General features: G+C 39.7%; 7 protein-coding genes across 20 annotated transcripts; 3 read left to right on the top strand and 4 right to left on the bottom strand.

Moving 5' to 3' along the window:
• The first annotated feature begins 52,504 nt into the window (after positions 1–52,504).
• Positions 52,505–141,527, top strand: ca16b (carbonic anhydrase XVI b). Of its 2 annotated transcripts, XM_076110997.1 has the most exons (30): positions 52,505–53,743; positions 73,801–73,905; positions 100,992–101,171; positions 107,410–107,558; positions 114,420–114,515; positions 116,506–116,572; positions 118,856–119,013; positions 120,131–120,323; positions 124,024–124,208; positions 126,186–126,294; positions 126,400–126,449; positions 126,590–127,331; positions 128,154–128,292; positions 130,517–130,555; positions 131,465–131,556; positions 133,370–133,461; positions 135,227–135,323; positions 135,443–135,525; positions 135,900–136,034; positions 136,135–136,269; positions 136,677–136,849; positions 136,990–137,125; positions 137,624–137,770; positions 138,171–138,264; positions 138,820–138,896; positions 139,111–139,239; positions 139,461–139,607; positions 139,734–139,876; positions 140,625–140,760; positions 141,381–141,527. In XM_076110997.1, exons 1-30 carry the CDS (start codon positions 53,659–53,661, stop codon positions 141,525–141,527), a joined length of 4,260 nt encoding a protein of 1,419 aa, XP_075967112.1. In that variant the 5' UTR covers positions 52,505–53,658. The 2 variants fall into 2 exon arrangements, with proteins under 2 accessions (XP_075967112.1, XP_075967113.1); XM_076110998.1 differs by lacking the exon at positions 130,517–130,555.
• Positions 141,528–148,919: 7,392 nt separating this feature from the next.
• cadpsb (Ca2+-dependent activator protein for secretion b) lies at positions 148,920–206,484 on the bottom strand. Of its 13 annotated transcripts, XM_076110976.1 has the most exons (31): positions 206,152–206,484; positions 192,014–192,127; positions 190,516–190,848; positions 183,017–183,097; positions 182,485–182,718; positions 180,928–181,049; positions 177,384–177,495; positions 176,347–176,486; positions 175,846–175,912; positions 174,933–175,041; positions 174,628–174,840; positions 171,634–171,645; positions 168,410–168,546; positions 168,104–168,291; positions 167,192–167,293; positions 167,019–167,082; positions 166,791–166,914; positions 165,372–165,440; positions 164,485–164,508; positions 161,646–161,752; positions 157,837–157,993; positions 157,589–157,730; positions 156,710–156,871; positions 155,339–155,494; positions 155,083–155,230; positions 154,914–154,988; positions 154,174–154,257; positions 153,759–153,791; positions 153,458–153,565; positions 149,210–149,314; positions 148,920–149,122 (listed from the first exon to the last, which is right to left on the bottom strand). In XM_076110976.1, exons 1-31 carry the CDS (start codon positions 206,482–206,484, stop codon positions 148,946–148,948), a joined length of 4,032 nt encoding a protein of 1,343 aa, XP_075967091.1. In that variant the 3' UTR covers positions 148,920–148,945. The 13 variants fall into 13 exon arrangements, with proteins under 13 accessions (XP_075967091.1, XP_075967090.1, XP_075967095.1 ...); XM_076110975.1 differs by lacking the exon at positions 171,634–171,645; XM_076110980.1 differs by lacking the exons at positions 164,485–164,508; positions 165,372–165,440 and having other exon boundaries at positions 166,767–166,914.
• Positions 206,485–220,186: 13,702 nt separating this feature from the next.
• On the top strand, positions 220,187–223,149 carry synprb (synaptoporin b). The gene is made up of 5 exons (XM_076110943.1): positions 220,187–220,210; positions 220,740–220,864; positions 222,208–222,406; positions 222,521–222,712; positions 222,793–223,149. Exons 1-5 carry the CDS (start codon positions 220,187–220,189, stop codon positions 223,147–223,149), a joined length of 897 nt encoding a protein of 298 aa, XP_075967058.1.
• Positions 223,150–228,817: 5,668 nt separating this feature from the next.
• On the bottom strand, positions 228,818–230,440 carry LOC142970328 (green-sensitive opsin-like). Its single transcript, XM_076110490.1, has 5 exons — positions 230,056–230,440; positions 229,778–229,946; positions 229,411–229,576; positions 229,023–229,262; positions 228,818–228,916 (listed from the first exon to the last, which is right to left on the bottom strand). The coding sequence occupies exons 1-5, from the start codon at positions 230,438–230,440 to the stop codon at positions 228,818–228,820; spliced, it is 1,059 nt and encodes a 352-aa protein (XP_075966605.1).
• Positions 230,441–241,862: 11,422 nt separating this feature from the next.
• Positions 241,863–243,485, top strand: LOC142970664 (green-sensitive opsin-like). The gene is made up of 5 exons (XM_076111035.1): positions 241,863–242,247; positions 242,357–242,525; positions 242,727–242,892; positions 243,041–243,280; positions 243,387–243,485. Exons 1-5 carry the CDS (start codon positions 241,863–241,865, stop codon positions 243,483–243,485), a joined length of 1,059 nt encoding a protein of 352 aa, XP_075967150.1.
• Positions 243,486–246,779: 3,294 nt separating this feature from the next.
• LOC142970665 (green-sensitive opsin) lies at positions 246,780–250,103 on the bottom strand. The gene is made up of 5 exons (XM_076111036.1): positions 249,737–250,103; positions 249,405–249,573; positions 247,965–248,130; positions 247,627–247,866; positions 246,780–246,878 (listed from the first exon to the last, which is right to left on the bottom strand). Exons 1-5 carry the CDS (start codon positions 250,098–250,100, stop codon positions 246,780–246,782), a joined length of 1,038 nt encoding a protein of 345 aa, XP_075967151.1. The 5' UTR covers positions 250,101–250,103.
• Positions 250,104–256,700: 6,597 nt separating this feature from the next.
• On the bottom strand, positions 256,701–262,640 carry slc6a22.2 (solute carrier family 6 member 22, tandem duplicate 2). Its single transcript, XM_076110400.1, has 14 exons — positions 262,442–262,640; positions 262,022–262,156; positions 261,348–261,488; positions 261,162–261,246; positions 260,951–261,083; positions 260,708–260,842; positions 259,724–259,827; positions 259,501–259,625; positions 259,293–259,405; positions 259,073–259,210; positions 258,613–258,715; positions 258,091–258,191; positions 257,418–257,588; positions 256,701–256,865 (listed from the first exon to the last, which is right to left on the bottom strand). Exons 1-14 carry the CDS (start codon positions 262,638–262,640, stop codon positions 256,701–256,703), a joined length of 1,848 nt encoding a protein of 615 aa, XP_075966515.1.
• Positions 262,641–263,611: the final 971 nt, after the last annotated feature.

Genomic DNA, 263,611 nt, shown 5'->3' with positions numbered 1-263,611 from the left:
CATGCAACCTCCGGATTTTGTTGGTCCAATGTGTTCAATATAAAGCAGTAAGATAAATGTGTGAATTAAATATTCATATGAATAAATACTGGCAAATATATATGATATGACTATGGAATTTAAACTTGATCAGCTTGACATTATCACATTTTATTTCATTGTGCTTCTTTTCACAGAATTTAGGTTATTTTTATTCAATTCCAGCTGTTTTCCATGATAATTCACAGTAAAAAAAATCCCATTAGCCATTTTCTTTCACACAGAGAGTTAGGTGGACGGCTGAATGAGCAAACAGGGCAATAGTCTTGTGTAGAATCATTTAAAAAAACAAATACTGATAGCAAGTGTTTGTTCTCTTAACTCTCCAATCTCATCACCGGACTCTTCAAGAGAAAAACAATAGATTATCATACCAGACAACCACTATGGGGTTCATAGAGTGTGATAAGGGTTGTTTTAATAAAGATGTTGCCAAAAAAAATGCACAGTAAAAAATAGACCTGTATTCAAATTGTATCTTCTCTTGAAATGCAAAAACCCATTATTGTGTCATTGTCGCTTGCTTTGTTTACCCTGGCAGCAGGGCTATTATGAGATCAAAAAGATGTCTTTTTAATTAGCTACAGAGGGAGACCACATCCATAAGTACAACGGTATGGCTTACCACTTATTAACATTTTCTGCATGTATCTGACTTCAAACACATGGTGGTCTCAGTTATTTATGGATATAGAACAAAAGACACCACAAAAAATGGAATCTGTCCCGTCACACCTTTGAATACTGTGAGTTTTATTGTTTTTGAACACGCGCCACTACAACGTTTAATATCACTGTCCCCATTTGCATTTTCATGGATTTTTTTTTTTTTTTTGTGTTCAGGCTCGCTGTAGAGATACTAAAAAAGCTCTTCCGATGTTGTAGCAAAAACTAAGCATTTCTGTCCTTAAAACATTTTCAGAATGAATGATGAGAATGCGTCATAGAAAAAAAGGAACGGGGTGCCATATCTTCCGTAGGTTAGACCATCATGTCTCAACCCTTGCTGGTTGTGTCATTTAATAAATCTTTAGGACATGTACAGAACTGTTGTATGACTAAAAGAAAAAAGCTACATCATGGGAATATGTGACAGATGGATGCAAATGTTTTTTCTATATGATATCACTGTGTCCAGAAGGGGTCAACCCTGCAAAGGATAATTAATCTGAGATTGTTCATCTAATGCATGGTTTGAGTTGTTTGAGCTGCCTCTCTACCAGCTTTTATATCCACAGTATTGTAAATGAAGGAGCTTCTTTGTAACATCTTGCTTCATGAAAGTCCTCTAGTTCCTCGCGTTGACAAGCCTGTCATTTTCACAAATGGAATTGTACTTCTGTACAGTGAACGTACTCAGATGAACCTCTGTGTAGAAGTGGAGAAGCTGCTGATACACTTAACTTTACCATGATTCATTCTTAACTGTAATGAAGAGCACTTAGGTGAACTTTAGCTGCATCTCTCCTGAACTAATAATCACTGCAGTTTCCCCTCTGTTTTACTGCTTTATTATGACACTCAGTGCAGAATTGTGTAATATAGAAACAGCGCCAACGGAGCATGGCACGGGGAAAGTTTCATAATTAACTTTTTTCTCTCTGCAGGAATGGCTTGACACTGATTGGGACAGACAGCATCATTAAAATAAAGCCTGGCATGCAGTGAACACTGACGAAGTCAGCATGGAGATCTCCGTTAATAAATCTGTGCCTGTTAGCATACTTAATGATGACTAATTATTTACTCATTATTTTTCAAAAGAATCTATTCATTTGCATCAGTCAAAACACATCAATTAGTGTAGACAATGTTAGTGTTGATATACTGTAGAGTGACAGTAACACAAGCTGTTTTTGTCAGTGATGTTGACCACATTCATGTCGCCTACGGGTACAAATAAAAGTAACCTGAACCTGATATTCCCAAAACATATTTTATCATAAGACTATGAATGAAATTAAGGGGTTCAGATTTAAAATCACTATTACCATGACCAATAATTATATTTACACAGCATTTGATTCCAGCTTTCCTCAAAGGAGCTTGTTTTGGGGAAATATGGAAGCAGGGAGTAGTAGCACAGATGAGTAAATGCGTCTCAGAGTATATCATACAGCAGCTGACTAAACCTATTTGTATTGATCCAGGCTGTGTTTCTCTTCCTAATGCTCATCACTGAAGCATAAGCTGAATTAATTCAGTAAAGTAAAACATGTAATCACTACGAGACAATATAGAAAATGGTTTTCCAGAGGGACAAATATAGTGTATATAATATAAATATGTAATGCTCCACATACATAAAACATTTGTTGTTGGGTGCATTGCTTACTTTTCTAACCAAAGACGTTTTTAAAAGCTAAGATAAGAAAAATACCAATCCAATGCTCTTATTAAAAAAAAAGAGAAATAAGCTTCATCTGTTTTTTTTAGCAGCTGTGTTCTTGTTTCTTTTTGTACTGATATGACTGATCATTTATTAAAGTGAAGAGGTTTTATTTTCATCATTGCTGTAAATGGGGACATATTAGGTTCAGCAGCAGTTTTGAATCCCTTATGGTTCATTTCAAATTGCGATGCAGACTGTCTGCATCTAACATGATGTCGTGAATTTTGAGCTTGTCATGCTTAATATTTTTTCAATTTTGTATGGTGCCAGAATACAATCAAGGAAAAGAGAATCGTGCTTCTCTTGAGTAAGTTAAAAGTGCTGGTTGTAATTGGCAGAGACTTATTGAAGTCCTATTTGCATTCAACGACCTAGAGGGACCCGTCTTCGAAACAGTGCTTCTAAGTGGGATTAAGATGTCGGAGAGTTGAAGTCCTTGTCTAGGAGATTTTTACATATTTTTTGTCCAAAAACAAATTCATCATAAGTTACATTCTCGTTTCACTTTTTTCATTTGTGACCTACTTAAATCAAATTAAAAACAGCTGCTGTTCAAGTCACCTTAACTGGACACACTGAATGTGCAACCTTCAATGGGCAGCATCTATTTATAGAGCCTTGCCATAAGACTTGTCATGAACTCACAAAGGCAAACGAATCAAAGTGAGAAGTCAGTAATCAGGGTCATTACTCCCTATTCTCACTTCCTGCTCTTGCTGGTGGCAAGAGGGACAAATTCTCAACCACTATGGCCTCTTTTTGTATTCAACAAGTCTAGCCTTGAATAGAAACTAACTGGGAAAATCAGAACAGCTTCTCATACCTTGTGCCTGCTCATATTCCCCAACAAGTGTTAATTTAATTATTATTTTGAATCTAGCCCCTAATCTCGGACCAACATCCTTAAACCAATCATATGTGTTACATTATTGACAATACTTGCTCTAATTTAATTCCTAATTTCTGTCTCGGTTCATTTGATTCATTTTTGCATCCGTTGCATAACATTTAACTAGACTTTGTGTACAAACTGTGTCAGTGAGAGTTTGAGTGGAGGCGCTCAGCTTCTTGCCCAATAAACTGTATCACCTTAAAGGCCAATTCTTCTTTTATTCTCTGAAGATATTTAGGTTACCCCAGTCTTTGTTGCGTTCTCTATAGGATTGTATAAAGCTAGTCCACTGTGATAACCACTAGGTCAATGCGAGCATGTCTATCGACCAAATCCAGAGCAACACCATCTGACTATTTTGGACATTTGCAGCCATATTCCAATTGATTTGACAATGAGACCGCATTTGTACTAAAGAAGATTATAAGCATGGCCTGCAAGGTGTTAAATGGCGTAATGGCGACCAAGTACAACCGCTGTCCTGTGACTTTAATGTGTGTCTTCAAGCCAGACAAATCTGTAGAGCTTATTACTTAAACATTTATATCGCAAAAAACATACTGAAGGCCTTTATTTCACAGAGGACATTCTCAAGTGCACTTGTAAATAATAAAATGGCTGAAGACCAGCTGCTTCAGTTTGAGGGTTCTGGTATTGCGCACGTAAGCTCGCTGTCACATGGTCATGGCCTACTATCATTAGAAACATTTCCTTTTACGACAATGTCTGCTGTAAAAAAGGCCTCAACATTTATTCACAGAAGCTGACGGGTAACAGATAAACTGAGATCGAAGTACCGCCATTCTTTTTTCAGTGAAATGTATTTAAAAGAATTGTAAGAGTAAAATAACTTAAAATATTGCCCCCAAAAGAAGGTATTTTGGTGTATTTCACCTCAGCTGTTAGTTGTCCTGCAATGCAGATGTAATATTTGATTAATACATTTTCAATAACCAACAGCTTTCTCTTCGGTTTGAACTCTACATTGGACAATAGGGTGGTGAATCAAACCTGCTCCACTTCTGAAAATCAGAGTGTCTCAGAGGTCTCAAACAGAAGAGACAATCCCTCTGCTGATACCGAATGTGCTGAAATAACCTTTGTCACGGAAACTCCAAAGTGATTTGATTAAATATTAAAAATCCTCGTGCCTTAATTTCCCACTGAAACAGGAATAATATATCATTGTACAGGCTTCATTCAACTCACAACGCAATGAATCAATCTCACCTCAAATTCCCTCCAATTATTTCATCTTCTTCCATTTCATTGCCATTTAGGATAGCAATTTACTTAGATCTTATCAAGGATCACCCTCAAAGAGAACACCTGCACCAGACAGTGAGCTGGCAACTGATAATGAGCAAGGCAATGTCATTCAGTGAAATTAGCCTGAGGCAAACGCCAAACTCAGTAAAGTATCTGACATGAGGGAGTGTGTTGATTAACTTGTCAAAGTATGTGTTTTCCAAATTACTTTTGCTTTCTGCATTGAAAGAATGGGTCACCTCTATGACGGGCAATAATTCACATACATGGTTGCAGACAGACGGGCTGCTTTCAGTATTTAAGGTGCTGAATTTGGATAATCATGTCAGTCGTGAGAGAGGTTTATGGCTCACGCTGCAGGGTAGCAGATAAAGAGAAAACGCATTGTAGTACCTCTAAAGTAGAACTCTTTCTGTGTGTCGTATCTTCAACACAACTGTGCCCTGAGAGAAGGCTTTAGAGCAGCAGCGATTGATGTGTGTGTCTGTGAAATGTAGACACTAAGCTGGTGATCTTTGAATTGGCTGGGACCACGAGGCACATGATGAAAATACATTGCCTTTGTGATCGCTGTGAAGATAACTGGAGAGCTTTGCAGCAGGTTATAGTAGCTTAGCTCCAAAAAGGAAATGATGAAATATGAACTATGCCACATTAAGTCACCCATGCTCAACTAAACCCCGGTCTAATATTATTTTTTACCTGGGAGGATGAAAACATTGCAGCTTAAAGCCACACAGTTACCATGCACGCACAATACCTCAATTTCAACAGGGGCCAGGCCTACAGTCTACATTTTCGCCGGCCAATTTGCTTTTCTAAAGTTATGCAACCACAAATCGAAACTTGCATCACAGAAGATGTCTCTCGCCACTTTGACTCTCATTCACATTCGAAAAAGGCAGAAGTATCACTACTCATGATTCCGACTTCAGAAAAACTTGATTGTTTCTTCACTTCTTATAAAGTTCATAGATCCGATTTTGAACGATGTCCAAGCAAGCAAATAGGGCATGCACCATGTTTACTCTTTGACCCTCTCTCTCTCTCTCTCTCTCTCTCTCTCTGCTCTTTCAACACACCGCATGGCATGCCAACAGGGTAAAGAGGTGAAAGTAGAACATTTAATAAATATGAGAACAAAAATAATTGCTATTAGATCTTTGTATGTGCATACGCAAAAGAAAAACTGTTTTTGTATGTCCACTAATAGCCTTGAAATTGCCCATTCCTGCTAAGACTTGTGCATTTGGTAAGGTTGGTTTCGTTAATAGAGATGTCTCTGTGTGACCTGCATAAGTAAACCATACGAAGATTGGATATTTCTTCTTTTTTAGGGGGGACAGGGGATCTAAAGTGGGAAATAGCCGGTCAACAGTATATGCCGCATAGAAGTGGTGTACATCATCTGAAAGCTGGGAACCTGAAGATTAATTTGGAAATCCATAATAAACATTGTAACAACAAATGTATCCCTTTTTCACCAAAAATGGTCAGAAATCCCTACAAAACACCACATTTAGACAACAAGACCTTGAGGGACACCATTCAAAAAGCCATGCTGTGATTTGGTTTTTAAAACTTCTGACATTTGGAGATTTCTGCAAGAATGGCACATTTCATAAAAAAACACCTTTAAACTGCAAGACCATCATGTCATTCGTATACAAGTAAAGGGGAGACTACCCATCATTAATTATCTTATTATTATTATTATATATCTTGAGGTGAGAGGTCAAGGAAACCCTTTGAAAATGGCCGTGACATTTTTTCCTCTTCAAAAAACTTTGGAGCGTCATGTATGCTGACAGACATGGTTGGTACCAATAGATGCCTTAGGCCGCCTAGTTTCACTCTCGCTCTCTAGCTGTAAAACTGATCCCGCGAGTCTCATTAATGTGATGTCAATGAAAGTCAGTGCTTTTTGAATTATATATATATAGCATATCTGTTAGAACTGTTTAGTGAATAAAGCGCTGCACACAAACCAATCCAAGCAGGGAACACAGAGTCTGTTACCTTGGATTGTAAATGATGTATCCTGTCTTACATCATTTAGGTCTCCAAAAAACGGGGCTAGAGCTGGCAACACCAAACTTGTACTTTGGCAAAGCCACTAGCTCATTCTCACTCAGGTTCTATTAATGCTTTGGCAAGGTGGATGAATGGTGAGTCAGATAAAGGGGGTATTTACAGGCTCCTTTAATTCTCACTGTGATTTAACTTACCGGTTGTTTTTTGCTGATATATTACAATCTGATCATTTAAGGTCTCTTCTTTGTTCACAGTAAATTCATTGGAGTTAGTAATACATTATTCAAATATTGCAAATGTAGTGACTAGTTATCTATTGATGAACTGTTTACTTATTGTTAACCTTTTTGTTGTGATCGATAAAATCGTATTGTATCAATTAAGGGTGTTAAAGCAATATCTGGTCCAATACACTGTACAATGGGAAAACAGAACAGTTGCTGCTCAGCAGCCAATGATTGAAGGCAGAGGGGCATTGGAAGCTCCCACAAGCAAATGTGTGTTAATGTGGACAGTTGCACATGATTCAAATGCTGCCCATCTCTGTTGATAGCACTTTTAAATGCAATTTTCTTATAAATTCTTAGTACAATACACAAAAAGAGTGGACATTTCTCAACTAATATGATATGATAACAACTTAGCAGATGACAAATTGAAGACACAACATTCATCACAGCGAGGCAACTTAATGTCCAGATATCGCTGTGGTCAACGTTGACAGAGTGATTTGAATAAAGAAAATGATGAGCTGCTTATTTTAATGATGCTATTGATATTAATTGGGTCAAGCACAAAGTCAGTTTCAAACTGTAACTGTAAGGAGGCTCTGTGCTCATTTAATGAGAGATACGCTGCTGCTGGACAGTCAAGACAACTGAGAAATGGTGGAGGGAAGACCAAGCAGCTCAATTCTTTTCATGTTGTTGGACAGCTTTGAATAGATTCAAGACTGGTTCATTCGACCCTCCTTTGTGAAAATCACAGCTATGTAGATGCTTGTGTGTGTGCATTTGTGTATTGGGTGTGTGTGTGTGTATGTGTGTGTGTGAGTTGGAGAGAGAAGGAGACAGACACACAGAATTGGTTATTTTCTGTGCTACTTGGCACAGCTTCATTGTGAGCTCAGTGGTGGGTTTGTTTAACCCAGCTATGGCACAGCGGTGCCGACAGCTGCAAATCACTGGCTACCCAGTACACACCCACTGTACCTGCCAGTAAAGTCTGCTCTGTCATTTTCAACTGATCACAATGTTACCTTTGCCATGTCGTTCTTGTTTTTGGTCTACACTTTCAGGTTGCGTCTGAAAAAGGATTTAATTTTAATTTAGACCCAGTGGAGGTGGTCTCATGCACTTGATCCCTCACTTACATATGCCAGCTTGTGTGTGTGTGTGTGTGTGTGTGTGTATGTGTGTGTGTGTGTGTGCGTGTGTGTGTGTGTGTGTGTTTACACCGCCCTGGAGGTGGGCTTGGCAGTGTGACAATGTTAGTAGCTTTCTGCAGGTTGAGATAGCTCATATCAGCAGGGAAACAAATCATACATTTGCATTGCAAGCAATTTGGTTTATGGTTTGCTTTGTTGTTGTTGTTAATAACCCTCATTGTGTATAAAAACAACCACATCACAATATAAAGTTTTTTTTATGCACATGTATCATAAGAGAGGCTTCGACCGTACGTCACTTTTCTGGTCAGCGGTCTGAGTGTTACCTTTTTAGGAGCAAAGCCTGTATGAAAAAAAACAGCACGCATATAATAACATAAGAATAACAATAATTCTGTGATCTATAGCTCCAACATTGCTAAAGATTTAGTGGATTCAGAATGACTGTATGTTTCAAGCAATGTTTCATGCATAATGTGTCCTTGTAGAAGTGTAGTGCAGCAGCTGCGGTCAGCTTGAACAATAAAAAAGTCCTGTCGTGTCTTCCTGAAACGTTTGTGCTGCATAATTCACCTCTCTGCTGTCCATTCCGAATGTGTTGCAAACATTCGTAGTTTCTTCAAAATATATTAGAGCTAAAGGGAGGAAATCAGGGTCTGGTGCCTGCAATATGATGAAAGGAAATGATTGCTGTCAAATGGAGTTGCTTCTTAGGTTTTACTTTTAATGAAGAACTGCCAAAATGCTCGACACACCTTTGTTTTAACCTTTTCACAAAAATGATGTTTTCATGATCTCCGAGTCAGTGAATGTTAATGACATGTTAATCAAAACACAACACATGGTTTATTCTCATTAGTGGTGGAAACTAAACATTTTTTTAACTTGGCTCACGCCATTCTGTAATCCCCATTGGTCATTTTAATTTAATCTGCTGCTGAGTATGAGGCATTTGCTGAAGCAAGCTATATCTTGAACACATGCCTGCACATAATAATGTCCACTACACTGGGGGATTTTATTCACCTAATATGCTTGCATTGCCACAAGCTAAGATTGGCTAATGTAATATTGTTATTCCTAAGTGGTATAAAGTTGTGTAAGTAAGGAATAATCCATGAAGCACAACGCAGTGAGGTGTGCTGGTTGTTTTAAACACAAGATAGAAACACAAAGAGCCGCTGAATATGACTCATGGGCAAGAAAAAGGTAAATATACATTTACGTTGAACAATTTGAACTGATGAAGCATAAAGTTAGTTTCTGCATGTTGCCATGGTTATGACTCTAGGTGGATTAATCACTTTAGGAGCAATTAGGCTAATGAAGCAGCTATAAACATGTTTCACAACCAGTGGGAAGAAAGGCTTGAAATCAAACCGACTGATAGCAAGAAACTTTAATGTTGCAATGTTCTGAACAAACTTGTTTTCAAATGTTTTTGCAATAATGAAATAAATTGTGTTACCGTTCTTGCCAACAACTGCTAGAATTGGAATTTAATTGTATCTTCTCATTTTCTTGATTCAGAGTTGTGAGCAGTGATCTATATTTTCATCGGAGACATGAGAATCTCCAAATACAGAATCCTGCCCTGGATATTGCTCTCGTTGTGTGATTGACAGGTCAGTTATTCGCTTGTTAGACTTGAGAGAATTGTATCTTGCAGACCTTCCTAGTCCATCTGGCTGGAACATAAAACTTACAAGCCATGTATTCTAAGTGAAAGGAAAGGCAATATTTGTATGCAGTGTGCAGTTCAGCCAAGACTCAATATATATATATATTAAAAAAACTGGGCTTTGTGAACAAGAGTTAGTTCAGCACACAATGGTTCCATTGTTGGCATTTTGTAGAGCTCAGCACGAGGTGTAATGTGTAACATTAAAGGGCATGTTGGCCTCACCAAATTAACTCGTTCTGCTCCCTACCTCAAACACACACACACACACACACACACACACACACACACACACACACACACGTGTGTGTCATTTATTGCGCTGTTGTATTGAAACGATTCAGTGGATTACATTCAGCTGATCTAATTTCTCAGGTGTATTGATACTCTGGCAGTGTTCAGCACAAATAAACTTTTCATGGTGTTGCATCTTGGGTTGAATGTTGCTGCTTTGTAGTATTTTCAGCTTGTAGTGTTTTCAGCTTGTGTTGTATCTCATTCAAACATGCAGTTTGTGGATGCCTCTGCTATCTTTGTTCCATGTTGCCCTTATTAATTGGCTTTCATTTTATTTTTACATCATAAAAACACATCACATGCATACCCAGATATAGATTTTGGAACAAATATGATTCTAAGTCAAGTTTCCTGCTGTAGCACATGAAGAGATAGACAGACATTGCAGTTTTAGGACCAGGTTTCTGCATTGGGATTCATTTTTGAACTGGAACTGTCAACATGTAGCATCTCAAATGGCTTGACCTCAAACTGGGGTTGTTTCAAACACTTTCCTAACTGAAAAAAAAGAAAATCCAACAGGATCTCAAAATACAGAGCTGCAGAGACAAAGAGAGAAATTAATAAATTGGAGCACCAGCGCATTCTTGATATGTAAACAAACAACAGAAATCCAAACACGCACCCCTGTCCCATGATATTCCTCTGCTAGCTACTGCCAACCCATATTTTTCCAATGGGTTGGTCACCTAGTGAGTCATCCCAAATTGCATTTCAATCAGGAAAGACAAATGAATGAAGTATAGATCATTTTTTATTATAGCAGATGATATGTTATGATATAAGTCTTAGGACCTAAGACTTTACAGTGATTTTTTGTGATGGAGGGCCGTCTGTCCTGAGCAGCAGCAAGAGAAATCCCCCCGTGGCTGAAACCTTTCTCCGACAAAATAATGTAACCAAACTGCACTCTCAATAATGTTTTGATGGAAAACATGTTTTCTCCCTGATTTTGGTCACAGTTTTGAACAGTTTGAAACACTTGGTGAATTGAAACAAACTATATTTAAAAAATGGTACAAAAGTACTTAATTAGGTAGTTTGGTTAAAAAAAAAATCAGTTTCTTGGCTTAAAATAACTATAAAATTCAAACAAAACAAAAACACAACAAAACCTATTTTTCCATCTGTAACTTCCTCCCTATGTGGACCTCGGCAGAAACTTATTTGGATACGTGAAAAGCAAATATAATCCGTGAAAAATTTAAAATCCACAAAATTGAAAACTTAACTTAACCAAAGGCATTTTGGCATAACCAGAGACAGTCTGTATGCAATAGAACAACAGCTGTCGCCTCTTGAAACCAAAGGTTTTTATCTCCTAATCCTCCAATACACAACAGTAATAGAGTGCTCACGCTCACACAATGCAAATATCTACCTAAGACAGATAAAAAGCAAGGACGACTGAATTTACCCAAGCCACAGTTGAACATTTTTGGAATACATTTGATTAACCCATCAATGAACACATTTCGGAAGTACTGAGTCATTTCTGTAAAACATTCGTGACTAATCCTTTGTCTGCCTGTGTGGCACCTTTGACAGCGACCCTCCTTTCATCATTAACCTTTACCTCACTTTCAAATGACTGTATAATAGAGTACGGTAATCTTTTGTTAGAGGACACTTTATGCACTGCATTTAGTTCATGGGGTCTTCTTAAGATAAAAAAGTAATTTCTAATACACAGTCAGATAAGAGCCTGAGTTATTTCATTTTCTGCAGCATGGCATTTTGAACTTAAGGCTAAATCTTTACTTTATCTGTGTGTCTAGAGACTATTATTGCCTGCATATTGCCATTGGCCCTGTTCTCTTTGCCTTAGAAACACACCTTTGTGTTTGCCATGAAAAACATTTCTGAGAATCCACCTCTGCCTGGTGCAAGCACGGCTACAATAATTCAATAGCTTGTGTTGTGAATAAATGCAAACTGAAATAAACATGATTCATTTATTGTTGTTTGATATTAGTGAGAAAGTGAGGGGGAGACTCCTTCCCTCATCTTCAGGTTTAAGACCGTGTGGTTGACAATCCTCCAGCCCCTGCAGCCATAACGGTATTCTCAGATCTGCCTCAAAGTGACTCATCAGCCTGCGGGGCCCTCCGACGCTCCTCTTCCCAAAGCAGGTCTGCCTCTGCCAACGTCTCTTCTGGGGATGGAGATTTCCTCTGAGCCCCAGAGCATCACACTTTTTTTTACTTCAAGGATGTTTCTCTTTAAGGGAAGGTAAGGTCATTCCTTTTTCCTGCTGTGGACACACAACACACTTGCTGCTCATGCACCATTTTAAGCGATCCCACGAGCCATTCCACAGTGTGCCTGTTTCACAATAACATGGGTAGGCGAGTGTTTTAAGTGTCGGTTAACAATCTAAGGCAGTACTAGAAATATCAGATTGTGTGTGAACTGATTTCCAAATAAGAGGACACTTAATAATTGACTTGGAGAGACTGCAAGATCCTGAGTATCTTTGGGGTGAGAAAAAAACCTGTCCTCCATCACAACAGGACTGTTTCTATAGTCCCACATTTTCACTGTGAATCATACATCAAAACACTCAACATGATACTAAACTAGCCATTACATTGGTGAAATATAGTTTAAACTAGCAGGTTTCTCCTCCATCAATCCTGTAACCACGATCTATGATCTTTAGCTTTTCTGAGCATGAATTACCATTTATCTGCAATTTTTACATTCAAATCTTAATCTGAAGATAGCGTCAGCATTATTGACATGTTTAATGATAATGTAGCATCAGGTTGTAGTTGAGCGTTGTTTCGTATAGTGCTACCAACAGGTCAATATTTTCACTAGAAAACTGATAATTTAGCTCCTTTGAACTTCCGTTGGACTTTCAGATGAATACGAAAATAACACGAATATACTAAGACTTAGCATATTACCACAAACATGGAGGTTAGTAGAAATGTGCTGGTGTAGTATGGAGCGGGCTCTACAGCAGGGCCTCCAAATCAAACCTCAAAATACGAGTCATGATTTTCATGACTTCATGGTTTCTGCTTGCATGGATACTTTTAGTCTTCATAACCAGATCTGCAACACAATGACAAACAATATCAAATGCTGCGCTTGTGTCATACTTTTTACTCAAATGCAGTCGCCTCGATCATGAAAAAATGATCACACCTGGAATTCGATGAATCATGTTCTCCTTTCCACTAAATGTCCTTGATATTTGAGTTTGGAAAGCAATAACACAAGCTTTTAAACAGAAATTCTGTGTTTGGAAATCATTGAAATAAGCTTTTGAGATGTAATGAAATCGAACAGACAAAAAAATTCAATCAAAACCGAAGACAAACCTCTTCTGCTGAGGTCAAAGTAAAGGGTGCAATCATCATCAGGGCCTCGAAGTTATTTTCATCAAGACACAGTGGACACACAAGCCAGGAACAAAAGAGCACAAATAAATAAATAAATGGAAAACAAGCTGAATTAAGTCTTCATTATTGATCCAATGTGATGACTTCTGCTAATGGGAAATAATAGTTAATAACACACTTGTTTGTGGAAAAACAGGACACTCTTTTCAGCAGTGACAGGAATGGATTAAGGGCTATTAAAGCTTTTTTATCTTGAACTCATTCAACTGTCTTTCTCTGCAGAGCTGAGGTTATTTTCTTCAATTTTAAAGCTAAACGTTTTAAAAGCAATTTACAAACTGTTGGCCGTGATCTATCTGCAAGTTGTGCGTTTCAATACGGATTCTCTTGATTCTTTTCGACTGCTGATCCCGTTTGTTTTGCATTGGTGGATGGATTGTTTCTCTCTTGAAACCCACTGAAGAGACCTTGATAGCGCTCTCCATATGTTCAGCTAAATGATTTCCAGCATGATGTTGTCATTTGAGTGATGAAAGACCCCATTACTGGTGAATGTTGTCAATGCCTCATTACAACAAAAACACAGAAGCGCAGCGCTCTCAGTTCGGGTGATCCCGTGTTGAGACGTGGAATCTTCCGTGAGATTATGTGTGATAGAGGTCGAGACATAATATGGAAAGTACATGTTTTACATATTTTATGCCTGTTGTACCCTTTTATATGCCCATCAACTGACTGAAGTTAATAGATGAGAAAATGATCACGACAAGACGAACAAGAAAAAGACAAATCAAATTTATAATTTTAAATCCATGCAGTCTTTACGCTCACACAATTGTTATTCCACACATGCAGTGTGTACGTGCCATGTGTTGCCTTCATCCAGTTGTACGGAACAGAATTAACTGTGTGGTCTATTCTTTTTTTTTTTCTTGATGCAACTTTTTTAATTGGTTTCAAGAAAACTATAAAACTTGTGAAAACTGTGCCAACGTCTCTTTGTTTGAATAATGACCGTGACCTGATAAGATTGGAAAAGATGCTACTCTCACTTTAATTCATGGAGCTTCACCCTCGGGGTAACAAATGTACTTCTCAAATGATTTACTGAAAAACACTTGTATTGTCGAACAACAGGGAATAAATGTGACATGTGTGTGTGTTTGTTAGCTAAAACAATAGATTATATATATATATATATATATATATATATATATATATATATAGAGCATATTTATATACTGTGTCCGGGATGCAGTAAATTGCAATGATGCATTTGCATAGAAGCATAGATCTTTTACATTTTGAAGTGTAATGTTTTATTGAAACAAGTCTGTCTCTACTGGGGTTATTGAAGGACATGAATTAAGACCAGCACACAGTCACACAGAGCTCTCTATTGGAAGAAAACAAACAACTGTGTGTGCACAGTTGTTTGTGGAACCAGACTCACTGTAAGGAATGGAAATTGCTATGACTGCTATGTAAGCACTGTTTACTCAGCTGTTAATTCACCTACTTAAAGCTGTGCAATCCGCTCATTTGAGTCACTAATCACACTCCAGTCACCCATGATGCCTGAAACAGCACCCTGCTGCCACATAATCCCACTAAACGACATGCTGGGGACCCATCCAGCCAGTGACCGACTCCCCACCGCCCAAATGAGCAGGAGGAGAAATCTGCCACCGCCATGTGCAACCCTACAAGGCGAATTCTTCTAATGCAAGACACCAGTAGGTACTGGCGAACAAGCATTATGACTTGCTCTACCTTATTTCTTGCACCAAGGATGTATCTTGTCAATGAGGTTTTAAAAAGTTACAGCGTCATCCATCTCGTAACCCATAGGCTATCAGTCTGACGAGGGATAAGCGTCAGTATTTTTGGGGTTTCGATCTAAACGGCGGTTATCCGGACAAAGACTTCCTTTTCCATTCGCTGCTTATTGTTTGCTTACAGATTAGCAATTTGAGATTAGCGACTTGAATTTGAGTTGAGAGACGCCGCTAGAATACTACTCGGGTTACGAACGGAAACCAGAACGCTTCCAATACCAAAATCTGCATATGAATGCAGGATTTGTTTATAACAGCCCACACTGAGCTCATATGGACGTATAGTAAAAATTAACTGGAGAAAGCTCTCCCCCCCCCCCCCCCCCCCCCCCCCCCCCCTGGACTCTGGAGACAGTGGAATCCACAAAATCAGTTCAGTCAGAGATGATTACATCAAGGAATCGACCATTTATAGCAACTGGGTATACAGCTATATTTAGCAGAAACGGCTTTGCTCTTTGAGAGAAGCTCTCACAGAATATGAGCAGCAGCAAGGACTCTGAGAAACCTAAATTTATGTTTAGTCAATGAAAGAGCTCGGTTTACACCGGACACAAACAGCAGTCTCCTGGGTAAAAGCTCTGTGTTTTGTAATTCACAATGCAATTTGGTTTGTATGGAAATGTAATTTTCAGGAGACAGCGCTGTCATGAACATACATCTTAATTATGTCAATACCACATAAGGAGGAGGTTAAGGGGCGTTGGAGGGAGCTGGGCAGAAAGCTGCGTTGCATGAGTGTAGTCAGCAGAGTAACATGTGATAGGTCTCAGGTCAAAATATCACATAGCTTGGGAATGGCCCAATGATTGTAAAGCATATTGAAAACAGACAATGTCAATCAGCCAATACGAGTCCTGGCCACTGATAGCACCATGACGGGATATGTCTGCTATGGGTAGCTGGCGCATTAGACTGGAAGATCAAGATAGCTAGTTCTTTGATTGGCCCGAGCTTATCTTTCTCAGTAACCAATGTCAGATTAACAGGGACCTTCTCGTTCCATGCTTTCAGCAGGTTGAGGTGAAAGTAGACCGTATTCTGTTGTTTTTTCCTTTTACATACTATTTTGTCTCTTGTTGTGAAACACTTGAAAGGGGCTTAATGAATAGACGTATTATAGTTATTATCATCCGCTAACTGCCACCTGTTGTTGCGCGTCCTGTGTACAGTAGTGAGTAAGGTATCCAGTAATGTCTCTCCAAGTGTATGTGCATCTGCTCTCAGGTTCAGGATGTATTGAATTCCAGCAGTAGAGGGCACCAATGGTACTTTCACAGTGACCAATAGATTGACTGATTCAAATAATTCAAAAATAATTAGAACTGCCACGTGGGAGGAACTTAAAAACCCCCCAACATACATAGTTTCTTACTACATGGTGTTATTTATAGATAAAAGGAAACGTAAATGAAGCAGCAGTTTTTATTTAGACGTGCGTGCAACAGCTTCATTACAGCATATCGTGCCTTCAATCGATGTTGCAATCTAAATACTGCATGCAACCTCTGAGGACTTAAGTTATTTTTCCAAAGCCTTGATATCAAAATAAAATTGAATAATAAAAGGTTATCATAGGTCCTTGAATCCTTGAAATATGCTATTGCTGATTCATCGAAGGCTAACACTAAAAACAGCAGCATCTATTGGATGTCTGTCTTGAAAAATATAAAGAAATCTGTAGAAACTAAAAGTTTTATTGGACTTGACTACTGACGGAATTCATTTAAAGCATTTTCAATGTTAGGAACCTGGCAATCAACTTGCAGATGTAACAGGGTTATGCGTTTGTATCCTTGTATTCTCTTCTACACTGCTACAGTTTAGACTCTCTTGACTAAAAGATAGAAGTGCACGACTCATCTGCACCATTTCAGAATGCGATTTATTGAAGATTTAGTGTTTAATGTTCACAGATATTGACATAGGAAACAAAATTGAGTAGATGGCTTTATTTCCTTAATGACAGAAAAGGAAATCATTATTTAATTTCATCATTTCTTAATTGATTTCTAATTTTTGTTGCAGTTTCAGTACAAAAGGAATATTTTTTTTAACAGTTTTGGGTTGCACTGATTCATTTAAAGTACTCAAACTCAATTTGTCTTTCCAGTCACGTATTGAAATGACAGTGGGCAAATTTCAATCAAGGATTGAGAGAATCAATCAGACGAGATAGTCTTTTTCTCCCTTTCTCTTGCTTTTTCTGTGAGGCCCTTCTGCACGTTCCCTGTGGACCATGCCTGTCTAAATGTGGACCCTCTCACTTGATTAAATGTGTCAGCTAGTAGTTGGTCTTCACATCATGCCAGCTGCCTGGGGGCTTCCGGTGGGTGTAGTTTCCTGACAGCTTCTGGATTTGATCTCTGATCCCTGTTTTTACAGACAGACATGAGCATAACATTAGAAGTTATACCTTATGATTAAAGTTACTATTACCCCCGTCTCATTCAACAGGCCCAGGTATCTTATCCAGAGAGTGGATGGGTGTCCCTGCTAAACATTCAGAGTGAGGTTTCCCAACCCATCTAACACCTGTCACTGGAGCAGGGTAGTATTGGACTTGATATATGGGCTTGCATTTGAAAAGCGCCTTTCTAGTCTGACGACCACTCAAAGCGATGTACACATGTCAACATTCACCCATTCACAAACATTCATATACCAATGGTTGGGAGCAATTTGGGATTCAGTGTCAAAGGACACATCACATGCAGTTTTTAGGAGCCAGAGATCGCACTGCTGATTTTCCGCACAGTGGCAGACCTAATCTACCTCCTGAGCCTCAGCCGCCCCATATTCCAGGAATTACGTTCATATTGGAAGACCACTGAGAACATTCAGTCACTTTCCCTAACCTGGCCAGAGCTGCCATACACAGATATTGTTGGAAGTGAGAATTTTAAAAGGTCCGACATCGGACATTAAAAAATGCTTGTCACTGAACATAACCCAGGGTTTTGCAGAATCTTCAAACAATGATGTTTTCGTCTGGCGATAAGGTTGAGAAAAACTGTGAACATTGCACAGACAGTGGGAGGCCCACCGTGCTTCATTTCTGACCCCTTGCATCCTAATCTGGCCATGGATTATCCAAAGGGAGTTTAAAATAAAAGTGAGGACACCTGCCATGTTGGCATTAATTCCTCAATGTACAGGAAATCTGTTGTCACATGCATCTACGGCAAGTACAGGAGGTCAAAATTGTACCAGGAGTTCAGACTGCAAACTAAGATGTATATTTGCAACAATTGGTTTGTGAAATAATTTTACAGCTCACTTTTGTATTCTCTTAAATCTGTAGGTTTATTATCTGTATGATTGTCTAACTGTGTTGCCTCTTCTGACTTGTTGCGACAATATTATTACTGATGAACTAATAATAACCAAAATCCTTTGACATCTTCTTGTATGCACAGTTGGTCTACATTATAGTAATAAAATGCCACTTAGATGTCCTCACAGCCTCCAGATCTTTCCAAAATTGTATCAGCAACACAGAGAAGCGAGAGTCTTAATTAACATGAAGATGCTTGAAAGCTTTGATGTTGAAGAGAATCAGGAAATTGAAATGTTCACCACCAAACACGCTCCACTGGCCACTGCCAGTACAACACATTTGATGCCTGTGTTCCGTTTCTTAGTTGGCTCATAACTCTTCCATGGATTGGTTGTCTTTTTATTGCGCCACAAGAGTACTGTTTGTAATTACTAAAAGCATTCTTTTCTTTGGATAAAACAAAGGCTGATTAGTGTATAATCATAACTGTGGTCACTGTCCCAAGGTGGAATCAGTCGATGGGAACTGTCACAGGCTGATTTAATTCCAGAGGCTCGTTCAAAGGTACTCTGGGAAAAGCCTGCACCCAACTCTCTCTCTCTTCATTACACTCCCAATGCGCATTGCCTTCATTCCTAAAGACAATCCATCTGCCGCTTTAAACACTGTTTTGTCAAGAGTTGTTAGCTGCTTGGCCCCGGGGATGAGCACCGTGGGCTATTATTAATCTTGTTTGTGTCGTGTTTCTCTATCTCTGTGCAATAGCGGAAATGAATCCCCGGTGGACTTTCTCTTCCACAGACATAATCAGCGTTGTAAGTAAGTGCAGATTATCATTGAGACTTGTGAAGGAGGGCCGCCTCTCAGGTCTACATGTGTCACCTTGTGAATAATTCGATATTTGTACAGAGCGTTTTTTGCTCTTGTAGCTTTGAATTTCTACCAAATTTAGTAAAAACAGGGTGAACAAGGGTGAAAAATTTGAAAAAAGAACGACATCTGAAGATAAATTCTGGCAACAGGCCCATAGACTTTTGTGCCGTATGTCAATTGTTAAGAATTTAATTCAATGGTGTCATGTAAGTAAAAAATTAAGCTGCATTTGTGTTAACGTGTTATAGTTCGGCTTTGTGAATCTAATACCTGGGGAATACTCCTGCAAATGGAATTGGTAGGTATTAATTAAACACCCTCAGTCGGTGTGATCTCCAGTAAAGTTATGCTGACCAGTTGATAATGCCGTGAAGCCAACAGTGAGAAGAGCTGACAGAGTCAGATCCCCGATAATCACGATGTTGTCAGAGAAGGACGGGGCAAGAGGAGAAGGACACTGCTGATTCTGGCTCCAGCATCTTTAATCTAGCCAGAGGCACTGAGGATTTCTGAGCACTCATAATCAATGCGTTTACGCACATGTTTCTCATGTAAGTAAGATCTGATCTGGAATCAATCCCACTTTGGTGACTCCGATGCCTCGCTGACCTCATCTTTTTTCCATCACATTAGCATCGAATAAATGAGCTGCCTCACAGTCACACGGACGTCTCAGTAATCCAACTGCAAAGAAAAATGATGAAAACTGCACTGAGGATGGTTCTTCTTTCAGTTTAACCGCCGCGTATTTCCCCAAACTCATAAATCTGTTGTCACTATAAAACTGAGTTTCATGCAAAAACAATACACTGTGAATGATACAAAAATAATCTCTTTTAAAAATTAAGTTTGGGCGCAAATAAATCACAGCACATTTTACTGAAGCCAGAGGGACGAACGCTACACCACAATTTTCAAAGTTATTTAAATTCAAAGGCACTGCAGATAGAAATTTCTTGAGAAAGGTAACTTATGATTATTCCCACCTTATTTCAATGACAAAAATTTCAGCATAATGTAAACAGTTCAACAGCACCACGAACCACAGCCGTTGAAAGCCCCTCTTTCAACAACAATTGACCATTATAACCTTCATGAAAGAAGAATATATTCCAAGTCTGTCATTAGACTGCATACATTTTAACTTGACACTAAAAACTGGCAATTTATTTAATCACAGATATTTTCTTGTGCTGACATGCATAAATTAGAATTATTTTATTGTCATTACACAAAGTATTACAAAATGAAATATCCTGATTGGTGCATAGACTGACGTATATTGAACAGTGCTGACATTTCCTCGAGCGCCACCATTAACTTGACATCACAAGTGAACGAGGATGCAGAAGCTTTATTCATAGTTCAGATGTTTTGATCAGTGTATTACCTACAGTAGATGACGGTTCCCAGTTTGGAGAAGCAGACAAGGGTTACAATAAGCAAGGCAATGTACTGCTGTGGACAGCAAAATGTATTTAAGCCACCAAAACATGTATGTCTCCTTCAGGATGAATACAAATTATTTTGTGATCTCCTGAGTTTTTATCTATCATTACATTTGACATTTATTTAGTTTGTTTTGTGCTAATAAATGTGAGCATGCCAACACACTAAGCAAAGAGGATAAGAAAAACATGTCGGCAAAACATTACCATGTCATCACCATCGTCATTGTGAGCATGCTAGCATGGGGATGTTAGCATTTACCTCAAAGCACTGTCTAATTACAGCCTCACAGAGCCGGAATCCAAATGTGTCAGTTATCATTGCCAAAATGACAGTTCGGTCCAAAGGTTTCCCCACAGTGAAATCAACATCATTAGCCTGAAAGATGTTATTTAGAGCAATTGATGTCTTGTTGTCTTGTCTTAGCAATGCTCCTGCATATCAGCTGCTTTGTTGGGGAACAGCCACACAGCATCTGGTGCTCAGACAGCTTAAAAGCTACTTATTAGATATGGTGTATTTCCTTGGTCTGAGGTGAGGCCGTGGCTGCTGTAACACTGCTGCAAACATTTTCCGCTATTACTGCTGCTGCTGCTGCTCACATAACAGTTCAGTAAATGTAGCATTTAATAAGGGATTATACCGTCACCCACCAATCTCTGCAGTGTTGACTTTGGCGTGTGCTTGCATGAGTGGGATGAGGGCCGAGCTCTGATGTCAAATATCAGCTCTGTACATATAAGCCTACTCCATGAACAAGTCGAACTTGGCACAATTTTGTTACATCATTGTGGCAAAACGAGTTTAGATCTTGTTCCTAATCAATTATATTTTCACTTAACAACTGTAAGATTGGTTTCATGAATTCTCTAACTAAACACATTTATTGTGAAGGCTCAGTAAGTACATGTTTGAACCTAAAAGCATGCAGAGGCCAATGAAATAGAAAGTTTGAGTTAACTCAAGATCGAAAACAGGCCGGCAGGGAAGGTGAGGCAAACGTATCTATAACCGGATCCCCTATTGGCCAGCAGCCTAGCAGGCAGTGGGTTCCTAACAGGCAACACTTCAGCAACGGCTGGATTAAACAATAAACAACTCAGTGGGGAATGAATGGAAGTGGTCCATTGTATGTGCTTCTGGGCTGATGGGGAAGTATACAGGTGTGCAGGTGGGCAGGGTGGTCAGGAGATGGGGAATGGCACACAGGCATTACTGCAGGACAGTTGAGAGTATCTGAAATGACAGAGACTTGGAATTAGCTGAGAATGTGTCACTTATTGCAGTTGCAATTGTTTCCAGCCTTATTTACAGTGATACAACATCACTTGTGGACCCCCTTGTGGAGTTTTAAGCAGAATACCTCATTAAAACAAGTTTGTTCTTGAACCTGGTGTGATCGCTCATCGAACACTTTTCAACTATATGCATCGTGAGGTGATTAAAGAGAGGATTTGAACAAAAGACTGACATCTCAAAGCAAAAATTAGAATTGTGTCCTTCAGGTGAAGACAGCAGCAGAGTAGCACCTTTATGCCTGAATGGACATGATAGACATTTTCATTTGTATTTGATTTCCATGGTGTCTATTCACTTGTATATACTGTGAATGGTGAAGCCATTTGGTCATTTACAGTTTCATTAATGACCTTAATGGAATGTTTGGGTCAAAAGCTTTAATCTACTTTGAACCACATTCAGGCACACCTCATACTCACTTTGATATTACAAAGCCAGACCTGAAATCAAAGTGTGTTTTTTGTCCTCTGCAAGTAGATTTATGACCTTCACAAAGACAGGAACAAATTTGCAGAGGCAAACTGAAATGCACTTTCTATTTGAATCATATTGCTGTAATTGTCCCTTATTTTATGTAATGTATTATTTCATGTAACTGCTAATGCAAATGCTTACTTACTTTGTCATTATGTTTGCTTTTTCTCAAATGTAGTGTTTTTCTACTGCACCTTATTTGGCACATCAACAATCATTATCCTCTTGATATTACCATAGTTGTACATTCTTACGTCAAAGACCTTGCTCGGGGGTTCAGTGTATAGAAATGTTTTTTTAAATGTTTTTATGCAGAGTTTCTGTTCAGAGGTGCAAAGAAGCTTGAAGCACGCGTCAAGTGATGAGCCCCATCTGTAGACCATATACCTGTGCATATAACCTGAGGCGGGGTTTTAATGAGCATTTACAAAATAGAGGAAGCATTGCATATCAAACGGGTAGATAATGTCCCTCAAGAAATGAATTCATCTTTTAAAAGTATGTGACAGTTAAAGATCAAAAATAGCAGTAAGGAAAAACACAAAAGTTGAAGACCATATTATACCCACAATTTAATAATGCATACATGTTAAGCAGTATTCAGTAAATGACTCATCCTAAACATCCTACTGCATATAACAATCTCACGGCCTTACAGAAGCCAAAGTCCAAGTGAAGCAGTAAACACCCCCATTTGATAGAATACAGCTCACCATAATGAGCACTGTGTTAGGCAACAAGGAAATGATCAAAAATATATACGTACATGTCAAACAGTAAAGAAAATACTATGACCACTAGAGGAAAATGTATTTTGCAAAACAAACTTAAGACAGGTGACCTTTTCAAAACACAGTGAAGACTGCGCAGGCTTTTGCATCAAGTCCTGTTTATTCGTCTCCCTTAATCGTATTTTCAGCCTCCAAGGGCTTCACAATAAAAATGAAAAACAAATGGAGCACCACATCTCAGGAGAGAATAAGGGAAACCGAGAAAACAATGGGACACATAGAGAAACAATAGGAACATAATCAAACACAATTTGATTATCTTGCTGGTGGCTCCTTCCTGACCAGCACTAATTTGAATTAAATAAATTTGATTGGCCAAAATCTCCTCCAATTATTATCAAAGTTGACCAGCTGATTGAAGTAATGGAGTCGTGTCTTGCTTGGACACGGCATTAGAAACACTTCTCAACTAGTGGTGTTTTTTTAATCCAGCTCACATCACAATTAATTCAAGATTGGTCAAAATCTCATGTAGTATGCAGAGTGTCAACATCCTGTTAAAAGAAAGCTTTTTATGACGGTAGTGCTGGTTATCTTATGAAAACCCTGTGCATCTGCATTCAGATGTAAAACTCTTATTAACCGATTAGCAACCGTTTAATGGACTTGCTTTTAATTGTATGATTCGTAACAGAAAACAATTCTTCTTTTAGTGTTTAGTGTTGCTTGATTTGTTGTGGACCGTGGGCGATTGTGGCTAAGTGGATAGCAGGGCCGTCTTTCAATCAGAGGGTCGGCGGTTCGAACCCCGCCTCCGGCTCTGCTAGTCGCATGTCGATGTGTCCTTGAGCAAGACACTTAACCCCGAAATTGCTCCCGTAGCTGTGTCTACGGTGTAGAAATGTGATAGACTCTGAATTGTAAGTCGCTTTGGATAAAAGCGTCTGCTAAATGACTGTAATGTAAAAAAAATGTAATATCACCAAGTAGGTTTTCAGATTTTAGTGCAAAACGGTTACAATTAACACAGTGAGGCAGGTACTGCTAAATTAAAGAACCATAAATAGAAATTAACAAAAAAAAACGATTATAATATATCTGTGAAGATAAGATGAACACGAGATGACAGGAAAGCCTGTGAACAAATCCCAGTGAAAGCACAACTAAAAGGTGCAGCTGAAGGGGTGATGAGGAATTATAATGATAATTGCCTATCTGCTTGAACTTCCGTTAAAAGCCTCATTTTAGATACACTCTACAATCCAGCATATTGGTATGGATACCGTGGTTTGAACGGAAAACACACTTTAACTAGAGTGGTTACATAGTCAGTAAAATCACGGGGAAACCACAGAATCAGCTGGGGATTTGTTCACTACCAGAAGTGAAAGCAAAGCCCAGAGTATTTGAAAGGACCACTCTCACCCCCTCTATTCCTCGTTTGAATTCCTGCCCTCAGGGATGCCTTTGGCAAAAAAATATATTTCCAAAAAGTCAAGTGTTTCCAGTGCAACTGATACCTTACTAAAAAAAATTATGTTTTTCTCTACACTTCCTTTTACCACTAGCACAACTCTTCCGGACTGCACCCTGAGCTTCACATATTAATCATATATGTGTGTGTGGCTGTGCACATCGATTTTTGAGGTCATTCATGTTTTATATGCTGTTCTTGATGTTTAATGTTTTAGGTGATATTGGTGCCTTGTGTTGTTATTGTTTGGTATATGTTACTGCATGAGCAAAGACAAACTTACGTCAGTGACTAATAAAGTTGTAATGCATGAGCCTTGTACATTCATCATCCTATATTGTTCAAAGGTGCTAAATTACAAATTTAGAGCATATGATGTATGATTGAGGGATTGCCTTCATACAACTCTGGTGTCTAGAAGCTACCGGTGCCCACAGCACAAAGAGCACAAACAATGGCAACAGTGCTGACAGAGCTAACAGTGTTAAACTGGGGGGTAACATGAGGGTGAGTGCTATACGCTTCCGTGATGACACCGTCGCGCTATCAGTGGTATGAGCATTATGCAAAGCTGTGGTGCTTTTCTAGCCAGTGGGACACGCTCACAGGGGCTCAGATGCACTAACAAGCACGCAAGACCAGATTGACTGTGTAAACAAAGCCCAGTGAAGCCCGGATAACAACGCACACTGAGGGAGAGCGACGTCATTCTCTGCTCAGGTAGACATTAATCCACTCTATCTTTGCATAGCAAATACTTGTCTGCTGCCATATTGATGCTCTGAATTTAGAATTTACGACCTTTAAGATGCTAATATCTAATAGGATTGGTTGAATGCAAAGAGGTTAATTGTTAGCTCAGGTTTGGAGGAACCAGCTTTGTTTGGGATTCTGCAAGACCTAAAACGATTCATCACTCGACAGAAAGTTCACCTTTGATAATTGATTCATCTTTTCTTTTCTCAAATGTGAGGTTTGATGCTTTTCTGTATCACAGATGATAGTAAACTGAGAATCTTTGGGGTTTGAGACTGTCTGATGAAACAAGGAATTAATCAATATGGAAAATAATCAATATTTCCGGTCGGGATTGTCATCCACAGAACAATTAAAGTTAAATTAAAGAACAATTCAACAGCTTATTTTTTATAAGATTTTCATTCTCCTTTACAATAGATGTCAATTGATAAATTATCTACACATCGTCTTAATTTAATGAAACAAATAAAAACTGAATCCTCACGTGAACAGTAAGTATAGTGAGTGTAAAGACATAACCGTGTTTTTTTCCCCACAGGCTGTAAAAATTAAAATGTGACTGCTTTTTAAATTGTCCATTTCACTCTCAGTGATTCATTATACATGCAATGAGATATGTGATTACCATTTTGAGTACCAGACCCCCCTTCAATCATCCGCCCACCCACCCCACCCACACACACACACACACACACACACACGTACTCACCTACACACACAGGCACAAGCACATTGAAGGTCAGTTTTAAAAGACAGCTTTTCTGTTTTAATTCCTAAAACACAAGAGAGTAAAGCCTTCCAGTATCTGTGTTTCACCACGGAGATCATCTTTCTGACTCAGTCCTCAACATCAAAAGGCAGCATCACAGCACCTGTTTGGGGTTAAATGCCAAACCGATGGGCACGTAGCCAGCATGCATTTCCACCTCAGTGTTGCTGGAAATAAGTGCTAATGGTTCTGCTCACGGTGATGGTGATGACATGATGCAGTATTTGCCAATTATTTATTTATTATCATTTTTTTACTGAGCTCAATGGACTTTAAAAAGCCATCTGTCAACTTACCTGTCAGCATCTGTTACTGTGACTGTGCAGGAATTATTATTATGGCATTATTTCCAGAAAACTAAAGAGAAACAGTATTTTAAAGAAAACATTTTATGACACAATATGACAGGAGGATCAAGAGAAACAGGCTGGCTAGAATTCTTTAAATGTGTCATTCCCCGACTATTGTCCTGTCTTCACTCCCATTGCGTTCTTACATCAAAGGGAATGCTCCACTTTTTCTTGGACTGAACTGGATTCTCTCTCATGTTGCATTCATGTCTTGTTTTTCAGAGAAAAATTGCAGCATGAAAAAGTACTTTTAAGAGCTACATAATACTGCTTTTCTCCTGCTGTACCACACCTTCCACTAATGTCTCTTCATTCCTCCCATCACATAGGCCTCTTTTGCTTCTGTATCTGCAGAGAAAATAACTCAAATGGAAGACGGAACCTGCCAGCTGACTTGCTCATCATTCATCACAGTCTGTTTGTGGCCACTGTACGCAGCGGGTGAGTCAGCAGCAACCTGCTCATCTAAGGTTGAGACTGGACCACGACTCTGGGGATGACTGAGGGGACATTTGTGGTTTTCAGCAAAGTGGACAGGTGTGCTGCCTATATGGCATGTTGTCAGACGTCCTGCTTGCCCACCTGCCACCTCTGACCGGGCCAGCTGCAGCCAGAATGCAAATGAGCTATAGGAGCATTGTCATTGGAGAATGCACTGAAATGTCATTAGCGACAAGGCCAACCCCATGCTAATCGCTAACATCTTGAAAAAGGCTGCCTCTGACATTGGCGCAGGGCCTGAATGAGTTGTGATAGCTGATGATTGTTATCTGCTCACAGAGGAGACGCACTGTCCCTGTCACTGTGCTGCTGCACCTCTGAATGCACCGTGACAGAAAGCCAAATCTCACATCCTGCGAATAGGATTGATAATGAAGCCAAGGATGAGAAACATTGGTGGCAAGTTGGTATTTTTCTCATATAATCGTCATAAAGAGCATCAGTCAAAGCTGTATATGTGATGATTTGGTGAGAAAGTGATTTGTCGTAGAGAATCCTGCTGATCCGCACTGTCTTATTCACTTAGTCATATAACTTCTGCAAAGTCTGTAACTATATTTCACACTGAATTATGCTTGTAAATGAGTGGTACATTTTCATTCCAAGCCAGACACCTGTGCAACAAACCAAATAACTTCCTGATGTTATGCATAGTCTCTCCATTTCCCTCTCACACAGACATACGCATGCTTATTGAGTAAATGTTTACCAATTAGCATTTCAAAACAAAATAGAATTACATGCTTATCGTGTATGTCTCACAATGGATTGTCATTTGGCTTATTCTGTACCCAACATGCTGCACAGTGCACACGCTGGTGTGGTACTGTTTAGCTCAACGTGATCTCACGGAAATATGTGAATTAACCATGACTTCTTAAAAGCGCATTACATGGTGGTGGCACGTAACGTGTGAAATGATGTGTCGGCACCACGGAAACAATTTAACATTGGGATTAAGCAACAAAACCACTTAAATAGGTTTAGGAAAAACATCATGGTTGTGCTTAAGGTAAGTACATAAACCAAGTAAACTACATAAGCACATCACATACATCGCTAATCGAACTTCACAATAACTCACTTTGGGACACAAACATCGGTCTCCTGGTTGAAAGTCTTGTGTTTGTTTGACCCATTGACCGCCCGTCCTGCCCAGTCACTAGCTCTGGGCGTTGGATATTGATGAGGATGCGTTTAATTCTCGCGATCAAAATAAGGATCCTGGTTGAGCTTTCATTGGCATTTGTTGTTAATTGTGCAAAACATGCATGAAGAATAAATGCCAGTAAGTCTTCATTTGGTGATTTGGAGGTCAAGAGACATTAAAACGTAGCTAAATTTGGTTGTAAAGTGAGAGTTTATCAGCATCTACATGAATTAAAACCGTCGATTCAACTGTATTTCATTTTTTTAAATACATCACTTAAATAAACAGATGGCAATCTTCTTCAAAAAGATATTTTTGATATTTTTATTCAAATGTATTGATTCATTTAGTCAACGTCCTTCGAAAAAATGTATGCTCTATCCACGAAAGGAGCTGAGACCTTTACCTTTTCTGATGCTTACGCCGAGCGGATCCTCTTCCTAGCTGCTAATACGTTTAGCAATCACCCTTCCTCATCAGAAGACATTAAAACAAAGCTGATCCGGCTCAAAAAGAAAGAGACGCGTCTCAAACGGCATGTCTGTACCCTGAGTGAACATTGGCGAAACAAACGCATCCCACAGGGACTTCACGTCTGAAAAGATCCTACCAAAAATGAGGACTTTAAGAAGAAGTGGTGCGATATATTAAATAAATGTTCCATGGATCTCATGCTATTTGTCATTAAAGAGGTCTCACAACATGGAGACAACATGGCTACATTGCAAATCATGAAGCACTTATGAGCACTTATGAGAGAGAAGATGGGCAATTATTTTTATAATGTCATTGATTCCACTAAACACACACTCAAGTCATATGAAGATGGTCTGATGGAAATTCAAGAAATACAACTGGGACACCGTGGAATTTATTCAGGTCAAAGTCTGCAAATGGATCCAAGAAGAAGACCCTCAACATCCATCCACCAAAAGCCACCAGACTAACAAGTCAGACACCACCACGGTCGACAGTGATTTCCCTCGTGAGTCGGATTCAAATAGAAGCTACTACCAGCACCAAGCAGGGAGGAATCGCCATTCAAAAAACGGTCAGTGACGTGGAATAAAACGAGAAGGGGCGAGAAAAAACCCAGACCTCAGGAACAAGCCCTTCACCCGCCAGCAAGGCAGAATCCTGTGATTAACCTCTCCGGTAAGGTACTCACTCCACATCAACTTTCTGCTCTCACTAAGGGCCTGAGCTTTGTCCCTACATACATAACAAACTCTTTCAAGATGAAGACAGATTTATTCCGTTTCTTTAGAAAGATTAAACTTAAAACATGTGTTTGGCAACTCTGATATACAAAGGTCTGATGAACCTGTATTTAAGCCGGAAAGCACTTTCATTCCTTATATCTTGAATCCCTCGATCATAACTTTTTGCAGGATCGTTGAGCAAAAAACTCTTGACTTATTAAAAGACAACCCAAATCATTCTCTCTCTAACCTCGCTCAAAATTTGTCTGTACAATAACTTTTGAAAGACTGAGATTATTATCAAACCTGCTGACAAGGGTGGCACTATAGTAATTCAGAACATGTCAGACTATGAGGCCTACCAGCAATTAAGTGATGAACATTTTTACAGAAAACTGAAGACTAACCCCATCCTAGACTTCCAAAAACTGATGTCAGATGTCACAGGCCGAGCTCTTGAACTGAATTGGATCTCTAAGAGTGAACATGATTGTCTGAACTGCAAACATCCTGTAACTTCTGTTTTCTATATGCTGCCTAAAATCCATAAAAGCTTGGTTCAACCCAAAGGCCGACCTACTGTAACCAGTAATGATTCGATTCCAGGGCATTGCACATATTGAATTGCCAAGACGGGAAGATATGGAAAGAAATATATACTAAAGGGAGCTATTTTGAATTGATACTTCAGCCGATGGGCGTCAATGAGGATTTTGATATGAGTGTTATGCTGTAATTCTGATGTAGGTGATATACTGTAGTTCAAGTTATTTAATGTAAAATTTGGGATCTATGTTTCTCTTATAGATCTGGGGATTTTTGATTAACGATGGCTGAAGCCTGATCCCTCTCAAAGCCCCGTTTACTATGTAATGAAATTATATGATATTATTATAGGCTGCATATTGTATTGTATATGTTTTTGTCTGTATACACTGTGCTCCACCCCCCCTTTCTTGTGTTGTGAAAGTGTGTCATCCAGCAACTTTTTAAGATAAAGCCGGGTGAAGCAGTGGTTATCCTGCATTGCAATTTATTGAAAAATCAAATGCTCTGACAAAAAAGAAAAGAAAAACAAATCCGGTATCTGTGGCTGATGGGTCACTGTCCAATATCAACAATCCTTTCTTATCACTCTTGTTGACTAATGGGGTCGGCTGCAGGTACATTTCAGTCAGTATTAAAAAAGTTCTTTAGCTCTCCTGTGCAACTTTAAAAATAGTTTAAAAAGTTAAGAACTAGGTCACTCAATGTCGGAAATTTTAATGACACGGAGTGCCAGCTGCAGCACAGGTGTAGGGGAGTACACATAATATACTTAAACAACTCACTAGTGAAGGTCAAAGTCATTACTGTAGCCAACAATTAATGCTAAGGTGAAGAAGAGGATACTGGCAGGCCCATATCTTATTTTATGCATACTAATCAGGTAGTAATGGGAGGCCTTCGGTGCCCTTTCACTCAAGCATAACATCACTTGTAGTGTTAAATTATTTCTCATACAGGTTGTGTTGATGCTGTTTTGCTCTTTAATTGAGACAAGCAGTACCTGCTACTTTTCTCCTGATTAGATTGGACTGAAAACAGTGACCTGTCCTAATGAATCCCAAACACACAATCAAACACAGCACCTTGAAATACCTTCCTGGAAACCGTCGCCATGCATGGTTTTCTGAGCTTGTTAAAATCCTGAAACCAAAACTCCTCATCTTGTTTTTATTTTTAATGTAACAGAATATCAACCAATGAAAAAATAAAACTGATGAAATGTGTCCCCAGTAATAGAAAATGTTGTGCATTGTCTGTCAGACGGCTACAATTACCAACATCCAAATTTACATTGATGGCCCATTATACTGCAATTACCACTACAGAATCATGCCATAACTTAAAGTAATGATCTAAATCTGCCAGCTGCACTGACAGCTTCTCCTCTCTGACTCATTTTATCTGTGACCAGATTTTTATGTTCAAACCAGCCGATAAATACTGGCATGTTTGTATAAAATGGACTTATATCAGGTTCCACCGATCCCTCGCTTCCTCGCTTCCTCGCTGCCGTCGCTGTAATCATGCTTGCGTATGACCGGGCACATTCAGAGAAACCCAGTCTCCTTCTGCTGCTTTAGGAAATGAACACAAGCTGTTTTCAGCTCAACTCAGACACCTGTTACTGTTAGACAGACTTAGGCTCCTCTCGGCAGCTTGCACAATATTATAAATTAGCTTCCTGCTGCCTCCACTAAATCTAATCATCTACATCAAGTGTACCAATGAAACTTGCTCTACTCCCTCATGCTACTGATTCTAAGCAATTGTGACCTTTACGGAAAATAACTACTCATTTAGATTTCGTGAGCTACACAATTTTTTCCATTTCCTCCTGCTGTGGTCCTATGGACACCAAATAAACTGTAAGGTTATACTATACCTCCAACGAAATGATGAACATATCTCATCTATCAGCATTACCTTTCTGTGGAAAACAGCCAATGTGTCGCAGGAGCCTGTTAAGTTCATATTGCTTACCGTATCACAACACTACTATATGTTTTTAATAAACCACATCAATTGACGTTTAAAATGTGTTTATTAATCCTCACTTAGGTTCAACAAAAAGACAAAAAGTCACGTGTCACCAAAACAAAATGTTCATAAATGGTTGTTTAATGGATTCACAGAAATGAGCTAACACCATTTCCTGTCTATCAAGGTTCTGCCAGTGGGTGTAGAAAAAGCTGAAAGCCGACTTATGCGCTCATCGATCGATTTTGGTTGGGATGATTTGGTGCCATATTTGAGTCTGTATTATCTTTTGTTGTGATTGTAGAGAGATTTAACTATCCATCATGGTGGATGCATGGATTGTATCTGTCCAGTGATACTGGTCTGGATCCTGTAAGACACTGCATCCATTAAAGCTCTTCATATTGGCTCCCAAAGTAAACTTTACATCCTAGCCTAGCATTAACATGCAATATCTAGCTGGATATCATATCTGAATAAGGAAAAACGCATGTAAATGCAAGGTGTACTGGACTGTGAATGCACGCAGAAAGCATCGTGATCAGAATGCAATCATATCGGGCCACGTTTGGAAGTGGTCAGGCTGGTATTGATCAGATGTCAAGCAGGTCTAAAAGCAATCCGTACATAGTGACCACATTCTTGTGAGAGCAATCCAGCCAGCAATTTGAAAGGTCACCTAAGTCCACTTCTTCCTTCTAGCTCAAGCAGGGACGGTGTTTTGTCAAAGTCAGTTTCTCTTTCGAATAGTGTTTCCATCCCCTTTGAAGGGTGTTTCCCGTACCACTGAACTCTGTGGTTAGAGTTAGAGTAATAGTTTCAGTCAGAATAAGGTTGGATTGAGGTTAAGTATCGCAGAGAACGACTTCAGAAATGTATGTTTGGGCTTGGATTAATGTATGGGGAAACACAAATCGGCGGAGAAACAACACCATTGCTAGCTAGCTTGTAGCAGACTGGACGGAATGGATAAAAGAAGAATGCTGTGTATTAATGACTAAAACTATGTGTATGCACAAAGTATACCCATTCTTGTTGCCAGGTGCCTTATTTATAAAGCTGTACGTACGCCTAGTTGTGTTTTTTCAATCAGTGTCTGCCCCTACAGTGTGCCGTAAATGGATGTAGAAACGCCCCTAGTCAGCAGTTTGCATATGGAGAGCTCTACCTGCAATGAGATGTACGGTTAATTAAAAAGTGCATTTTTAGTGCAATTGTCTCATTGGCGTGGTTCTCCAAACAGTGCCAGAGTAGCTGTCGCTATGCACAACCATTACGCATGGCTGTGGCTATTTATAACTTCCATACTATTGTACCTGCCACCATCATCAGTGGTGACATTTCAATCTTTATTACCAAACGTCAGGAAGGTGATAAAAGGAAGACTAATAGAATATTGAAAGAGACTTAACACGTGAAAATGATGGCTTGAATTGGAATACAAATAATGAAAAAAAAAATGCTTCACTTAAAAGTAATTAATTAAAATGTTGTCTATAAATGTGTTTTATTAATGTATCTAGCTACAGATGCAGATACACATTTGTGAGACAACACTTACTGTACATCTAGTGGTGGAGTGACTGAATGTGAAAATGAATGATTCTCAATGCATGTTTAAGAGAAAATCACAAGCTACTGTCGGAAATGAACGGCCACTGATGTTTTTCTCAAACTATTGCTCACGTTCACATTTGGAATCCATCTGACTGTTTCGACCATCCATTAAAACACATGCGTGTTGTGTTTTTCTTTGGCCAAGACCTTTTATTTTAAATCCTGAGGCTCCCAAAAGATACCAAATACACTGGATTTTAGGTTTGTATGAACAGTGTTTTGGTGATTTTCTATTGGATATGATGGTGCTGCCATAACAAATATCCTTGATTTGAATGTTTCACTCAATATCTGTGCTGAAGCATTGGAACAGGCAGCTACTGTGTGAAGTCAAATCTTTTTTTTTAAACTCTGCTCTGAACCTTCTTAAGGAGAAATGACGTTGGAACACCAGGATTCACAAGGTTCATTTAGCTAAATGTCATTCATTCAGCAATTAGATGAATTGTCATTATTGAATCCATATTTTGCACAAAGACACAATTTAGAGACTCACCAGTTTTATCAAGCCCAGTCTAGAGCTTTGTGTTCAGCATCTATATTCTACAGCCTAAAATACATCTTCAATCCTCATCCTCAAAGATGACTCCCAAGATTTTGAACCCATGTTGGATACTATGGACTCCAACAGGCAGTTCTCATGGTGGAAAAAAGTCCAACTTCTCAAACTACTCCTGCAGTTTATGCCTTTTCTATTCCGTCTACCCAAAATACAGAAACAACTGCTTTTATGTTTCACTGTTAAATTGATTTGTGCATTGATTGCATTTTTATCAAACAACAACAACAAATATGAAGAAACTATTAACAAATCTAAGTGAAATTATATTGTAATAATATTGAAATAATGTTCATGTTTTTTTGTTTTTTATTATTCACCATCTTTCTTATTAGTTTCTATTGTGCAAGTGAAAAATGCAAGTTATAACTGCAGTAACCGCTTGACACTTGGAGCCGCGGCATAAGTTCTAAACAAAACATTATTAGCAAACCGTTTCTTATTTAGAGATTCAGGAGCAGCAGATCTGCACTCCACATCCCCCCGTCCTGCAGTGCAGTGGACATCGTGGCACTAAAGGCATGTAGACGGCCTCGGCAGGAACAGCGGTGGTTAGATGGGGTCGTAGAATGGAGATACAGACAGCCAGGCCTGTAGTGAGGCTTAAAGAAGTAACTGACTACATTACAGAGAAATGTGTCTGCAGTGAATACATTCAGAAATGCAGACTGAGCTAATTAAGCTATGGTGTGTGGCGCTAAATGAGCGGGCAGAAGGGTCTTAATATAAGGCTGCTGTCGTGTTTGTTCTTTCTCATAGCGTTCAGTATGTGATTACATTTTATATAAGCAAAGCAAGCTAGCAAATCAAAGTGTTTGTGTCATTTGAACCCCGGCACAGAAATGAACTGCTCGGTGTGTCTTCAAGACGAGCAGCTGGACCTCTGGTACTTTGCTTGTGACAGAAATCTTTCTCAGGTGATTTATGTCATGTCTTTTGGCCTAAACTGGGGCCAATTAGGGGATTCTTTCTTCACATGGTTGACAGATCCAAGTGACATGGGAGGAAAAACAAGTTCTTATTTGCAATTTGGAAACTTTTTCAACCAGGATGAGAAATAACGGATGGTAAGTCGTAGAAATGTTCAATTTAAAGCAGATGTCATATGATATCCAATACAAAGCTGGAGAAGAGGAAGGAGTCTGATTTTAAACATAGAGAGCTTTATTTTTAAACACGTAAAAAGACAAAGTTGCATGGCAACTGGACCTAGCCAAGAAATAGTAACTCTCGTAACTCTCAACTTTCTGCAAAATGGAATAAGCAAATTTATTTATATATACCTATTCCTCTAGCAACACTGACATATTACCATTTACTCCAGACAGCCAATACATCTTTCAGTTAAGTAAACTTGTATTCATTCATAATTTAAAAGCTTTACAAAAGTTCAAGTTTACAGTAAAATAAACACTCCTAAACTCCCACCAAAGAGAAGACCACAGAGTTTAGTATGTAATCATTTTATCGCCCAAGGAATTAGTTTTGTTCTGTTTTTGTTGTTCAAGTTGTTGTTGTCTTGCAGCAACCTGATTAGGCATTGAATCCACCCGTTCTCATCAGTGATTGATTGGATCGAGCAACAGTAGCCTTGCCAGAGATAAACAACCTTGTTTTTACGTTTGACAATAACTGTGCAGCATCCGTTCTAATGTGGAGTTTTAACCATATATGAAAGTATATGTGTATCTACGTGGTCATGCTTAGTGTAATCTGATTAGCATGTGGACCAAGCAACTTGAAGTTATTACAGAAAGAAAGGTGAAATGCATGCAATGTTTTTACTCATTTTGTCAAGTATGGCAAAACCTTTATGAAGTGGTCCAAGTTGAATTGTCATCTTCTCATGTATCATGCTGAAGATAGTTTTGAGTTTGATAATGAGCTATTTTCTTACTTTCTAAGGTATTTTGGGCAGATATGTGTTATATCCAGTTCATGGGCACTCACCTTAACCTCATCTCTGTTGTTGGCTTGAACAATAGACTGTTTAATAATCATGTTTAATTTTCCAGAGAGACAGTTATCTTTTTAAAAGTCAATAAAATAAGTTTCTTCGGAGAATCCTTTTATCATCAGGCCAATTCCTCGGCTTTGATGTCAGATAAAGCAATTGAGAATCACATTAATACTAAAACATGGTCGGGACGATTTATCTCAACCAGCTAATGAGCCTGGGAAGGTTTCCAGTGTGCATAATCAAATGTGGAGGAAAATACAATGCATGATTAGCATATAACAAATAAATACTAAAACAAATCCACCAGTGCTGGTAGACAGGAACAGGTAGACTGTGGCAGAGCTGGAAAGATTATAGAGGATTTAACTGGGGACAACAACACTGACAATGCAAATGTGTGTCTCTCATCGATATTTCTCCTCATTTTCTTGATAAAAGCAAAAGAAAACAGCTTATACAGTAAGAATAGCTTGGCAGTCACTTTACTGGGTATTTGTTTATAAATGTGTTCCCCGTTTTACAACTGTCTATTTCATAAAGCCCAGTTGACAAAGTTCACAGGGAGATGAAATGAGAACACAAATGGGTCAACGTATTGTATATTGGGTTATATTAAGAGGCTCTTTGTTCCCCAGCCTAAAACTGACCGGCAGATACAATCAGTCCTCACTTCCTGTGCTTTTCTCCTTTATCAAGCTTTGTTAAATATGTACTGACATGAATTCCATCCATGCATAGTGTGAAAACTATTTCTTGACACAATGTTGCTAAAATGTCTATATCTAGCGTCAGACAAGGCATTACTTGTGTGCTAATGTCAGCTAACTGCGAGAAGACATTTTCACCATTTCCACTTTCCCATTAAAGGCTTTCTACCGCCCTAACATTAAAATGTGTTGATTATGGAGCACATGCAGAAAGTTGTGAAGTATCAGCTGCAGCTTTACACACGGTAGCTTACAGCTGCAGATGATGAGAGCAGAACAGAAACCTGACTTTAGGTGGATCGGTGACGTTTGCCCGATAAGCAGATCAGTTATCGATGTAAATAATGTAAACCACTATATTTGGAGGTAAAGCTGAAAGTGAGCATGAAAGTCGAGCTCATAATCTTGCTGTTAAAACTGTGTGACCAACTTTGTGTGGTAAGTATGGTATATCAAAAACGTTTTTTTACTATAAGTCCTTATTTTCTCTTCCTAATAAATTTGGTTAACTTAACCTGGGGATTTGTTTAAAACCTGTATGATCATCTGACCACTTGCCCTTTAGAGATGTCATGGTTTTCCAGATAAGTGCAATTAACCTGGTAAGATACATGTAATTATGACCAATCCAAATGATGGCCTAAACTGGTTGTAAAAAAATTGAATAATCCTTTAGGACAGTGGTGTCAAACTCATTTTCACCCCGGGCCACATCAGCATCATGGTTTCCCTCAAAGGGCCGGTTGTAACTGTAAGACTGTATAACTGTAACTACTCCCTAACATATTGTTAAATAACTCTCTGCATTTGATTATTGTTTATTCAAGTGTAAAAATATTGTACATGCAGTTATATAAATGTAAAATGATATTTAAGCACATTTCTGTTATTATAACATAAATCATTTTAATTTAGGGTTAGGAAACCCACATTACTCTATCAAAGATCAAACTTTTAAAGAAAATAACAAAGACAAATATCATCAAACACAAGTTATTACATTAACTTTGTTCAAAGCTATTTTTGTCACCTCTCTGCATCACTAATGTCCCCGTCGTCATCCCGCGCATGGCAGCTACATCCAAGAGCTCCTCACTGAGATCGGGTCTTATAAACACTGATAGATGCTCTGTGTCCGTGTTGTCTGTGCTTTCATCAACAGCTAATGAAGAAGACGAGTACCTGCTCGTCTCTTAGCTAGCTGTGTTGTTAGATAGCTGCTAGTTCCTGAACTCGGTCTGCGATGGTGTTTCTTCACAAACTGACATTTGTAAAAGTATCTGGTCGGAGCTCACCTGCTCACATACCTTTAGCAGCACTAGGCTGTAGCTTTTGTAAATATATTCTGCTGTGATTGCAGTCTGCCTTTTAATTCTTGGACAATTTTATGTTTTTCTTGGAGGCTAAATTTAGCTCCGTGTTTGGTGTCAAAATGCCGACGTGAATAGTATTCCTTCTTCACCGACACTGCCTCATAACACAGAAGACAGACCGTTTTTTCTCATCGAAGCACAAACATGTATTCGCTTTCACATCTTAAATTACATTTTCTTCCCTCTGCATCAATTTTTCTCTTCGTGGACATTTTGGGATTATTTGTCGATCTTTCTCAACTCAATCACTTGTTGGAAAACCGCTTTACGGGCTGTTCCCTCTCCTGTCCACCTGTTGTGATAGTTTTAATGTCGGTACACAGACAACATGCTATCTCAGAATTTCAACTTTCTATCTCAGAATTTCGACCATGGGGGTAATTTTATTTAAAATTAGTCTAACTTTAAATTTATTTTCCAAAAAAAAAAAAAAATTAAAAAAAAAGATTTTGTAACTTTTTTTTTTTTTGCTGGCGGATTCGCGGGCCACATAAAATGACGTGGCGGGCCGGATTCGGCCCGCGGGCCTTGAGTTTGACACCTGTGCTTTAGGATACCCACGGAATAGGAATTAGTACATCCTCTCTTTATGTTGATCATCCTAACAAGCAAAAGCTTGAAACGCTTTGGTTCTGAAACAATTTCCATAAGGATCATACTGAAAGAAAGAAAAGATGCCCTTGCTCATTAATCAGCCTCATAATTAGTGCCTCACACGTGCCACACACTCAGAGTTGTGCAGTCACAGCATAGGCTTTTATGTAGGCCGTCAAATCACACCTAAATGCCCACTAAAGTGAGAAAACACTCCCAAGATTTAGTAATGATTAGATTAGTAGCCTTCTAAATTACAGAGAAGATGTGTCTTTCAGCCAAGCATCAAAAAGATGCTGTGAAAACATTCAGAATTGCAAATGATAGTGACAGAGCTAATTAAGCTGTGGGTGTTGTGTGGCGCTGAAGGAGCTGGCTAAAGGGTCTAAATGTCGGGCTGCAGTTATGTTGCTGTCATCTTTTGCGCATTGTGCGATCATTTAAAGCAGAGAATAACAAATTAGAGGGTTTGTGTCTGTCGTTCGAATTAACCTGCCACAGACTTCGTCGGCATAGTTAATCTTGAGCTGGAGCACGAGCAGGATAAATCCCTTGTTAATTTTTCTGCTTCTCACGCTGATTAAAAAATTGGATGTGTGATAAATTGAAAATATTACCTTTGTGATTTATATCTCCCTGGTCCTGTCCCTCCACCTTATTGATGCACAATCTGTATATGAAACAAGAGCAAGATTAACAACCCTTGACAGTGAAATATGAAATGATCCAGATGCAAATACACCGAATGTCTGTGGTCGCTTTTTTTGTAATTCAATTCAAGGGCAGAAATTAGACTTGCAAAACTTCACCCAAATGCAGGGAAATTACACCGAGATGGAGCCTTGCTCTTAGTGGCAAACAACAGGGAAATGAAACATGCACCTAAAAGATGGGACCATCAATCTAATGGGATTCTATTGCAAATTCTCTGCATTTCAGTATACCCTCTCACTGGGGTATAGTCAACAGTGGAATAGCTTTCAGACACTTCAGAGGACAGCAGCTCTCTAGATCCCACGCAACAAGCATTATTGCATGTAAAACTGTGATTTTTCTTTCTTTTTTTTAACTTTTCTATAGAAAGAATAACAGCTTGAAATAGAACATTGTGGAATCCAGTAAAAGCCAAATCAGTGTCATTACACATGGTAATAGCCTCACTTAGTGATCGCTGCCACAATAGCAGTGGCAAGCATTAACTCTGCTCATTAAGAAGATTTGAGCCTCACTGTGACCTATACATGCCAGCATGAGATGAATGGCGAATTATGATCCATTTATTTATGACGTTTCTCTACTTAACAGTATTTTTAAAAAATTTTCTCAACCTTAACTTTGCCATTCATCATGCTGTGGGGCAGATATTTCATTTAAATTTGTTCGAGGGAACTAGCGATGTCACCGTAAGTAACCTGAAGCATGGCTTTTTTTTAAAATTCAGAGCAAAATTGGAGCTTGAGATGCCAAACTCTTCCTGTGGGTACACTCATTCGTGCTGGAAAAGAAAGAAAGTGGAGGGTTGGATGACAAATTTGGCGGAGGGAGCGTGATTACCGAGACTCTGGCAGCATCAGTTGTCACTTCTGTAAAGCTTCAAAATACAGCCATCCCTTTTCCAGACCACCAACTCATTACAACTAGTGCAAAATAGAGGAGAATGAGTTAGAGTTGCTTACACATTATGACTGATAGTAAAACATGAAGATACTATATGCCCTTCTCACTACCTCAGCAGATGGCTCAGTGCAGTCACGTCACGTCACACAAGATGAAAGTCCAACAACCTTTGCATCATTCTCGCTCTCAGCTACAGCGAGGCATCTGGGAATGAGATGTGTGGGGAAAATTGTGGGCTGATGAGTGAAAAAATCCACCACAACTTGTACAACAGAGTGTAAAACATTAGGAGGCAACAGGGCTGCAGACCTGTACAGCCTGGATCTATCTGCGTTTTTAAAAGTCTAAACTAAATCCCCTGTTAATTGTGGAGTGTTAGGTAATAAGCTCATATTGTAAGGCTCACATTATTACAAGTGTTCAGTGGACAACCCCCAGATTTGGCAACACGTTCTCTCTCCCAACTTGTCAAATACCGCCATTTGACCAGTGACCCTAAGCTTCACACTATGACCCTCTAGCTACCCCTCTAGCGTCAGTCTTGAACGTGGCAGGGACGGCGTTTCAGTTTTTACTCGCTACGTGCATAGTGTCTTTTCAAATAAACTTCCGTCGACGCAGCAAGTTAAGTTTAGGCAACAAAAACACTTCGATAAGTGTGGGAAAAGTGCGTGGTTGACTTTAACTTGACTGCCGCGACGTGGGTAGGTTTACATTGGAGTTAATTGAATCAGACACCGACAGGCACTGACCAAGCATCGGTATTTGACAAGTTGGGAGTGATGCCAGGTTGGACTGAGACTGTCCTCCCAAGAACAACAGCAGCATCAGTCGTTTCAGCAAAAGCTCCAAAACAAGCCCTCGAGCGGCCATAGTAGTTGTGACGGGAGAAAGGGAGGAAGTCAGGTGACGCTGTTATGTTAACGTCTTCACAGGGAAGAGGTTGGTGTAGATGGGTCAACAAAACATGAGACTTTAAATTTATTTTATTTCCAAACACAGTTTTTTTTCCAATCATGTTGATCCATAGCCTTAACCACATTTTTTTATTATTAACCATATTATTAACCTTAATGTCACCAAACCACAATGTTTGCAATGCTGAACCTTAATTATATTGTCACATCATCAAGCATCAACTGTGATTTGAAATAGTTTGTTGAAGGCACAGACGAATGATGTCATCCTTCTATGGTGCAGGAGGAAGCCGATATACATTGTTTTGCGCAAGTCCTCACTTCCTCGAATTTGTAGAACAGAGGTGACAAGTGGCAAGTTAACGCGACACATAGAGCCGCACTAGCCACATTTATGGGAAGTTTAAATAAAGCAGAAATTTCTTTCAAATACCCAATGTGACATATAGGTGCAGTAATCAGCCAGACAACCATTTAGCTGTGTGTTTAAAGAGAACACCAAAACCTCCTCTTCATCATCCTGTTTCCAGCAAATGCAGCCATTGTTTTCAGCTCTAATTATGTCAACCCACATGGCATCACTGGAAGGGGTGTCAGCGTTACTTCACAATGCATATCATAATGCCTGGATGCAAGTGTGATTGCCATGACGATTCTTGGCAGAATGTGAAGTTAAAAAAATGAAATGTAAGGCTATTTAATGTTGACAGTGTGAAGATGTAGTTTCATTCTGTTTTTTGTTTTTTTTAAATAAACCAATCTAAGGATTATTCACATGACTGTTTGGGCAGTGAGTTACTTTCAGGAGTTGCTCCATTACGACGAATTTCTGTCAGCGTCTGAGTCCGGCTTTGAATTCACTGCAAATGGTTTAAATGATGTCACCATCCACAGTCTCACTGGACTAATTAGACAGTAAGGAATGGAGAGAACGTAAGCTCAACTGTGGTGAACACATCTATACTCCCAATTCCAAGCTGCTGCTGCTGTACAGCTGTTTCCGATGGATTTGATGCTTGAGAAAGGGAGATTTAATTTGATATGCACAACGTTGTATGCATTTTTCCAAACAAAGAAACTGCTCTCTGTCAGCTGGGATTCCATTCCACTGAACATAAGGTCAAACTACAGTATGTCAATGTAGATCTCCTCAAGATATTCTGCTTATATTTTAACCTGAGAACAGTGTTTTCTTTCTATCAATAACATCTGGCATTATGTGGGTTGGAACAATTTAGTTTAATTGTTGCTGCATGTCATTCCAAAAGTTTGGCTCTTTTGTCATTTGGTCTCATTTGCAAATGAAAAAGCTTTGTACGCTCCTTGAATAGGGAACGAATCTTGGAAGAATTAGAGGTCCATTTGTTTTCACTGCACTTTCATTAAACAAGGGTCAATATCCTGAAAGAAGAAATAAGAAGCTGCTAATTCACCATTGTCAAGAAAATAAGAATCATTTTGACTAAAATCAAAATTGAAATGTATGAACTTATCCTAGAGGTACCACTTTTCACTTGACTCCAACTGAACAAAATATAAATTCAAAACCTCAGCTGTAGATTGAATAACAAATAATGTAATATTCAACCTCACGGCTTCACTGTAAACACAACACTTTTGTCTTCCCAACTAAACTTCATATGGAAAGGAGAAATGAGAAAAACAAATGAGACAATAATATTTACAGATTGTTGCATTTTCATTTTGCAACTCCTAGATTAATACAAGGTGCTAATTGTTGTAACATCTGCATCTTGTTAGGGGGGGAGGTATAACCATTCCCGAGAGCTGGCATCCATAATTCATTACCTGTAAACGTAGATCACAAAGAGGAAAGAAATACCTTCATGAATGTGGCGGAATAACAGCTTCTGCATTTGAGGGTGATCGTTCCCTCAATTTCCAATTAAAACGTACAAAATACTTATACATTGGTATACATCAATCAATCAGTCACTCAATCAATCATAAATGTTCACAGTCTGAGTCTAAGTCTGTTAATTTACGTTGACTTGTTGTTGTGTTTTGTTACCAACCTGTTATTGCGGAAACATCCCTAGAAATCTGCAATACTGTAACAAGCTATATGCTGCACTGTAAGTAACGCTTGAGGCAAAACAGGTCGACCTAACTTGGTAATGCTTTATTTTAACCCAGCATACATAAACAGTGTATGACGCAGATATACAGTTGTAAGTTCCTGCTTTGAAACATCCTCAGCTGATGTATAAATATATATATAGATATATATATATATATTAACAAACACTTAAAAATCACCGTATATATCCGCTTACAACCACATTATTGCGTATTATAAATAATTTATTATGTCTATATATACGCCTTATAATGGCTCAAGAGGGGGTGTCAAGTGCTACACAAAGTTAAATGTAATGAATGCAGGAACTGAAATCCTTCTTACAGGGTGGATGGACTGTTGTTGGCAACGTCACCTCGAAATATACAAGGCCTGCCATCTGACTCAGATCCCTCTGTTCATTTGTCAATATCACTGGCCATTTTTGCTTTCAAGGGCGCATAAACGAAAGGTTGAGTGCAGACATTGAACCTAATTATGCGGATGGTTGCGGGACTCTAAAAGCCGTGGGTCATTAGCTCTCATAAAGGTCTACATGCCGTCCCCTGAGTGACGTTCTGCTGAGGACAGGGAGACGCATCTGATGCATTTTTATTATAGACTCCACAATGACTGCGGAGGGAGTTTGGTCGATAAAACAAAGGCTTGGGGAGTCACAGGAGAGTATTGTTTTTTCAACTGTCAGGCCTGCTATCACAGGTTTGTATGGAATCTATGCTCTGTATGCAGACCTGTGTCATATATCTGCAGTGTAGGCCGCTATTTATGCTGCAGCAATGCGCTGAAGAAATTCAATGCATTCTTTCTGCTATGAAAGTGATTTGAAAACTAGACGAAATGTGTTTGTCTGTCTTCCTAATCACAAATATTTTTACTTCAGCTGGGGAATTTTCCTGAGCTAAGTTTACCCATGCAAGACACCTGGACAAGACTGAAAACTGCAGCACTTGTGTTCTTCCTTTAATCTTAAATTCTTTTGCATGTATTCAACTGGCTGATACATATTCCCCCCCCCCCCCCCCCCCCCCCCCCCCCCCCCCCCCCCGGGGACATGTATCTGTCTCCCCCACACAATAAAGCCTGATTTATTTTCAGTCTTCTCTGTGTGTTCGATAATGTAGTTTAATCTGATTCAGGCGGAATCCTGGCATCCAGGTAGCGAACGCTCCTATTTGTCTGCTCTTGGATTTGGACCCATCTTTTTCCCTCGGACCAAAAACAAAGCATGTGCTGGATGTGAGCCACGACACAGAAAATGATCTTCAGCATGCATCAATCCTGAAATGATTTAGGTGGGGAGAGGGAATGTAGCTTGCCTGCAAAACAAACAAATGAAGGTGTCTGGGTAGTTGCTCTATGTATAGCACTGGAAGGATAACCGCTCATGGTGAAAGAAGCTTTGTGATTAAATTTAGTAAATAGTAACCCACCATTCTTGCATGGAGTTATGTAACCACTGCACAATATTCCAAAGGTAAATAATCTATTGGATGAAGGTCACACATACAGATTTCAATGGGATTTCATTATTACAACCAGACCACCACAGAAATGCAACAATATATGACCTTTCAAGGCACATAAAGAGGGCTTGTGAGGGTGCGTTGATGGTAAAAATGTATTTTTTTTTTTTGTCCTTCCATCTCAATGTGATATCACATTTGCTATATATAGAAATACCACAATATGCTGTAATCTCACTTGCCTGCATGGCGTTATTTTGTTATCTTTCACCTCACAGGAAATGCCATCAGGAGGCCTTGAATCCAGGTGACATATTGCAAGGTGAGAACATTCTGATGGCTTCACAGGTGAGCATGTGACATGGAGAGTAAGATAAATAACAAGGACATATATAAACCCAGGTCCATGCATAATTGTCACGTCAAAAATAAATCCTTATTCACAGGTCAAATTAACATTAAACAAGGTGGGATTCGACTCAAATGTGCCGAGCCGAGCTGTCGAACTCTGGTTTGTTTCTGCCTTCCTCGTAGTCTGTGACATAGATACACATAGTGTGTCCTACCTGAATGGATACAGACAGTACAAAAGCAGTGTGGTGTTCAGACTTTTAACAGTTTAGTTCCATTTAAAACAACGAGGAGAGAAAAGATTGTTCCATTGTTAGAGTAAAGAAACCTAATTCAGACTAATAAAGCTCTGTAAGCAGTTTGACCTTGGTGCTGGGCTGTTTGTAGTGGCATGGCTACTGCCTGGGATCTATTTTGGGTCAATAAAGCCATGGACACATAAGAGACAAGTTAAAGGCTGTTCCACAAAGATACAGAGTTGTAGTTTCTCCCAAATATATTCTGCTATATTTCTTCTTCTTTTTTTTTTAACTGTGCATGATAAGAATAGACGACAGTGGTACATTTCCCTATAGCAATCCTTTTGTTCATCCGCATTGCTTCGATTTTGATAATTACATTGCTCAAATGGAACTCCAGGCACCTATCCAGAAGCACTGTTATGGCTGCTACTGCTTTGCGCTCTCACTTATGCTGCATTCAGACTTGGCCTAGTCATTTTTCAGGCTAGTAAAATATTCATTCCTCATTTTTTGCATAAATTACATCTCATTATCAGCTGTGCATTCAGCCGCATACTTTTACAGATATTATTAATGTTATAGCACTTTCATCTGTTTCTGTGTAATTGGCTTCAACCTCCTCACAGTTTGTCGTCTCTCCTGGGTGAGATGTTTCTAATTTTATGCTGTTTCTTTGTGTAAAAAAACTGATTCTTGAGATGAACCCTTTTGTGGTGTTCAGGTCACAACGAATGTTTTGTTGGTTCTTCATTTTGAACCTCTTTGGCTTATTTTGTGAAGAGGTAACATATTTTCTCTGAGTACATACATACCCTTACACATATATGTCCTTTTTGCAGTTTCAGTTAAAATATTTACATCATACGGTCTGAGATAAGAACTTCTCATGAACTTAAAAGAGTACTCCACCGATTATGCATCGCACACCTAAAACGTTGTTTGACTCCTGATGGACAATTTGAATAACAAAATAAGAAAGCAGCAGAAAAAGAGATGTTTATTTGTCATTCTACACATTCTTGGTGCCTGCATTGACCACAATGCAACTCGACAATTCAAGTGTGTAATGTTCGTAGTGGCTAATGTATCCTATAGAGCCAGGGTTAGTGAGGGTTAGGCTATAGTGCTGATAACGCCTCACATCCAAAGGAGCCAACATGTAGGTATGTTCCAGAAAATCCACATTTTTAAAAACAAATATGTTATTTATTATGCTTATTGATTTAAAAGGTAATTTATGTCCAGGGTCAGGTTGACCCAACCAACATTATTAATGGGTTCAAAAAGAAAATACATTGATGAAGCTAACAGCTATGAATCAGAACTTTCTGGCATTATCAAACTGAACGACAGTTTCACGAGGAGCAAAAGTGCGTCAAGGCCTCTTGGCAGACCTTCTGGGTCCTCTGGAGTAAAAAAAAAAAAAAAGTAAATTAAAAGTAAAAGCACCTGCTTTTAGATTGTTTCATTCAATCAAAGATGGAAAGGGCAGAAGAGATTGTTGAGAAATGAAATATGCATCCCTGCTATGCCTACTTGAAAGGTTAAAAATGTGTCCTTGTTTATTATAATACAATTCTGCATCAGGCCAACACTCGCCACCTCAGCAGGTTTATTAAGTCTTGGAATTAATTCTCTATATGAGATACAATAGGCTTGTATTTGGTGTTTTATATTGGTAATCATGCAAGTGAGTGGAGACTCATTTAAATAACAGTTGTGGCAGGAACCCTGATGTTTGTGGGCGGCGGTGGATGAACTGAAGTTTAACAATTGAAGCTCTGAGAAGCTTCGTATTTAATGTGTGCGCTCATTGACTAACACAACAGACTTTGACAGATTCATGAGCTGAAACACGAATGTGCGATATCATGCTCAACTCATGTCGTGGAATTGGTGTACAACACAGGGGATGTGGCTCTCTGCCGTGATGCTGACAAGTTGATTTCCTTCATCAGGACACGTTACTCTGACAGCCTATTTTGTGCAGCGCTGTGTGGCCATGTGTCCAAACATCTGCCGACTCTAGCGGCCACTCTGTGCCTAAAAAGATGCCAGCTAGCGCCAGGAGGGAGATAAATGCAGCAACTTCTGAATTATTGAGGAAAGTCAGAGGTATTTTCATTTTAATGACTTTGGACATAAGGGGAATTTGAGGGTTGTCATTGCTCTTTTCAATCAGAGCAGGGCATAAAAGCATCCTCTAATTTAACAAGGAGACAACTTCTAATCTATTTTAGAAACAGCAGCGATCCCAAATCAACTGAAACCAGGCTCCATGATGACACACAAAACCTGTGCTGATTGTGGAGGATGACCAAGATGCAGCAGCTAGATCATCTTTCTGTTACAGCCATCATTTAGGAACAGGAAGAAAAGGCATCTTACAAAGACAAATTGTTTGTAGTTGTAACCCATAACTGTATTATTTCCCTCTGTATCTCAATAACCATCCATCCTAGTTAGCATTTCCATTAATTCAACTGACAGCGATCCACATATGCATGCAAGTTCCTTGAGCAATTCAAGAAATGTTCAGTTATTCTCTCTCTTTTCTCTTTTCTCTCTTTTCTGCATCAGCGTTGCGTCATTTGATAAACGGTGATGACTTTCAACAACCCTCAGTGACTTGCAAATTAGCAGACGTTGTTGGAAGTGAAATGAAAATTGATCCCCGAGCTTTGCTCATCCTGCTACAAATTATCTGTAGAACAAAAAGAAAAAGAAACATCGTTGTTTAACAAGCCTTCTCACAGATTACTCTGCGTTGATTTTTCTTCCGTGTTGGAAGCCAAACAGGGGCCGCCATGTGCCAAACAATGATTGCTATGTGTGAACACACAAACAAAGGTAAACTGGCTTCACTACTCAATATTGTAGCCCCAATAGAAAAGTAATATCATCATGTTTACCTGTTACTGCGTATATAGTGACCATCTTTTTCGCAAGATGGTTACCATTGGTTTCTGGTGCAGACAAACACACACTATGCAAGGCCTCTATAGACTGACATCAAGTAAGTTATTATGGCTTCAGTATACCAGATTAAACACGTCGACACTCTGACTCAATATTCTGGATTTCTTGACTATTAAATCATCCATCCAAGTCCTTTGCTGGGATTCGTTGCCCTTCTGTGATAAATGAATCTATTATATTCTTCAGGAGCGTCGCTGACGGTCCTCGGTGGTTTGAACAACTGCAGTGATTAATGGCAACATGAATTTTGCAGACACCCTCTACTGGCTTCAAATAGTAACTACTACCTCGTCGAAACATGCAAGTAATAACTCTCATTTTCTCTCTCTGCAAAACTCCCTTTTTTTTTCTTTTGCTCACATCTCCTTTATCCAATACTGACCACCCAAATATGAGACTCTCCATGTTTCTCTCATTATCTTCGCATTACAGAACATTATTCTTCATCCTCCAAAATGAGGTCAACCGCACCAACATTTTACAACATAGCAAAGCCTCTCATCGTTTGAGAGTACAGTATCACGTTGATGAATGAAGTGATTTGCACATATGAAACAACTGTGTGGCCTTATAATGATTAAAAATGAATCATAAAAATGGGAAACAGAGTGGTTCAGGGCAGAATTTTGTGTTATTTATCTTAACACTCATTGCCAGTGTAAGTCTTCCCACGCAAGTACAATATCATCAATAATCAATACAGGGGATAGCCGTTCTCTCAGGAGTTGTATCCTCCTGTTTCCACAGGAACTGCAGAGCTTCCCATCTGCTTTTAGGGAGTTGTGTTGAGTATTACTGCGATTGACACCCTTCTGTTCTCAGGCAAAACTTTGTTTTGATGCACAATTGCGAAAGTTAAATTCAAACCGTGAATCCGTGAGAGGGAATTATATGAGCACATTCAATATCCAAGTCTTAGCTGGCTGCGACAAAACTCACATTTTACTTGGCAGCATCTGCCTATTTCCTTATTGATTATCTTCACACCTTCCCATCAGCATAAATCATGAATACAATCCTTTTTGGCAACTGACTTCCCGCAGCACATGAATGCATTACACAGGCAGGCAGACTTTTCAAATCAATCGGTGCATTACAATACAAAAATAATAACTTCATCAAAAATAAAATCAGATGTAATGTTCTTTGTAATGGATTAAGTTGTCTGTCAAACTATGAAGAAATTAAACTGAACCAGTGATTGCCAACAAGGCAACAAAAACTCATTAAAAATGGTTGACAGCCATCCCAAATACTCGTGTTTCAGTAAATCGACTAAAAGATGCAAAACGCCATAGTCTTTTAATCTTTGAAACAAAACTCAGGACTTGCCATAGATTTGAACAGTTTGGCTATGAATCTATCATTGCCAAAGTACCCTTTCAGGCTCTAAGCCTATTATAGGCTCCTGAAAATGACTTTAAAAACAACCCAGCTTCGAAAGGACGAGCTTTGTTTTTTATAAGGTACTTCTAATGCAAATATTACATAACCTTCATTTGTCATATGAGTTTAGTCGGCAAGTGTTCACCATCAAAAATACCCTGGACAGGATGATCCCCTTTTATAAGTGTGCATCCCACTTCTTTATCATTTTTGTTTTGAGGCTTATTTTTTAAAAAGAAAACCAAAAAGTGGATTTGACTTGCTAGAGGCTTACAGTACTTTTGAACCCCTTTTGCAGTTTTAGAGTGCTACCCTTTTTAAGTTTGTCCTGCACCTGGCTGACAGTCGCGAAGCATTAAACGCAGAGTAGATTCAGTGAAAGAAACATCACACATTGATGTGGAGAACTGGAGGACGGACCAACAAAAGAAAAAATTATATGGGGAGAGTAATAATGGTAAAAATAGCTTTTGATTAAATAATGTAAGAGATTGAGAATCAGATAAATTATATATGGTCATAGCCTGAATTGCATTACATAATTGATGCACAGTCGTACATTATGTACCAACTGTCAACATGTGAAATGTGTTTGAAAAAATAATACAAGTGTGATTCCTAACCACTTAAGGGCAAAGAGGAAGGAGACGCCCGTGGGGACAATGCTTTCATGGCTGGACTTGCATGAATCATGTATATCACATTTCTTTACTTTTTTAATCTGAGGCCCGGTTTATTTGTCAGAGGAAGTGTTGAAATGCCTTGAAGTGATAAAAGATTGGATTGTCAGATGTCACGGCAAACATTACAAAGGCCTCAAGACAACTACTAGAATACTGCAGAGAGCACAAGGGAGGTTTTGGTGGACTTTTTTTGATTTTTCAAGGTCAAGGCATGAAGCTCTGCTTTTAAGATTGAAGAAAAAACAATGTCCATGACCCATTTAACACCATGTTGGCTGTGATTGCTTGTATGTATTAGCAACAGAGAGAAAAGAAGCAGAACTTAAACCAGAAGTATCACCCGTGTGCATTTGACTTCCAGGTTAGATGCCATGAGGGCAATTTACGGCTGTATTAACAATTATACTGTTTTTTATTTCACATGTTTCAGAAATGCAGTGTGAGCAATTTTCCAGTTCTGGTGCAGGTGTGAAGGCTGGAGTGATTGGAATAAACCAATGTGGGACCAATAGTGAGACAACCCTTCACAATAAAATGTCAAAAATGGAAAAATGCACTCATTATGAAAGAAATGATTGCAAAAAGATGAATTCACAGCACATTGCATGCATGGAGGCTAATACGGGTGACTGTTCAGGAGAAAATTGAGTTTCAACAGCAGCTGAGTTGAAAGAAGCACAATTAGTTTACAAGTACAAACACTCATCTGATGAAGAACTCTTCAACGGCATTTGGTTTTTAATATTCTCAAGTTAAGATGTGTCGTGAAGAGCATGTCACCCATCTGTTTTGTTTTGTTGTTGTTTAAACGCCATTGATTGATTATTATTGACATGCTTTTTATTAAAACTATACGCCTGGATCTTGTTATGGTTGATTTCAAAACAGCTGCAAGACAATGTTTCAGAAAAGACACAGTGTGCATTCCAGAGCCTTGTGGAAATATTTCTTAAATTGTGACCACAAATGCGATACCATCTTTTTAAATTTAAATTTAGACATTTTTCTGAAGATGCATATTCCAGCACATGAAAAGTAGTTTGCTGAAGCAATGAGGTGACATCTCTGAACTGCTATTTTTTTGCTGCACAGTCCAAAGACATACATTTTGATATCATATAAGACAAAGAAAGGCAGCAAATCCAAACAACCGAGAAGCTGGAACCACAGAATGATTGCCAATATACTTGAGAATTAACTTAAACAATGAATTGATCATTAAAACAGTTGCAGATTGAATTTCTGTCAATCGACTGATGGACTTATTGTATCAGCTAATATGACATATATTCAACTGAGCAAATTCTAGTCACGAACAAAATATGGTTAAAAAAAAAAGAGTTTGAGTCGAGATTATTATGTTTAAATGAAATGATTCCTACATTAGAACTTCTCTATGTGGTTATTTGCATTACTTGTGATGTTTTACTGGTTTGGTGGTATATATTTTTCCACATGCTACACATAACAGTAAGTGCCCTGAGTCTATGTGTCAAAACATTGTTGGAGTCTGCATGAGTAATCAGAGGGCCATTCTGTCACGTCACCTGACAGACCAAGACAGAAAATAAAACTGAAAAGAATTCACAAACTACTGTTCAGGTTCATTGCACTTGATCAGTCAGAATACAGTAAGGTCTGGAGTGTTGTCAACCACGCTAATGTTTTGCAGTGCGTACGGAGGTAGTGCAGCCTGGAGGATCGTGCATAGGATGCCCACGAGGCTGTGTGGAGCTTTGAAAAGGTAGGCATTTTGGAGAGGGAGCAGATGGCCCACATTAAAAGCAGAGGGCCCTTGTGACTGTCTTCAATGGCCCTGCAGAGAACTGGATAATTAAATGAGAAATTTAATCAGATTCCTCAAATTAAATGTCCAGCTGGATAGTTCTGCAAGAAGACCACTGACTACACATTTACCTAAGGGAGTGTCACTGGTGGATGCATAATTCTCCAATCAGCACACACTCTTACATGATGATATTCCAGGTGATGATTACTGCTAAAGTATTCCATTCACAGTTCTGCCAGCAGGAGGCAAAGGGACATCAGTGTGTGGCCACAGGAGGGTCGTTTTAATAATGGGGCCTGGGAGGAAGCGACACAACAGTGAGATGACGGGATGGGGGTTGGAATCAGTGGGTTTAGCAGGATGACTATTTCTCTCCTTTTGAACGAGGCTTCAATCCTCTGTAGATTCTGAAATGGCCTCGGCAGTTTTTCCATCATGTTTGATGCAACATGTTTGATGCAACATTAAAAAAAAAAAACAACCCAAAAAACAAAGCAGCACAATCACGTCTGGGCTTCAGTGATTTGACTATCTGACACGAGCCACACTGATTTCTGGAGTCTTCCTTATCGTAGCAACATAGACAGAAACCAGACCCTGGGTTCGCTCCGACTCATTTTGCATTCAGCAAATCCAAGAACCGCCTCCCCTCCCTCCGCTGCTCCCCGCCCCGCGCTGGCTCCCTCTCTCACGCAGCCTGTCCTGTAGATGGGACCAGCAGCCAGATATCCGTGCATGCCTGACCGCCAGTCCACTTCCTGGGTGGAAGAATGGGACGTTTCCAGCACAGCTTTTCTTCGCATTGTGCATTGCCCTTCGTCACGCTGACGCCACGGATAATCACTTAATAATGACCACGTGCAATCAATGATATTCGACCACTTTTTTTTTTTCCTCCGCTGTAGTTAAAGACAGCGATTGATCGCCGATTGACCCTTCCACACTACGGGAATGTCGCTATCTGGAAGCCCGCTACAGGCACGGTGGAGTCCAGCACATTTTGAACTGTTTTTGCACAGCCGTAGCGTACGTATCGTTTCATTCCTCGAAGCTGAAGACAGCCTCCGCTCGGACTGGAGGCGAATAAATTTGTCGTTTTAAAAAAAACAACAGAAAAACAGTGACTCTGCCGAATCGCTGAGCATTACTTTGATGCTCTGCCTTCGTGGCTGCTGTGCCAACTTCGTCCCTGCTTCGGTCGTGTGTATGTGATTTTTTTTTTTTTTTTTTTTTAAAGAAGAGAAAAAGACTCAAACTTTGTCACCCGTTGCCTTCTTGTTGCTCTCGATGAGCAGTCTAACATGCGGAGAATACGGGAACCGAGTTACTGGTGGATTTTATCCTTAATGTTTTTAACCTTGCCCAAACACAAAGACTGTCATCTTGGTAAGTACTTGCAACACGGGTGTTAGCTTTCATGCGTGTAGCCGAACTACTGAGAGTCCACAGTGTTGAATTTGTTTGTTTTTTATAAAGAAGGCTAAAAGCGACTTTTCATTGTCGAATAAAGACATTTTTTTTTTTTTTCAGAGGCACCGTTTAGCCTGGGTTCCACTAACGGTTTAACGTTACAGGGCCGAGCCGAGTTTAACGTCCACCGGGTGTGTTAACGCCGAGACGTTCGGGCTCCGTGATTTGTGTGCATGCTATTGATTAGGCAGCTGGACAATGGCGCAAACTATCCCCTGCTTTAACGCCAGGCTAAACATTTAGTCCCCGCTAAACAACTCCTGGTTGACCCCGACGCTTAACGTGTTAGCGACAATACCGGTTATTCATACAACATGGTGTCTCAAGAATGTATCTATCTCAGGAAATGTAACGACAGCTAATGTATCATTCCTGTAGGCACTTTAGATGCTTTTGTGGAATTACATTGAGATAGTTCATCTCCTGTGGAATTAACAGTATTTCGTTATCTGTTAATCCTGCAGCTTTATTGTGGTTTGATAAGGAGTCCACAAGTTTTTTTTAAATTTTTATTATAGGCTTACTGTAGTTTTTGTCGTGGTTTATGTGGAGGTATAATTTATGTGTCTGCGGGCTGTCATGTGCGTAGGTAGAAATGAGGATGAGGGAGATAGTTAGCGCTGTTGGCTCGTGGGATGTATGTGCATGTATGAGGGGCGATTAATGCCATTGGCGCACAGATATAGTCCTGGAATATCGGCTTCAGGAGTGGTCTACCAGTTTGAGATGAATGGTGTTGCACACAAATGTGTGTGACCCATCAGATTCTGGGCCACTATAGATTGAACTATTAAAGATTGATGGGTCGGTTGGACGTTAACAGGCGAGGTTATGATTGGGTTGAGGGGGATGACTTAAGCACGGGGACACACCAATACTGCTTTTCCAAGATTTTGCCAATGGCTCCAACATTTTTATTGTTTTGGTGCCTATATAGATATTTGAGAGTCTGGAAATCATCATAAAATAATGATAAGTTGACCGATATAACATTATAAACAGATAATCATACCATTTCTGTTAAGGAACCATTATATTTGTTTATTAAATAATTGTGAAAAGGTAGGTTATCTACTAAGCAAGTCATTTTACACCTCTAAAATGAATGCAGTGCACTCTTGTGGACAAACAATGTGATGTTACTACAATTTTATTGGCATTTCTGCACTGCAAATGTCTTACTTGTTAGCAAACATTCACACTAACGGCTTTGTGATAAGCTAATATAGTCGGAGAGTAATTACCCAGTAGTTCATCAGTCTGCTTGTATAATTATACCATTAGAAGCATTTAAAGTAACTAAACAGTAGTCGCATCATTATAGCCACGAGAAGGACTTCTAGTTTATTGGATGTTTTTATGCTATGGCACAAATCATCTCCCATAGTCAAGTCACAGTGATGTAACACAGGAGAATGGTTCCTCTCTGAGTCACCCCACCTCCCCCCCCCAAATCCCCCAGTTCCCTGCATCCCCATTCTTAGTTTGCAGCTTTATTGACGAGCAGCCTTCCAGGCCCCAAACACGTCTTTGAGTTTTTCCTCATATGGCATTGGTCTCAACGGACCTCTGAGACACAGCGATATACAGGCTGACCGACAGACCATCTCCAAGGTGGTGGAGGATAAATCCAATTTTACTACTTGTACACTGTCTCGTAATGCTTTCATCTACCGACTAGGCAGGGTGACCTAAATCTCAATAATATGAATTTAGAGTTTACATCACAGAGGGTGTTACCAAACCGGTGCTCGATCACATGAAAAGAGAAGATTTGAAAGGGACGGGCAGGGGGATTATTTTCTTAAATCAATGCACACCGGATTTAAAGACATAGCTGTCTCTGAATTTGGCACGATTTTCACGACATCTTAGAGAATTTTTGTCTGCAGCGTGTATGTAGAGGAAAAAGATTATAAACTGATCAAACCTGTTTGGAAAAAGCAGTCTTCTCACTGACACAAATGTATCTCATGTGTTTCCCACAACGTTTCCCTCCCTACAGTAACATGGAGCTATACAAATCTTTTAAGAGGGATATCAGCAGTTGTGGTTGGCGAAGACTCTACTTGTTTGTTTTTAAAGTTGTGTGGGTGGAATTGCAGCTCCGTAGTCTTCGTAAAAGAGGCATAGCTTGTCATTAATTATAGAAATTCTCCTGATTGCATCACTTAAGTAATGAGGAAATGATTGCATGTTCTGTGAATACGGCGAAATGGATAAAGGCGCAAAGCCTTGTGGTATCAGCTGGGGAATAATCTGTAGCACAGTGAATAACTTTTTGAACAGATATAATGACCATTTACACTTGTGTGTACTGTACACCACCACTGCACTGAATGCCAGTGAGCAAACCTGCTGTTAATGTTATTAATGATGTGCTGCGGTGCCAGCAGGATGCCAGCTGTCTGGACATCACCGATGTTAGCAACGGCATCATTATCATCAAGGTCCTCCTCCACGTCCTCTGGAGGATTGGTTGGATGTACGGTACTGACGTAACGTCTCCAAAGTAACTTTCTCCTGGTTTGTAGAATAGCATCAGCGACATATGCTCAGCGCACCGTTGTCTGTTGTCTCTCCACCAGCTGCCGGTGCCACCCTCTAAATGGTCCGATGGGGAAACACTGCGACTGTAATCACTTTTCACCTGTGCAGATAATTCGCTGTTTATCCTTTTTTTTTTTTTTCAGCGATACTCATCTTTTGCTTATTGCGTTCAAATTTAATGAGCAGCTTATCAATGTGTCTAATTAGACTGGATCATCTTTGTATGCGATGCAATTTTGTTATTAAGGGAAGCTGTGACTTAGTGTGTTGTGTGGTTGTGTGGTGGCCGCCATCGCAGCGTTATTCTCTTCCAAACTGATCAGCGGTGGTTTCATTTCACCTGCCTGACGTTAGCCTGTGAAATGAGCTACTTTGTTATTATTTCTTCTATAAATTATGGTTACTGATAACATAAAATCTGTTCGGTTTACGCTACAACACGCTTCTTTGAAAAATAGGATAATTATGTTAAATTAATGACATTTACGATAACCTCAAGGTAAATATAAAAACTGTATTTTTTTTGGGGGGGCAGATAAGACGGTCGGAAAAATGAGAGTTTTACAAACGCGAGCAGAATAATTTAAAGTTTGAAATGATTTCTTGTTCGTATTAGAGTGTGAGTGATTTATTTCGGGTTCAATGTTAATGTTGCAGAATGTCCTTGCTGATGGGAAATGCTGCTTGAAAAATTGGTCATAATTTCCAGCGTAAGTAAACATTTGCAACCTTGTAATAGTTTTAGAATTTATGATCCATTCAATGGCTTTATTAACACATGTTTCATATCAGCCTTTTGGCGGTGAGGCCACTCATTTGCAATATGTGGTCATGTATTCAGCTTTTTAAAAAGAGATACTTGCTCTGTATTCCCACACTACTAGATGTAACATTGCTGTGCGCTCCGACACCAAAGAGTCATCTTAAGCACTAAGAAATCAAATCAATAGGCCGGTCTATATTTATAGAATATATTTACGCAACATGAAATGCTACTATGAAATGATGAAAGTGCAGCATGTTGGCAGTTCGAGGCTGCGCTGCTCCTTTTAAAGGTGCCCTGTAGAGGTCTCTTGTAAACAAATAAGTTCTATTTACAGTCAGTGTTGTTCATCGAAAGGCGTTGTGGTTATTCTCGAGGTCTAACCAATCCGTTGAATGTGTGAGTCATTTGCCGAGCAGATTAAAAAAAATATATATTTAAAATCCCACACTGGATACATCTGGATTCTAGCGATCCGTCTTCGTCTTCGCTGCTGGCAGGATGTGTTCTCACGTCACCAGCACGAGGATGCACCCGCCAAAAACCAAACCGGGGGCCCCCTCCTAAAAACATTGCTTCATAGCGCTACGAGCTGTTCAAAAGTCAACAGGTTACATTTAAGAAATCTGCCGGATGAAAGCAGTTTCATTGATCCCCTGCAAGGTGCATGTACCATACAGAATGAGTAAATATACTCTACCACGTATACCTTGTTTCTCACTGCTATTTAGTTTATGTTATTGTAATTGAATTAGAAGAGAATCGATACCTAGCGTACCGTTTCCAGGAGCCGAAACGTAGCCGAAGCAACCGACGGCGATTACTGGCGAGCTGGTCCTGCCCGGAGATGTCTGGCATCAGTACTGACGTGGACTGTTTCAGTTGATATGAGCCCAACATTACGAGAACAATGCTTTTTATTCAAAGGGTAATTATAGTAATTTGACGTTTATTGTGATTAAGCTGTTTATTTGTATAACTTATGTTAATCAAGGCAATCAGTCATCACTTCATTACTTGGTGTGTACGGTTGAGTTCACTCCGTCTTCAGCCAAGATACTCCAAGCCGGTCACAGTAGCGTTTTAATCATTTAGAATGACTCACAGCCACTTCACACCAAATCATTTCATCTGTCCTAGCACAACATGCAACCAACAAGGGACACACACACACACACACACACACACACACACGGACCAGATTAGACCAGGCTGGTTGAATCTAGGGAGGATAAATGCTTTTGGGGAAGAGAGTGCACTTATTTCCTGGGCTTCAGGACGATAGTGATTAATGTCCAGGCAATAAGGCGATGTCACTGAAGGATGTGTACTGCTGCACTCAAGGACTTCGCCATATCAATAAATGTCCCGCGTCCTTCAGTCGCCTCGTCCTCTTTCCCCTTTACAGTCTTGCCGCGGTGCGATACTGTGTCAGCTTTACTTACAGCTGGACTGTCAGTCAACTCTGCCCTGTGGATGCTGGACACAATGGGCCCCTCAGGCTTCACCCCCCCCCCCCCCCCCCCCCCCCCCTTTCCTGCATTGTGCTATTGTGGGTCAAATGAGCATGTGTTTGCTTTGTGCTCTCAAGATTGTCTTTTTTTTCAGAGGCGAGGAAAGGCAAATTCAAAAGTAGGCTATCGCGTCCACGAGGCTCATTTTCTCTGCCGTGAATTATGGCGACAATCACTGAAGATGTGGGATTAGGCTGTGCATGTGTTATCAAGCTCAAGGTGCTCTGCAGAATGCAAAATAAGCTCATTGAGTGAGAGTCAAGTTGCATTTGATGAATTGAAGTTTAACCTTTTGCATAAATTATGTAGTTATTTTGAGCAACTGTAGAAAATGCCTGAAACATACCCGTGTATACCTTCTGTTGCTATGCGTTTAGGTCTCTTTTAGTTGAAAGTGTTCAAGGTTGTTACTGTCGGGACAGACGGTTGTTTGCCTCGGATTGAAACGAAGGCATGCAAACCTGACGGCACTTAGATCTTTAGACTGTTTCACTGGGCAAAAAACACAGCGGCTTTTAAACAAATAGATTTATTTTCTATTGTTTAATTGTGGAAGATAGTTGATTATTGTTGGATAGTAGAGGCTGATATCAATATGAAAGTAAAACAAATATGTCAATATATCTGCTGATGGTTGATTTAAAACAAAAATATAGATGCCAAACATATAGTCCCAGAGACGTTTGTGATTATGATCCATTAGAAGTTATTAAAGAAATGTGACCAATGGGCTACATGTAGATATATAAACGATGTAAAGTCCGCTCAAAAGATAAGTTATCTTTGGGGTTAGCAGCTGTTAATCAGCAGCTGTTAATCAGCAGCTGTCTTCTCCAGTTTGGCTATTTATTTATAAAATCAATTTACAGAACTAATTTTAACTCTCCTTTCAGACTACATGTAGAATGTGGAGCGAGCAGATGCATATTGCATCTCATTGCTGAATAAACTGGCTCTACCTTTTGAAGGTTCTGACTGTAGGACGTCTGGAGAGGTCCGTTGCTAAGTTGGGCAAACAGCTGTCGCTACCAGCACCCTAACACCTAAACACCTAACACCTTATCTTTGACGCAGCGATGACTAACACGCTTCCTATCACAAAAATTAGAGATGCAGCAGTAAATAAGGCAGTTTGGAAATAAATCTACCGAGGCATTAAAAAAATGTGCACTCTTGGAATTTAAATGTCTTCTTTTTCTTGTAAGTATGATGAGCAGGTTGCCTCGACATATCTCATCATAGTTTGATGATATGCTGTTTATTTTGGGACGTATGCAAACACATTACAGTGGTTCACCAACGATCAGATTTGATAACGATGTGATGCCTTATTAAGGGTCACTCATCGTGAGCATTGGACATACGTGGTAAATAAAGAGGAATAGTTGAGTTTAGCACCGAGTTGATATCCACTCTTCCACTCCAGTGCTAAACCCACTTCATTAATTCCTTCTTTTCCTTCCCCTCCCTAAGTTAACACCCTGAGAGATTCGTCCCCCGGCTCTTTTCCTCTGGGTTTCTGTTCAGATTGATGTTCTGTTTGTTTCTCTCACACACTTTGTCTCCATGGGAGCTTTCTCTGTTTCGTGAGAAAGCTCTAAAAAAAACAATAACGATAAGTGGGGGGGGGGGGGGGTCATTGGTATTTTTACAATGTTATTAAAAATTAAAGCATTTTGGTGGCCTTTCCCATGTGTTTCACTATATTGTATCTGAACGCTTACTATCGGATGCTCAACTGTTTCACAAAATGAATTTTGTGAGAGGAATGTGTGGTGTTGTAATAATGACAGAGGCAGCTAGTGTGGCATTTTGGTGTTGGTTAATTTCAGAGGCGTCCAAGGGAGAAGATGTGCTGAGTAAGCTAGTTTTTTGAGGCAGAACAGGAGTTCAGAGACTACCCTATCGATCCTGTTGACACGCTCCCCTTTGGGGAATGCAAATGTTTCTGTTCTTCAACACAAACATCCAAACCGTACCGGTAGTGGAACCCTAATTAACTAGGGAGTGGAATACCATGGCCTTTTCCTTTTGACATTTTCATATTTCAGAAAGACGTTGTTTAATGGTTCCTCAAAAAAGACAACTCTCGTCTTCATTATACCGTGAAGGGACAATGCGGTCAAGAGTTGAATTTGTTGAACATTTGTTGAAACTAAAATTAAAACACCGTCTCGTTGATCCCGGGTAATTTTAGCCGCACTGTCGAACAAGTTCCTGCGTGTCTGCTTTATCTGTCAAACTCTGGTGTGAGCTGAAGGTGTGATGGCTGCTGTATATCATATTACTGTATTATATTTTTACTGCTAAACCACACGACGCAAAGTGTTTACCACAGCGGAGGAGCCCTATCCCCAGGTCTCCTCTAGTCACTGAGGGACTCCAGAGATCATCAACACTTCTCAGGAAGGTGAGACCTAGCAACCACTCTGCCTCAACGGCATCGCTGTAACGTTGAGTAAAAAGTAGAAGCTTCATTGCACGAGTGAAATCTCTGAATGCCATCTTTATAAAATTAAAGTGGCCGCTTTCAGAGTAAAAAAACCAAAACAAAAGGTTGGCTTGTATTCAAGCCTGTGAATATATTTCTGCTGTCGACAGGAGGTTTGAAGTATTCGGTGAAGAGGATTCAGAGGGCAGTATTAAGGACGTTCATCTTAGCGCTGGCAGCACTTAGTCTACGTTCCTAAGTCGATTGACAGAAAGCTCACACGTTATTGTAATGATTGCTTTAGTTATGTAAAAAAAAAAAAAAAAAAAAAAAAGAGGCAAACATCCCCTGGTTCTATTCTTTGTTAAATGTCAGGAGTTGATGGTTGCTCTTGATAATAAACTGAGTATCTTTAGGTTTTAGACAAATTCATAATTTGAAGACATCACCTTAAACTGGGTCATTTTAACAGCCGTTTTTCACCATGTACCAATATCTTATAGGCCAAGCGATTCACCAAGAAACTAATTAGCAGATGAATTGATAGTTGCTGCCCTAGATTTCTGATCGAAAATATACAGAACTAGAATAAGAGAAAGGCATGACTGGAAACGGTTGGATGCAGGTGTTTGTATAGGTGTTTCTATAAGTGTTTGTACAGGTGTTCTGTGTTAGATCGCTGTGTTTGTTTTCATGGCCCAAAGTAGATCTATTGTAGATGGACAGTTTACAGCAAATGGCAGTATATTCCTTAATGTTGCTGCTAACGGTTAAGCACATCTGTGTTTTCTCGGAAATAAAAAAAAATGTCCATGAAAATCGGTACATGTAGAATGTAGCAAGATATTGACTAATTATCAGTGTCTCATATTTTAGGAGGATCTTTTAATACCTGATAAAACAACTCCTGTTGTTGATATTTTTTTCATACCCGAGATGACAAGTGGAGCTTTTCTAAGATGGCACCAGACGGCTCTGGTATCTTAAAGGCAACTGATTATGACTTGAATTTAATTTATGTTAAAATGAAAAATTGCCTTGTGTTAGAATCAGACTGTGGAAATACACGGCTTTAGAGTTTGTGACATCATAGGTTTCTTTGGGAATGTTTTAAAACTTGGATTTGTTTACTTTATGGCTGAAACCAATGACTGCTTTAATTATTTGTCAATTACTTTTTTTTCAATAAGACTTAAATTGTAACAATTTTCTGTCAATAGACCAAATGATTCATTCTTTCAGTGACTTGGCTGATTCTGATTTTTACAAGTCTGGCCTGCGGACTCTGATTTTAGCCGACTCTGATTTTCTTTCTGAGAACTATAATTGTATAAAGGCTCCAAACCAACTTTCATCACCGTCCCAAAAATACTTTCAACCATCCCAAAGTCAGTGTAAACAAAATGAGACCCTTTTTACTTTTATTATTGTCTTCTATGGTTATTTACATAAAACAATTCAAATGATTAGGAAATGCATTATTGTATTTTAATTTAAATACTTGCTTCGATTAAAACAAATCATTGTCATCAGTAGTTTTGATGATGATTGATAAGCTGCTTAAAGCTTGTGTTAGGAAGTTCAACAGGTCATGGAGGTTGTTCCTCAGCGGCTTACTTTGGACTTTGTCTTCTTCACTAACGGAGAGGAACTTCCACACAGACGACATGCTGAGTGTGTGCCGCTGTGACGATCCTGTGCGTGCCGACGTAAAAACAATCACGCAGCAGTGGCACACGCGTGTAGATGTGATCATGTGACATGGGTCATGGCCGATCATCTGGCCGGTTTGGTTCTCCAGGCGATTAATAGGTGCATCTCAGCAGCGGTAGTTTACGGCAATCTTCACAGTGATCGGAAGATTCTGAATCTGCACAAAGGAGGGAAAGAGCCTCGGTAGAGCTGGGAGAAGGCCGAGCTTGCAGAAACCGTCATAGTTGACTGTGATGATAATCGTGCGTACACACTTATTGATATCCCCTTCATCAAAATATATATATTTTTAAATCCCATCAGAAGCGGCGCTACATTGTGAGAGCCTTATTTCTTGTATGCTGTACCTCACTAAAGAGTTACCTTTTTACATTTGGTTCTGATCCGTTGCTGTATTTCCTTTGACGACTGTGTTTCGTGCCGTATAAACTGCTACTAAATGCACCCCCACATCGGCTTCACCACTTGGCTGTGGTGTTGCTGCCTGATTGGAATCACTACCTTGAGTCTTGGCCAAGTGCTGCTCAATTGAAGGCTGTTTTCCAGCCTTTGTTCGCTCCTGCTCTTGTGTGCATTCAATCTAAAGTTCACTAGCCTTGGGTCTGTTTTGCTGCACGTTTGACTACATGTAGGATGCAATTGGTGCCAAGGTGGCTTCAAATATGCTCAATGAGAGATATAATGGTCGTCTATTGACAGTCTACTGTTGACTTGACCCGAATGGGATTCACTTTCACATGTTAACAGACAACTATCAGGCTGCCACGTATGAAAGCAAGGCCAAAAGCAAGGCCAAAAGCAAGGCCAAAAGCAAGGCCAAAAGCAAGGCCAAACATGTGTGTGAATGCAGAGGAGCCATGGTCGGAGCAGATGTCCTTTTTAGTGGCCGTCTTATTGTGATTTATTCCATCAAAATACCTCAAAAGTATTTCAGCGGCATATTGTGTGGACATCAGCTATAATTTCTGCATTTAAAATCACAAAATAGGTCCAGTTGACAAAAACACAGGTTGGATTTTATACATGTTTTGAAGAAACTGCATCTGAGACCTAAAGGTGCCACCATTGGTAATAACATCGCTGTGGTTTTATTCCTTTTTGATTCTGTTCTGAGCAAAATTAATGAGTTTTTAACAGTTGGAAACACAATTTAATTTGAGTCACCAAAACGGTGGGGATGAGTGGAGACCAGCAATATCTTGGTGTGAAAAAGAAATGATTTCATTTTGTTGAACTCACAATTACACTTAAGCGTGCTATTTGTTTAGGTGGTGTAATGAAATTAAAACATGAAAGTGGATGATGAATACATCGTGGATCTTGGGAATACTTCAGCTTCAGTGTGCAAAACCTCAACTAACTGCAAAATAAAATGTAATTTGAATTATGACGTAAAGATTAAAAAAAAAAAAATCGATATTATTAATCAAAGCAAGCATGGAGCCAGCAAGCAGCACAAATACTACTGACATCCTGTTTCGACCTTAACTTAATGTCCAGCGGAACACAGGAAGTAACATAACAGCTTACCTATGAAACAATGTCAGTCTTTCATTCATTGTATTATATAAAAAAAAAAGCGGAAAGCAGAATTAGTATTTGCTCCGTGGTTCTTGTGGAATAAAGACCTGCGTACAGTCAACACTAGTGAGGCTGCTAAAGAGGTATGAAATGCATTCGTCTTCATAGTTTTATTTATCGTTTCTAAATCTAACCTTCAAGTATTGATTCAGAGTTCAGCATCAAAAAGCATTTAGAGAGGAGGGGGGGGGGGGGTCTGACTGCTTGTATGGCCCCCGGGCACACACGGAGAGCCTGTTTGGAAGTGATGCATGTAAAGTCATGCAGTGGTGTTATGTATGGCCAACATTGAGTCATTTGGCCAGTGAGCAGTGAGGTATTTGACTCCACATCATTTCTAGAATTTGCAGCTTTATTAAAGTAGTATTTTACAACTAAATCCCTTCACCGGAGCAACAACAACACTCGTCATCACCCCGGGTGTCCCGCGATCAAATCACCGGCTCGGCAGTATCGGTGTCACGCTCTACCTGTTGCGTGAGATGGAACCACTTACATCGGCAGTAATCAACCATCCCCATTCATGAACAGCAGTAATGCGCGAGGAGTGTAATGTATCCACCAGAGGCAGCTGATTTTATTTCAGAATCAATGGCGGGACAGGTCACGCAGAGCTGCACACCGTGTCCTCAGGAATGACCTCATAAGCTCTCGGCTCTTAAGCGATCCGATCGCCACGTATTGAAAATTGAAAACCTCACTTTACACGGTACATTTTCTTGACATCGTCAGAGCTGTAATGTACGGCCCTGCCACTGTGTGTGGAGGATTGTTTATTGTCGTCTGGAAGGGGAACAAGCTATAGCTGTTCGAGTAAAGAGGTCACAAGCCCTGAATTAGTTTAATCTTGTTAATGGTTTTCATCAGAGCCCCAGATGCACTCAATCAGTCAGCACGGCAAGCTGTTTAATGCACTTACTTTACTGTACCAGCGTTGTCCTAGAAGCACACTGACACAATTCAGATTTACTATGTAACTTTACCATCTCTTGTGTTCAGTCTGCATGCGAGTCTCCATGTTAAACATGGACGTCTCCACAGGAAGTCATGCAGTTTTAATTGAGGAAAGTCAGTTTCTTACCAGCTTCTGAGTAGAGAGAATACATCCCAGAATGTGTTCTATTTTCTTCTTTCTTTTTAATGGAAAGCTGAATACACTGGAGACTTTCCTCTAGGTACGTGCATGAAGTATAATGCATTTGCCATTGTTCACGTTGTATTGTGAACAATGTCAGTTTAGTTGTATTGCCTCATGTCATTGGTCTAATGCAAATGTCTTCTGCTACTTGTGAGTCTGTTCTCCGATAGCCGACGCTGCTTCAACGTGGTTCACGCTTTGCCTCGTGTTACTGTCGCATTGAAAGAACACCTGTGATGCAATTCAGCGCACCAAAACATCAGCCCGTTGGCCATTTGCTAACTTGAAAAATGAAAATTGAGTCAAGACAATTGTCATGGACAATGGTAAATGAATTATACTTTATACACGGACCCATCTAGACCTTTTCGCCCACATGCTCTATAACGCTCGTTTCTCACTTATTCCGTGGAGTAAAAGGTTGAAGAGCAGCGTAACACATGACGCACTGCTCAGGCCTCATTTGTCTGACGTCTGTATTTTTAAAGCACAAGTAAGACAAATACTCACAAAATAGCTTTTTTTTAAGAGGGTGGAATCTGAAGGAAATGAGAGTAAGTGAAGTGAGAGTGGGTTGACAGTTGTTGACACTTTTGAATTTGATTATAAAGAGATGGCCCCCATCCACTCTTTTTCAGATGCATTTAGAGAAAAGACTGCAGAGCAAGTGTGGCATAATGAGGAAGCTGAGCACACCCCCTTTGACCTTCCTCCTATTCTGCTGTTTTCTGTTCGGGAGGAGACCCAAGGCTGTAATGCACACAATGCCGTGCGTGCGTGCGTGCGTGCGTGCATGTGCGTGTGCGTGTGCGCGCGCGCGATTAGTCGTGTTTTCGACTTATTTAAAAGTTGGGTTTCTGTCACTTCACTATTTCTACTTGTCTCTGTCTCGCTCTGAAGTTGTATTTTAGGGTGTTCAGCACCCTGCATGGCTAAGCTCAGCTGTGTTGAATGTGCGGTAGCACTTCCTGTCAATTAACATGATGACCAAAGAAGCCAGACAGGCCTTGACATGCGCACACACACCATATGCAAAAAAAAAAAGACGAGCCATCGAGGGAAATTTGAAAAATTTGTTTTCGGAATTTTTCATTTTAGTTTTATTCTTCATTGAGTTGCTGAAGGATCAATTTTAACTCTAGACTAATGGGCTTGATTTCACTTAACATGGCTGCATTTTATTTTTTTTGGCCCAAGGGTGCCAACGTCCTCTTTGCTGAAACTGCTAGTTTGCGTTTAGCTGTGTAGGCCTGAATATCTGCATTGGGATTTGAGTTGTTGCTTCATTCTTTCTGAGCTTGATGTTTCAGCCCGACGGCTCGGCTCTCTCTGTTCCGTATATTGGGCTGATCTTGGCAGTCCCCGTCCGAGGTCCCCGTGTGACTCCAACACTTCCGGGAATATCAAGCCACATCGCCCACCACCCCGAGGAACGAGAAACACACGCACTCTCAATATCAAGCTCCACTTCCCTTTCCTTCTACGCTCGACCCCCGACATTGTTTCACCATCTTGACTTGCGATGGTAACCACGTAAACCTCCACACACTGCAGCTGTTTGGCATTCGGAATAATATAAGCACATTTTGAAATGTAGGTGTGTGTGTGTCATAAATACACGTGTTAGTTATCCACCAAAACAGAAAGCCAAGCAGATGTTCTCACATTTGACAGACGCCATGCATTGCAGATGAGATTGTACCGGCAGCTGTCTCCCTCAGTATGCACTTTTGTTCCTCGTATACAGAGCAGTTTTGCACGGAGAGGCTGCCCTTCTATGCACTCACGGTGCCTCAGAAAAACACAGCTTACTTCTCTTCACTACTAATTCAGAGGGAATAATGTAAAAGTTGTTAGGACTGCAGTTTGTCTAATTAGTAAATGTGATGATATGCCTTCTCTCGCCCTCTAAGTGAAGGAAAAGATGAGAAAATGGGGATGGGTGATGTGCAAGAGTAGTGCTTCCCTCTCCCTCAGTAACTGCTGTCTGTACGTAGCTGCATGAATGTGAAGCAGTCCGGCGCTGGAGGAAAATGTCAACGATAACAACGCTGACTGATGAGTTGGAAAATAATTGACTTTATTCAAACGTACATTTTGGTGAAACACTTAATAAAGTCCATGCTCTCCAGGGAAGTCAGTTTTGTTTCACATTTAGTTTTTTCTGAAGTTGACAAGTGAAGTAGTGTCAGGCCCACATTACTTATCGCGGACACACTGCAAATAAGCCCAGTTCACCTTCCCTTGATCATTAGGCTTAAATAAACTCATCCTTTCTTGACTGCACGAAGTAACTTTAATGTAAGTAACAGTAATGTTGGGGATTTTTTATTTGTTCCACTGCCACGTGTCATTGCCGGTTTTGTGTGTGTGTGTGTGTGTGTGTGTGTGTGTGTGTGTGTGTGTGTGTGTGTGTGTGTGTGTGTGTGTGTGTGTGTGTGTGTGTGTGTGTGTGTGTGTGTGTGTGTGTGTGTGTGTGTGTGTGTGTGTGTGTGTGTGTGTGTGTGAGAAAGAAACACTGCAGAGTTCTAAGATTATCCTGTTGTATACCTAAATGTTCTGTCTCGATAAAGGTTGTTTCATATCTCAATTTACGATTTATATCACAGAATAGCTCACGTTAAAGTAGTTCACTAAATATATAGTCCACATGAAATAACCAAACGGAAAAGTCTGTGTACTGCAGTGTGAGTTAAATGACAAATAAAAAGTACGAAGAAGTTTAATTTAATTAAGAAGTATAAAGTGAAATTATAAAGAAAAACGTAATCCAGCTTTACACTGACTGTTAACATGCACGCACACAAAAACAGAGTCATTAAGACAATCAATTGATTGAAGGAAGGAGTTTCAGATTTTCTGAGACGTTTTAGTTACTATATGCTTGTTATCTATTTTATTAGTTGTGTATCACAATATCTTACATGATTTCATCACGATTTGATTCCATTGAAAGATGATGAATTACAATAGTGACGTATCGCCCAGCCCTATCCTATTGCCCTTAAAGGTTAGTTCTGTTGATATTCAATTTTATGTTTTTCTTACGGTCAAAAAAATCCCAACAATGAATTGATCCCAGTAAAAAGTGTTCCTCTGTGCCATACCCACAAATGCTGAAGCACATATCAGAGCCACACTATTGTTCCTTCATTCCCATTAACACGGGCGCTGTAGTCTTATTTTTAGGCACCATCCTGCTTCAGTAATTACTCACTCACACACACGCAGCTGAAAATAGTCCCCAACAAATACACTATTAACTGCTGTGAAGTATTGAGAGACGGACTAATGCGGTGTGGGTTTTGGTCCGTTGATGGTAACAAAATATAGAATATTGACAGCTTTAGCCTTTACAGCCTGTCACTGTGGATGGGTGGAGATAATAGATTCATTGATGACTCACTGCTTGTGTGCGGCCCTAATTAGTGTTCATTTATTCTTACTGTGCCGTTCAAAACATGCCTGTTCAGAACGGGAAGAACCGCTCCTACAAACAACTACACACTCGACACCGTGCTTCCTCAGCAATACACCTGCCATTACATAGTGGTGTCTCTCACTCGCGGGGATGAACAGCAGTGAAATAGGCCTTCTGTCTGCTTCCCTGGAACAACACCAGGGACAGTCTTTATCTTCAGGCATGTCACTGCCTGGGGGGGGGGGGCAAACTAAAAGGGCCCCAAACAACTACAAATGTATTATGTGAAGGTATGAAAAGTACTTTTATTTGAAATCATTGTACCCAGAAATAACTTGCCCCCCCCCAAAGCACTTGTTTTCATGCGAGATAACAGTTTACATTCCCCAAAATTTGCTGTGATCGTTTTCGAAATGTGAGAGCAGCTACGGGGTCCTGAAGCTCCGCCCCCGCTGCTACACAGAGAGCTGTGTGCTTGTTTATTTAAAGTTTAATTACATTGAATGTTAAAACATTTTTAAAAAAGCACTCCATGGGGTCCCCAGCAATACACCCACCAAGTGTGAAGTAGATCAGATGAGCGGTTCGAGATGTGCGAAGGAAGGACAGACGGCCAGAGAAGATATTCCGTGCTTTATATTTAGATGGTAGTCGTCTTTAAACAAAATGAACGAGAAGCTGGAACTGTAGCCGTCTATGGGGAGCGGCAGAAGAGCCTGAGATCTGCACACCGGTGTCTGTTTCTAGTGTTGTGTTTTCTATCTTTAGCCTTTATATGCCATTAGCTACCGTATAATGCACTTTTACTGTGCAGTTAGAGTTCTCATTTTCACATGAATCACATTTGTGAATCAAACGTTTGTCACATCTGACTCCGTTTGTTGATGATAAGCAATAACACTATTTTAGTGTAAATAATGAGGGTGGCGATATTCTCTCTTGATATGCATTTTCTTCAGAAGTGGTACCACACAATTAGGAAAGCAAGCTGAATACATTTCTGTTTATTTGCTGTATTTTGGTCCCACATAGAGTGAATCTGGAAGCGAATATGCAATCTGTAGAGAGAAAAAAATAACTTTCATAACTATTGTGAGCTTGAGGAAATGTGTTGCTTAAAACACCCTAACAGCAACACTTTAATGTGTGAGTGACGCTGTAAATGCCGGATGTATTTGATAGCTTTTCCATCCCCAAACAATCCTCCTGGCGACGCGGACATGCCGGCATTGCTGTCCTTCACCTACCTCATGCTAGCGTTGGTGGTAAGATTGATATTTTAACTCGGGCCCCCAATGACTAATGGAAGTTAAACGTTCCTGTGGTTGTTGTTAGGCTGCTGTTTTTCAAGGGCTCTCAGGGGTTCTTAGCTTGTTGTTGAGTGTGATATTATGGAACAAATAGCGTGGCTTCGTGCCGCTGTAGATGATTTAACTGCCCTCAGGGCAATGAAGAAAGGAAAATGATTTCGTATGCCTAGACACTGTACAAGCTGTTGTTCTGTAGGCGTTTTTGAAGCTTTTTCTTTCCTCCATGCTTCCTAAGAACGTACAGATTCAAAAATCAGGCGAACTTTCAAAAAGTCTAAATGTGAAGAAATACCCGTTGGGCCAAACTCTCTGTATAGAGCATCTCATTTCAACTATCGGTTAACCTACATAATCTGGATTTGAGATTTCTGTATGTTGCTCGAGTGCCGTGCAGCGCTCCTCCGTCTCCTTCAGGCCCAGCACCGACTATGTTGCCTGTCTGCTCCGCTCTATCGGAGATGCTGTGGCTTTAATCCTTTGCCCGCAGGGGACAGCTGACATGGATGAGAGTAAACTGTTGACATGGTGCTGTCTCCTATGCTCTCTGATCAAAGACGGCGCAGCCCTCCTGTTTCACAACCTGCCTTCAAAATATGCTGCGAGTGTCTGCCACAGAGACACCCTCCATCTTTGTTTCACACTTCACGTTAACCACCGTTTTTCCCTGCAGTGAAGCGATACGTCTTAGGATGACAAAGCAGCCATTCATGACTTCGCCCATTTTGCCTCTGCGACCTCCCGTCCCAACAATGAATTTGCTTTGGAAAACACTGTAAGTAGCTCATAGTGGGGACAGTAATGCATCGACTTTAAGTACAGGGAAAGACTTGGCTTGATGTAGTGCTTAGTTTAATTAATCCACAGTAATGATGCAACTATTAGTAAGAGGTGTGTGTGTGTGTGTGTGTGTGTGTGTGTGTGTGTGTGTGTGTGTGTGTGTGTGTGTGTGTGTGTGTGTGTGTGTGTGTGTGTGTGTGTGTGTGTGTGTGTGTGTGTGTGTGTGTGTGTGTGTGTGTGTGTGTGTGTGTGTGTGTGTGTGTGTGTGTGTGTGTGTGTGTTGATGAGCTACAACTGACTGTCTTAAGGAGTTTTAACTTCAGGAGTCCAGGGAGTTCTGCTGTTTTTCTGAAGTTGCCTTTAACCTCATGAGACTGCTACCAAGCGTGATGTACATTAGTTGTCATGTAGCTTAGTTGTCACGAGCTTCTACAGTAGGAGAAGGGAACTTCTGTCACGCGTGTTTGAAACTGTCGATGTTGTTGGGAGAATCCTTAAAACATGCATAATCTGGATCTGTTTTGGTAGATAACATTATGTTATGGATATATTATTTGTATCATGGTGCTGGAATAGTTCTGGTTGGTACGGCTCTTTTGCTCGTGATGTCTTTCAATGCTGAGACATACAGGAAGAGTTTTAGTGCATTTTGGCATAGGCAACCGCGTGAATACATTTTTAATTTGTAACGTGTTTTACAAAAAAAGCTGTGATACAACATGGATTATCTGAATGGATTAAAAAAACTGTATTGCAGCTGGTAAAAGTGATTTCTGCTTCGTTTTGATTCTGGCAGATTGTCATCTCTGCTCTTGTTTTAGTTTTTCCCGCCATTCCCCCTTTTTTCACAGAAACAATCTGCCGACCCAATTCTTTGCATCCTTCTAGCAACAGGCAGCCAGTATTAGCCAATACATCTCTGGGTTGTGAATGCGACAGTGGGTTATGACCCCTTGAAGCAACACAAAACACTCTTGTTTTTCTCGAGCACCTGATTGACAACTGCTTCTGCTAGAGGCATTTTCTTCCCCACTGGCACAGGCTGCATCCGTTGTGGAGCACATTTCCCCCGATGAGTTTGATTATTGCGAGTCTGGGACTATAGCGAGTGTGTATGCGAAAGGACACTCTGTGCCTCCAGCATTCGCTGTAATTCTGTTGACAATGTTTGATTTCTTTTGGGCAATTTGCCCTCAGAAGCTCAAGAGACATTTGTGCCCAGAAGACAGAGGGCTGATTGTAAACACTGCTGATAACATACATTGTCTGCATTTTGCTGAATGAAGTTTCCACATAAGAGCGTAGGAGGCAAGCCATTGTGACATTATAATGTGCATGCGTATGGGGGCTGCTGCTATCCATTAGTTTAGTGATCGATTATTCTACAAAATAACAAAATATATTTGTGCTTTATTTAGGAGCAATAGTACATATACAAAAAAGAAAATTAGACCCAACAACTAATTGATTTTCTTTTCGAAAAATCAATATTTGTATTGCTTAAATTGCATACAATATTATTATCTGTCAAACTAGACGGTAGTTGGTTCATTTAAGTGCCATATTGCATTCTGGGTTTCAAGGCTTTTTTAACCACCGTCTCAAAAAACAAATTGCCTCGATGCAGAGAATTTACATCAATCATTTTCCAAAGAAATTGCATCAATGATTTCTATTAATCAAGTACAGCCTACTGGAGTTTCAGCCCGACATGCTTATTTTGTGAACATATTGACCGTCCCGTCTATTTCAAATTTTTTTTTTTTTTTTCGAGCCCAGAAGCTGCCGTTAAATAATTAGCTTTATTGTAGCTGTAAGAAAGCACGAAGCGTCATAGGGGCCAAAGGAGACGCTCCTCTTGTTTTCTGCTGATCCCAGATGGTGAAGATCATCACAACATATTAAGGCATGGAGTCAAATGATGTCATCTGGGCTGAAAGCAAAGGATTGTTTCCTGCACATCGTCACCACTGCACTCGTGCTTCGGCTTGCACTGGTTGAGTTTGTGAGACTAGGAAGTTCAGGAAACAGAAATTTGGTTTAATAGCCAAGCCGAGATATATCTCTAGTCAAAAGTATTTTTCAATCACTGTCGGCACTGGGGGGGCTGCAGTCCCTCCTGAGAGTAGCTGCAACAGCGGCAATTTGAGAGGAGATTTGAGGCACTTTGATTGAAAGTTTCTATCAAACTGAAGTATAGCGGTACTTCAACTGTAATCTACAAGTTTGAGCATATACAGTTTTTTTTTTTGTATTTATTCATGTTAATATTCGATGGCTCTGAAAAACCATGGATTTTGTTCCATAACTACACGGTTACATTTTTTTCAATTCAGTTCCTTTCTTAAAATCATTCCTGCCCGAATCTGCACATGACAAGTAGAGTATAGTTACGTGTACATTTTTTAAATCCGATATCAAGATTTTAGCATCATCAAAATACTGCTGAAATCTGAGAAACGATGCTATTGAGTTATTGCCCATCCCTAGGAGAGAGGGGATGGACCCCAGTGTGCAGGGTCAAAGTTGGGCACATTACACACTTATCCATCAGCCCAACCTTCATACTGACATTTCGTTCAGGATGGGCACTGAAGATTGTAAATCTAATGTATCCTTTTCTTTATACATCTGTCACTTTGTTGCCAACTTTTGACTTCAGCCATGTACATGTTAAATAGATTGTTGTATACGCTGTCAAAGTATTTGTTCAGGTTCTAATTTAAACCTTTCTCTTCCTGTGGAGTTTCTTACCTCTGTGTCTGCCTCCCACAGTTGCATCAGGTGGCCAACCTCACGATGCTGAAGACAGGCACCATGGGACCTCAGGCGTAATGAGGGAGAGGAGGGCAGCTGGTGACCCCTATTGGTCCTATTCAGGTGAGCTCTCGTTTGTCTGCTGACCAGGGACCTCAGTTGGAGGGGAAATGCATTTTCTTTGACCCGTTCACCTCGGCTGTGTCTTGCACATCATTTTAATGTTTTTGTCTACCATTTTTCCAGAAACCACTATTTCCTCCTCACTGCTGTAGCCAGAAGGGCTCAATTTGCATTTACATAATTGTGCACCTGTACTGTATGTTTTCATTGCCCGTAGTAACTCTAATTACACTAATTCACCAGAAAAAGAAAAAGAAAACACTTGACATACAACAAAGCAAATTGATCTTCATGTTGCAGCCGTATTTTTACCAGTTACAGATCAGGCATACGGTTTGTGTGGATTGAAATGCATGCCTATCAGTTCATGTGCATTTCATTTAATAAAACACTTTGCGATTAGTTGTGAACCCTACTTCTCTTCAACCAGTGATGTTTAAAAATACAAAATTCAAACAAGTTGCCTGAAGGACGATTGTGACCTATAGGATGTCATATTTACAGTTGGCAGCTGTCTTCAGCAGACCTCCATTTGTATTTAAGTGTATTTTATAAGAAATACACTAGGCCTGTGAAAGCCTAGCTAGATTAGTTGTTTTAATTATTCCCTTAATTATTGATAATATGCATCCTTTTAATGCCAAAGGAATTTAGCCTCGTCTCCTCCTTCGATCTCTCCGCTGTCTACCTTAACAAACTGGAAAGATGGTCGGAAGTGGCAGCCCAAAGTGAACAGTCGGATGTATGCTCTGATGAATGATTCATTGAGTGCACTTAAATGCTGGTACATATTCTCACAGTGGTGGTATGTGATTGCATATGTGTAGAGTTGTGTTTTTCAAGTGAAAACGGCACATTGATTGTCTTTAATAGGGAGCAGCTTAGTTATAAGCTTTAGACAGTTGTCTCCAAAAAACAAATGAACCAAAACAGATGTTTTTTTATTTCATTTGTTAATTGAAACAACAATTATACTGTAAACTGTTTGTTTGTTTACAGTATAGTTTCAACTGTAAAATGCATTTTGTACATACGGTTAACACATCAATTATCATTTTTAAATCTTCACTCTAAAGGCTACCAACATGCAATGTTTTGCAGTAAACTAGTTTTGTATCCACTTACTTATATATTCAATATTTAGAAACCACAGGGGAAAATAAAATCAATGAGAAAACTCCTTCTGCAGTATAAATCCCTTTTTGTTCAAATATAGGATGCTTTTTTATAGGGTTAGCCCAAATAATGGACAATTCTATCGAAGGTGCCTGATCATTGCAGTGGCTGTAAAAACAAACGGCGTGGTCCGTTATTCTGAAACACCAGCTGAGCGATAGTCGCATGTATCTTGACCAACAATGTTGTTGTTTTTGCTATTTGTCTCTCTGTATATAAATACAACTTCAATGTTCTCTATACGGAATTCAGAGCATATCTATTGCCTCCACATGGAGACGGCTGAGCCAGTGGCTAGCCGCTAACGGTGCTAGCCGCTTCCGGGATGCCGCCGCCATGCGTCAGGACGCTGTTATCAGCTGTAACACACACTTATGTAAACAAAGCACTGAGAAACTCAGATTACCACCACTCTGAGGGAGAGCGACTTCATTCTCTGCTCCGGTAAACATTACCCGACTATGTCTTTACATAGCAAATAACAGTTCGCTGGTATATTAATACTCTGAATCCTGTATAGAGAAGTTTTAAACAGAGGGTGATCAATGAGCAAAAAAAAAAAACCCAATTCGACAATATGACCAATCAGATTTGACTATGTAAATTCTTAGTTGGGGTCACCCCTGCTTTTTTCCGTGTTGGGCCGACCAGGAGATGTTTTTTTTGGCAACAGTTCTGATAAGCAGACATCAATGTTCTTTAGGAGCGCTGCTTCCTATTCAGCTATGCACGTGGACACGGTGCAAACACAGCTCTCTGTTGGCCATCGAGCAGCTCCAGTGGGAAATAGAGGTTATGTGCTTTGATCGAGGGCACCTCACTGGAAGAGCTCAGGAAGGGAGGAGCACCGAGTTAAATTATATTTACAGGTTTCAAGGTCCAAAAACAGCCCATAGCAAATATCAAACGTGGTCCCTCTGCTCTTGGAGTGAATCACAGCTCTGAAATGTATTATACTGATGGAATATTTCGTCTTTGGCACTGCTTGTCCCATGGTTTAAGGCAAAAAATAAATAAATACAAAAAGAGAGCAAAGAACTCTGAAAGGTTTATGTTTGTTTGTTTTTTCATAAAGGTGTATACAGTTTTTCATGATGTTAGTAGTTGGTGTCCCACTACTGCTATAAAACACAGCGGGAAACCATAGCTGCAGTATATTTACGTCCATCTTTATTGTATCCCTTTTTCATTGTATATGTGCAGATCTTTGATTTTAGTTCATGATTGCTTATTTCAATTTCCATATTCATCACATTCTGACTAGAGGAACCGGTCTTAAGTCCAGACTCCAGTTCTGGTTCTGATATATTTTCTAACTGAGACGTTTTGTTTCAGACTTGGTTCGGTTCTTTGCTCAGTTAAATTATATGGCGCCGTATGTCTTTTATCTGACAGAAAAGTACCTATAACTAGTTAAACAGTCGAAGCTGCAGGCTGACATGATACTTACTAACATTCAACATAACCGTTGTGAGGGAATATCCAGCTTTGCTTTTGTGTGCAGTTGTGTGATTTCCTATTAAGAGGCAGGCTGGTAATTTGGAGAAGATAGGATCTCTTAATGTAAAAGATTTGTATCCAGGGAGGGTGGACAAAACAATGAACAAACATCGGGTTGGGGGGACTGGCTGACATTAGTTGATTTTGGACATTCGTTTCAGGCCCATGCAGAGCACTAATTCCCACCAGGGAAGGCAGCTGGCTGATTGTACTGAGAAAAGGGGAAGCATTGAGGGAACACAGAAATGTCCATTGCTTTGGAAATGTAATTAGTGGCTAAGGCTGTGAATGGCGGACAGACGAGCGTGCCGTAGCAGCTAAATGGTTATTAAGGGCATTTGCTCCGTGCAAGTGAGTGTAAAAGAAATGCACACAGTAGGGTTAGCCTAAAGCTAGAAGCTACTGGTGCAAAACAGACTTCATTTCAGTGAGCTAGACACACATAGCGATAGCGTACACCGCCCATTGTTTCACAGACCTCCCACATCCGTCACTGTGTATCCTACAGTCTGCACACTTCTGCTGGAGGGAGCCGTTTGAAGACTGTGGAACAATTTTGCTCAGAAATTCGAGCGTCGCAAATAGTGGAGCAAATGGTTTAGAAAGTTTCTTGAATCCTTAGTTTTGTTCTGAGCAAATGTATTGGTTGTAAAAGTTGAAACGGACACTCTATTTTGTAATAATAAATTGATGAGAAATATTGCCTTCGTATTTTACACATCAGCCCAATGCATTGAGGATTAAGACACAGTGCAGTGGGAGCTCGTATCATTCCATCACATGTCACCTTCCTGTGTGCTTTGGTTATGAACCTCATTGCAAGTAGCCTCGAAACCTGCACTCCGAAATTTGATTAAAAGTTATTTAAGGCGTGCTGTGTGCGTGTGTGTGTGTGTGTGTGTGTGTGTGTGTGGGATGATATCATACTCACCATCAGACTCTCTGAGGAACGGGGCTATGCATCATTTCCCCCTTTTTTTATATCTGCAGGTTTTCACATCTTCTCTGTTGGTTCCTCTCACTTCCTTTATCGGTCGTTCTACGGTTTGGGCCAATGTAGGCTGTAGTTGGCTTTTGATAGCACTCGTGTTGATTTATTGTTCTAGTTTAATTACAGCACAACAGTTGGAGTACCTTAATGTGCATTTGCAGAAGCATTATGCTTGATCCCCTTTAACAGAGTGTAGAATGAAAGAGAAAAAGCAAAGCAAATAAGTAATGGCATTAGATGTGGAAAAATAGATTAACGCCCTGAAGATAATCGACACTCATTTTTTTGTTTTCACTGCATTATGACATTTCGTCAAGTTCCTGAATTAACTCTCATGTCATTCAGACTGATGTGAAGCAATCATTTCTAATGAAATAAATGCTCTTGCTGTGCTCACGGGGATAATTATTGATGATGGTTAGAAAAAACTGTGCTTAATTGGGGAATTAAAAATGCAGCAAAGAGCACATGCTGCTGTAGCCCAAAATCCCTCTGATGTGATGGTAGTCTACCTCCACAAATGAATAATATAGCTATTAGGCACTACACCTCCAGTGATGTATTTCTTCCTCCAAGCTCTGTGCTCTGCATTGATAGAGCTCCTACTGCAGCAGTCATGGATGTTTGGATGGAAGCCATCCCGACAAGCTGCTGTAGCCACTGAAAGAGCCTGCGATGGTCTGATACGTGTGGATTATATTTCCCATCCGTCTGACTGTTTTATTCCACTTCACTGAGGTTTCCTGTGATCATTAGCAATCTTTCCACTCATGTCTCGCATAATGAAGTGAGTGAAGTGTCATTTTCAATCAATTGCTACGTTGATCCAACTTAATTAGTACTTTAGAGGATAGAGGAAACAAAACAAGATTAGGTAACCCACTGCTCTTGATTGCCAGGGCTGTTTGTTTAGACTTTGCAATAACCCTCAAATCTACTGCTGCACCCGCATTCTGTAGCTTTACATCTATCACATTATTCTCTTCATTTTTTGGTGAAAATACGCAGCTACAATTGCACTGATGAGGTGTTCCCAGCTTTTCAGATAAACATGTCAATCATACATTATTCTGGAATTGGACAATTGATCTCGTTAATATAATCTTTATAGAGACACAGTTGCCCCAGATGATTTTTGTGTCTTTAACATGTTTAAACCCTTTGGTTCATACAACCTGAAGTCGGCTGGATGCTTGTGAAGGCAGTGCACTTTGTCTCTTGCGGCATGACAACCCCCCAACAAAGACTGGAGGGAAAAGAGCAATGCCATGTTGTCATGGTGCCCGACAGAAGGAGCTCTGCCTCCTGGAGTTAATGAATCGAGAGGAGGATTGCTCCCAGTAGACCTCCATGTATGAGAAGCACTTGACTTTAAAGCAAAGCTCCCTGACTATAAGGCCGTGATGGGGTTATGCATGGAGGATAAAGTACGGGGCATATTATAATACAAGGATACAGGGACATACTCTTCAGGGGTGTTGATAAAAATACCAGCCCTAACTGAGGTGTTTGTGGATGAGAAGATGGAGGAGATTTTTACTCCACACTCCCATTAATTAAATCTGATTTATTGTAAGTTTAGTCCTTATTGTTTTAAGACAATCAAATATTATATATTAAAGTTTTTGCGGGATTTGTTTTGTGAACTGCATCATGATGCACAATTTTTGTTGTCCAAATCAACACCGCAAACCAATTGTTAAATCAGATTTCCGCCAGGATGAAATACTTCTAATGGCAGCTGAAAATCACATTTCCAATTATCATCCAGTCCAATAAGCTAGACAATATGCCCTGTGATTCTCCCAAGTGGCTGTAAGTAATATCAATTTCAGAAGCGGTTGTTTCAGCAATATTTTTTAGCATTACCCAGTTGGAAATATACATTAGTAGGTCCTTTGGTGAAGATATTCTATCACTCCATCACTCTGCACCCCAATCACCAGCCATTCACATGCTATGTGTGTCTATTTGTGCTTGAGTAAGTGGTGTACCCAGTCTGCTGCTTGGTAAAGCCTTTGGCCCCAACCCCCACCTGCTAAAGTTTAGTTAAGCTTAAGCAATAGGTTTTCCTTTTGTGCTCTGTTACTCAGACTGTGCTTAATCCCAAAGGGACTGTAGTTTGCAGTGTTTCTGATGTGCCATTCCCGACGACATCAATAGTAAATTCTCACCAACCTAGAAATGTGCACTCAGTAGAGTGCAGATCTCCGCCAGGTGCGTCTGCAAAAACCACTGCTGCAGTGTTAGTTTGAATGAATACAACCCACAATTGGCTAAGCCCCGGTCTAAACCGCAAGTGTATCAGACACGTATTTCACTGACACGTCTCACACAACAGATACGCTCTCATTTTGATCTATAGAGACGTCTGCACCGGCTCTGTGCAGCCGCGCGTCTCTGCTCCGTCTCACAGGCGTAAAGGTTTATTAAGGCGTCACGTGTATCTCTTCCGACAAAGCGCGCGTAAACGTGACATTGATGCCCAATAAAAAGACACAATAACTGTCTCTGGCTGCTGAGCCACGGCGATGCAGTCAGGTGTTTGGTAATTCCGTTAGCTGATAGCCTATCACACCGTACAAAGCTATAAAAGTGGGCAGACTGTTTTCCTCATACACATAAAGTCTATGGTTGTCCCCCACTGTGTCTCTGGCCGCAGGGCAGTGGCTGACGTTCGGCAATGCACTCAGCTGTGTTAGTGCCTGTGGCCCCTACCAGCCGACTGAGTGAGGAGTCAACAGGCAGTCAATGACAACATAAAACAGGAAAATAAAAGGTATTTTGACAAAGTGTTAGCCACAAGAGGACTAACTGGCCACCCAAAATATTGTGCAGCTTGCTGCAGCAGAATGGGAGAATAGCCGTGGACAAGAGTTACTCCCTCAAGAACGTACGCGCGCATACACGCAAGCAGGACTGAGCGTCAGGCGTCAGCGTCATTGATGTCTAAGATATCGTACAAAAATACATACATGAGGTTATCTTAATGTCATAACAATTTGAAGTTTTGAGTCAAGTATTGAAGTAAAAATACTGATTGTTCTGTTCAGGGAAAGGGCTGTTATGACATACAGTGATTCAATTAAATTATGTGTCACAACAATCCTTTCCAATTTTATGTCCGGTATTTTTCTGATCAGGCATCTTAGAAATATAGTCTATTATATTGTTACATTTGTTTGTTTTAAAGAGAAGATGATTGATTCAAATATTGAAATATTAATCAGACAAGTTTTTGATATTTATGAGGTAAATTGATTGTTATAATAATCAGGAATTTAAAAATATCTTTAGCATAATCAATACATTTGTCATTTTCTTACAAATTATTTTGAATTACAATTTTGCTAAATATACAAAATCCACCAGTTCGAGCAACACAAGGCAAACACTCACTGCCAGTTGACACATTATCTTTATCATAATCACATTCGATCCCTGGACTGGCACCTCCTGGCTACTGCAAGCCCCTTCAGGCAAATGTGTGATATTGGGATGTATAAATAAAACAGACGTGGCTCGACTTGTACCCTGACTGTATACGTTTGTGTTGCACTTTAGAATCATGCCCTGAATGGAACCCTTTTCCCTTTATTTTGGGAATAGAAACTCATTTACAGTAGGGTCCAGAGGAACTTTTGAACTTTGTTGTGCGCATCCTGCAACATTCCTCTACTGCCTCCCGTAGCCACAGCGCTCTCTGGACTTGATTAATTTCCTCCTCTTGGGAGAACATAGAGATTAATCTGTCTTACAACCCTGCATTTACGGTCACAGCCATTCTCTGTGATGATGGAAGCTTAACGCAACATCATCTATATTCCTCCAGCCTTGCTGATGTATTGTATCAACCTGTAGTCGTACCTGCACTCATTTTCTGAGGAAATGAGAGGTGTAGGAACACTAATTATTAAAAATGAATTTTGCCAGGGCCCAAGCGGACTCATTTTTCATCTTGGTTATTGCTAGCAGTTTGGATCAGCCTTTGTGTGCCAGAATTGGTCCATTTGTCTCCGTCAGGGGTGGGCCCAAGACAGATGTGCCAATATGGCTGCCGAAGTTCTGTGCTGGGGCAGAGGCATCTTAATTCTCCATGATGCATCACGCTGGCAGCAACCAATTTAGCCCAATTGAGCTCCAAATCATCTTACTTCCCACTGCTTCTGCCAATCTGTTTCCTTTCTCGAGATGAGGTAAATATATTAAGGATGGAAATAAATGAGGGCTTCCTGTACCCTGGACTAATACTGTATCAGTGAGGTTTTGTTTCGAGTTGATTGTTTATATTGTCACATTGGCATGTCAAGAGAACAGTGTCCTGGGCATGTGCCATTAGGATGCATAAAGATAAGGCCCAATATACAGCAACAACAATAAATACAGCCAATTATTCTGCTTTCCCTGTATTGGGCAGATTGATGTATCGGACCGACAGGTTTGTTGTGTAAACCTAATTAATTTAATTTCAGGTGTCGCATGGCGTCGGTGTGCCTCGTGGCAGCATATTAGGCCTAGTTGGTGGCTCAGGTCCAACATAATGGATGTGGACATGCTTGGCCTGCTGGGATTTCAATATTGAGGAAGTGTGAGATTGCCAGCCCACAGGTTTCCTCTCTAATGTGGTTATGCTGATGAGCTGGAATGAGCTAGCTAGCAGCTCAGCACATTTTTAAACTCATAATCATGATGACTTACTTTGTAATAAGTATACCCCCCCCCCCCCCACCACCACACCCAGAGGTGAGGAGTTAACTGCAGGGGGCAAGGTTGTGATGGTTGCATAATGGCACCATGTTAGAAAATGTGCAATGCTTTGCTTGAATTATAAAACTGTTTGATTGACAATCGTATGTTAAAATGCTGAGAGGTATGTTAGCATGAAATTGCACCAGCAAGAGACGGAGTGTATAGAAGCAATTGATGGTCTTTAGTACTGCATTGCTTCTAGTTCACTGCCCTTCTCAGGCTTGTTAGATTGTTTATCCTGTGCTACTATCTCTAGTTTACTGAATTACACTCTTTGCAATCGATTCCTGTCTGGATTCTAAATTATAAGGACACTTGCTGTGTAAACATGTAACCATTGTTGTCCCTGCTTAGCTTGCAGAACAACGGCAACATAGAAGAGTAATGACTGCTGAGAGGGTGAGCCGAGTTTAGAGAGGGCAATAGCTCAGAGTGCTTCCAGCCTGGTTTTTGTACTGTGTTGTTTTGTGGGCTAGTGGTGCCTGAGGGCTGGTTGATATGTTATCTTTTTACAGGTGTGGGGTGGGGGGGGGTTCTATAATTAGTATGGATAGATAAGATTGTTGTAATTTTGTCAATATTGGGTCTATATGATGCGGTTTATCAATCACACTTCCTGTTGGGTAGCTTCAAGTCAGTTTAAAAACTCTGAATATAGCACGTACATCAACAACAGACAATCCGAAACATTGTTTTTCTGCAATCTCAAAGACATCTGTGTTAATCGAGGATGATCCAGCTTCATATTCTAACCGCAGCAGCCAGGAGGAAGAAAACTCCGGCCTGTCATTCTTTGTCTTGTAGAGTCTCATGACTCATTTAAGTGGGAGCTCGTATACCTGCAAGGGGTAATAAATAATATAGATGTATCAAGAAATTATTGGGGTAGAAGCTACTCTTTGCATATTGCAAGAAAGGTTTAAGCTATCACACATTGTAGGATCCAAACACCCTCACTAGGTTTGACACGTTTCATTCAGCAACAAGGCAGGATTTATACACGAGCAAAACATAATCCTCATTCTGGAAACATTTTGAGTGTGTTAATGTCTCCAGTTTTCTGATATTTATGAATGGAGCCATTTACTTCCTTTTGAGAAAAAGAAAAAAAAATGAGTCGGTTACCTGTGTGTACACCACAGCCATTAGCGGCTGTGGTAAAAACATTTCATTTAGGTGGCACTTACATGGACTTTCTGTTGCACGTGTCCGTAGGAGAAATGCATAGTAAAAGTGCAACAAAGGGCGTCACTGGAGGGGAATTGAGAAATAAGATTTGTACTTTTTAACTTTCGTTTTGTATTTTTATGTCCATACCTAGCGGAGAGCTGCCCACAGGAGCTTTAATTATGAAATGAATGTAAGCGATCTTCCCCAGCCCTCCCCTCTCCTCTGGAGTCAATTTTCTGTTCCTCCAAGTGAGCTCTCTCCTCCCTCCTCCCTCCTGTCCTTTAATTTCCCTCCTCATCTATCTTTCCTAATGCCAGCCGCATTTCAATTCTGAGCAGGGGTTTGCATGTGGATGCTATGGGGGTAGTGAGGAGGGTGAGACTCTGTGGATTAGGGCTGGATTTAAAATGGCTGCTTGCTGTGCTTAGCTCAACACTCATCTGGGGATGTGGTCATGTGCTATCTCGTGATTTGTGGCTTCATTAGCATATTTGGGGTACCCAAGGCTAGAAAAACCTGCACAGTTTCCATCTCTACTGCACTTAGTTTAATTCCTTCCACGTCCTTGCCTCCGAGTGTCTACTGACGGACACATGTACCCACATGTGCACACGCTCTCCCACTCTCAAGCTGTGGACATACGAGCAAAGGACGAGTGAGAAAACCACACAAATACGCAGCAGATTTAGCTTTGCAGATGGAGGCTTCTCCATACAGCCAATTTAATAAATACATACAATCTGTTTAGTTCAGGTTGAAGTGCACAGGTGAAAAATGGAAATATAATTTGGCTCAAGCTGGTGCTTACCTCTGCAAAGAAGGTTATGTTAAGATGGCCCCTGGCTGTCTGCGTTCTGTGTCTCGCACTATTACTTTGGCTCTTCTGTGTTCAGCTGTGATCCCTACAGAGAGCTCATGCAACAAAGAGGACACCTATTAAATGTGGGGACTTGGTGACCTTTCCTATACAATCACCAAATTCCAAACGTTGGCTGCGTTACCTAACCAGACACTGTTAATTATGAAAGTGGCGGTTAAGTCTGGAGATTATTAGGACTTTTTCACACAGTTAAGTGGGTTTTTGGCTTTTCATACATACGTGAATGCTCCTTGTTGATTTGCATATCAGTCTAAACTTGTCAGAGTGAAAATATGACACTAGCAGTACTGCTAGTGCAACTCCTTCTAGTAGTACTTTTAGGAAAAGCTATTTTAATTGTTGTCTCATTGTCATTTAATTGTTATTTTGATATCTTTTATCAGTGAATCTCTGTCATAGTGTGTAAGCCTGTGTTTTGCACATCTGCGTGTATCTGTTTCAACTAATAGAGAAATAGAATAGCTCATAAGCCTTCGTAAGATAATTAGAATGTCAGGGCCGTGCATGGATCTCTGTATCGGTCCCAGGCAGCTTGTGTACATGTGATTTGCAGAGCTGATCTCCACTTTGTGATGAAAGATGGACATCTGATTTTTGCATTGCATACTCCCTCCCCAATGTCCTTCACAATCTGTATCTGATATGGACCATTGCAGCTACTATAAGAGACAAAATGTGTCTGTCACACATATTGTAAAGAGGACATAATGTATGTATTGCACAGTATATCTTAGACATTTTGAGAGGAGATAAGCTTTTATATCATGGGCAATTTAGGGAGAATTATTGAGACATTTGCCAGTTTTCACAGTGTAAAATTGGCATTATAGGTTCAAACACTTAAAACGGCAGCTTCTTCCAGAATATCACGTACAAGCAGGCAAAATAAAATGCCAGATAACATGTCATCCGAGGGTTCACCGTGTGGGTGGAGATCTTTCACCTCTACCTGCTGACTGGCTAATGGTCTGCTTACTGGTGACCTCGTGCTCCGGGGTCATCCTGATGCCATGACATGTATGGCTGAGGGGCCTCTGTGTGTCCCCTGGGGGACAGCAGCCTGCCATGTCTCCTCATGCCTGTCCTGCTTCACCGTTCTGCAGTGACCCACAGTTAACTCATCCTCCTGCCGTTGCGTTGTCCCTCAGTCAGGGGGACGAGAGCACTTTGGCAGGCATCTGCCGCCGCTCCCTCTGCCCCCCCTCTCCGATGTCCAGCTGCTTTATGCACGGACGCTGACACAATTGCTTTTGTAATGTTTGCGTCGTGTTTGGCATTTTTTAGCCATGCTAGTAGCTGCATGGCTATAGAGACGGCATTGCCTGACTGCCTGCTGTTGTCCCCTTTAGGCCAGACTGAAATATCTCTTGGATGGATAACCATGAAATGTTGTACAAATGTCCATAGTGCTCAGAGGATGAATCCTACTGACTGGTGATGTTCTGACTTTTCCTCTCGTGCCACCAGAAGGTCAACACTTTAACTTATCCGTGAAAAAGCTCCACATATACTTGATGAATGGACACAATATTCGTGGTTCTCAGAGGACTTACCCTAATTACTTTTTATCTAAAGCAGCAGGATCATATTTCTGAGTAAAATGTCTCAACATCTACTGTAGGTAATAACACTGGTAGCAGCTTCAGCTGTACTTTGTGTGAAGGGCTAATTAGGAAATGTTGTTCTGCTAACAGCCTAAACTCAGATGGAGAATGTGGTAAACGTCATACCTGCTTAATATCATCATGTTAGCATGTTGGCATGCTGATGTTAGCAATTAGCTGCATGTATCACTGTGCTCAATTACAGCCCTGCAGAGCTTTAAGACTTGCTGCATGAATGTGTTTGAAGAGAGTGGGGTAAAAAGGCGCTGTACAGAAAGACAACCAAATCAGAAGAAAGAAAAAAGATAAAGGGGGAGAAAAAAAAAGGGTTTTAGCTATAAAGACGTCCTAATATCATGCATAACATGTATTTGGCTTGTAACCAAATGTGTACTGAAAAAGACATTGAGAACATCATCTATAGAGTTTACACTTTCCACTGATACCCAGTTGGAGCAAAATGATTTAATGACTCTCTGGCTAGTAACTTGAATAAGTGGTCGAAGCGTGCCTTCTTTAATAGTCAGGTGTGGAAGTTCATAGCTTAGTTGAAGTTCCTAGAGCCAAAGAAGAGATAATTAAACTAATAGATGAAGCTGCTTAAATGTAACATGAGGGTATAGCAGCCCAGAAAGAGGTGATGGCTTACAGTGAGATAAGGTGCTCACTGAAAAGAAGCGTAACAATAGGAATAGATGGAAAGGGCGATGGGACAAATTAAAGGTGTGTGTGTGTGTGTGTGTGTGTGTGTGTGTGTGTGTGTGTGTGTGTGTGTGTGTGTGTGTGTGTGTGTGTGTGTGTGTGTGTGTGTGTGTGTGTGTGTGTGTGTGTGTGTGTGTGTGTGTGTGTGTGTGTGTGTGTGTGTGTGTGTGTGTGTGTGTGTGTGTGTGTGTGTGTGTGTGTGTGTGTGTGTGTGAGGCAGTGCCCTGATTGGTTCAGTCTTGAGAACCAGAACAGCGATTATTAACATAATATTGTGCAGTTGTTCTCAGTATCATATCTACTTCAGCCTCAGTGCTTCATCTCGATTTTAATAACTACTGAAATACTCACTAATTATTCGTTAATATAATATTGACTGTGATTTGAATACAATTGCTATTTCTTATATTAAAACTTCCATCACACGACCAGCTGCAAGACATTTACGAGTGCCGAGGTTAGCGTCTGTGCTTCCGACAGCGAGCTGATATGAAACAGTTGCCCTTGGACATTGTGGAGTAATGTAGCGTCACTAATCAGCGTTTCAGTTTGCGGCTCTACAGAGGAGAGATCTGTGTTCTGCTCGGCGGAGTGCTCACCTTTCCCTCCTGTTTACAATTAGCAAGAGTTTTCCTCGCACTGATGCAGCGTTGGATTGGTGTCAATGTGCACACAAGAGGGCAAAACCCTGAGAGAAACACTTACTCTTTTATACTGTGGGAAACCGCTTTTAAATGTGCAGAAAAGCAACTATGATGTTCAACAGAAATAGCCTTGGTTTATTAGCTTTATTTATTTCAGTTATGCAAAAACACTCTCTCCTCAAACTGTGTCATTACACACACACGATGTGCAATCCTAAACTAAGTCAATTAGAGTGAAGTGTATTATAAGACAACATATTCTACACCAAATATAGTACTTTTGAATATCAGGGAGACTCTCTGGATCTAAATAAAAATGTCTGTAGACGAGATGAGTTGTTTGTACAAAGTAAAGATTTGTCTAAGCAGCTGTGTTAATGAATCAACTGTTACAGGGAAGCTAGAAATCATACACAAAGACCATCAATGTTTTAGGGTTTTATTGGCCATTCTTTTTGGATGTCATGAATTAGTCCCTTGCTGTCCTTTTCAAACAGAAATGCATTTCTTCAGGAATGAGACAGTTATTCTGTCGAAGTTATTATGACAGGCCTTTTATTATGATTGGGATACTGGTGGAATGCTTAATTGGTGGAATGAAAGGAGTGAAGAAATGTCACAACAACTGTTGGCACAGTAATGTATAGGCCAAGAGCCTTGAACTAGAAAGGGGCGCTCAGTAGAGTGCAGATCTCCTCTAGGTGCGTGTGCAGCAACCAATGCTGTATTGTGTGAGTGAATGAATACAACCCACGGTTGGCTAACTCCCTGCGTAGATACTAATGGGCTGTAAGGCGTCGCAAAACACACCTAATTCAAACTCAAAATCAAGAGGCGATGTATGCATCCAATCGGCTTGAAGTCGTCGTATAAGACATCTCATTTTGCCAAAATGAAAAATGAAACTCACTTAAGAGTAGTAAGGGAGGAGTCAGCAGGCAGTCAATGGCCGTATAAAACGAGCAATAAAAGATGTTTTAAGAAAGTGTGTGAGTCACCTTTACTACGAGAGGTCTTTGAGCATGCAGCCTTAACTGGCCATCCAAAATAGTATGCAGTTCGCTGCAGCAGAATGTGAGTTAGCCGTGGACAGACACGGAGTGACACTCACTCACGCACGCACAGACACACACCTAAACAATGTAAACAATGTTGAGTTGCATACAGCTACTGCCTATATACCCATGGTATTGGACACCATTACATTACAGCATCATGACAATGCCTTCATGCACACACATAAATAGATGTTTAAATATACCCCAAATGTACCGACAGCTACAAATGTAATAGCACCTCCCAGTGTAGTTCTCCAGAAGACACGCAGTGTAGGGCAGTGCATTTTTGGCCCGAATGCAATTAACCGGTCAGTTTTTCATAGTTTGATCATTTGATTACATAAAAAAATTATTTATTACATGCTTTGTATGCTGTTTCATATGTTGAGCTTGTTTGTGGTGAGGTCATCTATTGAAATAATGAACAAATCCGTCTACTTACAAACTCCAATACTACAATTCTTCACCAACGTTCAGTTCAATCAACAACTAAGACTGATGACTGATCGGTTTGTGTAAACTCACTTCTAGTATTTGAAAAGTTGCACATTTTGCACACTTTTTTGCATAAACATTGATCATTTAAACTGCTTGCATTGACTGGAACTGAATTTAAATCACAAATTAAACACAAGTGTCAAGTGAATTTTTTAAATCATAGATTAAATAATGTCATCACTCAAAATTGCATCCTGTTACTAGTCAACATATTACCAAACGGAAAACAAATGTTTAGACATAATAATTCTGCACTTACTGGAAAACATAAACAGCCTAACCCATTCTCATATCAACAGACAGGGCTGTAGCCTAGAAATGCTTGTTATGCACCAAAATGAAGTAGACAGACCTTTGTCTTGCTTGTTTTTATTTCGAGAAAATGAAATGGGGAAAATCTACATAATCAGAGGTTTCCTGTAAGTCCTTGATAATTCAATTTGAAGCATAACAGGAGACTGGGAGGAATGGTAAAACAGGGAGCAGCCACAGTAAACTGGTTAGGACCTCTGGTATCAGAGCGGGTCTGAAGCTAACAGTGGTGTCAGAATACGTTTATATCATAGAGAACATACAAAATCAACTGCTCGGATATATAGGATACGTACTTGCACAGTAACGGTTTCTAAACAGTTTCCTTTTATTTAGTATTTTAAATAAGACTCTCTAATACTCTCTTAGTATTGTGATTGTTTTTTTAAATCTCCAGCATCATGTAAAGACTGGCTAGCAGAATATGTGATTTTTAGGGAGAATGTGACCCATCTTTTTCTGAATATGTTGCCCGATGTTGTTTTTAAAAGTGAGTTATATACTGCTCAGCAGAGATATCACACACTGCATCAGTGTTTTTAGCTTTGTAGTTAACAAATTAAACATTAACTCTCCCGCACTGAGCATTGAAACTCACGCTCTGGACGGTAATCACTTAGGTCAGACCCCTTTCTCTTTCCTTTTTAAAAGTTGATGTCGGACTTGAGCTAATTATTTGTGGACATTTTGTGTGCAGAAAGATACTGCAGTCTGCAGCTGTTTGATCTGACAGAGCGATCTGTCCACCTGCTGCCTCTTTCTCCAATCACCTGAACAGCAGCTGTGCTATGAGGCAAGACGGACCACGTAAAGAGTGATGGAGCACACACTGCACCCATCTCGTCTTTCTCCAGCATGCTACATCAGCTAGCTGTGTAACATCCGTTGTATTCAAGAATAGAGGTGTGCAACTCAGAGCGAGTCTAACTGGGCCTGAGGGTATTGACTTATTCTGGCTGTGTGGTTTGGGCATCAAATACAGATGTAGCATTTGCAATGATGCATTATTGCAATGATGATTTTGTCATCTTTCACACACGCACCACTCTGTGGCGGTAATGCAAGTTAATGAGAATAGATGTGTCATTGTTGGATTTCTGTCAAATGTATTGTGTGGCGATCATCCAGAGATCCACACAGAAGGAACGGTTCTGAAACATGTTGAGACATGTTGGCTCTCTGCCATGGTGAAGGGGAAACTGTTAACATTTTTGAATTGAAGGGGAAGCTCTCCCTCATGGGGACAGAATGTATTTCTGTCCCTCTCATTCTTCACACAAGGTCCTGGAGATTATTTTTACAGACTAGGGGATGTTGTACTTACGCAGCGGCCAACACCCAAGAACAGGAAGCCACAATTTCTATGAAAGTCCACGAGATGGAAGCAGATAGCGCCAAGGGAAAACAATATTTTGGCTGGAGCTCATTCTGGTGGCCAATTAGGCCCCAGTGCCTGTATGATTTACCACTTCCTCTACCTGCTTTTATGTGTTTGGTGCTGCTGTGTGGAACACAATGACCCCTGATGAAAGATTCAGCTCAGGCTCTGAGGCGGCCGTGGCGCCATCCTTATCAGATGCCTTCTTCTCAGAACTCAGCAAGATCACCTGAAATCAATGGTTGTACAGTTTAGCACACCAACATACGCACAAGCAGTGAGCATATTTACACTTTATTTATATATATATACCGTATTTTCCGCACTATAAGGCGCACTTAAAAGCCTTTAATTTTCTCAAAAAACGACAGTGCGCCTTGTAATCCGGAGCGCCTTATATATGGATCAATTGGTTAATTGGTTGATCCATACTGGTTGTACACGGCGCTCTGTCAAAATGTTTCAGTACGACTGGTAAACTACAAAGCCGCACCGCGGTAAACACCGGTACTGTGCTTACTCCTAGTCCAACACCACTTGTGTGTATAAAGACCCCAAAATGGCACCTTTCAAGAGACACGTTTACGACGCTATTCTATTCTATGCGCCTTATAATCCGGTGCGCCCTATATATAAAAACAGTTCTAACATAGGCCATTCATTGAAGGTGCGCCTTATAATCCGGTGCGCTTTATAGTGCGGAAAATACGGTACTGTATATTTGATCGTTATGATACCAATGATTCTGGTGCTATTTTGGAACGCACTTTCCCAAAGGTCTCATATAAGCGTCTAATCAACTACTCAATATTTGACTTCTTTGCAATGCGTGATGCATAAATGTGTTTTAAGATGTCACAGATTGCTTCCCTTAACTGATTTGTAAAGGGCCGGTAATGAGCACATACATGAATAATCAACTTGAGAACGTAACGTGTAGGATTTGAAGTCGGCGGCTAACTATTAAGGGCCCTTTTGTCTTTTTAAAGCATCTACTGAGACACATTGTATATGCGGATGGATTGTTTGTCTTTGCTTCCACCCTCTCCCGTAGACACAAGCTGGAAGGGAAGCCCGTATCTTGAATGGCTGGGTGGGGTGAGGGGTATGAGGTCACACTGTTAATTGCATAATGAAACATGTCTGGGTTAAGATAACGCCTCAAATACCGTTATATAACCTCAAATCGGAACTGACTGCAACTTGATAAAAATGTGCAGTCAGACAGTTTTAGGACAGGGATATTTTAGTCAATATTTTAGCTGTGATCTCCAGCACATTGCGTTTACAATTTAACAGCTTACTATCGGCTTTAAGTGCTGACTTTTCAGCTTTAAGGATGTTTTTAGGTTGTCTATTGTGGCAGTGGAGGCTTTCTAGCAGTTTGTGTAAATAATCCATCAATTTAAGCACAGTGGAGTAGAACCACCGTCCAAAATGACCTGATCGAAAACCAATTTTTAATGGGAAAGAGTGCTGTTGACGGGCCAAGTCATTTGACCTCAGACCAAGTGTATTTCCCTTGGTGACCAAAAGCCATATAGGAAGGAGTGAGGATTGTTGTCGTGTCTACGGGTTGTAGATTTCAGGCACTGATTGTAAGATTGGCGACCAAATAGGAAAAAAATATATAGATTTTGTCAGTATATTTTACTTCCTGTCCCCTGAAATTCAGGGGATACTCTTGAAATACAATTCTACATTTCATGTAATGTGAGCCCTTATCGTCAATGTTTCATTTCAACTCCACTGGGTCGAGTGCACTGAGGGAACACGAAGGAAAGCCGAACGTTGTTCATTAGCACACACCACCCGCAATGCAACCAAAACACCGGTTCAAAACGGGCAAAGTTTCCCTTTTATTCCGCTTTTTGTTTGACAGACAGTCTCCAGTTTGTATTGGTTAACTTGTGTCACACACCCACGCTCTCTTTTCATTGTTAACTCAAAAGCTGCTCAAGCTGCTCACTGTATGGTAAAAAAAACTAAAAGAAGAGATGTCAGTGTTGGCGGGGGTGTGTACTTGCTGGTGCCCGTCAGTTTGTCTACCATATTAGAGGAAGATGTACTCTACAAGAAAGAAGAATTAAAGGGCATGTCATTAAAACTGCATTGACTGTAGTGCTGTTTTCTTGTTAATTACCATAACAAGCATGGTGGTGTTTGTCAGGGTAATAAGGGTCAAACCCTTTTTAAATCTTAAGATTCAGTTTTTCTCCACACACACAATAGCTCGGCTTGTGATCTCAGCTTTCACCGAGCCTCCTCCCACCACAAATCCACGATACGACCTCATCACACTCTAGGTTGTGATTATTACTTCTCTGGAGATTAGACATTTAACCTCCACTTCTTTTTCTAAAACATTTGGCTCCGGTCCTGCTAATTGGCCATTAGATTGCTGTGAAATGCTGGAGAGAAGTAGAGAAGATCTTTCTTGACACTGGTTTGCTTTATTGTGACGACAACTCTGCTCTTCTGATCCTTTGTGGTTGAGTCGTGGGAGCTTGTACCAATTTCTGATGAAATGCAGATCTTCCGGACCAATAAAGCAGATGAATATCTGTAGAGTACCACTTCGGATCACCCCAGGAACTAGTCGGAGGCCTGGAAATCTGACTGATACTATAAAGGCCCGAATCGGTTAACAACACTTGTGTCTTATCATATCAGTCATCTACACCAACATCTAAACGAACTGACTCCCTGTTATATAAGAAGCAATCTGAACTTATGTAACAGGGGTCAGTAAGTGACCCGCAGCATCAGCTTCAAAATGACTCTTGTGGAGTTTCATTTTGATTGTTGAGATAACAGAGGATTATTGATGATCCATTTGGATTTGATGATTCATAGGATCTTGTCTGCTTTTTATGTTGGCGTTAGCGTTACACTTTGGGGGAAAGTAGTTACCTTATCTGAACCTCGTGTCCGCTATCTCCCAGAGCAGCCAGACCTTTAATCACCTGTCACAGCAGGTGTCTTGCAGTAACTCCAAGGAAGCTACTATAATGGTTCTGGATACAATAATGGAAAGTTATTATTACTGTATGGGGCTGGTATTCATCATATTTATCAGATGGTATAGTGTTGTGAAAGGTCTACAAAGGAAGGAGGTTGAGGAGTTTGACGGATAAAATCAGTTTATTTTCTTAAATTTTCAACTGAATTCATTTTTTTTCAACTTAAAAAAATAAAGCACTTTCAGCAGAAATAATCGGGAAGTGCACTTAGTTAATTTTCCTTTTACATGTCTTGTGGTTAAGAAAAAAGTAATGGCTCAATTTGATATCTGGAAACGGTTTTAGTCGTTAATCAATGTGTGTGCAGATTCTGCTACCTTATCAATAATGTGTGCAGATGTGTGGGTCCAGATGTGGGAGCAGCTCTGCTGTAACAGCTTTTGTTAAATAAAGTGCTTTGATTTAGCCGTTAGTGTCGACTTCCTTTTTTGGATTACTAACTGGTGACCCCTCCCCCAAGTTTGCCCTCAACACACGTCAACCACCCCGACAGGTCAGATATATACGTTTATCCGCTCGTGTCTTTGAACAACAAGCTCCAAGCCAACGCTCATCTGCCTCTGTCTGGGGCTTTTGTTGGGAAGCTCCAAAAAGAAAAACCTTGATTCCAGCTCATTCCATCTTAATCATCAAATCCGCCGGTTTACCTACTTTTGTGTCAGTATCTCTGCAATGAAGTGAATGAACACAGAGGCAGGCACACCAGAACTATTCTCTTTGTGTTCATTCACTTCATTGCAGAGATACTGACACAAAAGTAGGTAAACCGGCGGATGACAGCGGATGACAGAAAGACAAGGTCAAACAAACGCACCTCTAATTTGGTGATGTGTAACTGAAGACTCACTCATGCATCACTTTGTGCCCCCGTGGTGACCACAGATGCCTTTTTTCATCCTTGCAAACTGCGCTGATGGAGCACCTCTTCTTTCAGATCTCTGAGAAGTGGATGTCAGACAATGTTGAGAAAAAGCTTTCAAAAGCACCGAGGACTGCAATTATTTTCACCTTCTGTAATTCCTTGGTAAAAATTCAGAGCCTTCCAACGCCCACTGAGGGCATTATCTTTTTTTTTTTTTACCTTCATGGTTCACTGATAATTAAGTCATCTTAAGCATATGGGCCAGTAAAGGAATCGAACAATACAATCCTGTGAAAGTACAGTTCTCTATGAGGAGATGAGGGCGAACTGTTACAATTGATGATTTACTTCCATAAACATTCTCTCTTTCACCTGAAAGTTTCCTCTGTTTCTCGCAGTAAGACTTTGTGGGCGTGTTTAACAGAAAGATTTCAGTTGTTGAAGAGTAAAGTAAAGGCAGCAATGAAAGACTCAAACTGGTTTTCAGTCACATGTGACACTTCTGGCGTAATAGTTTGTAGTTTTGGCAGCGTGACCTCATTTACTGTCGGAAACAGTCAGTCACCAAAATTGGCTGGCCCAATTTTGCCAGGACGATTTTCCTCACTTTGATTGTGGTTGCACGCAGTCTCTTATTCTTGTCTATCTGAAAATGAAAGCCACAATCCCACATGGCACAGAAAATAGAAGTTAGCCTGAGCCCCATCTAAGGCGATAACGAGTCCTAGAAATGATGAACCTATAAGCTAGTGATTGGATTTGTGAACTATACCCATCTCTGGTTGCTTACATGCCGTGTGGTTGGGAGTCTGTATGTTGCACTCTCAAACGGCATCGTTCAGTAGGCCGAGTCTGCTCTTTTCTCCTCACAGTCCATTCAGCTGTGAGCTGAGCTCTCTCCCTTTCCCTCATCACATACCAGCCATTAGGTCACAGAGCTGCCAGGAAGCATGCAAAGAGATCTGCGGGACACGGAGACTGCGGGACGAAGTCTGTCTGTTTGTTTTGTGCAAAGGAGCTCCGTTATTTGAGTTTACAGTAGTCGGGACTGACGTTAGTAACCATGCCTCAGAGTTCATTCTGAATGCTCTCCACATAATCCAGTAAAGGCGCCATGCATTGTGAAAAATATTAAATTAGTCTATACTTCTGTGAATAGATGTAGGAATATGTATCTGGAGTATCTTAGTAATGGAAACGGATAGGTTTGAGGCACAATGCTTATGAATTTCTTCGCTTATCTGTGAAAAAAAGGACAAAGCCCTGCCATGCCAGCAGCATGACTATAAGGAAAGCAATTTCCGTCTGTCTGTCAGGCCGTTGGTCCAACACTTTGGTCCAGACTGAAATATCTCAGTGTCAATCATTCAAAATTTAGATAAAAAAAAGATTATGTATTTAAATAAATATTTTGCAGCACCAAATGGTCCATGTTTGCCATACGTATTGTTGAGAGGGTTCTCATTTTGACAAAAGGGATTTCCGACAAATTCAAAGATAGAATTTCTGATTACTGCACAAGGTTTCATTTTCATACCATCAGCCATCAATCATGTCATCGTAGTCACCAAAAGAACTGCTTGGATCTCAAAACACGGTGACATCGTTAAAAATGGGTCCAACAGGGCAACAAATGCGAGCAGACCGATGATCGTACAGGTCGTAAACAAGCTGCCAGGTTTACCCCATTAGCTTCCATTCAACTGTGATGGAAAACCAAAATTGAGCACATCAGTAATGCCACTAATCTCTCAAGAATGTGAACAAATGCATATAAAATGTCCAAGTTGAACCAGGAAGTTGGGCTGTAACAGTATTCTAGAACATGACGTTTGGGTAATCAATTCATCTGCCTTTGTTTTCTCTTCCAAATAAATGTAACTGCGTGATCATCTGACCTCGTATACTTGTTGCCCCAATGGACCTATTTTTAGCTCTGTTGCAGTGCTTTGAAATCCCAGCATTTCCTGAAGTCTGGTGATTTTAAAGATCTCAGTAATAACCATCGTACAGTAAGCGTTACTGACCGACATTGAAAAGAAAAAAATAACCGGTCATGAGCTGGTCATCAGTTGACTGATTGCAGACTTGCATGACTATTCTGGCCTGCCCCACATTGCACAAGCCCTCAGCTCATCAGTTGTCCAACCTGGACACTCGATACCGCTGCTACAAAGCCTGTGTCTCCACCATCTGGAGTGTTAGCAGCATATTGAAGCTAACAGCAGGAATGTTGTTAAAAATGTTGCTCCGATGCTCCTTCTTCAGGGATTCTGCAGCATACACAATGCTTTGACCTCGCTTAACACTGCTCCAGCTGTTGTGACCCCTTTCACTGCTGCCCATACTGTGTCTTATATCTGCTTTATTATTTATTATTTGTTATGTTGTCAGTGCCACTCACACATATGGACTGATCAGCGTAGATTTTCGCAAGTGCTAGTGTGCCAATCCTGGAAGAAGGTCTGCCAGGCGGCATACAGCATGGATGCTTTCTCTCAGTGGGACAAAACGGAAATGACAAGGCAATTGCCATTCTGTCAGCATTGCCATGGTAGCACAGGCACGGCTGTTTATCCCAAGGTTAATGGGATGACGCCTGGAACTGAAAGTGTCAGATTGAGAGAAACATGTGCCCGTTTTACTTAAAACGAGAGTGGCGTCACGTCACACAGAAGTGTGCTCGGAACGGGTCGGATTAACAAACGGTATGGACTGTAAAAACATCACGTATCTTACTTCCAGCATAGATAATAAATGACTGAATGGAAGTATGATTGAATCAGTCAAAATATTGATGGAGATGGTTTGTCATTGAACCCGTGCTGCAACGGATCAAAACACCTTAAAGGGTGCAGAACGTTTTGAAACTGGTAAAGGCAGTCTGAGAACTATGACTTTTGTTAACATGGGGTAAATACCAGGCTTATGGGCGTTTAGCCATCTTGGCTATATATCTCCGTATGTTGTGTACTGTGTAACCGGCTGGATGCTTGTTGTGCTGCTGCTACATTTGCTGAATTTCTTTGAGGTAATGCGAAGCCTATAATATAGTTACATATGGTAAACAGGTATTGTCTGTACATACTGCAAATGCACCAGACGATGCAAATTAGCCACTTTTCTCTAATCTCTTGCAATTCGAAGTTGTCACTGCTTATTGTAAACAGTTGACCAGATGAATCGGTCTGCTGTTTATTTAGGCACAAATCCTCAGAAATAACCACAACCTCGGGTTCACAGATTTGGTGCAGGGCTGTTGTATTGTGGTGATCAGATTCATCAGTTTCCTCTGCGTTGATGGTGACAGATAAATTTGGCTAAATGTTCTCATATTCCTGGAAGGTGAGCTGTAACATCCGTGTAACTCGCTCATCTTTGTCCATCAGAAGTATATAAAACGATCAGCATACCGCATGAATTACCTGATAGCCGCTATAAAGATTTTCATTAGAGTAAGTGTGTCGTACAGCCCGGTGTGTATGAGCGGTTCTCTCACAGCCATATGCTGAATGTAGTTGCAAATGTGGCGGGTAATGTTTTAGATAAATCAATCTACAATATTTTTAAAGATGTGCTTTTTTTTTTTTATTTGTTCACCTCGGCCATATAGAGTGGAAGGGCTGCAGTGGGAAAGGCTTACCCACCAGGATTATAGCCATTCTGATGGATGGCAATGAGACAGATTAATCGACTGCCGTGCAACCCTCACTTATCTGATTTTACCGCTGCTCCTCCCTTTTCCTTCTTTAAAGGCAGAATTATCTCTCTGGCAGTAAATGGGGTGTAATGTGTTTTTTAATGGAAAATTAGCAAAAGATTACACTTTTCTTGAGTTACACTCTGAATAAAAGTGGCCTGTGAAACATTTTAGTGGGTTCGGTGCACTTTACTTATTACACCCTGTGGTCCTGATGTGATAACATATTGACATGTTAAAGATATTTATTTGTTTGTATGCCAGCAATAAATCCAGGGCTGTTTCTTTTATAACTTCCTTTAATGTTTTGAGTCAACACCAAACCTGTCTCAACACCATTGACCAAAATTCCATCTGACTAATGGAATTTTTTGTTATTGTGAGGTATAAACATTTTATGCGCTTTATATCTCGGTAGCATCATTAAATGTTCTTTGTAACTTGTCACAATTCACTTAAAAGGAGAAAAAAGGAATGAAAGAAATGGGTGTTGAAACGGCCACCTGGAGAGCCTGAATAGTTCTCAGTGTTTTTTATTGTTGGTAGCCCACATAGCACACTTTGTCGGTTAAGGGAATGGTAAATATTCAAAGCAACTGAAGGCACGGTGCTTCACACAGGTCTGCCAAAGAGAATATGTATTTCCTGCGAACTCAAATGGGATGAAAGCAAGTAAGTCATAACCAATTGCATAACTGCCTCAAGTGTGTACCACATAAATATACAACCAACCCTACACCGTCTTAGCTCCATTTCTTGTCCTAGAAAAATTCAGAAATGTACGCTGAAAACTAGTCCAGCTGTGTGGGTTTACAAGTGAACTAATACAGCTTGTCTCACAAACGCCATCGCTGATCAAAACATATTACAGTCCGACAGATGGTCGAATTCTGATACCAATACGGACGTTTCGGAGTTTAGAAAATCCAATACACAGGCCGGAAGTAATATTTAAAAAATACAAACTCATAACTTAAACAACAGTCTTCCTTTGTATAGTAGAAAGATGTACCTGTCAGTGTGGACGATCTATGTAATGACAATATTTCTATATTAATCAAACCTACTTGAATTCTTTCTGTCCTGCAGTTTCTTGTTACTCAGAGTCAGCGGCAAGCATGTATACACCGACACCAATATATCTGCAATAAGCTGACATCCGCCAATATATTGGCCTTGATTTACTGGTGCAGCTCTATGGCTCCAGACATAGACTGGGCATTTATTAGATCTCCAACTTTTTTCTTCAGCGCTCCCATATTGATTGTGTTGTCGATTCTCAGTGAGACTGGCCTTGCTAGCGAGGCTTTTAAATTATCGGGAGTAATTTGCTTTAGTGATGATATAAAATAAATATTGCCTCACAAGGCTTTAACCTTTTTAATCAGTGTATTGTTTAGTGGAGCTAATTGAGTTTAATTGAGCCTCTGACAGCTTCCATGTTGATGGCAAGGTTATGGCGCACAACTCAAATGGAATAGAAGATACTAGATTCATATCTAGTATCTTCTTTGTGTTTATGATTGGCGAGCAGCTTTCTCTTGCCTTATAATAATAGAATTGCATTCCTAATGGGCTCTGTTTAAGGATATCAAATATGAGGAGTTGCTCTGGAACAGACATATTGGTGAGGCTAAAGCCATGACTGACAAATGTATTCCCGCTGGCTTATGCATTTATTAGTTAGAAATGCAGCTCAAACCCATTCCAACATTCAATTGCAACCCAGACCTCACTAGCCAATAATGTTGTGGTGTTTAGATGACAATTGATCTTAATTTACCCGTCACTGGACACATCCGACACATTTCCAAGCGCTTAACAGTGTTTAGTGCAGTCTTTTCCTCACAAAGCGCCATATTCATCGGAGAGATGAATGTGTGTCTGCACTGCCCACGATGCATGTTTATGGTCGCTCACTGGCTGACGTGGTAAAACATTGGATATTTCAAAAATAATCCTGATTGGCACTGTCTTTTCGAGGGTCTCGAGCGCAGTGTCTTTGGCTGCAAGGTGTTCCTATGCATTACAAGACATAAAGACACCCTTTATCCAGGGTGTTTTAGTAAAGAGGGGTTCTCATATCGTTGCAATGAGCCAGGAGCCAAGTTGCCCTGTATCTGCAGGGAACAGGATCATGAATATTGTGTTAACCCAGAAAAGTTAAAATCCATGCATGCTTCCTTGTTCCCCTGATCCCTCAGCTTTTGTTGTTGCATTGGCCCATTGTACCCGAGAAGAGATCAAGGGGACCCCTGTCGGTTGTGGATTATTCCTTTGTAGAAGCGCCACTGTAGGGGATAGAGGATTAAAAGAGCAGACAGTGAATGGGGATTCAACAGGAAGTTCGTTTGCAGCACACACTGCACATTTATTGTTAAATTGGAGTGTTTTCTATTGAATGGCCTATTTGGTGTAATGTTTTTTTAAACCTATTCGAGGCATAGACCCACATTGACTCTGTACCCATTCTAGGCTCTGTTTTAGTCTGTGTATCACTGTAGAATCTGCCTCATTTGGATATTTATATCATATATGGACAATTAACGCTGGAATTGCCTGTAGCCAGATAATGAATTTCCATTGTGTTTACATGTTTTCCCAGCTGTTGGAGGGGTTTCGAGGCCACTGCAGCTGAATGAATATAAAATAATCATTGTCGTCTTTCTCTCAATTTCCGTTAAGGGCATATTGAAACTTGGGAGCTGCTGTAGCAGTAATCTTGTCACAGTGGTTCTAATTTTGTGTGTGTGTGTCATAGCTACAATCTTTAGACAAAAGGGAATTCTGTGGGCTAGTCTACATTTTTCATAAGCTCTTGCTTCTTCTATTTTTGCAGGAAGCCATGGACCTCAAAGCTGGGCCGCCTCATACGCAGAATGTGCTGCGAGGAACCAATCACCTGTGGACATTGCAGATGAACAAGCTTCGGTTTCGGAGGAGTACCAGGAGCTGGTGCTTGACAAGTTCAACGCTGAGTCCTCCAACCAGACCACCATGAAAAACACTGGAAAGACAGGTCGGCACCACAGATTTAGTTACAGACTAGTTTTGTCCCTAAATCGCATTAAACATTAACATAATAATACCAAAATTCAGATTTCTTTGTACAGTTATGATTTTTTTGTTGGTGAAACTTCAAATACCAGCGTGGAGTTGGGCAATATAGCACAAATCTTTTGAGCAAATGTACCCACTCAAATCCGAAATGAAGGCACATAAGATAAACAATCTGAGAGCCCAATATGATCAGAATGCTAACACAATAATTGACTGTCTAACAATGATGTTAACGGAGAGGAATAGAGCTGAAACAAGTGGTTTCAATAACCACAGATAAAGTCCCTGCATACAAATTTCTCCTTTTACAAGATGAGAAAAATATAATATGGTTTTCTTGGTTGACATCGCTTCACCCTGAATGAACTGAATTTAAAGCTGCAGGGCAAGTCGGTTCAATTAATCTTTCTGAAATTAAGTACTTTATTTTAAGAGGACATTTTTCTAAATCGTTATGTAAAGTATGTAATCTTAATCTTAAATGCATCCCGTATTTTACTTGAAACGAGAGAAGAACATTGACTTATTATTAGTTTATGTATTGTTTATAATTCATCCAGTTCAATTGAGTACCCCTGTGTTAGAGCATTGCAAGCAGTGTTACTAGATCATTTAGCAGGAAAGCCTTGTGCCAATATCGGATATAAAAGATTTTTGCATCACTTTTATGAACCTTAATTTTTACTGGATTAACCAAAAAGCAGACATTATAAATGGTCATTTGTTTTTCCATAAACAGCTGAATGTTCAGTTAGTTTACCATTGCAGAATACATACTGACAATATAAGAAACGTATATACACAGTGATAAAAGACGTTATCCATATCACCACTTTACACATTTGAAGTATCTGAAATGATTCTAGTCAATCTATCCGTGTTTTATTATTGCCTGTGTTGTTCTGCCCGCTGCTCTCCTTTCCTCTTCCCATCCTCTTGGTATCAGCAGGCATGCCTTGTTCACAGAAGCATTTTGCAGCTAACGTGATAAACTGCTACTTCAAACCATTGCCACTGTTTTATTTTTCAATCAGCTAATCCGCGGACCATTGGTGTGGAAATCCTCAACTTAATTGATCTCCTCTGCTTCTGGCACCGTTTCTCTCCGAGTGTAGTTTCATCTTTTGCGTTTGATCATAATGAGAGTTGTTAGCCTCCATGACAACTAAGACCGCTGGGACAGCCGAGCGATGCTGCGGGCTGCTTATTTACAAAGATGGAAATAACACGGCTGGCTGTAAATTTTGGGCACAAACAGTACAGAGGGAATTTTAGATGGCTAAGCACTGTGCAAATCAGGAATATGGAACAATGTTACCACAAAACATTATTCTGCGTTCACTGTTTAGAAGAGGCCAACTTAATATTTAGCTAATTCACTTTCATTTTGTTTATTAAACTATATAGTTTGCCATACTGCCCTTTTGGAAATTACATGACATTGCTTAATTGCTCATTGACTTCTTTTTTTTAAATTATTACTATTACATTATCAACATGAATGCACTTCAGAATATAATGTTTAAAATATTTAACATTTCTAAATATCATTTAAAGATTCTAAATATTTGGACAGTTCAATGATGGATGGATGGATAGATGGATAAATCATATCACAGCTTGTTGGCTCTGTTCAATAATTGGTTAGCTGACGCTCATCTCTACCAAAGCCTAAAAGCCGCAGTTCAGAAAGCGGTGGTTAACTCTCATTAGCATTTATTTTCAGGGCTGCATTTGATCGTCTTTATCCCTTGAAATGTGGATGAATGTGTTCATGAACTAGCCAACATGTTTTGGAGTTAAGTTATTGATCCGAGTAGATATTTGTCCTTCGTGTCGTTTGAAGACCGTTTCAATGTTTTGAATATGATGCGTCCTCCTCAAATGAATCTCTGGCCTTCGGAGTGGTCTTGCATCCTTGGTACACCGCGTATGCCCCGGTCTACAATCTTTGTTCATGCGCCGTCCTTGTCAATCTTTTGTTGTTGAATTGCACTGAAGTTGTTAAAGATGACGTCAAACATGGCCGAGTGTATCCAAGCCCATTGTTGTCCTCGTGTAATTGTCACAGCGTCTGTGGTCCTCGGGAGTCAAGCAGAGGCCCTTTAGTGACACTCTAACTTCTACTTTGATCATGGCTTTTAGCATTTTGTATCATGACAATTCAGCCATGCAGTGTGTCCTCTCATCTTAGCTGCAGTGTTGCACACATCATATACCTCTTTGTCCATTCATGTACATGAGACTAGGACTGCTTTTTCCTGGCTTCCTCTGCCATTTGTTTACATGGACAGCTACAACAGAGCGATGAAGGGGGAAGCTTCTACTCCCAAATGTTAAGTCTCATTCAGTCAGATGTGCATAGGAGTATGACCATTTTACATGTATATGTGAGCAGTAAACATTGCCCGTACCAGTGCGATCCAGCTGGCTTTATCAACATTTTATGACACTTTGGATTTAAAACTGTCATAACTGACTTTTTATTTGAGTTTTTTTTGTTTTCCTAATGCTTTTTTTGTTGTCGTTTTAAAAGTGCAAGGTTTGCCAAGCGTGTAGCGGAACTACGATGGCCGATACACACACTTGAAAAGGATGGCCCAATCCAGAGGCAGTGATTGGTTTGTCCGCTCTAGAGACATGATGGCCGGCTCTTTGAAGAGGACTCGCTCCCTATATAAACATCTAATTTAAAGTTAATGAAGACGGTGATAAAACACTAAAGAAAACATACTCCTGAATATTATATTCCATTTCCATCAATAGTTCCCCTGAAGGCGGCACGTTGTTCCTTTAATGGTAGTGTTTACTCTCAATTTACCATCCATAGTCAGGCTGTCCAGCTATTTGTATAGATTTCTGTCACATATGGTAACACAGATTAATTGCCTTTACTGCATATGGACCAATTATGCGTCCTATCTTGCTTCATGCTTATAAGGCCAATTGTGAATCAGGAAAAACCCCGACCCTGTTTATTTTTTTTATTTTTTGAATGCAGCCACTAGGGGCTGCTGAAGTCCAAATGTTCAAATCCTGCACAGAGGGGCTTTAACATCCTTCATTCTATTTAAAAGTCAATGTTGTAATTAAGAACTGAGTGAATAGATCTTAGAAGTTCATCGAGATTGATTTCACAAGGTTCCCTTGTGCCGCGACCTGCTTTGAGGTTGAGCTGACTTGCCGCCATTCAAGCAGTGTTCCTCAACAAAACATTTCTCAGTGAAATTTCAACAACTCTCCACCAAATTCATGAAATGGGAAGGCCCCAGAGACATTTGCATTGATCAAGGATTTACTTTCACACGCACTCCCCGTCTCTCACTGGATGTGATTCAAGGTCTTTTTGGCTTAGCTTCTAATTCCTGCTCTGCTGTTGGAGGGTTCAAACACACCCAAGGCAGCATTTCTAATGAAACTCTCATGACCAGCCAGTATCCCCTTTCCTTGACTTTCCTTGTGCTGCAGACAGGATTACACAAACTCAACAACAGAAAAACAGGGATTTATTGCCATCCTTGTGAATATGTATGTGTTTTGCAAATGAGTTGCTCAATCATGATCATGTCATGGGTAGTTATTTCGCATACAGACTGATTTTCCCTCTGACCTGATGCTTTTAGTCTGAGAAATCTCCTCCATCTGAGACGTGTTCCTTCATACTGTGGGCCAGCTTAAGCAGCACTGGCACATTAATACTGCTGGCAGATTCTTTCTTGCCTCACAAGAGGGGCTCAGCTCAGCTCATCCTCCATCACACAAGGTTCTCCTCTCTTCAGATCTCCGCTTCTCTCTCGTCCTCTTCTCTGGATCTCGCACTTGATTCTTCCTGCTGGTAATCACTGCATGGAGATCTGTTTCACTTATCTTGATGTCATCCATTCCCTCTGCACAGAGTCTGTTTGCTCGTACCAACGCTCGTACTCGTGGTTTGCTTTGTGTGATGTGATTAAAAGTGGGTTGTCCTTTATTCACTTTGCTTGTAACGGGGGGGAATCAACCGACAGAGCAATGGTGCTCCTCTCGCTAATGATGTCTAATGTAGACGTGGTACAGGTCTATAAATACATTAACAAGTAACCTCAGCCGGGACAGCAGAAGGATGGTAATATGCCTCGTCATGGTTGTGTTTTGGATGTCATGGAAAACTGAAGAACTAATGGAGCTTAAACTCGCCCTTTCAGGACACCGCGGAGTGAATTCACAAACGTAGGCTTCCATGAGAAGCAGACAGGCTGAACTTTTAAGGGGAATCCAAATTGCTGTTGTCATGTAAAAATATCATAAGAGCAGTAATGTGTGTTTTAACCTCAGGAGGCGGATTACATGTCCCACTTTAAAAATTGTGAAAATGTTATGACCCTTAAAAACTCCTCTCAGAAGCCACTGCACGATTTTAAAAGTGCTCAAGCTAGTAACATTGATACATTTCTCATCCGAAATTAGACATTTTGGACTTAATGGACCTTTTTTGGCAGATAGGAACAACATGCAAAGTGGTGGTGTCATTCCCTCTGTGATTATGCTGTTTGATACGGTCTGCTCTCTTCAAGCAAACCCCAATATTTAGCAAAAGTTGTAATATTTGAGGATACTGAGGTTAGAGAATTATTTCTCAGGCAGTTTTGCTTCACTTCCTGAATCTCAGGCATTTGATAGGTAGGGGAATATTGGATTATAAAAAGTCTAGTTTAAATACAAGCAACCTCACAGCCTACGTGAATAACCTAATAGTAATAGCAAGCTTAAAAGGAATTTATATATTTTTTGGTTTCAGAGTTTAGATAAGATTTGAGACCAAACCATTATTGAACATTAAATTCCACAGAATTGCGCAACATAATACTTTCATCACAGCCTGTTTTGAGATCTCAAGGGCCTGAGCTGTTATACTTACTGTATATTTACCCTTTCAAAAATGATTTAGCAAATCACTGATGAATGAAATGTCATAAAATATTGTATGGGCCTTTGTTCATAAACTCTTGCAGTCATATTTTTAAAGCCATATTCTTCTGTGTACAGTAATGAAACTCAGTTACTGTAAACACTTTTACAATGCATTCATGGGACATTAATTACCATGACTGATAGTGGCACAGCATAAATACATGCTGCAATAATCACCTAATTACAAGATCTGGATTACAAGATCTTCTGGAACAGAATGTCAAACCTTCATAATGCAGAAACTGGCAGTAACCTTGCATTCCAGACATTTTTTAAATGATTGCTATTCTACAGCTGAAGCCACGTCATTACAGCCGTACACAAAGCTAGCCGGTGGAAGAAGATAACGAAGCAGGGGAATTCCATTAGAGATAGTCGCTTTGCCTATAGCTGTTCACCACAGTCAACCAATGGGACGTCAAGGCCACTGGAAGAGGCTGGCGTTGGCACATCAGTGGCGTCATTGTTAAGTGTCCAACAATGACTTTGTACCTATAGCAATGATGATTCATCCACGTACAGAAACGAATCATATCAGGCTGTGGGTTGCCAGGTAGCAAAGCTTCCCTCTTGCTGCTCTTCCATCCCACTGAGTCAAGATCCTTTGTGATTTTCTTAGCTCTTTGTCCTGATTAAACTATATATTCTGTGTCGTAATTTCAAAACAAAACCAAGTCTGTGTTCAAGGCAGCGTATTCAACATAACAATATCATCTAGAACATTGAAGTAGCAGAAGAAATGTGGAGTTTGAACAGTTCACATATGCATTAAACACTAAATCAAATCGGAGCGAGTCTACAATCTTCGCCAAGTTGTTGGTTCATACTGACGACGTCACAGGGAGAGACTATGACTGATAAACAAATGAATCGGTGTCTGAAGCAGGTAGAAATAGCATTGTGTCGTGTTATCATAGAAAACAGATTGTTTGATATTTGGAGATAACAAAGTTCATCGTCTCTGGATCAAAAGCTTATAGAACAAATATGAACACCACAGAGTTGAAATGTGTTATTTTTGAGATCATGCGATAATTGAGTTGTCGTTACAGGAAAAAAACCAGATGAGAGTTTAGATAATAAGAATTAAGTTGTGATATTGAGATAACGGATAACAAAGAACATGAGCAGCCTCCACCGCTCTGAGCTTCTGTGGAATCACATCTTTGACTATCTCCCTTCTGCTGCCGTGAGTGTACTCAATTTTCCTTCTTTGTTTGATTCCATGTTTTTGTGTTTGTCTCCAGTTGCTGTTCTCCTGAAGGATGACTACTTTGTAAGAGGTGCTGGACTGCCGGGGCGTTTTAAGGCTGAGAAGATGGAGTTTCACTGGGGCCATAGTAATGGATCAGCAGGCTCAGAACACAGCATAAATGGCAGAAGGTTTCCTGTAGAGGTAAAGCGTCCTTTCACCACAATCCACTTTGATAAATGTGCAATTTGGGGCCACGAGGGTCCATATTGAATATTGGAGCCAAGTACAGATGTGAGGCAGCACATTGATGCTTCTAAAATTGAGTATACCTCGTCTCTAAGAAGCATCACTGGACTGAGAGCTGATCGTTGAAGAAAACCCAATTCAGTGTGATCAAAAGCTATTTTTAGGTAAACGCTGGTTTCCAAAGGATGCTGAAATGGACCATCAGGGGTTATCTCAGTTATCTTTCAAACATATGAACTTGAGTTGCATTATGGGAAGCGTAGAATCCAGCATTCCTGATACTTAACCCAGACTAGAGACTATGGCTATCTCAGCCTCTGCTTTGATTCTGACCTTTTTTATTAATATTTTTTTGTGAGTTCCCTAACTCTATATGAAAAATCCATATAAAATTACTGGAGAACCCCTTTAAAACCTTAAGACTAAGAAATTAAAAGCAGTACAAGAAACGGACATTAAACAAAAAACAAACTAAATGGCTTCTATTCTTTAAAATACTTTCCGCTGTTACTGGTCAGTTGTTAATCAATACAACAATAACATCTTTCTACGTAACATCTTTTGAACCACTGTCACAATCAGATCATTTACAATAGAAAATATGAAAAATGTCATCAATGAAAGCAGAGTTAAAAGACGTCGAGGAAAAGTACAGTTTTGTCGAGTAGAGTCTAAATAAGATGAACAACGAAGCAGAAGTTTGTACTTTTCTCGCTCTAAAAGTGCTTTTTGCACACAAGGTCGCAACACATTTCTCAATGCCATTAGTGTCAAAAGACAAACGGCAGACAAAAGAGACAAAGGAAGAACAGACTGCAGAAGTAATAAAGGAAAGCGGAAACTAAATTATCATCCTCTCTCGTATCACAGATATAAAGGGTATTAAGTCTGAAACCTTTTGGTATTATTTATTCTGGCTCCTGGATTAAAGCAGAAATCCTATTTCTGTGTGGTGCAGAGAATTGGTTATTAGTGCCTTTCAAATGTTTATGATTTACAATGCCATTATCTAAAATGGATTAGCAAATGTGTCTCACTCTTACATTTTGTGGGGTTATACAAAATCGTTTTTTTTATCCCCTCTATTGTCAAACACTAATAATTAGTGTAAATATAACAGTGTATGAAAACAGGAAATGGCTGTTAGTGTGTCCTATCTCCAAACACGCAGCTAGAGTCCTCCTGTGTTTATTTCTTGGCCCTGTTCTTTGGAGCCCTCTACACAAGCACAGCTTTTGATGCTGAAAGGCTGAGTAATTAGATTTATTTTTGCCACATCACTTTGTGTTCAATGTAGTGTTAAAGGGCACCGGATTATATACAGCCATTATAAAGCTGTTGTGCGTACGGCTCCTTTGATGGCGTGCTTCTAAATAAGACAATGGGATTCTCTTTAATGACCAATTTAGGCAGCCGTTAGAAAAACAAGCCTAGCAAGAAGAAGAGAATAATGCCCTTAGGATTCATCATTTATAAATGCAATATATATATATATTTGTAGTTTTGCATGTTTTTGTGTGTAGTCCAAAGTTTTTGCATCAGCCTCTCTGTCAAAGAACATGGATTCCTCCAAGGTTAATGTGCTCGTAGTTTAAAAGGATGAAGCTCTCTTTAAATAGGAAACATAAGCCAACGAGGAAACATTGTGAAGTAGCTTAGCTACTAACGAAAGGAAGAAAATAATAAAAATAAGATTTTAAAAAAATATATATAAATATGTCCACAAATGTGTGTGTATACGAGGAAAATAAAAACATAAATAGGATTAGATATTGTTTTGATGTTTCTTGTTGTAACTGCACAGGAAACACATTCAACCAATCTCAGTCAGCTGTAAGACCTGAACGCTTGGTGCTACAATTGAGAGTGCATACAAACTAGTTTACAAGGAAGTAGAAATGTTGAAATATACGGCTAAAGGTAAGAGGTACAGGATACAGTGTAAATGCAAACCTTGACCAAACCTGTTGAAACAAAGAAAGGGATCAAGACAATGACAGGATTACAGGATAAAAACATATAATAATCCTATCCATGTTTATACACTAATAGGATTAAAGAACCATCGGTTTAAATCCATTTTAAAGAACACGATTTGGAACATAGAAAGGGCTACATCAGACAAAAAAGGTTGCTTTAGAGCGTTTTTGCTCATGCATCCGTGTATTTCTTGCTAATGTGAAGGAATTTTAATTACCAAAAGCTCTGCCATTTGGATACAAAGGTAGAATGATTATTTTTCAGAACTCAAAGGATGAGTGACCCTCTTCTCGTACTATTTAATCTGTTAACACAGCCCTCACAGGATTTACTTGATATTCAGTATGATGGGGTTGAGGTTTCGTAAATGACACCATGGAGAGATGTTCAAAGGAATTTCAGCATTAGTAAAAATAGGCCCAAAAAAAAAGGCCGCCACTCATGGCAACCTAGCAGTCATATCCTCATGGGAAATGCATAGTCTCTGCTACAGGAAGCACAAAAAGGAATATTCCATCCACATATCCGCAAAGATGTTTCCTGTGAACGACACACTGTATATGTGCGCCATATATGCAGACGCAGCACCGAGTGGGAGGTCTGCTTTTTAAAATGATTCTCTTTATCAATAGGTTAGACTGCATGTCTCAAACATGATGTATTATTTCACTCTCTGAATGAGAAGGTGGAGGGAAATCAAATGATGAATGGTTGGAAGGGAACGTGGTTATGCGGGATCTAGCCTTTGGCCATTAAACTTCATCCTGTGAGATGTAGCATTTTCATATTTATGCCTTGACAGAGTTTGATATATTTAATATTCTATAACATCCGACACCACATGCGCAGCAACATTTTATGTTCATAAATGTTTGTGTTTGACATACCCGGTGATCTTCCACAGCAGAGAGGTGGGCTTTTGTTTTGTTTGGTATGTCTTTTGTTCTTCGAGAGTTGAGCAGAATGACCTTGGAGGTTGAGCTCCAGCGCTTGTTTGTCTCTGCTAAACAGAGACTGTTTTCCAATCTGCTGTCTAATTATCTCTCCACTTCAAATGAGTCACATTCAGCCCTGAGTCACTTATAAAACGCCACATAAAGCGTTTATTGTTATGGTCTGAGGAAAAAAAGACTCTAAATGTGTATTCCACCTGCTTGGAAGCTTGAAAACACATGTCGTTCACACATGGGTACAAAAAAAGCAGAAAGCTGCATTATAGAGCTGCTCTCTCTTTGTAACATGGCCATGTAAAAAAAAGAAAACAACAACCACGGCTGCTCGGCCTTTGGCTCACGAGCTTGACATTAATCTAAGCACGGTCTCTTTCATGGGAGTGAAATGGGGAAATCGATAGACGGACCACCTGTTCGCTCTAACAGCACAATGAAAAATGAAACAGTGGATTTCTTTTTCTGCCTCAGGGTACCATAAGGATATATTTTCTAATAATGTATTAGGGTGTCACCAAAGTTGGATTAATTATGCATGGGTTACAAATCACACCTCGGAAGGGTACACACAGTACTGCGGATGTATGAAGTGTTGTGGTGGGTGTACAGTACGGTACATTTCAGGAAGAGAAAGGCTCCAGTAGCACTGAAAGCAAGACTAATGACGGTGGGTATGGCGACCCTGAGAGCTTCATACACATACTAAAAGGAGAGAACACGGAAAACACCATACGTAAATGTGATGGAACTAAGAACTGATGAACACGCGACTGGTTTGTGGCGCATACGTTCCTGAAGCCCCATCAGTGGTGTCGGAAAACGAGTGAAGGATGAATTGTTTGGCTAGAAAGACTAACGCTAGAGGCAAGCAAATATCTGCAATCATATCTGAATGGTGCAATCACAATGAATGTTTTTTTTTATTTTTTATTTTTTATTTTTTTCAATCTTCTTGTTTTGTCTATTTGCATGTGTTAAAGCTCTCAGGGTCACCGGAGCAATAACAGGACAAAAGAATGATGCATGTTTATAGATGTCTGACTCGCAACAGCCATCATAGCAACAAATCATCAACACAATGGATATGTTTAATATATGATCATATATATATATATATATATATATATATATATATATATATATATATATATATATATATATATATATATATATATATATATATATATATATATATATATATATATATAAATAAAAAGAAAGAAAGTTCAATTGAATTGTTGTTGAAACCACAGATGAAGTCATTTATTTCAGCCCTGTTGCGTTCTGTTAACATCATTGTTGGACAGTGAATACATGTATTAGCATTCTGATCATATTGGGCTCTTGGGTTTATCTTCTGTGCCTTCATTTTGGATTTGAGTGGGTACATTTGCTCAAAAGATTTGTGCTTTGCTTCGTAGTGGCACTTCACATTGCCGCTTTTCATAATCGTGACGGCCTCTGAACGTATGAGGCATACTGGTTTTTTAACTGCCCGTAGGAAGACTGAAGATATGAGTCTGTCCATTCTTGGTTAAAGGCTCTGGTTAAGCTATTCCAGTACTTACTAGTCCAACTGTCCGGCCTCTCGTCCAGTCTCTCCCGTCTGTGTGTATCTCACTCGATACAGATACTTGATTGGCTGAGTGGCATCACATGATATGATTTACAACGCATGTAATTGGTCGGTGTGTTTCCTAGACCGCTGAAGGAGTGCCGTAAAATCTGGAAAAGCTGTGCCGGTTAAAATAGAAGCGCTCCGTCAAAATGTAATAATTTCGGTATATAGGTCCAGGGTCCAGATACAACGGCATCTGGGTCCGGATCCGGACCGTATTCCGCCTATTAGTGACCCCTGTTGTCGTGAATCTTTGTGCATTCTTAGCACTTTGTGTGATTTTAAATGTACGTACATGGATTGTAATTACATTATATCTGTTTACTAACACACAATCCTATTCTCTTGTGCTCTCTTTTTTTCATTTTCCGTGAAGTTCTCTGTCAGTGATCTGAATGTGAAACACCAAGTTTCATGTATTAGTTCCGTAACTTACTGTACAAATTTTGTGACACATAATCCTTCTTGTAAATGAATGCTGTAGCACTTAGTAGATGCTCAAGTGAAAGGATAAGGTCGATGTTCATGAGATAATTATACGGTGTGAAAAAAAAACACTGCAGTAGAACTGTTATAAAGTGAGGAAAGAAGAATACATGTGTGCTGCTGTGATAAATCTAAGATCTCTCTGCACACAATCTTATTTCTTGTAGTTTGCTTCTCTTGCCTCAATATCTGGCTGTCTTGGGAAATCAGGCCAAACATGACTTTGATTTTCACCTGTTTGTGCTTAAATGGAACTTGGGAATGCGGAGCAGCGTTCAGAGCTTGTATTTGCACTCCCTTTGTGGGACGTCTGCTCCACAGACCAGACTGGAGGTAAATTATAAAGCTCAAATAATCTTTTGTTTGTCTTTCAGTTTCCTCTGGTTACAGCTGGCGAAAGACCGCCAGCTGTAACCACCATTTTCAGATTTTCTTTACATATTTCTTTGTTCAACAGTGTGGTACTTTTGTGCTGACAAAACAAACGTGTATGAGTGTGTCTGAATGATTGAAGAGAGCTTAAAAATTGGTCCGACCACCTGTCTGTCCTGATAAAAATCAACAACTTCCGGCGATATCTCACGATGTGAATGAAGTTTACTCTAAGAAGGGCGTTTTGTGCCAGAGCTCGCAAACATACAGAGAAACAAAGTGTGCAATCAAGTGGTTCAGATTGCTTTCACGAACATTTCTTTTTTTATTGGCTGCAATGAAAGTGTTTGACAGTTGAATATCACGTTTTCCACTGTGCTCTTAATAAGAGCCGGTCACGTGAGCCAATGTCACCGAGTAAATGAAGCCTAAGGGGGGCCAGCTTAATTGGGTAATGTAGTTAATAACATCTGAAGGGTGATGAATAGCTGGAGCTCTTTCTTGTGGAGTTCTCGCAAAACAAATTAGTTCCATTAAAGGCTGCAGTTAAAGGAACTCTGAAGGAAACGTATTAACTTCAATTATCTGGATTGAGACATTTTGTACCTGTTTTAGGCCTTTGATATGCAATAATGGATTTATTTATTCTTTTTGCCTCTGTTTTATGTACAGCCAATTGTGGCTGGGTTTCCCCCCCATCGTAATTTTTCTTTGAAAAAAGAAAAAAGGCAAGCATACCCTTTAATTAAATCAACATCGAGGACCTTTTTTTTATTGCCAATTAACTTGGTTCAGTGACATGAAAGGGTTTTTCATTTTAAAGAGGCTTCAGACAGTGAGATGATGGACAGCTCCAATTGCTACTTTTAGAATCATTTGCCGATTTTGATCAGCACTCCCATAATATGCTTTAAAATGAAAGGAATGAAAATATCTTTCTTATTGGACATCAGAGCCATGACATGTATCCGATGTATTCGGTGTAAAGTAGTTTTCACGTTATATACACACATCACCTAAGCTTTTTTTTAAACTCGGAAGCAATGTTGCGGGTGATATACGGTAATTGGAAGCGATGATTATAAGCACACAATTCTGTTAGATCTCACCACGAGCAAAGAGCACCATTCTGCAGTTCTTCCTCTCAGCTCGTAACTTGTCTCTGTGAGGACATTCGCCCTGAGGAATGGGATGCTGTATTTCTCCAACGTCCCCCAAGAGTGGCAGAACACAAAAAGGAATGACACAGATTATGGGAGATTTATGGGAGTGATAAATACACCCTCTTTTATGCCCCTCAAAACAGCTTTTCATCAGCTCCTCAGCAGTGTGCCCGAGTGATTGATGACGGGGAGTGTTGGTTCTCCTTGTCCACTCCTCAAGCGGTTTATGCTCTGTTTCCCATCCCAGATGCAGATCTACCTTTACAATTCCGATGACTTTGACAGCCTTAGTGCTGCCATCAAGGAGCGACGCATCATTGCTGCCATGGTCGTCTTCTTTGAGGTAAGGTATGACCAGGCCTGAAGGTCAAGACAAATGTAATCTGAAAAGATCTGAGACAAGTGCACTTGTACTAACGGTGTACTTGACCGTTTGTATCCATAATAGCAGCATGGTTCTAGGGAAGTGATATTCAACTGAGCCCCCTATTAAGATGGAATTTAATTGATTCACAATGGGATTTCTTTTTTACTTTTAAGGTAAACAAGATGCCAGAATGTCCCCTGTATGTTAGCAAAGCACTGCTGTACAGCCTCATTGTGTCGCTAGCATGGCTGTAGAATCTCAGTCTTGTCAAAACGTCCGGCTTTGTTTGCTCAGAGGAGTTACGCTACTCTTCAGGGAAGCCTTTGTAATGGCTCTGCTTTCAGTTTCTGGTAGAAGTGCCTTCATGGAAAATATCCTTTTTTACAGGCTTATTAGATGACTTTATTTACACAAACTACGCTTGCTGCCAACTGTTAGAAATAGATTACAAAACCAAGGAGATGAGTGAATAAATATATCAACAGCGGATTGAAAATAAAATGACAGAAATAAGAAGAAAATAGGAAATCATACCAAGAAAATAAGAGTAAGAGTCAAATGTGCTGGAAAACGGACTCAATGAGACTATTATGATATAAGGGGGATGGTTGTAATTGTATTAGTCCAATTATGACAATAATGAAGATCTGAACATGTTTTTGAGGTCAGTATAAAATGATAAATATTTATTAGAAATAGTCTTTGGCACCTGTGTTGTGAATGCATAGTTTCTCTTCACTTTGTAGTTGATTATTTTTCTGTTTTCTGTGGCACATTGCAGATTGCTTACCGAGATGCAACAAATTGTCCCCTGAAGGGCTGCGCACATAAGCTCTTAATGGACAAGAATGGTCCTAATTTCTGTTAACAGTAAAAACACCTCAGAGATTTATGAACCGTGAAAAAGCATACACCAGCAGCTCACGTTCCACTCTTAATTTGCAGTAGCAATATCTATGCGATTGATGGCAGGCAATCAATGTGGGCTAACCTTCAGCTTAATAGCATGTAGGCAGCGGTCAGCTCTCAAGAAGAGGGAGGCTGGAATGGGGACACAGGTGTTTGTAATGTAGGTCTACTCTTAGACACTGATAAACCGCGTGTGTACGAGAACCTAAATGCCTCCGCTGGGTCCTGACAGCCCTATTGCTTACTGCAATTAGCACCCGCATACACAACCCGCTGAATAGCAGTTTACAGTGCGAGAGTTTTTAAGCGAGCACACACACACACACATTGGCTCAGATTTACCATTTCTAATCAATGAGGAGAGTTCTTCCTTTGCTCCCCAAAGGCCTATTAATGGCCTCTAAGGTGTGCATATTATCCACATTCAGCATTCAGTTGCACACAATTATTCTCCTCTGACTGACCTGAATTAATGTTCAGCGAGGGAAGATTGGTCCCCGCATCGCAATACTGTTTTGTCCATTCCTGTCTCTTAAGTAGGACATTTGGGATATTGCAGAATGCGTAGCTGGACAGTATTTGCTTGTGTTCACTCATTTGAAGGAACTAATAGTAGGCCTTATAGCAAAGGAGGGAATCTCCACTGGTGTTAGTCCTCCCCTAACATTACAGGTACAAATGTAATCATTTTCCTCAAAGAAGCATTAAATATTGATAGTCAAGTTATTTAACAGTAAATGTCATGAAAACTACATGTCAATATAGCCATCTGGCACAACAGCAGAAACAACAGTGTTGTAAATGACCAGGGGACTGAATCAATTCATCGGTTACATCAACCTTCAAACGCTCACCAAAAACACAACCCATCACAGACCTCACAAAAAGAAAAGATGGAGTTAGATGCTGCTAGATTATGTTGTATTGTAGAGATGTTGTCCTCATTGTGTCCTGCTGTATTTTGTTCATATTGATTGTCCTTAGTCATTATGTTAGATTATTCCTCGAGTCTTGTAATCCCTTTTGTAATCCTTTTGTCTCGGGACATTTCCTGCAGCTGGGGCAAAAAGACAATCCAGCTGTAGAGCCTATCATCCAGGGATTAAAAGGAGTAGTGCATCATGGTAAGTAATGGGAAAGTGTGTGTATGTATGTCTAAGAGTGTGTGTGTATGTATGTATGTATATATATATATATATATGCTGTTTATTTATTTACTATCCACTGATATATTTTGTCTGCCAACCCAAAATCTCTTCTACATGAAACAATACTGTGGGTATCAAGTGTATTTGGGATATTCAATCCCTTGATATCCCTTATACAATCACTCACGGACATCAACATGAACAATCCACCTGGTTGATCCTAGAGGAACATTCCTCACGACAGTGCAGACATTGTGCTCCTCCCCTGCAGTTTCTCCATAGAACAGAGATTGATACTCTTGCGTTCAGCTGCGTAACCATTGGTCTTCATTTTTTTTAAAACTCCAAATTAGAGTCTAAACACAAGATATGAGCAGAGTTTAACTTCAAAAGGATGCAAAATTTGCAAGATACCGCCTCTCCCTCGCTTGTGCAGCTGCACAATGGGAGACCTCTGAGGAGCCTCACTTACTGAGAAAGAGCTATTAATTACATCTGAGCCTCAATTAGACAGCCAGCACTCCGTTGTATTCTGACTCGTGTGTACATTGTGGCCCTTGGCTCCTACTGAGGCTCATGTTCACATTTAAATCGTTAAGGTCTTGTGTTGTCTTCATGGCCTATTATCTTAAATTACTGCTGCAGCGCTGCATGCATGACTTATGCAGACCATAAGCAGATGATATAACATGATTTTGTAATCCTTTACAGCATCTGGGTTCACAGCAGCTCTGTTTGCACAGACGCGTATGGCTTGTTTTACAACCTGCCGCTGACGGCGGTCTTAACCGTATGTGAGCATAGCTATACACTGACAAGGACACGTAAATGGATGAGGATATATGGAAGCATAGAGTAATTGCGCTGTATCTGTGCTGGTTTCACAAACTGGTGCTGGGCTTCGTTGGACTGTTTCTAATTATGATTTCACTCCCTGTACTTTCTGGAGATGGATGTTTTGTGTTGTGCGCTTGTAAGGTTTTGACTCTTGTGTTGAGCATTGTAGGCGGGGAAACTGACACACATCTGAGGGTAAAAAAGCTCACTGCGAGACCACTAGAGATTCTGAAAAAGCATGTGAATTGTCCCGTGGTTCAGAAAATGGGTCGCTTTGTTCAATGAAATTTCTGCACTCAAAATTCCATTGAAGTAATTGCTGTAAGGAAATTGGCCTGTTTTCTGATTGGCTCGTTATCAGCTGGGAGGCCATTTCACCCGTGGTTTTAATTCCACAGAGGTATTTCAGATCCACTTCTCTTTTGTTGTAACCTTGATAAAGACAGGTTGCCAGAACATGTTGGTTTTACTAGATTCTTTTATGAATCTCCATCAGCCTCTAAAAGTGTCTGAACCCTTCACAGATGTTCGTGCTAACACCACAGTATCTCTCATCTCCCAGATGAGAGAGAGCTCAGTGTGGGTGTGGGGTTTTTGGACTCGCTTCCTGCTGGCTGCTAAATGCTCCTCGCCTCCTCCCCTGTTAGGGTGGTTGGTTTTCCGCTAACTCGTTATCCCACAGTCATCCATCCATCAGCATCTCGGCGGCCCATGAGCGATAGGGCACGTACACTGTCTGAAGACGGGGAGAAGAAAGGCTGTGAATACTGAATTTGACTTTGAGTACAGATGGGGCATGGGGCGAGGCATCCAGTGCCTCAGTAGTTCTATCACCCAAAGCCTCTGCTTTTTTAGATAAGTTAATAAGCTGTTAGAGATTGGATTTCACAATTATTTGGGTTTTTCACGTCATAATTCAATAAAAAAAACAAGCCCACTTGCATAGCTCACGCACGGGAATAAAGGGATCTTCCTGCTGTTTTGTCTTGTTATTTTTTTACATGGCGTCGCCTGGTTCTGATCACGAAGGATGGAACAGATCCGGTAATCATTTGGATCTGTCTTAATCCCCATGGCCCATGCGACAGTTGTTCCACGTAACGGAGCAGGAAACCACCCAGCCACAGATCAGCTGTCAGAGCAGGCCATTTTATCTGACTCCCCTCCCTTTGCTCCTTTCTAAAGAGGACCAAAGGGAGATCTCTGAGTACAGAGATCTGGCCAGAGTGATAACAAGTGGTGAGGCTTTCAACTGCTGTCACCACCATTCCACTAGTAGAGGTTTCAGGAAAGCAGTTAAAATGCCACAGGGAGAATGAAATGAAACAACCATTTAAAATGCAACTGAGGATATTCAGGGTTTTTGGCAAAGCATTTGAGGGTGGTAAAAATGTGGTGTTTTTGATCCCATTCCCTACCCAGAAAAGGAAACTAACCTCAGGTCGTTCATCCTGAGGGATCTGCTGCCAGCGTCACTGGACAGCTATTACCGATACACCGGCTCTCTGACCACACCACCCTGCATCAAGGTAGTGGAGTGGATCATCTTCTCCAGGCCTGTGTATCTGTCCCACTCACAGGTGCGTTAAGTCCACACACACACACACACACACACAAACACACACATGCCCAGACAGCTATATTCTCCATTTGCACACATTTAGTGGATCACTTGCTGTCCCACAGTATCGACGCACAAGCATCCCATCTTCCCTTTTTCCTTCGTTTCTCCCCAACTCCTCTGCATATGAAACCATAACTGCCTATATAGTGGATGAGTAAGCAGGAAGTGGGTGCCAATTACTTGTATTTAAATGATAATGTGAGATAACCTTTATACACGTATCATGTTGGTCTGAGACAGTGACAATAGGGTCTTAAATAGAATACTGCTGCCGATGGTTATCACATTATTAAAGTTGTTCAAATGCTGCAATGTTCATTCATTTAAATTCATTTTAATTATTGCAGTAAAGGTTTAACATATGCTCGATGCAAATTGTGGTATTTTACAGGATTCACCTAAAGCACCTATGTGCTTTAGAGCAGTTTTTTTAGAGCAGTTTTTTAGTGATTTTAAGAGGTAATATATGCCAAATCATGCCCCATGCTTTTTGCTGATCCCATACACTGTTGCTGCATCTTTTATACATACAATTCTTGGGTTACCCAGCTGCATACAATATCCTCCAGAGCGTTCTGTGCTGTAGAAATGTGCAGGGCTCAGTGGAATTTCTATTAACTTGCAGGAGGACAAATCTTTTGTTCAGAAATGACTTTTGCTGCAAGAATATTGACCACCGCCACAATGTTTGTGACGCTCACAGATAGTCTGTTATGAACCTGTAATTTATTTCTCCAAGCACGCATAGGACACATTGATTCCTCAGTATCTGTAATGTGTAGTCATTACAGCACGCGGCAGGAGATCATTCATGGCAATCAATGGCCACAAATTTGCCCCATTGAGAAGTTACAGCCCGGTAGGTAGCCAGGATGATGATTGAGGTCTATGCCTGCTGGTGCCTGTGGTGTGAATGTTTCTTGCAAATCCTCTGCTCCAGTTTTGAACAGTCAGCTGCTGTCAAGTGGCTACAAATGCAGTCCTGCATGATATATTATATTCCACACACACGCACACACACAGTAAAAATAACTAACTTGTTCAGTAGCTATTCTCTGTTTCTTTCCATCTAGCTGGAGGCCTTTTACTCCATCTTTACAACAGAGCAACAAGACCACGTCAAGTCTGTCGAGTACCTGAGGAACAACTTCCGACCCCTGCAGGACCTGGACAATAGGAAAGTCTTTAAGTCGGCTGTAAAAGATGCATGGCAGAAAGACTTAACGGAAGTCTTGGGAAGCCCTCACAGCACTGAGGCTTCAAGAGGTAAGCTCTGTTTCCTGCTTTGTACCCCATTCTCCCTGCCGTTTGCACCACGGTTTAACCCAAGGGTCTCCTGTAATTACAATCATGACTTGCTGTTTTATTAGTTAGTCATCACCCTCCAAACTCTTTAAATGGCATTCGATAGTATCGTAAGGGTGATAATTCCATATAATAATTTATCGTCTTTTAGATGGGATCGATGTATGTAATGGCCTTTATCGTGATAGAAGGTTTTGGCCATATCGCCCAGCCCAAGATCTCCATTATGTGTAAATTTAAGATTTCACTACATATTATTTCCCATACTATTCCACAAAGACAACTCTATTTACCAGCACTATTTTCTCCCTGGTCAAACAGGTATTTTTGACCAGGTTAGTTCAAATTTCACAAGATGTTTAGATAAAGATTGTCCTGTCAGGATCATCACTCTCCCGTTGTTGCAACTCATTTTTATATTAAAGAACATATTAATACAAAGCACAGACCTCATGCAGGGATTGATTGGAGTATTTTTTGTTATGTGGGCATCTTGCAGCGCTTGCGTTAACAGAACAGTACAGGAACTATGGAGACTAATGAGAAAAGCTGCTGCGCTTTAAAGTGGTCTTGTTGGTGTCTGGCGGGAAGAATTGATTGGGAATGCTTTTGATGAAGTTGGAGCACTCTCACAAGGCCGATCAGCAATCATCATTAATATGTGGCACAGCTAAAATAGACCCATACAAATTAAGTTGTGAAATTGCTTTTGTGGCATTATGTCAGTAGGCAGAATGAATGTGGACCAATGTCTCTCCATTTTTTTCTCGCTTGCTTGTTTTGTCTTTGTGTCTCTCTCGCATTTCTATTTCATTGTGCTATTTTAGCACAATGAAATAGAAATGTAAGAATTCACACTTAACGGAGGGGCGCTGGGAGTAAACGGTATCTTATCTTCAGGGGTGACATCTGTCAAGGTTGGAAGGGGGGGGGGGGGGGGGGGGATTCATCTGCGCACAAGAAATCATGGTTTTGCTTGTAAATGTTGTGAGAGCCAGGGCCATACATTGACTGAATGCCATCCCTGTGGCTTTTACAGCCATGAAGGTTGTTTGGCCATTCGAGATGTATAGCTTCTGATGCAACAAACATGTTGCAAATTAGTTTGTCAAGTAATAATGGCAAGATAAATACAGCGATTTGCTTTATTGTGTTAATGCTGTGTATGTGCATGTGTAACACCAAGCTCTATCAACCTGTGCATGCAAGCCTTTGGCGTACCTCTGTTTTTTTTTTAGTTTTGGTTAATGATGATATGGTCCATAGGGCTGCAAATAACTTTCATTTTCATTATTAATTACACTTCTCTTGTTTAGCTGATACATATTTTGGGCTTTAATATGTCAGTCAATAGGGAAAAATCAGTCAACGCACAATTACATAAAACAGATAAAAGCAGCAAATCCTCAAATTGCTACTGGAACCAAAGAATGTTTGACATGGAAGCAATGAATCAAGTTTATTATTTCTCAGTCTACTAAGGACATTATTAACATGTCCTATGTGGTAATGCTGTTAGTCAGTGTTGAGACTGACGTTAGCTATAGCAACAGTCGTATGTTATAATGAAATAAGTACTGTAGTTGCGGTGTTGGTATTTAGCCCTCAGATGACATGCCTACCTTGACTGCAAAGTTCAGAAAATACAGTTCTTATGTCAAAATCAGCATTATTTGTGTTTTCCATGACATTGTTGTTTTCCCTTTTCTTCCAATGACTATACAAAGCCTCCTTAAAACAAATGGTATAGCCTTGAGAGGAGAGAAGCAGTGGAACTGCTGTTTGTTTACAACTTTCAATTCATCCCCTTTATGGTTGAATCTGCCAGGAGAGAAATGCGTGCTCTGCTCTTGAGTGGTGTAGCAGACTGAGGTGAAACCACTGTGAGGCTGATTTTGGGACGTTACAATACATCTATTCACAGAAAAGTGTTAGGATTTTTACTAGAGGCTCTAGCATGATGAATAATTGTGCCAGTGATTTTTTTTTTTTTGTTGAACTTGAGATAAAGTGACAAAAAACCTTTTGCATACAAATTTTGAAAACGATTTAGATGAGCACTTGTTAATTCCGCTGGCAATCTGCCGTTGTATTAAAAGGTTTTCATAAAATGAACAACTATCTCAGATCAATGAAGTTTATAATTAATACAGAGACATCATGATTTCTCATCAGTAAACCACAAAGTTGCCCCAATTACAGTGAACAAACTTGGATGATATGAAAATTTCATGTCGCGACGATCATGGCCGAATTAATTTCGATTCACGATGTTATCCCAGCAATCATCAAAAATATGCTTTACACTCTTAAAATGGTACTTAAACATACTCAAATCACTTTACCTGACATTATTTTCAGAAATCAATTAATTTATTGCATCACAGATAGGACGTGAAGTAACTATCATTTTTTGTGATAAACAAACAATTAAATAAATCGTAGGGCCCCCTCCATCAATGAAGGATAAATACGGTTTCTTTTTCATAATAGTTCATAATCCCGATTCACAACAATTCATTATTGTGAGTGTTATTTCATTGCCATCTGCAAAAAAAAAAATCCTATATAGCCCTTTCAACAAACTTAGAATTTTTAACAAAAATAATAATCACAACTGTGTTGTCTTTCAAGTTGCCAAATAGGAGTGTAGAGCTACAGCTGCTGTTGCTTTCAGTGTGACTAGGATGATGGCTGACGTGACGGTAATGATGCAGGCAGTAAAACCATCACGATGTCTTCAGCAGTTATTAAACAGGCTGCTTTAAAGCTACTGCAATTGACAACAAACATCTGACGGGTTATAATGCATTTCACACCTGTCACACCTAATCAACACCCCGAGATATTCTTGCTATTGTGTAGTTTTTTTCGCCCCTGTGTTCCTGTGTCTGATTTCCTCCCACCCTGTCTTCCTTTCACATATCATGGTGCATAATTTGCACCATAGCGTCACTTTGTTAATGGAGAACTGACGTGACAATTTAAATTTTGATAGAAACCCTTTGTGCACTTAATCAGCTGACACTGGTTCTTGATTGTTGTTGCCCTGATGTGCTAAGAAGCATGTCCAGATTGTCCTTCACTCATACTGACTGATCCCAGTGTAAATATCCGTGCTGCAGCCTACACTGCCACCTTGAGGCTGACTTACGGGCTTTCATCCTCCTCATTTCAGTCTCCTGTTTAATGTTGCACGGACAGCAACCTGCAAAATTACGTCTAGGCAGGAAATTGCGGTATTATCTTTACCACATGTTTAGCACCACACCCAGCTGTTTGGTATTCAACCTGGAATATCTTGCAGTGATGTGGCATGAAAACGACGTCCAGAGTGACAATCTGCACTGCCACCAAGTCAAGCCTCCAGGAGTGTTGCTTGTTATTGAGTTACTGTATTATCTTGCACCTTGAGGTTTCCTCAAGTAGAAATGGCTTTGAGTCCGGTCAGCAGCAGACAGTAATGATAGGCTTGTTAAAAGGCAACGTGCCTTCTGCCAACAAACATAAACACATGTGGTCAAGCAGTCCTCCCTACATAGCCTTTCATTTTCACTCGGTTGCAATCACACAGTGAAAAAGTGACATTATTATTTATTTTTCTTTTCATGCTGTTTTAAAAAAAAAAAATCTTACTCCCCTTTACTCTCTGGTCTTTCAGTGTGTAGCAGTGCGCCAGTGAGCATGAAGATCAAGCCGCTGAACCAGACAGCACTGATGGTGAGCTGGGAGCGCCCTCTGGCCGTTTACCACCCACCCATCACCAGCTACATGGTCTCCTACGGCTGGGTGAAACGGGATGTTGCTGACGAAAAGACCTTCACCAAGACTGGGGACCAGAGCATGGTGTGTATGATTGTATTATCAGCTGCCACTAACAACTGCCCCTACCATACCAAAGCCGTTTCTCAGACTTGTCGTCATGGATATAGTTTAAACAGCTCTGATTGGTTTGCAGAGCCTCTGATGTATCCGGCCGGATCAGAGGGTGGCTGGATCAGTGACAGTGTGTATAGGAGGTGACAGGTTGTGATGAACTCTGCGCTCGGCTGTTGCTTGATATGAAGGGACCAGACAATCCCCTGTCACTCACCTGTCTGAAAATAGACACGCAGGACCGTCGCACACATTGACAAGTTTAACTGATATATATGTAATGTGTTGGCAAATGTGCCTGTGGCCTCCTCGTTTCACTTTATGCATTTTCCATTTATTCATTTCCTGTCAGTATAGGCTCAGAGATAATGTAGAGCAAAATATATCAGACACAGCAATACAAACCAAATATTGTAGGGATATATATGGGGTGCATAAACTATTGGCAGATAATGGTAAATTGATATCATTATCTGATCAATACACTACAAAACAATCTAGTTTACAGGAGCAAATAGTTGATGAAACAGAGCTATTCTTTGTTTTTGTTGCATTAGCAATAGTGATGCCAGTTAGATTTGATTAGGTCAGAACTATGGAACATCAAATCATCCATCTTTGCTCACTACATCTTAGCATTTCTTACCCTCACGTGTGCATTAACTAAAGGTTATGATTTTGTTTTCTAAAACGCAAATGGGAAATTGTCGTTTGTGCTATCGGTATTGGCGATGAGAAGTAGGTAATTATTGGTAATGACTGGGGAAAAAAATCCATATTGTGCAACCCCAAAGTGTTTTTTTTATTATCATTTTTTAACATTTTGAACATTTTAATAAATCCATTCTGTTTTCAAGCATTGGAAGCAGCTTTTTGAAGACAAACCGTCATCTTTTAGCAACCAACGCAGGCAACTGTCCTCGTGTAGTCCTTTAGATCTCAGTGAAGTTTTTGACACCAGTGATCACACAATTCTGCTTGTGTGCCTTAAACATTGAGCTACCACATCATTCCTTCCTGTATCCCTCCAAGACAACATTCACTGTCTCCACAGAAATATATCCTCCCCCCTGCTGGAGGTTACACCTACAGGGCTGTTCTTTTTCCACACTACATATTTTTCTCCCCGGTCACATATCCTTCCATTTGAGGGAATCCAACACCCAGCTGTGCATCTCTTTTAAAGCCCACTGACCCCCAGCTGTCTTGACAGTCTGCATGACTAACTCTTTAGACATAAACAGTGCAGGGGCAAAACACTCGCCCACTGGTTCAGAGACTTGGGATCAGTTCCCTTGTGGCAGTACTACCTCCAGCATGCGTTTCAGTAAACACAGTTGTCATTGTCATTTGTGGGAAGCCGGTGAGGGATCATGCAACGTTGCTGCACTATTGACTACTACTGGTTTATTGGAGCAACTGCACAAAGGAGGTGGGACGTAAAGGGATAGATGTAAACCTTTGCACGTATTTCCTCCTCCCTTCCTTCTAATGTTTAGAAACTAGCTAATGCATTAGCTAATAACCCCTTCCACCCATTAATGTGTTTGGCTTACTTTACTTGGATGTTTAACCTTCACTGCGTAGGATGGTGTGTTACAGTTTGACAGTAAAAAGCTGTTTTCAAGATGCAATTTGTGGTCCAAAATGCAACTTGCATACAGATACACTGAGGATGGGCCTATGGGCATAGATGGGCATAAGTAAAGCCATCTGCAAAGTGCACCACACAATTACTTTTGGCAGGAAATTAGGTTTTAAACTGCATCGAACTCGTTGGTCATACACTGACAGAACAGTGGCTTGGCATTGTATGTTTTCAACGTGGCCAGTATAAATTAACAGCATCCGCAGTTTGACATTTTTCATTTACCCATTTAAACGTTATTTACAACATGTTTGCAAGTGGTCTTAAGTGTATACGTATGTGCATCTTTTATTTTGCAGAAAGCCGTCATCACTAATGTGTCCCCTGACGTCCTGTACCTGTTCAGAGTGCAGGCAGTGTGTCATCATGACCTGCGCAGTGATTTCAGTCAAACTCTGCTCTTCAGAGGTACCTGGTCAAAACCCTCCAGCCATCGAGTCATTAGTTATTCTTGAAGAAGAACTCATTTTGACGCATGAAATGTATTTTTAAGTGCTTGCTTTTGTTTTCCAGCTAATACAACAAGAATATTTGAAGGGTCTCGTATTGTGAAGACTGGGATGGTGAGTTGACCAGAAGGTGGCAGTGAAAATGTGTTTTTGTATGTTAGTAACAATCTGCATGCCAGGAGGCATAAAAGGCAATGATGAACATTCGTGTGGTTCTGTTGGATAACCACTTTTTCTCTGCCTTTATCTGTCAGCCCACAATTTCTCCAGCGTCCTCGGCAGACATGGCTCCCATCAGCTCTGGTTCCTCCACTTGGACGTCCTCTGGCATCCACTTCTCCATTGTCTCTATGGCAACGGGGATGGGCCCCTCCTCTAGTGGCAGCCAGGCCACAGTGGCATCAGTGGTGACGAGCACCTTGCTGGCAGGCTTGGGCGTGGGCGGAGGGGTCATCTCTTCTTTGCCCAGCTCTGTTTGGCCCACAAAAGCACCCCGAGCCACGCAGAATCCCACCCGTCCATCCATCCCGCCTGCAAAGTCCAGCACCGAGCAGGCAGCGCCCCAGGGCTCCGAGACAGACACTCCGTCTGAGGAGAAGCAGGCTGCACATGAGGATGACGAGGAGAAGGAGGGGGAGAGAGAAGGAGAGCAGGAGGAGGGAGAGGATGAGAAGAAGAGAAAGAACAAGACTGCACCTGATAATGAGGAAAAGCAAGCCAACAGCACTGTGGTCAAAGAGCCTTTAATCCCCACCCCCGCATCCACAGCCAAAGAGAAAGGAGAAGGGAAGCCTACAGTCAAAGGCACCACGGTACCCTCAAGCACTGGTGGCGATCAGTTGGTCAACGTAGAGAAGAATCCCACAGATGTAAATGCATTCTCCACTGCGGAGCCTCGTAATGACACTGCCGAGATGCAGATTCCCCACAGCTCCACACTGTCTCCAAAGATTAGTAGTGATGGCAAGAGTCTCTGGCCTTTCTCCGTCCACACCGGTGAGCAGACCTCACAGATATGACACAATATGACTTGCTGTAGCTTCCCAATCAGACACATCCTCCTTTTGAATTTGCTGCAAGGCTCTTCTCCTTGTTATCAGCTATCATACGAGGAAAGGCCTCTCCCCAAAGCAGAAATCTGTAATCACTACCAAAGGTTATGGAGCCCGATGTAGCATAACAAATACATTGATTTAAGACAGTGACTGCACTGGTTACCATTTTAGTCAAAGATAAAGCTCCAGGCTTTTGTGTCACTACAACAAAGAGGCCTGAAGGCAGGAATAAACCATCTGCCATCGGGGATTCTGCCTCCAGGAATCCCTTTCAGCATATTTTGAAAGAGTTTGCTTCGAGAGAGAGAGCATTCTCAAGATTGTTTTTGCCAGATGTTGTACCCTCACAATATTAGATGTCAGTGATAATGTTAGTGGGATTTAACATGATAGACCGATGGGTTTATTATTCATCATAGGTTTATTTTGTATTAATATTAAGCTCAGACCAGGCTCAGGTTGACATTCGATATATAATGAAGTATGGTGAAAATTAAAGCCCCTATGAGAAGAATTAAAACATTTCTGACTACTCCCAGTGGTAGCTTCAAAAAAGACACTTTGGCAGACTCCGTTCATGGATCTGACCTGGAGATACAGAATAAAGGACTAAAAACAACACAGAATCTTACCTAATTTCAAACATGCTATAATTTAATAGAGATCCTGCACATAGGCACTTTAAAGTTGGCAAATGAGCTGCTGTAATTCAGTCAAATATTTATTTTTAGACATGTATTTATGTGCCTGTATTACATTCCAGACGGGACCATCTTGTCCAACGTGACCCGAACCCCTCACCCGGGTATGGGCAGGATGGTGTGGATCGTCCCCTTGGTTGTGGTGTCTGCTCTCACTCTGCTGTGCCTCATAATGCTGCTGATAGTGATGGTCTACTGGAGGTGAGTTCAGTGTATCTCATTCCAGATGGGACGTTGTAGGTCTTAAAGTTTGGTAGAACCGTAAAATCAATCAAGTTTTATTTCTATAGCACCTTTCAAACAAATCAACTCAAAGTGCTTCACAAATGATTGACGAGACGAAAATGGAGAGAAGATGAAGAGACGAATGAGCAATAATAACAAAAACCATAAAAGTTTTAGTTTCTGTTTAAAAATATTGATATTTTCAGGTTCTCTTAATTCTCCTGAAAGCTCTTTCAACAGTTTGGAGCATAGTGGGACAACAGATGAAAAATAGCCTCTTGGCTAACTCATTTACAGCAGTGTTTTTATTAATGTGCTCTGTCCCTTATCAAATAAACCAATAAATAAAGTGACTAAAAGCAGCATCATCAAATATATTTTTCTGCTTTGTGGAACAGCTTAAAGATAGAAACCAGAGGATCTGAGGGGCCTTACAGGTTCATAAACTGAAAGCATTTCTGGTGCAAGCCCATGTAGTGAAAAAGAACCAATACAAATACTAACGGGTAACCAGTGTAAAGATGTTTAAATAGGCGTCACATGTGCTCTGTCATTACATGAAGTGCTCATACATACAAAAATGTCTCATCTTGCTAAGGGTGTCACTGATGCCTCCCTCAGTGGTATTAAAAACTAGCTGCCCTATAACCCACACTGACCCCTCCCATGAATCTCACATGTCAGGTTAAGTGACAAGCCTGCATGCGTGTCTGGATCTTCCAGTCAGTCTGCTCCACTTTAAGACCCGTCTAGTTTGGATGTGTCTGTTCTATGCACATGCATGCATGAGTGCGCATCAATCTCAAACAGTCTGGTAGCGAGACTGCTTTCATGCCTTGGTGTCGTACATCAGGCCCATCACCCACCTGGGTGAGAGGGGTCAGGAGACCTGAAGGGCCTGGCAGAGCCAGCAGGGGTCCCAGCTGTGTCTTCATCTGCTGGGCTAATTTCCAGCATTGCTATTGGAGCCCCAGTAATTACATCTACCAGGCCATTGGCACATGTGGGATGGTTGATGAGTTACAAATAGCACTATGGGCCATATCCTCAGCTGGTCTCATGCATATTTACTGCCTACAAAGGGTCTGTTTCTAGTTGGGGGGCATTTTCTTTATTTACAGCCTGAGATTTATTTATTCGTGAAATGTGTTAGATGCATTTCATGAATTATTTCTACAATGACAGTTTTCTAAGTGTGAGATCACTGCAGCAAATGATATGGGCCAACAAAACCTTACTGTCGCATGTTGTGGTGTCAGATAATATAGGAGCGTGGTATAAATAACAGCCTGGTTATCAGCTCCATAGAGGTGTTCAAAAACAGACCGTGGAAAACAGGACGACTGTAGCCGACTCAGTCAGTGGATATAGATTACTGAGAGTCGTGGTATTTGAGTAGAAGAGCAGGGGCAGCTTTGAGATTAGAAATGCCCATCACAGCTGTTATTGTGACAACTCTTGACAGTTCACAGACAATGCCTGCTTCCTCTGGGGAAAAGACCATGGTGACAGATGAAATCAACACATTCACACTCTTCACTCTCCTCTGTGTAGCCTCTCTTGGGGACCGTGCAGCTATTAAAGCCAGATGTTTTGGTCACTAACAACTTAATACCACAATCCATTTTGTCTAAATTTCTTTGTTCAAAATGTGATCCGTTGACCATCTTTTGAAGATGAATGTCTTATTTTTAGCTTGTTCCTTTTCACAGTTAGTCTTAGGTTATGTCTACAATGGAATTAATTGCTGGCCTTACAGTGCACATCTGGAAGCCTCAGAGGCTTGAGGTGTTTGTTGAAAACCTCCAGATGTTCATCTGAGAAAAACAAATCCCATTTTGTGTTGGTGACTCAGTGCTGCTGACACCGGTGTTGAATGGGATGCATCTCTCCACTGACATCTATTCAGAAAGCCTATTTCATCCCAGTCGCGTTCCCCCAAAGCAAATTGTTCCTTTGAGATCATGGAAGAGAATCGGAGAGGGGGTGTCGACTGTTAGCCGCACCACATCTGCACCCACAGGGGGCCATTGGATTGGGAGGCTGTGACGCAAGCCGGATGGGGGGCTCTCCTCCCTTTCTGTTTTTCACCCTCCCCTCTCAGTCTTTCTCTCTTTCTCTCTCTCTTTCTATATCTTTTAAATACAGTGCAGCCATTTTTATATTTTTCTCTCTATGCATTGCTTTACACCTCTTGAAGAATGACAAGCATCTGCTCCCTCCTCTGCATCAAGTACAGGTAGGATTAAACCTGGGAAAGAGTCGTGTACAATGTATGTACAATGTATTCATTGTGTGTGAATAAAGGGGGGGGGGAGGAGGCTGTGCAAGTTCAGGACCTTAAAATGCATCACTTACAGACGGTCTGTTTTTCAGGAGCTTTCTTATTTATTTATACTATTTAGACAACATCTCACTAATTATTAAAGAATTTTTATTTATTTTTTTGTGCTTAATTGAGGAAGGACATCTTCAATGTGGAATGTTTTAGCCAGTTAAGTTAGATATTCTCTAAAAAGCATGGCTGACTTCAGCCTATCTGCATTCAGCATTGATATGACACGTTTTACACTTTTTCAGTCTGTGAACTGTGTAAAATTGGAAAGGGAATATGCAAGAAGCGGCACAGACATTTTGTCTTTCGAAACAAGAGGAATTACCCCCATGGATAAGTAACGGATGTCAAAAGTTTCACCTGGTCACATTGAGCAGCATCTGCTGGCAGCAATCACGCACATTTTCTCCAGAAAATTGACTTGGAGTTGATTTTGCTGTCCTCGAGTGGAGTGGGATTTCTTGAAAGAGGTGTATGTTGACCTGAAGAGAGAGTCTGTGTTTGGAAAAGTTGTCTTCAGTTTGAGTAAAGAGTTAAAATTTGCCGCTGTACTGTGTCGCTGTAAGTTGTTTACCTTTCCCCCCGTAGTCGGCTCAGACTGTTTCCAGGAGCTGCTCTGTGTGCGATCAGCTGTGTCCCACTCACTCTGGGGTTTTCATTAGCCGTTTCCCGCCGGTCCCGACCGTGTCATTCTACAGTATTCAACTTGTAGATGATGTTGTTGACAGACCAGGCTCTGAAAACAATGTGATAAGGACTCCCTAATAGACTTTACTGTGGCATATCAGTGTTCCTCTCTCTGTGTCCCTGTAGGAGATTTTTCCAAACAGCTCACTTCTATGTGGAGGAAAGCAGCTCTCCACGGGTGGTGGCCAATGAGAATATACCAATCATCCCTATACCAGGTAAGCCGTATTTCTGTCATTATATTGATCAGTGATTCCCAACCAATGGTACTTGTATTATATAGTACCTGTGTGGTACTTGTGTCCTCCAGGGGGTATACTGCAGTTGCTTTGCAGATTATGTAATAGCTGAAGAAATTGGAGCAAATAGAGATTACAACTGGAATACATCAGAATGCATCCTCGTATGAATAGTAAAAACAAGTTTGTTGAAAGTAATGGATAGATGTTTAAACCAGCTAGCTAAAAGGGCTGGAATAAATAAACAGATGAAATAGTAAGCTTAAACTAATGGATGCAAATTTGAGAAAGTCAGTTTACGTAAGTTTCATTTGACAGGACTGTGGGTGTACATGGACAAAAAAAGATTATTATTATTAGTTATTTTTTCAAAAAAAAGTTGTAAGACTGAAACTGAGTCCAAAAACTGTAAAAGTAATGTTGATTTACTTGAAGTGATGTATGGTTGTTGGTAAAGGACATATCCACAAACCGCCATGAACTGTTTTCAAATGGTTTTCTCTATTACCTTGATGTCTTGCACAGTTTCTGTTCATTTACATGTGAAATGACTCTGAGAGCACCTCTGCAGGAATCGTATAACTGGCTTTAAGTTGCGTTTAATGTCCCAGGCAGCAGTGCAGTGGCAGCTAGTCGATATTAGACTTTACGACTTTCACAGCTCGGGGACATTTCCAGGCTGTGATATCACAGTTAAAGAGCGCAGTTGATGCCAGTATTGACTCCACATTCATTAGGCTTTTATTGCTTGTCTTTTTCATTCTTTGTGCCTTTCTTTATTCTTTCCCTTTTCTTTCTGTCTGCTTTCAGACATCGAAACTATGGCAATTTTTCTTACAGCACATATGTTCTGCATGACTGCCCATGTGCTTGATTGAAGTTGAAAATGTGCAAGAACATTAATTTCATAGAAGAGTGGCTTCACGGGCTCAGAATTTGCATCACTTATCTTCATGGATATTTGTAGAAATATAGTTTTAAGGGCAAAATGACAGAATGGCTCCGCTGGTAAAAGCATCTCTACTGCACATAGCACTATGGGACATGCAAGAATACATGCGAACATATCTCTGTACAGTTTAATATCCCGTCAAGAAAAATTGAGCCTAATCAGCCTTACTTCATTTCAATTTGTAGCCCCTAAAGCCACATCTCAACCAGAACCATTCAGAGGGAACTGGTTAGCCTGATAAGTGACTCTTGACACTAATAGAGAGGGCATTTTGATAAATGACCAGATTAACAATCCAGACTTCACCTTTACGCTGTAACCACTGAGGCAAGCAAGAGCCCCAGCTGCAAGGGTGTATTAGTTAAGACATTTGCCAGTATCGGCAGCAATGACAGCTGGGTCCCCTGTTCTATTGTCCCAATGTGATGGTGACCAGCCTTGTCAAAGAACCCTCGTGTGTGATTTGGGGCTGATTTGACTCAGATGAGACAGATGCTCCCGCCTATAAATGCTCAAAATACCAAATCTCAATATTTGTGATAGAGGTCAGTCAGTTAAAACACCACAGACATCTTTTTTTTATTATCTTTTCTTTTGAATTGAATTTTTACATTTTTGCCTGGTTGCAATAATAAAAAAAAGATCATCACATCGGTTACCAAGTATTGCAAACACATTCACGTGTGTACACACATTCTCGGAATAGATGGTGGCTAGAAACAAAGCCTAGTAATGCACTACGAACCACACACACACACACACACACACACACACACACACACACACACACACACACACACAGTAATGGGTACTTTGCTAACTGTTCTGTTTGTTCTGCAGACGACATGGACGCCATCCCCGTTAAGCAGTTTATTAAACACATCATGGAGCTCTACAAGAACAACCTGCAAGGTTTTTCTGAGGACTTTGAGGTATACTTTCAACCCCACTCCAATAATTATTTGTTTTGATGCATTGTTAACCTTTCTTATACAGCTAATGGTGGTTTTACATTGGAGTTCGGTTCCGTTGGTCCGTACAAAGCAAAAGAAATAGACAGTATATTAAGTCTTGCAGCACTTGACTGCACCGTAGGTGTTCATTTATGTTCTCGGGGGTCTCAAAGAGCTCATACAGAAACAATTGACAATGAGCATTGTCATAAATAATGTATCATGCATCTCACTCAATCTTTAGTGGCTGGGTAGCTTTCTTCACAGTTCACAATCAGCAGATGATTTAATCATCTAAAATGAACTATTATGGAGCTGAATCCAGGCCAGTAGTGATGGTTTGAACTAAAAATGAGTGAAGAAAAAGTTTTTTTTGTTAAATATAACAAAAAAATTTCAGTTCTGGAATTGTTTTGAATACAATATTTATTTTCATTTTTCATTTTCATATATATTTTGATATTTGAGGTCTTATATTTTTCAGTTGCATATTTAATATTTTCAGATTCAGATCTTATTTTAATGTGGTTGAGGAAGGTCCTCAGCCTTCTTTGTTATGCTGTCACTCATGATTACACGCCCCTCTCAGTTGATGCCACACACCCCCCCCACCCCCACCCCCCACGCCAGATCAAGGTCAAAAGTCTGAAACTAAAAAATATACAATCTGAAACTGAAAAAAAGATTTGAAACTGAAAAAATAAGATTTGAAACTGTAATAAGAATAAGATATAGCATGTCACAGAGCTATGGTGACCTTCAGGTAATGTGAAAACATGAAAGACCCTGTCTGGAGCGAGTGTTTGGTTTGTCTGTTCTGGGCTACTGTAGAAACATGGCGGTGCAACGAAAACACACCGATTCTTAGTCTCAGGTGATTATACGGTACATAGTCATGGCTAATTTAATCCATATCCGCTACTTGACACCCCTTAATCCTACACACTGGACCTCTAACGAACCGAACGGGCAGGTGCACATATTAGTTTGAACTGAACCAAACGTGTTCGGTGTGAAAGCACCATACAATTTTCTGTGGTTCAGTAAGTACTGATTGACCACACAGCGCTGTTCATCTCTCCCTCTACTATGAACACATTGTCTGCGAGTGGGCCTCGTTCTGAACAGTGGTTGGAGATTATTTTATGCATGCGTTTGTGTGCAGGGTTACTACTTTGGAGCAGATGGTTGTGAAAGAGACAGAGAGAAAGATCAAGAGAGACTGAGGTTAATTACAGAAGGTCTGTCTGCTGGTTGACTGGATGGGAACACATTCTCTGTGTAACCAGGTTAAGGAGCAAGGCCCCCAGAAGATTCCTTCTAATTGGGGTCATTTGATGTGAAGCACGTGTGCATGATTTTCAAATGCATCGCAATGAAGCTCTGTTGGAAAATGATTGTTTGATTTTAGGGGTGGATGGGTGCAGTGTAGTGAAGAAGAGGAGATGAGGGCTGTCTTGCTGGAGGCCTGAGCTCCACTCCCAGTGGCAGAAAGCATCTGCTCCGCTGAAGTGTCCTTGACCGAGACACTGAATCCCCGCCAGTGGTTCTGCTTTGCACTTTATCCTCAGCTCCTTATGCAGGAAGCAAGTTTGAAAGAAGAAACCTGTCCCTTTTGAATAGAAATCTGAGAGGTTTTACTTGGTTTCTGTAAAATCACTGTAACAGTTAGCGAGGGTAATTCCATTACATCTTTTCTGCTTGTTTAATAAAATCCATCTCCGTGTATCTTCCCCCTCTCCAGGAGGTCCAACGCTCCACAGCAGACCTGAAAATCACTGCAGAACACTCGAATCATCCCGAGAACAAACACAAAAACAGATACATCAACATTGTGGCCTGTGAGTCAGCTGTAAAATCTGATTATGATGTCGACTGCTGCACAATCCAATAATCTGTTTATAACATGTTGTCATTCTTTTAGTAATCCAAAAATAATATATATCAATTCTCTCCCTAGATGACCACAGCAGGGTGAAATTACGAGCTCTGGCGGGGAAAGATGCCAAACATTCGGATTACATCAATGCCAACTACGTGGATGTGAGTGACTCGTTTTTCCTCATGAAGCTCCTAGTTTTTGTGTTAAAAAGATTGTGAAATTCATCTGCATGGTTCTGTCCTGTGTCATGTGGCCTGTGCTAAACGGGGATAAATGCTGACTCCTTTTTTTAAAATATTGATTCGGGTAACAAAATCATATCAGCGACAGACGGAGCAATACAAATGGTGTATCTATTTGAAGAATATTGATTAATGTATGAACATTTACAATCTCTGTCAGCTGAAGGAGTAGATTTCATGACCTACCTGTGTCAGTAAACCAGTCCTATCAGCGATATCGGTGGTTGTGGGTAAGTCGTAGAATATTGATTGCATCTTACCAGTAAACGTATCCCACCACTCTCCTGTTTCAGGGCTACAACCGGCCCAGAGCTTATATAGCTGCTCAGGGTCCTCTCAAGTCTACATTCGAGGACTTTTGGAGGATGGTGTGGGAGCAGAACACAGGAATCATTGTCATGATCACAAACCTGGTGGAGAAAGGGAGAGTAGGTTCATTTTTCATGTTATTTGCAGAAGTAAAAAAATACAAAACAAATCCCTTACTGTATTTGGTACATCATTCATTGTGTCTGTTGTGTCCTTCAGAGGAAATGTGACCAGTATTGGCCAACAGAGAACAGCGAGCAGTACGGAAACATTGTGGTGATGCCGAAAAGCACCAAAGTGCACGCCTGCTACACGCTGCGGCGTTTCCTTATAAGGAACACTAAAGTAAAAAAGGTAACTAAAAGTCAGACTCTGTTTTGTTTGAACTAGATTTCACTTATTTTATCAGGTTGCATCAGATATTCGTTACCAGGTTTGTGTGTGAAGTCCTCTGATTTACTGAGTTGCACCATTAAAATGTATGAATGTCCCAGCTAGTAAAGACTTCAGTCATTTGTAAATAGTTTGCTAGAAAACATCAGTGATACTATCCAATCAAAAGCAATCAACTAAGTAAACAGGAAGTCTCTGTTGTATCACAGGGCGCAGCATTTCTATGGTATGTAAACACAGTTATAACTAAGCTAAGTCAGTATATAAAACAGCTAATGCTGGGAACATGGTAATACCTTCCATGTACAGTAAATGAATAGTCTGCATTGTACGCTCACCGTGGTCACACATCTGCTCTCATGTTCCAGGGTCAGAAGGGGAACCCAAAAGGGAAGCTAAATGAGCGCATCATTGTCCAGTATCACTACACGCAGTGGCCTGACATGGGAGTACCAGAGTACACCCTCCCCGTCCTCACCTTTATCAACCGCTCATCAGCGGCTCGCGCTGCAGACATGGGCCCTGTCCTGGTGCACTGCAGGTACGGTGCTTACCGTGTTACCCAGCTCCTGTGCTAAATGAATGTTACTTATGAGAGTCTCTCAAATGTGCTGACTTCGTTAACAGCTCCCTCTATGGGCATGCCATTATGCTCATATTGCTTTATGCTCTGCTCCTCAGTGCAGGGGTTGGGCGCACAGGAACATACATTGTCATTGACAGCATGCTACAACAGATCAAGGACAAAAGCACAGTCAGCGTCCTGGATTTTCTCAAACATATCCGCACACAACGCAACTACCTAGTTCAGACTGAGGTAAGAACCCCGAAATCATCCCTTATTTTGTGAAACTGGATTCCTTCTTTTACATTAGAAAGGTCACTTGTGATTAAAGAGAGTTATGTAAGCTGTTCAGTGTGATACTGTAGGCTTAAGTTTAGCCTTCCAAATTCCAAACTGTTGTTAATTCTAATCCAATAGTTTAGTTTAGTTACTTCAAATTATGAATACAAAATATAATCAACTACTGAGTCATTATTATAGATTAAACTACATAAACAGTATATAAAGTAATGACAATGAAGAAGGCAGAGTGACTCTGCCCTGTGACAAACTACTGGAAATAAATCAAAATGACCTACAATAAAATGCTGGATGAAATAAAATAATATAATAGCATGTTGAGTTTTAAAAATGTATTGTTTTTTTTCACAGGGTTATATATAGATTTAGTTTTTGTTATTATCTTGTCACAAAGATACATGTATGTATTTCAAACACTTTTCCGTCTCAATGTCCTCGGTCTCCTCTCAGGAACAGTATGTTTTCATCCACGATGCTCTGATGGAGACCATCATGAGTAAAGACACAGAGGTGCCCGCCTGGCAGCTGCATAGTTATGTCAACAGCATCCTCACGCCCAACTCGACAGGCCGCACACTGCTGGAGAAGCAGTTCAGGGTGAGTAGATCTCCTGGGAGTGTCACTGGTACGTTTAGACGAGCTGTCACCATCTGCAGCGGCACCACCGCCAGCTGAAATCAAGGCTGTCTCTGGATCAGAAGCTTGTTAGCAACGGTGCACGGTGGCTTTCCAGTTTGGGGCGTGAATAGATTGAAAGCGTCTCTGATGTTGACTATATTAAAGTCATGTCTGTCACCCTGCCGCCTAATGCAAAGCTTGATGAATCATCAGGAGAGGGAAACTAATTGCTCGCACATAATTTCACTTCCTGCCGATCCTCACATGCTCATTGTGAAAAAGACTAAATCCTGGCTGTTAAACGACATTGTATCTTATGATTTTAATGTCCAGTGACTCAGGACTGTGATGATCTGGTCTTTGCTTTCTGTCTCACCAGCTGTTGACTCAGTGCAACGCACGCTTTGTGGAGTGCTTTAGTGCCCACAAAGACTGCAACAAGGAGAAGAACCGCAATTCCTCAGTGGTTCCCTGTGAGTATCTTATCTCTTACCACGGCGCTGTGGAGCTGAGGATTTCGAGAACCGAGGTCATGTTGAACATGTTAAGCCGCTGGAGTTTGCATTCATTGGTTGTAATGAGTTTACATAGAAGGCTATTGGGGCTGCTGTCCTGAAAATAGTCATACAAAATAGTCACACTAAATTGATAATAATAAATAAAATGCGGACACCATTAAAAGCATGTCTACAAATAATCTTGTCTGTGTTTGCTACTTTTCTTTCATTTTATAAATGTAAGAAAATAAGACTCAGCGTTTCCTAATGTCGTATTTTCACATCTTCCCGTTTTTCAGTCTGTAAATTATTAAAGACAATTCTTGTTCCGAAATTAGAATCTATTTCCATAAGCCTATAAGTTTATCTTTCTTTGGCTTCTCTGCGCCCTGGCAGGGAAAGGGACTTACTTGTTGCTATAGCAACAGCGAGGACTAGTAATGAATGTCTGCATTATCAGCCGGTGCGATACAATAGAAGCCCGGGTTTGTGATTTTAAAGTGTTTTTTTTCTATCTCTGCCTCTTTTCAGCGGAGCGAGCAAGGGTTGGACTCACCACTCTGCCTGGAATGAAAGGAACAGATTACATTAATGCGTCCTACGTAATGGTACGGTGTGATAGTCCAGCTTCATCATCCTTGCTCACTTTTTTCTTTCTTTTTTTTTTTTTTTTTATTGAAGAAGTTTATTCTCAGGTCTTACAAATATTGATGAAAATTTCATAGAAAACGATCAGTTAAAGTCTGTCAGCTTTTACAGTCATCCATCGGTATGAAGGCTCCGAGCTTTAGAAATGCTAACAGCTCACATCTGTCACCTCAGGGTTACTTCAGGAGTAATGAGTTCATCGTTACCCAGCATCCTTTGCCCCACACCACCACAGACTTCTGGAGGATGATTTGGGACCATAACGCTCAGATTATTGTCATGTTGCCTGACAACCAGGGCCTGGTAAGTTACCCTGAAACATAACAATGGACTTGTGTTCTTTATTTTTTTTTTTGTTTTATTTGCCCATTAGATCTAGAATGACTAATTAAGGGCAAAACTGTAATGTAGTTTACAAACAGACGAAAAGCATGATGACAGCTAAACCAGTGAAACAAAGAATTAGCTATAGAGTTGATGAACCTGCAACAGACTTTGTTTGACTCGTCTTTCTTTCTTTGCAGGCTGAGGATGAATTTGTCTACTGGCCGAGTCGGGAGGAGGCCATGAACTGCATCGCCTTCACTGTCACACTCATCAGTAAGGACAGACTGTGCCTCTCCAATGAGGAGCAGATCATCATCCACGACTTCATCCTCGAGGCCACACAGGTACCTGGAGCTCTGCTTCGTCTCATGGCCGTACTTAGTCAGGTGTTCTCGGCCATTCCTGGTGTTTTTCATTGCAATGTCATGTCATGTGTGTATGAGTGACACTCCGACTCCTCTGTGTCACAGGACGACTACGTTCTGGAGGTGAGACATTTTCAGTGCCCTAAATGGCCCAACCCCGATGCTCCTCTAAGCAGCACCTTTGAGCTCATCAGTGTCATCAAGGAGGAGGCCATGACTCGAGATGGCCCCACCATCGTGCATGATGAGTAAGTTTGTGTTCATCTCGACGCTGGTATTTTTTTCGCTTTGTGAGTCTAGGTGTGGTCTATTGGCCTCCATTGGGCTCCCCACTTTACGGCCCTGGTCACATTTGGTATGTTCTCATGGCTAGGTGGTGTAGTGTTTGCACTAGTAGGATGGAAAACAAGCCACTCAATGTGGAGTGCTCTCCATTGCGTGAGGTTTGAGAGTCCTCTGGTGTATGCCAGCACTGACAATCTACAGGCATCTACCGAGATAACCAAAAGTACCAATCTGACGTCTCTTAGAAACCAGGCTGTTCTCAGCTGATGTCTTTCCTGCAGACCTCTGTGCCTTCAGCACATCAGCTGATGTTAGTGAAAACATCAGCCAATGGAATAGTCTCCGACACTGAAGGCCCCCTGATAATCAATCACACTTCATCCCTCACTTCTCCCCACCTACTTACACCAGATGCTAATGTGATGGGAAGCTAATTGCTAACAATCTGCGTGGAAGTGTCTGCTTACCTCAGACATTTTATCCTCTTCATACACTGTGGTGTAACTTATCGACAATTACTTGTTTGTTACAGAAGATATTATTACTTCAGTCTGCAGTTAGTTAATGATGATGGGATCTAAACACTAAAACTACACACAAGAAAGCAGAGTCAAACTAAGGATTTAGTAGGTGTGATGTAACATTGTTTAGGAACACCTGAACAGGAATACCGTTTAGTCCACAGAGCTGATTTTGAACATTTGCACACAGGTACGGAGCTGTGTCAGCAGGCATGCTCTGCGCTCTCACCACACTGTCCCAGCAGCTGGAGAACGAAGGGGTGGTCGACATCTATCAGGTGGCGAAGATGATCAATCTCATGAGGCCGGGAGTCTTCACTGATATCGTAAGTTCAAGTTCATCAGATGATAATATATCAATTTTGTGTTTAAAGCTTGCTCTCGAGTGGCCATCAAATGGAATTAATACGGCTTTAAGCAACATTTAAGGCTGCATTGGTCAATTTCTCGTCACCAGCAGGCAGAAAAAAACACAGCACAGCAACCACCAGCACTAGCTTCTGTTTTTTATTGCTGACATGTTAGCAAACAAGCCCACCAGTTTTTCGTTTCATCAAGATTTGACTAAACTCTCTGGGGCTTCAGCTGCGAAATGCTCCACTGTGTTCACCGGGCACTTGGTAACTTTCTCTTCTTCCATTCAGTGCCGGGTAGGTAGCGGTAGTTTTTCCGACAGTCTAGCGGAGGTCAGTGAGTTTGGTTCACACCAAACCATAAAGTAACGTGGATGTAAAACCAAAACAATGAGTTAAAGGAGACCCAAAGGTTCCAGAGAGGTGCAGAGTTGGGTTCATCACCACCAGTGGCACCTTTCACATCACGTCATTTTAGTCAATGTTTGCGTCAACAATGTTGATTAACGCAGATTTGAAAGAAATGTCCGGGTTCTGTAACAGGATGTGATCTGTAATGTTAACCTATGGTGTGTTTGTGTTCTTGTGCACAGGAACAGTACCAGTACCTTTACAAAGCCATGCTCAGCCTGGTCAGTAACAGAGAGTTTTGCCTGAGCCCCCTGCACATGGACACTAATGGGGTGGTGGTGTTTGCAGACGAGTCGGACCCCGCCGAGAGCATGGAGTCGCTCGTCTGAGGAAGTTCTCACAGGCACTTGATTTGTAAAAACCCGAGAACTTTTCCGAGGCCTTTTTTTGCCAGACTATTGATTAAATGAATAACCTTATTACTTTTTATACTGATAAAAGTTTTTGATATTTATGTTTTTGTCCTTTATTTCTCGTTTTAAATGTTATCCTGCTGAGCGTTTGCACCCGTTTTAAGTTGACGTGAGGAAAAAGCAGCTCTGTCCAGTTTGCACTATACTATCAGTGTTACTGCCTGTATCCAGTGAGTGAAGACGTTTCACAGTTAAATGTTGGCATCACGACACAACCGAGATCTTTGGACCGCATTGAGACAAACCTGAAGCATGAAGACCAGGATAAGTTAAAGCGATCCACTAACAGTCATTTCTCAAAACAAAAAGCATCACATTACAACGTAGCCCAGCACGCATTTTGTCACTTTGTCACCTCAATAAAACAAACAGTTTTGAGGCTCCGCTCCACTTGGTTGAAGCTCTTTATCACATGCGAAGAGACTTTTTACCTGCTTAATATTCATATATTGTCCAAATATTTCACTGATGTCTTGTACAATGTACTTATTTTGTTAAAGTGTGTTACAACATCTAATGTGAACATGAATTTCTTTTGACAGGGATTCATATTGTTGCATTGTTTTGTAATATATATCTCCTGAATAGCCAACCAATGTTTTTTTTTCTTTTAGTGCGCTTGCCTTTTTGTCCGATAGCAGGGCGGAGGTTCATGTTTTATGAGATTGTCATGATGATTTCCAGCTTCTTAAACCTCAACTGTCAAAGTTCAACTGTTAACATGTGTAGTGGGTATCCGTAATGACACAGTACAATGTCTACATAAAGTATTCACCCGAAACAAACTTCCATGTTTTATAGTTTCACAACTTTAAATCGCAGTGGATGAAGTTATGATTTCTTTTTGTGTTGCCAATCAATAGAACAACAACAGAAATCTATTTCAATTCATTACAAATAGAAAAAACCCAAAGTTGATTAATTGGTAGTATTTACAGTGACTCTATGTAAACAGCTTTGTACATCTTGACATCCTTTCAAACTCAGTTTAAGGACTGTGAGTGAACAGCAAAGTTTCATGTCCTGTCACTTGTTCTGGACCTAGCTGAGGTCTTAGACTCAGACTAGATCTCTCCATGACGTTATTGTTTTTTTAAAGACATTCCTTTGTAGCTGTGGCTTCATATTTGGGGTCGTTGGTTTGATGAAAAATTAAATCTCTCACTTCTCTCACATAGAGAACCGGGAGTTTCCTCCAAGATTACTTAACATTGTACTGCCTGTTGCAGAGAAGCGTCCTCGCCAGGCCTCGTGATGAGGACGCTGTGTTTCTGCGGATGGGCCGTGTTTGGCTTACACTCCGTTAGTGGGACCTCTCTACGGTCTCACTTGTTGCCCTTCCTCTCAACACACTGAGATTTTGAGGCAGATTTTAAGAAGTGTGCCGTACTCCTTCAATTTGTATAATCGTATTAGGGATATCCAGTGCCTTGGAAACGTTCTCATGTCCTTTCCCAGTTTAGCACTCTTCAGTAAACTCAGATTTGTTCGGTTTTCATTTTGTGTTTTTTTGCTGGTAACTTCACTTTATAGCTGCTGGATCCAGGTATAGTTTACCTGAGATAACTGTCACTTGATTTCACACAGGGGATCTCCATTCAACTTGTTTTTGTTTTTTTTATAAGTCTTACTTAGTTTGCAGCTTTTTGTTTTGATCAGTGTAGAATAAAATCCTAATTACATCCACTGTGACTTAAAGTTAGAAATAAATAAAACATCAAAAGATCAAAAGGAGGTGAATACTTTCTAATAGGCACTGTAGTTTCTTGTTGGTGGTGGGTGGGGGGGGGGTGATGCTTTATTTGTAACCAAAGATGTGGTTCTAGTTTGCGACATGTAAGTGGTTTTGTCTTGAGATCTATTTAATCAACTAGAATTTTAAAATCAAGATGTTTAACTCTTCCAGTGCAGATTACTGGTGTCAGAGGTGTGAACTGAACAAGACTGAAGCACGTTTCTGTTCCTGCCTCAGGAACTCGCCTCGCAGTAAATAACCAGAGTACATGATTTTAGATTCAGACTGTAAAATATATTTTATTTGGGCTGATATTCTGTCTCGGCACCATTTTGTGACTATTAATTACAAGCCCTTTTCAACCCTGAGCATCCCTTTCTCTTGACTGATTTATGTGTATCCTTATACTCCTTTGTACTCTCTGGTTAAAAAAATAATAATAATTCTGTGAACACCCACTTCTCTGACAAAGGGGAGTTTGCTAAATTCAGTGAAACCTCTCCAACATTTGGAGACAAAGGTCCAGATTGCTGATCACTTAGCTCTGCAACAAAAGAGTTTTTCTTTTGTATGGATTCCAACGTCCTTTCTGTTTGATATTTCTATGCTCGTGGAGTACTGTGGTTGCACATGATTGCTTGAAAAAACAATTATCTTCGACTGTAATGTAATCTTTGTGATCATAGAAGTTTATATTTTCATACAAAGGTTTGGTTTGTATAGTGGCCCTGTAAAAAGATTGTACTTTTTGGGAAATTTACTATCCAAATCCTCACAGCAAAATCCCCACAGTCACACCTGCCCCTCTGAGGTCCATGCTGATATTTAAATCAGATATCTCCTGACATTTACTCAATGGTCCAGGGATCCAGTGTGTTCGCCTCAGTGCATATCTGCCAGGTTGGTAGTGAAGTCTATTTTGTAACTTAAATAAAAAATAAAATGGTTTTGTCCATCGTATCACATGTTTATATGATACTATCATAGCCATATATTTCTATGATGCTGTCATATACCATATTATAGTGTAATAGTGTTATTTAATAGGTAAATTGTATTGCTATTCATGAAATAAAGTTTGGGTTTGGGTGCACAGCATCCGTGTATTACATGGATCTACTGATGGGGGAGTTTTTACTTAAACTGATGAAAAGCAAACATGCGACCTGTTCATCCCGTCCGTCGCCAAACAACCGTCGTGGAAAAAGTATTAAAGTCTTGTGAAAATGGTCCTGAAAAGTCTTGCATAGAACATTTTAACTTGGGGGATAAAAGTACAGCATCGGCAACAAAATGCACTTACATACTTTAAGTATTTTTGAAGAGTTTATACTGTTGGTTTGTATAAGCCAGGGGCTGAATGGGTGGGTGGGGGGGGGGGGGGTGATGATGGTTGGAACAAAAATATTTCATACAGCAAGAGGGATGAAATTGACCCTATAGGTGAAAAAGTGCAGAATAAAAGCAGACTTTTAAATATGTTTTCATCGGTAGAAATGTCACACGGACATCTTTATAAAAGAAATGTACTTTCACTCGAGGTAATGTTGGCAAAGTTAAGGCAAGCAAATTGATTAAGAAACTTTATACAAAAATAATGAAGGTGGTGCAGTAAAGCCACATGCGTAAACTAAAGAGTAAAAGGCCTTTTTATGTTAATATATAAATAAGTGCAAAAATTAACTTTTATAAGTAGTATATATTTGGCAATGTATCAAAAAAGATGTTTTAACTCAACATTTCAAATATGTATCTCTTCTTTCAATATTAAAACTAAACACTCCAATCTCCACTATAAAAGATACTATTGCCACTTTGAAATATTCTATACAGATTCATACATATTGGACTATGACATGTCATATGGCATTTTTTATGATGTACTGTACTTTTATGTATTTTTTTATGACATATTTTTCATTACATAAAATACAATGACATTTTCTTACGCACTATAGTAATTATTCATGGAGCGGGGGTAGCAGGCGTATGAGGGTGTTCCAGACGCCCCTCTCCCCAGCAACGGAGAGAATATACAAAAAAAATATGAATAAAAGACCATTTTTCTGACATTAAAATATGAATATTTTGATAATTTATTACGACATTCCATTTTTTTATAACAAACTATACTATGAAATTATGACATTTTAATTTATATGACATACTATACTATGCTTTTAATGATTTCATGATTTGCATTATTATTTTTATAATGTCATACTATAATATTAAATATGTTATGACATTCTACACTAATAGTCTTTATGGCATACTATAAATTAGATTTTTTTAATGTTTTAATTCATGATGCTATGCTGTGGCCTTTTTTACATTTTTATGGCACACTATACTGTGACATTATTATATAATGTATACTTTTTATGTTAATTATTATATGAAATGATTGTGATAATATTATTCGACAATAGGATGACATTTTCTATGACATACTATACTATAACCCTTTTTACAGGAATACTATACTATGGCCTTTTAATGACTTGTTTAAACATGATATACAAAGCATTGTAAATGACTTTTTTAGACATCCTATTCTGTGACATTTTGTCAACATGATATTCTGTGGCTTTTTTCTGACTTTTTTCAACCTTACTTGAAGGTGACTATTTTTATCACTTTTTTAGACATTCTTTATCATGAATTTGGGGGCTTACCGTGTTGTAGTGGCTAGCAATGTCGCCTCACAGAAAGATCGGACGAGGTTCGATCCCAGAGTGGCTCATTCTGTGTAGAGTTTGCATGTTATCTTCATGTCAGCTTTTCTTTAGGTTCTCCTTCTTACTCCCACAGTCATAGAGACATTCAGCTTACTCAGCTCTAAAATGTAATGTGGCTTTGCATGGTTGTCTGTCTCTATATCAGCCCTGCGATAGTCTATCGACTTGTCCAGGGGGTACCGTGCCTTAGGGTCAACTCCAGTCCCCCCCACTACCCTCACTGGGATAAGCAGTTATACGGATAAAGTATGAATTACTTTTTTAGACATACTATACTATGATTACTTTTCTTCATACTATACAATGACTTTTTTCAACATGATATACAAAGGCTCTTTTATTGACATACTATGCTATTGCCTTTTTTTCATGTTTTTTTTTTTTCACATATTATACTCTGACTTTTTCTGGCATGCTACAGACTTTTTCAAAAATGCTATACCGTCATGTTTTATGACTTTCTTTCGACATAATATACTTTTTACGATTATATATACATAATATATCATGACATGCAATAGTGTGATATCTTTAATGACAGTTTTATGGTATACTTTCTTTATAATATTCAAATGGTTTATATATTTTGTTTATTTATTTATTTTATTATATCTTAATTGACTATATTTATGGCATAATATAATTTAGTATGACTGTTTTATGGCAAACTATACCCTGAGATTTCTTCAATATTTATTTTATTACATTTCTAATACTTTTTTACGACATAATACATTTTTTTAGGTCAGACTATACTATGACATGTTTTATGACATTTTACGACATACAATACTGTGACTTTTTTTTGACATCATGCATTTTTTTATACCATTGTATACACACTGTGACATTTTCATGAGTTTTTATGACATATTATACTATGACATTGTAATTAGCCATTGTAGAAACTATTTAAATCACCGAGTAAACAGCCAATTCTGCTAACATGAGCAGTGTTTAAGCAATGGTAAATATATCAACAGAAATATGTATAATGTCGGAACAATAACTTACATTATCACACAGCAAGGGAAACGAGCGACAGACACTATCAACACACATTTGACATTTAACTGCTAGTAGCTTTGTTATGATAAACATTTTTCAAAAACTTTGCAATATGACACTAATTGTGAGTATCGTGTTTATTATGGCTAATTACGCTTTTCTTTGTCAAAATAATCTTTCATTTCTGCCAAGAATCATTCGGGTGAATTTGACCTTTGGGTAATTGTATATTTTCGCTCCAAACAGCGACGGACGCAGCGACCGTGTGTTTGTTTGTGCGGCTGCTCAGCCTCTGACTGACCTCATCATTCACAAGAAAATCCAGTTCTTTCCGTTGTTTTCTTCCATCTACTCCTTTTAAACTTGTCCTCCATACGTCTTTAACTAACAAGCAGTTCCATAAAGGGCAGGGGCAGCTGTTCCTGCTGAGTTACAGAGACAATAAACGATTTCCCCAAAAATAAAACTGAATAACAATCTTGAATAACAATTCAAGAAGAGCATTCTCTAAGGCTAACTAAGCAGCCGATTATTCAGTTTGTCACAGTGAATCTAAAAATATCATGTCTGTGAGTTCAAACTTGACAAAATTGGCTAAAAGAGGAAGTAGCCTGAGTAAATGTTCCGAGCTAGTTTCCACCACTGCCAAAGCAACACTTAGACTGTTCAGTGTGTCTATAATTGTGTCTCAGGTGGACATGCAGCTGGTAAACATGACAGCAGATGCACATGTACAGTAATTTTTATTTAGAGGCAACAGCTCTTGCATATTACAACTGTTGGCTTTCATAAGGCAAAAGCAAGAATGAATCCACCAGCTAATTCACACAGAAAACAGAAAGCGTTTAGGGAGGGTGGGAACCCACAGGCATGCAGCAATGGCTCAGAATGCAATGTACAGCATTTCATATTTATATATATATTTATATAATATATACAAAACAACAGTGAGACCCAAACAAATGCCAGACATCTCATTCTACACAATTACAGAACAAAGACAGACCAACTTTTTTTTTTTTTTTTAATAAAAAAAAAAATATTTTTGCTCTTTTCTCTGTAAAAGTGCAACTCAATTAAAATAGAACCTGTTTCAAGGCCTTTTAATGTTGAAATAAAAATAGAATCTCCCAAGTTATCAAAATGGACCTATGAGAATATTGCATCTCTAGAATACCAACTCGTTGAAGTTCATGAGTCCTGTTGAACCATGTCTAATTAGTAATTGAGATAAGATCACACAGCATTGACACATGATAAAAATGCAGGTCTGGACTTACTGTTGATGTCAATAACAGTGAGTAGACAACAATGTATCTGTAACAGCCGTAAACAAATACAGAGGCTTATTTTCAGTTTGAAGCAGTTGGCATTCACTTAAAAACAGACAAGACAAAGAAAAGGGTCCACACACACACTCATCATCACGACAATGTACCATTAATGAATGTAGAATACGACAAAGAAGCGCCATATAGGTTTGCATTGGACAGGGACACACCTATTAATCTCACTCAACATTGTCAAACAAATGGTTCTCCATATTGCTTAGTAACACATAGAAATGAATTTAGAAATGAATGAATCAAAGATAGGTGCTATCTTTATCATGACAGCTAAACTGCCAATCATGGATATTTTTTAAACATTTTTATGTAGATTTTCCTCAGTATAAGTACTATTTTTATAGTTAATAGTCCCTTCATAGGCATTTCGAGCTGACAAAGAGGTCCTAGAGTGGCTATCTGAGTTGGTACATGCATCGGTAACCAGGCTAAAGTCAAAAGTGTGAAAGGGGGTCGGGGGTGAAGGGGTTCAGGGGCGAGGGTTGGAGTGTCAGTGTACGGGCTCTAGTCGTCGTCTTCGTCCTCCTCATCGCTGTCCTTCATGGAGATGCCCTGCATGCCTCCTTCCCTCACTGAAGCTGTGGCCTCCTCGATGGTCAGCCTGTTGCGCACCGTGTCGTACATCTTAGTGTTCAGGGTGGAGTCTAGGACACCCTGCAGGCGAAAGTCCCGGTACTTTTTCTAAATCAGGACAGAGATACATTAGCACAGCATGGACATAAGGGATTGTGGGTGATTCGCCAACCTGACGGCTGTTTTCAGCCTTACCTTTGTAATCCTGATGAGGATTTTTAGCTGGTAGACGTGGAGCTGCTGTTCCATGCGTTCAGTGAGCCAGGTCCCCAGCAGGTTCATGGTGGCAGTGTACCATTGCTGAAACACATAAACACAACACTCTCCAGCAAAACACACACTCCACACACGTACTCAAGGAATCATGACACAAAACTAGCCTTTACGACAGACGTAACGAACTACAGCTGAACACGTACAGTATATGAGAATAACGTTCAAGCACCCTCTGCGTATTCAGGCATCACTTAAAATAAAACCTGCTAGCAGCTTTAATACATGTGAGGCCACATTTCATTTAGCCCATGTGAACAATATATACACCAGTTAGTTTAAAGGTTTAATGTCAAGTCTCTATCTGACTTCACAAGACAGACATTCCTGCATTTCATGAGTCAGACTCTGCAATTAATGCAAGTTAACAGGCTGCATCAATGTAGGAATGAAGTCATGTTCAAAATAAACAGATCGGTAAGAATTACAAACTACAGTTAAGTGTGCTTGTTCCAACTGTTTCTTTTTTATCATGCAACTCAATTTTAAGGAAAAATAACTGATTTATAGTATAATTTCCCTCTGCCTTAATCTAGTGCTTTTAAAGCCCCTGAAAACTTGGTAGCAAAATATATATATATTTAAATATAAATAAGCTCAGATCAAAAGTTTGGAAAATAAACATCCTTATGTATTTTTATGAAGACACTTAATAAGTTGCCTCATTAGGACTGTGTTGGTGTTCTCACAGATAGAAATATCTTCGAAGAAAAGTTTGGCGGAAAATAGTTTGTTAAAGTAATAGTTTGTTATTTTAGGAAATGCGCTAATTCACTTTCTTTGCCGAGATGAATACCACTCATGCCTGTAAGTTTAGTACAAAGCTACGCCCAGCGGCTAGTTTCCTTAGCTTAACAAAAACACTGGAAAAAGGAGGAAACAACTGCTTCTGTCGCCTACCAACACAACACCTGTTTGTATCATTTGTACAAACTCAAGTTATTGCTCTGCCCCCGACCTCTATACTGTTGAATTACCTTTTTTACTCTTCAGTTTTTGTACAAATTAAAGAAACAAGTTATAACGTTTTATTTGTGAACTTTAGAGGTGCTGTGCAGATTTTGTTACCATTGGACAGCGTCAGGCTGCTGCAGTCAGCTGTTTCGGCCAGTTATCCAGTCTGTAAAGCTGAGCTAGCTGTCACCTGCTCAAAGCCTCATATTGAGCAGACAGACAGGACAGCGGTATATATCAATACGCGTATTTCCCAAAAGGTCAAACTATTCCTTTCTCGCTCATAGTAAGAAGCTGAGAAAACATGTTTTCAGGGCCTTTACATATACTGAACACAGGTCTATCTATACTATTCACTGAGATATTTAATTAAACATGAAAATTGGCCCGATTACAATTTGACCATAAAGAAAAAATGTATCTAATTAAATGATACGAAAGTAAAGTTTCTTGAACTTTGTCCTTACTGTTTAAGTAATGTTGTCAACACACACGCAGGCACACCATGAGTGTGACATCCACACACAAACTGTATAGAACTCTGAAGATGCATTTTACTCAGAGCACTGATACTATTGCTACTTGAAGGAAATGATAAAACCGCGGGAAGTCATGAAGCATTGACAGAGTGTTCTGACTGTAATAACTGTAATTACCCCTTCAAAATGTTAAAAAGACATGTTGTCAATATTTTGTAAACACTGCATGGCCCATCAATTATTTAAGGCGATTACTTTGCTTTTATTTATAATTTATTCAAGTAGAAACGCCGGGCTGCATTTAAGTACCCTACACTGAAGATAGAAAACTACTACTGTATGGGGAATTGAAATTATAGTTTTGACACGATTTCATTAGCAAAAGAAAAATAGAATGAGAGTGAGTAAATGGTTAGCAGGCAGGGAGCAGCGGTGCTATTTTCTTGTACCTTTTCTCTACATTACTTTGGGTGGCAGTTTCCCAGACTGTCTAAAGTTTGAAGTTACAAGAGAACAGCACCCATGTTTAATAGAAACAGTTGTCACACCTCCAATTTCAAGATAAAGAAGTCAACTTTAAACATGTGAGGAGGCAGGAACGCAGAAAAAAGGTTTCTTCGGCCCGAATTAGAAGTGGGAGGTTTTCATTTGTGTGGTTGTTGAGGTTTAGTTTTGAGTCGAGGTTTCTTTAGATGAAGTTTAGGTGAATGGTTGAAAGGTTTGAACTTGAGGCCAGATATGCAGATGCCTGTCCACTTCACAGTCGAGTTGAGCGTGCAGTGCATGCAGACCTCGCAGGTGGGTGGGTGGCAGAGTATACGTGCTAAGGAAGACTGCTCTATGTGCAAATGAGGCAGAACTCTGAGGAGGAGGGTCATGCTAGAAGATGTACACAGGAAGATTATTTGACTCTAAAATCATGCCAACCAACATAATGTGATAAAACAACGCAACGCAACACTAGAGATAAGTGCCACTTTTTAAATAGAGGAGGCAGCAGGAATGGTGTTAATCAGAAAAGAGGAGATAAAAAGAATTGAAATGAATCAGTGAAAGAAAGAGAGATAAAGTAGAGCCTATGCAACATCAAGGAACTGATTTTCACATGCATGCAAATGGATGGATGGAAATGCTTTCAAATGAAAGAGAAAAACATAGACATCCTTGAACTGAAGTATAGTTTAAAATGCTAAAACTGAAACATTCACAGCTTAAGAATTCTCTTAGAAGAATTTGACATGACAGCAGTGAGTAGGATTCCGGTGCACTTTGGGGCCACACAGAGGACACGAGGGGGACAACTCCACACAAGAAAAAGTGACACACAGACGGAGACAGGGGAGCTAGTGTGGACCTCAAAGACGAAAGCAGACCCACTTCACAACAGCGTCACTCCTCACTCCAAAACAAACAGAAAAAAAAAGTATATTTATCTGGCACAAGACTCCTGCTTCTACTGCCAAACACAAAAAATACATAACCAAAGGGAGACTTCTGAGTATCTCTCAGACATAAAAAACTTCACGTCACTGCCTCACAGAACTGAGAATCTGTCAAACACATAAAGCCGTCAACACACCTGTAGAGACACAGGTCTGTACAAATAGTTTCTGAATGACATGAAACACGCACATCACAGCATTATGTGTCGTTTGAATCACACATGGAGGAGACATTACTGTCAATGTATCCTGTTTGGATTATGTTTTTGAAAGACAGTGCTCTCTTCACCCTCTGACACACTGGTTCCCAACCTTTTACGGCCATCTCATGCTCACTCATAAACCCTCATATCACAGGATGTGTATTCCTATTAGCTGTGAGCTGTTGCACCAGGAAGAGCAGTACATTCTCCCAGAGCTTGAACGTGGTAATATTAGGTATGTTTTGCTTGAAAAATCAAATTTTCCCACAATGATTGTTTATAAAACGTGTTGCAAGTTAATTTTCTGTCAACAAATCATTTAATCAGCTCTGAAGATAGATCCTTTAGAAAAATGACACCTTCCCTGTGAGTCGCTCCTCATTAACTACAGACAGTAACGATGGAAGAACTGGGGGAAATGTTTTTGTCGTGGAGGAGGAGGACTTTTGTTTATGTTGTTATTAATTATGAGCCTTTGCTATTTATGTGTGTAACAGCCTTGAGCCCCAGGCTGGGAACCACTGCTCTAACAGACCAAGGGTATACGACATGTCAGCCTCAGAGTTTGACATCATTATGTCACCCTGGCCCATCCAGCAGTGCAGCATTTTGTGGAGCTGTGGACTGAGACCAAGAGGGCTGAGTGTCATTTACTGGGGCTGACATGCTTTAAGTGGAAAGTATCTGAAAGCAATAGTGAGCTAAAAAAATACAAGTTGGTGTCTTGGTATGTGATCACTATCGGATAGTTCTGTCCTTTCCAGAGAGCACTGCTTTAGATAATCCTTTTTTTGAGGATGCTTTTATGGACTCTTTGTAAATAAAAGTTTTTTTTTTTTAATACACAAAAGCCCAAAAGCACTGTGGCAACGCACATCAGAATGCAGAGGGCAGCAACTAAGGTTAAGAGGGACAGAAAGTAAGAAAGAAAGAGAAAAGTCAAGAGGGGTAGAAGATCAGAAAAGCCTCTTTTACCAGGCTGAAATACATTTCCTGCTCTCAAAATGGGACTTATCCCTCTCTGCCCTGTTGTTTTGCCACATTTTGGAAGGCCCCTCCCTTGTTGTGAGGAGGAGACGGCATCTTACTTACATCAAATAACCTTTCTATATACACCTCCTCATTGACCTTATCACGAAGCATATCCTGAGAGTGGCGCACAAAGGTCACATAGCCATCGGCCACGTCCATCCCAGGTTTCTGTGAAACAGAAACAGAACAGGGTCGGGCCTCAGCAGAGGAATACACAAACACTGGCAAATGACTGTAATAAAAAAAAGGCAGAAGAGAAATACTGTTGTTGATTAAAGCAAAAGGTAGCTCATTCAACTGTATCAAGTAAGCACACAGTAGCTCATGAGCACACAGGGAGGTAGGGTGTAATTGCACTTACAGGTACATCCACATATTTAGAGGCAGCTTTCACCTGAAATCACAACAAAATTGTCAAACAACATTTTAATTCCTATTAATATATATATTTTTTTTTACAATTTTCAATACTGGTGCAGATATAATACATGAGTTTTAGCAGTACTTTAACAATAGCTTACTTTGAAAGATATGAACATCTTTTACTACAAATCCCCCTTTGAAAGTAAAATACGGTCTAAAATAAAAACAACTGTCTGATCAAAGAAAAAGTACAGAACAGTACAAAATCTGAGGAACTACAATACTCACTGGACACATTTTGGTCAATATCCAAAAAGTATTGATGTTTAATAAACAGCCCTAAATATAACTGAATCAGCCCATTAAGGTCAACGGGGCAACAAAGGAGTGAATAAAGAGAAGCTTCATCTCACCGTGAAGGAGAGGAATGAAGAGAAGAGGGTGCCTTCATCATATCTGGAAATCTTTGCCAACACGCCCTCCAGAATGGCAACAAACTGAGAAATAACAAGTTTCATTCAAAAATTGAACAAGGCATCCATCCATGCTAATAGCACTGCTATAATAGTTTGGATGTTATTTATGCTCACCATGACAGTGTCAACATGCTGATGTTAAGCAGGTATCATGTTTCTACCATGTTCACCTCTTTAGTTCAGCATTTGATAATTAGCAATAAACACAAAGACCAGCTGAGGCTGATGGGAATATCAGGAGTTTAGTGGGTATTTAGTCATAATTCATAAAGTCATAATCTGACCTTATGATGGCGCTAGATGAAAGGTGGGGATCACCAAAGTGACAATGTGTGTAGCAAGTTTCATAGAACTTTAAATGAAAAGTAAGAGGATTCATCACCTGGAAACCTTGAATGTCTTCCCACAATTTAGTGACAAGTTCAGTAGATTTTTGAGATATTTGACAAAATAAGTATAAACTTAGATAAAAATTCACTGGGTCACCAACGTCATTCGGATTCCTCTGGAACATGACAAAACGTCATTGCAATCCATCAAATAGTTGAGATCCCTCAGTCTGAAGCAAAATAACAGACCGACCCTCAAGACAGACTTTGCCATCTATAAAAATCCTAACTTTTACTAACAAATAATCTAATAAATACTAGATTTCCAAAGTTGATATACAGTCGCACCTTTGCTACCAGACACTGGATCATCTCTTTCACACTTTCCTCAATCAGCTCGTCTACTTGGGTGTGGTACTGTTTCTGCGAAGACAATTTTAACAAAACATCAGTGTGACAGATACCAATTATACAAACAAATTGTTATTTCAGTCTGTGTCATATGTGAAGTTTTTACCTCTTGGCCCATCTCCATCGCGCACAATTTAGCTGATTGGTCCTTGGCGTCCACCATCACGTTGAACATGGTGCATAATGATGGAGAAATGCGGAAATCTGTGGACTTGCTGCTTTTTGTCAGCTTGGACTCAAATGCCATCTTAGTGCTGCAATGCAAGTCAAATATTTATACCCACTATAATATAAAATATTCAGTACTTGGTATTTCTGTGTGTCAATCCCTCTATTCCTCATGCAGGGACACACAAACGCACCGCTTGACGCAGTTCTCGATCATGTTGCTTGACATGAGCTGGATGCGACTCTCGAGGTGTTTGGCAAACTCCTCCTCAGGCCAATGCAGGTCCCTGATGAAAGTCTGGAGGGCGTCCAGCTTCCAGAAGAGGTCCTCCGACGTTCCGGAGCCATTGCTGCCATCGACCCAAACACACAGACACACAGGTCAGAGGACAACGGTCACCCTGCTGGAAAGAGGGGGTGGGGGTGGGGGTGCTGTGGCAGGTGCAGAGGAGGATGCGGTTCCTCCGCACCTTAACAGTGTCAAACTATACTCCGACCATATACTGACTGGTTTGTCGAAATATCTGGCCTCGATACGGGTGTTTGTGGACAGTCAGTGTATGGGTGAAAAGGAGTGGGCAGGGTTGACTGTTACAACTCAATAACCATGCTGTAGAGTGTGATTATTGACTGGGATGTGAAGTGGCCACATGCAGGTAAAGTCACTGCAGATATAGCTGCTAATCACACTGTGTCAAGACAAAGGAGATGGGAATGGAAAAGTGAGGGAGGGCATGGAAAAATGGCATTGATAGGCCAAGTTCTTTTCCCACAAAATAAATTCTCCGAATTGATTCTTCTTTATCACAGGCCCTCTCTCACCATCCATGTCCCCAGGCTGGTGGGGCCCCTGCAAGAATTACTAAACAAACCATGCAGACCATTTAGGGCATCCTGAGTAGAGCTCATTGGGAAAGAACTGCAGGAAAGACGTGGAGTAGGGAGGGGAGGTGATAAAGCGGAGAGGTAGAGGTCTGAACACCAGTCGCCTAGTCTCTCCACATTATCATCTCTAATCCATCACATTATCTTCCCTCCCAATCAGACTACTAGCAGGTGGTTCAAGGTCAGGGATGAATCTACGGCCATTTACAATCGACAGTGCGCTAAGAATCACTAAAGCAGATGTCTGTGGACAACAACTCTGGGGAGATACATGTTTTTTTTAGAACTGAGAACATGACTTGCAAATTATATATAGAAATATATATTTTTATGTTTTTGTGTTAGTTTGTTTTGGCCTGTATCTCCACACCTCAGCTCAACAGCATGCATGTTGAGACAAATGGGAGTGTTTCTCATTTTAGAAAGCAGAAGCCCATCTACTCTAACACCTCTCAGAGTGCCCTTGGCATGAACATGGACATAATCATGGAGTACTCACACGAGAGAAAACAAACAGGAATTGATTGATTGATCTCCAGTGAGAGTCATACAGAAGAAATGTGGCTTTACTTGAAAAATGTTTTGTTGTGCTTTTGAATGATCTTTGGCTTAGGGCATCTTCATACCAAGGCAGTCTCTGTTTACTTAATATTTCTAAAGCAAACTAGTTGAATACACACTCAGAGTCATATATAGCAGCCATCCATGACGGGGTAGAAAAGCTAGGCATTTGTGGAAGGTTAACTGATAGTCCTGCTACTGGCACTGGCAGATTTGGTACTTTGGGAATTTGGAGGTTCACATTTGGTAGATTCACATTGGGCAGATTACTTGTTAAACTCCTGCAGAAAAGACAGACAAAAAGAAAAAAGAATCCATAACAGTGGTGTGGGAGCTGCAAAAAGCCATGTAACACTCATCATAAAAGTAACGTAAAGCTGAAATTAGGTAAAGACATACGTACATACATAAACAAGACCAACAGTAATTGTCAAAGACGTACAGTAGTAAAGAGGTCTCAGGTTGCACACAAATACTGTATTAAATGCAGCGAGAAGGAGAAGCAACTTAATAATGAAAAGAATAAACACAAATAAAGACCAAGAATAAAAAAATCCCTTAATTAATCTTAAGTATAACATTTACAATGCAAAATGCAAAAGCAAAAGTGTGAACACCACAACTAATAAATTATAACTGCAACATAACAGACTGGAGGCCTTTTGTTTCTGGCAACATGTCAAAGCACACATTATGAAGGTTAGTTCACAAAACAAAACAACAGAGATATTAAGTGTTGCCCTGACCCTAATGTGTCGGGGAGAAATTGGTTAGACACGTACATTAGTCAAAGACTATTTTCAGAATAAATAACCCATTTCTTTCAGAGGGAAAATAGGTTATCAGCCCACTCATGGCTCATGCTTCAAAAGTGAACCTACAGGAAGCCTGGGTGAACAGATTTGTCAGCCTCCACACAGTCGGTCTCACGTCTGAATATAAAAGCCTCGCATCTGCAACCATCCTACAGCCTAGATATGAAGACGGCGGCTCCTTACTTCACAGGCTCCCAGGACTCTCGCTCAAAGCCTTTGTGAATTGACTGTGCTATGGAGGACTCCATCAGATCCACATATCTAACCACCAGAGGAGCATACAGATCCTGGAGGTGTTTGTGGAACTTTCCATTGCACAGATGATCTGTGTAAAAAGAACATAATAAATAAGAGGCAGTGACAGAAGAACATTAGTCTCTCTGTCTAAACATAAAAATAGCTTCAGTGTCTAAATGAATGTGGGAGCTTACAGTCTGTCCGGAGGAAGTCGTTGAGAAGCTGGAAGAGGGGGAAGCTGTCCCAGCTCTCAGGGGACTGAATCTCCAGAGCGGCATCCATGTCGATGGCATAGAGGGCCAGGAAGTTCTCTGCATGCTCCACCATGAGGTCTGTCCACCATGCAAACGCCTATACAGACACAGCAGGAAGGAGGAAAAACAGGTGAACAAAGGGCTCCAGTTTAGAGATGTTTTGATGCAATAAAGAAAGACAAGGAAGGAGGGAATAATACACACAACTGGAGCTCATTGGTTCTTAAAAGCAAATACCTCTAGAGTTCTGTATGCTCTATGTTAATCTATGTCAAAGGAATAGAATAGTGGGAAATATGCGCATTTGTATTCTTGCCGAGAGTTAGATGAGAAGATTGACCTTTCTCATGTGTGTCCCATTATATACGAAGCTATAACCAAGAGCCGGTTAGCAGGAAACAGGGAGAAACAGCTCTGTCCACAGTTTAAAAAAAAAATGTAATCCTACCAGCACCTCTGAAGCTCACTAGTTAAAACGTCATATCTGGTTTGTTTAATCCATTAAAAACAGAGTGTTTAAATAACACATGGTGGTTTTACGAGGGGTTATGTGCTCAGTGACTCCCTGGAGTCACCACAGTCGCTAGAACGTCCGGCAGTCTAACACATAATGGTGCATAAAATTAAACAAACAAAATATCACTTCATTAGTGAGCTGGTAGGTGGATTTTGTTTCACCTTTGGACAGAGGCCGGCTAGGGGTTTCCTAAGCCAACCAGCTGCTGCCTAATAGTTGGTATCTATCTTCTCATCTCACTCTTAGCAAGAAAGCTGAAAGCTGAGTGTGCATTACCCAAAAGGTCAAAATATTCTTTTAAATATGCATTATATGACTTCATGTTGATGAATACTCGTTTGTGTATTGTGTGTCTGTGTGTGTGTGTTTCCAATCGCACACTCTGAGATGAACTGTTCTTATTGATTAGGATTTGAAGGTGGGATAAATCTCAAGTAAGGACGTTTATACTTCGCAAAATAATCACACAGTAGGGTTGCATGTCCGTGCCTTGTTATGTTCATGACAGCATCTATAGATATTAGGGAAAGCTGCTTTTCTCATGCAAATGTGGAGCTCCATGCATGCCTTTCTCTCAAGGTAAGAGATGAGGGGTTCCACCATTCACATCACTGACAAACTCCTAGATGTGAATGTGACTCATGCACATCTTCCAGTAGGCACACCAAAGACTGCAGCACACAGCGTCTCTTGAGTTGGAGTGCATCCGATCCAATTAGTTAAGTAAGTCTGAGATTCAGCCGCATGTTTTCTAGCACAGTCAGGATGCTCACCCTTCGACAGCAGGAGTACCGTAGTTGCTTTACTGGCAGTCTTGGCTTGGCTTATTTGCTTATCATTCAGACTAACATGTTGCCAAGTTCAATAAATGAAGCTTGATCTTTCCAAATTATGCTGCATGCTTTATTTTTTACAATTTTTCTGTTATTTTCCCATTTGGCTTCAGCATCACATTTGCAGTCAAAACCTGACTTACCTGACTACTTACCTGCCCACTCCCAAAATTAAAAAAATGCTTGACAGTTCTAGTGCTAGAGAAACAGGCAGCAAACAAAGCTCTTCTCCATCACATTCAAGGAGAGATACTCTTATTGCGGACAGGGGGGGGGATTAAATGGGAGGACTGTAAAGGTTTCCGACAGATGAGGGAGGGGAAAATGCCCAAAGGTCGCCAGGCGGAGTGGCGTCCAACCTTTGATAGAGGTTGAGGGACACATACAGGGCCCTGAAAGCTTTAGGGCAGACCCAGTCTTCAGCCAGACAGCCTTTAGTGCTGTAACAATGCAACCGTGTCAAGGGAACAATCCTGACGGAGCGTACTGATGTCGAGGGGGTAAGGAGACGTGGCATCATCTACTGGACATGCACAAAGCATTATGGGAATTTCTCATTCAACTTTACTACATACCTCTTTTCCCTGCTTGGACAGTCACCAATCATATGACAGTGAGAACACAGGAAGATGTACAGAACAATAAAGTATTTTTGAGGCATTTCTCTTGAAAGGGTTTTAAACTAAGAATAGACAGCAGAGAGGGATGGAGGAGAAGCTGGGGAAGTAATGCTTGAACAAGTGCGGACTGTGAAATTAATCGTTGGATGGAGGGGAAACAAATGTTCATGGTGGATCAAACTTCAAAAAGTTCACATGGAGCATACTTTGGGGAATTTACTGGTTTAGCATGCTTGGAGAGAAAGGAAACCTCTTTATGGCCCGATGAACATGCTTTATGATCACAATTGTGTTGTGCAAGCTACAGTGCCTTTTAATTTTAAAACATGTTTTCTCTCACTTCTATGCCTAAAAACCCACCCATTGCTACAGTATCTATGACATCATTCTCTGTCTAGAGAGGTGCCTCTTGCCATAATGGCGCACATGCCATACAGGGGGGTCGTGATGGGGACTGAAGAGGAAAAAGAAATTAAAATACTGTACCGATTGATCTCCAGAACTTGTGACTGCCGCCTGTCAAGCATATTCAGAGAGATACAATAAATCTGCTTTATCTGGATATTCTACGATCACATGGGATCACCTTCAGATCTACACACATGCTCATCATGCTTTCCTACCAGCTCAATGTTTATAGACGCAAACAGAATGCAATAAATAAGCTATTGTCATTTAATGCTACTTTATACTTCTCCTTTACTTTTTGCTCCATTACATTTATCTGTCTGCTTTAGTTACTAGATACTGTTCAGAGTCAAATTCCACAAAAATAAAACAAATGATGAACCTATGAAACATGATGCATTGTTATGGATTAAACTAGTACTTTGTAATATTTTTGCTCGTAACCTATTACAAAAAAAAAAACATGTTTTAGATGTGATTGAACTTCCCCTCCAACGTCTCAGGTGGTTTCAACTCTATGAGGCTGTGAAAAGGTCAAATGTTCCAACATTTCACAGATAAAATTTAAAAAAGTAAAAGAATAAAAATAAAGAATGGAATAAATATTTGAGTAGCGTACCCTTGTATTTTCGTCGTTACTACCTCATAAATCATCTCATGTTACCATCTCTTCCATTGATGCATCAATAATAATCTAATAATGTAATCTTCATACATCCCTTATTTTCTATAAACTAAGCTATTTCACTTTTGATACTACAAGTATGTTTAGCTGATAATATACTGTTCTTCAGCTTAAGTAGCATTTTGAATGCAGGACTTCTAACAGTGAGGTGTTTTACTACAATATGAAATAGGTCATTTTACTTTAAGATTTGAGCACTTCTTTCACCACGGGCTATTTTGTCATCTAATTGTGGCAAAAGGAGTTTTTATTAATAAATATTAAGAGAACGCAGAGGTTGTGAGTAATGTGTTTCTTCCCGTATTGCTGTTTACCTTCCCGCCTTCTGTTTGTACTGGACTACTTATAAAATATATTATATGCTTACGTAACATTGAAACACCAAGTTATGATCTGCAATAAGAGGAAAGCATTGCACACATGATATCATTTTATGGCTAATTTACAGTCTCTGCTCAAACACGACGCTTTGATTCCATGTAGCCATGGTCTGCTGAATACTAATTAGAGCTCTCCTAAATTAAATTCATCTTTGAAAGGTTTTTTTTTTTAGTTACCCACAGATGAAAGCAGCTTTATTTCTAGAGGGCTGATAATAAGACTAACTCCCCTGCTGAGGGGCGGAGTGAGATAAGAGTGAGAGTATAGAGGGAAAGTGTTTTGAGGAGGAGAGGGTTCTCACTCACCTCCGCATGGTGTTCCTGGTTCTGCTGGAGGACCTCTATGACTAACTCCGCCAGGCGAATTGTTTCCTCCAGCTTTTTGGCAGGCGTGACTAAGCGGCCTACGTTCTCTGAGACAAAAGGATGAGGATGAGGGATGAGTGGTTAGTTAAGCACAGAGGATTCCAGCGGGATCTTTATGACTACTGAGAAGATTTTTCCTGTTTGTATTTTTAACTGTTAATAAAAGTATAAACACAGTGCTTACGCTGTGATGTTTATCTACCATACCCGCATGATAAGTCAAATGTGTTTATATGTTAAATTTATATGCATTTTGGGCTGCAAGACATAGAGCAACATAACTTATGTGTTTGAAGGATATACAGACTTATGTTGGAAGAGAATCAGGCAATAGAATAGTGGCGTTGAGATGAAGGTGCAATGCATGCATATGCAAGCCATCTGCATAAGGAGCTGTCGCATGGCAACAAATGACATGACACTCACTGTAAAAATGATTCATTACTTCTGTTTAAAGTTTTCCTTTGAATTAACTTTAAGAGTTTCAATTCCTATTAAAAAATTGGTCTTCTACCGTATTACTGACTAGAATCAAGCTTTATACTTATTTTTACTCTGTTGCTTATGTTGAAGTGGTAAGAAGTATCATCAATTTTGTGTATTTGTGTACAAAATGTATACAAACGTATTCAAATTACAAATTTATAGCCATTTGTAAGTAATTTAAAAACTTTTAAGGACAATTCCGTAGATTTTTTAAAATAATTTATTCATTTCTAAATTATATTGAACTTCATCTTTTAATATCTGTACAATACTCTACAACATACATTTCTAGAAGCAGGTCATACGTTTTGTGTGTAAAGACACTACTTTGACTCATGTGTTTGTTTCATTAGATGCTTTAAGGGTGTTATTTATTATAAATCAGCCATTATCCCATAAATGAATAAACTACTAAGCAATCATTTGAATGAATGACTTTCAGGTGTGTTTTAATGAATATGTTTTACAGTGTGATGCTTGTTGGGTTTGTTATCAAGTTTGGCGCACTAACAATGGCTTTGCCACTCTTTCACTTGTCAACATTGGTCTACAATTTGCAAAAGCTCCAAATCACTTGCCTGTACCTTTGCTGACAGAATGATCTGATAAGACAGTTATTAAACGTCATGAAATGGGATCATTCAAACAGCATGACTATGTGGAATGATATGTGTATCATTGGAACATGGAACTGAATGGCTACGCAAATCAAAAGCACATATATACATAGCTCTACATACAACAGTTGTGGTCTTTACACTGCAGTTCTGACTGGGGGGTCTTTTGTTGCTTTCACTATTATTTTAGTAAGGAGTAGCATTTTATCAAATATTCCTCAGGTATTTCTACTCAAGCCAAATGGAAACGTGTATCTATTTTGGGGTCCTGGCTGTAAAATAGATTTGAAAAACTCTAATCTGCCACTTTTGTGTTACTCTTTCAATCGTAATCTGAAGTTTATCATCATGGGAAATATGAGATATCTAAAGAGCCGAGATAATACTGGAGACATTGTCTTTAGGGACATTTAAGTGACACTAATGGATGGATCACATGGATTTGTATTACAGTAACTCTATATTCTGTGGTCGTAATGCCCTGTGAAGGGCAGCAGTGGACAGTGAACGCATTTTAATCCGAAGCTATACAGTATGTAATATGTCTATTATGGGACTGCTCAAACGCCAATATACAATGTGTCTAAGTACTGTGGGATATTAAAGGGCCAGTTCACCAAAATTACAGCTTTTTTAAAACAAACAATAAAACAAATCTTTTTGACATAAAGTCTCAGTGGCAGACATCTGAAACCAGCGACAAATAGTCCGTCTGTTAAATGAAGATGGCTGAAAGCACTCCAGGTTTTATGTTTTGCTGTCATCTAATGTGAAATAATAAATAATGTTTTAAAAACGTTTGTGTGGTGGGTTTTTATCTTTTGTTTTTATGATTTTCTGTTATGACTGTTTGTCAAGACAACATTTCTCCTTGGGGAGAATAAAGTTGAGATGCAGTTTAAGTTTAGGTTGCAATAAGAGCAACTGTATACCACGAAAGTAGAACATATTTTCTTGTTTTCTTTTTTGAATATGGTTAAATTGACCCTTTAAGTATCCAAAATTACATTTATTTGTATCTAAAATTTGATATAAATGTATGATCATATAAGGTCATATTTGACATTAAGAAAACCTGTTTACAATATATAATCCCATCATCAAAAGTATCATGTTGAAATGTTTGCTAATACGTGTTGCAGTTGACGATGAGGATAACATTGAAATATTGCTCATGTCCCTATTTTACCTTTATACTTTAACATGTGGGAAAATATGTGACGTGTTCTTTTTTTTGCAAGAGATTGTATTACTCTATAATTATTTATGTAAAAATGTCAATTATATATCTTTTCCAGTCACATACAACCCCAAAACCACATAACTGTTCTGTGAATACAACATGTCACTAAAGCTGAACTAAATGGAAAGAAAACTTCTCCAACATACTAGTCTTGAGCCACATCTTAAATGATATAAAGTAATACAATCTCCAAGTATTTACTTTATAAAAAGATGCTTTAAACATGCCAAGACTTCTGAGAACTTGGATGAGCCTGTATATTTCAAGGGTGTTTAATATACTATATGGAGATGTGCTACAGGTAAATTCGGTGCATACATGCATATGTTCTGTATCTTTTGACAGAAAAACACGTGTGTGGAGGGGTGAGGTCTGTGTGCATGTACATGTATGTGTGCACTGTGGCTTAACCACAAGCTAAACATGGGTTCACCTGGATCCTTTTGATCCTTTTGACCTTTCTCAACTTCAGGGAGAAAAAGGGAGAGAAAAGATAAAGAGGAGATGTTTAGAATTAGCACGGTTTTAGGGTTATTTTCACGATACAGGGGGAGAGGAGGGGGTGGGGGGGTTGTTATTCATCACCATGTGACCCTTTTCAAAGAATCTGCTGGGACGATTTCAGCTCCAGGGAGTGAGGTTTCTTGGCAACAGACAAACGTCACAAACATACAGTAAAAAACAAACACTGAAATATTAGCCTGTGGAAAATTGGAAATTAAAAAAGTGATAAGATGTTTGTTAACAAACAGACAAAGCTTAGACTATTGTAAACAGGTAAGACACACGAACAGCTGCCGGCTTCATAGACGGGACACACTAAGTGATTATAACACACAAACAGGAGCTGTTAAATCCATACACTCTACTCCCTGTCTTGTCCTCCCCATACAATAGATGCTCCTTCACTATCTGTGGTGTCACGGTGAAAGAAAAGCCTACCTGTTTGGCACAGCACACCACTGACACAGACCAAATGACTGGAGGAGATAACAATGTAAGCAATGTAAAAATGCATTCAAGTCAAAGGAATCGGCATCCAACCAAAAGAAAGAAGCTTACAGACCAGACTGCTCATTCATGTCCATCACAAACAGATGGTACTACTAAGAAGGGACCCCGACTGATTCAGCGTGGTACTGCTCAGATCTCTTAACTGGTGCGCTCCCCACTCACTCTCACAGACAAAAGGCACAGATAAAAACAAGCATGGCAAGAGCAACAACTCGGAAGGAAGAAAAGAGGCAGAGGGGGGATGAGGTGACAGAGTGCTTAAATAAGGAGGAGAGAGACTGGGGAGAGGATGATGAAGGTACTCACGGATGGTTAAATCCATCACTTGAGACGCCAAGCAGAAGACAGGGTGCTCATACATTTCCCTCTTTTTTCCTATAAAAAAGGATCGGGGCATGCAAGAGGCTGGGGTCAGAGGTGGGAAGGCAAGAGGTCAGAGGCTGATGGGAAGAGGGCTGTCCAGGTGAAAACGGAATTCTGTTGGCCGGGAGGCAAAGTCAAATGTTTGGTTTATTTTGAAACCGGCTCCTCACAAGGACAGTGGAACGTAAATTCACATAGCATGGCAAGATATTAAGGTTTGAGTCCTTAGTATCTTTAGCACCCTGGGGGATTTCTTTCAAGGCATAAACAACATCAGAGTTTCCTGTGTAAATATGCAAAATGCATGTCGATGCATTTAATGGATATACTGGAAGCAAAAGACAGCAAGAGAGAACAAGACATTATAAAATGTCTTGTCGTTTTAGATATGTAATCCATGCCAGTAAAGAAAGGCCATGTTGTTATGTCTCAAAGCACATGCAGGTGGCTGATGCTGGTTTGTAGGTGTTCAATCCCAGCATTCATTTGGTTAAAAGCCACTTATCACATTGTCAAGAGGTCAAATAAAGTGATAACTGTGGCAAAGCCAACAACTGTGGGGGAGGAGAAAAAAGCAGAGCAGAGAGTAGGGAGGGAGAGGAAGATCGTGGTCTTTAGCAAGAACATAAGATAGAGGTGAAAGGAGAGCTGCTGGTATTTCAAGGCAAGGAAGTAAAGAGGGGGCAGAGTCAAATCGGAGAGGTAAGAGCTACAGTAAGATAGTGGGAGAGGGGGAGTGTGCATCGACTGGGAGCTGGGAGTCAGAGAGGACATTCAGTTAAGCTGAACTCACAGTCCAATCATCAAATGTCAGAGGCTGGGAAACTACACAGCTTGAATAGTCAAGGCACAATGAGAGATCAGCACATCAACAGATTTCAGGGCTTTGGATTTGAATGCATTTTTACTCACACACCTCTACACAAAAGCCAACTTGACCTACAGAACAGCACAGAGCTAAAGCAGGCCTGAAACAAAGGAGAGAGTTATTGGACTGAGAGACAGAAAGTGACCGACACACTGTCACAAATAATTTGGGATGCCACAAATCATTTGGGATATGGACACAAATATACCATATACCAAGTGAATTCCCCATGTGTAAATACATAAATAACAGTGACAAGTACAATCTCATACTGGCGTAAGAATGAGGACGTCAGAGAATATACGTGTAGTTCATCCTATCTTATTCCACACACAACCACTGGCTGAGCATTTCAATCTGAAAACATACACGGTTAAATGACTGCATAACATACACTTACATTTATACAATTACGAGGATTTTCCATCATTATATCATTAACCCATTTACTCCAGCAGTCATTTTGCGACGTTGGGTTGTGTGTTTCTGGTTACCTTCAATGGTAGCATATTCTTGAATCCGCTCGTAGTTCAGCTGAGCGGCCTGCTCCAAACATTTGCGGATCACTCCTTTAACTTCTTCTGGTGGAACTGGGGTCACAATGTCCTTCATCAGGACCTGCAGGCCACATTAAAGAGGAGTTACGTAATCTGTGTTCATTACATCGCAGTTGTTCTCTCGTGGAGTATAAAATGCTTTTTTATACATATATATTTACAAACCCTCTCCAGCAAAGATAAAGTTGCCTTCAGTGCTCCCTCTGGACGACCGAAGGGGAAACAATATCTACAAAAGAAGACGTCGACAGAAAATGCTATTCAAGTTGAAATATACCGACAGGCATTATGTTTTGTGACTTTTTGTGGTTATGTGCTGTTGGAGAGTCAGCAGTCACCTGAAATTTACAATCTGGTTTTCCAATATCACACGCAACCTCTCCTTGATGTCCTCAAAGCGCTCCTTCTCGTCCACTTTCACTGTGCTCAGCCCGTCTGGCCTATGAGGATCACACCCACACACTTTAAACCAGCTGTCACCCTGAAAAGGTTCAAGTTATGCAACCTCTCATCCGATGGGAGCAAGAACAAAAAACAAAAACAAAACAAAAACACACTGATGGAAAGCTTTGTGCTCCCAATGAACTGCCTGGGAATTGTGTGTGATGTATTTTTTGAGTTCCCTTTGTGTTACATATAGAAATAGATGACAATGTCTCACCTTTTTTGCCCTTGAAAGAGTGGTATTTTGGAATCCTTTCTCTTTCTAAACTTGAATATGCGTGCTTGTTTAGAGGCAGTGCGAGGATCTGGGCTTTGGGAGGTCTTTGGGGACAATAGGGCGTCATAGCCCAGCGGGCCCCAGTAATTGCTGCCCTCTCTGACTTTAACGGAAGCATGGAAGGATGAATAATATGGACAGTAAGAGACTATGGCAACAAAGGAGAAAGAGAAAACAAAACAAAGAAAAATGGTAGAAAACAAGGAGATATGTAGCTATACGATTGATTAACAACCAAACATGTAACACAAAAAGCTGCAAAAAGTTAACATGAAACATAAATAAATAAACATAAATATGGCAAAATTATATAGATGGAAGACAAAAAAGAAATGCAGAGGATGCCTCTGATAAGGCTGAGTTCTCTGTTCTTGTCCAGTGGGAATTAGTGTATCTACCTACACTGTATGAGCTATCAGTTTGCCTAAAGGAATACAATCTATAGTATCATCCTAATGTGCTCTCAAGTCCTGTTCAGCAATGTATCTTACAAAGCACAAACATGTTAAAAGAAGGGATTAGAGCACACCTGTTCCCATGGACATGGGATGCACAAAAAGCAAAGCTGTAGTGAAGAAGAGTGGGGTCAATAATAACCCCACTTTCTGCTCTTTCCAGCAGATCACGCAGGTAACACAGATGTCTGTGACAACCTCGAACTCCGTTCCTGGCACAGTACTCATCCAAGACAAACACCTGGCCCGGGCTAAACCATCCCTGCACAACACAAACACAGAAGGGGATTGCATTGCTGTGTATCAGCTAACAAACAAAAGCCCACTGCCATCAATGTATTAATATGTTCATGTTTTGACGGGCACGGAGAGTCACTCACCAAGCAGCAGAAGGTGTCATTGAGCCTGTGGTCCAATGTGAGTCGCTGCACCATCTCAAAAAGCGAGGCGTGGTCAAAGCTACAGGGGTTAGCGGAGATAAACTCATCCATGCCATGTTTCTGAGCTCTGTCAGCATCTATCCAGCCAACGGCACAGGGGAAAGAACACGGTTCAGAGGAGAAGACATCAGTGAGGCACGGGCAAACAGCAAGTCTTCGTCACAACACAGAAACAACAGGGATTTATTTTTACTACTTCTGAGGGCAAATTATAAACACTTACAGCTTACATTGTCAACTTGCATTGTGTCAGACCGCGTAAAGAGATTTAATGTATTGGTGGATGAGATTCTATCCATCTGAAGCTAAGCACAAAGGCACAGGTGCTTTATTTTGTATGTGCATGCATGCAACTTAGTACAATATGTCACATTCCCTGATATTTTGCACGGGAAATAAACCTTTAAAGATCGAAAACATGTTTGGAAAAAGTGCTGGTTAGATAGATTTAGATGCATTTTTGTATTCAATAGATTCTGCCATTCGCGATTGTTGAATGTCACTCAGGTCCTGACAAATATTGGGATGTGTGCCAATAAAAAAAAAAGACAGAAATATGGCAAAATAATTATTCATCTGAACACACTGTAGTGATAAGAGTATAAAGTACTAATTGAAGAAAACAAGTTATGTAGTAAAAAAGTTATTGACTGGAAATTTGCAGATTTGTCTCAAGTTATGGATCATTGGAAGTCATACTCTTTCAGATTTGTATTGTTGTTGTCTTGCTTCATAACTTTTGACAGCAAGAAGACTTTCAGACTTTTAAAAGAACAAAACCTGCTCTGTGAGATTCAATGAAGAAAGAACATTAGTCACATCAAATTGTGTAAAAAATGTAATGAAACTTTGATGAAACTCAATAAATATGGGTGATGAAAACATGATGGAATAATCTGTTTTTTATTTCTCCAAACCACCAAGGACAACAGCTACTAACTGTACTGACCATGATTTCCTGTGCTCTGTAAATAATACAGCTGTCAGAGAGGAAATGATGTGGACGAGGGCGATTCAAAAAAGATAAGAGATGTCAGAGAAGTCATGTCCTCGGTATGAGTGACAGGTGTCATATCCATGAGACACTGACATGAGTGATGATGATTTGAGAGTGAGGGCGGGAAGTGGAGGCCTGATCTTGGCTGGGTAGGGCCGGGGCAACGTATAGAGCAGAACTGACATCTGTCAAAACTCCAGGTCACTGAGAGGGAAGAGGAATGGGTGTAATACGGATGCTAAACATTCACTGAAATAATATTTTTTCAAAGGGAACCTACAGAGGGTTACACTTCAGGGAATTGTCTTGTTTTTTACTACAATCTGAGAAGAAAAACCTGCGAGACAACAAGTAAAACGTAGAGGATGGAAATAAGAGATTGTTCGAGGAAAAGGGACAAGACAGGGAAAGTATAAGTCATAATGTAAAAGAATACAACAGTTAACACGTGAGGGCTAGAAACACTGAGGGAAGAGAGTAAATGGCAGTATAGGTGAACCCAGTGCTGGGAGACGGTAGCAGGATGAAAGTGGGTCAGACAACCTTTTAAATGGGACAATAAGACAGTGGTCGGACAAGTGCTGGACCAATGTGATGACCACAAGGGGAAGATTCACTCAGGACCAAGTTACAACGAGAGTGATATTGCGGATCCGGGTAAAGATAGTGAGTTCCATCCAAAGAGTGAACAGAAGGGGCCTGGGGTTGGGCTATGACAGACAGTGAGTGGGCTTTATCTCCTTTGGTTGGATTTAATGAGGAAATGGAGTTTAAGTCCAGAATACACTCAATGCTACAGCAACATTATCATAACTTACAATAATGATAATGACTTCAACCATAGATAAAATTACCAAATTTCCAAAGTGATAGAGGTGAGTACTTTTGCATACATATGTAAATTATCACATGCTGGAGAACATTGTGACTTTCATTGAGCTTTTAAATGTCATGCACATCTGCAGACCCATTTTCAAATTTGCATTTTTATATTTTTTGGCATTCCTTTTTTTTTCTCTACGCATTTGCAAGTTGACAATACTTGAATATGTTGCAGTGTAATTATGATCTCTACAGAGCAGACTAACAGGCATACCACTACCGGAGAACTCTAATAGGGTAGCAATACAATTTAGTGCAAGTACATGGGTAAATAGCATGAAGCCGACAGAGGCAAAACTGTATCATTCTCTGGGAGATGGGGGGAAATGAATGAAAACTCCTGTATTTGTACAAAAGTATGGACACATGACACATGTGTTCTCCTATTCAGGCAAACAAAGGGCAGTCAAAACAAATCAAAATGAGATCTCTCCTCACACTGGTCTAGCTGCTAGCTACAGGCCGATCTACTGTGGGGGGGAGAGGAGGGGAGGGGGAGAGGGAAGTCCGGAGTATTTTTATCTTAAGAAGGGGAGGCATTAGCTACTCCTTGTCTTTGGCATACAGAATACTCCGCATACATATTTGCCAACTCTCATTGAGGAAAGTTCAAGGAAAAATAACTAAAAGCATTTGAGCCCTCTGAAGTAAAGCTTAATCAACACTTTGGAAGTGTCAAAACTAATTTCACTCGTGCAGGAAATATATTTTGAAAAATAACTGCATCACAGACTGCCATCATTCACACTTTATTTACACTTCTGTCTTTGAACACATCTATATAGACATCTGATATTTTCTAGGTTTCATCTAACTGCAATCAAAGAATCGCCGACTTGTTTTGAGCTCTAAAATTTATATTGTTGATAATACATTTACACCATTTAATCTTTCTCATGACATAGGAATTTTGAGCTTGCTCTCTAATAGTATGTCACAATTTATCATCATATTGCTTTACTCTGAGGGATCCAGTCACCAATATGAATAAAGAGAGAAGGCAATTATGCAGTAACAACTATAATTTCAACTTTAACCATTACTGAGTCAAATAATAAGATCTTAGAATAAAATACATGCATCCTATACTGGCACGAATGGATGCTTCTACTTTGATCCTCAAGTTGAGGTCGTCAAAAACAAAAAAAAGTCATCAGCTAATATCTAAGACATGAGGCGAGACGTGAAAAAAGGAGAAGAGGGAAAGAAGAGAGAAAGAACGTTGCATTTGTCAGATAATCGGCGGAGATTATCTGAGCTGTGCCGGCTACAGGGAAGCACTTACCCTTGAGTCCAGCTAGAAGACAGCAGGGTAAGAAGGGACAAACCAGAATAACATAAAGACTAGCAACAAGGCTGGAGGAGAGCAATCACGAGAGACCCTGACCTAGCAGCTGCATTACTCGAGAAGGGTACAGGCAAAGCATGAAGAAGAAAACACAACTCAAAAACAACAACCTATACCAACATGAGAGTTTGTGGGCGGTGGTGTGTGAGTACATGTGAGGATATGTGAACTTGACAACAGATGTTGAGGCATATTAGAGAGAGAAAGAGGGACACAGACAGAGACAGAGAGAGAGAGAGAGAGAGAGACAGAGACAGAGGAAGGAAGAGAGAATTTACGATCCTCATCACTCCACTGCAGTTTGTTTTTTTCTGGATTTTGGACAAGTACTTAAAGAGTCAAGAGCTACACGTTAAGTACTGTCACTCTGTATGACAGCAGATCAAACAGAAGACTTACTTTTAAAAGGGACATTGGCAAACACATACATCTATCAAGATGAAGTAAACCCTCAGTCAGTTTCATGTGTAAAAGATGCCTATGTCTTTTTTAAAAGAGAAGAGACTATGAAGGTCCTGAAAAGGGTGAAATACTTCAAGTGGTGACATTAGTTGTAAAAGTGTTGGTGAAATAACACATCACAATTATAGCAGTAAATTTAAACATGCTTAAAAGGAGCACTCCACTGATTTCATAGATCAGTCTACTAGTCGTGGTTAGTACTACTGAACCTGTGAAAACAGTATAATGTCTATTGCAGCTCTGGGGCAGCTGCGTCAAGTCTGAAGCCCCATTCAGACCGGATGCATCTATCTGGGGAGGTGGGATTACGTTAACATTACCTGCACTGGTCACTGATTTTAATCCCGTCCAAACCAAATTTTTCGCCCACCACCCAAGTAATAATTACTGTTGCAAATACCTACTGTTGCTCTGCAAACTCGCTTGTCCTGCTGTAAAGGGAACTTTATACTACTTTATTTATTTGTTTTAAGCTCAGTGTGAAAGGTAACAACATATGGGCCTACAGTGTTTGGGAACCAATATGATTGAGCTTTTATAGGAATATGATTTTTGCCAGAAAAGTTAGACCTCCCCAAATTGGGCAGGTTTTTGACGCTCTCCTTTTAGCCTTCATCTGCTGAATGCCTTTTACTTACCATATCCTGCAATTTCATGATGGTTGAAATGCCGCCTGGAATGATAAGTTAAATTACCAAGATGCTCAGCGAATCAGGACATCTCACCCTTTATATTCTTTTTCTTTTATAAATCTCTTATAAGTTCCCTAAAAAAAATGGAAGTGCAAGACCAAATTGCTGGAGTACCCCTTTAAGCCGTCTATGATATCCTCACATATCAAATTCAATTGTTGTATTTTCTGTACAATCTATAATACGAAAGGTCCAACACAATAAACTTGCCTACATTTATTAGAACACTTGAGTATGTGATGTGCACTTCACCACTTTCTGCTATGAAACTGGTTCTAAAATGTTGTGCGGATCGCTCAGAACCTTCATAGGACTCTTGTTTAGGATCAGTCCACTGCAGCAGAGTCAAGAGGGCTGTGTATGTTATGGTCCCAGTGCCATTCAAGACCACTAGGGGGTGAAACATGTATGCGTGGTGTGCCACAATGTTTCAGGGAGGGGATAGGAGGTCTGTGCCACTGTGAGGAGGCTTTGAATGGCAACAGCTGGCATCAGAGGAGTCAACTAACCACAAGAACGATCACATACTGGACAAAGAAACCGATGGAGAAACAACATAGAATTTGTGTGATAGGATTCTGAGTAACTGATCCAATTCATGTCTTTATAGTTTTACTCCAATGATATGATTAACAGAGAGTGAAATACATTTTGGGCTTTTAAAAAAATATTATATTATTATTAATATTATTTGAATTAGTTTTGTTATAACCCTGGATGCCAATTTTTTTGTATGAGTAAATAATGCCAATTAGTTTTTGTACAATTAATCTAAAAAATAAAATAAAAAATACAAATCTTGTTCTTTAGAGTTGAAAACAAATAATTCTTAAACTATGGAGTCAAAAGATGCACACAAAAAGTCATGTTTTTTTTTCTGAATAGCAGGATCTATTATTGTGGATCGGTAAAAGGTATGCAACATTAAGTTCAGTGGGTCAGAAAGGTCTATGTTAGTGTTGTTATCGGCGAGGACACGCTAATTTCTCTAAAATAAGAAAATGACTGCAAGCAAAGATCAAAACCAACTCGAGTATATACAGATTGTGTGAAGACAAATGTTGCTGACAAAAAATACATATTTTTCCCTTCTTTAATGAGGGGGAACACAAGAGACGGTTACAACGGAAGTTGGTACAGATGCCACACTACGACAGTCTTACCTTCACTTTGCTACCTGACCTGTGGGCTGCTTAGAGGTGCAAGTACAGTGACAGATTGGTTAAAACTTCAGACATGTTGTCTGGCTTGGCCGTCATTCAGTGACACGGGAACCATCTGAGAAACTGTCTCAGAACCACGACTGCCTTCACAGCTGCCCTAGAGCAATGGCTGGATTAAAACAGGCCTACGGTTAGGACAATCTCAACAGCCCCTGGCATCGTCAGTCAATCCCAGCAGGTGTGAATGTTTAAATCTTATGTGTGGTGGTGACCTATTTAGTTTTTAAACAAAGTTTGCACACCATATCCTTCTGCTGTGCGATAAAGTCTTTTTCAGGGTTGGTTGTTCCTTGTGAACAGGCTGATGGAATAGCATGGAGCTGCACCTTTAGCTAAACACTGTGGTAGTGGCGACAATGAGTGAAGGTCCATCAGATGCTGGAGGGATCTGTGAGAGACCAAGGCATGTGTGTGCGTGCTTGTGTGTTAGTTCTACCACGTTTTGTGACTGCAGTGTGGAGCGCGTGGCGTGAGACATTTATGGGTTAGAGGAGCTTTCACTGCACTGTGGATGAAAGCTGCTTAAGTGACTGTGTTTATTTCAGGCTACTTACAGAACTGAGAAATGGGTGCATCCATTTGGGCTGAGGCACCCCCTTTGGAGTTGAGTTTCTGGACCTGAGTGGGTGGGACAGGCTTATGGGACTGGCCAGTGGCACGATACATGGCCTGGACCCACAGGATGCGGTCCTGCTCATCATCGCTGGCAAAGATCACAGTGTCGCCTTCCTTCACAGCATTGAAGAAAGCCCTGCCACCATCCAAGCCTGAGACAACAGGATGTAAAAGAACAAGTAGATACTGTTTTACAGTGAGTGCTTACATGAGCGTATAGTTACACCATGGTGTGCCGTCTCACCTGGCTGGGGGTCGCTGTAGTCCACAGTATACCCGTCCAACTGGAGAAGCTCTTGCGGTTCTGACTTTTTCTCTCTGTAGCTGCACATGGCGAATGTATACTGACTCACCTACAACACATAGGATTAGCGATCAATTCAACAAGCAAGAAAAGCAAACTTATTGAATTCTGTACTCTCCTTGAGTAATTCAATTCAAAGATATAGTCTGTTACTTTTAATGGGAAAATGAAGAGTCAACACATTTTCAACAAATGCCCTACTTTCCTGCAATAAACACCTATATTGTGACTCAGTTGTTTAAAAGTAATCTTTAAGGATCCGAGTCAGAATCGGAACTGTACGTTACACATACAAGGAATTTGGCTTGGTGATTGGTGCATAACAATACACACAGTGCAATAGTATGAGACATCATTTAAAAATAGAAAATGTGAAAATTTACAATCAAATATGGTAAACAAACAAACAAATACAAGTATTTTAAAACAAGTATATTATTAAAGTGTCAAGTGTATATTAATAGAGAAAAAGATGTGCAAGCGTGTGTAACTGTAAGAAATTGTCCTGGGGATGTAGTGTCTGAGTCAGTGGGGGTCCCGGGCTTTACTGATGAACCCAACTGCAGATGGGAAGACACTGTATTTCTGTGTATATTTTGTCTTGGTCCTGATGGACCGCAGCCTCCTGCCAGAGAAAAGGGACTCAAACAGTTTGTGTGCAGCATGAGAGGTGTCGGCTACAATCATTCGTGCCCGCCTCAGGGACACAACACAAAACAATGCGTACTAATACACCGAGGCAGCCATCCGCCGCGCCATCTTGAATTTAAAATTCATTAAAAAAAACTCATGAATGGGCTAAAAGCCTGAACGGAAACCACCTCAACACTGATGCTCTTTTACGATAACTCACCTGCACAAGCACAAAGAAACGCTTCTTCCAGCGCTTCCAAACATTCTTCCCAAAAGCCCACAGATACCTGTCAAAACATTGTCCACACACAAAGAGACAAAGCCAAGTCCACGTCATGACGACAACAAACACTGATTGGTGCATATACCGTGTGCAGAAAAGGTTCATTATATGCAATAAAAAAAAATTGGATTTGCAGTAGAAATGAGAAAAGTTGAATCAAATTCTTAAGACAAAAAACATAATGGCTTCATGAATGAAATATGAATAACATTGTCTTCAATATTTTACATTTTATGGAAACCTTCTAATAAAGATAAATCTAAACTACACACTGGCCTCCACCAGGGGGAGTAGTGCACTTCACAGTATTTTTCCATGGTACGTGACTAGAAATGAGGCCAAGGAGCTGAGAGGGCTGGAGTTCCACAAGAAAAACAAGGAAAATGAAAGACGCACAGGAACGTCACTACATGGCTTACTTGGCAGCACATCTCTTACCCGCAGTGTTTCATATTCTGTGGTTTGTCCATACGTATAGCCAGTTTGATCCTCAGATCTTGGTCTGGGCACGCCTTGGTCACAGTCATCTTGTGGAGCTCTGACTGCTTGGGGCTGTTAGGAGTTGGGTGAAGGACAACCTGCACTCAAATAAAAAAGAAAAGCAAAAAGTAATTATGAGGGGAATCTTTGATCAGAGTGTTTACAAATGCTGGTGGTTATGTGTGTTTGTGTTTCACATATTTTGAAAGTGAAAGAATAAAGTGAATCAGAGTAGAGAAACAGAATAGCGCTTTGCTCTGCCTCCCTGAAGAGGAGGCCTAATCTCTCTTTGCCGAGCTAAAGAGCTTTGAGGAAGCCTGCCTTCCTGCCAACGCTGCTGCAGTGGGAGATCAAAGAGCCTTGTCACAGCCAAGGTCACTGCCACTACAGGGACATCTGAGGCGTTACTGCCCGAACGCAAACACCACCATCCTTAACCAGTAACCTTAAACATTTACGCCTCAGGAAAGTGTTTCTGCTCCCTCTACATTTGAGTCAGAGGAGCTCAGTATTTAAATAATACTAAAAGATTAAAAAAAAGATCTGATGTTGAAAGAGGAAAACGTTTTTGTCAACCTACCTCTATCTTATGAGAGAAGCACTGCAGCATAATTCCCTCACATAATTTAAACCCAAGCGTTAATGTCAAAGAATCTGAATGAGAAGTGTTTGCTGGGAACACAAGCAGTACTTGTAGAAATGCTCAAACAAAAGTAAAAAGGCATTGGAAGTGGAGCTGTGTACAAAAGACAATCTTACGTTTAACTTGCAAAATAATCAAAAGGTTATGTCTGAATCACATCCAAGTGGCAGTACACTAGAGGCTCAGTTGAACTTATTCAAATCCGAATATCACACAGTTACAAAAAACTGTTTTATTTTTTTATTTCTATGTTTCTTTTATCAAAGAAGATACAGTATTACAGTATTCTCGTGGCTGTGTTGAAATCAGAGCATTTCTGTATCAGACAAAATAAAGCAAAGAGAAATGTTACCCTGCCCAGTTCTTTGTCCTCCAATGCCAGCACCCCTGTGCTCTCTGTAAACAGTTTCACCTTGACACCAGGCAGAGGGTGTGTGGTGGTGAAGTCCCCCTGGGTGCCCCAGCTGAAAGACACAACAGAAGCCACTCCAGAGGTTAGCTTCCATGACAGCATGGTAGCCCAGTGGTCCCAGACAATGACTTAATCTGCATCCAAATGAAATCACATTGAAAAATTCAGTAAACAACTTTAAAGACATTCAATTGTGAAATCAAAGAAATAAAATCTCCATTTTGACATCCTTTTAGTCTTCACTTCAACACAGCCTTGAAATATCAGCTGACAGGTCACACAGAGAATGTCAGAGTCAGGACAAAACCACAGAATATAACTCACACACACACACACACACACACACACACACACACACACACACACACACACACACACACACACACACTCACACACACACACACACACACTATATTCCTCTGTCTCACTGTCACTTGATCTAAATGTATTCCTGCTATTTATATACCAGACATTTTTAAAGCTGCACTTGGCAAGATTTTAATTAAACAAAACACGTCCGTCTTATCAGCCAACATTATTTTGCAGAGATGCAGAGAGATGTCACAGACGGGCTAAAATTAACTTCTGCTGTCAAGTATATTATATTTATTTAACTCCTTTTCACTGACACGTCTCAAAAGCAAGACAGTATATTTGTAGAGCGTCTATTTAACACAGAGGTAAATCAAGTGATAAAATGTATTCATTTATATTCAAATGTCATACAAACATACAAAAACAGTTTATAGACTAAAACACAAAGACATAAAGGTTGTAGTTTAGTTCCAGACACCACCCTACATGATGGAACACATACGAGCTCATATTCACACTGAGTTAAGAGCCTTCAGTCCACCTGACCTGCATATCTTTATATAGAAACATGGCAAAACTCCACACAGAAAGTAGATTGTAGTTATGAGTCAGAGTTTGAAGGATATGTTTACAGGTTTTCAAATCTGTTTTAATTTACATGCAAAGCGAATGCAATGTAAGTGACGGGGGACAAAATCCACAGTCCTTGTTCAGTGTCAGCCAAAGCTAATACGAGTTGTCAAATCAAGTTACAGTCACTGCAATTTGTGTTTCTTTGCAGAGCCGTAGTCAAGGGATATTAACACAAAGACGAAATGTAATACTAAAAACAAGATACTTGCCTGACATGTCCAGCCAAGCCGGCTGAAACCTTATATAAGCTTTGGTTGAACTTTGATTTTTACATATAAATAGGACTATTTATCTATTTATATAAATAGAACCCCCTAAAGGATTACTTTGTGGCCAGTATGAATGAATAAAGCAATAATTACAGCTACAATATATATAAGCATGCGAATATTTTTTAGATACTCTCAGAAAAATGTGAACCTATACCCTTTAAGAGAAAACCACTAATAATGAGTAAATCTCATCACAATAAGCTTCGCCTCCACAAGCCCAAAAGGATTATGCAGGGAAAATGCACTTCACTGTAAACATGTTACACAGCATATATGGGCTTTTGTTACTTTCCGCTGCCATCTGGGGCTGCCAACATCATATAAATGCCTGAATTGGAGCTCTGTAGCGAGGTATGGAGGACATGGTGTCAATTTTCAGCCTTGGTAAGCTGTTTTCCTTGTAACCATTTCTAACATTCATAATTAATTGCAACTCAATGTACACAGAGACACTGTAGTTCCAACATGCGCAGAAGAGCTGCTGACTGACTGGCGAGGAGGTAGTCGTGAACAGTGTTGATTTCAGATGGAAGCATTGTGCCGCCATGAAGGTGACCCTGTCGATCAATGTGCGGTTTATTAATGGTTGTGACTGAGCTGTGCTCTCAAGCTCTTAAAATGTATGACACCGCTTGTGCTCAAGTTGGTCAGAAATAAAATAAATAAATAGCAGAACCACAAAACAATAACAGAAAATAAACGTTTAGCCAACGTTAACAACATTAAGCCCTTAATTAATTATTCAAAGTTAATCATAAAATATAAAATATGTCTGAGCAAACAGTTACTGAACACAAGCAATTACTCTACGCAAATAACCTGCAGTAGTATGTGCATTAATACATGTATGTCACACACACACACACACACACACACACACACACACACACACACACACACACACACACACACATTTCTCTGGCCTTGTTCTCCTCTAATCCCTTCTCTCATTCATGTCCCTCCATCTCTCTCATACTCTCTTCATAAAACGGCTCTTGAATTAGGGGGATCAGAGGAAGAATTTGGGCCTTAAAATAGCTCGTATTTGCATGAATGTTTCATGGACATTTTCTCTTGTATCTTGTACTGTGTAATACTAGTTAATAAGATGAAAAGGGGTAGATATATTTAGCAAAAGATACACTGTATTTGCCTTTAGGACACCACTCTTGTTATGAATTGGGTCTGGAATAAGGAAAGAAAATATTTTAGGATGCATGCAAACCGCTGGGACTCCGAAAGAAAGGAAGGGAATTTACAAACTATGCCATTTCATTTCATACTTGACATACTGTGGGATTACACAATACATTTTCACAACTTGGTCGGCTGAGTCAGAAATCACCCAGTCAAATAGGTTTTTGGGTTCAGCTGTGAATCATGAATGACTCAAGCAGCTTTAACAAAACAGAGACAGGAAAGGTTTTTGCTTTCTCACAGGTTTAGAAGGTTTTCTGTTATGGCCCATCACGGTGCAAAACCACATTGTCATTAAACCTATACATTATTTGTATGCATGTATTTCATTAAGAGAAGGTGCAGGTAAAAGGTCTACTCTGGACCAAATAATTCATATACAGTATTTCAAAGAAAAAAAGAGTAAATTTAAGTTTTGTGCAAATACACAGTCCCTTTTCTTTTTAAATACAGTGTCTCACATGCGAAGTGCTTTCAAGAGTGCATGACGCATCATATAACACATGCGAGAGCACTGGAAACGTCTTCCTGCAACCAAGAACCCCCTAAGATGCAGTTTGGCAATGTAGGTGTAGAGGATTTCACTCAGGGCATCTGAAGCAATTCACAGGAGGCACCAGATCAATGAAAGAATGGGGCACAATCTCACCAGTGCAAGTTTAAAATGAACAGTGTTAAATTATTGGAGAGATAATTAAAACTATTGAAATTACATTTTCCCTTTGGATGAAATGAATAATTAAAACGAGCCTGTAAATTACTGCCAGTGGTGGAATCACTAGATGTCTGAACAGCAGAACTGATGCCAAAAACAAACATAAATGGACATTATCAACATCAAACAATGTCATTGATACATTTGGGTGGATTTTTGTTTAGTTTTGTTTTCCCTAGTGCAATTCAATAAAACTCCAAATTTGCAGAATCTTAACCACAGATCTTGAAACATTTGTTGTCTTATCTAAATGAAACAGCAGCAATCGCCAATCAAAAGTGTGATTTAAAGTGTGCGTGTGTGTGTGTGTGTGTGTGTGTGTGTGTGTGCACATGCACCCTCAGGCCCTTACGTTGGCTTGGATGCTTCTGCTTGGTCGGTCTGCAGTTTCTCGCCTCCCTCCACCTCCATGGTGCAGTAGACAATCCTGTTCGGAGCCAAAGACTTCAGCCCCACTACTTCCATGATCACAACCTAGGAAGCACAGACACCTCAGTGAAGGTTGCAGACGAGAAACAGGTCAGCAGATGTTAAAGCGGCCCGTCTTTTGAGTTTGATAGATATTTTAGCAATACTATCTCTGCCACAATCACTATTAATACTAATAGCCGGAGCTCTCATATTACTAGATTTTCTACTAGAGAGCCAATAGAATTACAGCCATCCTTCCTGTAAAGTTCAACTCTCTATCATTGAAACTGCTTGTTGGCATAATCTTACAAGTAGTCTTTAATCGCTCAGTGAATACCATATAATAAAAACAGTGCCAGGGGTAACTAATATATTGTGACTGTACATTTCTAGTGTGGCAGAAATATGTGCTGCTGTCAGGATAACGCATCCACTTTGAATGAAAGTGTCCACCAGATCCACCGATGTCTTCACGGTGCCAGTATATTTTATTTGACTGTCGCTGTTAATCAGTCCAGCACACTCGGTTGGCCCCCTTTACTTAAAAGCATTACATGAATGTATATGTATATGTATATGTAAGTCTATCTACACCACCGAAAGAATGAAATGAGATTTGAAACGTTTAAAAAAATAAATATTAATTTTAGCTCATCAAAAATAAACTGCTGGATTTGTAACATGATTGAAATAGCCTTTCCAGTATTTTCACTCTCCAAAAGTATTGTAAAAAAGCACTACTACAACGATCTTTGTACATTATCATACTAATAATTCCATGTTCTTATTCACAGGGATCAGAAATGCTTTAGGACTGTGTTACAGCTGATTCCAACTAGATTATTTAAAGATTTGTTTCTGAGGGATTTCTGGCAGCTGATGCAGCCGACCATTTTAAAACACATACAGACTTTTACCAAAGCACTATGGAATTACCACCTCACACAAATAGATAATTGCCACAAATTATTTTCGCATTCAAAAGCCATAAAGCTCGTGCCCACTTTTGTGTGAAGCAACAAAGCAGTGTCACATTTGTTTGCACATTATGTACTTCCTGATTCTGAAATAGCACTGCATCATAAAAAAAACGAGGTGTGATTGGGCGCTGTTTTGTGGTGATAGCTCATCTCAGACAAGCCGATAACAAGATGAGTCACATTTCCCATTAAGGAGCAGGTAAAGGTTATTTTTTTCGTGCGTTTGCCGGTCTGTTATTCACATCGCATCTGTTCAACCCCCTAAACAGGTCTGCTGTCTGTTTCTATTCTTAGTCTCGAACAGACAAGTAGTTGACGACAGCTTTGATTTATGAGATGTGGTTCAGGCACATGCAGCTGCAGTTTTTTTTTATTGAGTATAGATATTGTAATGAAATAATGTCTGCTCTATCTGGCTATTGTTAGGAATCCAGAGATGTCAAAGTGATGAAAACTGTACGTTTTAACATAGATTTGATCATACATTCATATCGAGCCTCATTCCTGATGCACTATACCTCCAAAGTGAAGGACAGCACCACATCAGACTTGGACAGCGTGTTCTCATCCTCCTGACCCATGTCGATAATGGAGGTATTGTGTCCCCGTTTCATTTTCTGGAGTTTGAACTCCCCTCCCTTGGACACAGGCATGCTCTCCAGATTGGCCATCAGCTGATTCACTGAGGACTTGAGCTCCTCGATGAACATGGCCTCCATCTCTTTAGACACAAATTTGGGGAACTTACCACCCTGTTGAAAACAGAGAAGGCTCAGCAAACAATCACAGTCTTGATGGCAAATAGCAATGAGGTAATAAATATTAGGATTTTCCAAAATGCTGAAAATATAAAAGCAAGATAAGCGTAGGTGTGTCTTTTTCAGATGATGGATATCTAATTCAGTATAAATGACATTTGTAAAATGTGTAAATTCTTTGAAATTATTTTACCTGTGGGTGGAAGCTCCCACTGTGATGTTACACCATATTAGTGACATACTAACTATATAACAAAGCATATTAAAGAGTCCTCCACGGACTCTGACTCACCCTGGCAATCTGGTCCGCCATCTGAAGACGGCCATCCAGCTCTCTTCTGATCTGTGCAGCCTGCTCATCCAGGTTGTCCAACTATTGACAAAAATCAGAGGAGCAGATCAATGAGGTCACAATAAGAGCTCAGCAACACTTAATACAGCCAGGGGCCAGTGTCAAAGGTCACCTTCAACTCCCGGCATCAATTATTTTACCATGAAAGAAGAGAAATCCAAGAAATCCTTTAACGCGAGACATACATCATTGTAATGATTTAAGATTTGTTATGATGCATTTTCAATATTGCAATTTACATAGTAAATAAATACATTTTCTAACCATTAAGAGGTATGGAAACTCACTCATTTCTAAATCTACACCTCTGGGTTATTTACTTTTTTTAAACTTTCAGTCTTCAGCCCCAACTAATCCCATTTTGTGCAGCTCCCTCTGGAGCCACAAAAGGCTTGATACAACGTTTCACATATGCAGTAGAATAACCCAAGACCTCTGAACACAACTTGATATGTTAAATCAATGGAGTACCCTTTTAATGTCAAGTGTGAGGTACAGCAGAATTTAAATGGCAGATATCTAAGATAGAGCAAATGAACAAGCACGTTGAAGCAAATGTGACCGACATACACCAAAAGGTGCTCATTGACATTGGTAATGATGATGAATTGTATACGGCAGGACATAAAAAGGCTAATTAGAGCTCCAGCTTGTCTTAACGGGCTGCAATCATAGCAGCATGGTGCGGCAGCACACATGAATAGAAAATCACAAATGAAAATCAAAAGGAAATGCACCAATCCCTCGTAGGAACCATGCTGCCGGCACCAGAGAGACCTTGAATGGACGCCTGCTTGTGGTCTTTCTCAAAGTGTCAAGCGTTTGGAATGTTTCTTTTCTTTTCTCTAACTCTCTGCAGTGGTAGAGCGGAGAGAAGGGCAGACAAATAAAGACAGTGAAATACATTCGCAGTGATAATAAAAAAGTGTCGACTTGAATAAGCCATTTCAAACTATTTCGGCACATTGAAACAAAACCAGTAATGTAATTTCTTTAAAATATTTGAAAATTATATCAGCAATTATAATGACAATTATATTGTCATTATATATGACAATATCAGCTCCGGGGAAACAAGTCGCTATCCTAGTTTTTGCCCTGGAGTAAAGAAAAGCAGAGACATTCATGGCTCTCTCACATCAATAATAAGTTTTATATTAGCTGACACAAGGAAATAGAAGTGAGGGCTAGTGTCTCTCTCCCGCTTTCTGCTTCAGTGTTCTTCACTTATTCAGTTATTCTCTCCCCCAAAATGTCTCGTTCTTGTCAAATGTGATCTTGTGACTCACCCGTTGACATTTCCTCCATGAGGTCGGAAGCCTAATTGAGTATCTGCAGCACAGTTGTACCTGGGGAGTCACAAACCTGTCCACACAGCGGTGTTGTGCAAGTCTTCAGTGAAAAATAAACTCCACCTCGTCTTACTTGGGTGTTGGTATTGCAAAATCCTTGAGTTTTACACACAGGTGTCGTAACACGGGGAAAACACGATGCTATAGTTTTCAGTTTTGCTTTTTTATAGCGGGCGCAGAACAAAGTGAATGTTAGTTATTTGACAATTTAAATAAATAAAAGCCACCCACTTTATATATTTTTTTTCTGTTTGGACTTAAATACTAATTTGACTAATCAGTGCAATGGGCAAAAAATGCTGAATCTTAATTTTTCAATACAAAGCAGCAGCAAACGTTTGACTGTAATAATGCATTTTGATTTCATGAGGAGTGAACATTGTATATTGGCAAAACTCTTTAGACAATTTCTTTGATTATGGTAATGATTTTCTGTACATTTAATATCAATGGTGATCTGAAAGTCACCTAACTGATCAACTAACTATATGCATCATCAGATATCATGCTTGCCATCCTAATTAAGGCAAGCTGGCGACAAAGGTTTGTTGAATAAAGCATAATGTGAGAGAATCGTCTCTACACAGCAGCGTGGTGTCTCCAACTGACCACCTGATCTATCTTTGATATACAGCGGCCTAAAATCCTCCGACCTCCTGCTGCTGGGACGCGTGCCAAAGACCTCTCTGTGTCTTATATTTCACCCACTCCTATTACATTAACAGGCCGCGTCTTTCAGGCTTTACTATATTGATTCCCGTCCCGTTCCAGCAATCCTTTCTAAGAGAGAATGAGCTGAAGTCACAGTGCAGCCGTTAACTGGGGGGGGGGGGGGACACAGAACATGGATGAGAAACAAGAGTCACACAGATAGAGTGCTAAAAACACCCTAAAAAACAGTAGTCATATAGGAATTATATGATCACAAGCAGAAAGACATGTCCGCTGTTGAAATCTTGGCTTTCTTAAATCTAGATATTTTGCTGATATGGATTTTTCCTGCATCACTTTCTTTCTGTAATTGATTCTGTTCACTGATGTGAACATGATGAAATGATGTCAGCCAGATGGCATCTTCAATGGAGGACAGTCAGTGTGAAACATCAAGTCTAGTGTGCTACCAGTGCTGGCCACTAAACAGCCACCCTGCTACATAACCCAGAGTTCCTGTTTAGTAGAGCACATAATCAGACATTGCCACCAGCTGCAGCAGAATGTCTGCGCTTGCAGCACAGTAGTACTCAGTACTGTTCTGCCACACAGTGACACTTAGGAAGTTTTTTTTTCTTTTCATTGTCATGTCCAACAGCCGAAAACCAGATTCCCTCACAACCAGAACTGTGACTGATCCTGATTACATTCCTGCCTGAGCTGTGCCTGAACGTCTCCTTTACCCCTGCTGCTGGTGATCTGTGCTGCCTGTCAAAACACTCAAGCTCTGGGCACTATTGGACTGCGGTGCCAGCGACATTTGACTCGTGCAATCCCAAAAGAACTGTCACTGCCATGCCTGGAAATGCAGCAGCTTGTCTAGTCGGTGTCTGACGCTGCATCTTTTACAGTCTCATCTGTGGGCCTCCTCCCAAAAAAACACAAGAGACCCACATTTCTCAAGACTGCAATACCTCAGCAAAACTGAATACTGCAGCAGCAGATAATCTTGGTCATTGTGACTATGTGCAGATTGCAGCTCGTCTGCAAAATGGCTAACATGAGAGGAGTGACTCTGAAGCATGTAATGTGAAGGGGGATGGGGCGAGTTTCTTCTATTACTCCCATCTCTCTCTTGACAGCAGTGAAAGGCAAAGACAGTCATGGCTGTGGGAGGAAGTAGAGCTGGCGGTGTCTGTGTGAACTACTGTAATAGCCACCCCATACTGAGCCCCACAGCACCCCAATGTTATCAAGCCTACAACTACTGAAAGGTCACGGTTGTCAATGGCCCACAGGCATGATATGTGAACAGGCAATCTCATAAGAAATAAGACTGATCAAAAGGTAAGTTTCGATCTGCATTACTGAAGCTGACAGCAACACTGCAGCTAAATAAAGGTGACACTGCCTCAGTGTTTGCCAAGCTGACAGCAGGTTAAAGGTGATGGAGCAGAAGTAGGCGGGTAGTTAACAGCACAGCTGAAGACAGATACCCAGGTGGATGCTGGGACATTATCAGCAGATAACACAACCGGCCAGGGGCGGTTTCTTGTCGAGAACAAAGGCTGGGCGGACAGGGCTAGAACAGAGCTGGATGGGACCTGCAGGAATTGAAGCAGCTGGTCTATATTCAGACTGCGTCTCTGTATATGTGTGTGTGATTAAAAAAAAAGTGTGCACTGTGAAAGAAAGCTTCTCTTGTGCGGGTGTAGCGACGCTTGTGAATAATTATCCATCTCAACCTCTAACTTCTTACTCAACTTAGAGAAATCTCTTCAGTCTAGTGCAGAGATTTGGTTTATGTTTTCTTTTGATGTTGTTGAAAGCTAACCTTATCAGTTATTTTCGATTAGGTTACTATTTGTAATGTGAAGGGAGTCACTCATATGGGAAAATGATATCACCAGACTGAGTAGTTCCCTCCAGTTTCAGCACCACTGCTTTTTCAGCTTGGAGGTGGACGGGCAGGCATAGGAAATGCTTTCATCATCTCCTCTCTGTGCAGTGAAGAGGCTCCATTACGCAATTATATCAGCTACAGGCTAAACCAGGAAGAGCTCAGGCCTCATTTCCCAACTAACAGTTGCTGACAAGACAAATTAAAGAGGAAAGGGAGGGGTCTCCTTCAAAACCTGTTAGAGGGAAAGCAGATTTGAGTATGGCCTGTCAGTCGGGGGGACGGCGGCACAGGACATAATTTATAGCTGTGTGTGTGTGTGTGTGGGGGCTTCAGGAATTGAATCAGCCATTTGAGATTAGGGAATAATTTTAGTTAGCGAGAGTCCACTGGTGTGAATAAATATCAATGATCATTGATCAGCTTGGGACCTGTAAGCAGTGTTTACAGCTGAATAGATGTGTTGACTAATTCAGAGGTCGACAGAAAAAAAGAGTTAATCAAATGTTTCAATAATCGATGAGATTGTTTCTGAAAGTTTTCAAGCAAAAATGCCAAGCATTCACTGGTCTTGAAGATTTGCTGCTTTTGTTCCTCATATTATAAATTGATTATAATTAATTAGCTATTTGGAGATACATAATCTGAATATGTCATCTTGTGCAGTGGAAAATTGTGATAATACCTATTTTTAGACATTATAGAGATAATATATGAGCAATTCATATTAATCGGAAAATATTATAATGAAAATAATTTATTAAGAAATATCACAATGTCATACCACAGGAAACAAATATTCAGTTTTTGTCAGATAAGAATGCATTTAACTCTGCAATGATGAATCAATATGTTTGATATGAACGCGTACGTGGCAGCGTAAAGTGAAAGGCTAGCTCTTAATGCATCGCAGAGCTTTTTCACTTCGTTTTTATCAGCCAAACAAGCAACCAAGCTAACAACAGTAAAAACTAGCTAAACTAGCTGTTGAACAAAAGAAGTCTTACAGAGAAATCAAAACGTTAAATTTGTTTACCTGTTAACCAGCAGCAGGTTAAGCAGGTCTTAAAATGTAACATTAGTTAAGATTGGTTACATTGGTTAAGAAATTAACATTTCCAGCTAAGCGGCACCTTGTGGAGATATTGGATTTGGACGTTGGTTTCGCACCGGGCAAACATTTTATAATCCTGGGCAAATAATAGTAATCTAAGAGAACACTAAAATGCAATTGAGTTCTGTAGTAATATAGTTCAACAATTATGGTTCACAAAAAACTGTGCTTTGCGAAGTAAACACCCAACAGTTAAAAGTTTGGTCATACTTGGTGTCACCACAGCTAAATAACTGCAGCCATCAGGGAGTCGAGTATGCTCAGAGTCGAGCTGGTGCAGCCAACGGCTGTACCAGTCTAATCAGTCTGTCATTTCCAGGGGCTGCTCTTGCTTCAGCATGAGACCGAAATAGACCAGTGCTTCCTTTCTACTATTTGGATGTAACTGCGAAAAAATGCAAATCCCCAGCGATAACAGTTAAAAAGTGATGGCCTCTGAATCCTAGCCAATCCATGGAACCCTTTCATCAAATCCCAGCAGCCCTGAGCCCATGCTGACTGTATTGCTGCATCTCCTTTTTAGTGAGGACTTTATCATTTAGTACAGGGCAATATATGGCTGCTGCTTGCTTACTGATGAGATACATTGGTCAACATCAGTACAGTCTGATGTATTCATTATAACAGCAAACGGGACAAGAAAGAGACAGAGAGAACTCAAAGAACAGCAGGAAGAGCAGGAAGAGGTGTATTTCACCACAGTATGAAGCTGAACATGCACATTTCTGCAGCATATGTGCCTTTATGTTGCTCTATTGTTGAATGTTCTTTAGTAGCTCTTTATTGTTCAGAGTGGGATCTGTTCAGCGTTACTGTATTATGTTCTGCATGCAGTGTTTTGATCGGATACTAACAACTCGGCTGCCAGCACATTAAGAAAAACTAGGTTAAGCATCTTCAAAGGCTTGGGAAGGAAAACGCAGAGTGGATTTGGAGGCTATGGTGATGTATTGCACCTCAGCATTAGAAGCATCTAACGAATGAACACTCTGCAGAACAGTGCCCTTATTGATCTTTGCCAACAGAGACATTTGAAGAATACTGAACAATCTAATTTGTTTAACAGCACCTCGTGCCATCTGCGCAGATTTATGCAGTACATTAGCAACTGTTGAAAGAAGGATGACACCTGGTCCAAATAAATTCAGCATTTTAAAACTCACTGGCTTCCAAGAGGTGGTTCCATTAGATGGAAATGAAATGAAGAGGTAGGTTTTCTTATGCATTAAATGATGAGCAGATGTAAATGTGTCGAGCCCTCCCCCAAAATCCTGTCGTGGTGAGACTTTTAATCAACCTCCTGAAGAAGGAATACATTAGTGTGGCTTTCAGCATTCCCATAGAGAGCAGTAAAGCAGTAAAGACAGCGAGGGAAGGAGAGTTATGTCTGACACGAGCCCCCTGTGTCCACTATTATCCACCTGCAATCTCAACATATCTCCCCTACAATGAAGTATGACTGGCCTGGTATCAGGAGTATATATCTTGAGGAGACATATTTACTTTAAAATATGTCCATTCAACGGAACAACAATGACACTTTGTATATGGCAAATACTAATAAGTAAACATACACCTGGAGTCATTAAATGGTCATTATTATATCTAGTCATCAAACCAAATCATATCATATGATAAAAGGGTGATTATTGTTCAGCATTTGTCTCATTAAGCATCACATTTCATGGATTATTTTTGACATATTTTGCTAATCTGGTGACTCTATGTCCCTAATCTCAAATTGTTTTATTCAGATAAACCAGAATATTGTGTTTTCACAATTGGGCCGAGGAAGAACCGGGAGAATCTGGTGCATTTGGTGAATTGTTGTCAAATCTGGAAGTGGTGAGATAAGAGATCTCAGGTCCAACTAAAACGTTGGTCTGGGGTTAACTTTAGCCACATACAAATATAAAGAAATAATAATTATAATGATCTATTAAAAAAAAGCAGCAAATGCTCACTTTAAAATAGCTGGAGCCAGCAAATAATTATTTTTGCTTGATTAAACAAAATTAATGACTAATTCACTATTACAACTGTTGAAGATGAATTATCCGATGAACAATTAAGTCATTAAACGACTAATTGTGACAGCTCTTAACCCATCCACTTCAATTCAATGATATCATTACTGTCACTATTGTAGCTGCAGGAAGAAGATGCTGTGGTCTTGTTTAGAGTGAAAAGAAAATGAATGTAACCACATTCAAATAACGATTCAAAACATTAGACATTCATGGTGTGTACTGTAATTGATCGACAGTTTAAGGATGATCTTATGTGTGATAAATAATAATTCTAATGATGCCTCCACCAACCCACGCATTCGAAAAACTGAAACAGTTCTGTGACAGCACTCAAATGTTTGGGTCGAATGTGAAAACCTTTTGAAACGCATCACACGGGCTTGAGATCTTACCTGACAGGCTTGATAAAGCAGCTGGTGCTCAAACTTTTTGATGCCCAGTATATTCTGGAACATCTCGTATAGCTGGTCCTTGCTGAGGATCAGCTCAGAGGCCGCGCTGGCCGTCATGCGTTGCTGTGCCTTGCGTGGATCCTCGTCGCCGCGGTAGATGGTGTCAAACTTGGCCATCCAGGAGCTGAGCACCGTCTCCTTGCTCAGACCGTCGATCTCTGGAAGGCTGCGTACGCGCTTCTCGATGTGCCTCTTGAACACTTCCCTGAAATCATTGGCCGAGAAGCCGCCACTCTGGACCATCTTAGCCACACGGTCACTCTTCAGGAACACCTACATTGTGAGACACCAATGTCACTGATTGCAGTTATGTAAGACGTAGAGTGATCCATCAAAAGAAGCACTTTTTCAAATGGCTGTTAATGATTTGGTCGATTAAGACTTCTAAACAGACTCATATGTAGAGTAGAGTATTGCATAGGAGTTATTCTGCTGTTCTGTCACGTTCTGTCTCAAACACTAAATGTCTGTCTTCGTCAGCGAAGGAAACTGTTCTTGTTAATTTGGAAATGAAAAATCAGTGGCATATATGTTAAACTGTGACTCAACAAAGCTGCATTCTGTCTCCTGCTAATGACAGCCTAACAGGGACAGAGACAGGCGAGGCTATATTGTCACAGCGTCAAGCGGAGTAACCATCAGAGCTGACTGCTTTGTCACTCTGACAGTCACATTTGGTTCTTAGCATCCATTATGGCTAAAAAGCAGCGACTACAGCACTGAAACATTTCAGCGCGGTGGTACATTACCCTTCTCATTTGGTGTATGTCTCCGAGGGTAACAAAGGTTTGCAGGCTGAAATTAATAAGATGCTGGTTTCCCATTTGCACACCACAACATTTAGTAAGTGTAGTAATTTCTAAATTACATGTTTCCTGATGGTTCCAACTTCATACTTATATATGAATAATGGCTATACTTGTTTTTCCATCATGGATTTGGCCTTCATCCCACTATTTGCAATGCGTGTTGTACTGCATGCATGGTAATAATGACTTTTTCATCTGCAGATTGAATAGTGAGGTTGGAAAAGATGGCTGTGTCAGCCACATGCTCTGACTCATAATCTGTTCTGTGAAAAGCTTCAGCCACCATTTCACCACTCAGGCGTCTGAATGGATGCATTTTGACATTGAATAGCAGGAGAGCTGTTGAGTGCTTTTTTTTTTACTTTTTAGACTGAAAGCCGATCATTTCTGGCTTTAAATCTGCTGCAAAAGTCATCCAGAGGCTATGGTGCACTTACAATAACAAATAATTTACATCATATATGTAAAAAAAAAAAATCAAGATATTAATAGATAATAAATGTTCAAATGCACACACATATGAATGATGTGTTTCACATTTAGTGGTTCATTTGAAAGCATCAAGTCGCTGTGGTTGGATAACAAAATGTTTCTGAATGTGCTGCTCTGGTTTGTTGGTGTGTTGCTACCTCATTGTAGCTCTGCACAGCATTGATGAACGCCTCATCAGCCACAATCTGCGTGTCTCCATTGAGGAAGGCCTGGAAACGATCCTTGGTCTGCTGAAGCTGCTGCTTGGCAATCTGCGGAAGCAAGGGCAAACAGAGGTCACCTCAGCATTAAAGCCAGGATCGGAAAATACAAGAAGACATTATTTTAAATAACAATAACATTCACTCATTTCTGATAAGTTATTCTGGGCGAGCAGAGCACCCCAAACATCCTTTTCCCAAGAAGCCTCCTCAAGCTCCTGCTTGGGGGAACACCAAGTTCTCCCAAGCCAGTTGTGACGCGTAATCCCCGTAGTGTTTCCTAAATCTACCTTTACATCCCTTTTAAGACAACCGTAGGTGGCAAGGAGGCATTCCAACTAAGTGCCCAAACTACAGTATATCAACTGACTTCTAATGCGAAAAAGTAGCAGCTTTATAACAAGTTCCTCAGAATTTTCTGAGCTTAAAGCTGAGCTCTGTCTTTACCACTCACAGCCTGATACAAAGCCTGCATTACTACAGCCAGGGCCCCGAAACGGAAGTCAATCTTTCAATCCTTTTTACCATCGTCACGAATTAAAAAAAAAAGATACCTAAATTCCTCCAGTTTGGTACCCCCTCTTTATAACCAAAGCAGGGCTCTACAATAGGGAATACTCAATTGCCAAACAACTCACTTACCCGATTGGGCAAGTGGTAAAAAATAATAAAACACAGATTATTTTCTGGAGCAGATGATAGAAGGAGTGAGCCATCTTCCCTCTCATCTCTGTTGAGAGTTGCACAAGTGTAGCACCGTACCGATCGAGCACTCGAAGCTGCTATTGCCGCGCTCTCACTCGCTCACTCACTAACTCGCTCACTCACTCACTAACTCACTCACTCACTCACTCACCCACTCACTCACTCACTAACTCACTCACTCACTCACCCACTCACTCACTCACAAACTTTGACGGCTAATACAGTTAATAAAACAATTTGTGTCGGTCAAAGTAAAACATTTACATCAGCCCCATATTTACTTAGTGTCTAGTGCAAATGTTTTCAGGCTAACACGCTAAATTAAGTTTCACACATGAATCAGTGACCTAACTGTAAATAGATGAACAATCTCCCTCTTCAATCTGCAGTTGAAGTTGTTGTGTGTATCAAACGAGGACAAGAACTTGCTGGTAACGTGCGTTCAGCCGATCATCGAAAGCGACAGACTTCTGTGTAGGAGTGAGATGGAAAAGTACCGCTAACATGTGCGTTAGAGGCAATCTCAACACCATCTGTGTATCCATCGTACTTCTCAACAACCCCCCCCCCCCCCCCCCCCCCCCTTCAGTAATGTTCAGAAAATCAGGGTTCATGTAACATAAGATTCCTCTATCAGAGCCAAAATGAAAGTGCCTGAGTTTGGTCTAATAATAAAGATTTAATAAGGTGCATATAAATACAGACACATAAAAACTAGACAAACACACCAGAGGTTGACAATGAGGACCTCTCTCTATCTCTCTGTCACTGGCAATAAATATAATACAAAGCCTCACAAATCATTTCAACAAAAAGGAAACTCCTACTTTATCCGATTCACGATAGCTGCGGATGAGTGACTCTCACGATGATATACCACTTAATGTCCAAACATAAAAGATACACTCAACAGCACATCAACAACATCAGAGATCAATACGTGTGCTTCTGCTTCAAGGTTTCAGGTTTATTCGTATTCGCAATAGCTACTGTAGATGTGCGATAAAGAGAACGTGTAGACCATCTCCGACCATTTTCTAATAGACCGCAGTGTTCAAGGAGCATCCTGTGGCAAGAAGTGTTAATATTAACACCAGTATGCAAATCAGTCCGGTCTACGGAGACGCTCAGAGGCTGAAGTCGATATACTTGTCCTTGGTTTCTTGTACATTTCTGACAGTGAGGGGGGTCAGGATAAATACAGAACATAGTTTTCACTTTGTATTGCCCTTTCCCATAATGTACAATGGGAAGTATACAACACACAGCACAGACTAACATTCATTTATGAGACTTTCATTCCTTTTACTGATGAGAACGTGTTTCCTATTAAATTCTGAAGTAGTCAAGGCCGGTCAGTTTTATTTCTGAAGGGGTTGTACAGTCTGTACAGCATACAAAACCCTCTGTCCTTAGACTCTCTATTCAGATAAAGAAAAAACTCTCCCTAAAAAAAGTTTAACAGATAAAAATATAAGAAAGCTCAGGAGAGCAATTGAGGAGGGAACCCTCTCCCCCGAACGGAAGTAGCCCACTGTTTTCTAAGCAGGAGTCTTTTGTAGGATAAACATTTTAATTAAAAGTCATAAATGGGAGAAAGATGTGTGCATACATGCTCAGACTTAAGAGTAGGCATGCTGAGTGATGAGCTACAATCAATTCACCAACAGGGAGAGCAAAATGGGTAATAAACTGAGGTATGGGCTGAGATGTTTTTTTATTAAAGGGCTGCTGGGCTTTTGAAAAAAGGCACAAAAGCAGACTTGAACCAAGCTGACTGAAATGTTTTAGGGCAAAGCACTTCCACCACTGGACCTGAGGTCACTATAGCTTTCTTGAATACGAACTCTGGTACATAGCAACTGCATTTCAGTTTACAGCGTACAAAAGCAACTACACTATGCTGTGACGACTAAATAGATCACTGATCAGTTTTATTGTGTTTTGTTGAGGAGCTATAAGTAGAGAATAATTACTGAAAAAAGAATCAGCACCTATGATAATTGATTAATCGTTTTAATAATTTTTTCAAGCAAAATCTTCCAGCCCCTCAAATGTGAGGATTTGATAGAGTACATTAAAAGCTTTGGGGATTGGAGAATTAAACAAGGAATTTGAAGACATTGCTATGACATCTGTAAAATGATGGTTGGAATTCTTCACTGGTTTCTGACGTGTATAGATGAAACAATTAATCAAGAAAGTAACTGGCAGATTATTTAACAACGAAAAGAATCACAAAGATAATATAATCACAGAAATACTATAATAAACTCAAGGAGACGGGGTATTGGCAGTCGTCCAACACTGGCAGAACACATTGGTGTTTTACCTGAAGATGTTACCATGAAAGGTCAAAGCTAATTATACTTTTGCTTCTGCTGACAGTTTCTCTCGGCCAATTGGACTTTATATGACAACACAGCAGGCTGCTAACACTGTGTGTGCGTGTGCGTGTGTGTGCATGTTTGTGTGTGTGTGTGTGGGCGTGTTTTACCTGTCTTGTGGGGACAGAAATCTGATAACATGGTCACACTGTGGAGACTTGCCTTCATTTTTTTGACAAAAAGGGAACAATTGCATGTCTGCATAATGTAAATCCTTACATTTTAGGGTGAATACTTGGTTTAAGGTTATAAGGTTAGGGTTAGGATTAGGATAGTAGCAAATGGTTACGGTTAGTCTCCAGAAAATGAATGTGTGTGTGTGTGTGTGTGTGTGTGTGTGAGAGCTGACACTGAAGTACACAGTAGAATCGAAATGCCACCAAAGTTGCATGAAGTATTTATGACTTTCAGTTCTGCATGCTCTTTATTTCACTGCTGATTGGAGAACTGTGTTGATTAGGAACCAAGTTGATGGATGAGAGAAAATGCTTCCATTTTCATCCGTATTGCCAGACTCCCAATATTCCTGCTTTGCTCTTATTGATTCTCGCTCTGTGGCTTTTATCAAGATTGCAGTGTTACATTGTGATTCATTGGCTTGCAATGAAGTGGGCAATGACATTAATCACCCTTCGCCTATCAATAGGGTTGATGTGCACATTGCATTGGCTTGATGTACAGTAACTTACTTAGTACAGATTTATTGATATAGGGTATAGTGGTGGCTGATTCAACATTCAAGACATTGTCAAACAATTAACGACCCAAGAATTTTAAATAAAAATTAGTTTTATGCTCAATTATATATTATCTGTAGTTTAGGTCCCTGAAACATAACAACCCAAAATGGTAATTTCCAACATATCACTATTTAATAGACAGTGTGGAATAAACAGATGGTACAAAATGAAAGAGAAGCTTAAACTAAGTAAAAAAATAATTCATACATTTATAAATACTGTATGTTTAGCATCTTAAAGCCTATTCAGCCCATTTTTAGCCCCTCCGGCACATATCTTGTCAAATGAAAGCTGTCTTTAGTGATTATTCAGTGAACCAAAAAAGGATATGACTGCTTTGTCAATATGTGTGGAGTGTAGGTTGTAATGATCTTTTTATAACATGTTTTTGGTATTTCAGTTTATCTGTCATATACAAGATGACAGAAGATACCGGGTAGCATTTAATAGACAAAGGAAGCAGTAAACTGTCTAAATTAACTAAATTAAGGCTCCAAAAAATTTGGAAAAATATTCAAATGTTCTCAGCTGTCAATCACTACATTCAATATAATAGGGGGATCGTTACATAAGTATTATTATTATTAAACAGAGTTATTCTATTGTTGTAAACCTCCATGTGTGTACAAAATATTGCATAACACCTGTAATAATAGACAATAATTATATTATTATTATTATATAATGATTGTGATTCTGTTCATATTTATTATATTATCTCTTAGCGGTTTTTAATCAACCTAGCTTGCAAGGTATACAGCATATCAGCCGTCCTTGCACTGCTGTGATGAGTGGTGTAATTAGCTAATTGAATGCAGTATATACAGTATACTGTACCTAGCGTGGTTCAGCGCAATAAAGCTGACTCACACTTTACCCTCTTCCAGAAGTTGCATTATGTTAAATTAACACAGCATATGTGCATTTTTCAGTGGTGGGCAGTGGTAGTAGTGGATTCATAAAAAATAAACCAAATGAATACAAGTTTAATTCATAAAAAATATAGACCAACATTAGCTGGGTTATTGTAAGGACTAGGGCAACAACTAAATAGGCTAAAACATGCAATGTTATATACAATGAAGAGACAAAACATGAACGTTGGTATGATGCTGTGGAGATATACGTATATATACGTCAACCTAAAAAGGAGGGTTCACTTTGCTTTCATGAGATCAAAAGTGCAAAGTGATGACGGAAGAATATCATGCAAACTAAATGTTCTTATTGAGTATAAATCTGTTTGCTCATGAAAGAGCTGCCTACTAATGCTGCTGTTGGTTTTCAGCAAACATGGTATTCTTGAATCCTTTCGCCAGACAAAGCATATTTCAGTCATGTTGCAGATGACACCACCGGCCCAAATCTGAGTAAACAAGAGTACGGGAGCGAGCGCTGCATGACAGCTGCACAAAATCTACCAGCAACAGGCCTCATCAAACACAGAACACCAGCATTGTGTACTGACTGTGGTCAAAAAACTACAATTATACAAAGACAGATGCACAAACTATTATCTCCAACCAGACACGCTCGCATGGATTTGTTCTGAAGGCAGACACACAAACACACACACACAGACACACACACTGCGTTGTGTGAGTAAATACCACTCCGCTGGGTTAGTAAACAGCCAGGTGCATACTCTGCAGACAGAGCTTGACACACGGCAAAGAGGGATAAAACAGGAAGCTCTGGCTCTGTATATCCAGTCTTCACATCGTTGTTGTATTCAGGAGCTGTGGCTCTGCAGATATATATACAGCAGAACACTGTGCTCACAACCAGCTATAAGCCCCTTCGTGTAACAGTCATCCAGTATCACACCACCAACTCACAGGCAGCAGCCGCACAGCTCAGCCGGTTCATCAATATGCTCATTCAGTTACGGAGGAGAAAATAAGTCCTTAACGTAATTAACCTAAATGGTACGGCCACGGGAACTTCCACACATAGAGAGGATAAGATCAACAGGACAATTTGCATCAATTTAGTCAAAAACAATCAAATCAACGCTGTATATTACATTGCATTGACATCAGTACATATACAGACACTTACTGAAATACTGAAGTGGGAGTTATTTGTTCTGCCAGATTTTGATGACATTTATTTGATGACATTCATGTTTACCATAACATGCCTGAATCCACTATATGTTTTGTATTTAGCAGCTACAGTTACCTTTTCAGATACAAAAAAACCCCATCAGTTATTATTTATGATGCATTGTTATAGATTAAACTACACAACAGCATATGTAGCTCTTCAAATCAACTCTACCTCGGGCCAGCTACAACATTAAAGTAGGCGACTGATGCTTCAATAATTTAGTCAATAATCAATAATAAATAAGAGTATTTTGTGAGAGATGGCTACTTTTACTTAAAATTAAATTATATTGATTTTCAAAGCATTTTTAGGTTCTTTGGTGTCATTTTAAATTGGATATCTTTGGATGTTCAGAAACAACTTCAATTTTGGCTCTCAGAACTTTTGATGAGCATTTTCACTTCTTGTCTTTTCTTGAACTACTTGATCAATTAAATTGAAAATGGTCAATGGATTAATCAATAATGACAGGTGCAACAAGTCCAACCAACGATGGAGTGGCCTTGCACTGTATGCTGCACTCCAACATTTAAAAATTGAAATCGGGTAATAAGGCCAAGCTTGAAAAGGCTCCTTTATTTTTTAATTTTATTTTTTTAATCTGAAATAAAGGTGTGTCGTATAATAAGAGAAATTTTAAAATATGTTTTGTTGATTTATTTTGCATTCATCTATTGTGTCGTTGTGTGATAGTGTTTCTGAGACGTGGTTCAGAGTACTGCAGTGCCGCACAAGAGTAGAGTACACAAAGCAGAATGTGGGTTGGTATCTCTGTCTGAAGCTGGTGCATTACTCTCATCAAGAACCTAAGTTATAAATCCTTTCCTTCCACCCTCCCATCACAAATCACTTACTGTCGTTTTCCCTCTTTCCACCGTCTAGTAAATCGCTCTCACTCACTCTGCTTTTAAAAGTGATTATCTCAGATATCTACTTCTTTGTGCCATCTCTTGTTCTTGTCAGATGCTCGGTGAGGATTGCATCGTGAGTGTTTTCCAAACGCAAACAGTTCAAGAAGTAGTGGAAATAGATCACCCAGATTACATTAATCTGACTTTTCAAACATGGTCTTTACTTGTGAGTTCAGTAACTCTTTTTTAAGATTGTAGACGGAAAGGTTAAGAACATGTGTTTCCAAAATATTTCAGCATTCTCACAATGCAACTTAAGTGTTGACAGTTGGATCGGATATTTGAGTGTGTTATGCTAGTAGCAGCTACGTAGCTCTACAAGCCTCAAGCAGAGATGAGGAGCGGCCTACAGAGGTCTGGTAAGCTGTCTAACTCCAACTACAATTATTAATAGGAGAGTTATGACCTTCTTATTTATTGTGAAGGCAGAGCAGAAAAAAGTATGATTGAAAGTTAGTTTGTTTTCTTCTTGAGGTTGGTTTTTGAATTGTGTCCTTTTTTCTCTCCACATGGATCTATTATTATCGTCTTACTGCATTGGTGTATGGATGATAATGCTTCTTCTGCCCTTCAACGAGAGAAGGACAGAAGGCCTCTGAAACAGATTGAGTTTTTTATTATGTTTTAAGAAGATGGCACAGGAACATGTGTGTTTCCTGTGTTATCATGTGACACCCATGATAACACAGGAAAGAAAGTGAGTGTCTACCTGACATACAGCATGATGGCTGCTCCAGGCTGCTGTTTGTGTTCTTTATGCCTCAGTGACAGTCGTCAGACAAAGAGGGAAAGAGAGGATCAAAGAGAACTGCAGTAATGATCCTGCTATAGCTCTTACCTCCGTCTTCTTTCTTTAATGTGGAAAACCACCACTACTAATCTCTCTCCATCTCTCTGCTCTTTGTCTTATTGGAGCCATACACTGGTCATTTTCCCTTTGAAGCAATGTTTCGTGGTTGAACACAACCATACTTTTGCACAAAGACATTCGACCAACAGCCGCCGGCCTTGATTTCACTTTCAAGAAACAAAAAAGATTTCTAAAAGTGTGAATATGTACATCCACACATTGTGTTCATCGAAGAAAGTTCACCAAAGTTTTCATGTAGGCTACAGTGATGATAACTCCGATGCGTCATAATTATAATACGAGAAAACTATCCCATAATTATAAGTGTAACAAATGTCCCAATTACAGTGTACAAAAAAATGTATGTGATTATAACAGTTTTAGAAAACAGGACCATGATGACACTAGCTGATTAATGTTGATCTGCTATGGTTTAACTGCTTGGTCTGACGCACGTAGAGGTACTGATGAGAAAGAATAAAGTAATTGGCATTATGATTAACACGTAAAGACTGCACAGACATATTTAGTCGCTTGAATTGTTCAAGCACAAACACACAAAGCACACACTGATCCACTTGAGGTTGCTCTAAGAGTCCACCGAGCTCAGCAACTTTCATCCAAAAATACAACAGAAATCTCTGGTTCTGCTTGCTAAAATATGAATGGTAGCAGGGTTTTTAATGATGGTAAATTCAATATGTATTAATTGTAAATGTTGGCCTGACAAAACACTTTGAAGACATCACCTTATACTCTCCTAATAGCAATGTTTCATCTCTTCTTTTTTTTACATTTTATAGACCAAACAATAATCAGTAGATTAATTTGCAGATTGCAAATGGAAATAATGCAGCCGCAATTTAAATTTGATAAGGTTAGTCAGAATCTTATTATAATCACAATAAAGGTGAAAATAATTGTAATGTTAACTAAATAAATGGATGTTGTCAAAACATAATGTTTTTTCCAGTTGCATTGCCAACCAGAACTGCTAATGTCCAATGTCCATTTTCAATGTCCCGGCTTTGGAGTATGACTAATGTGCAGTATTGGGAGCATGAAGGGATTATAAAGCAGCAATGCAAAAAGGATGACATGAGCCCTGCAGATTAATCTGTCTCAACCCATGCATACAGCATGAGGACATATTAACAGTGCACAACCTGACAATTCTTCTTCATGTCCACAAACTGTGTCTTTCAGAAAACATGGGTCTCCTTGTATTGTACCACCAGGATTAAGGTTGAGCAAATGATAACTGTAGCTGGTTAACATTTGCCTACCCAAATTAAAATGCAGCCTTGGACAGCAGACAAGATTAAAGATAGTCTCTGTAAGGAGACAAAGGTTGCACGATAATTAACAAGTAAATACTGTATTCAGAGAGAGGACAGTTAGACACATATATATTTGCCTCTTATGAGAAATAATACCTTATACAATGCCATCTTGAAACATAAAATATTGTACATTTATGTGCAAGCATTCTGCGGCGTAAGATTTTCATTTCTGAAGCTATTTTTGTGAGTAAATGTGTGCAAATATCAGGTCACACGACTCGATCATTCAAATGCACAAGGCAAATATGAGTCCGATTTATTTGGAACGTGATTGCTGCCTTAACAGCAGTCAAACCTTTGGGAAACAATGTTAGTATTCTAACGGATACAATCTTAGTCTTCCTTCTTGGTTATATGCAAACAGAGGGAGATGTTTAATTTGTGAAGCTGTGATTTGTTTCACGCGGCTGCACAGATTGTAGGTGAGGGGGTATTTTGCCTGCTGCTTTTCAGCTGTCACCCCTTTGGAATCCACTTTCATGTCCATACTATTGATGTACACCTCTATCCTTCAACAGTGTTGCTAGAACACGCTCATACAGCAGCTGCTTAATATTTGAGACTAACATTCTTCAGCAGCAGCAATCAGCATGTTTTATGATGTTAACTCAAAGCATTTTTCAAAGCCTTTTACTGCTGCTCTCTTATTGTCTACATGACTGTGTGTTCTATGAACATAATGAGCTCAAGTAGTTTCACCTTAATTATCTGTATATCTACATGTTCGTTGTCCACCTATAATCTATAGTCAAAATGTCTTCTGATTTTATTCAAGGAAGAAATAAGGGGCATTGACATAAGAGACATAATCCATACATTAGGATTTTTAAAACCATACAGTGCATGAACAGTTAGTCAAAATCCTTACTGCACATACACCAGTTAGAGGGTATTCTTATGAATGTTTTAATGTTACTAATTTTACTCATGTCTCTTCCAATGATGTCAGTGCTATCTGCCTGTCTTCCTCAGCTCCCTCTTCTAGTTTCCATCTCCTCATATCTTCATGTCATGAATTATATTACCATGTTCATCCACTGAATAAACGTAAAAATATTAAATAACTATGTCCATGTATGACTTTTGTGCCATACTGTATATACGCCTCCACAGCCTTAAGATAACTTCACTATTCACTATTTTTAATATTTAAATTCATATTTATAATTCATATTTTATATATTCTACTACCACCAATTGACCTGGCAAGATATTGTTACTCGTTAGTAAGCCTTATAGGGTCAGTTCCAAATAAAGTGAGTCGTCATCAAGCACAGTTTTTGCATTCGCAAGGCAATTATTATGATTTCAATTTAAGAACATGATAGGAATCCCATTCCGTGTGAAACTAGTTCACATTGGGACACTCAAAATCCTTTGCCAGGCTTAGCGCTAAACACCAACGTTGCAAACGTCACCGTATCACAAGTATTACTGATTTGCATTTCACTCTACTTCACATTCATATCACAGAGCCTGCTGCACAATTCACAGCCCTCAGAGTATCAACAGGCATACTGTATAGTTTTAAAATGCTGAGCCAAGAGCCTGCTGGTGGATGAGTTGATTGGGTCTGATTATCTTCTGGGCATCACACTTTATAATTGAAAGAAATCCTGAACCATGGAGGTTATTCAATTCAGAAATACACATTCAATGTGATCTAAAAAAACATATAGGTTTATATATAGTTTAAAAAGTCAAACAAAAGCAGTTTGACTGCTTTTGTTTGCTTCTGTTCGACAGCATGAGACCTTTCATTTATTATTGAAATCTGCATTACACAAGAATATCAGAGCTTTTTCAGTTTTTGTACAGTTGTACTTATTACCAAACATTTTGAGAGCACAGCCATGTACGTGACTTAGTAAGGTTATGATTAGGCACAGTAGTGCTTTGAGAGAACGTTTACTTCAGCATGCTAACATGCTGACAATGACAACGCTAACATATTGATGTTTAGCAGGTGGAATGTTCACCATCTTAGTTTAGCTTGTTAGCATGCTAACATTAGTAATTAGCAGGTATTTGTTTATAAACCAAACTGCTGGACAAATTCAACTTTTGACTTGATGATGGCAAAGGATGAAAAGTTAGAGATCACAAAGTTATTATTTACATCCTGAGGGGAGCATGAATATATTTACCAAATGTTCCTGCAACAGTTGAAAAGTCTCAGGATACAGAGCTATTAGGATTCATCATCTGGGAACATGAAAGTTTGTGCCAATCCATCTAATAGATGTTTGAGATATTTCAATGGAGAAGTGGAAATGTTGAACTGCTGGTGGTGTCAGATGAAGTCAGGGATTCACCAAAGTAAATAGGCTTCATCCTTTGGGTACCATGAATGAAAATGTATCGCAATCAATCAAATAGTTCTTGAGATATTTAAGTCGGATTCAAAGTGATTGTCCTAGTGAACAAGTGAAAGGCCGACATTGGCATTAATAGAAAAAAAACCTCCTCATTACGGGACACATAAAAACACTCATGACATCATGACATCATGATCATGAGCTTATTGCCATTAAATGAAGGAGGAATTATACCAATACAATAACCTCAATAATTCATCTACAACATGTTTAGTGAGGGGGTCACCCATTAGTGCAAGTGTGTCCCAGGACAGTTAACCTTGCATGCAAACACTTGTCACCAGTCAAATATGCAAATACACTCAACCAACATTTGAACAGCAGTGGCCTCCATAGTACTGCTTGAGAACACGTCGTTCAGACTGATGGAGAAAATATTTCCCTCAAATGGAAGCCTGTTACTGCCCTATTGTGTTACCCTTTCACAAGGTTATAGCAATACATTTCAAGGAGCAGCAGCAGTGGCGCTTGCATACTCTGCAGGCTGGCCTGTTTCTCTGTGATAGCCCATCACTGCTGTTTGTGTGCCAGAGCTTCTAATAACGGATTATCATGGAGCTGCTCCACATGTTTCGCAGAGGCCTTTAAGTCTTTTCATTACAGAAATTGCTTCATCATATTTCTGTGACTAATCTATAATAGTCAAAAATTGTAATAGGCTACATATTAAATTGAGCAGGCAACGGTGTGAGGAATTTCCTTAATATGTTATTGTTATCGAACCTCTGAGGAGCCCACATTTAAGGGAGTTCTGTGGCGGAGGGGAATCTACAGAGAAAATATTGGACCAATGCTGAATGGTATATCTTCAACAAAGTGTATTTTGTGACAATTATTTTCTTTACAACCACACAGGACATAGATGTAATTAAATGATGAAACGATGACTACTGCACAATGGCATGACACTGTAAATGCACATAACTGTCAGAATGTACTCTGTGTTATTAAATTATTGTGTATATAATAAACTATCTTTTTTCAGTGTCGTACAAATCAAGCCAATTAAATATGTCACAAGAAAGGCTATAGACTTGTTGTCATTTAATTCTGCATAAGGTGTATAGTTATTCTGAAGGGATTGTTTTAGACCAAAGCAAATTTGGACAAAATCAAAGTCAAAGGCAGACTGTAGGCACACAGACACGCTTTCATTTCTTGGTCTGACAGCAGGCATTGGATTATTTGTCCGGATATTCACTCACCCACAGCAAAATGTTTGTGGCCTCCTAAGCTACCAGATATGAACGTGCATAAGCACCAATTAGACCAGTAACCATACGCTGAGCGGTACTACAAACAAACAAATAGATGGAAACACTGTGGTTTATGCCTCCCACATGCACTTGTGCATGAGTCAGCAGAAAACAATTCAGACCATATGGCTTAAACTGTGTCCAGAAGAAGAGGAATTGTCAGCAGGTTAAACAAAAGCAACAGCCACAAACACAATTCCCATAATACTGTTTACAGAGTTTCCTTGCAAGAGTGATACATTATCAGTGATTTTAACTGAGCTGACTGAATCCTGTGCAGGTCCACACTGAATGCAACGTCTGCCTTCTGAGGAGAGCTACAAGAAACTGCTACTACAGTCTCATTGAGCCATGTGAATGTCAATGCTTTCACGATATAAAGGCAGCCCTAGACACAAAGCGTGTTGATCGCTTGCATCTAGAATGGCATTGGTGCCTTAACTAAGGAAAATGTCATTACAGTCTCGGAGTACAAACAACAGATGGTCTATTTTTGGTGTGACATACAAATGCACATATCAAGAAAAATAAATCGGGTCATTGTCCACTATCAATTCAACCTTCCTTTAGTACAGTAGAGCCTGTGCATTGTGACTTTGACAGTAAGGACATCATGACCCAAAATTGGCTTCAACGTCAATGGAGCCTCACAGCAGCCACGTGAAACCAGGAGGTAGGCCTTGTCCCTTACAGTAACTTATATATATATTATAAGCTGGACCGTCAGTACAAAATAAGTAAAAAAAATAAAACGAGTGGACTTTTAATTTTTTAATGCTATTAATTAACTATAACCTGCCGAGAGGAGCCGACCTCATCTGCAGAGGAGAAGGGCTAATAAGCAACCCTCCTCAAGAGGTCTGTGCCTAAAAGTCACCTTGGGAGGCCAAATTAACGGGATAAGTGATGGCGCAAACGGGTTGGAATTGGGTACCCGCCAAGAAGGCAGGATATAGCCACATACAGCTTCATATCGGAAAGCATCCGGTGAGATGTAGGCCAACAACGACAATGGCATTTTAAATAGCCATCCACCATAAACGCCCTTTCAATTATTGGGCTCTGAGATTAATATCATTTATGAGCTGTATGGAGTAACATGGACTGCACTCAGCCTGCAGCTCTGCAGCAGGCTGCCATGTGTCCTTTCACTATACGGAGCTCGGAGCGCTTATATGTGTTGCTGTCATGCTCCGAGGATTTCAACATTTTGCGTCAAAAAACAAACAGTGGTTTCACTGGGACTGTGCTGGATCCGTGCGCTACCGGATAGGCCAAACCCCCCTCTGTGCTCTACCGTATGTAGGTCATCAATGACAGCATCTGCGATATGAAAGTAGGCATTTCGTCAGCATGTGGTTATTAATCATGCCTTTACGCCGAGGACCCTTACCTTCTGCTGTCGCCTTGCCATATCTGTGGGCTGTTTTGCATTGAATGGGTAAGCGACGCATCGCATCACAAAAACATACAACTGCAGCTTCTTTTTACGGTCGTCTTCCTCCCTCTGCATCTTCTCCAGGTCCTCTTTCTCCTCGCTGGCGGCTGACGGGCTCGGGCTGGTCGGACGGGCAGTGCTGCGGCTGCTGCTGGGCGCGAGTCCACCCGAGCTCTCGGTGGTCCTGCTCGGAGAGATGCGGGTTCCGGCCTGAGGTGCCATCGCCTCTTTGCTTTCCTCCTCTACTATCCCGTCAGATTCCTCCTCGCTGGACGACGGATCTAACATCTTGCTCTAGAGGTGATGCGTTCCTACAGATACCCTAACCTACTAAATGAGTAGCCTATATCCCCCAGATGATGGCTGTGCCGTAGTCTTATCCGTGCCTAGATTTCATGAAGAATATATGCCCGAAGTCAAGACAGGGATGGGCCCTGATTGTAAGCTACTCGCTCGCTGGGGGGATGTCAGCAGTACGAGTGGAGCTGGAAGAGGTTGATTCTGCTTCACACTGAGCTTTCTCCGCCTGCGCCGAGCACTCGTCGATGCTTACGTATTTTCTGTATTTTATTGGCCAGTCACTGCTGCGGATGTGAGAGGGGGAGGTGAGAAGAGAGCGGAGGGGAGGGGCAGGGGGAGTGTAGTGTGGCCTACAGCTGAGGGGAAGGAGAGCGGCTTATTCTTCCCTGTTGGTAAAAGCGGGCGATGGCCTCTCATTGCCTGCCAGGCGGGGACGCAGGCGCGGGGAGCTGGCCGCGGTCCTGAACACAGAATAAGAACAGAGAGTGAAGGATGCGCGACACGTCCTTGATCAAACGCTCTGCAGTGGTACACCTAAGATGGCTGCCACTGGATTTCTCTGATATTGTCACTGAAATGGGGCACATTATTCAGTTCATGGGCAGCGCACGGGATTCAGATTATGTGGTGTAAAATGTGGCTCTTGATCCTCCCCGTGCCGTGTGCTGTTGAAGGGTGGAGAAGCCATGAACACATGACCTGCTCGCCCTCTGTCTGTAGGTTGCTGGTCGGGAAATTGATTGTTGCAGCATGTGCTGGTATCTCTTGCATTACGCTGCAGTCACCGTTTCATTAATAGAGATGTATTATTCAAGATAAAGATAAATCTCCAGGTGTGTACTTAAAATCGCACAGCTCTGGCCAAATGCAAATGTTTAACATATAGTGTTGATCTTTGATATAAAAAAACATCAACTGCGACTTGGTTGAATTATATTATATTTAAATATGACATTATATTAGAGTCATGTACAACTTTATATTTAAAATGTGGTTTGCTGCACTTTGTAATAAAGTGGTCACATGACCTTTCAAATCTTTTCAACATTACAATGCTACAAGTGCAAACAAACATTTACATGAACAAGCATTGAAATATCTACTTGTCGATACAACAATTGCAAACTGTAATTTGTTGATTAAAAAATAGCAGCTATTTAAAAATATATATATACATGACAGTGAATGTAGGTCACACTTACTTTCTGACCCTTAACCCTTTTGACATAATTAAACTGACACACAAATCACTGTTGGCCGAGATGAATTTAGAGACACACAACCACAGAGATCTACTGAACACATGTTATTATTATCATTACCTGTAGATATACATTAGAGAGAATCTCACTGCAGCTATCTAGCGATTCCCCACTAACTGTATCATTTTGGAAACCCTTTTCTCATAATAATGACATAATATAACAAGGATGCAGACAAAATAGACCAGAGTTGATCTGTTGATGACTATATCTCCCCCTGCTGATGAGATATTTCAAGAGTGAGCTTGTGTAACCGGTCTGATTGCCTGGTTCCGCTGCTGCCTGGTTTATGATCTTAACTCTACATCCATTTTCCACTTTTTGGTTCATGACCTGTTCAAATTCAGCAATAGCTGCTAATGACTCTTTGTCACAGGCTATATATGTCAATAAGTTAGAAGCTGTTCAACCAAGAAGCAATATTCCCTTCTTATTGATTCATTTGATCAGGTTTTAGAGGTGTAGCCATCCAGTATCAGTAATTCAGAATCCTAATTTGTCAGACGTATGTTCTTTAAATTCTGTCTTGTTAATCATGTTGTGATTTATCTTTTGTCCCGACAGGTTGGGAACAATTGCTCTATTGTCACTTTACCTGCTTGCAAATATATAGGAGAGATCAATTCGTCTCTGACTGGTAGCATGGTGACACAATCCCTTTTCAGATGGAAAAGCAGAGGTGTAAATAATTAAATGATTTATTTTTTAATTATATTTTGCTGCTTCAGTTTCAGGGTAGGGCCAAAATATCATCCTGGCCCTTTAATGACCCCCACATCCCACCTATCACCCTCAAAATGCAAATGTACTCTATCTCCTCCAAGTTCCCATTATGCCTAGTGCTCTCAGCAGACTACACAAGCAGCTTAATGCAAGCCCAGATCCAGAAATACTACCACCTCTCACATGTTTAGTCATTTAATTAAACACAATGTAATGCAGTGGTATGCACCTGTACAAATAAATCTATAACAATGAATGTCTTAATGGTAGATTTTGACACAGGGCCCATCAGTGGTTAGATCAAACCTTCAAGATGGCATTGTTCCCAATGTCATTCTGGTCGAAACCATTTCAGATTTTTGATTGAGGTTATTTTCCCTCCAAACTCATCTTTTCTTACCACCAACAACACCTCCATGACCCTTCATTGTGTCACCTCCCCCACCATCATGGTACTTACAGTACCAGCACATCAATGACCGACTTTATTCTGTGAACTCAGCATGCACAGAACATGCCGGCCTGCCAACTTCAACTCTGAGATTATATTGACTCCGACAGCTGGGCTGACTAGCTGCTACTCCAGATGTTTCTTACGCATCTGACCAGCAAATTCCCTGCAAGTATACGCTTTCAAAGACTCCTCATGTCCAGTTTTGATCCTGTTGCCCTGACTTGACAATTATTAGTCCTTCTTTAGTTTTTACTCACACAGCAGCTTGCCCCTGTGGATTTTTAGCATGAGGTTTGCCTTTGTTCCCCATAGTCCTCACCTTGTTATAGGTTCTCAAACGGCCACTGCCAGTTCCTGATGGGTGAGACCCCTCAGTTGTCTGCGACTGCACTCTTGAGATCCCTCTGAGAGGTCTCGCACTAACCTCAGCAACGGTACTCTCCAAACCTTTTAAACATCAATAATTGACTCTTGTTCTCTGCCCCGTGCCTCTACTTCAACTAGAGTGTGTATACATTAAATGTTGATGTTCTTCAGAGTAGTAAAAAACAAAGGAGAGCGTGGAAATAAAATACAAGTTTTCGACGTGCAGCTAAAATTGAGTTTGTTTGTGTTTCAAGGAGAATATGTTTGCTTTAGTTTTGTGGTAAATGTCCATTGTCAGACAATAGTTTTGTTTAGTTAAGTTTAGAAAGCAACCTCACCCCAACTTGCAGTAACAACAGCTGTTACAGAGCTTTTGGTCGCTCCATCTTCACGTGGAGATGAAGATGAAGGTCATGTGATAAGTTTAAAAGCTCCGGAACCGCTGCTAAATAGACTTTGCTGTTGTCTTTCAAACCAACATGGGTGAGTTACAATAACAGATTTCTTGGTCACTCATGGCAGTAGGAACAAGTTGTGACCACAACATTGCCATATTACTACCTTTTAAATTGTTAAGAGACAAATATAGGTCCAGTATTCACTCTCCTTGTAGATTTGTTTTGGTCTCCACCATCCCCTGAGGGAAATATCTGGCTCTTTATCTGCTAAAGGCACCAGTGTGTTTACCAGCTAGTTGCAAACGTTGTCTTTTTGCCATTTGGGGCTGGGCAGGTGAGGTACAGTAAGTTTTTACAGCGACTTAATACAGCGATGATGAGAACGGTGAGAGTTAACCAAACATAAGTTGCAGAAACAATGAGATGAAAACACTAAAACGCTCCACTGAGCTGAAAGAACTGCAGTCAGGTGATAATTATCTGTGGGTTGGTCACTCCAAGCAGACCTCCTCCCGTACAAGTAGCCATTGTTACGATTGATAAGATAGAAATTGAAAGTGTTTTTGAGCATCAATTCCATGTCAATCAGGCAAACTCCATCTGCTGATATTTCATGTAACACAGTATGAGTGAGACCTCCAGAATAGCTACTAAATGGACTTTGTGGTGAGATTATTTTCTCAACCAATATCAAGAATGTTCATGAAATTTAAGGTGATGTCCCTTTAATAAAAGGTCATGTGATATTTAGTCGTATGACCACTTGAAAGCAACTTAATGACTTTAAATATATTCACAAATAACAACATGTATGTCTATTAAATGTTATCGGTATAAAGGTGTCAGGGTGTGAATTCCCGGTTGAATAGGTTTAACCTGGAGAAATATTCTGTGTATATACTATACATACAAGACAGACATACTATACACTTTGCTAGATATTTGACTGTGATCAGCAAATAAATCATTTGAACTTACATTGACCTTATCCAGGAAATGAATTATTGATTGAAGTCATACTCTATGGAAACCCGCCTGACTTTATCATCTCACCCGCGTATCATCTTAACAGTCTTTTTTTTCATTCATATTGTCTCTAAGAAATTAGAAACTATATGTAACGCAAGACCCACGTTAATAGGAACACGTGAAAACCTAAAAATACACAAAATAGAAGCAAAAAATATAACTGGAGTCCCTAGTTTGTGGTTTAATGTGTTCCTGCCTGTGTCTTTTGCACACTGTCATGTGGGTGTCTTTGGACAGTTGACACAGACAGCATATGTAAAGCAGGGATTAACCAGAATATATTGCAGCATGATATTATTTGACTTCCATCCCTCAGTTCTCTTTGTTTATGAATGTTTCCTGCCATTCTATAGAGTATATGTTTATTTTATTCAGAATATATTCCTAAAGAGTGTCAGAGTGTAAGACCTCTGGGTTCAACCGCATTTTAAAAACAGTTTAAAAAATGGTTTCTCAGAGTGAAAGTGACACACTGAGTCACACACACACACAGGCACACATACACACACAGAGGCTCAGAGCTTCTCTGGAGTTAGCTGAGGAGCTCTTTGAAATATTTAAATGCTGTGAACGTTTTTAATGTGAGATTGATTGAATAGGGTCAGTGTCAGCGTTGCTGCTACCATAGCCGTCTCACAGAGGGCTTCACACCCAGCAAATACTGTATGTTGACGCTCAGCATTTTCATCAAGGATGTGTGTACATCCTGGCTAACTGGCATTGTAAGATATGCATTGTAACAGATGATTTTTGTTGTTGTTGTGAAATTGACTGGATATATGGATCGCAGAAGAGTGAAATGCTTAACAGTTTAACGCGGAGATGGGTTGGCTTTTAAGAGTAAGAAGAAGCTGTCTTTAATAAATTATCAATCTGTACAAATCCAATAAAGTATCTCATGTTTGTTGTGTTTTATTCTAAATGCAAAATAATAAACGGTATTCTGATTTTCCTGCGATACCTCTTTGATATAAATCATACAGTGAATATGAGGTGGCATCCAAGCAGGTCCAGAAGAAAATATTTTGTCTTTTATTTCATCTTTTTTACATTTTCTCTTCATCCTTTTTATGTATAATGCATTGTGTCTTACTCTACACTATTTTCTTACACAATATTTTTCCTTTTATTTATCTGAATGCAAAAATAACACAGATGGAAATATAGCAGATAAGATAAACTCTTTGTGTTCTCTTTTATGGATTATACTTACAGTTTAAGGTTCCTTTTTATAATTGCAGGCCACACTGCAAGCATATTGCATACATTCAGCCTTAATTAGGATTTGATTTGGGCTTGGCTCTTTGCATGTTCTAGATTAGCACTGGGTCAAAGGTGTCCATCTGCAAGAAAAGAAAAGAAAAAGCATTACATCAATTCATTGGACAGCACTTTTCCAGGTTGAAGCCTCATGAAAACCACCAGATTAATGCTTGTCTCTTCTTCCCACAGTTTTCAGGGTAGAGAGGGGAAATGATGCCAGAAAAAGATTCATTAATAATGCAGCGAGAGGCTGGAGCCTCACCACTTTAATTTACATGACGAAAAACCTAGCTGTCGGACCAGCACAATCTTCTCATCAAGTGATATACGATGTATCCAATCAGTGCACGCAACAGTAGAAGAGTTGAGATGTATTTAGCTTTTTGTACATATAGGAGACACAACTGTCAACTTGGATTTTGGAGGGAGGAGAAAGATCAAATGCAACGAGAAAGTAAGAAGAGCTTATCACTGCAGCTTTAGAGATTTCTCTCTCAATGAGCATAGCTAAGTACCGCCCTCTGTTGGCTGAATAATCAAAGAGCAGTTAAAGTCACATGTTTTGCTGTGTTGCCCAAATTAAGTGACTATTTGACGACATCACTAATAAGATTCAATCTCAATTGAAAGCAGATGACCACACTTCAAATGTGTGTTTTTTTTAGATTAAACATCACTGTATTTTTCTCTTATTTATGGAGTTATTTAATACACAACAAACAATCATTTTTGGTTAGTTGCTGTGTTCAAGAGCAGTCAATCACAATAATCCATTAATACTCAATATTGATGTGTCTGAACATGTGATTATAAGACTAAAGAATACATTACCACAGGGGTATTCAATTAAAGTTCAGCGAGGTCCAGTCAGAGAGAATTTCCTTGTGCTAAGGTCCAGAACACCACAATCATGTCTAAGTGCAACTGACTCTCAAATGAAATAAAGAACGTTCAATTGAATAATATCTAAAAAAATATTTATTGTCAGATTTCAAATTGAACTCAATTAATTATAAATAATACAACATCTAATAATAAATCAAGTTTGTTCTCTTATTTCAAGTAAAATAAGGGCTGGATTAAAAAAATAAAATACATAAGGGACTTTATCTTATTGAAACCACTTTCTTCAGCTCTATTTCTCTCTCTGTTAACATCATTGGAAAGTTAATGAATGTGTTAGGATTCCGATCATTGGTTGGGCTGTTAGGTTTATTTTTCTGTGCCTTCATTTCAGATTTGATTGGGTACTTTTCCTCAAAATATTTATGCTTTGTCTCGTAGTGGCACTCCGGGGCGGATCCGCCCTCAGGCCGGCATGATCCGCGGTACTGTCGCACCCGGTTCGGCCATGCGCGCCGTTTACGCCCCGCCTACAGATCGCGCATCGTCAAACAGCGGATTCGCTGCGGGCACCGTGCGGATCCGCACATCGAACGCGCCTATTTTCCCCAGTTCACTGCAGGCAGGTAACAGGCAGCCTACCATTAGGACCCACAGGGAGGCAATACAAAGGGGGTGGGACGCTCACCTGGGCCTTTCCTCCCGAACGCAGACAACCCTGAGCCGAGCAGCTGATCAACCTCGAGGCCAGCCTTTGTTTGGAGACTGATTTGGTAACTTCTTTCTTTCCTTTTTTAAATAAGTTTAAAAGCATGATTTTAAGAGTGCAATTGTAGAAACATGATGCGTTGTTTTTAGGTCATAGCATTAAATCGAAGGTGTGTGAGATAATGGTTAAACACGTGTTATCTGCTAGAGGGGACGGTGGCCAAGAAAGTCTCGTTAATAATCACGTTTACATTGTTCTATCAAATGTTTGTGTAAAGGTTCCTTTTTGTATAATGTTTCTTTTTAGTGTTAAACAAGGACACTAGCGGAGCCAACCACTGTTTCCCCATGCTTATTAGATATAGTGTTGTTTTTTTTTAAACAAATCAAATGACATGTGCGTGTGCGTGTGTGTGTGTGCGCGTAATTTGCCTACAAATTCCTCTATTTACAACTACACTGAGCTCCCTGATGGGAGAGACAGCGAGATCCTTCTTGTGGCACTGGCTCCGGTGACTCAACTAAAATCATAAAACTGATTTACGGAAGCTGACCTGTTGTAACAACAATGTGTGTTCTCAGGAAATGTGGCTCCGCCGCTTCTTGACGGGTGCCGAACTAGTACCGCTCGCCTGCCACAGCTGACGCTTGCCGCTGAAGTGCCACAGACTGCCGCGGAGTGCCACAGAGGTGCCAGTGCCACAAGAAGGATCTTGGCCCTGCACCCTGATGGTGCAGTTTTGCCCCATGTTTGTTGGGGCAAACCCTAACCCGCATTTTAGGTAAGAAACTTTAATACACACAGTTGTTTGAAGGAAATGTTTTCACAGCAACTTAAAGACACATTTGAGAGGGAACCTGTTTAACTTTCTAACACTAGTAGTTTTAATGATATGATTCCGCTTAGAGCTATAATGACCAGATTTGTTTTAATCAATTAAAATACAATCTTATAGTTTATAGAATGAAGTGTTTTTATGAAGAGAACTTAACATGCTATGTAAGCACAAAGGGAGTAAGAACAAATAATATTTGCTTAAAGAAAAGACGCATTACAAACAGTGGTTGCAATCTGTTTTTTTGTTTGTCTGTTTAGATAAAATGAATAGGAAGACTGGGCCTGTCTCCAGCTCCACCTTAAGACGGAGGGCCCGTCAAGATGTTGAAAAAATACTTGGACAAATTAGGGATGACTGCACAGATTTGACTGACTTTCAACTGACACCAGAGAGGGGACCAGCAGGAGAGCAAACGCCTTCTAGAAGCCAGGGGCACAGACCTACTTGGCGAGGGGGGAGGTGTGGATCAGACACCATAGCCTGCTGTGGTGAGCAATAACTCAAACCGCTATAGTCCTTTTAATCGTTTCACTTAATAAAATGTTATATACCACATATATTACATGCAACACACACTGCAACATTGAAGCCAAGCGAATTTATTAGGGTTGCATTACTGGAATTGTATAAAAATGTATGTTTCAATATTAAGACAAATTTCACTTAATCAGTTGTCCAATGAATTTTTAAACCGTATTCTAATGTTTTTTTAACAGCTGCTCAACCCCATATGATGAGCTTAATGCAGAACATGAAACACCAGCTAGACCAATTGATTGCCAGCATGAACTATCTCGCCAGTAAGCAACACACAACTGACCAAGAAGTCAGAAGAAGTTCCCATTTACCTCAGTGGAGGAAGTGGAGCTCTTTGAAGAACGGCTTCAAAATCCCTCCAACTCTCAGCTGAAGAGTGTGGTGAGTTTTTTTTGTTTTATTAAGCATCTCAATCAAATCTGATTAAAATCAATCTTGATTTGAACTATTGTATGTAATTAACACTGGATAATACCCTGTTTGATGAAAATGTATTTTAAAACGTTCTGTGAAGTATCAGATATTAACGGTACTTTTTTAATCCTTTTTAGATTTCCTCCCTGGCAACCATCGGAGGACATGACGCAAAACGGGTAACGTGGAACATCCTTGCCCGCATGTTCAGCGACGATGTTGTCAGGAGCATCAACTGGAAGGGGATAAATGGGAAGAAGTCCTTCAGCCAGATGACGTCGAAGACTTTGCTCCTGCGTAAGTAACTAATATTTAATGAAAACAAATGCAATATTTGAACAGCAACTTCATTCTCTGCTCGGGTAGATATTACTCGACTATCTTTACATAGATTATAGTTATATGATACATTAGCTCTGAATATAGCATAGCAAACCTTTAAATGACAGACAGCCACCAGCTTTTAGACTGCATGTCTGCTGTATGTTGCACTGATGGTTCATGAGTTTTTGTATCATCTGCTTGTGTGACTACAGATGCCGTCAGAAAGAATAATTTTACCCGTGCGGCCACAGACAATGAGGTTGTGAAACACGCAATTAGGTGGTTCAACCTGGCAGCAGACCGGGGAAGCTCCAGGCGGCGTGCCACTGTCAACATCCCCCCCACTGAACAAACCTAAATGTGATAGTGTACATAACAATCCTTGTAAATGGATGTCTTTTAATAAAAAAACTGTTTCTGATATTATTTATGGTTGCATTTCTTTTTTTCCATTGATACATATTCAATATATATGCCGTAATGCCCTTTTTTTGCCTTTTATTAGATAGTCAGGACTGAGAGTTGTGATTAGAACCCAGGGAGCTGCTGAAAGGACTGTTTTTGTTATTTTTTTAATGGAGGATTTTATTTTTACTTGCAGAGTCCATTGTTGGATATAAATGCACTAGGGATTCTACACAAAGTATGCGTTTATGTTCTCTAGTGTAATTGTAGATTTTAAGTCTTGAAAAAATTCAACATTTTATTATTGGAGTATTCACACTTTTATAGAGCAATCTAGATGTTGGTCAGCTTGATTTGAGATATTTCTGTAGTTCGTTAATGGATCTGCTTTGGATCCGGGCCAAATGATTTATGAACGGGTCCAAATCGAATATGGGCGGATACGGGCCGGATCTGGTCTGGATCTTTGACGCACATCCGTTCCAGAGTCGTCCCGCTGTGCAACTAGACTCTGATCCGGACCCGTTTTGCGGATCTGTTCCGGAGCCTATGATACCTCCGGGGCGGAGTCGGTTTGCTATCTGGGAAGTAACAAATATAATTTACTCATATTCTACACTAGAATAGTACATTTAAAAAAAAATACTTATACTTACTTGAGTATCTCTTCACAGGAAGAATTTGTAACCCGTTGTGGAAACACGATTCCATACCGAATCAGTTGATCATTTACAGCACTTACTGGCCAGTTAAGAGGAGTGAAGAGTCAGCAGTCAATGACGGTACGAAACAGTCTGCCACAGTATGAGCAGTGAGTAAAATAGGTTTTTCAAAAATTGGGAATCATCGCAACCACGACAAGTCATTGAGCAAACAGTCATACATGTGTACTGAAAATATTAGGCTGATGGGTATAGTGTGTACGATTAGCTGTGGACAGACGGCTGCACACACGACTGAATGCATGATCCCATACGGGCTCACTCCTGGTGGAGATAACAAAAAATTATGATGTATAGATTAAGCTCCCACATCTAACTAATGAAAATGAGCTCCACCTTATGAACACATTTAGTATGCATCAATAATGCTTAGTCCAATAATATAAAACGCATTACTATGAAAACGGCCACTCTGCATGATACTTTTTGCTCTTATAAGTGTATTTAGATGCTAAGACTTGTACTTTTACTTAAGAAAGATTTTGAATGGGGCACTTTAACTTTCTTTTTTCATTTTACAGTAGCATTAATCTCTTCTAGTACCACTGGCTCCAACCCACCACCTTCCATGTAATGTGTATGTACCCTTTCCCCAACAAGCTCCCTTCAGTCCAGTAGAAGTAGGGCTGATGTACTTTGTGTAGCATGTACCATGTGAGCACAATGCAAACAAAAGTGTTTGACAAAGGGTCCCTCTACAAGTCATGGCCAAAACAATATAAACTCAAATCATTTTCATCACAGCTCCACTGGCCTCATTCATAAAAAGACATTGGTTAGATTGTACGTGCAAAAAAGAGTCAATGTAGTCCTGAACTATAAAAATCAAACTGTTTTTATCTCTGAATAAAATGGACGGAGGAGTGTCATGTCTTAATCTGTTGTCTGCCTCAACCATCTTCTTTTTTATCCAAGTTTAATGTTCTTGTCAGCCTCCAGCTTGTACAAAATGAGTTTTAAAATACTCATGACTTCAGCCTTTACTCTTCAGCATATATCACTTTCAGAATTGATTACTACGCTGTGTTAAGTCTGCCATCTTTTGGCACCGACTTTTCTGGCTGATTTTCAGCATCGTCTGAAAATATCATCAGTCATTTTTCCATTAACATCAAAAACCTTGCCTGAGGGATTAAGTCAATCAAAGTCATTACCTTTTTTTAAATATATTTTATATAATATCTTAAGACACACTTCTAATGACTTTAGGAAGTTATTCATTTAACTCATCAATAGATTGTTTTACTTTCAATCCGTTTACTTTTTTGTTTACTTCTTCTATTTATCCTGTTATTATATTGTGTGTGTTTTTTAAATAACTGCTTTTATCCTGTATCGTACTCAAATAACATGTCTTTGAGTATGTGCTTTACTTAAAAGATGTGCTATATTTGAAAGTTGCCTATAAAATATTTATTATTTTTAAGTATTGTAATGTGTGATCCGGTGATGTATTGTTGTGGGTACTATACCCACAACAATTGTGGGTATAGTAGGTGCAGTATTTTAGAATAGCGCGAGCAAATTAATGGAAACAAAACAAGTAAAAAAACAAAACTTTACTTTAAGAACTCCTTTATCCAAAAAGTCAAATCTGAATATTTGTTATCACTGAACACAGAGTAAAAATTCATTATTTTTGCAGTGCACAAAATCAGACATGTCTAACATCTAGGTTGCAAAATATTTACATTATCACATGAGTCAAATTTGGGAAATTCAACCTCGGCTCCTATAAACTGTCTAGCCAAAATACAGACACTATTATTAAGGACATAAATCCCAATTGAAACCACAATCTTTGATCCCATGGCCATAAAAACATGCATTCTATTATATCACATTTTGTCCTCTAAGGTAACAAGTTCGAGTTTTTTTTTTTTAATGTGGCACTGGGAAAATAATGAAATGCATCACAATCAATGTTGTTGCTTTTCATTGATATTTCCCAGTCTGTGGTGAAAAATAGCATTGACCAGGACTGAAGTTAATAGATCAACTCAGTAAAAGTGTAAAGTAATATTAATACCTGGTAGTTTTTTTTACACCGATATTTTTGTCATCTAAGGACATTAGAACAAATTTCTTAGGGTTAATTTTACTCTGTGATGTGCACAACTCTAAAATCATTCAATAAAAGTAAATCTGTAAAACAGCCTTGCTACCAAAAGAGGTCAGCAGAATCCTTTTTATGGCCCAATCAATGATCTTTAGAAAAGAAAATGTAATTAAACTACAATGATTACAATACAGTAATCTACACTACAATTGTTATTCTATTTCATCACATTGAGCATTGGTTACTATTTCAGTCACAATATTAAGTGCTGATTTATTACAAATATTAGCTGTAATATTTGAAATCATATGATTATACTTGTCTGTTGATGCAGCTAATGTACATATGAGACACAGTTCAATCAGTCTGTCTCTGTGTCAACCAGATGGGTGTTACTCAAGTGTTCTTGAGGATTTCATCATATAGCCTCACAGGTTAAGTCATTTTAAATTAAACATATCAACGTAATGAGAAAAGGTTGATACAATGTTTAAAAAACACACTTCAGTTACCACAGCCACACAGGTTTGGGGGAGGAAATAGGTTGGTGTAACGTACATTCAAATAAATCCAATTAATTAGCTCACATTATTATACACCCACAAAAAATTATACATGAATTCAGATTAGTTGTATTTTCCTACTGACTTTACCAACGTTCCCAGTCTGCCACAAACCAGCAACCCAGCAAAGGTGAACAAAGGCAGAAAATAAAAACAGCAGTTGTTTCTCTTATTATTATTATTATTATATATTAGGATGACAAGTGAAACGAAAACACAAGTTCAAAAATTATGTTTTAAGATCAGTTCTATTAAGTGACTATTATAGTTAATGTGCTGAAATCGTTGCTGTTCTGGGAAACAGGCCTGTTTTCAGCTTTTTTACCGTATGTTTTAGATAATCCAATAGGTTTTTGAATAGTTCATATAATTTAAGAAGTATGACGATTTTCTCATTTCTCAAAGCAACCCCAAATCCTTCTGTTTATCTTAAAAATGTATAACCGCACAATTTGGAGATAGAAGTATTTCTATTTGTTTAATAATTCTGATGAAGCCTTATTAAGAAAATAAATAATGTCCTCATGGTGTTACTATAAAAAGTAAAAAAACTGTTCACACATTCTTCATTGTATTTACAGTTGATTGCAGTGTTTGTGAACACATTGTAGCGGTACAGTAAAATCTCAGACTCCTCCCTGGGGCAGAGGTCTCCTGTCAGCCCTCCCCTACGCTGAAACAGTCGCTCTCTTTCTCCACGTCTACGCCAGTGGCATTTCAACCCCGATGATAGAAGCTGTCGACACTGTGTGGAGTAGGACGTGACATCTGTGATTTTTAAATGTGTATGGTTATATTTGCTCCGGTAAGTGTCATTTCTCCAGTCTTGTCATTTCTACATTTTGCTTGTTGTGATTTCTGCTTCTAGACACTGCATAATACATTGTATGAATTACAATATCAAGTCGGATCTTGATGTTTTGACTTGCTGATTGGTGAAATAATTTGTCAGGTTTAGACTGCAGCTTGTTGAGGCAACATGTGCCACATAGATAAAAGTAAAGAAAAATCTATTCAAAATAGTGAACACAGAGTAAATTTCTCATTCTTGATATGAATATTCTGCATCAGAACTATGAAGATAAAACGACTCACATCTTCAGATTTAATCTGCACTGTACTGCTGTGGCCCCCCGTCAGCACACAGTAAGCAGCTCCGTTAGTTGTCTTCCAACCTTTAAATTATTCACGTTTTGTTTTCAAACCAATTATAGATGTTAATAGCAGTCCAGTAATTTATTGATGTGTATTCATTATGCAGACCTAATACTGGATCAATCAAATGTATGAATTATAAACAGATCCTGATCCTTTTATGACGTTTTTCTTCGTAGATTTTTGCCATCTGTGCTTTTGCAACATGTGGAGGATACTATGGTCACCTCCAGGTTAAAGTGGACTGTGCAGACAGGAGGCAGAGTAACCTCAGCATCAACATTGATTTTGCCTATCCTTTCAGGTAAGGTACTTCATTGTGCATTCCTTTGCTTACATCCTTTGGTTAGGTACTTAGCTTGTGAATATACAAAGAACAAATATTAATTGTTATGAAATTGGGTTTTATGACATTTTGTATTATTTAATCTTTTACAATGAATCTATTAACATGTTTTTATTTATTTAATTTCAAAATGTGAATTAACAGACTAGTTGACAAAGAGTGAAGATTTGACTGGACACCCAGCAAGATGATTTCGGACTAACCAGACATGTCCAGACAATCATCATATTGTCATCAGGGAAGAGCTGCTCTCTTAAAGCTCGCCCAATTGAAAAACAGGAAACCAGACAGCTAAGCAGACGGCCCAATAATAATAAGATGACGACAAATGTGAAGACGCACTGTGTCTTCCACATAATTAATATCCTGAAGAGCGTCTGGCCACCATTACATCTGGATGATGAATGGTGGGGTGTGTCTGAGCTCTTTGATGTCGTACTGCAGCAGTGCAGTTGTGTAGTCGACCAAACCCAAACTCCATGCCTCAGAGTTGAACGCCAAACTGTTAATTAATCGTCCAATTAGAGTAAGCTGACTCATCTGACTTGCCACTGGTGTCAGTGTGTTAGTTCAGTGGTCATTTTTTTTGTTCACTTATAAAAAGCCGATAAAAACGGTGCCCCACACTAACCAGTAATGAGCAGTTTTTAGTTGACTTAGATCATGCAGCATGTATGGACTCCACGCACCATATGGCCGAGGAATTTATGATTTATAAAACAAAATAAGATAAAAATATATATTTCCAAAGATAAATTGTTGTCCAGCAGTTGTAGTACAAAGTGGGAAAGAGTGGTGCAATAAAAAAATAAATACACAAAAAATAAATACACTACAGGAAAAATAAAAAATGCCAAAAGTGTGTGTGTATGTATATATATATATATATATACACCTTTAAAATGTTTGCGGAGGTGTATTTATTTTTTATGTATATAATCTAAGGTAAAATGGTCAGGAAAACCCTGCCATTGAATGTCATGATTAATCCTGAGTGACAAAAGGAAAAGACAAATTGCAGAACTGCTTTTTCACTGGCAGCTTCTTAATACATCTTTTAGAATCTGTTCCTTTGTAAACAACGCCAAATACAGATTTCTCAGCTTTTCATTTATGTTTTTTGAACTTGAACCGTCTTTTTTTTAGTCACAAGTTTGCTAACGAAAGGGCTCTCATAGTGCCAGTGAACAATGGGCGGCTAAAGCGACGACTTTCTTCCACACTGAAGCTCCTCACATGCCAGTTTTAATAGCAACCTGTTTTTATCCATTCACTATAAACCTCTTCTTTCTGTCTTGTAGATTACAAGAAGTGCATTTCAAGGCTCCCTTGTGTGAGGGAAAAAGGGAAGAGGTTCTCTTCCTGGATGGCAACTTTTCCTCATCTGCTCAGTTCTTCCTGACTGTGGGTGTTTTTGCTTTCCTCTACTCTCTGCTGGCAACCATCGTCTATGTCTTCTACCAGAATAAGTACCTAAGGAACAACAGAGGCCCGCTTGTGGTCAGTGAGTTTATACCTTCACCAAAAACATTCCCTTATTAATTAATGTCCACACCTGAATCAGATCCAATATACTGTGATAATGTTTCCTTTCTACTCTTTTGTCCTGAGCAGGATTTTGTTGTTACAGTCATCTTCTCCTTAGTGTGGCTGGTCAGCAGTTGCTGTTGGGCCAAAACTGTTTCTGATATCAAGACGGCCACAAACCCAACTCAGGTGCTGCTGCTCATCTCAGCTTGCAGAGCCCAGGAGAACAAATGTACGGCCACCCAGGAGCCTCTCTGGTCACGGCTTAATACATCTGCGGTAGGTGTTAAGTCTACAAATGAAGCATTGAAACACAAAACTGGATAAAACAGGCTATTCACGCCTTCTTCTATCTCCAGGTTTTTGGTTTTGTAAACGTCGTCCTCTGGGTTGGAAATATTTGGTTTGTCTTCAAAGAAACATGCTGGTACAAGACAGGTCAGAGATATCCAACAAGGAGTGCTTCTGGGAAACGCACCAGTGAAATGCGACAGCGGCTCTACAATGAGAGCAGTTTCGAGCAGCCGGAGGAGGGCGTTGGTCCACAACTCTACAGACAAGACAGTTTCAATCTGCAGGTCGGCAGACAAGGTAGCCTCAACCAGGCACAAGTAAGCTTGAGCTTACCGCCTGCATATCTTGGCAAACCGGTAATTTATAACGAAGAGAATGAAGTGGCTTCTCAAGGCCCGATGATATTTGTCAACGAGGTGTGATTTAGCTGTTAGTATAGTGCCGTACATGGTGAATGAGATGGGGGAGTTATTATTACCTAAAATGAAAATAAAACACTGGTGGTAAATATTTGGCAAATATGGCCTTCATAATGTGATGTAATATTTATATTATAACTTTTGAAATTATGAAATTGAAAGTCATTACTTAATGCTTTGTTTGTTTGTATTTATTTTCAAGATGAGCTTTGTAAATAACCAGACATAGAGTGCTCAATGCATTTAAGACAATTGAAAAAAGAAAAATCGTAAAAATATGTTGTAATATTATTGCCATCAAACATTATGTCCCAGTCATTGATAAGGACATCACCAGGACAAAAGGACAAAAATCATTACACGCCGTTTTTTAAAATCTAATAATTATACTTGATGAACAATGAAATATTGACATAATATAAAACAGCAGTGACATAGCGGTTGCAAAATAAAATAGAGCCTATAATATAACTGCTATAGTTAAGAGAAAATGATAGACATGTAATGATGTAATATTTTTGTGTACATTATGTATGTATATTATGTTGGTATGGTGTAATACAAAGTATTTACAAGTATCCATTAACTGTGTTAAATAAAGGATTTACTCAAGTGATGCAAAGTGTTGTGGTAGCACTCGGTCTGGTCTGCAGGAAAATGCTCTGTGGTGGTGCAACTTAGTTTAATTACCTACGTTATTCATTATTTTTAATTATTTACAGATGATTTTACAAGCTAATCGTTTTATAGTTCATTCGTATTTCCCTGTGTCACAGTATGCTTTTATCTTGACCATCAATTCCAAATCCCCAAAAAGCCATTAAAATAAAATTTCAATGAATAAATGTCCAGTGATCTAGTCGTTGTTTGCATGGCCTTAGGACTTAGGTGTTGATATTTAACTAATTTCACTTGTTTCATTAAACGTCTTAATTCTTTACCTCTACATCAATGAGCTTTTTCTTATTTCCTTTTCTGTTATATATCATGTTACACATTCCGCACTTCAAGGTTTGACAGAAAACGTTTAGTATCAGTATCAGTTTGGAAATATCTCTAACCAAAGTGCTCGAGTTCTCTCTATAAATATCTAATGTTTGATTGTGACATATAATCCCTTTGTCATTACTGATGGATTATGATCAATGTGGCACTCCGGTGTCTTTATCAGTCCTTGCTTTTTAAAAAATATTGATTTCGAATGGATACTGAACTTTTTATTTTGTCCGTATTTATGTATATTCGCATTTTATGATACATATGTCAAAGCTGAAGAATTATCTTCTAAAAACATATGTTGCATGTTGAAGTCCTCGTGTTACACTCAAACCTTTTTTGTCACAGTCCTCTGCCCACTGCGAGACTAATAAAGGATTATTTTATCTTATCTCATCTTATGCTGATAATTAAAACTATAGTGTCATACAAGAATATGATGCCTGTATAATTCATAGAATGCAGCCCAAAATGTGAACAGTATTAAGCATTCAAGTTCATGTCAGGTGTTACATTGTGTTTGTTGTTTTAATTGTAGTGTGGATGAAGTGTTGCTTTGCATGCTCTTTCAGTGATTCTCTGGTTTTCTGTAACTGACATCAAAGTGGGTGTATTCACTGTGGAGCTGGTGTTGCCACGGTTTTTCCTTTATGGTGTCAGCCTCTTAATTTCCATGGAAAAAGGAACAGAGCAGAGGAGACTGAAAGTGAGGAAATGCTAAAAAGGAAATGTGGTTAACCGATATAGAGAATGAGTAATGAGTGTTGACTTTCATGGGGACACCGGCGTAGACGTTGAAGCATGTTTCACACGATGTATCATGATTATCTCAAAGGCTGAAGGGATAATCCCTCAGGGTGTCCGTTACATCCTTTCTAAAACAGTTAACATACTAACTAATGCACAAAACCTCTTGCCGCTCCAATTATATCGTACAACCTGTAGAGTTTGAAATGAGCTTGGTTTGCTTACAGTAAGTGACAAATGAATCTCATCAGTAAAGTAGAGAAGTATTGCTATTTAATTCAAGAGTTCATAAAACATGAACTAAAGGTTCTCTATACGTAATTCAGAGCATATCTATTGTCTCCACATGGCTCTCAACATGGAGACGAAACATTCAGTTTAGCACCTTTAAGGATTTTATTTTGATCATTTTAATTTTGAATGAACAAATGAGAGGGGACCACAAATCGTTGCTTTATTTAGTTACATTTTTAATGTTAAAAGTCAGTAGGTTCCAAGTACAAATATTTCTCATTGAATGAAAGCTGTGTTCATAATCCTTAGTGACGATGATTATGAATAAACTATGTTTCTCACTGACTTAAAGGGGCTCTCCACCAATTACTCATCATAAATATTGCAGAGCCGGTGAAAACAGTTGTGTAATGTCGAGGGTTAATAGTTTTTAGGGTTTTATCTCATCTTTTCTAGTCCTAGTCGACGGTCTGAAGACGTACAGATTTTAAAGATCCCTGAGGAAGGCAAATTTGTGATTTGAGGATATATAAGTAACATTTGGTTGACTTTTTTGAAAAATGACAGTTTGTTTTATTCTCAGCATCACCTGCTGCTGATGTTTAGAAGCTTGAACTGAATTTCTGGAGCAAGCTGATAACAGACAATTGTGTCTATTTCTTTATCTACAATAATCAGACTGAATTTGTTATTCTCTGAATTAATTCATTGTTCAACAAAGCTTGGACTTCATGTCCAAACATTTCAGTTATTGTATGACATAAAAAGAGGATCACATCAAATCGCACACATCTAAGAACATGTAAAGGTAAACTGACTATTTCCATTATGGACGTTAACGTTTTACGGAAAGCTTACATTTGCAAATTTCCCAAATGTAATAATTTCACCTCCTTTATATGAATTTTAAATGATTAATAGTATTAAGCCCCAAACAACCAAAATAAGTAAACAGTATTGACCACAATTGCATAATTATTATTAATATGAAAATATTGTAGAGCTCATACATCAATAAAGCTTCTTAAAGAAGTGTATCTGTCTTCTTCCAGGCTTTTCACGGTGATCATAAGCCTGGAAATATATCCAGTGCATCCCCCACGTTTGTTCTTAAAGCTTCTGTTTGTTCCTATCTGATCCGAGCAATTAGAACAAAGAGAGCCGACGCTTGTCTCAGCCCCGCCCCTTGACAGAGACACTAAGCACATGCAGGTGTCCAGAGCAGGCTCTTTAAAGAAAATTACAGTGCATGTGCCCACTGCATGACAATTAGGGTCAGGTTACCAGCAGGAAATAAAGGGTTACATCGTGAGATAAATGGCCTATCTGAGATGGAACAAGGGTGCATTTATATGTAATTAATCCCCTATGAGCAGCAACATGTTACACACTGGTGTATAATATTTATCCTTGGTTATGTCTGTATTTCCCACCAGCAGAGCATGAAGCAGCCGTGGCTTTTATTTACAAATGGAGCACAATCTGGAGCATATAAAGCAATTGCTCACTTCATTGCCGACACCTGCAGGGGGCATCATCTGCCAGTCGTACCGTCTGAAAGCTCTCCAACTGAGGATTCAGCTTGTTGAAAAGGATTAAAAAAATTCACTTAGCTTTTGATCGCTTAACTTGACACATATGTCATAGTTTATTCAACTATAGAGCAGAAGCTATGTGTAGTTTTCCACTTTTTAAAATGTATGCTTATATATACCTGAAACCGCATGCTGCACTGCAGATATGATGTTAGGGTGAACGTGATGATGGTGGCCTCAAGGGGATGGTATAGTGTCACACCAGAAATGCAGCATACATGAGTTTGTCTCTGGATCTGCAGGATACCCACAGCAGATGCAGCATGATGAGGTGTGATAATCATGTCTTCCTATGGACTGCAGGACTTTTTCCTTTAAATTGTCAACATATGAGCTTCCCTTCTTTACACGTTCTCTTTAACTCTGAGATGAGAAAGAATCAGTTGTAAACTAATTCTTGAACTGAATCTCAGCTGGAAGTGGCAGTATTTATTTCACATTTTGGTATTACACGTAATTCTCTCAGGTATGTAGTCCGCAGAGGTGAGAGAGAGAGTTAGTTATTTACAACTTCAGATGATGTCAATTTAACATTTGGCTGTTGTGAATTAATAATGCTGCTTTGCATTTGCAGGATATGACTCTGTTAGTTAAATGTGTCCTTGCTCAAATCATAACTCAATTAACTAAAATCGCAGATAAAACTGTATGTCATAATGCCTAATCCCCCAGGACACTGGGTATCTATAAATGTGACTAATCTAACTGCTATATATTTTCAGAGGACCCTGTACTCAGTTTTGAAAGAAAGGTAAAATCAGACCTTTACCCAGACATACTGATTCCACCTGTAGACCTGTGGGAATTTTCCATAAGTGAGATATACTTTACTTGAGAAGATTTAATCATTCAGTGTCTTGTGACTCTGTGATGTATCTAAACAACTATGAAATCAATATGCATGTAAGAAATGCATCACTTTTCTTGATTTGTGTTTTCCAGTGCGCTAAGAGTTTAGAACAATTCAATTTGTATTTAATAAAGTGTTCAACTACTAAGCTTTCACATACTGAATAAGCCTGCCATCTGTCTTGCACATTGTCATAGCTCATGAAATTTCTGTTGCTTTAAACTTGCGTTCATGTTAACCAAAGTGACAGTTACTGTAAAACAATTACTCTAAATGTTCAAAGGATTTACAAAAGATCATAATGAGGGATTAGAGTGGGATGCAGTGTAACGGGATGCCGTCTGAGTACTTACACTATGGATTGGTCTCTATCGTTTGAGAGTGACACTGAATGTGAAATATTTTACATTCCGATTAATTAAATCCAAAAGGAAATATGACATCTGCAGACTAAAAGGAATCCATCAGTGTTTTGTCTCCAATTCAAGGTGTGTGGAAATTGTATTTCGTACATATTTTAAAGCCTTTGAAGCTGACTTTTTTGTTTTGGGGCTATAGATATTGAACTAGCTTGACTTCAAATACAGGGAAAACCACACTAATAAATATTCTTTGTCGGATTAGACTTATCTCTTGCTCACAAAAATACACGACGACTGGTAATTAACCTAAAAAATATTCTGTATCTGAAATCTTTGAATTTATACTTTGGCTGAAACAGCAGAGTTAGAGATAATTCAGAGTAAAATGAATACAGAAGTACATTTCTTTTCTCGCATGCATTTATTATCTAATTCATTTTTTAATATATTTTTTGTTGCCTCTGGTAGCCCAGTAAAACACATAATTACAAGAAAATACCCCACGTGCGACACAATCAACATAGCAGGAAGTGTTGTCACATTTCAGCAGGTTTAGATTGACATGACAGTTGAGGTGTTTTGAGGGTCATCATATCCTGCACAGTGAGTCACATTTCATTCTCTCTTATTCACTCACTCACTCACTCACTCACTCACTCATATGCTCTTGCGCGCACACAGACATATAAATGCTGCGCAAGAAAACTGCCAGAGCAAATATATTTCATTACATTTGTTAGTTTGTACATATTAACAGATTGATTTCCTCATTGTGTTCGATCCAGAGTCCGTTCATCAAATCCATGAATCCATTTGGCAGGGTTGTTTTAAAAATCTGAAAGTGATCAGCAAGAAAAATGTCCACAGATTTGAGGATGCCATCATGATTAAGAAACAGAGGACACTTCTGTCTTGCTGGCAGAGACTGAGGATTCATCCTCCACCATGCCGCCCATTCCAATAGTGCTCAGCATGCAGTTACGGAACTGAAAATAAGAGCAAAGACAGCAACGTCAGACACAAGTTCACGGCTTACAGATTGAGCAAAGAAGAAACGCAAATACTAGAAACTTGACAATAAATTGAGCCAACCTGTTTGTTCAACAGCACGTAGATAATAGGGTTGTACAGGGCTGAGCTCTTTGCAAAGAAGGCAGGGATAGCTGCTGTCGGGGCTGTGAAGGAAGCTCCCTTGTTCAAGAAGATCCAACCGGCAAAACTGGCATATGGCACCCAGGCTACTAGGAAGCCTATGACCATCAAGATGCACATACGGGTCACTTCCCTCTCAGCTTTCTGGGTAGACTCCGACTCCTGCTGCTGGGCTGCAGCCTGAAGTGTTTGATAAAATAAAAGATCAGCTCATTAAATAAGTTTGTCTTTATATAGTCGTGTACATTTTTTTTTGTATATCTGAATGTCAATGATAGATACAAAGAAAATGCCTAAATAGTGTATAAATATCGTAAACTTCACTTACAGCTTTGACTGTCAGCACAAGGCTTCCATAAGTGAAGAAAATGACGAAGACAGGAGTGAAGAAGTGGACGACAAACATGTACATGACGTATGATTCATTGTTGAAGCCTGGAGCCAGAGTGTAGTAGTCAGGTCCACAGGAGCACTGCATGCCCTCAGGAATGTACCTGTGTGCAGTTTAAGAAAAACATTAATACACATATGTATTCAGTTTTATCAACAGATATTTACCCTCTGCATCTACAGTATCAAGACAATCTGAATGGTGTGTTTGAGAGGTTTAAAAATATATAAATCTTTGTAGAGCACTTTAAAATAGAAATCCATATTAAACTAAAAGGTAAGATTTAAAAGAATGTGCTAATTACCTGGACCAGCCAAAGAGAGGGGGGGCAGCACATGCCATAGCCATGATCCAGGTGAAAAGGACTCCAGCTCCTGCATGAGTACCAGAGAACTTGAAGCTTCCCATGGGTTTGCAGACTACGATGTATCTTTCAACAGCAAGGACTACCAGGGACCAGAGAGCAACTTGACCTGTCGAGAGAAAAGTAAAATTAATTCATATGAAGCAATATGCTTTTTCTTTTTTTCAAACACATTGAAGACACCCTGAAAAAGGTAACTTCTTGATTCACATTATTACCTCCTAGCGTAGCCATGAATCCCTCAATAGCACAGCAAGTGGCTCCAAGAATGAAGTAGCCGTTGACAGCAGATATGATGGTGATGGTGAATCCGAAGGCGCACATGATCAGTCCAGCCACAGCCAGGTTGACCAGGATGTAGTTGAGAGGTTGCCGGAGCTTCTTGTTCTGAGCTGTGACGAACAAAGTCAGACCGTTGATCGGAGTTCCAGTGCAGATCAGGAAGAACATGTAGAAGGCTAGAAGCTTGAACATGATGGGATCAGCCAAATAATACTGTTGGTATTCATAGGGACTTCTAACAACCCCAGTCCTGTTGGACATGGGGATGTAGAAGTTCTTGCCCTCTGTGCCATTGGGCTCGGTTCCTCCTTCCCAAACCATTTTCAGTTGCCTTTTCTGCTGGAGCTTCAATCGATGGACAGTGGCGAAGTGTGGAAAGTCACTCAGTCACAAGTGGTGTAAGCCAACTTCCACGGCTTACGCTGTCCTGGGTGCGGTTTTTTATACCTACTCCGGGTTATCCTCAAATTGGCCAAATTAGATTACAGGAGTATTGTGAGGATATGGACAGCTCAAGCCTGATTGTTAATTGACTTTAAGAAAGTGCAAATGGCAGTGACGTTTCTAAATTACAAACATATTTCTTCATCTATATGTATGTATATATATATATATATATGCACTATATAAGTTACTTATAAGTGATATATGTTAGAAATTAAGTTTAGGACATCCTGGAAAATATATCTATTTAAGATATTACTAATTGCAATTTTAAAGTGAATAAATAAATTCGGGGATTTCCTTTTCTTAACACACCGATGACAAATAATTAACTGAAAATCTATTGATCCACGCAAACTATATCAACATTGATGGAGAGAAAATTCCTACAGTAGATGCCTCATTCACAATGCGTGTTGTGTTAGTTTCCTCAAATGAGTCCAGAGCGCTTCAAGCCAGGCTGCGTGTTGCTCCCGCGGTCACCTCTAAACTGTGATTAAACCTTTTTGTCTGGCTGTCCTGTTGCCATAGGAACTTCTGGGATCAGTATCTCTCTTCTCTGGGCAGAAGCGTTTTATTATTTTGACCTTTTTTTTTTCGTTCATTGCTCATTATAACATTAGGAATTAATAGAATTTTAACAGATTTTGTAACGTAATTCAGGGATAGATTCACCCGTTGCACTATGATCCTTACCCAAAATTGTTGATTTTTCTTGCTAAACCAATTAATTCGTACAACATTTTTCAACCTGGACCTTATTTTCCTATGTGTTTGTGTCTAAATGACTAATGACAACAGTTTTTGCAATTGTGTCAATTAGCTTCCAACATTATGGAAAGGACCCAACAGAGAAACTAAATGCTTTTCCTTACCTTTGAAATTGATCCAGTTTGTTTTTTACTGTGTCAAATACATTTGCCTGTCCCACTGGGTGGGCATCTGAGGCCAGCTGAGGACCACTGTTTCCCGACTCCTTCTACCGGCAACTATCGCTTCCTAACGGGAATCATCACCGGCTTAGAGCCTTGAGTCGACCCCAACTGGAGCAGAAAAACAAAAGGCTGAGCCCACTGCAAAGTCTTGTGGAACTACGCTGCAAAAAGTAGGAAACTTAAATCGTATTAATATGTTCAAGAGTTGGTGTCGAATAGCGCTCTGAATTATTAATATTTACATTTATAGGTTGGAGTAGCATCGGTATCTTAAAACATTTTTAGGGATGTAAATGGCAGTGCCAGCTTGCCCCAAGGCTCTACTGATCTCTCGCTCAATACTGGACCAATTTCAGTAATTGTTGTCTGTCCTCTCCCATTGGTAATGTAGACAACAAACATGGCAAAATAGGGTCCATGCTGAAATTTATTTAAGCAGCCCAATAATAGACTGATGTAAAATTTGATATCTTTCATTTAGGGGTACTTAAGTCTTCACAGCATAATGCACAATATGAAAACAAGACCACTCATAATAAACATTTGTTTTGTATTACATTGTTAAATATATGGGCTAGTATCATTGCACTGCTGACGCAAGTGTAAGCGGGATTTTGTTTAACTATTTTATTTCTGTTGGAATTAGAAGTGCATTTTATCTCATCCATTGACAGTTTTTGGTATATGGAATATAAACTGCAAAGTAACTAAAGCTGTCAGATAATTGTAGTGGAGTAAAACGTAAATATAGAAACACTCAAGTTAAGTCGGCTGTAAGTACTAGTTGAGTAAATGTATAGTTATTTTCCACAGTCATGCTGTACCCCTGTTTTCTAAAACAAAATCTGAGTAAACAGCTCAAAATGTATGATGTGTTTATAAACTAAAATGTGTCTTAGGTTGTCCTAAAATAAGTTTCTCGATTTTTTTATGATTTTGTCAGTTTAATCATGTATCTGTTGCCTCGTCCTGATCACCTAAAATATGTTTTTTTCAAAGCTAGATTAAACTGTAAATAATCTTACATATTAAATTGTACCAAAGTAAAGAATACTATAATATTAATGATGGATTTTCCAGATTAAATCATCTGGTTTAAAGGATGATTTACAAGAGGGTTAAGGTCGCAAATGACAGGACTTTTGACTTCAGCCTATTAAAAAGTGCCACACTTATCTCTGTGGTTTATAAAAAAATATTTTTTTAATTCACCATGTACACAATTACAATACAGTAACATTAATTTTCAGGTAGCACTTTATAATAACTACACACTATGAAGCATTAGTTAAGTATGAGTAAACACTTAATTCATCATTTATAAAGCATTGTTCCTACATTAATAATTCATTAGTATGCAGTTCATAACAACAGTTATAAATGTTTCATTCTTGATTAATTAGGTTTTCAGGTTCCGAATGGCGGGCGCTTCCCGTTGGCGCCAGACGCACGCCGCGAGCGCACCCCGTCGTCAGGTCTGTAAATCCTCGGAACAGGCCGCGGGGCAACAACACAGGGGTGGCGGGGGTAGAGGCGAGGCAACGCAATCCGACCGAAAAGGCCCAGACTAGAGGTTTGAACGCGGGCGCCCGAAGACGCTCGGCTATAGACGAGACTTTTTACTAGTTTCTTCGTGGAGACAAAGGTACCGTTGGAAAAGCTGGTGTCGGTGACTACAGACGGGGCTCCCGCGATGACGGGCCGGCATGCAGGCTTCATTGCGCAATGCAAAGGTGACCCAGACTTCGCAAAATTTCTACATTACCACTGGATCATTCACCAGCAGGCGCTATGTGCAAAAAGTAACCGGCTTTGATCATGTGATGATACAAAAATATCAGAGATGTGATACCTCTGACTTTCAAATGTTGAAACAGATTAACAGAAATAAAAGTTGCATGTTTAAATATGTATGTGTAGCTGTACCATCATTCTTGTGGAAATCATTATTAATAATTATTGTGAGGAATAATTAACTGACATGTGATCAAACAGTCTCTTCACATATAATATTATTATTAAATGGTGATCTGTCCAACTTTGTTATTCAGGAAGTTTGTATCAAATAAGTAGCCCTTCCTACTACTCGGTGCCCTTGAAGTAGCTCTCAGTTTAAAAAAGGTTGGTGACCCCTGGTCTAACTGCTATACTCTTATAAATTTCATCTTGAACCTATTAACTATAATCTCAGTAGTGAGCATGCATTTACACTTATGGAAATGAAACGTCAACAACACTGCCGTAAAGCTAAACAAATAATACAAATAAACAAGAAACAAAAAAAAGCTTGTTCGTCAATTCCGGGCTGCTGGCAGGCTCTGGTTTTGCATTTTGTTTGAAAAGCAACTTGTTCTCTCAACTGGGCAACCGGATTAAATAGAGCTGAGCGCTTTAAAAAGAAGGTAGGGATTACTGCTGTTGAGTCAGTGAAAGCAGCTTCATTGTTTCCCGAAGATCCAACCTGTGAAAGTCTGGCTTCCAGACAACCAGGAAGCCGGTGACCATCAAGACGCATTACTTCTTTCTGTGCTGAATTTTGAAGTGTTTTAGAAGACATTAAATGTGATGTTCAAGGCATCGTAGGTAGCCTGACAAGGACCTGATTTACATGGAGATGAACATCTTCAAGAATCGTTTTGCACTTGTGGGGGTTCACACAAAAAAGTTCCAAACGAGTTGTGAAAAATATAAACTTCCCTACAGCTGAATGTCAGTAAAATGCCCCCATAGCTGAAGAATAAAAATGATTTTCTGCCTACGATCTTAATTAACGTACATTCTCTTTGCACCAATATAGTTCACCCTTCAAATATAAGGCTGTAATTCTGAAGACTTGGTAGTGTGTGCTGAGTATGCTTTCACTTGTCTCATGTTGGCAGTAGCTCTGTCTCTGTGACGTCCTCAACACTGCTGTCAGGACTGTAGGTGCTCTCCAAGGTGCTGATACAACGAATGGGAGCAACAACAATATTAGTTGCTTTTGTTTCCTGTTTGTAGAGTCCTGGGTTCACCTTTCACGACTGCCTCTGCCTGAGGCATTACATTTGTTGTTTTCAGGGCCTTGGAGGCCATAATACAACAATTTTTGTTTTTGTTTTGAAAATAATATATTCATCAAACTTGTCTTCAGTCTTTTGACACAAACTGCACTTTGGTCCTCACTGCATTCTCACGCCTGCACTTTGGTGTGTGGACAAAAATGTATTGTATCTCTCACCAGCCAGCATTGGAATACAGGGCAAGGAATAAATCATCACATATCTTTGACAATAGACAACATTTTAAAGCTTTATAATGATACATACAACATATAAAGGAAGTGTAGTAGTAGTGGTGAACAGTAGTTGCAGCCGTAATAGTAATTTTAGTGGTATGGTGCTGCTGTGTATATTTAAAGTGTAAGTAAAACCATATGTGAAGATTCAATAGAGAAACATATGCATGACAGTTTTTACATTATTTGCAGTACAAGTAGGTTTATTTCTATAATCTTTATAAACTTACTTTAAAGATATTTTTGTGACTGAATTAATATAAACTTGATAACTTGAAATTCAAGCATCATCTGCTCAGTCTGTAATCTACAACGACTGTAAATTGATATTTTGACACAACAGAAAATTAGCTGATTAACACAAACATCTTACCAGGATTTATTAAATAGTCTAGAGGCAACTAATATCTGTTATTAGCATGGATGGATAAAACTACTACAAATAGACACAAAACGACGACAAAGAGACACGGAGAGACTTAACTACGACAAATATTAAACGACTAAAAGGGAGCAAAGCAACAGCAAAGAGACACAAATTGTTTACAAAGAGACACCAATAAAGTACAAATACACCCAACATGAACAAGAAGATACAATGACTCCAAAGAGACATAAACTGACAACAAAATGATCACAAAAGGACACAAAATATTTACAAAGAAACACAAATGAACTACAATTAGACACAACGTGACTACAAGGAGACATAAACTGAAGAGATAAGAACCACAGAGATATGTGTAATTACTGCAAAAAGACACAAAACAACAACAAAAAGAATAATCCACCCACGCATATCAGTCACCATCTCTTGTACTTTACCTCCATGTGTGGTTGTGAATCCCTAGCTAGTCAGTTATTTGGTTTGGTGAAGATGACCCCAAAGCAACTCATCTTCAGTCCTCCCACTGCTGAGCTGACCGGGATTTAGATGAGAGGTTGTTTGATCTTGGTTCAGGAACAATGGAAGTCCAAGTTCAGATCGAAACAAACATGCAGAAACGTATGACGATTTACCAGATAAAACGGTGGTTACTCATAAAGACTTCTCACACTCGCTGTTGGACACAAGAATGTAGAAGTTCTGATCCTTGATACTTTTAACATCTTCAATAATTGGATGAACATGATGAGCTTGTTTGTGGATGTGCGCAATCACCCGGCACTTAATTCAATTAATTAGAGTTACTTTTAAGTCGTATTAATGGTAACAAACAGTTAAGCGCCCTTCAATTAACCCAAGGACACTTGGCATGCAGGAAACAAGAAAAGAACTACAGCACACAAGCAACAACTACGTTAAACATTAATTAGTGGACATGTTTCATCCACTAAAACCTTCCCGGCCTTTTTGGCTCACAATCATTTTTATTCTCTGGATCACATCAGCTCATACAACCTGCCGTTCTAGCAGGTACACACAGGAGACTGCCATCCTTTCTAACGGTATTGGTACATTGGGCTTCAGTTTATCAACCAGGGACATTTCTTCCTTCTGGTTTACAAAGACTTTTGGACTTCCTACTTGGTTTGTAACAAAGCTTATTCCTTTGTACTCTTACATGTTATTGCAGCAGTTCCATGACTCCTCCTCTTTAATTTCGACCAAACCGTCAATGAAAGATAAACATATGCAACATTTTAGCACTGTCCTCAGACGTGTGTTAATCATTCTCATGTTGTTCATCTCTGGAAATGTTCACCCAAACCCAGGGCCCGCTATCCATGGTCCCACTGTCTCCAAACTGTCATTTAATGATTTTTGTGATCGTAAATCATTGGGCTTTTTACATGTCAATATCTGTAGTTTGTTGCCAAAACATGACTATTTAAAATCTTGGGTGCACACTGCAAACCCTGATGTTCTGGCTGTCTCTGAATCATGGCTTAAGAAAGGTGTCTCGGATCTAGAAATTCGAATACCGGGTTACAACGTCTTTCGTCAGGATAGATCCACCAAGGGTGGCGGCGTGGCTATATTTGTAAAAGACCATTTGCAATGTTCTGTTACGCTGTCTAAATCAGTCCCCAAGCAATTTGAACTGTTACTGTTAAAACTTAAACTGTCAACAAATTTCACTCTGTCTGTTGCTGTTTGCTATAGACCACCCTCTGCTCCAGCATGCACATTAAGAGCTCTCGGTGAACTGCTGGCCCCTCACATTTCCTCTGAGTTTGTCCTTTTGGGTGACCTAAACTGGAATATGATCAACCCCCCTGATTTAGTTACACAGCAATTTGATGCTTTAAACCTCTTTCAAATTGTATCTGAGCCAACCAGATATAATTTGAAATCACCGTCATCTGCCACACTGATTGATATTATTCTCACTAACACTCCATCAAATTACCGATCTGGAGTCTTCAGTCAAGACTTGAGTGACCACTGTGCTATTGCATGCGTTCGCTCCGGCCTCTCTGTCAAACGTCCACCGGTGATTGTGACCAAGCGCTCACTGAAAAACTTTGCCAATCAGGCCTTCCTGCAAGATGTTGCAGCTGCGTCCTGGGAAAGAATCAATCTTATCCCCTCAGTGGAGGATGCCTGGTCTTATTTCAAAAACACCTTTAGCCTAATCATTGAGAAACACGCCCCATTGAAACGATTTCGGACGAAGAATCGCTACAGCCCCTGGTTTAGTCACGATTTCGCGGCTTTGATCTGCCTAAAAAGCACCTTATGGCGGAGGGCGACGTCTTCTCAGTCTGCTGCCGACTGGCTGGCCTTCAGACAATGCAGGAACAAAACAAAACAGGCGATCAGGAAAGCTAAAATCAGTCATTTCAAAGAAGAATTCTCATCCACTGGCTCTGACGGCAAGAAATTTTGGAAAACAGTCAAATCCATGGAAAACAAACTTGCTTCTCCGTATCTACCCACTTCTATGATTTTTGATGACATTGTTGTTACTGATAAACAACGCATGGCCACACACTTCAACCAACATTTCGTGAAATCGTCTAATTTCTTTGATGCAGTTGCCCCTGAAATAGATTCATCTAACACGCCTACTTCATCACCCAGCGTTACCAGCTTCTCCCTTCAACCTGTTAAGGTTTCGGAAGTCCTGGATGAACTTATTAAGTTAGATTCAAACAAGTCAGCTGGTTCTGATGGGATTGACCCTGTGTTTTTAAAATCAGCCGCTCATATTATTGCTTCCCCTATTACAAGCCTGTTTAACCTATCATTTAATTTGTCTGTTTTCCCCCTTGACTGGAAATTGGCTACGATTCTTCCCCTCTTTAAAGGAGGCTCTGGCTCTGACCCGAACTGCTACAGGCCGATTTCCATTTTGCCCTGTCTGGCCAAAGTCATAGAGAAACTGGTACATAAACAACTAATTCACTTCATTGACTCAAATCATATTTTGTCTGACCTGCAGTCTGGGTTTAGGAAAGGCCACGGATGTACCACCGCTACACTGAAGGTCCTTGATGACGTCATCACCGCCATAGACAACAAACAGACTTGTGTAGCTGCCTTCATAGATCTAGCCAAGGCTTTTGACTCGGTCAACCATAACATTCTCCTGCAAAGACTTACCAGCATTGGCTTGTCCAGTAGTTGTTGCAACTGGTTTGCTAGCTACTTGGCTGGTCGTGTCCAGCGGGTGAAGACTGAAAACATCATGTCTGAACCGCTTACCATCTCTAAAGGTGTCCCTCAAGGCTCCATCTTAGGCCCTATTTTGTTTTCCATTTATATTAACGATGTAGCAAAAGCTGCTGGAAATTCCTTGATTCATTTGTATGCTGATGACACCATCATATATTCAGCTGGTCCCTCACTCTACTCTGCTGTGTCCACTCTTCAACAAAGCCTCACCTCCATCCAACAGTCTCTCCACAGCCTCCACCTGCTCCTCAACCCCAAAAAGACCAAATGTATGCTGTTTGACCGGAAAAACCTCATCATTCCCAGCCCTCCCAAGGTCTACAGTGCTGATGGCTCAGAGCTGGAGTTTGTCAGCTCCTACAAATACCTTGGATTCTGGTTGGACTCGTCTCTCTCATTTAACATACACATCAATAACCTCCTGGCTAAAGTCAAAGCTAGACTGGGTTTCCTGTATCGAAACAAGGCCTCCTTCACACACTCTGCCAAATTCACCCTTGTGAAAATGACCATCCTTCCTCTATTTGATTACGGCGATATAATTTATAAAATGGCATCAAAGACCACCCTCAGAAAACTGGACACACTCCACCACTCAGCAATCCGTTTTACCACATGTGCACCCTTCACCACCCACCACTGTGCTCTTTACAGATTGGTGGATTGGCCCTCCCTTCATACCAGGCGGCTACAACACTGGCTGCTCGTGGTCTATAAATCCATTTTGGGAATGACTCCTCATTACCTCTCAAATCTTCTGCGCATTTCTGACAGCAATCGGCATTTAAGATCCAGTGACTTCATTAGGCTCATCATTCCAAAAGTCCGTACTGTGTTTGGTCATAACTCTTTTCATTTTGCCGCTGCAAAGGACTGGAACTCACTACAAAACACACTCAAACTAACAGCTCTCACCTCTCTCAACATGTTCAAACATAAGCTGCAACAAGTTATAGTTGACTGCTGTACTTGTTGACCAGCCCTCAATTCTCTTTCTTTCTTCCATTTTTTTTTTACAAATAACATCCAGTAATCTGCCTTTTAATATGTAAATAGTGTTTATTATTTTATCTAGGTTGTTTTTAGTCATTTTTCCATTGCTTGTCATACTGTATTGTATCTGTGTTGTTTGTGTAACTTGTGTGGACTGTGCTACTGCCTCTTGGCCAGGTCATCATTGAAAATGAGAATTGGTTCTCAATTGATTTTACCTGGTTAAATAAAGGTTAAATAAATAAAATAAAAACAAGCATAAACTACATACAATAAGCAAAATAAACTACATTAATGAGCAAAAGCCTAATTTACCAAGCATGGACTACATTCAACTGGATGTATGCAACAAGCAGCTTTTCCTTGCAGTGAATTAAAAATGGTGGATCATCTGTTGGCATCCTCTATGGTGAACATAGAGAAATGTAGTGCAACTGCAGTCTACTACTACTGGCCAAATTTGCCAGTTGTTTTAACTATTATCTGTCTTAAGTGAGGTATTTAAATGTCTTTGACTTTTAAGAACATGCTACTTTTAAGAAGTGCAATAGATGTGATGTGTACAGAATGAACAGCATAACAGAGTTATAACACATTCAATGTATATGACAGAACCACGGCAGGAGGCAAGACCAGGGTCCAGGTATAACCAGGATCTACGGGAACCTGCGAGGCGAGAAAGCACAGAGACTCTGGTGAAGAAGCAAAGTCAGTAATGTGCAGTAATGGGACATCAATTCATACAAAAGGAGATGAAGAAGAGGAGAGAGGAGCTCAGTGTATCCTAGGAAGTCCCCCGGTAGTCTAGGCCTATACCAGCTTATCTAGGGGCTAGTCAAAGGCAAACCTGAGCCAGCCCCAACTATAAGCACTATCAAAAAGGAAAGTCTTAAGCCTACTCTTAAATGTGGTGAGTGTGTCTGCCCCCCGGAATGAAACTGGAAGCTGGTTCCACAAAAGAGAAGCTTGATAACTGAAGCTCTGGCTCCCATCCTACTTTTTAAGACTCTAGGAACCACAAGTAACCCTGAATTTAGGGAGTGCAGCTCTCTAGTAGGGTGATATGGTACTCTAAGCTCTTTAAGATATGATGGTGCCTGACCAATTAGGGCTTTGTAGGTAAGTAAAAGGATTTTAAATTCTATTCTAGATTTTACAGGGAGCCAGCGCAGAGAAGCTAATACAGGAGAGATATGATCTCTTTTCTTAGGTTTAGTTAGTACACGAGCTGCAGCATTCTGAAGCAACTGGAGAGATTTAAGAGACTTATTAGAGCAGCCTGATAATAAGGAATCGCAGTAATCGAGGTAACAAATGCATGAACTCATTTCTCTGCATCGCTTTGAGACAGGATGTGCCTGATTTTTGACATATTACATAGGTGAAAAAGGCAGTCCTTGAAATTTGTTTTAAGTGGGAGTTAAAGGACATATCCTGATCAAAGGTAACTCTGAGGTTCTTTACGGTGCTGCTGGATGCCAGCGCAATGCCATCTAGAGAAACTATATCATTAGATAACTGATGTCGGAGGTGTTCTGGGCGTAGTATAATAACTTCAGTTTTGTCTGAGTTTAACATCAGGAAGTTGCAGGTCATCCAGGTTTTTATGTCCTTAAGACATGCTTGCAGGTTAGTGAGCTTGTTGGTTTTAATTATCACTGTATGTTCTGGTTCACTGATAATGATGCTGTGGCTTAGTTAAAATAACAAATTAGAGAAGTCGGTAACTGACATTTTCTTTCTAAGCTGTGACAATAAGCTTTCGCTAGATCTCAGCCAGGTCAATGCAGGTGAGACAATGAAGTTAATCCAGTTGAGATAATGACACAAACAGTTCCTCCATATGGAGACGGACAGTAAAAATGGTTTATTACTGGCTGGAAAGACACACACATAGACATTCAACATGATGTGTATTGGCTGAAAAAGTAAAGGAAATAAGGAAATGATTTATCTGCCAAAAATATAAAAAATAGGGAAGAAAGAAAAGTTTAAAAAAAAATAGTAATAGAGATAAGGATTTTCGCCTTGGCTCAGCACAAGCATAGGTCAAGTCCATGTTCATGGATCATCCTCACATACGAGTAATTAAAGAAGGGTCTATTGTTAAACTTAATCATAAATGTATATAGACATGTGATTCCAGATTTAATTAGGTTATTTAGAGTAAACTTACTAGATAGTGTTATAAGACATGTTGACTGATCTTAATTCAGATTCTTTAATCAGGATTAGAAGAATTCTCCCGGACCAGTAAAGTGGAGCAAATTACTTCGTGTCCAGACTTCTCTATCCGGTGTTAAGATGAATTACTGTCCTCTTTCAATTTGTGTCCTTTAATCCCATGTTGGCACTTTGAAGATAGGGTTAGTGGGGAGGTATAAAAATCAGACTGTGCAACTCTGACTGTCGAGTCCACCAACACCCTTTGGTTCTTTAGGCGAATAAGCTCAACAGGACAACAGACTAGTGAAAATGGTTTGGGAAGGAGGAATCGAGCCCAATGGCACAGAGGGCAAGAACTTCTACATCCCCATGTCCAACAGGACTGGGGTTGTTAGAAGTCCCTATGAATACCAACAGTATTATTTGGCTGATCCCATCATGTTCAAGCTTCTAGCCTTCTACATGTTCTTCCTGATCTGCACTGGAACTCCGATCAACGGTCTGACTTTGTTCGTCACAGCTCAGAACAAGAAGCTCCGGCAACCTCTCAACTACATCCTGGTCAACCTGGCTGTGGCTGGACTGATCATGTGCGCCTTCGGATTCACCATCACCATCATATCTGCTGTCAACGGCTACTTCATTCTTGGAGCCACTTGCTGTGCTATTGAGGGATTCATGGCTACGCTAGGAGGTAATAATGTGAATCAAGAAGTTACCTTTTTCAGGGTGTCTTCAATGTGTTTGAAAAAAAGAAAAAGCATATTGCTTCATATGAATTAATTTTACTTTTCTCTCGACAGGTCAAGTTGCTCTCTGGTCCCTGGTAGTCCTTGCTGTTGAAAGATACATCGTAGTCTGCAAACCCATGGGAAGCTTCAAGTTCTCTGGTACTCATGCAGGAGCTGGAGTCCTTTTCACCTGGATCATGGCTATGGCATGTGCTGCCCCCCCTCTCTTTGGCTGGTCCAGGTAATTAGCACATTCTTTTAAATCTTACCTTTTAGTTTAATATGGATTTCTATTTTAAAGTGCTCTACAAAGATTTATATATTTTTAAACCTCTCAAACACACCATTCAGATTGTCTTGATACTGTAGATGCAGAGGGTAAATATCTGTTGATAAAACTGAATACATATGTGTATTAATGTTTTTCTTAAACTGCACACAGGTACATTCCTGAGGGCATGCAGTGCTCCTGTGGACCTGACTACTACACTCTGGCTCCAGGCTTCAACAATGAATCATACGTCAAGTACATGTTTGTCGTCCACTTCTTCACTCCTGTCTTCGTCATTTTCTTCACTTATGGAAGCCTTGTGCTGACAGTCAAAGCTGTAAGTGAAGTTTACGATATTTATACACTATTTAGGCATTTTCTTTGTATCTATCATTGACATTCAGATATACAAAAATAAATGTACACGACTATATAAAGACAAACTTATTTAATGAGCTGATCTTTTATTTTATCAAACACTTCAGGCTGCAGCCCAGCAGCAGGAGTCGGAGTCTACCCAGAAAGCTGAGAGGGAAGTGACCCGTATGTGCATCTTGATGGTCATAGGCTTCCTAGTAGCCTGGGTGCCATATGCCAGTTTTGCCGGTTGGATCTTCTTGAACAAGGGAGCTTCCTTCACAGCCCCGACAGCAGCTATCCCTGCCTTCTTTGCAAAGAGCTCAGCCCTGTACAACCCTATTATCTACGTGCTGTTGAACAAACAGGTTGGCTCAATTTATTGTCAAGTTTCTAGAATTTGCGTTTCTTCTTTGCTCAATCTGTAAGCCGTGAACTTGTGTCTGACGTTGCTGTCTTTGCTCTTATTTTCAGTTCCGTAACTGCATGCTGAGCACTATTGGAATGGGCGGCATGGTGGAGGATGAATCCTCAGTCTCTGCCAGCAAGACAGAAGTGTCCTCTGTCTCTTAAATATAGAGACATTTTCATGTACCTGGACATTTTATTTTTCTATTGTCTCTTTTGTTGGGAATAACCCTGGATGTGGACTGACTGAAGTTCAGAGATGTCTGGACTACTTGACCAGTGATGAACGGCTCCAGCAACAAACTCTTTTCTCATATTTTATTTGAAGGATGATGAAAACTGTTTGTCATGTCGATGTGAATTCAAAATCATGCAAATAATGGGAAGATCTGTGAACACATGTATGTGGATGCTCACTTTGACTCCCCCTGCGGTCAGAGGCATAGCAGCCCCTGAAATGTTTTAGTTATTTGACACCATTGAATCTACATAATATCCTTAAAGAACATGTGGTTTGATTGCCACAATATTTTCTTTCTCTCTTTTATCAGGGGGAGCACATTTTGTCCTGTATTTTCAAAATGAGCAACTATATAAAATCGAAACTATATTTTTGTCACTTGCTGAGTTGGTCATCATGAACTGTAAACATTGTATATATATATAAATGAATATAGATAAATAAATGCATGCATAAATATGTGTTGTCATACTGAGTTAATTTCAGACTACAGGCCATAAGTGTCTGCCAATACTATGAAAAGGTGTTTATTCATGAGACAAACAACAAACTGTTATGTTTATCAGTATCTAAATGGGTTTTATGAAACTCATAGAGATGTTTGTGTTTCTCTTGTTCATGTTGTTCAGAGCTAAACTGGTTGACTAAATGCTCTTTATCTAAGTCTCAGTCTGGCCTTATACATGCCTCTGTGCTCGGCCTGTGGAGCGTCATCACGGTGACAGGATCATGACGGTGTGGTAAATCTAGTCAGGTTAATCCAATTAATAAGGATAAGATATAACTAGGGATAAGAACACCAGAGTGTTGCAATTGTTATTTACCTTTTACTGGCTCAGAAAAGTGGACATTTGGCGTTTTATATTGAATGCAGACCCTTGATTATTCTGAAACAGATAAAGGAACAGTTGAGATTACATGGTGATGGTCGGATTAGATTTTAATAACAATTAAATATATAATATATAATTAATATAAAATAGGAACAACATGTGAAAGTATGGGAACAGGAGCTAACAAGGTTCAATCAAGTTTTTAGTCGAAACTGTCACGACCCGGCTCAAAAGGCCGCAATATGAGGGAGACAAGACGAGTGATAAAAGTAATAAATAGTTATTTATTTAATGAACCAACTAACAGAACTAAACTAAACAAACAACCAGCCAGGTCCTCCAAACAGGAGGCAGAGAGGAGATGCCCAGGGAGGAACTGCGCAGAGAGGCACCACAGCCAAAGAAGCGGGGCAGCCTTTATAGCTGGGACCAACCCAGCAGGCTCAGGCGGGGCTCGTTAGCTGCCGATCAACATCCTGAGAGGAAACAGACACAGACCCCTGGTGGAAGGGAGGGGTCATCACAAAACTAAAAAGAAAACCCAATAATAAATTACTTTACCATTCACACAGGGTTACCACTTTTGAGATTATCGAATAGTCTGCTTAGGTGTATGCATTGATAATAGTTTAGTTTAGCTTATTTATTATTCACAATTTAAACAATAAAATAAAAATAAACAAACATAACAGAGATAAATAAATATCACAGTGCAGGAAGAGGCAAAAAACCAACTGGGCTTATTTTAAGGCTAATAGCTTTATATATTCCTATTTCCTGGCCTAAAAGTGAAAAATAAGGCAATACAATTATATAAACTGAGAGGCTATACATTACATTATTATTTTAATTTGGTAAAATATTCTGTTAATAGCCAATGTTTAAATCAATAAATAGGGATACTTTATGGTAATATAGAATTTGTATATTATTTTTGCATTCATTTGAAGTTCTGTGATACTTCATCTTATTTAATTTGCTGGATTTGCGTAAAACAGATTCATGTCTGGTTATTTGATGCATTCACAATTTCTCAATTGATTTTCCAGAAAATCTAATATATATCACCATAAATATTTCAATATCATGATGATACTACAAATACTGAATGAATGAATGAGGCAACACTCTGCACTCAGCGAACATTCAGTAAGAACAGGGACACCATGCAGCAGTGGAAGAGAGAGATCGGGGCTTGCTGCTAAAGTTATTTATTTCAGAGGGACTGATGTGGAAACTCATTGCTTTGGTTGTAGGGGTTGTAGAGGCCGAACATACCGGTTATAAAGTATACAATTTCCTCAAAATATTGTGACTTTATTCGCTGCTTCTCAGAGAGCACAAATATCTGGGATATGTTTTGAATGTGTGGAACGTTTTGAACATGAGCAAAAATCTTGCTATAACACATTATGAGCTTTTAAAGTCCAGGGGTTTTAATTAATTATTAGAGGTAACTTCCCCAAACAAAAGATACAAAAGAGTGAGAGATTGCCTGGCGTTAGATTCCCGGCCTGAATTATGTCCTCAGTCCGGCCCTGAGAGTAGGGCTGGAGTAAATCCTAACTCACATTGAGCAAGAGGTGTGGTACAACTTGGACAGATCGCCAATCTATCACAGGGCTGAAACATATGGACAGAAAACCACAAAAACACTCAGTCAACAGTTCAACCGTTTTGAATGTCTTTGGACCGTGAGATCTGCTACCCAATCTTAATCATAGATTTTCTCTATGTGCGCATGCAAATCGTTGGCCCAACATAACAGCTGCACATACGAGCAGGGACAATAATTGCCATGGGTGTTTCTTGTACAGTGTGTACAGCCAGAAAGAACTACAGTTCTGCTACACTTTAAACTACTGTGATTCATCAAAAATAACAATAAACAAACACATGTGCATGCATGAATTTATTAGACTACATTTACAATTTTATAAGCATTTATAAAATATATGTACAATTGGTTAAGAAAATAAATCATGGACCCCCCAAAAATAAAAGTCAATAAAGCGGAACCAAATAAGTGCTTTAGAGAGATGATGTTATTAGAAATATAAAACACTCCCTGCATTCATGGAGCCAACCGGATTGATTTCCTGCCAGATAACAAAGCACGTTCCGTTTATTGGTTTCGCAGTATCGCTGATGTTTCCTTTATTTTGACAGCAGAAATAACTGGTCCGGGTCACCGTGAGATTGAAAACTGATGGCTTTGTATATGGTGCAAGCTTGAAATACCATACTCGATTGTAGATGACTTGTAAACCTGCAGTATTTCTTGGAAACCCTACTGTATGTAACCAAATGACACCACTGTCTGTATATACTTGTCATTAGTCCATGTGAAAAAAATCCATTTGAGTTGTTGAGATCCATTGGGGTTTAGGAAACAGAGGACACTTCTGTCTTGCTGGTAGAGACTGAGGTCTCATCCTCCACCATGCCACCCATTCCAATAGTGCTCAGCATACAGTTACGGAACTGAAAACAAAGTACAAGGTATGATTTAAATGAGGAATCATTGGACACTGAACAGTAACACTTTTTCAACAGTTGAATTATAAACTATGTGATTTATAACACTATCAAATCCTTGTAAACAGCTATAAGACCGCTGTAAGTGTTTACTAATGTATTTGTCAACATATATAATGCCTCCTGTGAAGTATTCCTAGTTGGTGTACAAACAGATGATGAATAGTTGGCAATATAACATTACACAGTTGTAATAATATCAAATATGTCTGCACACTGTATATGAGTGTTTGTTGGTTATATTTGTTTCATGAAGCACTTCTTATAATTATATTTACATTGGCATATGTAATTATTTATAAATGCATCTTTGCTCTCTTCACTCTCAACGACAACTAAGATGATTCTGAAATGCAAGCCTAAGGAGAAATTGAGTAAGTGGACGTTGAGTCACACAACATCATGTCTTCATGTGTTTTGAACACTCTTATAAACTGTTTGCAGCCACTCTGTGAATGATTTGTAAACGTGTTAATAAATGTTTTATAGCACACTGTAAATATTGGGTTTTTCAACATACAGAACATTATTAAATATGATTATGTTATACTGTATGTTGTACTCTTGTTTGTGTACTGGTGTAAGATAAGTTATAATTAGTGCAAATACATTAATAAACATAAATGTCCTTATATCTCCTTACATCTACATATAACACAGGGTAAATAGTGTTACCATATTGGTTTTACCATACCTGTTTGTTCATCAACACATAGATGATAGGATTGAACAATGCTGAGCTCTTTGAGAAGAAAGCAGGGATAGCCATGGATGCTGCTGAGAACGCAGCTCCCTTGTTGAAGAAGATCCATGCAGCAAAGCTAGCATATGGAGTCCAGGCCACCAGGAAGCCACACACCATCAGGATGCACATACGTGTCACTTCCTTCTCAGCCTTTTGGGTGGATACAGAGTCCTGCTGCTGGGCTGCGGCCTGAAAATCATCATCAGTTATTCAATATTCTTTAACATTGATAAGGTTCAAATCAACAATATAAAAAAATCTCATTAGATAAAGTAACTGTCTCTTACCGCCTTCACTGTGCACACTAAATTTCCATAAGTGAAGCAGATGGTGAAGACAGGAAGACAGAAGTGGCAGGTGAACATGTACATGACGTATGATTCATTGTTGTAGCCCGGGGCCGTGGTGTAGTAGTCTGGTCCGCAGGAAACCTGAATACCCTCAGGAATGTACCTACAATTACAAAACATGCAATGTGGGATGCAACATAAGAAATGTTGATATTACATGTTGCAACCTTTCTGTGTCTAACCTTTGAGAGAAATCAGGAAAAGAATAAGAAAATAACAAACAAAACAATAGGTTTTGATGCATGCATTGTTTAAAGCAAAGACAATCACCTTAAAGTGAGACAGCCAATAAGCATCTGCAAAGGCTACAAAATGCTAACCAGATGCTAAGGTCTAATAAGTAAAACAGTGACAGCAAATGTTGGTAATGTCAGTCAGTAGCCTGTCATCAGTATTGATTAAAATCCTTGAACAGATGAACTAATTCCCTCTAGTAAGGCAATTTGTTCCCATGAGAAAAAAACAAGAGCAAATCATTTGATTTGTTTGGTAAATATGAAACTACAGTATAAAGATTGGAGTCATTTGATCCTATGAGATGTTATTTGTGGCTGAAGTAGATTTAAGAAAGACACGCCTATACCTTGGAACCTAGCCTCACCCACTTTTGTGAAGAATCAGGAGGATGGAAATGTGGGGATCGGTTTAATGGGATGGATAGATTGCTTCGAAATACACCTATACAACTTTTTTCTCCAATATTTTGGAGCATTATAAATGAAGTCACATGTTTAGGCACTTTTTTTACATTTGCATCATGTTTTAACTTAATGGGTAAAAACAGATGTTTGTTTGAGCTATGCTATGTTGAAGAATAAGCATCTGTATCGACAGTCATGAATATACTATAAAGACATTTGTTCTGGTTTATGTTGTTGTTAGATTTGTTGCTTGTTTACAAACCTCCATCTGAAGATCATCTTAAACATTGTGATGAGAAAATGAAGGAAAAAAACACCCGAGCTGTGTTATGATCACCCAATGTATACAACTGTACGCCTGCACAACTTTGGGAGTTTGCTTGGTCAAAGTTGAACCAGAGAAATATGTTGGATGTTTTCAAAAGGTAATTTGTCTGATAACCTTTACTTGTACTAGTGTTTCTTTTCTAATCCAGTGGTGTAAATAACATGGCTTACCTGGGTGTTAGTTCTACTATGTGATCATGTGACTGTGTTGTATCTCTACTAAAACTATTCTAGTAACAGCACTACATCCCAACACCTTGGTTAAGATGTTGGTGAGTAAAATGTTTGCAGACCAAATTGGAAGAATGAACAAGATGAAAAAATAGGTTGCTAAGTAAGAGTGTGGTCAATTCTGCAATAAAAGACGTATCCATTCTTTGTTCTTCCACCTCTAGTTTTGGGGAATTACCTTGACCAGCCAACGAGAGGAGGGACAGCACAGGAGGCAGCCATGATCCAGGTGAATGCACAACCTGTTCCAGCGTGGGTGGCTGAAAATTTGAAACTACCCATTGGTTTGCAGACCACAACGTATCTCTCAACAGCTAGAACCACAAGAGACCACAGAGCAACTTGACCTGTTGATAAAAGAAGGAGAACATAAGTTGTGATGAGGACCATCAAATCTTGCCATATGTTGTACTAGCTTAGTGCTGTTTTACAGCTTCCATTTAAGAAATGAAGACTTTCTTCAGTACGATAATAATGATAACGGCCAGTAAACATCCATTTTCCTTTTACCTCCAAGTGTAGCCATGAACCCCTCAATAGCACAGCTCATGGGTCCCAAAGAGAAATAGCCCATCAGGGAAGAATAAAAGGTGACTGTGAATCCAAAGCAGACCATGATCAGTCCAGCCACAGCCAAGTTGACCAGGATGAAGTTGAGAGGTTGCCGGAGCTTCTTGTCCTGAGCTGTGACGAACAGTGTCAGAAAGTTGATGGGAAAGCCAGTGCCCATCAGGAAGAGCATGTAGAGAGACAGTATTTTGAATTGCCATGGCTCTGCCAAATAATACTGTGGGTACTCAAAAGGACTCCTCACAAGCCCCGTCCGGTTGTTCATGGGGATGTAGAAGTTCTTGCCCTCTGTGCCGTTCTCCATCTTTGCAAGTTAGGAGTTGGATTGGCAGAGTAAAAGTAGCTTGGAGCACTGTCAATGCAGCCTGGAGTCTGATACTGCAGCTAAGGTTATATAGCCCCCAGGGGCAGACTCACAATGGATCAAGAGGATGAGCAAGGATCTGGATAAGAATTCAACCCATAATCTATCATAATCACTTGTTGCACAGCAGAGCAGATTTAGTTTTTTAGGATGTAATGTATCACTGTAATCTCCCAAGATTTTAAGGATGCAATAGTCTTACCTGGTTTACCTGACAAATGCCTTGAAGGTCCATACATTACGTTTGAGCTTGCAATATTCAGTTTGTGGACTACCTCTGTTTTCTTGTCCTGAGCCTCAGCAGAAAGCAAAAAGTTGTTATGCTGGCATTTTTATTGAGTGTTACACATCCAAGAACCAAATTTGATGCATTGATTTGAAAGACAGCTAAAACATTACGTTACCTGGTACAGGTAGAAATGCATTGGTTAAGGATAGACCCACTGCATCGTTGTCACACCAGGTTTTGCAAATCCATGCTTGCCACGCAATCATTTTATTTAGTTGTGGCTGGTGCATGGACTTGACGCATGACCCTGATATACTGCGGTCTGCAGGTGTGGCAACTACACACAACTCCCTGTTAAACATTGTCTCATTCGTCTATGGTAACCCCTACCTAATCACTTCTGCCCCCTTCCAAAAGACAGCAGCAATCAGACAGCAAATGTACTTTTAAAGCAACTCCACAAAGACATGCTTTTGTCACTGGTTTCCTCTATGAATGTCAATGTTTTATCCTGCACAGAGTGAAAACAGATTGCTCGGCCTGCAGATGCAAATTGGTATAGATGCTACTGTTACTTTTTATTGCCAATAGATCATCGTCCAATAACGTCACAGAGAGTTTAAGACAGTAAGTCTCTACAGCAAATGTATACAGCAAATGTATACATTTCATATATTAAACTTATACAATCAATATAAGGAACAATTTTATAAGGTCAGGGAAAATATAATTTCAGAAACATATTAATTTAAGAATTTGAACTGTAGTTTTTAATGTGCAAACATATCAAACTACTAAGTCGTTTTGAATAAATGTATGATAGTTAATTACAATTGTAAATTCATATCTAAATAACAAAATAAAAAATTCCCAGTTTTGGAAAAACTGTAAGAGAAAAAAGTACGACTTACTTGAGCACTAATCAACTTACTTTCAGTCTACAGCTAAAAAAAGTGAATTCAATGATCCTCATCCACAAGGTATAGCAGTGTACATTTCCGCAGGTGTAATATGGAGTATGGAGTTCAGATTGCCTTTATGTTTCGATTACTTTTGATGTGTAAAAAAAAAAAAAAAAAGGTCTTTGAGACTACGACTGAATTAATGAATGAATATATTTATGGGTTGTTGGGTTTATTTTTTCAAGGTTAATTAATAAAATCAGTCTTCTTGACAACTAATCTGCATATGTAGAATATAAATTGATGGGGAGTTTAAAGTCATTGAAATATCTGGAGAAAAATGATAATACAACCATGGTAATGCCCTGGATGTACAAACAGGAAACCATCTGTCACACAGTTTTCATAAGTGTGCCAATTCCCGCAAGTGGGATTTCCAAGGAGCTTGTGTTTATCTGCTTAGCATCCAAAAATTGTCACTAGCAAGCTGTTAAACCGGAGGGGTTTGGCCCATTCTAATCTTCAATCCGAACAAATTGGATTCACACCTTGTACGTAATTCAGAGGCGTTGAGCAGCTTGTCTGGGAGTCAGGGCACACGTTAGAGGTGGCACCTGTCACCTTCAATTCACGTAGTCTTCAAATGTGATTACAGCAGCCACATACTAACTCCAGAGTTCAAAGACCTCAAAGTGGCCTCTGAGGCAGAAACTGAAAGTCAGGTATATTTTATCATGCTCCTCTGATGATGGTAATGAGATTTATTCTGTTTAGGGGACATATAGAGGCCAATATTGCCCCTAATAAATATAGGTACAATAAAATGTAATGCTGGCTGCTCTGTTTTTGTGATTATTTAGATGTAATGGTAGATACTGAAAACAACCTACATTATGTCTCCTTGTCAGTGGCAGAACAAGTATTCTAAAAGCACAAGCATCAGAATATATAAAAAATAAAAAGTTAAAGTATTTATTATAGTCTACAGCAGTGATTCTCAACTGGTGGGTCGCGACCCAAAAGTGGGTCGCGGACCGGTTTTCAGTGGGTCGCGGGCCTTTGCCTGACAAAAAAAATAAATAAATAAATAAAGTGATTTTATTTTGAAGGGCATTTTTTATGCAGCGGAATTATTCCAGCATTTACGGCACTTGTTCAGCGGTGCAGGAAAAACACCGACCAATGTGTTGTGAATCACATCACGTGATGAAGCTCAGCCAATCAAATATGGGTATTCTGACAAGTTTCCTGACTTGAGTGAGATGTACACACACCGTGACACATGGGTGAGAGACAAGGACATATGAGCAGAGCAGGACTATTTATTGAGGTGTGAGTCATGAAAGTCAAATCATAGGACGATCTCCAAAAGAGAGAAATGGCCAGAGAGACCAGAGTCATTAGACTCTGAAGAATTCACCTATATGAGTCTGTCCAGTCAAGCACTAATTTCTCTTTCTAGAAGATGAGAAAAATATAATATTATGGCTTTTTCACTTCACCCTGAATGAACTGAATTTAAAGCTGCAGGGAATGAAGTACAATGAAGTACAATTTACTGAAAACGTTTTATAACCACTGATAAGATTCAGTCAAAATGTTTTCAGTAAAAGTGTATTTTTCTTAGATTATAGCGACTTACCGAGCATTAAACAATCAAACCATCATCAACCGAAGAATACACTCCTTGAAAATAATGAAAACTACAATTATTCATACATTAAAACCTGTTTCGGCATGGTGTAAAGGGGTCAGAGGGGTGATTTGCTTACGTAGTACAGCTGGTGCAGCGAGAGCTGAGCTCTAAATGAGATTGAAATAGAAGCTCGGAGATGCTCTCAAGCCCGAGGCAGGTGAGAAGTCTCAAGCTTAGATCGTGCCTGCTCGTGCGTAAAGTCACAAGTACACAACACGACAGTTAATTCGGATTAACTCTCTGCTTTACAGCTATGCAAATACTTAACACACTCCTGTGCAGGTTGAAACTGTAACAGGACGTGCTGTACCTGAGACAAACAGGAACAGTAGCTAATCTGTTAGTAGGTCAGGAAGATGTGACTGATCTCGAGCGCATTGTGCCAGAAGCAATCAATGAACACACTGACTAACACTTCTTTAGAGTTTTGAAGCCAGGTAAAGAACACATAAATCCCCCCCTGTAAACTAAATTTCTAGCAGACAGGGTTGCAACCCATTTCTTACTGTTTGCAGATAGAGGGTTGAAGGTTCATATGGCAAAAAGGGAATATAAAGTGAATACTCTCCTGAGAGTTGGCACCATGATGATAAACTAGAACCTTCTTAAAATATAGTCAAAAATCAGAGGTTATTGGAAGCATTGGAATGTATGCGGTATATTTGTGCATTTTCTAATATCTGTCCCGAGTAGAGCTGAAACATTTCGTTGATCCTCAGGAAACTAATCGGCAACTGTTTTGACAGCTGTTCTAATCATTTTGAAGTGCAATAGTGGTTGTTTGGTTTATTGGATGTTGTCTGTTGATGTTTCTGCAAATAGTGGAGTTGTACCTTAGGTATGAGGGAAAATAACCATATACAAGGACTGAATCATATTTTCATTTGCTGCTGTAGCATTCTCTGGTGGTCTATTATATACTGCTCAGAAACGTTCAATATTAGCAAATGAATGACGGTGGTTGTTTGATGCTGTTTTGTATTAGGGTATCAGCATTAGTGCCAAATATAGGAACATCATTCAAATATGTATCTATGCTGGCTCTATTATTGGTTCAAAGAGTCCAAACCACCATGTTAAATGACCTCAAAATGATGCTTCACAGGACTGCATGGGATATGTGTTCGTTTTGTTTAATATTTGAATGTATTTTTGACATAATGTTTAAGGTTTCATTTGATATAAATTACCAATTTTGGGGGTTTTAAGGGATTTATTAGGGTTTGCATTTTACTAATTGACTGAATGTATTTCTATTGTTTTGTTTTTGTAAAACACTACAATATTCTTCGTACTCCCAGGTAGGAAGAAAATGTTGAAGTGATACATTGCGTATGTGCATGGATATACTCCTACAAAAAAGGACCAGACCTTGGACACCTTATTGCAGCAGGATATATCCTGCTGCAATAAGGTTATAACAATGTATATATACATTGTTATTGAAGCGGAGTGTTTCGAACAGAGACCTGCAGCGCCTCCCTGTGGCCAAACCTTGAATATGAAATGGACTATATGATAGGTCAGATATGTCTGTGTTTCTTGTATTACACAAGGTACGAAAATAACGTTGCAGGGTAAGAAAGAGATAAATGTGGAAAATGAATGTATTTTACAAAAATCACCAGGTACATTTGACTAAGAATTACACTAAGAAATTTAGAAATATGAAGTGCCTTGGGTAAGGGGTAAATTCATCAATCAAGTTTATTTATAGGCGTAGACTTAAAGTGCTTCAAAAATAAAACAAAGGCAAAGATCATCCATGACGAAAATATATAACTAGAGAGGTGAACTCAGTTGGGTCCAGGTCTCTGCCAGGTGTGTCTGCAACGACCGCTGTTGTATTGTGATTGAATACAACCAGTGCTGTACAGCGTTGTCAAACTGACTTGATTCAAATTCAAAAAGCAAGCGACTCAAAGTCATCGTATAATACTACCGTGCCAAAAAACAAAGGTAAACTCACTAAGCTATAAAAAAAACATACAAGATAGAAAGATTAAGATAAAAAGGTATTATAATAAAAAGGCAATACAATTAGAGGGTGTTCTTATAATTATTAAAAAGATGATAATAATACAGATTATAGCGACTAATTCCAGCAATAGCCACTCGGCTGGGTGCGGGAGAAGACCGTGTTTCTTACTCGCTTCAATAAAGAGATTCCAGGCGCTTTCACTTTTGGGTGAGGTTCCCATTTAATTAGGTTTTTGGTTTACAGATGATGATACATGATATGAGATCTGATTTATCTTCTCTCTGGTGTGGTTTGTGAGCAGTAAAAACCGTGCGATCTCCCCGTCACCCATGCATCAATAGGCTCGTTCGAGATGAACTGCGCCTCGCCTGGAAAGCAGACGAGAGCAGGTGGTAGCAGCAGGGGGCGTTGACAAAAAACTGCGGTTAGGTCGGACAGTTTTCAGCCGCCTTCAAAGAATAAACAGGAAGTCACAGTGCGCCGATCACTGGTGATTGATTCTGCGCAGGCCTGGCTTATCTCGAACGAGCCTATTAGCTGTCTGTTGCACCTGTGCCCCATATATAAATGACCTGCCACACGAATCCGCACTGCCACCCGTGGTCAACCTGAGGTAGGCTCCCAATATACTGTATATAAATATCATACACACAGACATAACTAATGGCTCCTACACAGATTCTAAAACAAAAGTGTTACCTCTTAACCACACACTAAACACAACTAAAAGTTTTGGGGGAAAAGATATGTTTCTCGTTTCCTTTAAAAGCAGACAACGTTTCCTCAAGTAAGCTCTTCTTTGTATGTATAGTGGAAATAAGACACAGGGAGTTGCTCAAGCAAAAAGCAATGCTTTACAATGTAAAGCTTAAAACTGGGTTATTTATAACTGAATTAGTTGTGTTGATAGCTTGTACACAACGCATTTTATATTGCTGCCCACACTATTTGTATTTACACTGTAATTAAAGTGTAAGATGGCTGAACAATGACGCTTGTTACACTGAATTACAGCCTGCATACCAAGTTTTCCCTCAGTTTCAGGTATTAAGGCAAAGAGGTGTGGTCTCATAAATTACACAGTTGCATTGGCAAGTTTTGCACTCACCTAACAATATTATTTACCTCTATACCTTATTACCCATTTTATATTCCCATTTTCCCTATGGATTTTTAGTAAGTATGTTACTAATTTACAAACTGCTAAATTCATTAGAATGCTTTCTTTCTCAGGCTTCCTGTGTGTTTCTGAATAACTATAGTTATGTACCCAATAGTTATGTATCAAACACTATTTAAAACTATAATATTTAAATTATATTAGGATTTGAAAATGAATGATACAAAACCGCATTTAAGATATTGCCATTATTATTAATATTGCAGTTTGTCACCCCCTTGTGTTTGTCACCCTATAAAGATACTATAACATAACTATGTAATAGCATTGCAGTAATTAAGATTAAATAACGCCTACTGACAACGTTCCCCACCAACATACACAAGACATACTCTCTATAAAAGTTTATGGTCCTTTGCATAAACACAAAATGATTTTGTGGCTAAATTCCTTATGAAACCTCTTCTCCTAGACTTCTTGTTTTATACCCCCATATCAATAGTTATAATAATAATAATGGACATTTAATAAGGACATCTTCCAGTGTGATTTTCCAAAAGCAACTGCACTCTTCAGGGCTTATTGTTTTATTTCAGTACTTTTTCTTGCAGTTTAGATAATGGATGATCTCTGAGCTCTGTCATCTTTGTCATCAGGACTTACTGTTGTGCGCAGTGTGTACAAGCCCGTAAAAGTATGAAATGCTTCTTTATTTGATGTCTTCTTTAACGTTGCAGTGGGTAAGTCCTTTGCTGGAGTGCAGAGAACTTTCAGTCTCTGTGTGGAGAAAGAAATGTCAGTTACTGTATGTTAACGGTGGTTAAATAACAAATCAGCTGAACTATAATCACGTTTTCTCATAATAAACACCAACTGTCAGAAACAACGACAATACAGTTTTGTCTTGATTTTTTAAATAAGACCACAGCATGCCTAATTGCTACATTAAAAAAAGTAAAATCCGGAGCAACAGCAGCAAACACCACAAACATTTTACTTGAAATACATTTACATACTTGGGGAAAAACTTAGGAATCGGCACCAACTAGCAACCAAAAGTTTGGTAGAATTTGAACTGAAAACTAACCCTGCAATAGTGTACAATTGTTTGTCGTCTTTGTAACAAGTTTGTCCTCCTCACAACTCTGATCTACTTATTCTCACAGACTTCACTCAATTTCACTCAATACAGATACATAGTGGTGTGGATGTAACCTCAGTTATCCTATTACAGACTCTAAACTGAGTTATTCAGTAAGCAATTCATACCTTTATGTTTTTAGTTTTTATTTTCTGATCTACCTTTGTAACAGTAGCATGTGACTGTACCTGTCTCAGTGTTCCTGGAGTTACACTCACAGCATACAGCATCCACAGAGGAACCACGAGGGTTGAAGAGAGAGTGAAGAGTCCTCCAATGGTGTAGCCCCACCAGGGATACTCATACGTGTTGTTGAAGGTGAGCGGAGTGTATTTGACCAAGGAGAAGAGAAATGTGAACTAAAAAAAGACAAGCAGAGTAGAGAAGGCGTAAAAACACTCAAAATGATCAGATTACTCATTCTTATGACAAACAGAAAAGAAAATTCTCAAACTAAGTTATATAAACTTAGTTCAGGAACAAGGACCACGCCCCGAACATATCTCATTTCATCCGCACAAAGTATTTAAGCACAAGTGACCCATTGACTTCCTCGGCCGGAGAAGCCCAGCCATCCACATCAGTCCCTTAAAACAATCACATAATAATTTATATAATTATAATAGGATTATTATAATATATTATATATATTATGAAACATTTCTTCAGGAGGAATAACCCAGTGATTAAAAATGACATTAAATAGAAATACAATATCCCATCAATGGTACTGGTCTCCATCTGGTGGAGATATAGACTGCCTTTAGGACAGAAGCCTCTGGCAGCTGTCAAATACACTTGTTTGTTAGTAAAGCATAAACAACATTACAAGGCAGTCATGTCTTTGTCTCCAATACTTACAGTACAGATAGCTGGTGTAAAGTACTGCCAACAATATTTCATAAAAGGCCATGGTTGATATCCAATCATGTCCTTTATATTTTCATACTGACGATCTGCACCTGAAAAACCCAAATGTTGTTACATCAGCGTTATGGCCATCAACTGAAATATTCCCAGTGCTATATGATTTTGCATACGGCTCCTCACAATTCAGCCTCACATAGTTGGAACGACAGGAAATTTCGGGATCTCATCTTGCATTCATATTATTAGTTATACAGGTTCAAACCAGGGTTTCCCCAACCTTTAGGCTTGTGTTTAGATGACCCCTTTGAAATGATCAATCTTTACATACGGTATAACTATGAAGAGCTTAACAAAACCCACAACGTTTCCCTGTTTTATGTAAATAATCCAATCCTGTTAACTGACTTGCAAACTCTCAGGTTTGGAACCACTGGTTTAAAAATAACATCATTTTATAAAGAGGGATTCAACAATGGCTCCGTCACATTTTACGAGGTTAAAAGTTCACCTTACCATAGACCCATCCAATACAGAGAGACTGAAGAATAGCAAAGAGCAGGAGTGTCATCCCACTGCAGGCATAGTAGTCAAACAGCTGGAAGATATAAAGGCCTCCCTGCAAACAACAACATGAACCAGGTCCTTCAGTTAAATTCAATACAAGGTCGTCATTGCATCATCGTCACTCTGTTTGTCCAATATATTATTGTAAAAGTATTTATCATATACAGCTACATATTAAATATTTCCTTTAGGTCATACTGTAAATTAATGCTTAATGAATGATAATTAATGCTAGTCGCATGTCGATGTCTCCTTGAGCAAGACACACTTAACCCCAAAAATTGCTCCTGTAGCTGTGCCTAGGGTGTAGAAATGTGATAGAATCTGAATTGTAAGTCGCTTTGGATAAAAGCGTTTGCTAAATGACTGTAATGTAATGTAAATCAATATCACAAAGTTTAAAACTCACCTCTGTGACTATCAAAAGGCCGACAAAGAAACTTCCAACAGAAATGGCAAGCAGAAGGAGTTTGCGGCGACAATGGTTTTGAAAGAAATCAGGATACATGTCCGTGATGGTTGTAACCAATGCCTCCAGACATACAAACTATGGCGAAAAATAAGACAGCTTAACACAAAATGGTAGTCTAAATCTGATTATTACATTCCAAGCAGACTTGTAGTCCTACCTCACTATCTAATCCTAAGAAGATGATCATAACGAAGAAGAAAATAGCCCAGAGCTGAGGAAGTGGCATTAGAGCCACAGCACGAGGATAAGCAATGAAGGCCAACCCTGGACCTGCAGATGTGATGGGAAAAACATTGTCATATTTTCTTAAACTATTCAAACTGTATCTCTCTGGATTTTTGTCAGGCATTATCAATGTTCCATACCTGATTCAGCCACCATTGATATGTCCACACCTTGCTCCTTCGCCATAAAACCGAGCACAGAAAAAATGGCAAAGCCAGCTACAAAGCTGGTTAAACTGTTTAACAGGCAAAGGTAAACACAGTCTCTGTGAGAGAATAGAAATATAGGAACATTAGCACACCTCTGCTCTAATCCAAACTAATCAAATTTTGAGCACAGTCTGTGGATGAAAGAAATACAAACCTGTAGCAGTTGTTGTTGTACTTGTTGTAACTTCCTAAAGATGTCAGAACACCTGTGCAAACTCCATAGGAGTAGAAAACTTGGCTTCCAGCATCCATCCATACCTGAGGAGTTTGGATGTGTTTATGTTCAGTTTAGGTTTGTAGAGATGCATGTATTTGCCACGTTGCAAAATGGTCATATTGAGAGTATCTGCAAAATGTTCACATGACATTTCTTTTACTTTGATTCTGCCATTGCAATACAGTATCTGAAGCAACTTAACCATGATTTACATTTTCCGGGATTACTAAATTTCCCGGGCTGCACGGTGGATCCCGTGTGGTCCTGTGTGGAGTGACAACGTGGGTTCTCTCCGGGTTCTCCGGCTTCCTCCCACACTCCAAAGACATGCAGCTTAGGTTATTTGGAGACTCGAAATTGCCCGTAGGTGTGAATGTGAGCGTGAATGTTTGTCTGTCTCTATATGTGCCCTGCGATAAACTGGCGACCTGTCCAGGGTGTACCCTGCCTTCGCCCAATGTCAGCTGGGATTGGCTCCAGCGCCCCGCGACCCTGAATAGGATAAGCGGTTTGGATAATGGAATGGAATACCTGAAACGCTCTTGCCTTGAATTTTTGTTAACGTGTGTAAATAATTATCAAACACATTTAAGGAATGCCATGCTAAAAACCTTTTCTATTGTTTTGGTAAAATGTTTGCTAGCTAGCACTTTTAGGAGTAGCTAGCTCTGGTCACTAACTGCCTTTGTGACTTGTAGCTGTATTAGTTGCCAAGCCTACCATTATGCTAATAAAGACTGGGAACATGGTTAACGTTATATTTGCTAAACATCAGCAAGTTAGCAGTGACACTATGAGCATATAACCATGCTGATATTAGCATTTAACTCAAACGTACAGCCTCACAAAGCAGCTAGCCAGCTGCAGACGCTTTTGGTTATAATAAAGCACTCCAAGCACTTGGTTCAGGTTTGGTCGTACCTCTGGATCAGTGAGGCGGGATGGGTCTGGGTAGAGGTAGAACATGATTCCGTCTTTGGCCCCCGGTAATGTAAGACCCCGAACAAGCAGAACCAACAGCATTACATATGGAAATGTGGCAGTGAAGTAGACCACCTAAGACAGAAGCAACAGCTTTTGTGTTACCTTTTGAAGTTAAATATTTTAAGAACAGGGTTTACATGAATTCAGTCATTAAAAATGAACATTAAGATTTTACTGTACCTTTCCTGTGGATTTCACTCCGTTCCAGACACAGAAGTAACACAAAATCCAGGCAAGAAGTAGACAAAGGGCCAGGTCCCAACGAACATTGCCAATTTCCTCAATCCCACCGGACAGGCCCAAGATTCTCCTTCTGTAACAAAGTTTATTAAGGAAAACACAACAAAAACAATACCTGCCCTGATATAATGCTTTCATTCATGCTACTTACTCCCAAAATTCTACAACCGAAGACGTGCTATTTCCATACAGGTGCAGAGGGGAAGTTTGATTGTGACCATGCTCAAAGCAGCCATCTTACATGAAAAGATGAGAAAGGTTGTGAAAACTTATTTCAAAAGTGAACACTTTGCAGAGTTTTATGAGTCATTATTGCTGAGAAATAAAGTCTGGATACCTGTGTTCCAGCTGTTGCGACAGGTCGCCCATGGAAGCTCTGAGCTGAAGGATGAAAACAGGTAGAGAAACGCCCAAGCCAGGATGATGATGTAATACACCCCAGTGTACAAAACCACCACCTGGCTTCCGTAACCTAAACCTGCAGAGAGATACAGATGTCAAATTGTAATACCAGGAAAAATTACTATTAATGAGGCATTTGTACCTTGCTTACACTACTTACTTACTTTTTAAAATAATTTATAAAAGCATATATTAAGATTATAAAATACAACTCATTGTTCAGGATTAAACCTGCATTTCCCAAGCTTTTTGATTTGTGAAAAGTAAAAGTATCCAATATTTAAAAAAGAGAAGAAAAAAAAAGTTAGTGAAAGTGCAAAAACTTTATACCAATTTGTATGTACTATGAGTGATCCCTGTCACATACAAATAGTCATTTTAGCCATTGTTTATATACAAATATAAAGAATCTAGCTTTGAGTAAATACAACAGTGAGATACATTTAAAAAACACTTGCATTGTAAGCAGAATATTACAACAGCATATTTCAAATTAAATCGTCTTTTACCCAATCTCCGACAATCTGTACTCGTATGCAAACATATTAATTACACAGAATCGTTTTGAGCTGATAAAATAAAGTGCCGACAAACACTATAAAGACTTACCTTCAAAAAGAGGGCAGATTTTTCTCCAACATGTAATTCCACCCTGACTGGTGTACTGGCCCAAAGATGTCTCCAGGAAGAAGAGTGGGATGCCACAAGTGAACAAAAACAAAACATATGGTATGAAGAAAACCCCTTTAAAATAAAAATGAAATATCTGGTTAAAATATTGATAAATATGCATACATTTGTGCACACAAATAATGATTTGTAAAATGAATGTAGTTAAGCGGCGAGAAGAAACAGGTGTCATTATTTTAACATTAAGAAATCCTAGTTACTTTATAACAATACTGAGTTGTAAAGTTGAGTTGTAGGGTTTCTTTTGCTGAATATCGTTCTAAAAGACAATCGTAATCCCTTCCAAGGCTGGCTACGACACAGTATTTTTTACACCTGGCCACAACAACAACGATTTACCTCCTCCATTTTTGTAGCACAGGTATGGGAATCTCCAGACGTTCCCCAGACCGACAATGTGTCCGGCCACTGCCAGGATGAACTCAATCTTACTACCCCACTGCTCCCTCTCCTGGGGTTTGTGTTGAGCATGTCCTGGTGGACTTGACCCACAGTTCATCACATTTAGTTTCACCTGTGAGTTTTGTCTTTGGTCCATGTCAACCTTTAGTAACAATTGCATTTTGTCAGTGATGTTGGAAACACCAAACAATGGCATGAATTTATGGTAGATTAACCTGTAGTGAATTCAAGATATATATATTTTTAGGGACAAATACATTTCCTTTCTAGAAAATGAAAAAACATTCAAAGATTGCTTTTAATACCTTAAACAATAGCTAAACAAGACCTACATTTTAATAAAATATACAGTCCAATAAAATCAGTCAAAGTCAAACCTGAAAGAAGTTTGAGTATTTCCTCCTCTGACAGTTGTATTCTGAAAGAAAAGGTCAGCCTCTCTCCAGGAATAAGTTGAAGGAAATGGGTTTCTGTGAGGAGTGGCCACTGAGACTAACAGAAACCAACAGAAACCACGAGAGCAGGGCTAGAGCATAACCATTATATGTAAATGCAGCTCATCTGTTGTTCTTGTTGTACATTTGAAAAAGTATCATCGTTGCTGTAGTTAGTTTATCATAAATCAATAGAAGCATTGGGAAACACTGGACTAATCTACCTAGATAAGTATTTAAATGTAGCCACCTCGATCAGCTACAACATTAAAATGATTTGATGCACAAGTATTACCAATCTATTAATGTCAAACAATAAATACGACGATTATCAACAATGAGCACTAACTTACTTTTGATACTTTGAGAACATTTGAGCTGATAATACTTCTTTGCTTAAGGATTTAGACGTATTCTACTTGAAAATGAATATTTCCACATTGTGGTGGGCCTATTAGTAATGTGTTTATGTTATCCAATATGCTGTTCAGATAAAAATACACAAAGTTCTGTTTAAAGCTATACTTTCACCTGAGTTTGAAGGCTATCTTGGACAGGTTTTCCCCTTCTTTGTGTTACATTGCATAACAAGACGAACAAAAGCAGCTAATCTGAGTATAAGATTTCTCAGCTCTCTCCGTCTCATTGTTCTTCCAGAAAATCAAAGCCCGAA

Source organism: Anarhichas minor, unplaced genomic scaffold, assembly GCF_050575085.1.
Source record: "Anarhichas minor isolate MPS153535 unplaced genomic scaffold, ASM5057508v1 ptg000043l, whole genome shotgun sequence".
NCBI classification, from domain to species: domain Eukaryota; kingdom Metazoa; phylum Chordata; class Actinopteri; order Perciformes; family Anarhichadidae; genus Anarhichas; species Anarhichas minor.
This window is presented reverse-complemented; position numbering and strand designations above follow the sequence as displayed.

Excerpts from the sequence above, each read along its gene's own strand:
- cadpsb (XM_076110976.1), bottom strand. The coding sequence starts at position 206,484 with ATGTTAGATCCGTCGTCCAGCGAGGAGGAATCTGACGGGATAGTAGAG. Across the intron at positions 153,566-153,758 it reads CTAAATATGTGGATGTACCT|AAACCTGGGATGGACGTGGC; the intron begins GTAAGTGCAATT and ends TCTGTTTCACAG. Across the intron at positions 149,123-149,209 it reads TCCTCATCAGGATTACAAAG|AAAAAGTACCGGGACTTTCG; the intron begins GTAAGGCTGAAA and ends GTCCTGATTTAG.
- LOC142970328 (XM_076110490.1), bottom strand. The coding sequence starts at position 230,440 with ATGGTTTGGGAAGGAGGAACCGAGCCCAATGGCACAGAGGGCAAGAAC. Across the intron at positions 229,947-230,055 it reads ATTCATGGCTACGCTAGGAG|GTCAAGTTGCTCTCTGGTCC; the intron begins GTAATAATGTGA and ends TTCTCTCGACAG. Across the intron at positions 229,577-229,777 it reads CCTCTCTTTGGCTGGTCCAG|GTACATTCCTGAGGGCATGC; the intron begins GTAATTAGCACA and ends AACTGCACACAG.
- LOC142970665 (XM_076111036.1), bottom strand. The coding sequence starts at position 250,100 with ATGGAGAACGGCACAGAGGGCAAGAACTTCTACATCCCCATGAACAAC. Across the intron at positions 249,574-249,736 it reads GTTCATGGCTACACTTGGAG|GTCAAGTTGCTCTGTGGTCT; the intron begins GTAAAAGGAAAA and ends TTTTATCAACAG. Across the intron at positions 246,879-247,626 it reads ATGTGTTGATGAACAAACAG|TTCCGTAACTGTATGCTGAG; the intron begins GTATGGTAAAAC and ends CTTTGTTTTCAG.
- synprb (XM_076110943.1), top strand. The coding sequence starts at position 220,187 with ATGTGTATGGTTATATTTGCTCCG. Across the intron at positions 220,865-222,207 it reads GATTTTGCCTATCCTTTCAG|ATTACAAGAAGTGCATTTCA; the intron begins GTAAGGTACTTC and ends TCTGTCTTGTAG. Across the intron at positions 222,713-222,792 it reads CACGGCTTAATACATCTGCG|GTTTTTGGTTTTGTAAACGT; the intron begins GTAGGTGTTAAG and ends TTCTATCTCCAG.
- ca16b (XM_076110997.1), top strand. The coding sequence starts at position 53,659 with ATGCGGAGAATACGGGAACCGAGTTACTGGTGGATTTTATCCTTAATG. Across the intron at positions 126,295-126,399 it reads TCAAACTCTGCTCTTCAGAG|CTAATACAACAAGAATATTT; the intron begins GTACCTGGTCAA and ends TTTGTTTTCCAG. Across the intron at positions 127,332-128,153 it reads GCCTTTCTCCGTCCACACCG|ACGGGACCATCTTGTCCAAC; the intron begins GTGAGCAGACCT and ends ATTACATTCCAG.
- LOC142970664 (XM_076111035.1), top strand. The coding sequence starts at position 241,863 with ATGGTTTGGGAAGGAGGAATCGAGCCCAATGGCACAGAGGGCAAGAAC. Across the intron at positions 242,893-243,040 it reads TTGTGCTGACAGTCAAAGCT|GCTGCAGCCCAGCAGCAGGA; the intron begins GTAAGTGAAGTT and ends CAAACACTTCAG. Across the intron at positions 243,281-243,386 it reads ACGTGCTGTTGAACAAACAG|TTCCGTAACTGCATGCTGAG; the intron begins GTTGGCTCAATT and ends TCTTATTTTCAG.
- slc6a22.2 (XM_076110400.1), bottom strand. The coding sequence starts at position 262,640 with ATGGACCAAAGACAAAACTCACAGGTGAAACTAAATGTGATGAACTGT. Across the intron at positions 258,716-259,072 it reads GCCTTTTGATAGTCACAGAG|GGAGGCCTTTATATCTTCCA; the intron begins GTGAGTTTTAAA and ends TGTTGTTTGCAG. Across the intron at positions 256,866-257,417 it reads CTCCAGGAACACTGAGACAG|AGACTGAAAGTTCTCTGCAC; the intron begins GTACAGTCACAT and ends TTCTCCACACAG.